General features: G+C 45.2%; 3 protein-coding genes, 4 long non-coding RNA genes and 1 pseudogene across 10 annotated transcripts; 5 read left to right on the top strand and 3 right to left on the bottom strand.

The window, feature by feature from the left end:
* The first annotated feature begins 1069 nt into the window (after positions 1 to 1069).
* LOC147350601 (uncharacterized) lies at positions 1070 to 2747 on the top strand. Its single transcript, XR_015149005.1, has 2 exons — positions 1070 to 1420; positions 2104 to 2747. It is a non-coding gene; the product is annotated as an uncharacterized LOC147350601 (long non-coding RNA).
* Positions 2748 to 31785: 29038 nt separating this feature from the next.
* On the bottom strand, positions 31786 to 157393 carry STK10 (serine/threonine kinase 10). The gene is made up of 19 exons (XM_086362207.1): positions 156929 to 157393; positions 131312 to 131476; positions 106837 to 106885; positions 99828 to 99977; positions 83766 to 83838; positions 82641 to 82835; positions 81977 to 82058; positions 72078 to 72212; positions 69798 to 70340; positions 67416 to 67546; positions 61985 to 62108; positions 61388 to 61567; positions 50544 to 50636; positions 47325 to 47454; positions 45072 to 45196; positions 42529 to 42717; positions 41905 to 42030; positions 39220 to 39333; positions 31786 to 34248 (listed from the first exon to the last, which is right to left on the bottom strand). The coding sequence occupies exons 1-19, from the start codon at positions 157082 to 157084 to the stop codon at positions 34105 to 34107; spliced, it is 2904 nt and encodes a 967-aa protein (XP_086218333.1). The 5' UTR covers positions 157085 to 157393; the 3' UTR covers positions 31786 to 34104.
* On the top strand, positions 37930 to 40303 carry LOC147350600 (uncharacterized). The gene is made up of 2 exons (XR_015149004.1): positions 37930 to 39358; positions 40193 to 40303. It is a non-coding gene; the product is annotated as an uncharacterized LOC147350600 (long non-coding RNA).
* Positions 49348 to 63287, top strand: LOC147350599 (uncharacterized). Its single transcript, XR_015149003.1, has 3 exons — positions 49348 to 49494; positions 61090 to 61263; positions 61719 to 63287. It is a non-coding gene; the product is annotated as an uncharacterized LOC147350599 (long non-coding RNA).
* LOC147350598 (small ribosomal subunit protein eS1-like) lies at positions 143800 to 144741 on the top strand (annotated as a pseudogene).
* An 11540-nt stretch (positions 157394 to 168933) lies between the features above and the next one.
* EFCAB9 (EF-hand calcium binding domain 9) lies at positions 168934 to 174561 on the top strand. The gene is made up of 4 exons (XM_086362206.1): positions 168934 to 169104; positions 172243 to 172391; positions 173189 to 173365; positions 174336 to 174561. Exons 1-4 carry the CDS (start codon positions 168969 to 168971, stop codon positions 174528 to 174530), a joined length of 657 nt encoding a protein of 218 aa, XP_086218332.1. The 5' UTR covers positions 168934 to 168968; the 3' UTR covers positions 174531 to 174561.
* A 6468-nt stretch (positions 174562 to 181029) lies between these two features.
* UBTD2 (ubiquitin domain containing 2) lies at positions 181030 to 244238 on the bottom strand. Of its 4 annotated transcripts, XM_086362204.1 has the most exons (4): positions 242286 to 242461; positions 220443 to 220512; positions 199348 to 199584; positions 181030 to 183529 (listed from the first exon to the last, which is right to left on the bottom strand). In XM_086362204.1, the coding sequence occupies exons 3-4, from the start codon at positions 199520 to 199522 to the stop codon at positions 183132 to 183134; spliced, it is 573 nt and encodes a 190-aa protein (XP_086218330.1). In that variant the 5' UTR covers positions 199523 to 199584; positions 220443 to 220512; positions 242286 to 242461; the 3' UTR covers positions 181030 to 183131. The 4 variants fall into 4 exon arrangements, with proteins under 4 accessions (XP_086218330.1, XP_086218331.1, XP_086218328.1 ...); XM_086362205.1 differs by lacking the exons at positions 220443 to 220512; positions 242286 to 242461 and adding an exon at positions 243219 to 244238; XM_086362202.1 differs by lacking the exon at positions 220443 to 220512.
* LOC147350595 (uncharacterized) lies at positions 231653 to 232754 on the bottom strand. The gene is made up of 2 exons (XR_015149002.1): positions 232579 to 232754; positions 231653 to 231988 (listed from the first exon to the last, which is right to left on the bottom strand). It is a non-coding gene; the product is annotated as an uncharacterized LOC147350595 (long non-coding RNA).
* Positions 244239 to 264678: the final 20440 nt, after the last annotated feature.

Raw genomic sequence — 264678 nt, 5'->3', positions numbered from 1 at the left:
TCAATGGATGTATCTTTCCTTTTCTCCTTTGCTTTTCACTTCCCTTCTTTTCACAGCTATTTGTAAGGCCTCCTCAGACAGCCATTTTGCAGCGCAGGTGGCTGCGACGGTGCACAAGTGCGGCCAGGAGGAGCTACCCCATGTCTGAGGTAAGGAGCAGCAGCTGCGCTTTGCTGGAGCAGCCGTGAAGAGAGACCCCACGTCCAAGGTAAGAGAAAACCAAGTGAGATGGTAGGCACTGAGGGAGGACATCAGAGGGCAGACAGACCGAAACCACAATCACAGACAACAAGCCAAGCTGATCACATGGACCACAGCCCTGTCTAACTCAGTTGAAACCAAGCCATGCTGTGTGGAGCCACCTAAGACGGACCAGTCATGGTGGAGAGATCTGACAGAATGTGGTCCACTGGAGACGGGAATGGCAAACCACTTCAGTATTCTTGCCTTGAGAACCCCATGAACAGTATGAAAAGGCAAAAAGATAGGACACTGAAAGATGAACTCCCCAGGTCAGTAGGTGCCCAATATGCTACTGGAGATCAGTGGAGAAATAACTCCTGAAAGAATGAAGGGATGGAGCCAAAGCAAAAACAACCCCCAGTTGTGGATGTGAGTGGTGATAGGAGCAAGGTTTGATGCTGTAAAGAGCAATATTGCATAGGAACCTGGAATGTTAGGTCCATGAATCAAGGCAAATTGGAAGTGGTCAAACAGGAGATGGCAAGAGTAAACATAGACATTCTAGGAATCAGCAAACTAAGATGGACTGGAATGGGTGAATTTAACTCAGATGAGCATTATATCTACTACTGTGGGCAGGAATCCCTTAGAAGAAATGGAGTAGCCATCATAGTCAACAAAAGGGTCCAAAATGCAGTACTTGGATTTAATCTCAAAAACGACAGAATGATCTCTGTTCGTTTACAAGGCAAACCATTCAATATCACAGTAATCCAAGTCTATGCCCCAACCAATAACGCTGAAGAAGCTGAAGTTGAATAGTTCTATGAAGACCTACAAGGCCTTCTAGAACTAACACCCAAAAAAGATGTCCTTTTCATTATAGGGGACTGGAATGCAAAAGTAGGAAGTCAAGAAACACCTGGAGTAACAGGCAAATTGGCTTTGGGGTACAGGATGAAGCAGGGCAAAGGCTAATAGGGTTCTGCCAAGAGAATGCACTGGTCATGGCAAACACCCTCTTCCAACAACACAAGAGAAGACTCTACACATGGACATCACCAGATGGTCAACACTGAAATCAGATTGATCATATTCTTTGCAGCCAAAGATGGAAAAGCTCTATACAGTCAGCAAAAACAAGACTGGGAGCTGACTGTGGCTCAGATCATGAACTCCTTATTGCCAAATTCAGACTGAAATTGAAGAAAGTGGAGAAAACCACTAGACCATTCAGGTATGACCCAAATCAAATCTTTTATGATTATACAGTGGAAGTGAGAAATAGATTTAAGGGACTAGATCTGATAGATAGAGTGCCTGATGAACGATGGACGGAAGTTTGTGACATTGTACAGGAGACAGGAATCAAGACCATCCCCAAGAAAAAGAAATGCAAAAAAAAAAAGATAAAATGGATATGCAAACTACTTTTTAAATTATTTGTTGATTTAAAAGATATAATTCTAATAAAATTCTGTTTATCTTTAATCATTATTAAACTTCGAATGTACTTATTGTTTAATCAATTGTATTTAATAATAATTATCATGTTATTTTAACCCAGAAAGGTTTTTTTCTACTAATAGGTTGACCCTGTGGCCACAGAAAATACAAATTACAGCATATAGAAGAGAAGTATGATAGGGTGATCAATAAAACACTTTTAAGCATTAGAATATGTTTGGGATAAAATTAGGATAAAATTATCTGGGGAAAATGGAATGGAAATACGAGTTCAGGGAGGAAAAGAAAAGAATATTAAATTTCCTCCTATTGGAAAAGAGCTTATTCGTGTGTATTTTTAAAGGTTGATGGTATAAAATTCTCATTTAAATTTCATTGAGAAGAGTATTGAAACAATTTTTCACTATCAACACACTGAAAATTCTTTTCATCTATTTATGTTGAAAATTTTAGATACCAGTTTCAGTTCAGTTCGGTCTCTCAGTAGTGTCCGACTCTTTGTGACCCCATGAATTGCAGCATGCCAGGCCTCCCTGGAGTTCACTCAAGTTGGAGTTCACCAACTCCGGGAGTTCACTCAAACTCATGTCCATCAAGTTGGTGATGCCATCCAGCCATCTCATCCTCTGTCGTCCCCTTTTCCTCCTGCCCTCAATCCCTCCCAGCATCAGAGTCTTTTCCAGTGAGTCAACTCTTCGCATGAGGTGGCCAAAGTATTGGGAGTTTCAGCTTCAGCATCAGTCCTTCCAGTGAACACCCAGGACTGATCTCCTTTAGGATGGACTGGTTGGATCTCCTTGCAGTCCAAGGGACTCTCAAGAGTCTTCTCCAACACCACAGTTCAAAAGCATCAATTCTTTGGCGCTCAGCTTTCTTCACAGTCCAACTCTCACATCCATACATGACCAATGGAAAAACCATAGCCTTGACTAGATGAACCTTTGTTGGCAAAGTAATGTCTCTGCTTTTCAATATGCTATCTAGGTTGGTCATAACTTTTCTTGCAAGGAGTAAGTGTCTTTTAATTTCATGGCTGCAATCACCATCTGCAGTGATTTTGGAGCCCAGAAAAATAAAGTCTGACACTGTTTCCACTGTTTCCCCATCTATTTTCCATGAAGTGATGGGACCAGATGCCATGATCTTAGTTTAAGAAATGTGTAACTGCATAATGTTTGAAGATTTGAAGGGGGTGGTGATGTAAGCAAAAAAGGTTAAAGATTACTACTGAATATCACTGTGGTGACTAAAGAAAGGGTCTTGCTACTCTGAGTGCCAGAATCTGAAACCTTCAATCTTGAATAAGACTAGACATCTGCCAAGAAGTCCTTGACCTAAATGTGAAAGAATTGGATTTGGATAATATACCTCCTCAATAATAATGGGGGACTCCCCTGGTGGTCCAGTGACTAAGACTCCTTGCTCCCAATGCTGGGGTTCAGTCTCTGGTCAGAGAACTAGATCTCACATGCTGCAACTAACTAAAGATCCCATGACTAAGACTGTGTGCAGCCAAATAGATAAAAATAAATGTTTAAAAAAATTTAATAACCAAAGACATACCTGTTGAAATAACCATCAGATAGTCAATCCTTTTGTCCCACTTCTGACTCATGAGTAGCTGCACGCAGGCTACCTACCCTACCACTGAAGACTGTTAAGAGTCTAACGCCTTTTCAAAATCATTCAAAATCACTCTCCCCACCTGTGTTCTGGCTCTTTGCATTTCCCTCACAGCTCCATACTTGCTGGGATCACTCTTTCTGGCATTTCTTCTCCCATGCTGGGGAGGATGAGGTGGGTACTAGCAAATGAGGTGAGAAATGAGAACTGACAAGAGCAAAATTCAGCAAGTTTGATAAGACTCTTTTTTTGCCAAAGCCTATCCCAGGCCTTTCTGGAGGCTCTGAACAGCTTCGAGTGTTCCAGGTATTAAATTTATCCTAAGGAATATCCTAAATTCTGAAGATAGATAAGATATAGAGAATAGATACAGAGGGATGAAGTTATATAGGGATTTCCTGATGAACTAAATTCTAGCTGGAAGAACAGAATTTATATGACTGAGGTTTCAGGCATGAATCCCAATGAGTTGTGCTTGTGTATTCAAGTTTGGTCCGTTGCTGGCCTTATTCTGTCCCTCCCACCTGAATGGAAGTGTTGTGTGTCTGCCTTTTGCCTTTTTTCTGTCTGCTATAAGAACTTTGTAACCAGTTGGGGCTCAGAATTACCAAACTTGGAGTGAAGTGTCTGCACCAGGACCATTATCCATGTAACAGGATGTTAAAATACAACTCTTTCAGTCCAGAATTTCAGTTGTGGCCTCAAAGCCGAAAACAATAGGTGTCATTTTAATGCAAAGTCTTACATGAAGTTTGGAAGACCTGTGAAGAGACTGTTGCAAAAAAAAAAAGAAAAAGAAAACCCTAGGAAATGCCCTGGTGGTCCAATGGTTAGGACTCTGTGCTTTCACTGCTGAGGGCCCAGATTCATTCCCTGGTTGGAGAACTACACTTTCACAAACCTCACAGTGCAGGGGAAGAAAGAACAGTTCTGCCAGCTAGTAAGCCCATCCCTGACTTTGAGGGTGTACAGGAAAGCCGTGGAGACTGATTGGCAGAGGTGTGAGAGTATTTAGAGACTTTTTCCCTCCCAGTTCTGGGCAAGTACACCGATATGTGTTCCCTGAAGTTGCAAGACATGGGCACTGGTTCCTCATTCATGTGCGGAAAAGTAAGTACATAGGCCAGAGGCTGAGTGGGAGCAGCCTGTGGCCACAGAGGGAAATACCTGTCTTGGGAAGGCTCATACTTCCTGAGTTCTGAGGGACAAAAATGCATGGTTTGTTGGGGCCAGCTGTAGATTTTGCAAAAAGATTGTCTTGAAATATTTGCTGACCAGGAGGACCATCTGAGGGGCCAATGTGATCTCAACAGGTGTGCCTTGTTGGGGGAGTACCCCACAGTCAGAGATTAAGAGAGGAGGGGGTTCAGGTATCTGGCCAGAGAAGGTATCTCTCATCTGAGAATAACAGGAACCGCAGGGTGGCCCATGAGAGCACTCTGCCATGAAACACCTAGGACATACAGATGCCAGCTTATAACTGGGCGAGTCAAGACATCTGTTCCCCTGCCTCAGATAGGGTTCCTCAGATGCAGACCCTGAGGCAAGGATCCTGTAAAGGGCTTTATTCAGGAGTGGTCCCAGCACTGTCCAACCTGTTAGAGAGGAAAATAAGAAAGGGAAATTGTGCTTTCAGGCAGAGTTCCGTGGAGAAGAGTTTGAGCTGCAGACTGATCCTGGTGTGGTGCTCCAGAATGTCAGTAACCCCTCAGGGTCTATCATGACGGGGGGAGGGAACTCGGCTTTCCTAGTCGTGGATCAGCAGGCTGCCCCTTGGCGCTTTTGGCCTGTGCAGAGCATCACCAGCACAGGGTGCTATCCTCCAGAGAGCAGCTGGCATGGCCTTTGGAAAGAAAAGCACACGAGGCCAGAGGAGGAGGTTAAGGGAATCTGGGTCTGAGCACTCAACAGCGCCTGCTGCAGATCACCCCGCACACTCTTCAGATCCACTTGTTTTTTACATTAAGTTCACGTCATCACAACTTCAAGATTTGAATTGGTCACAGTTTCTAGAAGAAGGATGTTAGAGGGATGAGCAACAGCTCTCACTGAGCTGTTGGTACCAAGGCTGTAAATAATAATAATTTGTCATCTTCCTCTCTCTGTTCTGGATTTCCTCCTTTATATTGCTATAAAGTATAGCAGTATACTTAATATATATATATTATATATATAATAAGATAATAATACTTATTATATAATTATATAATATATAATTATATAATATATATAATTATATATTTATATATATTATATATTTATATTATATAATATATAATATATATTAATATATAAAAATATATTTATAAATATGTATAATTATATATATAATATATATTGTAATAATTACATAATATATAATAATAAATATATATATATATACTGCTAAGTCGCTTCTGTCGTGTCCAACTCTGTGTGACCCCATGAACTGTAGCCCACCAGGTTCCTCTGTCCATAGGATTCTCCAGGCAAGAATACTGGAGTGGGTTGCCATTTCCTTCTCCAATGCATGCATGCTAAGTCGCTTCTGTCGTGTCTGATTCTGTGCGACCCTATGGACAGCAGCCTACCAGGCTCCTCTGCACGGGATTCTCTAGGCGAGAAAATACTTTATATATATACAGTATACTTTTTTGACTATACTGTTTCTGCTGTTCGAGGCGGCTTGCCTTGCAGGGTGTCCCAGATCTTCATCCATGAGAGGTCTGAGGCCCTGGATACTCATACCTTTATGAAGCTGAGCTTGCTGGGATTGGCCATTCACCATTACAGCTGGCCTGGGGGAGAACACAGGCTGAGCTAGGACCTCTAAGGGACCATATTCGGCCCCCAGTTCTCACCCTTACTCACAGGAGAACCGAACAAAGTCCTGCTCTAGCTCTTCTTCAAAGTGATGTGTCACATCTACCCAGTCTTTGCATCTTCTGGCTCTGTCTCTGTCTTATTTTACTCCTGCAGTCTCAGTGTCCATATCAGCTTCCTGCGCTGCCACAGCAAACGACCACAAACCCAGGGGCTTCAGACAGCAGAAGCGCGTCCTCTCGCCGTTCTGGAAGCCAGAGTTCTGCAGTCGAGGTATGGGCGGGACCATATTCCCTCAAGGGCTCTAGGTGAGATTCGTGTCTTCCTCTTTTTTTATTTTTCGTCTGTCTTTTAGTTGTGGTAAAATAGGTGTGCATTATCATTTTAACCACCTTTAAGTGTGCAGTTCAGGGGCACTAAGTGCGCTCACATGGTTGTGCCACCATTGCCACTATCCATCACCAGAAATTTTTTCCCAAACTGAAACTCCATACCCATTAAATAACAACTCCCTGTTTCCCCTCCCCGAGCCCCTGGAAACCACTATCCTACTTTTCCATCTCCGTGAATTTGACAACTCAAGGTACCTCATGAAATAGAATTATACATTATTTGTCCTTTGAGATGGGCTCTGCTCACTTAGTGTATTCTCAAGCCTCATCCATGTTGTAGTATGAGTCCAAAGTCCTTCTCTTTTAAGGCAGGACTTAACATATAAGAAAGGAGTAAGTTGTATTCCCCTGGATTTGTGTGCCACATTTTTATTTCTTTGTCCTCCCATTGATGGACACTTGGGCTGCCTCCACCTTTGGGCTTCTGTGAATAATCCTGCTATGAGCCTGTGTATATAATATCTTAAGTCCCTGCTTTCGGTTCTTTTGGGTATATACTCAGAAGTGGAACTGTTGGATCACATGAAAATTTTATTTTTAATTGTTTGAGGAACTGCTGTACGGTTTTCTGTAGCAGCTGTACCATTTTACTTTCCCACCAGCAATGTACAAGGGTTTCAGTCTCCCTGCATTCTCACCAACAACTGTTATTTTCTGCTTTTTGATGATAGCTATCCTAATGAGTGTGAAGTGGTGTATCCCCTGGTTTTGATTCGTATTTCCCTTATGATTAGTGACGTTGAGTATCATTTCATGTGGCCATTTGCATATCATCTCTGGAGAAATATCTGTTCCTTTACTCATTTTTCAACCCAATTATTCTTTGTTTTGTTGGTGTTATTCTTGAGTTGTAGAAGTTCTTCATATATTCGGGATTTTAATTTCTTATCAAGTATATGATTTAAAAATATTTCCTCCAATATTTTCACTCTGTTGATAGTGTCCGATGCACATAAATTATACATTTTATGTAAATATTTTTCATCTGCTGCCTGTACTTTTGGTGTCAAAGCCAAGACATAACTGCCAAATCCAGTGTTTTGAAGCTTTTCCCATTTCCTTCTAAGTTTTATAGTTTTAGCTCTTACATTTAGGTCTTTGATCTATTTTGAGTTCATTTTTGTGTATGGTGTAAAGTAAGGGTTCAACTTCATTCTTTTGCTTTTTTACCTCTTCCAGTTGCTGGTGGTTCCTGGTTCCTTTTATTGTGGAAACATAATTCCAATTTCTGTCTCTGTCTTCACATGGCCTTCTTCTCTTTGTCTCCATGTTTCTCCTCTGTGCCTGTATCTTATAAGATATCCATCACTGGCCACGTTAATCTGAGATGATCTTAACTTGAGATCTTTAACTTAGTTGTGTCTGCAAAAACACTTATTCCAAATAAGGTCACATTCTGAAATTGTGTGTAGAAATATTTGGGGGAGGTCGCCATTCAGCCCGCTACAGTGTCCATTCTAATCTCCTTTGCTACAAGCAATTTTATTACCAATGCTTTTGTTCCTTTTCCTTAGAAGAATCTTTAACATCCTCTGCCACATCCCACCTAAAGCACTCCATTCAATGCAGTTAGTGCCAGGTCCTGATCTACTGGCTTTTTATTTTTTTTAATTTTTTTTTTTCTACTGGCTTTTTAGCTGTATCTATTCTTTATTTTCTTAGTGGTTGTTCCAGGTTTTGCATTATACCTCCTTAACTTTTCAGTGTATTTAGAATTAATATTTTAACACCACCTAAAATACAGAAACCTGGCAACTGTATGGATGCATTTATCCCTTCCCATCTTTTATGCCATGCTTAATCACTTCAGTCGTGTCCAACTCTCTGTGACCCTATGGACCATGGCCTGCCAGACTCCTCTGTCCATTGGATTCTCCAGGCAAGAATACTGGAGGGGGTCTTTTATGCCATAGGTGTCATATTTACTAATATTATGTCTAAATACATTATAAACCTCACAAGGCAAAGCTCTACATTTTACTTTAAATAGTATTTCTTTTAAAAGTCAGAAGAAAAAACAATCTTTTATGTTTACCCAGTTATTTACCGTTTTTGATTCTCTTTATTCTTTTGTGCATATCCAATTTTCCATCTGGTGTCATTTCTTTTCAGTCTTTCTTTAGCATTTTTTTCAGTACCTCCCTGCTGACAATGAATTACTTTGTTTTTTCTTTTATCTGAAAATGCCCTTATTCATTCTTGAAGGATATTTTGGCTAGATTTAGAATTCTTGGTTAAGAACTTTTTTCTTTCCACACTTAAAGACGTTGGCTTTCTATTATATTAACTTCTTGGGGATCCTGTAAGAAACTACCACAAATGTCATGGCTGAGAACAACAAAATTTATTCTCTTGAAGCTTCTCATTAAAATGGTTTGATTTCCACCACCCCCCACAAAAAAAAAAAAAAAAAACCCACCTGCAGAGAGACAGTTTCACTTCTTCCTTCTTCCTTTCTGTGTCTGATACCTTTTTTAATTTTTCTTGCCTGATTGCTCAAGTAGGACTTCAGTGCTATGTTGACTATGGGATGCTGAGATTAGGCACCCTTGTCTTGTTCCTGATCTTCAGACGAGAGGCTTTCACCACTGAGTATATTAGCTGTACACTCGTCATATATGACCTTTATTACGTTTAGGTACATTCTTTCCATATGTAATCTGTTAAGAGTGTTTATCATGAACAGATATTAAATTTCGTCAAATGCTTTTTCTGTGTCTGTAGAAATGGTGTGATTTTTTTCTTTGATGCTATTGATGTGATGTGTCTTGTTAATTGGTTTGAATGTGTTGAAGCATCCTTACATCCCAGGTGTAAATCTCATTTGATAACGATGAATGAACCTAATATGCTGCTGAATTTGACTTGCTAGTATTTTATTGAGAGTTTTTGCATCTGTATCCATTAGGGATACTGAACCTAATGTATCTTTGTGTACTAATGTAACTTAATGTACCTAATGTGGTTTTCTTTTCTGATAGTGTCCTTTTCTGGTTTTGGTCAGTGTGATGCTGGCCTTTTAAATGAGTTTGGAAGTGTTTCCCCCTCTTCAGTTTTTTAAATAGGACTTTGAACATTTGGTAGAACTCACTGCTGCTGCTGCTGCTGCTGCTAAGTCACTTCAATCATGTCCAACTCTGTGCAACCCCACAGACGGCAGCCCACCAGGCTCCCCCGTCCCTGGGATTCTCCAGGCAAGAACACTGGAGTGGGTTGCCATTTCCTTCTCCAATGCGTGAAAGTGGAGTCGTTCAGTCGTGTCCGACTCCTAGCGACCCCATGGACTGCAGCCCACCAGGCTTCTCCGTCCATGGGATTCTCCAGGCAAGAGTACTGGAGTGGGGTGCCATTGAAGTTATCTGACTGTATCTGGTTGTGGACTTGGTTTCTGGGAGGTTTTTGATTACTAATTCCATCTCTGTTGAGATTTTGTGTTTTTTCCTGATTCAGTTTTGTTAGGTTGCATGTTTCTAGCAATTTATCTATTTCTTCTAGGTTGTATAATTTTTTGCTATGTAATTGTTCATACTAGTCTCTCATGATCCTTTGTATTTCTGTGGTATCAGTTGTAATGTCTTTTCTTTTCTACCTTTTTTTAAAACCTGTTGTTTGCGGGGGAGGTTGTTTTTATTTATTTTTTGGTTGTGATGGGTCTTTGTTGCTGCATGTGGCATTTTTCTAGTTGCAACAAGCGGAAGCTACTCTTCATTGTGGTTTACAGGCTTCTCATTGAGCTGGCTTCTCTTGTTGCAGAGCACAGGCTCTAGGAAACGGGCTTCAGTAGTTGCAGAGCACAGGCTAGGGAGTTGGGGCGTGCAGGCTCGGTGGTTGTGGCTCACGGGTCCTCGAGCACTCAGGCTTCAGTAGTTGTGGTACAGGCTCCGTAATTGCAATTCTTGAGCTCTAGATGGCAGGTTCAGTAATTGTGGCACATGGACTTCAGTTGCTGGTAAGCATGTGGAATCTTCCCAGACAAGGGACTGAACTCATGTCCCTGGCATTGGCAGGCATATTCCCATCCACTGCACCACCAGGGAAGTCCCTTTTCTTTTATTTCTGATTTTATTTGAGTTCTCTCTTCTTGCTGAGTCTAACTAAAGACTTACCAGTTTTGTTTAGTGTTAAGAACAACAAACATCTCTTCAGTTAGTTCAGTTCAGTCGCTCAGTCGTGTCCGACTCTTTGCAACCCCATGAATCGCAGCACGCCAGGCCTCCCAGTCCGTCACCAACTCCCGCAGTTCACTCAGACTCACGTCCATCAAGTCAGTGATGCCATCCAGCCATCTCATCCTCTGTCGTCCCCTTCTCCTCCTGCCCCCAATCCCTCCCAGCATCAGAGTCTTTTCCAATGAGTCAACTCTTCGCATGAGGTGGCCAAAGGACTGGAGTTTCAGCTTTAGCATCATTCATTGCAAAGAAATCCCAGGGCTGATCTCCTTCAGAATGGACTGGTTGGATCTCCTTCAGTCCAAGGGACTCTCAAGAGTCTTCTCCAACACCACAGTTCAAAAGCATCAATTCTTTGGCGCTCAGCTTTCTTCATAGTGCAGCTCTCACATCCATACATGACCACTGGAAAAACCATAGCCTTAATTAGACGGACCTTTGTTGGAAAAGTAATGTCTCTGCTTTTCAATATGCTATCTAGGTTGGTCATAACTTTTCTTCCAAGGAGTAAGTGTCTTTTAATTTCATGGCTGCAGTCACCATCTGCAGTGATTTTGGAGCCCCCAAAAATAAAGTCTGACACTGTTTCCCCATCTATTTCCCATGAAGTGATGGGACCAGATGCCATGATCTTAGTTTTCTGAATGTTGAGCTTTAAGCCAACTTTTTCACTCTCCTCTTTCACTTTCATCAAGAGGCTCTTTAGTTCTTTACTTTCTGCCATAAGAGTGGTGTCATCTGCATATCTGAGGTTATTGATATTTCGCCCAGAAATCTTGATTCCAGCTTGTGCTTCTTCCAGCCCAGTGTTTCTCATGATGTACTCTGCATAGAAGTTAAATAAGCAGGGTGACAATATATAGCCTTGTCGTACTCCTTTTCCTATTTGGAACCAGTCTGTTGTTCCATGTCCAGTTCTAACTGTTGCTTCCTGACCTGCATACAGATTTCTCAAGAGGCAGGTCAGGTGGTCTGGTATTCCCATCTCTTTCAGAATTTTCCACAGTTTATTGTGATCCACACAGTCAAAGGCTTTGGCATAGTCAATGAAGCAGAAACAGATGTTTTTCTGGAACTCTCTTGCTTTTCCGATGATCCAGCGGATGTTGGCAATTTGATCTCTGGTTCCTCTGCCTTTTCTAAAACCAGCTTGAACATCTGGAAGTTCACGGTTCACATATTGCTGAAGCCTGGCTTGGAGAATTTTGAGCATTACTTTGCTAGCATGTGAGATGAGCGCAATTGTGCGGTAGTTTGAGCATTCTTTGGCATTGCCTTTCTTTGGGATTGGAATGAAAACTGCCCTTTTCCAGTCCTGTGGCCACTGCTAAGTTTTCCAAATTTGCTGGCATATTGAGTGTAGCACTTTCACAGCATCATCTTTTAGGATTTGAGATAGCTCCACTGAAATTCCTTCACCTCCACTAGCTTTGTTTGTAGTGATGCTTCCTAAGGCCCACTTGACTTCACATTCCAGGATGTCTGGCTCTAGGTGAGTGATCACACTATCATGATTATCTGGGTCATGAAGATCTTTTTTGTACAGTTCTTCTGTGTATTCTTGCCACCTCTTCTTAATATCTTCTGCTTTTTTTAGGTCCATACCGTTTGTGTCCTTTATCGTGCCCATCTTTGCATGAAATGTTCCCTTGGTATCTCTAATTTTCTTGGAGAGGTCTCTAGTCTTTCCCATTCCGTTTCCCTCTATTTCTTTGCACTGATCGCTGAGGAAGGCTTTCTTGTCTCTCCTTGCTATTCCTTGTAACCCTGCATTCAAATGGGTATATCTTTCCTTTTCTCCTTTGCTTCCTGCTTCTCTTCACAGCTATTTGTAAGACCTCCTCAGACAGCCATGTTGCTTAAAGCATAGAGCTACGTTGTTTATTTGAGCACCTTCTTGCTTCTTCATGCAGGCATTTATTGCTTCTAAGAACTTCCCTCTTAAAACTGCTTTTGCTGTATCCCATAAAGTTTGTTATGTTGTATTTCCATTTTTGTTTGTCTCAAGATGCTTTTTAATTTCTCCTTTAATTCCTTCTTTGATCCATTGCTTGTTGAGGAAAGCATTGTTTAACTTCCATGTGTTCATGAATTTTTCAGTTTTCACTTGTTATTGTTTTCTGCTCTCATGCCATTGTGGTCAGAGAAGATACCTGGTGTGATTTCAGTCTTCTTGAATATAGATAAGACTTATTTTTTTTGCCTAACATATGGTCTGTCCTAGAAAATGTTCTGAGAAGTGTTTGTATTCTGCTGTTGTCAGATAGAATGTTCTTTCTCTCTAATACATATGTGTGTATAATGTATTAGAGATATGTAAGATATAATGTATATAATATACATATGCTGCTGCTGCTAAGTCACTTCAGTCATGTCCGACTCTGTGCGACCTCATAGACGGCAGCCCACCAGACTCCCCTGTCCCTGGGATTCTTCAGGCAAGAATACTGGAGTGGGTTGCCATTTCCTTCTCCAATGCATGCATGCATGCTAAGTCGCTTCAGGCATGTCTGACTCTGTGCGACTCTATGAACAGCAGCCCACCAGGCTCCTCTGTCCATAGGATTCTCCAGGCAAGAGTACTGGAGTGGGTTGCCATTTCCTTCTCCCTATATATAAGATATAATATACAATTATATGTAATATATAAATAATATATATGAGATATAATGTATAATGTATATATATAATACACACACACACATATATATATAGTATAATTAGGCAGGTTCATTTGATCCTATTTAAATCTACTGTCTCCTTATTGATTCTGTCTGGATGATCCATCCAATAATGAAAATGGAGTATTAAAGTCCCCTGCTATTTTCATATTGCTTTCCATTTTCTCCTTTTAGATCTGTTAATATTTGCTTTATATATTTAGGTACTCCAATTTTGGGTGCATCAGTTCAGTACAGTCACTCAGTCATGTCTGACTCTCTGCGACCCCATGGACTGAAGCATGCCAGGCTTCTCCGTCCATCACCAACTCCTGGAGCTTGCTCAAACTCATGTCCATCAAGTCAGTGATGCCATCCAACCATCTCATACTCTGTCATCCCCTTCTCCTCCTGCCTTCAAGGTCTTCAAAGCATCAGGGTCTTTTCCAGTGAGTCAGCTCTTCGCATCAGGTGACCAATGTATTGGCGCTTCAACATCAGTTCTTCCAATGAATATTCAGGACTGATTTCCTTTAGGATTGACTAGTTTGATCTCCTTGAGGTCCAAGAGACTCTCAAGAGTTTTCTCCAGCACCACAGTTCAAAAGCATCAATTCTTTGGCTCTTAGCTTTCTTTACGGTCCAAATCTCACATCCATACATGACTACTGGAGAAACCATAGCTTTGACTAGACGGACCTTTGTTGGCAAAGTAATGTTTCTGCTTTTAAATATGCTGTCTAGGTTGGTCATAGCTTTTCTTCCAAGGACAGATGTATTTTAATTTCATGGCTGCAGTCACCATCTGCAGTGATTTTGGAGCCCAAGAAAATAAAGTCTGTCACTGTTTCCATTGTTTCCCCATCTATTTGCCATGAAGTGATGGGACAGAGGCCATCATCTTAGGTTTTTGAATGTTGAGTTTTAAGCCAGGTTTTTCACTCTCCTCTTTCACTTTCATCAAAAGACTCTTTAGTTCCTCTTCAGTTTTGCCATAAAGGGTGGTGTCATCTGCATATGTGAAGTTATTGGTATTTCTCCCAGCAATCTTGATTCCACCTTGTGCTTCATCCAGCCTGGCATTTTGCATAATGTACTCTGCATATAAATTAAATAAACAAGGTGACAATATACAGCCTTGATGTACTCCTTTCTCAATTAAGAACCAGTCTGTTGTTCCATGTGCAGTTCTAACTGTTGCTTCTTGACCTGCATATGAATTTCTCAGGAGGCAGGTAAGGTGGTCTGGTATTCCCATCTCTTTAAAAATTTTCCACAGTTTGTTGTAATCCTACAGTCAAAGACTTTAGCATAGTCAATGAAGCAGAAGTAGATGTTCTTCTGGAATTCTCTTGCTTTTTCTATGATCCAGCAGATGTTGTTAATTTGATCTCTGGTTCCTCTACCTTTTCTAAATCCAGCTTGAACATCTGCAGTTCTCAGTTCACATACTGTTGAAGCCTAACTCGGAGAATTTTCAACATTACTTTGCTAGCGTGTGAGATGAGTGCGGTTGTGCAGTAGTTTTTGAACATTCTTTGGCATTGCCTTTCTTTGGGCTTGAAATGAATTTTGGGTGCTTAAATATTTACAAATGTGTCTTCTTTTGGATCAACCCCTTTATCATTATGCAGTGACCTTCTTTGTCTCATTACAGACTTTGTTTTGAAAGTTACCTTGTCAGATTTCAGTATAGCTGTCCTCTCTTTCTTTTGGTTTCCATTTGCAAGGAGCATCTTTTTCCATCCATTCGCTTTCAGTTTGTGTGTGTCCTTAAATCTGAAGAGAGTCTCTTATAGGCTGCTTAGATTGGTGTTGCTTTTTATCTAATCAGCCACTGTCTATTCTTTGGTTGGAAAATTTGGTTCATTTACATTCAAAGTAATTATTGATAGATATGTACTTAATGCCATTTTGTTAATCACGTTCTGTCTTTTTAAAAAATTCTTCATTTTTTTCTTCTTCTCTTGCTCTCTTCTTTTGTGATTGGATGGTTTTCTGTAGTAGTGTGCTTAGATTCCTTTATCTTTGGTGTATCTACTATGGATTTTTGCTTCCTGGTTATCATTACTCTTACATAAAATAACTAATTTTATTAATGACAGTCTGTTTCAAGTTGATAGCAACTTACATTTGAATGTATTCTAAAGATCTACATTTTTATTCCCCCGTGATTTATGTTTTTGATGTCACAATTTGTACCTTTTTTCTTGTGTATCCCTTAGCAAGTTATTGTAGTTATAGTTCTTTTTACTGCTTTTGCCTTTTAACCTATACTAGCTTTATAAGTGATTAACCAACCACCTTTCCAAGAATAAGTTATTTTAAATTTTACTGAATATTTACCTTTGAGGTGAGGTTTATACTTTCTTATGTTTTCTTATTATTAATTATACTCTTTCATTTCAGCTTAAAGAAGTCCCTTTAATATTTCTTATAAAGTCAGTTTGGCGATTATGAATTCTTTTAACTTCTGCATATCTGGAAAACTCTTTCTCTCTTCAGTTCTAAATGAAGACTTTGCTGAGTAGAGTATTCTTGGTTTGGCAGGGTTTTGTTTTTTTATTTTTTCTTTCGCACCTTTGAATGTAATGTGCCACTCCTTTCTGGCTTACAAGGTTTGTGCTGGAAAATCTAGTCATAGTCTTATGAGGATTCTGTTGTATGTATCAAGTTTTTCTCTTGCTGCTTTTAAGATTCTTTCATTGTCTTTAGCTTTTCATACTAATTACGTGTCTTGATGTGAATCTCTTTGGGTTGTTCTTTGAAACTCTCTGGTCTTCTTGGAACTTGATGTCTGTTTCCTTCCCCAGGTTAGAAAAGTTCTTGGTCAGTATTTCTTCAAATAAGTTTTCTCCTACTTTCTCTCTTCTCCCTCTGAGATCCTTATAAGGCAAATGCTGATCTGCTTGATGTTGTCATGTTAGTCCCTTAACAACTTCTTAAAAGTTGTCTTCACTTCTTCATTCTTTTTCCCCCTGCTCTTACTAGGTGAGTTCTACTGCCCTATCTTCAGGCTCACTGATCCTTTCTTCTGCTTCATCTGGTCTGTTGTTGGTCTCCTCTAGTATGTTTTTCAGTTTAGTTATTGTATTCTTCAGCTCTGCAACTTCCATTTGATATCTTCTTATATTTTCTACCTCTTTGGTGAAATTCTTACTTTGTTCATCCATTCTTTGTTCATCCTGAGATCAGTGAGAATCTTTGTGACCATTACTTTGAACTCTTTATCAGGGAAATCACTTGTCTCCACTTCCTTAAGATCTTTTTCTAATGTTGTGGTCTTATTCTTTTGCTTGGAATATAATATATTCCTCTGAATCTTCATTTTTATTTACCCTCTGTGTTTTTTTCCCTTATGCATTAGGTAAAACAGCTACCTCTGCCAGTCTTGAAGGAGTGGCCTTATGGAGAGATGAAATTCATTGTTCAACTTTTTGCTCAAGTTCTTGGCTATCTCCCCAAACATTTGTGGTTGTCCAAGCAACCTACATTATTTTTAGTGGCTTCCTGTAGTTGAGGGACCTGCCAAGACCTATAACTGTCTCACATGGTAGGATCTCAGCACTTGATTCAAGCTGATTGGAAGTCAGGCCCTCAGGCAGCAGCTTTTAAAGTATGCAAATATATGCCGTCCTTTGGGACTGTGATTATTAAACCCCACTTGCTGCCAGAGCCAGCTGATCTAGACATGTCCCTGGGCAAAAGCTGTAAAAGTTAGGGCGCCAGACAAGTGTACAAGCTCCTTTCTGAGAGATACTGGTGACCTAAAGTGAGGGAGAGGGAGGACATAAAGATACTGCCAGGTCTTCTCTGGTGGCTCAGTGGTAAAGAATCCACCTGACAATGCAGGAGACATGGGCTTGATTCCTGATCCGGGAAGATCCCACACGCCACAGAGCAACTAAGCCTGTGCTGTAGAGCCCGGGAACTGCAGCTGCTGAGCCTACGTGCCACAACTGTTCCTGCACACCCTGGAGCCCATGCTCAGCAACAAAAGAAGCCACTGCGATGAGAAGCCCTTGCCCTGCAACTAGAGCGTATCCCTTGCTCGCCACAGCTAGAGAAAAGCCTGTGCAGCAGTGAAGACCCAGCATAGCCATAAATAAATAAAGAAAATAAAATACATAAAAAGATACTATCAGACTTCCCTGGTGGTCCAGTGATTAAGAATCTGCCTGCCAATGCAGGGGGCAAAAGTTTGATCCCTGGATTGGGAAGATTCCACATGCCACAGAGTGTGTTGGCCAGATCCTGTAATTTTCAAGGAAGACCAGGAATCAGACTTTTCTGTAAGATTTTCCAGTTTTTAAAAGTTGGTGGTGGACTCCTTTTGCTTCCCAGCCTGCTCCCCGTCGTGACGCACATACAGAATGAGGGTGTATAGCGCACGGTGGGCTCAGTGCACGGAAAGGCTGCCTGTGATCAGAGGCAACAGGCTGAGGGGCTTTGAGCACCCCAGACCCCGTCTGGCCATCACGAGTGCCCAGGGGACGCTTGTCTTGGCACCCTTGTAACCCATCTGTAGCTTCAGCGCTTGGCTGAGTGTAAATTTAAGTTAAAGCTAATTTAAACTTTTGACAAAACATTTGTGTTAGCCACTCAGTCATGTGTGACTCTTTGCAACGCTATGGACTGTAGCCCACCAGGCTTCTCTGTCCGTGGGGGTTCTCCAGGCAAGGATACTGGAGCGGGTTGCCATGCCCTTCTCCAAGGGATCTTCCCAAACCAGGGATCAAACCCTGGTCCCCCGCATTGCAGGCAGATTCTTTACCATCTGAGCCACTGGGGAAACACATAAAAAGAGGAGCCACTGCAGTGAAAAGCCCACGCACCACAACTTGGGAGTGTCCCCCATCTGCTGCAACTAGAGAAAGCCTGCATACAGCAACAAAGACCCAACACAGCCCCCAAATAAATAATTTTTAAAATACTGTCCACCAGCCTTCACCCCAAGAGAGCACCTCAGCCGGCTCGTAGACGTTTGCCAAACCAGAAGGTGTCCCTCGGGCCAAAGCTTCAGGAGAAGCAAATAGGCCTCTCTTCACAGACTGAAACTGGAGGACTGTTTCATTCTGCTGTCTGCACTGTGCCCTGGAAATGGTAGCTGCTGAAGAACTGTGTCTGATTGTTACAGTCCCATGGGACCCAGAAGCACAAGCCCCACTCGCCACCACAGCCAGATGATCCAGGCAGCAGCACAAAAACAGGGCACCCAGTATAAAATCGGGATCACCAGATGCATGTACAAGCTCTCCTCTGGGAAATACTGGCCCTCTGGGCATGGCAGAGGGAGAGCAGGAAGATAGTGCCCACCCTTTATGGTCTCTGGAGAAAACTGCAGCCAACCCTTAAGTGTGTGTTTAATAAGAAACTTGTCTCTCAGGCTATGAAGATAAACTAATAGACCTCTTTCACAGAAGGACTAAGTGCCTCAGTCTGTTGCCTCTCTCCTATGCCTTGGGGTATAGCTGATTAAGAACTCTTTAATCTGTTGTTACAGTCCTGTGGGATCCATGAGCATAAATCCCACTGGCCATCAGAGCCAGGCAACCTAGAGGTAACGCCTGGGTGGCAGCAGCAAAAATCATGGCACCAAATGAGGACATAAGCTGCTTTCTGGGAGTTATAGGCAGGCTGGAGCAAGGCAGGGGGAGATTGCAGACATGGCGCCCACCAGCATCTGTCTTTGGAGAATGTCTTGGTAAACCCCTCCATGTGTGTGAAATTAGATGCCTTTCTCTCCAGCCAGTGCTTTAAGATAAGCAAATAAGCCTCTCTCACAGAGTGTCTGGGTACTTTTGAATCAGCTGCCTCTATTAGGCCCTGGGGTGGGGGAGTCTGTGAATGTGAGCCCTTCGGGAACAATTTCTCAGTTTGCTAAGGACTTGTGAGTCTCATGAAGGCAAGCCCAGTTGGCTTTCAAATTTCAGATTTTTGAAGGGCTCATCTGTCAGGTGCAGGTCTTAAATAGTGGAGGTGTTAGATGAGGGCTTCAAACCCTTCACTCCTCAGGGAAAAACTTGGCATTTTGAGATGCCTCCCAACTGTGGATTGCCAAGCCAAGGGTGAGGTTTATGGTAAGATTGTATCTCAGCCCCCTCTCTGCTTTAATGTGGGTTTTTTCTTGTTCACTTGATGTGTAGCCATTGCTCAGCTAGTTTTGGCTTTTTCCAGAGGAAACCGTTCTTTGTGTAGCTGTAGAATTGGTATATCTGTGGGAAGACACGAGTGCCGGACCCTCCTGCACTGCTGTCTTTTTACTATTTCCTCTCTCATTTCTGGCTGCGTCGAGTCTTAGTTGTGGCACACGGGTCTTCATTGCAGCATGTGGGATCTTCCGTTGCTGTGTGCTAGCTCAGTAGTTGCGGTGCCCAGGCTTAGTTGTCCCGTGGCCTGTGGGATCTTAGTTCCCCAGCCAGGCATCCAACCTGCATCCCCTGCATTGGAAAGCAGATTCTTAACTGCTGGACCACCAGCGAAGTCCCCTGCATTGCCATCTGGAACCAAACTCCAGTCAGATCTCTTTTGGAGCTTCACTTCAACCCGCTCTGTGTTCTGGCCTCCACCTTTTCTGACGAGGTTAGTACTCATTCAAGTTGTTGTTCTCCTGTATGTAATGTGTCACTTTTTCTCTGACTGCTTTCAAGAATTTTTTTTATCTTTATTCTCAGTAATTTGGCTATGATATGCCTGGAGATGGTTTTCTTCATATTTATTTTGCTTAAGATCTGCTGGCCTTGAATCTTTAAATTTACATCCTTCCCCAAATTTAGGGCAATATCAATCATTTCTGCAAATATTTTTCTGCCCCCTGTCTGTCACCTCCATCTGGATATTGTCCTACTGGTCCCTGAGTCTCTGTTCATTTTTTTCCCTCATCTTTTTTCTCTCTGTCTTATTGGGTCATTTCTTTTACTGAGTCTTTCCTCTATTACCTCCACTGTGCTATTAACTCTATCCAGTGAATTTTTTACCTCAAATATTGTATTTTTTCAATTCTAGAATTTCTTTTTTAAAAATACTCATATAGTTATGTATAAAAATATACATATGTAAGTGTATGTAGCTTCTTATTTTCTGCTATATTCTCCTAACTTTTCATTCATTGCAAATCTGTTTTACTTTATACCATTAAGTATTATTATAATAAACACTTTAAAAATCTCTGCTTGCAAATTTCAACATCTGGTCATCTTAAAGTTGATTTCAATGGACTGTCTTTTCTCCAGAGAGTGGGTCACAATTCCCTGTTTCTTTGTATGTTAAGTAATTTAGAGAAGTATCCTGGATGTTCTGAAGGTCATATTGTAGAGACTAGATTCTGTTATAGTCTTCTGAAGGGTGGTAGTGGTGGTTTTAAGCAGACAATTAATTTGGTTGAATTCAAACTGTAAATTCTGTCTCCTGGACATCAGCTTACATCTCAGTTCAGTTTTTTTTATTCTTAGCTGGGCTGCTATTGGTTGGCCCTGTGTGTGCATGGTTCAGGGGTCAGTTAGAGTTTCGGCGAAGCTTACACACACAATCTGGGGCTTCCCCTCTCTCACACATTCCTTTCTGGGATACCCCCCTCCCCTCACTTTGCAGTCCAAAGTTTGTTCCCTGGTTTTTAAGGCCAAAAGACAGAATTTTCTTTCAGAGTTTGAGCTGGCTTACATAGTACCAGCTGCACCCTACCATCAGGCTGAAAGTCAGAAAAATTGGAAACTCATCTCATGCTATTCGCTTCTTTCAAGTTTCAACTCCCCTCTGATATATACCAGCTTTTATTTACTCTCCAGTGTCTTCTATTTTTCAAATTGGTCCATTGTTTCCATGATGACAGTTGTTACCTGTGAGAACATCAGATTTACTTATCATTCAGGTATATCAGCATACCCAGATGTTTTCCTCCTCCATCAGCTGGTGTAGAGATCCCCTTCTCCCCATGGAGCCCTAAGTATCAACTGAAGGAGCAGCATTAATGGGGCACAAAACTTATAGCCAAATCACTCAATAATGGATTGGAGCAGTATTCTCAAGTACAGCATGTGCCATCTCTGACCATGGAAGAGGACTGGCAAACACAGTGCTTGTTTCTTAGTATTAGGAGTCGCAATGATAAGGTGTGATAAATAACGATTCCTGTGCCCTAAAGGGGATGTCCTGGCATAACATGCCCCGGATCATTAAGTACTAAAGAACTGTACTGGCATACTAAGACTCTTATCTCCCAGCCTCTTGGAGCACATGGTCTTACTGGGACATCTAGAGTAATCGCCATTTCTTGCTCATAGGGTACAGTTAACACTATGTATCCACATAATGCACCAGTGTGATGATATATGGAAGGTCCAGGAAATCAGGGTTCATTTGGATTGTGTTTTGACAGAGAACAGAGTTCACAGGAGAGCCCTAAGTAAGATGTCAATGTATACTGTTGTCCATCCTAGGCAGATGCTTAATTCTTTCTGATCTTTCATTCTGTTGGAATGTTAGGTCAGTAATGACATGCTGTGTAAGAGAGGCCATGTTGCTTCCTTCCAGTACAGGTACCATGTCTAGCGTAGCAGTCGCAGTGTGGCTGCCACTTAGTTAAGTTTGCAGTAGTCCACTGTCATCTGCCAGACCTGTCTGGTTTTTGAAGGGACTAGGGGGTGCATGCTTAGTTGTGTCTGATTCTGTGCAACCGCATGGGCTGTAACCCACCAGGCTCCTCTGTCCATGCAATTTCCCAGGCAAGGATCCTGTAATGGGAAAGGTTAGTTTTCATTCTAATCCCAAAGAAGAGCAATGCCAAAGAACACTCAAACTACCATACGATTGTACTTATTTCAGATGCTAGCAAGGTTATGCTCAAAATCCTTCAAGCTAGGCTTCAGCAGTATATGAACCCAGAACTTCCAGATGTACAAGCTGGGTTTAGAAAAGGCAGAGGAACCAGAGATCAAATTGCCAATATTCACTGGCTCCTAGAGAAAGCAAGGGAATTCCAGAAAAACATCTATTTCTGCTTCATTGACTACACTAAAGCCTTTGACTGTATGTATCACAACAAACTGTAGAAAGTTCTTTAAGAGATGTGAATACCAGCCCACCTTACCTGTCTAGTGAATGCAGGTCAAGAAGCAACAGTTAGAACTGGACATGGAACAACTGACTGATTCCAAATTGGGAAAGGAGTATGACAAGGCTGTATATTGTTACCCTGCTTATTTAACTTCTATGCAGAGTACATCATGCAAAATGCCAGGCTGGATGACTCACAAGCTGGAATCAAGATTGCTGGGAGAAATATCAACAACCTCAGATATGCAAGACGATACCACTCCAGTGGCAGAAAGTGAAGAGGAACTGAAGAACCTCTTGATGAAAGTGAAAGGAGAGTTAAAGCTAGCTTAAAACTCAACATTCAAAAAACTAAGATCATGGCATCCTGTCCCAAGACTTCATGGCAAATAGTAGGGGGAAAAGTGGAAGCAGTGACAGATTTTATTTTCTTGGGCTCCCAAATCACTGCAGACGATGACTGCAGCCATGAAATTAAAAGACACGTGTTCCTTGGAAGGAAAGCTATGGCAAACCTAGACAGCCTATTAAAAAGCAAAGACATCACTTTGCCAATATATCGCCAAAGCTATGGTTTTTCCAGTAGTCTTGTGTGGATGTGAGAGTTGGACCATAAAGAAAACTGAGTGCTGAAGAATTGATGCTTTTGAACTGTGGTGTTGGAGAAGACTCTTGAGAGTCCCTTGGACAGCATGGAGATGAAACCAGTCAATCCTAAAGGAAATCAACCCTGAATATTCAATGGAAGGGCTGAAGCTGAAGCTCCAATACTTTGGCCACCTGATGTGAAGAGCTGGCTCATTGGAAAAGACCCTGATGCTAGGAGTGGACGACAGAGGATGAGATGGTTGGATGGCATCACTGAATCAATGGACAGGAATTTGAGCAAACTCCAAGAGATAGTGGAAGATAAAGGAGGCTGGCATGCTACAGTCCATGGAGTTGCAAAGAGTTGGACATGACTGAGCAACTGAACAACAGTTACTACCCTTGCATCCTCTAAGTTTTTTAGGTTAGCACAGCATTCCACCAAAGAAGCAATATTGTTTGCTTGTTTTTTTAATTTTTAGTGGAGGGTAGTTGATTTACAATATTGTATTAGGTATGCAACATAGTAATTCAGTTACACATATACATAAATCCACTCTTTTTAGCTTCTTTTCCCCTATAGACCATTACAGAGTATTGAGTAGAGTTCCCTGTGCTATACCATAGGTCCTTATTAGTTATCTATTTTTGTATGGTAGTCTAAAGGCTCCCCTTCTGAACACAGACTGTGTCACATCTTTTAACCAATATCAGGAATTCTACTAACTGGAACAAAAGTTTTTTGTGCCGTAAGAGAATGCTTAAACATTCTTCAAAACAAAGGCAAATCACTAACTTGTGAGTTTGTCAGTTCTGATTGTAAACCCAAGTTTCGAGCACGTTGAGTTAGAGACGTTGAATGAACATTAGGACCTGTGAGCAATAGTAACAATGTTGGCTATCGTGGATTTTCTGCTGAGGCTGTATTGTTTGTGATTTATTATCTTAGCTGGGCTTCCCTGGTGGCTCAAATGGTAAAGAACCTGCCTGCAATGTGGGAGACCTGGGTTCGATCCCTGGGTTTGGAAGATCCCCTGGAGGAAGGCATGGCAACCCACTCCAGTATTCTTGCCTGGAGAACCCCCATGGATGGAGGGCCCTGGTGGGCTACAGTCCATGGGGTCACAAAGCGTCAGACATGACATAGTGACTAAGCACAACACATCTTAGCCAGATTTGAGGCGGTGGGGAGGAAGATAGCAGTTCAGGGGCTTTCATTTGGCCTTTTCTACTACCATAGTCATTATTACATAGGTCAAGGAACTAGTATGAGGGTTCTTCCAGGTGCTGAGTATATACAGCCTGATTATACATTTAGATGTCAAGGAAATGATTACCGGGTGTGCCAGTGAAGACTTGTGGCCCACTGTAAGAAAGTCCAGAGCCAGGACTACATATATTACCTGACTTCCAGAATCCCTGCTCTAATGATGAGTCTTTGATGTGCTTTAGTTTGGGAACTTTTCATTCCTTCCTGGTCTGTCATGGTGGTTCCATCATAGTTCCTCATGTAATGTGGATTGGCTTCTCCAAGTATCTAAACACTATCTTACTATTAGGATCAGTTCCAAGGCCTCTTGTCAGGATATTACATATTGAGTCCTGGAAGAGTATCTCCATGTCAACAGGCACTCCGTTAACCACAGTAATATTCCAATACCCCTGACCCTGGTTCAGCAACCTCAGGGTGTATTTGCAAGCAAGCACTCCTGGCTTTTGCTGCTCTGTATTAGCCTGGTCCTGTCACTCCTTTGGTGAATAATTCTTCTCCATCCTTAACTGGCCAGAACTTCCCTGTGTGGGTCGTGCCGAGACATAACCCTAGTTATTGGCCTAGTGTCCAGGAGGGGACATGGAGGAAGATTTTGAGTAAGGCAGGTATTGTTTTGCAGAGGACATCTTACTCAGTTCAGGTCTTTGTGTAGTTACTGCAAGGAGGGGGGCCATTGTTGTCTTCTTGCAAGGGGAAGGGGTTCAGTCTTGCATGCCCAAAATGTTCAAATGGGTCTTATGGTTAAATATTCTCAAGTGCATCTTTCTGGATGTTTCTATCCCAAGTCTCAGGGTCCCACTCCTTCCTTATCAGGGGCCTGACATTGGTGTAGGAGACTTATAAAGGCTGTGAACTTAGCCGTTGCTGAAGTTCTCCTATTCTTACAGTAGTCTTGTGCCTGGCCTTTAGCACAATAAACATTACAGCTACAGTAGATGACAGTCTTTTTTAAAAGCTCCTAGAGAGACTTTTTGACTTTTACATCTTGCCTAAATCGGTAACTGTCTGCTCTGAGCTTGTCATTTTCTCTCTTCCATTCATCAATAACATCCAGCAATAATGAACTAGTTCCGTAGTCTTTTAAGTTATCACTTGCTCTGTATTGCACAAGACCATGCAACCCCTTGCAGCTGTTTCTGATTCCAGTTTCCCACAGGTACATATTTTAGTAATAGTAATGTTAGGGTATACCAGCTGCTAATCACACTGTACTTAGCATTAGTGATAGCATCTGTATTGTCACCTAACCAGCAAGTGATCAGATTCCAAACTCTCGACTTTGTTGTCTGTTTCCTATGACCACTACTGATTCCAAACGTCTTAGGGTTTTTCAGAAATAACTATGAAATGGGACTTTGCATGTAAGTAATTTATTTAGGAAATGCTCCCAGGAGAAACTGGAAATGAGTAGGAGAAGCAGGAAAAAGGAGGGGAAAAGCAAAGCGAAAGTGTGACTTCAAACAAAGTCCCATGGAGGGTAGCTTCAGCCTGGGGCCACAGGAAAGCTTTGGAGTATAAACTGTGCCTCAGAGTTTGTCCAGACTTGTTGCCAGGGGGCTGGCTTTCATACTGCCACGCCGGTCACTGGCTAAGGCCCATCTCTGGGTGGGACGATGTTAATTCCTGAGCACTTCCGACTCTGCTGTGGGCACAGTGGCTCCAGTAGCCCTTGAATAGGCCTTTGAAAAGTCTCAGATATGGCCTGGTAGAAGGCAAAGACACAGAAGCTGGGGAAGGAGCAAAGAGGGGCCTTTAAGGGCATCTAGTGGAGCGCCAAGAGTATCCACTGTGAGTGTCTTACCTCTCCTTCCCTCCTTAACTCCCTCTTCTCTCCTCCAACCCTGGAGTGAGTGGGGAAGAAGAGAACAGAGTGGCGGAAATGAGGAGGCAGCAGATAAATTGGAATAGGCTAGGTTATACTATAGTAATAAACACCCCTCAAATCTCAGCTGCTTATCACAGTAAGTAATCTGTTTAGCGGCTTATGCCCCCTGGCCTGTGTGGATTGACAGAAGGCTGTGCTCCACATGGTCATTGGAGGCTACCATCTTTTTCTGCAGTATCTTAAACACACAGCTTCCTGGGTGGATGTTTTTTCTCTTTTAACTGAAGCATAGTTGATGCATAATATTATATAGTTACAAGTGTATAATATAGTGACTCACAGTTTTTAAAGGTTATACTCCATTTTTAGTTATTATAAAATATTTGCTATATTCTCCATGTTGTGTGAGCTTCCCAGGTGTGCTAGTGGTAAAGAACCCACCTGCCAATGCAGGAGACCTAAGAGATGCATGTTCAGTCCCTGGGTAAGATCCCCTGGAAGAGGGCACGGCAACCCACCCCAGTATTCTTGCCTGGAGAATCCCATGGACAGAGGAGCATGCTGGGCTACAGTCCGTGAGGTCACAGAGTTGGACACGACTGAAGCGACTGAGCACACACACACCGTGTTGTACAGTACATCCTCAGAGCTTATTTTATTCCTGAGAGTTTGTACCTCTTAATCCCCTGACCCAATATTGCCCCTTCCCCGTTCCTTCTCCCCACTTTGGTAACTCCTGGTGTGTTTTCTGTGCCTGTGAGTCTGCCTCTTTTGCTATATTCTCTAGTTTGCTGTATTTTTAATCCCATATGCTGAGTCTGTTTCCCTCTGTCTGATCACTTCACTTTAGCATCGTGCCCTCCAAGTCCCTCCATGTTACTGCAAATGACAGATTTAATTCCTTTCCATGGTGTGTGTGTGTGTGTAATTATACATATTTATGTAATTATATTTCTTACTATATATAGTTACACACACACACATTTTCCTTATCCATTTTCTTTAGCCACTCTGACAGGTGTGAGGTGATATTTCATTGTGGTTTTGATTTGCATTTCCATGATCATCAGTAGTGTTACGCGTCTTTTCATGTGCCTGTTGGTCATCTACATTTCCTCTTTGGAAAAATGTCTATTCAGTTCTTCTGCCCATTTTTCAATCAGGTTGGGGTTTCTTGACATTTTATTAGCTGTTTATATATGTTGGCTAATAACCCCTATTGGTCATATCACTTGAAAATATTTGAAATACAGAGAATCAAATGATGCAGTTGGTGAGTATCATCCCAGTCATGCCTGTCTTTTTCACTACACGCGTCTTAGTCTAGTTCAAGGTTGATTTGGCTGAAAAAAGTTTCAATTAAATGTGAAAGTAAAACTTAGTAACTAGATTTGCCCCCAAAATTTTAGGACTTCCCTCATAGCTCAGTCAGTAAAGAATCCGCCTGCAATGCAGGAGACTCGGGTTTGATTCCTGGGTTGGGAAGATCCCCTGGAAAAGGAAATGGCAACCCACTCCAGTATTGTTGCCTGGAGAATCCCATGGACAGAGGAGCCTGGCAGGCTACAGTCCATGAGGTCGCAAGAGTCATATGTGACTTAACGACTACACCACCGCCAAATAATTTTAGAAAATCATTGATATTTCCCAGAGATTTTTATCAACAAGGCAGGGGGAAGTGGTTTTACATAGTACAGAAGATAAACATTTATGTGAAAGAATTAAGGTTCCTAACATAAAACTGAAAAAAAGCCAAAATGCCAAACTGTATAATAGTGGTTAAGTAGATTATGTATTGATACATTCACAGGTGGGTAGGTTATTTAGCCATCTAAAGCTGTATTTACAGAGACCTTTCAGTTGTTAAAATGCTCATGATATAAGGGGGAAAGTCAGGATATACAACTGTATATGAGAAGTTGCCTCCCTACCTGGGTTACCATAAAGACCCTACCCATCATCCTCTGCTCCAGTACTTTTTGTTGCAGCAGTCACCTGTCTCCAGCACGAAGCTGCTGTCACCCATGACCTTCAGGATGAAACCTCTGTTTCTTTTTTATAGTTTACATATATCTTTTGGGGCTTCCCAGGTGGCTCAGCGGTAAAGAATCTGCTTGCCAATGCAGGAGACTGCAAGAGATGGGAGTTCGATGCCTGGGTCAGGAAGAACTCCTGGAGAAAGAAATGGCAACCCACCCCAGTATTCTTGCCTGGAAAATTCCATGGATCATGGAGCCTGATGAGCTACAGCTCATGGGGTTGCAAACAGTCAGACATGACTGAATGAGCCCTTTGGTCATACCTGTCTCTCCTACTTAATTTCTGTCAGCTACCCACTTCATACTCAAATTTATATCCCCAGCCCAGACATTTCCTCTGAACTTCAGACCCCAAGGACTGCAGCCTGCCAGGCTCCTCTGTCCATGGAATTTCACAGGTAAGAATACTAGAGTAGCTTGCCATTTCCTCCTCCAGGGGACCTTCCTAACCCAAGAATTGAACCTATATCTCCTGCATTGGCAGGTGGATTCTTTACATCTGAGCTACCTGAGAAGCCCCCTCAGAATATACTAGCTCCTAATTTATTTAGCAAGTCTCTTCTGAGGAGCAGCACAGGGCATTCTGGCATATACAAAAAGGAGTGTGTAATAATAATGGACCTGATTCCACAGGCAGGAGGAGATGTAAATCGCCTTGCCTTTGGCTGTCCATCAACTATTGTCATAGTACAGTCATGGTTGGAGAGGCCAGCTGGCCAAGACAGAGTAGAACAGGCGGCACCAGTGTCTACAAGAAATTCAGTTCTCCTACCTGCCACATTCAGGGTGACCTGAGGCTCTATTTGAGAAAGGAGGATGAATCCAGTAGCATCCAGAGCCAGGGAGGCTCTTGGGCCTCACGAGTCAGTATGCAGATGTTCACGAGGAACTGGGGCTGGTCGAGATTGCCCCTCTAGCGTCCCATAGGAGGGCAGTCAGGCCATTCCCCTTGCAGTGCCCCTCCTTCTGATAAAAGGCACACTCGTTCAGGCCCAGTCAACTTCTTGTCATTCTGTCTAGCCTCCTCAGCCCTCCGGGGTCCCCTTGAGGTGGTGGGTGAATCAGAGCAGCCGAAAGCTGTGTTTTATTAGCCTCTTATCTCTGGTGGCTCAGTTGGTAAAGGGTCCGCCTGCAATGCAGGAAACCTGGATTCGATCCCTGGGTTGGGAAGATCCCCTAGAGGAGGGCATGGCAACCCGCTTCAGTATTCTTGCCTGGAGAATCCCATGGACAGAGGAGCCTGGTGGGCTACAGTCCGTGGGGTTGCAGGGTTGGACACAACTGAGCAGCTAAGCACATATCCTTATTGGCCTCTTCCATTTAAGTCTTGGTGGTTATAGACCTTGAAGGCCCCCTCTACCAAGGTTGACAATGGGGTTTGAGCCCAGCCTCCAGCTTTTGTAATTTTCTTCTGACATCCTGAGTAACCTGGGTTCTAAAATGCATGGCCAGTAGTGTCTTTCCTTCTGCAGGCTCAGGGTCTGAATTGGTATACTTCCTGACTGCCTCTGTCACCTGGCTCAGGAAGCCTGCCTGAAACAAGAGGTGGCCACTTTTCACCCATGGGGAAGCTGCATTTGGTGGTCCTGGAGGCACTCAGGTCCCCTCCCAGGAAGGGGACTACCGCCCCACACTGGGCACCGTGCATCTGTCACCAACCCTGGTTCTTGGCCTTCCTTAATCAACAGAAACTAAGAGGCCAAACAAACGCAGGCAAGCCTTTATTGGTGGAGGAACGAGAACAAGTAACAGGTTCCCGTGCTCACTCCCTGGGGCGGAGGGGCGGGTTTGTGATCTGTGGTGAGGGTAGGAGTGTGTCCAGAGATCAGGTCAGAGGGATAGTTTGCATGCTCCTTAGCTGCTGGTGTGCGCAGGGGGCATGCTCATTGCCCTGCTTTTGCTCCCATCTCTTCAGAAGTGAGAATTGGGGGTTTGGTTTTGTTTTTTACCTTTTTGAGTCTTGTCCACGATTTGCCCCAACTGCTCCTGCATAGTTATTTTTAGTTCCTTACAGTTTCTCTGTATTCTGTTGCTGGAGGAAAGGTTTGTCCAGGAACAAGCACTGCAGCAGAGGCTTCCAGGCCCCAGCCTGCCTCATGTTTAGTTCTATCAGTGTCATTTTTAACTGAGGACATACATGTTAATCAGACCTAGTGAAAACCCATGGTAGCAGAGTGAATGTACATCCGGTCTATAGCCTACAACCCTGCTGCACACTTTTTAAACCCTTTATCACATCTAAGTCTGGGTATCTAGGGGTCAGCTAAAGTCTTCCTCCCTGCCCTTATGAAGCCTACAGTATGCCCTTTCCTTCGTAAAGCCTCCAAGCTTCATGGGCCGATATTCCCATTTGATGTTGTCTGTTCTTGGCTGATCTCTTGAGTTACCACACTCATGATGTCAAGTGTCTTTCCTCTGAGAAAACTCTTCCTTATCCTTCCTGCTCTCGGGAAGCAAAGGTCCCTGAGCCTGGCTTGCAAGTCTGGCCCTGTTCTTCAGTCAGCCTCATGGCCCCACAAATCATTCACCCTCAACTACAGCCCAATCTCTGAATGTGTGTGTTTTGACTACATACAAGCTTGTTTTCCTAGATACAGCATCACCTCCACAGGAAAGTCTTCCCTGATTCTCCCAGGCTACATCAGCCTGAACGAACATTCTGCCTTACCAGGACTGTTTCTCTGCAGGACAAACATTTTGAAGCCAGTGTCAGCTGCAGACAGGAAGGGCCAAGGCATTCCACAGAGTAGAAACCCCTTCTCAGGGTAACATTCGCAAGTGCACAGTGTAGAGCACACAGATTACAAGTGAAACTAACCATCAGGAAGCAGAGGTGTCAAAATATTAGAAAATGTGTGTATCATGTAGATATATATATAATATGTATATTTGTATCTCATTAAATAACAAAATCTAGTGATAGGTCCAGTAACTACTATAATTTCAAAATGATGAACAAAAATGATAACTGAAGCTGTCTGCAACATCTCTAATGTGAGATGAAGTATCTGTGATTCCTACTGCTGACATAGTCACAAGTACTGCTGATAATATTAGTTTGTTGCCTATACCCATAAAGAAAAGAAATGCTGAAATTCAGTTAGAGCTTGAAACTACCTATCTTTCTCATTCAGGTACAATGATACCCTGAATTTTACCCATGGATCCCTTGTGTGCGTATAACAGGGGTCCATGAACTCCAGGTTAAGAACCCCTGAATGAGATTTCAGAAGCATGGCCATCACTTTCTATATGGCAGAGAAGCCAGTGGTTAATTGTGTGTGTCTCTTGCTTGAGTGTAATGCGTGCAGCTGGTGGGAGAGGAGCTGTGGAGAAGACCGTGGAGTTCAAACTTCTGAATTCCATGGGCATCACCAGGGCTGTGAGCTTTCACCTGACCTTCCCCTTACCCAGCATGTTTCCTCATCTATAAAATGACAATGCCTTCCTCACAGGTTGTTGAAAGGATTCAGTAAGTTAATGTGTGAAAAACTCTTAGGGGCCAAATGTTTGCTGTTAAATGAGAATGATATAAATGTCTGTAGAGAAAATACATCAAATGTAACTTCTTCAAGAACAGAAACCCCGAAGTCTGACCTGCTATACACCCTGGGACGCACTCAGTGTACTCAGACAATAGTAAACCGTTTCCTGGGTAAGTCTGCCCTGCTTTCCCCACCCCAATCCAAGAGAAAAAACCCAAATGCAAAGAGTTTCTCACCTTGTTATTTTATTAGAAGCATATTTACATTCTTGCAGTTAACTTTGCAGAGAACACTTCACAAAAGTTTTTTATATAAAGTTTGGAAACTACATAAAAATAACTTCTCCATAAAAGGGAAAATATAAGTTAGTTCTATTTACTCTGCTAAAAACTGACTGAAAATGAGAAACAGTTCCGTCTGTCCCTTCCAGAGAAAACATTAGCACAGAACATGAAGAATACTGCATGGGCTTCCTCAGTGAGGGGCGTCATACTGGCTTAACGGTGAGCCTGGGAGACCCAAGCGGACCCCATCCAGAAAGGACGGGGGAGCTAGTAGGGCTCAGGCGGTGCTGAACAGAAAGCGGCAACTCCTTGAATGAGATTCCAACGTGAAGGACTTCCTCCTAAACCATGAGATGGGCCTCTCTCCTAACACTCTCTCTCATACCCCAGGCTACAGAAGGCAGTGTTGTAAACAAAGCCCCCCCCCAAAAAACAAAAGAAAGCCCAAATCAGCCCTGCCATCGGCCAACGCGAGACCCTTTGCCACTGCTGGCCTCGCCCGGTGGGACTGCGTCCATGTCCTGTCGTTACACTGCTGCTAGTTCATGTTTCCCCAGCGCCCGTGCACCAGAGAGAGGCAAAGGGGATCATCATTTCCCTTATCTCACCTGCGGGAGACCTGAAAACTGTCCTTCTGGGTCAAATACTGAAGCAGGCAAGCCGAGCGCTCACTAACCTAAGAGAACCAGTGCCTTCCCACGGGCCTCGGGCATCTTCACCACGTGTGTAAGTCTGTGGAACCGCAAGTCCCTTTTTCTATTGAATGGTTACCCTCCTTTCCCAAAATCCAGTTACAAGAGTACCCAGAAAACTCCAGGGACTTGCTGTAGAAAGACAGAACATCTAACCTTAACCTATAGGAGAGGAAGAAAGAGGAACTCTTCCCAGAGTGTTAACCACCCATCACCAGCAAACTCATGCCCAGAATTAGTACGCCCATTTGACTCGTCTCAGTCACCTTCATATTTTTCTGTTGTTGTTGTTTTTTATTTTTTTTAAAAAGCAGATGTTTTCCTAAGGAAGACATTCATTTATATCAAGTTAGACATAAAGATGGGAAAAAAAAAAGTTTTCTTTGTAGATGAGTCGAATGCTGGGTTGAGCATTCGCTTTACCGGGTTATATACGCTCTAGCCTGTGGGGAGTGGAACCTCTGGGGGGCCGGCTGAGGCATCAAGGCCCAGGACTCCATCTGAGAGACAGAAGCTTTGCTTCTGTCTGGTTCCTGGGGGCAAGAAGCACTCCATATTTCTCCCTTATGTTTTTTCTCCCTGAACAGAAGGTGCAGTGCCTGTGAGCCTCTGTCTGAAGTGTGAGGCTGGACCCTGAAGTAGGAGGGGCACAGCGCAGAGGGAAGTGGCCTTCCTGGATCACCTGCAGACAGGATGGGCAACGAGAGACAGAGTGACTGGGCGGGGGAAGTCTATTCCTGAACATAGGATCCCTCTGTGGGGCCAAAAAGGCATCACAGACTGGCAACTCAGCCAGTACCGTCTGTGCCTCTGGGGCCAACACCCAGCACCCCCACCCCATACCAATGGCTCGCCCTAACATGCTCTGTGGCATGGGCTCAGCCGGCAAGTACCTTCCAACACACCCAGCACAAGAGGCCCAGGGCAGAGGCAAGCCTGTGTAGCACCAGCGGGCCCTGTTCTGTGTGCATGGGAAGGGGGCGGGGACGTGCGTGCAGAAAGGGGGACCACAAGATGGCATGAAACCCCTGAGATCAAAATAAAGCATTCAGGTTCTTCCCGTTCCACCACTGTGGAGGTGGTCTCAAGAGGAAAGTGAGCTGGGGGAACGGGGGTACCCCAAGCATCCGGCTGCAGACCAGGCTCTGCTGGAGCCAAAATGGCCATTATGAGCCCTGGTTCTTGTCTTCCACCGCAGGGAACGGCTGAAAAGCCCCCGAGAATTACAGGATGAATGAACCCACGGGGACCTCGGCGGCAGTGCTTCGAGCTCACAGACAGCACAAGTGCTGCTTTGGCAACAGGAGGGGCCTCGCGGCCACAGAACACCTGTTCCTCCTGGTCTGCCGCCCCACCGACAGCCCAGCTCACTGGGGCCCAAGTGGAGCACGCACAAGAGTCAGGCAGCCCGTCACGAAACCTCGCCCTCCACAGCAAGCGAGCACTCAGGGATGCCAGGGCCGTCAGGCACAGCTGAGGTGGCCTCAGCAAGGGGCTGGATTCGAGTGGCATGGAAGCAAGAAGGAAGGGGGTCCTGAGTTACTTGTTCACAGAGCAGCCCTGAGGGGCTGTTAAGAAGCAGCATCCGCAGAGCTGTAGGGGAAGAACTTGGTGACCTTGTTTGGGGAGGTGGGATTCGCACACTCTGACTCCTCGTTCATCTTGAAGAACATCTCCTGCTCTCGCTTTTTCTGGTTCAGATCTTCTTCCAGAGCCTAGGACAGAGGGCAGATGGAGCTCAGTCACATCACTTACTTAGGACACAAGTTCCCCCAACCACTGGACCACCAAAATGGTCTTCTCTGGAAATTTCTGCCCCCCCACCCCCCAGGCCTCAGTGCTCAGGTAACTCGATCTTCCCTCTTTCCTTTCCCAGAGCCCACCGCCCAGAAGGTAAGTACCACCTCCTCCTTCCTACTGCCCCAACCATGCAGGAGTTGCCTGTGGGCCAAGAGTTCTGCTTTGGGGAAATGCCAGTCTAGACAGGGCATGAGGGAACAGCAGAAGTGAGTCTGCTGGCAGGGAGCAGACAGATGACTGGAGAAAAACCTGAGGCACTAATAGAAGATGGAGGAAGAGCTTTAACAAGAGCTGTCTGAACTACACAGTGTTCCTAACCAGACTGCTGTCCTGCCAAGGCAGGGGGCTTTTCAAAATCTAAGCGCAGTCGTGCCACCCCGAGATTCTGATTCTGAAAATCTACTGTAGGACAGGGCTTCTTGACACTGTAAAAGCATATCATGTAGCTCCGAGGGGAGCATCAGGCAGCTGGACACACGCAAGTTTAACAAGATAAATAGTGTCCTACCAGAAAAATGTATTACGTTCTCCAAAAATACACATCCAGTTAAGAAAGGAAGCATGGAAACATATACACTAACATGTGTAAAATAGGGGAGAAGGCGGTGGCACCCCACTCCAGTACTCTTGCCTGGAAAATCCCATGGATGGAGGAGCCTGGAAGGCTGCAGTCCATGGGGTCGCTAAGAGTCGGACACAACTGAGTGACTTCATTTTCACTTTTCACTTTCATGCATTGGAGAAGGAAATGGCAACCCACTCCAGTGTTCTTGCCTGGAGAATCCCAGGGACGGGGGAGCCTGGTGGGCTGCCGTCTATGGGGTCGCACAGAGTCGGACACAACTGAAGCGACTTAGCAGCAGCAGCATGTAAAACAGATAAAATAGAGAGCCAGTGGGAATTTGCTGTATGACTCAGGGAACTCAAACTGGGGCTCTGTGACAAGCTAGACGGGTGGGATGAGGTGGGATGTGGGAGGGAGGCTCCAGAGAGAGGGGACATATGTATACCTATGGCTGATTCATGTTGATGTATGGCAGAAACCAACACAACATTGTAATTATCCTTCCATTAAAAATTTTAAAAAGTTCCTCTAAAACTATCCAAGTATAACATTGAAATAATATTGCTGTGAGAAATATCAATGACCTCAGACATGCAGATGACACCACCCTTACGGCAGAAAGCAAAGAAGAACTAAAGAGCCTCTTGATGAAAGTAAAAGAGGAGAGTGAAAAAGTTGGCTTAAAGCTCAACATTCAGAAAACTAAGATCATGGCATCTGGACCCATCACTTCATGGCAAATAGATGGGGAAACAATGGCTGACTTTATTTTTGGGGGCTCCAAAATCACTGCAGATGATGATTGCAGCCATGAAATTAAAAGACACTTACTCCTTGGAAGGAAAGTTATGGCCAACCTAGACAGCATATTAAAAAGCAGAGACATTACTTTGCCAACAAAGGTCTTATCTAGTCAAGGCTGTGGTTTATCCAGTAGTCACGTATGGATGTGAGGGTTCGACTATAAAGAAAGCTGAGCGCCGAAGAACTGATGCTTTTGAACTGTGGTATTGGAGAAGACTCAGTCCACCCTAAAGGAGATCAGTCCTGGGTGTTTATTGGAAGGACTGATGTTGAAGCTGAAACTCCAATACTTTGGCCACCTGATGCGAAGAGCTGACTCATTTGAAAAGACCCTGATGCTGGGAAAGACTGAGGGCAGGAGGAGAAGGGGACGACAGAGGATGAGATGGTTGGATGGCATCACTGACTCAGTGGACATGGGTTTGGGTATACTCCGGGAGTTGGTGATGGACAGGGAGGCCTGGCGTGCTGCGGTTCATGGGGTCGCAAAGAGTCGGACACAACTGAATGACTGAACTGAACTGATTTACAAATAAAGGAAATCATACCAGAAGACCAAAAAAAGAAAAAAAGGAAGCAGAGTGCAGAGGAAAAAAGCAGGGGTTTTACAGTCAAATGGGATTCAGCTCCATTAGCAGCTGGGTGGGCCTCTGCGTGTTCCGTTTTCTCCCCAGGTCTGTTTCCTCTAGTGTAAAATGGCAATCTCACTGTCTTCCTGGCAGGGCACTTGCAAAGACTAAATTAAAAACCAATGGGCTGGGATTTCCCCCTCATTGTCCAGTGGTTAGGACTTCGCCTTCCAATGCGGTGGGTGCGGGTCCAATCCCTGGTTGGACTTGCACGAGATCTTATGTGCCTTGAGGCCAAAAAACCAAAGCATAAAACAGAAGCAATACTGTAACAGATTCAGTAAAGACTTTAAAAATGGTACACATAAAAATATATATATATATATATATTTTTTTTTTTTTAAAAACGAATGGGCTGTAACTACTGAGTACTTCTTGCGTGTCACACACTATGCTAAGTGTATTACAGCTTATTTAATCTTCACTCTATGAGATAGATACTATTATCCCCATCTTATAGATGGAGAAACTGAGGCTCAGAGAGTTTAGGTCACTTGCCCAAGGTCATTCAGCTACGTGGGGGCAGAAGCAAGACGGGTCTAACTTTAGAGTTCAGGCTCTGAAACGCTCCGCAAAGTCAGGCACACGTGTTACTCAGTAAATGTGGGTTCGTTATTGCTTGCATTACAGAAGTAACCATTCACAGGAATGGACCAGCATTCTGTCTCTTAAAACTATTCTCTGATGCCCTGAAATAGTCTCAGCAAACTTACCCCCTTAAGCTCACATTCCTTCAACAGTACTAAATTCTAGTGAGTTCTACCTTAAAGGAAAGATGGGGAAAGGACAGTCTTCCCAGCTCCAGCTGATGGCTGTCATGTGGTATGACGGGCCCAGTGTTGCTAGAGCTCCTAAGTTTTCAAAAGAAACTGGAAATCCAGGTTTTTATGTAAAATTTCCTTATACTTAAAAAATTGGTAACTCAAAAAAGTCTTTAAATTGCTGTCTGTTGGCCAAACCTCTCTGTAAGCCAGTTCCAGCCTGTAAGCCGTCAGCTACCACTTTTATTTTAGCACAGAAAGGTTTAGTAACTGCCTAGGGTCTCACAGCTAGTAATGGGGGAGCAAAGACTTTTTCCCGTGTTTGTCTTACTTCAGAACCTATCCTCTTAAGCACTCCTCTCTTTTACCCCTATAGAACCTCTATGTCCTCTATATAACCCAGGGCAGTCAGCAGTCCTTCTGTAAAGGGCCAGACTGTAAATATTCCAGCTTTGCAAACATTAAGGTCTCTGGTAAAACTGCTCAACCGCTGTTGTAGTATAAAATCACCCATAGAGGATATGTAAATGAATGCGCATGGCTGTGCTCCAGTAAAACTTTATTTACAAATACAGGTGGTGGGCCACATTTGGCCCGTGGGAATAGGCCTTAAAACACCTGTTTAAAGGGAAGAAATGTTATCTTCATCTTATAGCCGTAAAAAGCAAGGTTCAGGAGGAAAGGCTTGTCTGAGGCCACATTCTATGTTAACTATGACCCAAGCAACACCTTATTGAATTCACCAGACATTCTATACTTACTGAAAGAAAAAAATCTGAATTTTTCTAAAAATACTCCACAAGGTACCGTCATCTCCCCTGGCTCCCCCAACATGGGCCACAGCTCAAAGCTGCTGATGGAAATCCAAGAGTGTAAAAACATTTATTCTAGAATGAAAATCATCACCTCTGGGTCAGTGTTCCACCAACAACCCAGGTAAATGAAAACAAATAAAAGTGAAAAAAAAGGAGAGAATGCATCTACAAAGAATTCAGGAAAAGAGGCAGCCACCACCAGCAAAGTCCAATACCAGCTCACCAAACACACACTTGGAATACCTCCCTAAGTCCAGGCACCCCCCTGAAGCAGTCTGGGAACTGATGCAGTTGCTGGAGGCAATGTCACCGTTCACTTTCAGATTCTCTCAGGATGTACAAAGCATACAGAACCACTGGGTAAGAGAACCAGGCAAACATTTACTTCTGATACCAGAGGGAACCTATGTCAGCAGTATTATTGATGTGAGTGTCAAGTATCACAAGTCCCAGCAGACCACATGTGGTTACAAGTAAGTGTGGACCTTTTAATCGGAAGGTCTGGGGCCTTGGCCAGCTTCCAGCCAGAAATCTCCATTAGTACAGGGAGGGAGGCCTCAACTCAAGGACTTCCAAGGCCACTCTGAGGCAGAGGTGGGCAGCCGCCTCCTGGCCAGACCTCAGTTAGAGCATGTAGAGCTGAAGATGCCCGCAGAACAGACCTCAGGGCTTAAGGACAGAGAATCAAGGACAGTTAGGGCAGCTTCATCCTCAGAGTTTAGAATGGAAGGAGATGAGTCTGTCCCTGGCCTATATTGTGGCCTAGGGACTTTCCACGTAACACTATATGATATTCCTATCTTCACTTTACAGATAACCACACTGAGGCCCTGTAGAGATTAATTTATCTGTCAACCTGCCAAAGCCATGGTAACCAGCTGTTTGGTCAAACACCAGTCCAGATGGCACTGTGAAGGAATTTTTTAGATGTGATTAACATGTAACTCAGTAGACTCTGAACAGAGCAGCTTACCTGCCATAATGAAGGTGGGCCTCGGTCAGTCAGCTGCAGGCCTTAAGAGGCAAGCCTGAAGCCCCACTGAGGAGAGGACTGTGCTCTGGACTGCCCTGGTGCTCAGGACCACAGCATCAACTCTCTCTGGCTCTCCAGCCTGCAGTCTGCCCTGCAGGTTTCAGACTGACCAGCCCCAACCATCGGGTGGCCCCAACCATCGGGTGAGCCAGTTCCTTAAAATGAACCCCCAAGTCTGTATTCTCATCCATATCTGTATCTCCACCCGCACCCTAGGCAGACACCGGTGGTCCAATGAAGCAGAGCCCTCCACAGGCCCAGCAGCCCAGACATGGTTACCTTTTTGCGCGGCCGGAGCTTGTCCCGCCATTCCTTCAGGTTCTGGTTATGGCTTTCGTCCAGGGCCTTCAGCTTCTGGGTTTCGTGCTCTATCAGGAGGTGACACTTTTCATTCTGGAACACATTCCAGGCAGGACAGGTAAGAGGCGCAGAGGGCTGAGTCATACCATGAGGCACCAGCACCATGCACTTATGTCTTCTTGATTATAAACCCCATTTATACAAAACTATACACATGAATACAAATGCACCAAAAGGTGCCTGGAAGAATAGTCCAGAATATTAACATTAATAGATTTTATTGTGTAATAGGATCTGTAGCAGTTTTGCAGCTTTCTTTGTGCTTCCTGCATTGTTTGAATTTTTCAACGTGAACATTATGTCATTTTAACAAAACAATAAAACCATTAACAATAAATATGTGCCCTAATTGTACCACACAGAGGCAACCACTACAGAATTTTAGATATATTTCCTGTCAGGCTCTGTGCTGTGTGGTATTCGGCTCACCCTGTATATAAAATTCTGAAACGTGCCTCCCTCTTAACATTAGAATGTAAACAGTTCTACAAAGAATTAACATTTTTTATAATCATGATATTTGATTCCTACAGAGTATCTTACAGTATGGCTTTATCTAATTTAAACATTCCTGTATTTTTGGCCAGCTTGGGTTGCTCTTAATCTTCGCTTTTATAAATAGCATTGTCTTAAACATCTGTGCCATATACTGAATTGTTTCTCCCTAAAATTCATTATGTTGAATCTGTAATGTCCAATGTGATGGTATTTGGAGATATGGGGCCTCTGGGAGAGAAGGAGGTTTAGTGAGGCCAGGAGGACAGGGCCCTCGTGGTGGGGTGAGTCAGGAAGAGACCAGAGAGCTCACATGCTAAGTGCTCCATCCTGTATCTGTCCCTCTTTCCCCTCCCCTCTCTCCCTCCTTTCCTCTCCTGTCTCTCTGCCACGTGAGGACACAGCAAGAAGGCATCTACTCCCCCGGAACCCAACCATGCTGCCCAAGCTGATCTCTGGATCCCAGGCTCCAAAACTGTAAGAAAATAAGCTCCTGTTGTTTAAGCCAGCCGGTCTCTGGTATTTTGTTACGGCAGCGTGAGATAAGATAATCTGTATGTATAAACATTTTGTATCTATGTAAGTTATATACTTTCTGTGTCACATACCATCCCTCCAGGAGAGATCTGTGACAAGGGATAAGGGCCGTGGACCTGCCTGAGGCTTGCCAACATCACTGCTCTCTCTCTGAGGCAAGTTATCTGCCTCACAAAACTGAACCTGGAACCTCCCACAGGGACAATTCCCTGTTGGCTCCTCACAGAGAATCAACCCTGGGTTTATCACGCGTTTATAAAGCAGGGGGAAGGTGCCTTTATCCAGATACCTCCACCCTCCTGGACTGGAGTAGAACTGCTAGGGGATTTTTACCTGGGGTTTCAAGCTCTAGGGTTCTAGGAATTTAGAAACCGCCTTGTGGGAACAATACTCATAGCTGCCCTGAGTACTTGTGGCCTGCCCAGAGCTGGCTGCTAGCTCTCTACAGCTTCTCTCAGTTGATCCTCACAGTAACCCCATGAGGCAGGGGTGGGAACATAAATACAGAAGGTGAGCAGGCTGGCTAAAATTCACACGGCAACACGCAGCAGAGCCCCTGCCTGCCAGGATTCAACACCTGCAGTATTTCCTCCACACCCCTCTGCCCTTCCAGAAATTGCTGGGTGGATCTCACAGCCTCAAGAGTTTCCTGAGGTCACAGATGCTTGTGTCAGTGCATCTGTCAGGCAGAGCAATACCTCGCTCCACCACAAGGGGGCTCCAAGTACCAACTCCTGGGCAAGGGCCCTTAGGGTGAGGCGAACTTGACTGGGATTCGAGAAACTTGAAGAGGTCAAGGATCTCCCCAAGGAAGGGGGTCACACAGGGGCTTGGCAATATCGGGATTCCTTTTCCTGACTTTATGGGAAAATTTTGAGCTTCTTACCATCAAGGATAATGGTAGCTGTAGGTTTCTGTAGATACTCTTTATCAAGTTAAGGAAGTTCCCTTCTGCTAATTAACATAAGCAGGTGTCAGCCTCTGTCAAATGCGTTTTCTGTATCTACTGATGATATGATCATGTGATTTTTCTTCTTTAGCCTTCTGATGTCATGGATTACATTAACTCATTTTTGTATACTGCACCAACCCTGGGGGGTAAATCCCACCTGGTCATGGTATATACTTCTTTTTATGTATTTTTAAATTCTGTTTGCTAACATTTCATTGGGGATTTGTGCATCTGTGCTCATGAGAGATACTGATCCTTGTAATGTCTGGTTTTGGTATTAGGGTTATTGGGACACCTTTTCCAAAGACACAGTGATGACCAAGAAAGCCAGCAACATGCCCAATGCCATGTCCTGGGCGTAGCACTTTTGGCTCAGCTCTGCCATCTCATTCACAAAGCCTCACTCCAGTTCTACAAAATAGGAGTGATTACCTTGCCCCACACCTGTTTTATAAATGCGGAACCTATGGCATGGGAGGGGGACATGATGTGACCAACATCACAGAGAACAGCAGGATGGAAACAGCTCCACCCAGAGCTCCCCTGTCTGTAGGGTCCCCCCAGAGAGCTGCGCGCCCCCGGGGAGACGGGGGCGAGCACGGCGGGGCAGGGGGCGGTACCTGCAGCTGCTGCAGCTCACTCATGTTGCTCTCACACTGGGCCAACATGTCCCGCATCTGGTTCTCATGTTTCTGCTGCTGCTGCAGCCGCTCTGCCTTCTGCCTCTTTTCTTCCTGCTGGGAGAACTGCAACCGAGAACAAGTGAGGTCGCTCCCTCAGGAGACGCCCCGAGGGGCCAGGGTGTACACAGGCACAGTGTCCTGCGCCACTCAGGCAGGGCCCCCTGTGCGAAGTCCTCCCAGCCCCCGCCTTCAAGGAGCCCACAGACGGGCGGGACACTGAGACGTGCTAGGACAGTGTGTGAGGAGGCAGGAAGCACAGGACTCCAGGGTCACCGACTCCATGCGCCCGAGCCACCTGGGTGACTCGTGAGTGGGGGTCTCAGGAGATGAAAAGGGTAGAAGCAGCTGCAGAATAGAAGCCCAGGAGTGACGGGGAGCGTGCATCAGAAAGCAACGCCAAGCCTCCTTCCTACCCACCAGAGGGGGTCAACGCGAGGCTTCCAGTCCACTCCTCTCTCCAAGACTGCTGCATCTTATATTTTATATTCCCCTAAATGTGTAAGATTCAGGCCCCACCACACCTGGGTCTGGCCCCACTCCAGGACACCCCAGGCCCCCGACCTGCTTGATCTTCTCACGCTGCTCAGCGGCGCTGCCCCCTCCGTTGATGTGGAGGCTCTTCTTGTACATGGCCATGCGCGTCTTGCCCTCGCTTCTCTGAATCTTGGGCAGCCGCGCCTTCTCCTGCTGCTGCCGCACCTTCAGCTGCTCGATCATGCGCTGGTTGTAGCGCTGCATCTGCTCTCGCTCCTGAGAGGGACACCCAGAGGGGACAAGGTCAGCTGCTGCTCCACACACACAGGTGTAGTCAGAGGTCAGGGCTGCCACACGCCCCTCAGGAGCCCAAGAGCTGCGTGGTTCAGAATGCTCAGAACAAGGCTCGGCGTCATTTGACTTCTCTCTTAAGTAACATTTTCTATTTTCAATTTTAAAATTACCATTAACAATGTTTTAGAGTCTTACCTTCTGAATGCCTTCTCATTTAACCAATTGGTAGCATGCTATCCTGAGCTATCATCTCAGAGCAAAATGTACATTAATGGGATGGTTCCTCATTATTGACAGGTGTCAATTCATATTTTTTAAAGTCTTGATAAATTTGAATATTTTCCTTCACCTAACACTTGTATTTCAAAACTTGGCACAGGCATCACTTCTCCCAAGAAGCCTCCCCTGACTTTCTAGCCAGGTAGGGCATGCCACAGCCTTGGGCTGACTTCCAACACTGTACTTAGGTTAGGAGCTGTAATAACCCACACCAGATCTCAGTTTAACCTGTCTCTGTCCCCACTAAAAGGACTGAACCAAGACAATTGCACAGAAGTAGAGTGCTCCAGCCACACAGAAGGGGCCGTTCTCTGGGCTGGGGAGGTTAGGGAAAGCTTTCTGGCAGAAGCGGTATTTAAGTTGAGACTTAAACATATTTTGAAAGACTTCAGACAACAGTAGAAAGCTACAGTAATCAAAACTGCATGGTGCTGGGAAATCTATGGCAGTCCAGTGGTTAGGACTCCTGAGATTTCACTGCCAAGGGCCCGGTTTGATCCTTGGTCAGGAAACTAAGATCCCACAGGCTGTGAGATAAATTAAAATAAATAAATAAAAAAAAACAAGTCTATCCAAAAAATAAAAAGGACAGCATGGTATTGGTACAAAAACAGATATATGGATCAATGGAACAGAATAGAGCCCAGAAATAAACCTACACACCTACAATCAATCTTCAGCAATGCAAATCAAAACTACCATGAGGTACTACCTCACATTTGTCAGAACGGCCGTCATTAAAATGTCCACAAATAACAAATGCTAGACAGGGTGTGGAGGAAAGGGAGCGGTCCTGCACTGCTGGTGGGAATGAAAGTCAGTACAGCCACTATGGAGATCAGTACGGAAGCTCCTCAGAAAACTAAGCGCTACCGTATGATCCGTCAATCCCACTCTTGGGGAGACAACACTATAATTCGAAAAGATACATGCACCCCTATGTTCATAGCACCATTCCAGTAGTGAAGACGTGGAAGCAGCCTACGTGTCCACTGACAGAGAACGGATAAAGAGATGTGCACACATGTCCAGTGGAATACTACTCAGCCATGAAAACGGATAAAGAGATGTGCACACGTGTCCAGTGGAATACTACTCAGCCATGAAAACGGATAAAGAGATGTGCACACGTGTCCAGTGGAATACTACTCAGCCATGAAAACGGATAAAGAGATGTGCACACGTGTCCAGTGGAATACTACTCAGCCATGAAAACGGATAAAGAGATGTGCACACGTGTCCAGTGGAATACTACTCAGCCATGAAAACGGATAAAGAGATGTGCACACGTGTCCAGTGGAATACTACTCAGCCATGAAAACGGATAAAGAGATGTGCACACGTGTCCAGTGGAATACTACTCAGCCGTGAAAACACAAAGGGATGCCTGCAGCATGGATAGACTAGAGATGCCACGGTGAGCGGAGTGACAAACACCAGATGATGCCACTGACCTGTGGAATCCAAAGTAATGGCACAAGTGAACCTGTCTACAAAACAGAAACGAACTCACAGAACAGGCTAGCTGCCAAGAGCAGGGTGGGGGATGGAGAGGGACCGACTGGGGTGTGGGGGTGGCAGATGCTAACTCTCACATTTAGAGCGTATAAACAACAAGGTCCTGCTGTACGGCACACGGACCTATATCCAATCTCCTGGGAGAAGCCATAATGGGAAAGCCTATTGAAAAAAGACTGTATATGTGTGTATATGTGTGTGAGTCACTTTGCTGTACAGCAGAAATTAACACAACATTGTAAATCAATTATAACAAAAAAAAAGTAAAAAGTATTCTGAGAGAATGCATGGGAAAGACAAAGTGAAAATGGAAAGGAGGGCAGGACAAAAGAAAGGAAAAAGGGGGTAAAAGTGAGACATATACGTCAGGCGTCAGGGTCAGGGAGGGAGCTTCCATGATTTCTGGCCCCTGGATCTGAGGCAGGACGTTGCCGAGAACCTCTTGAGCCTCCCTTTGGCCAACTGGCTCCTCTCAGACGTGCAGGGTAGCCTCCCAGCCCCCCAGTGGCAGCCTGGGAACCGCGGGCTCGGAGCCTCACCTTCTCGTGCTTGCGCAGCAGCTCATGCCGCTGGAGGAAGTACTGGTCTTTGAGCTGCTGCTTCACCAGCTGGTGCCTCTCCTGCAGGTGATGCTCCTCCATCTCCCACAGCGCCGCCTCCCGGTCTGCAGCGGACACAGCACCCAGTGAGGTGCAGATGGCCAGAGCCCCCAGGCCCTCCCCTCCACTCCCGAGCCCGGTCTCCACACCGCAGCTGGCGATGGCGCCGCCTCCTCAGACTATGCTGGCTGAGCCACCAGCTAGGAATTTTCTCAGCACCTCAGGGATGAGAGCCCCCCGCAGCATGGTACAGCGGGAGGTGTTTGGAGTGTCAGGACGTCAGGAGCCAGAGAAACCAGAGACCTAGGCTAGAACCCAGCCAAAAAGTCTGCTCCAGGCCCCATCTTCCACCCCTGCCAAATGGCACACCATGGAGGGAGAAATACCCTTGGAAGACACTATTACATTCTATCCGCACTGCGCCTGCACTTCCCTAAGGGGCAGATGGGAAGCGCTCATGTGGAAACCTATGGAGAAGGTATGACACTCTTGTCACTATATCCTACTTTGAAAAATGGGTGGGACCCTCCGCATCCCATCTGTGCGTTTTGGAACGATACCTGGCATTTTATCACTGGAAGTCCATTAATGCTACAGGGCAGGGAGGTGGGGTCATGGAGAACCTCACGCCCTGCTAGACGTAGCTGGTCCTGCTCAGCCCACTGTGAAAGTTCCGTTTATTTTGCTTCCCTCCCATCCCATGAAAGCCAGCATCTACCCACAGGACATAGAAACAGCGATTTGGCTTCCAAACCAATCAGAACCACAGTCCCACAAGTAGGATGGTTCTTACAGACCATCACGTGATAAGCAAAGGAAACAAGGGAAACGAACTTTTCCCAAACACCCGTGGCTCTGTTCAGGATGTCGGAATACCAAGGACTCCGTTTTGCTTGGTCCACATTAAGTACTGGGCTCACACCGTTTAACTGCCCTGGCCATCGGAGTCCCGGCTGCAGTCCCCGGTATAATAATGAGCCAGAAACAGTACTTGGGTGTCAGTCCTGTTTACATCTTTACGACAGACAGGGACCATTAGGTCCACAGCCCACAGGCACCAAAGTCCAGTTTTCACTCAGCCAGCTGCTGTAAATGGAGTTCAGACCAGAGTTCTAGCCATTTGCAGCCTGCTTGCTTTCCATACCCCATAAAGTTATACCCAACATCTGCTGCTGCTGCTGCTGCTGCTAAGTCGCTTCAGTCGTGTCCGACTCTATGCGACTCCATAGACGGCAGCGCACCAGGCTCCCCGTCCCTGGGATTCTCCAGGCAAGAACACTGGAGTGCGTTGCCATTTCCTTCTCCAATGCGTGAAAGTGAAAAGTGAAAGTGAAGTCGCTCAGTAGTGTCTGACTTTTAGCGACCCCATGGACTGCAGCCCACCAGGCGCCTCCGCCCATGGGACTTTCCAGGCAAGAGGAGTGGAGTGGGGTGCCATTGCCTTCTCTGGCCATAAATAAGACAGCCTGGGGGCTATATAAAGACCCCAAGCCCTGCGTCCTCCAGAGCGCCCTACCCAGAGCCTCCCCAGCGGAGCTCCCCACGCTGAAGGCCATCGCCCAGACACGTGAGCTTGGCGGCCCGTCTTCCAGGCGCCCCTCTGCCCGCCCCCGCCCCCGCACTGTTGTCTCTGGACAGTCCCGAGGAGGGGCCTGCCAGCACCAAACCTGCCCAAACCCCACCCCGCCGGGGATTGAAGGGCGTGGCTTCCAGAGAAGATCTGCATCCAAGGCCCACTCGGCGGCTCGCGAGCAGTGCAACTCTGGCCAAAGCACAGCCGCCCTCCAAGCCTCGGCTTCCTCATCTCTAAAAACGGGCGTGATCAAGGTACAAGAAGAAGGCACACGGCTTGGCAGAGGAGGCGTTCAACATGTGATATGGCTGCTCTGAAGGGCTCTGGATTCTGTCCGCACCTCACCACCCCCCTGACTGGCTCACTGATTCTTTAATACAGTTTCCACCCATTCTACGTCGCTTCTTTTTCTCCTTCCTTCCTTGACGTGTGCCAGCATGTTAAATCGTGTTATTGATAATGGTCTCTCTGCCTCAGTCTTGACTTCAGTGGGGGTTTTCCTCCTGTTTCGCCAGGAGGCTGATGTCTGGTCTTAGGGTGGAGAAGTCTCAGCGTCCGTCCCGCCCAGGGCTGGGCTGTCCACTCAGGCCCGACGTGCACCCCTGCTCTCAGGCACCCACCTCGAAGGAGCTCCTGCTTCCTCGTGAGGCACTCGCGCTCCTTGTCGCAGATCTCCCGCCTGTTGTCGGCCGTGATCCTCTTCATGGCCAGCTCCAGGTCTTCCTTCTGCTTGGCCACGAAGTCCCGGTCCTGTTAAGGTTGAGTATTTACAATTTTAGGGGTGAAAATTCCCTGGCGGTCCAGTGGCTAGGACTCCACTCTTCTCTCTGCCCAGGGCCAGGGTTCAATCCTGCTCAGGGAACTGAAATCCCACAAGACACATGGCACGGCCAAAAAAAAATGTTTCAATAAAAAAATTTATAAAATTTTAAGTGTGTTTTTGGTTTTGTTGTTATTTTCTTAGAGATACATATTGAGGTACTTACAGATGAAATGATATGAGGTCTGGGATTCAATTCAAAATAATACAGTAGAGTGGGGAAGTGAGCAGATAGGGGTTGATAATTGCTGAGGTCAGGTGATCTGTATATGGGGTGGTTGTTCAGCCACACAGTCATATCCAACTCTTTACGGTTATATTATTATACCTATTTGTGCCAATGTTTTTAATTTTCCTTAATAGTAAAAGCTAAAATTTAAATTTAAAATTTTAGCTACTATATATGACGTAGATAACCAACAAGGACCCACTGTCTAGCACAGAGAACGATACTCAATATTTTGTAATAACCTGCAAGGGAAAAGAATCTGAAAAAGAATATATATATACACACACACATATATATCTGAATCACTATGCTGTATACCTAAAACCAATACAACATTGTATACTTCAATAAAAAATACTAAATTAAAAAATTTTAAACTTTAGGAAACACGTTAAGAAACTAAAATTTGCACTAATCTTATCACTCATTGCTAGCAGCTGGTTTTGGTACATTTATACAAATGTATCTACACCTGTTGTTTCAAAAATTACTTTTAAAGACTTGAAGAGATATTTATACACCCATATTCATGGCCCTATTGTTCACAACAGCCAAGGGATTGAAACAACTCAAGTGTCCATAAACAAATACAGATAAACACAGTGTGGTGTACACATACAGTGAGATCTTATTCAGGCTTTAAACGGCAGGAAATCCTTATACACACTACAATGTGGATGAACCTTGAGGACGTGTAAGTGAAGTAAACCAGACACAAAAGGATAAGTAATGTATAATTCCATTTGTATGAGGTCAAATTTGTAGAGACAGAAAGTAGAATGGTGGTCGTCAGGGACTGGAGGGAGGGTGTCGTGGGGAGTTCTTGTTTAATGGGTACAGAGCTTCTGTTGTGAAAGATAAAGAGTTCTGGAGATGGATCATGGTGATGGTAATGCATAATGATGTTAATGTACTTAGAATCATTTAAACATGGGTAAGATATCAAATTTTATGTCAATTTTACCACAATTTGTAAAAATTATTAAAAAGACCTTTCCATGTCATAATGTAACCTTCTATCAAAAATATATTTTAATGGCTGAATATATTTCATGGTATAACTACACCCTAACTTATCAAACCAATACATAACAGGTTGCTTAGAGATTTTCTTCTAGATACTGCTGCTCTTCACATTCTGGTAGCTAAATGTCCTTGAGCCTCTGTGATAACTCATCTGTAAGATGAGCCCTCGAAGCAGAAAATCTAGGCCAAAGGATGGATTTGGGGGGCTCTTAATACATTTTTGAGGCTCTTGATGCAATTGCCAGGTTTCCAAGGGCCAATCTGCTCTTGCTCTCAGGGGAGGAGGGCCTGTCTCCCCGCCACTCCCCAGCACCGCATTCTTCCTCTAGTCACAGCATCGAGGACAAGTTGGAGGAAAGCAGGAGAGTCTGGAGTCAGATTCAGTTTGAGGCCTGGGACCCCACTGTTAACTGTGCACCGTCAACTCTCCAAGCCCTAGTTTCTTCCTCTGTGAAGGGAAAAACAAGCAGCACCTATCCTGGTAAGCTGTGAACACTGAACTAGATAATATATTAACACAAATACATTTGTAATGGCAGACTCTAATGTTCTTTGCATTTGGGGACAGAGGAAGTGGGAGAAGACGGGAGCATGAAGTGGGAAGAAGGCTGGTGAGGCTGGAGCAGAGGGGACTGAGTTCGGCTGGGAGAAGCGGACAGGAACCACACCTCCAGGGCCTTGAAAGCATGTGAACAAGGCTGAACTGGTCAGACGGGTAAAGTGAAGGTTTATCTGTATGAGGGCTTAAAGGCCGGGGCTTTAGGGGGAGGGTGTCATGATCAGATCTGATCAGATTTGGAATTCGTGTTGATCACAACAACTCGTGTGTGAGAAAGAGCTGCAAGAGCTTCAGGGAAACCAGCTGGGAGGTTACTGAAGTAGTCCAGGCAAAAGACAACAGGCTCAGGGGTCACAGAGATGCTGACAACTTGATGGATCCAGAGAGAGTTTGGAGATTAAAAAAAAAAATCCAAACTCTGAGAAGCAGTGACGAACTAAGGGAAAAGAGGCACCAGGAATGACAAGGCCTGTGGTCTCACAGCACAGTGGAGGACAGTGACCCCTCGGAACTAAGGGAAAAGAGGCACCAGGAATGACAAGGCCTGTGGTCTCACAGCACAGTGGAGAACAGTGACCCCTCGGAATGCGGGAACAGGCCAAGGTCTGGGGGACCTGGGCCTGATGTCTTTGAGACTCCAAGCAGGCAGATGGATATACTGGGTTGGTCAAGGAGATGTGATGTACAAACAACCATAAAACAAGGCAGGAGGTGCTAAAGGCTTCAGGAGAGATGGAAATAAATGTCTGTGGTGTCTCGCAGAGATGGGAGAGCTCACTTCCAGCTGGAGTGAGGGCTATCAAGGAAGGCTGCGTGGGAGAGGTGATGAAGGATAACCAGGATGATCTGGTTTAGATGTTCAGAATAAGGGATAGGGGGGTCTCCCTAGTGGCTCAGTGGTTAAGAATCTGCCTGCCAAAGCTGGAGACTCAGGTTCAATCCCTGGATCGGAAAGATCCCCTGAGAAGGAAATGGCAACCCACTCCAGCATTCTGGGAAATCCCATGAACCGAGGAGCCTGGCGGGCTACAGTCTATGGGGTTGCAAAAGAGTTGGACATGACTGAACACAAGCAAGAATAAGAGATAGGTGAATATTCAAGGGGCAGGGCACGGACACAGAGAAGTACTTGGGGCACCATTCAGGGTCTCAAACCTGGGACTCCCCAACCCCTCCAACCCCCCAACTCAGGGACAAGGACTCACAAGAAGCTGCTTTTTCTGAGTGTGCTCCTCCATCTTCTGCTTCATGCTCTCCTTCCGCTGCTGCCTGGGGAGCTTCTCCACCTCATTCTTCACCTGCACCAGCAACAGCAGAGAATTGCAGGGTCAGGGTACCTCCTCACACTTCATATCAAACAACCCTTCAATCCCAGAACTCCTGGGCCAGGGAGACTGAAGACAAGGCTCAGCTTTCTAGGCACTAGCCCCCACCCTACTCTCCACCCCAGTGACAGAGGGCACCCCCTGGCCACCATTCTGCTGCTGGCTCCAGTTTCCAAGACTCCACCAGAGCAGAAAGTGCTATTTTTGCTGTTTGGTATCCATGCCCCTTCTTTTGACAACAGTACCTCAGTTTCATTAAGGGCAGTGTTTCTCAACCTCCTTTTAAACTGTTGTCCCCTCAGAAGCCCTTCTCAACATTTTTTCATAGTTACCAACCTCCATGAAATGTTAATCCCACAAATAACACTGTCAATCTGTTAAACTATATATTATCTAAGATGTTTTTAATTCCTTGGAGGTGATATCACCCTGGCTGAGAACGCATGTCTTAAGTAGCTCCCATTCCGTGTCTGAGATTCAGGTATAACTGATGTCTCAACCCCAACTGACCCCAGGCTGAGCATAAGATCGAGGCTGTCTGTCAGCATGTTCCATGCCTTGGCATCAGAGACTGGTTCAGAGATGAGCAAGTGGTCCTTGCTGGGCTAGTGAGGGCTTCAAGATGTTTGCTAAACTACTGGGGAAAACCACTCTCTGCCCTTCGGGGTTGCTGATCTGGGAGGATGTAGGTCATGGTGGGCCACGCTGGAGGGATCCGGCCAAGACAGAATCAACTCAGGGAAGCAATGTTAAAAGATGAGGAAGGTGACATTTCTGGCTTCCTGGTCAGAGGCTAACAGTATTTTCAAGCCAACCAGAAGTGGGTTTCTGTCTTTGATAACACAAGAAAGAGAAGCGATTCATGACACTTCTCTGTAAGGAACCTAGATTTCCTCAGACAGTTTTCTGTGAATAACTTATATCTTTACAGGCACCTGATATCTCAAAACATACACTCACTGACAGGTTCCTTAGGAGCAGCAAGTGAGGGTAAAAATACTGTGATTAAAAAAAGAGCATTCCGGGAGAGTTCTGCTTCTGACATAATGAGGTAAGTCAATACAACCTCTCTTTCCTGCTGAATACAGTGAAAAACTCTGGATAAAATACAAAAAGCAACTACCTGAGGACTCTGAAAAGTAAACAAAAGAAGGCGACTATGAAAGGGAGTCAAGACTTAGAGAAGGGCTGGTACTGGGGGTGAGTTTCCCTTTTTCCTTTTGCTCTCCTAGCTTTGCCCCAATCCTGGACAGTGACGCTGTGAAAAAGTAGGTAAAACCCTAACAAACCTCATGTTTCTGGCCAGAGAACCAGGCAACAGTCAGTAAAATTAACAAACCTTTAGCCAGATTGACAAAGGAGGAGGAGGACGAGGAGAGGGAAAAGGAGGCAGGAGAGAAAGAGGCTACGACAACACAAACCACCACATGAGGAGCGAAAGAGCAACCACCACAGACCCCACAGCCACGGAAAGGGCGCCAAGGGAGCACCAGCAGCAGCCCAGCCCATTCAGCGAAACAGACAAATCCCTGGAAGGAAAGCACCCAAGCACATTCAAGAAGAAATGAAGAAAACTAGAGCAACATTAAAATAAAACCACAGACCGATATACTTTCAATGAATACAGACTCAAAAATCCTCACCAAAATAACAGCAAATTCAATCTAGTAATATATCGAAAGGAAAATACATAATGACCAAATGGGCTTTATCCCAGGAATGTAAAGCTCATTCAATATGTGAGAATCAGTCAATATAATTCACAATATCAGTACACTAAAGAAGAAAAACTATATGATCATATCAATATAGGAAAACCGTTTGCTAAAATTCAACATCCACTCATGACAAAATCTATTAGTGAACTAGAAATAGAAGGGATCGTCCTTAATCTGAAAGACAGCATCTACAAAAACCCTAATGCTAACATCATACTTTACTAATGTTTCCCCCTGAAGACTGGGAACAAGGCAAAGTCGTCCACTGCACTGCTCCTGTTTAACATCCACTACAGGTCCCTGCCAGCACGATAAAGCAAGAAAAATAAACAAAAAATGTATAGATTAGAAAGAAAGAAAGAAATATGATAAACAATAAGGTCCCACTGCACAGCACAGGGAACTACATTCAATATCCTGTGATAAACCGTGATAGAAAAGAATATGGACTTCCCCGGTGGCTCGGCTGGTGAAGAATCCACCTGCAATGCGGGAGACCTGGGTTTGACCCCTGGGTTGGGAAGATCCCCTGGAGAAGGGAAAGGCTACCCACTCCAGTATTCTGGCCTGGAGAATTCCATGGACTGTATAGTCCATGGGGTTGCAAAGAATATGAAAGAGAATATATATTTATGTATAACTGAGTCACTTTTCTGTACAGCAGAAATTAACACAACATGCTAAATCAACTATACTTCAATAAAAAATTTTAAAATAAAATAAAAAGGAAGAAATAAAACTGTTTGCAAAATTGTTGTCTATGTAGAAAAATCCCAAGTCGATTTTTTTTCAAAAGTCCTAGAACTGATGAGTTTAAGCGTGATCAATATACGGGGCTCAATATACCAATATTTTCCTATACTCTAGCTTTGACATTAGAAATTGACATTAAAAAATAGTATCTTGTACAATAGCACAAATGAACTAAATATAATTCTTACAAAATATATGCTGAATTTGTATGCTGAAAACTATAAAACACTAAGGAAGGATGTTAAAGAAGACCTAAATGAATGGATATATTATGTTCATAGAAAGGAAGGTTCAATATTGTTCTGATTCCATTCTCCCTAAATTGATCCATGAATTCAACTCAATCTCAGTCAAGAATTCCAGCAGATATTTTTACAGAAATCAATAAGCTTATTCTAAGATATATATAGATGGGCAAAGGAACTAGAATAACCAAACTAATTTTGGAAAAAAGGAATAAAGTTGGAGGACTCACACCACCTGATTTACTGTAAAAATATATTTATCAAGACATTGTAGAATTGGTGAAAGGTAGACAAACAGATCAATGGAACTGCATATAGTCCAGTTATAGACACACACAAATATATGGTCAATTGATTTTGCATAAAGATGCAAAGGCAGATCAATGGAGAAAGGACAGTCCTTTCAGCAAATGGTGCTAGAAAAGTGGACATCCATCGGCAAAAACCACACTAATAATGGTGAACCTCACCCACATGTTACACATCTAACATAGAACTTAAAACTGTAAAACATCTGAAAGAAAGCATGACCTTGAGCTATGCAAAGATATCTCAGATATGCCACTAAACACACAATCCGTGAAAGAAACAGTGGTAAAGTAGACTTCATCAGAGTAAGTGCTTCTGCTTCATGTAAGACACTGTTAGAAGAACCAAAAGACAAGCCACAGATGGGCAGCAAACATTTGCAAAATATATAACTGACAAAGGACTGTATCCAGGATGTAAAAAGAACTGTCAGAATTCAGTAATAAAAAAATAAAGAAATCACCCAGCTAATAAATGAGCAAAAGATTTAAACAGCTACCTTGTCAAAAAAGATATACAGACAGCAAATAAACACATGAAAAGATATTCAACATTAGTCATTAATGAAATGCAAATAAAAATCACAATGCAATTTCACTTCCTATCAGAATGGCAAAAATAGAAAACATCAAACTGATGATACCAAGCGCTGGTGATGATGTGGAGCAACTGGAACTCACGCATTGTTGTGGAGATGTAGAATAATACAGACTGTTTTGGAAAAGGTTGGCAGCCTCTCTTAAAGCTAAACATACACTTAACATATGACCCCAAAACCTACCAGCTATCCTTTATCGTCTCTTCTTTCAGTTCTCGGGTGTTTTCTTTCATGGCTTTAGGTTTGTAATCCAAATCCTGCCCCTGTATTCTTTAGCCTTCTTTAGTCTTAGATTAGGGTTTCTCAACCTTGGCACTATTGACTTTTGGAGCCAAATAATTCTTTGTTGTGGGGGTTTCCTATGCACTATAGAATGTTAATAGCATCTCTGACCCCTACCTACTACATGCTATAACCAGTCCTTCTCCCCAGTCATGACAACCAAAAATGTTTCTAGATATTGCCAAATATCTACATGGGGATGGACAAAAAGAGTCCCTGCTTGAGAACTACTGTCTTAGACATCCTCATAAGATATCTCAAAAATTGCATTTGTGCCACTTCACCCTCCATATCCAAGGGCTCCCCTAGATATACGGTACATAATGATAATTTAGCACCTGTCTAGAGTTTGTCAAAATGCCACTGCCAGCCCCACTCAAGGCATCATACAGTTGAAAAGACCCACTAGCTTAGAAGGGTGCTTTTCAAGCTTGATGAAGTAGTTTTCCAGGACAGATGAGAAGCAGCAGTTTAGAAAGGGTCTGGAGGTTTCTGCTAAAGGCACTGAACACTGTGAGAAGTGTTATGCCACTCAATGGAGGGAGAGAGGAAAAGGCCATCCAGAGTCGAGCCGCATGGGGCTTGGCAAAGGGGCATTTGGACCTCCTTGTAAGAAGCCGCTGAGGGCAGGGATGTACCAGCACCACTCTGACTGAGGGCTATAAAGACAGGCTCCCTATTCAATGTCAGAAATCCTGCTTTCTCATCCAACTGCCCATCTTTGGAACAGTCCCTGGACTTGTTTCCCATTCTCTCATCAGAAAAACTTATCTGGCTTTTAACTAAAATTTCCAGGGTCCTTCCAGGAGTATAATTCTGTGGCATTATAGAGATCCAGACTATTTAAGAAGTAGTTAAATCATGTTTAATGAGTTTTGCCTAGGAAGGCAAGGAAACAGGGTTCTGGAAAGATTCCCTTTAAGACTGAATCTGTTTTCACATTTAGGGGATCTAAGAAGTAAGCTACAATCGTCAACTGAGTTTCTCACAGATATTAAATGTACCGTGTGTATGGGCAATGAGAAGCATACCATCAATTCCATCCTCACAAAATATATTTATTATATTTCTATGTGCAGACATACACAGTACTGGGTTTAATTATGTGAAACAAAAACAAAGAATAAATTTTTCCCCATTCAACTAGCTTACTAATAATGATTTTTCCTATATGCATACCTTCTAAGTGCAGGAAGGTCATTAGCATGATAAATATTTCATAATAATTGCTGTAACCTTGAGAGTCCCTTGGACTGCAAGGAGATCCAACCAGTCCATCCTAAAGGAGACCAGTCCTGGGTGTTCATTGGAAGGACTGATGCTGAAGCTGAAACTCCAATACTTTGGCCACCTCATGCAAAGAGTTGACTCATTGGAAAAGACTCTGTTGCTGGGAGGGATCGGGGGCAGGAGGAGAAGGGGACGACAGAGGATGAGATGGCTGGATGGAATCACTGACTCGATGGACGTGAGTCTGAGTGAACTCCGGGAGTTGGTGATGGACAGGGAGGCCTGGCATGCTGCGATTCATGGGGTCGCAAAGAGTCGGACACGACTGAGCGACTGAACTGAACTGAACCATGAAAGAGGCCCCAGGAGGCATCTCAAGTTTTACCCTCTGTTATTTTTGTATGTTTTCTATGCCTGAGATCAAATCATGACCAGCCTTCTCACATTCAATGTGTGGTAGGGAAATGGACAGGGTGAACCCTGCCTTGCTCTGAACTGGTTAAAGAAAACTCCACACTGGGACTTCTCTGGTGGTCCAGTGATAAAGAATCCACGTGCCAGTGCAGAGTTGATGCCCAGTCTGGGAAGATCCCACATGCCGCGGGGCAACGAAGCTCGTGTGCCACAACTGTGGAGCTGGTCGTCTAGAGCCGTGAGCCACAGCCACTGAGCCCACACGGTGCAACCACGGAAGCCCGCGCACCTGGACCCTGTGCTCTGCAACCGAGAACCCGCCACGAAGAGAAGCCCGTGCACCCAACGAGAGAGGAGCCCCACTCGCTGCAACTACAGAAAGCCCATGCGCAGCAGCAAAGACCCAGACGGCCAAAAAGAAAAGAAAGATATAAACTTGTTTAAAGAGTCCACACAGATCTGAGTATGGTGCCCCTCGCCAGCACCCACGTGTGGATTTCTCTGGTGCAGCGCTGGGCTGGCTAATGCACCCGCCGATATTTAAGTCTGCTCACCTGGGCATCCTACCCATTCCCACTTTCGTCCCTCACCCCTGCTGGTGCATCCTAACACCAATCCAAGGGCCATGGGCAGGCGGTCTCTACCCAAGCCGGCCATTCCTACTGGGCTTCACCTGCACAGAGGTGACCTTAGCAGTCAAAGAAGGCCTCTGACTATGAAGTAGGCCGTGGCAGGATACGGAACCTTCGGACACTTTGGGGGGTGTTCCGTGAAGCAGAGCCCTTCACTGGTCCCACCAGCAGGAATCCTTAGATATAACAAGGATAATGGTAAGCATGACCCGAGGGGCCACCGTGCAGTAAGTGCTTACGAGGTGCCAGGTGCCTGGCGGGCACTCTGTCATTTAGTCTGCATCTAGAACAGCCTCCCGGGCGATCCTGTCATTACCTGCTTTCACATGTAATGACAGAGGCTTGGTGAGTTTAAGCAGCTTGCCTGAGTTCAGAGTCAGCATTCAAACTTGGGTCTCTGACCCCAGGCTCCACATAAGCACTCCTCATAACGCCATTCTAACAGGACTTGCTTTTCTCTTTACAAGCTGAAGAAACCATCACTCTCCTTTACGCCCTCAGATAGACATGTAGCATGTTCTCAAACTTCTTAGAACCATGTAACTCTTCCCATGTTGACAGCCTCTTACAACAAGGGCAAGTCCGAGGACAGGGGCTGTACATGATTTGCTCATCACTGCCCAAGAGTAGAAGCTTTAAAGATATATATGGATGAACAAAACCTCAGCAATTAGCTCTGGAAACCAGAAGCAAACGCCAGCCTACGCTTTGCCTGGCTCCACCATGAAGCCAATTGAAGCCAGCAGCTCTGTTCCTGCAGGCCAGGTCCTGTCCACAAGAGCGCTTCATGGAAGGACAGGGATAGGATCACAGTCTTACTAAACAACAGAGGCCAAAGGCACAAAGATGTCAAGCTTTTTCTTTCTGTGAAAACTTTTTGAAGAAGAACACCCAGGAAATAAGAAAATTAAAAAAACTGAACCTGAGCAGAAGTGCAAGTATCAGACCCCACACACGGCCTCAGAATTTACTGACATAGTGCAGGGAGCTCAGCTCGGTGCGCCTAGAGGGGTGGATGGGGCGATGGCGGTGGGAGGGAGGGGGTAAATGCACATGTACAGCTGAGCCACCTCCATGTACAGAAGAAACTAAAACAGCATTGGAAAGCAACTCTACCTTGATTTAGAAAAGAAAAAGGAATTCACTGACAGGCTGAGACCGCACCCCACCCCCTCCACCAAAATCCTGGCAGCAACAAGAATTTTCAACTTTGTTAAACATCAGTGCCAGCAAAGGGAAGGAACTGTGGCAACCTCCCACTCCTTCCCATCCCAGGCCCTGCCTCCGCAGCCAGCTCTTTTTCCCACTCTTAAATCCCCACGACTCCTTCCCCACCCACATACACAAAGGGTGTGCATACAGGGCAGAGTGAGGAGCCAGGAGGAAACTGGAATTTACCTACTTCTCACCGAATGCTCACAGCATCTGTGAGAAATGCACGGTTAATAGCAATGAATCAAATGCAAACTCCCGCTTAGGAGTCACGTCTGTGCATGATTTGGCCCCCACCTGATTTTATCCCACAGTCATCTCCCCAGCACTTCCAAGTCTCCTACCACCCTGACCATTTTTCAGCTCTTCGCACACCCCAAGCTCTTTGCCATACCTCAGGGCCTTTGCATATACTATTCTACCCTCCTGGAAGCATCCTCTTAACCAGAGGATGCTGGTTAACCAGCCTATTTGCTCTCACAGCAAGTATTACTATGTAACGGGCAACGGTTTTATTTAATATTGTACTTTGTTTCTCTAGCTTCCCTGGAAATTAACAAACTCCTTGAGGGACCCTATCTATTTTGTTCATCACAGTGTCCCTGGTACCCCATTCAGTGCCACACAGGTAGGTACTCAACACAACCGTCCCTGAATAACTCTCACAGTGACAGAAGATAGCCAGAACTCAGGCCAAAACTTGGGAATATCATTGGTTTGGTTCCAGACACCCACAATAAGGTGAAGATTGCAATGAAGCAAGTCCCGTGAATTTACACTACATTGTAGTCTGTTAAGTGTGTGAAAGTGAAGTTGCTCAGTCATGTCCGACTGTTTGCAACCCCATGGACTGTAGCCTACCAGGGATTTCCAGGCAAGAGTACTGGAGTGGGTTGCCATTTCCTTCTCCAGGAGATCTTCCCAACCCAGGGATTGAACCCAGGTCTCCCGCATTGTAGGCGGATGCTTTACTGTCTGAGCCACCAGGGAAGTCTTTAAGTGTGTTATTATATGCATGTCTTAAAAAACTGTATATAAGGGAAACATGTTTTATTGCTAAAAAATGCTAGTCATCATCTCAGCCTTCAGCAAATTGTAGTCCTCCTGCAAAAATAACCATCACCAATCACCATGGCAAATATAAAGTCTGAAATAGTCAAGCATTACCAAAATGTGACAGAGACAGGAAGTGAGCAAATGCTGTTGGAAAAAATGGTACAGAAAGACTTGCTCATGGGAGGGTTGCTACAAACCTTCAACTTGTAAAAAGAAAGCACAACATCTGCTAAAGTGCAATAAAACACGGTCTGCCTGTAGCTTGTCCAAAGCCTAGCAGTTAGCTTTGAGCCACAGTGCCAAAGACTTAGAAACAAGCCTGCCTCCCAAGCCTGTGCTCCCAGCACTGGAGCTGCGATGTGTTTAGTACCAGCCCCTCCCCTCCCAACCCCACATATCTCAGCCCACAAGCCCATCTCTCAGCAGGAGGTTCAGGACCAGGGTAAGTCAAGGCCTTTGGAAGGAAAGCTATGACAAACCCAGACGGTGTTAAAAAGCAGAGACATCACTTTGCCAACAAAGGCCCATATAGTTAAAGCTGTGGTTTTTCTAGTAGTCATGCATGGATGTGAGAATTAGACCATAAAGGAGGCTGAGCACTGAAGAACTGATGCTTTCATACTGCAGCGCTGGAGAAGACTCTTGAGAGTCCTTGGACAGCAAGGAAACCAAACCAGTCCATCCTAAAGGAAATCAGTCTCGAATGTTCACTGGAAGGACGGATGCTGAAGCTGAAGCTCCAATACTTTGGCCAACTGATGTAAAGAACCGACTCACTGGAAAAGACCCTGATGCTGGGGAAAGATTGAAGGCAGGAGAAGGGGACAATAAAGGATGAGATGGTTGGATGGCATCACCTACTCAATGGACGTGAATCTGAACAAACTCCGCGAGATCATGGAGGACAGAGAAGACTGGTGTGCTACAGTCCGTGGAGTTGCAAGAGTCGGACATGACTTAGTGACTAAACAACTCAAAAAGTGGAGGCACTCACCTCAGACACAAAGGAGCATATATACAATTTTAGAAACTCAAAATTCATGCCAAAGAAACCATGAACAAAATAGCAAAAACAGACAGGATCAAGTCCTATACTTGCAGGGCTCAGCCTCATTGCCTCACACTAATCCTGGCTCTATCAGATCCTGCCTTTATTTTAAATAGCTGATAATCTGTTCATCGTGAATTTTTTTTATTTTTGACCCACCATGTGGCTTGTGGGATCTTAGTTCTCCAACCAGGGATTGAACCTGGGCCCTCAGCAGTAAAAGTGCAGAATCTCACCGCTGGACTCCCAGGGAGTAACCTGTGATTAATATTTTACACTAATTTCTATTTTAAAACATTGCATCAGAATATTATTTATCTTGATTTAGGAGTTTTACTGTACCTCCTTAAGTTTTGTGCCCTAGGCAAGTTGTCTCATCACAGCCAGTGGCCCCGATTCCCACAGGCAGCCACTGGATTCAGCACATGTCATGTCCGACACAGTAAAGTCTGGGCCCTGGGCTCTGCAGGCCCCGAAAAGCACCATGGGCCGCCCCTAGAAGCTGCTCCTCCCATTCCCACCTGGAGATCGGGAGCAGCCTGGATTGGTATGCCCTGCCCTAGGTTCTACCCTCCTCGCTCCCATCCTTTCTTCTGAGGGCTCAGGAAAGAAAGTCTGGCCCAGCCTCCAAGTGTCTGGCTCCATGGGGGAGGCGTGGGCTGCTCCCTAGGACTCAGATGCCCTGCCCTGGGGCAGGCCTCCCTTCCCTTGTCTCAGGACCGTTACCTCTTTGCCACTTCCCTTTCCAGCTGGGGAAAGAGGGAGAAGAGGCACGTGTGTCCAAGCAAGGGAGCTACTCTTCTAGGAGAAGGGGGAGTCAGGCATGGAGGATGTGTGTGCACCCACCCAGGACTCAGCTCTCCTCCTGGTGACAGCATCTCAGGTTTCCCTAAGCCGCCATCCCTTCCCTCCTCTCTGCTTTCTTCCAGCTCAGGCTGCTAAGCTGGGGGGATATAGAGGAAGTTGCCTGAGGCCACAAGACAAGGGCCTGCCTGGAGCCAAGTCCACGCAGAGGAAGGCAGAGCCCAAAAGACGGAGAAGGGGCTCCTGATGGCACGGCTAGGGGATGCAGATCCAGACATCCCTGGACATGCACTTTTCAGGTACATAAGCTCCTCCAAATTCCCTCTATGGCTGAGGCAAGGCTGAGCTGGAGTTTTGGTCATTTGCAACTGAGAGGGCCCTCATCCTCCCAGGACGCCCTGCTTCCGCCCAGCACGTGTTCACCTCCTTCTTCATCAGCTTGAGCTGCTCCTGGAACTTGGCATAGTCCCGCTCCTGCTCCAGGCGAATCCGCTTGGCCTCCTCCCGGCGGCGCACCGCGTGGTCTTGCTCCATCTTCTCTACTTGTTGCTTTTGCTGACGCTCCAGGTTCTCCAGCTCTATGTCAAAGAACTTCTTCTTGGCCTAGAAAGAGCAGAAAGGGAAAGTTAGAAAAGTCACCTGGGAGGGAGGTGGGGAAAGCCCAGAGGCTGTGCTCACACCTGGGCTTGAATCCCAGCTCTACTACCTCGCTGTGTGACCTGAGACAAGTCACCTAACCTCTCTGTTTCCTCAGGTGCAAAAGAAAGACCAGCGTTGTTGTGTGGGGCTCAATAAAGGCTATGTCCACTCTAGAGGCCCTCCCGTGTGTGAGTACAGCACTGTGACCCGCAGGCGACACTGCGCTTACAAGTCAATGCCTAATGGCATCAGGAAACCAGAGGAACTGGGAAACTGCTGTGAATCATTCTCCATGCCCAATCATCCTCACTCAGCAACTTCTGCTTAAAGAAAATAAGGAGGCAAGAAGCCCTCTGGGGGCCCATCTTTCCTCACACTCACGTTGATTTCTTGTTCAAAACGCTTATGCATTTGCTCCAGCTGCAGCTCATGCTTGCTGCTCAGTTGGGTTTGATTCCGATGTTCTTCTTTCTGGAGCAGCCGAAGCTCTCGGAGTTCCTGGCGCCTGAAGGGTAGAAAGATGTGGACATTCCAGTCAGAAAGTGTCCTCAGTGGTCACATATGTCATAGCTAAGGACGCGGAAGGCAGGGGCATAGTGAGGCATCACATGGTCCAGGACAGAGGCGAGACAAGAACTTACAACTCACACTTTATTTGATATTGATTGACAGGCAAAACATTAATAATCTTGGTATATAAAGAGTGCTTACAAATCAATATGAAAAACAGGAATATCCTAATTTTAAAAAGCGGCACAGAGCATGAACAGACATGAAGCAAAAGACAAAAAGAACATTTTAAATCATCTATATGGGTATGAAATTCAAATGAAAAATACATTTTCATGAAATAGGTAAGAATATAGGGGAAATTGATTTCTTCCTACATTGCTGATATGTATAAATTGACACATTTCTGGAGGGCAATTTGTCAGTAAGGTATGTCTTTTGACATAGGTCTACTTCTGGATACTGATTCTAAAGAGAGATTCATAGATATGTCCATTTCTGGATACTGATTCTAAAGAGAGATTCATAGATACACAGCAAAACTGAATAAGGATATTCACCCACTCCAATATCCTTGCCAGGAAAACCCCATGGACAGAAGAGCCTGGCAGGCTACAGTCCATGGGGTCACAAGAGTCGGACGCAACAGTGACTAAACCACCACCCCCACTGTTCATGACAACGCTATTTATAATAGTACAAAGTTGGAAGCAACTTATGTGTCTGTCAATATAGATGTAATTAAATAAAATGTCTATCTGATATAATTTTATTCAATCATTAAAAATGAATTTCTAGAAGGTATCAAATTACATGGGGGGAAAAAATCCATGAAAAATGCAGCAGTTCTTTATAAACAGATAGGGACTGATCTCTAAGTGAAAAAAGCAAGCTATTAAAGAGTGGGTCTATTATGCTACTGACCACCTGCTTGAAAAACAAAAAGGACCATATATTTGTGTGCACATGGGCCTGTGCAAGTTTACTTTCCTGTTTAAACACTGTTTCTGGAAGGACTGCACTGTGAAATATTAACACAAGGAAGGGAGCCGGCGGCCAGCAGAGAGTGAGTGAGGGAGGCATTGTACTTTCACCCTCTTTTCCATTTCGAGTCTTGAACCGTGGCATTATATTACCTACTCAAAAGGTAAATACAATAAAAATTTGACCTAAACCACACAGTGTACCTTAACTTTGTAACACATTTATTGTCAACGTGTGTATGAGTGTACACCCAAAAATATACTTGTGGCATGCACGCATGCTCAGTCGTGTCTGACTTTTTGCAATCCCACGGACTAGAGCCCACGAGGCTCCTCTCTCCGTGGGATTTTCCCAGCAAGAAAACTGGAGTGCGTTGCCATTTCCTCCTCCAGGGGATCTTCCTGACCCAGGGATCGAACCTGAGTCTCCTGCGTTTCCTTCACTGGCAGGCAGATTCTTTACTACTGAGTCACCTGGGAAGCCCCCTGGTAGGATAAAGCCCAACTACCGTGTTTCTTTCTGGGCAAGTCCATTAAAAATTGGTATGTATCCTTTATATAATCAGAAAAGAAATTAAAATGATGGCAGAAAGAGCGTGGGCCTCCTGGCAGGGAATGGGGATCCCTTGGCAGCCTGTGCTCTGCTCCGGTCCAGCATCTGTGGGCGCATCATGGTCACCCCCACTGCGGGCCTGCCTCCCAGCTCTGAGCAGGCAGAGCTCCCCAGGAACTGCCCACAGCAGCTGCTGGAGGGGAGGCCTCCTGCTCTCAGAGGTCAGAGAGGCCTTGTCTGAATCTTAGCTCAGCTCGTTTTCCAGCCGGGTGCCCTCAGGCAGTCACTCAGTCTTTGCACGCTCTTTCCCTGCATCTGTAAAATGGGGAGATAATCTCTTCCTCACAGGTTCTTTAAGGTTAAATGAGGTGATACATGTAGCATCAGGTGATACTGTCTGATACATGGCAACCACTCCCCAAGTGGCAACTTCTCGAATGATAACGAGGAAGAAGAGGCAAAGGCCGCCCAATCTCTGGGAAAAGCCAGAGACGCTTTATACAGGTGTGTAAGGAAGCATCTCTGGGAGCCTCTGCATTTCGGGAAGAGAGGAGGCAGGAGGCGATTTCTGAGACATGGAAATCCCGACACAAGAGGAGCTAAGGCTCAGACAGCAACTGAAAAAACAGACAGAGTAAGGTAAGCAGCCAGCTTCTGACATCACCTCCTTGACCCACCAGAGTTCTCACAAGGGAGAGGCAGGCAGAGATAGGTCAAGAACCAGCTCCAGGAACTTTAGGGGAAACCAGAAAGAACTCTGACCCAGCAGCCCCCACCTGCATGAGTGACTATCTGGTGATACTGTTCAAAACCCTACGTGGGACCCAAGCCTCCGGAAACGCTAGGACCCAGGTCCAACCAGGGACGCGGCAGAGTCTGACAGCCCGCAGCCCGGCCGGACTCACAGGGCCTTCAGACACGGCAGGCAAACAAGGGAAGGCTCGTTCTTTGCGAGCACCTCTTCTCCACCTCAGCTAAATCTCACCTTTCAAACCTGGGCAGCACCCGCTCCTCTGCTGAGGAGGCAGGTGGGGGTCCCGCCTCGGGGCCACTTTCAGATGCAGTGTGGTGGAGCTGGAATTTCACCCCCAGGAACCCAAACTGCCCAGAGGGGAGAGGACAGAAAGGAAACCCAGCCCCTGAGTCTGAAGCTCGAGGAGTGACCGTGAGAACAGAAGGCCGTGTCTTCAGCCGAGAGCAACCACGACCACCCCTCCCCTGACCCGAGCCTCCCCAGCACACACGGAGGACGTGTGTGTGTGTGTGTGCACACCCATACGCGTGTACACAGAAACTGCGGCCACCGGACGCAAACAGCTGACTCACTAGAAAAGACTGATGCTGGGAAAGACTGAAGGCAACAGGAGGAGGGGGCGGAAGAGGATGAGATGATTAGATGGTATTACTGACTCAATAGACATGAATTTAAGCCAACTCTGAGAGCCAGTGAAAGACAGGGAAGGCTGGCGTGCTGTAGTCCATGGGGTCGCAAAGACTCGGACACGACTGAGCGACTGAACAACTGAACAAGTAACGTCACCAGTGCAAAGTCTGCCTGTCATCCCCCTGGCTTCGAGAGGGGAGACGTGCCCTGACATCCAAAACTCCTTCTGTCGGGCTTTGGAATGTCTGTGCTTTTTTAAGATAAGAATGTGTTTGATGTTTCAGAAGTGTCCTCCAAGCCAGTCATGAGTTGTTCCAGCAAAGGCCTGGCCTCACGGCAGCTTCGTGGCTCTGAGGCCTCTCTCCCTAGCTGCTAAGCCCCCACCTCCACCCCCGGGGAGCCCCCCAGAAAGCTTCCGGGTCCAGTGGAAACTGGTAGAATTCTCACACAGATAGATCTTCTCACCTGGGTGACCTGAGGCAAGTAAGTTCCCACCAGGAAACACTGTTTCCTCATCAACAGAACGGCCGAAATAGGGTCTCCCGAGACCCTTGAACTGCAAGGAGATCCAACCAGTCCATCCTAAAGGAGACCAGTCCTGGGTGTTTATTGGAAGGACTGATGCTGAGGCTGAAACTCCAATACTTTGGCCACCTCATGCGAAGAGTTGACTCATTGGAAAAAACCCTGATGCTGGGAGGGATTGAGGGCAGGAGGAGAAGGGGATGACAGAGGATGAGATGGCTGGATGGCATCACTCATCACATGAGTTTGGGTGAACTCCAGGAGTTGGTGATGGACAGGGAAGCCTGGCATGCTGCGATTCATGGGGTCACAAAGAGTCAGACACAACTGAGCCACTGAACTGACTGGGGAGGGCTGTCAGGGTGCCTGGACGCCTTAAGAATGCAAAGATGACTCCATGCAAACAACTCTACCTCACACCCTCCTGCCCACACCAACCCCTCCCGTCTTCAGCTTTGCCTCCAGAATGCATGCTGAACCCAACCTGTCCGGCCACGCCTTCCCTCTGTCTGGCCACCGTCCTGGCCAGGGTGTCCCTGCATCCCTGCTTCAGTCCTGCCCCCTCTATAGCCCAGACTTGGATGACAGCAGAGTCGGCTTTTAAAAGGGACATTACAGCTGGTCACTCTCCAGATGCTTCATTCCAGTTGTTTTTTTGTTGTAGAATCGCTAAGTCGTGTCTGACTCTTTGCGACCCCATGGACTGCAGCACACCAGGCTTCCCTGTCCTTAACCGTTTTCCAGAGTTTGCTCAAACTCGTCCATTGAGTCCGTGATGCCATCCAACCATCTCATCCCCTGTCGTCCCCTTCTCCTCCTGCCCTCAATCTTTCCCAGCATCAGGGTCTTTTCCAATGAGTCAGCTCTTCGCATCAGGTAGCCAAAGTATTGGAGCTTCAGCATCAGTCCCTCCACTGGGGATGAAACCTACGTTTCTCCACCCCTGCCCGTGGACTGACATGACCTGGACCCTGTGGGCCCTGGGGATGACTCCGCATCCTCTCCCTCCAACTCCACACTCCAGCTCCGCCCTCTCAGGTCCCTGAACAAGCCTTGGCTTTGGAGTTCCTGCCATGGTCTCCCGGCTCTGCCACTGGCTGGCTCCTCTGAACCCTCTGCTCTGCTCAGGGGATTTCCTGCCAGGCAAGGCCCCCCACCCCTAGCCCAGTGGCCACTCCCCCATCAGCCATTATTCCCTCCACAGCATGAACTACAGTTGGGAATTATCTTGAGTGCTATTTGTGGGCCTATGAGGTGTAAGTTCTACAATAGCCACAGCCTCCATTATCTGGGTCATCAATGTGTCCCCCAACCTGGTGAGGGGGTGTGGATATATCAGTGAATGGATGGCTGGCTAGCTGGAGGGGAGGCTGGAGGAATGCGTAGATAGGGAGCTGAGTGGGTGCGTAGGTGATGGGTGGGTGGGTGACTAGAAGGATGGGTTAGAGGATGGAGGGACGGGTGTGTGGATGGACGGATGAATGAATGAGTGGGTAGAGGGGTGGGCTGATGAGTGGACAAGTAAATGGAGGGGGAGGGAAGTGGATGAAGAGGTGGGTGGGTATATGGAGGAGGGAGGTGAGTTAGGGAATACAGGGTCTCGGACAAAGCCGGCTTCTTTTAGTGTCCCTGATTCCACACTTAATGCTATAGACAGACAGACAGTTCTTTTTTGGCAGCGTAGCAGGTGAGATCTTAGGTCCCTGACCATGGATTGAATCTGTGCCCATACAGTTGGAGCACAGAGCCCGAAACACTGGACTGCCAGGGAAGTCTCAGTTCTTGCACCAGAAAGACCCAAATCTCCCGTCTCATCCCTACCCTGTTACGGCCGTCAGCAGCCCCTCCCAGCCTCACCTGAGGAATCGCATCTCCTCGTCCTTCTTCTCATCCTCGCTGATGATCTTGGAGGTGGTAATGCTCACCTCCACGCCGTCCACAACAAACTTGCGTGTCCTCTTCAGGGTCTTATTGTGCAGCCTTGAGTCCTGGCCAGGGAAGATCATTAGGCAAAGCTCAGCATTACAGCCATGAATCCATGGGTGGCCCAGTCTCAGCCCAGTCCAGGAAGGAGGTGACTGTCCATGGTTCCCCACATGCCTCAAGCTTCTCAACCTGGAGGCCTGAGTCTCTGAGGTTAGGCCTCTTCCTCTCCCTGACCTCACCCTTCGGACACTGCCCAGCCTCTGCCTGCTGACCACCAGCATTCTCTCACACACAGGGCGCAGCAGCCAAGCGAACTGGGTTCCGACTCTCCTTCTACACCTCCTGGCCCTGTGACCCTGGGCAAGCCCCTTGTCCTGCCCAAGCCTCAGCTTCCTCAACCTGTCAGAGGAGACGAGCAGTGCTTGCCCCCCAGGTTGTTCTGAAGATGCAGTGAAGCAGGGGCGGGTGGAATGCAACAGCACCTGGGTCATGACAAGGGCTCAACACTTGATATTTATTTCTGACAGTTGCTATTGCAGACCACAATCGCTTATCTTCTATGCCAAAATCCAAGGAGCCTGGAAAACCAGAGTTCAGAACTATGTTGGCAGCCAAGCCTAACCTGACCTGAACTCCACAGGAGGCCACAGCCCTCTGGAGCCACCCTGAGATTACTCATATCTTTGTCTTTACCTTTTCCTATGCATAATCATGCCCCTCACCTGTGATCGCTTACACAGTGCTGCCAGAACTCCTGGAGGCATTTAAACACCCTTTGAACATACTCTATCCTGACTTAGATGAGCCTGTGGGTCTGCACTGGAGTCCTCACGGCATCTCCTTCTCCAACTCCTCCCCTGGCTCCAGAGGCCCTTCCTGGTGGAGCCCAGCCTGGCCTTTCCAGCATCTCCCTACTGCAGTCCCTGCTGTGCCCCAGGACTCAATTCAGGATGAGTCAGACTAGCAACCAGGAAGAGGCTAGCCGGAGATGGCAAGGGAGAAAGGCCTGGGGTCCCGGTCACAGGGCCTCTGCAAGGGGGTAACAGACTCCCCGTGAAGCCAAGGGCGCTGACGCAGCCAGGCGCTCTTATCAGAGCAGCTGTGTTCCCTGACTCACTGCCAGCCCTCCAGTTAAGGGATCCTCTCAACACCCTCGAGGAGAGGCGAGGTGGACCAGACTTAAAAAAAAATATATATCTTTTTTTTTCTAACCCTTAGTGTCTTTCCAAGAAGAGAAGGGACAGAAACCCTGTCCTAAGGCCCCGATGCTTCTTACACCTAAAAGCTGCTGCCCTTTCTGCTTGTCCTGTTCTATTTGTCTGATATTCTCACTTTAAAAAGTTAGCTTTTAGTTTTGTGCTTGCCTTTAATGTACTAGCTTTAAATGTAATATGATCTAATCTATTCAATTTTTTGGTGTGATTTCTCTCCCCCACTCCACCCCACCCCCAAAAAGAAAAAAGAAACGCGCTTTCTTTCTGTTCCCAAAGGCAACTGCAACAGCTGGCTGCTTCTCCTTTTTCCTTCTTTCATTTGGGCCAAAATTTTTGAGTCTCTGCTGTGTGGTTTTCAAACAAAAAGGCTGCAAAACGTTTCCTAAATTCAGCCTTGGTTGGGGGTGAGGTTCTTGGGGCGGCCAATCTGGTGACCAAAGGTGAGTTCGCGAACATCTCATGATCTGTGGGAGCGGGCCGGGGAAGGGCCAGGCCTCCCTGAGAGAAAGAGGCCACACAGCCAGCAGCCAGGATACCGTGACACGCGGGGTCCAGAGCGCAGAGGCTGGGGTCTGCCCAGCTCCCCACCTGCCACCTGAGGCTCTGTTTGCCGGGCTGTACTCAGCGATACGGCTCCTTTTAGGCATTTTGCAGCAGAGGTCTTGCGTTGAGCTCTGAAGTGCAGTGGCTAGAGTCGCTCATAACGCCGCTCCCCCTCAGAACAGCCATGAACCCACTCCCTTCCGCTGACTCTATCAGCAAATGGACCACACAGCCGGTCCACAAGTCAGAGAGCTTTCACTTCCAGAATCCTCTCTCCCTAGTTTGACCAAGGCCTTTAACCAAACCCAATTTAAATAGAACCCCAAACTGAAATTAAAACCCAAACCTACAGCCTGACATGACTTAACCCCAGATTGAACTCAAGATATCTGGGGGATTAAACAGCGATTCAAACAAAGGGCTCCTAAGAAAGAGAAATCTCATGAACCACTTAAAATGCAAGGCAGCCACCGGATGCTCTCACAACCCAACATTGAGCAGCAGCAACTTCTGCAGAATGCCTGCCCCGAGCCCGCAGCGCAAGAGGTGAGGTTACCTTGATGGACAGAGAGCCCGACTCCTTGTTCACGGACATGTCTGCTGACAGGGAGGTGCCGAAGTCCGTGCTCCCAGAGGTGGAGACGCTGCCACAATCCGAGTCCCTCTTGGAAAGGCTCTGTGCCCCCGGGGCGGGGAGCTCCAGACTGCCATTGGTCAGCTCGCTGCGCAAGGTCTCCAGGGCGCTGCTGTTGGGACGGCTCTGGCTTGCTTTCTGGGACCTGCTGGCCGCTGGACTGAGGTCTCCACCCTGGTCAGCGGCATGCTTCTCCTCGGACACCTGAATTCTGGCACCCATGGACACCGGTCGGAACTTCCGGAGGGGCACAGGCACCGCCTGGCCGTTCTCGTTTCCAGGGGCCACATCCAGGGGGCTGGTGGCCGGCAGGGCCCCGTGCCCAGGGGGCTCGCTGGGCCCATTCGCACCATCCTGAGGCTGGCTGGGAGGTGGCGGGGTGAAAGGTGATTCTTTGAGAAGTTTGTCCGCATCAATGCTCAGCTGACTCACCTCGGAGGAGTCTCGAGTGTGGTTCTCCAGAGGCTAGGAAAAAACAGACAGTCAAGGCCACGGGCCTGTGTGTCTGAGCAACAGTCAGAGACGCAGCGAGGCTGGACAGTCAGACACCCACAAGGTTCGGAAGAGGGCCAGGGAGGTCTCGTAGGCGCCTCTCTAGTGAGCCACAGTCCTCCCCACTCCCTGCTGCCCAGCCAACAATAAAATTACCACCTGCTTTCAAGAACAGGTATTCCTCCTAGGAGTGGAGGCAACCGCGGCCAGCTAGATAGCTCGGGTCCTGTCTAAAGCGGGCAGCAGCTACCATGCTCCAGCCAATCATGAAAGCCTGGAAAAACTGGGTCCCCTGAGCCCAGACCTTCCAATTTTTCAAGACAAGCTGGAATCTGGAGTTTTACATGCCATCTCCCGATTTTTAGATGGCAACTAATTCAAATTTTTTAAAAGTCACAGAAAGGCCAAGCCAAACTAATCCAGAGGCTAGATTTCCGTCTATTAACCACTATGTTTTCTATGTTTTGTTTTTGTGTTTTAGAGCTTTTGGGGGGTAGAAGTACTGAAAATGTTGTTACTGTGAAACAGAACAAGGATTTCTGCAGAGGAAACATAAACGTCCCCCTTAATGAATAAAGTAAACACCCACGTAGCCACCTTCCAGGTCAAGAGTGGGACACATCCCAGACCTGAGACCCTCCCCTTGTCCAGGAGGGTCTCCCTGTGTCCAGACTCCCCTTGACATTGTCCTGACCTTGACCTCTAAGTGTTATAGGTTAGTTATAGGATTTACACACCAGCTCCGGCTCCTCCCAGGAATGAACTGCACTTGAGGAAGTGCTATATAATCCTTCCCAAACAGACAGGTCTGGACAAGCCTTGCTAGGTCCACAGCACCACCTGGACACTAAGTCTCCCCTCCTGGAGGAAGCTGTCCCCAAATGACTAGACCAGGGATCCGAAAGTGGCAGTTCAGGACAGAATCCAGCCCACAGATGAGTTTTGTTTGGCTCAAATGTTTTGTAAAAATTTAAATTAGCTTTACGGCTCCCTGGTGGCTCAGAGGGCAAAGTATCTGCCGGCAATGCAGGAGACTCGATTTCAGTCCCTAGGTTGGGAAGACTCCCTGGAGAAGCGAATGGGCAGTCCACTCCAGTATTCTTGCCTGGAGAATCCCAGGGTCAGAGGAGTCTCAAGGGCTACAAGTCCATGGGACTGCAAAGAGTCGGACATGACTGAGTGGCTAACACAAATGTTTTGTAAAAAGTTTAAGTTAGCTTTAATTTAAATTTACACTCAGCCAAGTGCCGAAGCTGCAGATGGGTTACAAGCGTGCCCTCGCGATGGCCAGATGGGGTCTGGGGTGCTCGGAGCCCCTCGGCCTGTTGCCTCTGATCACAGGCAGCCTTTCCATGCACTGAGCCCACCGTGTGCTACACACATCCTCATTCCGTATGTGCGTCACGACAGGGAGCAGGCTGGGAAGCAAAAGGAGTCCACCACCAACTTTTAAAACCTGGAAAATCCCACAGAAAATTCCAATTCCGGGTCTTCCCTGAAAATTATAGGATTTGGCCAACACACCCTGCAGCCTCATCCCGGCCCTTGTGCTGTCTTACGTAACCGGTGGCGTGGGAGCCTGTGACCTCTGAGCTGGGAAAGAACAGAAAGGAACCTCTCCTGCACCTCCCGGTGCCCTTCCGCCCCAGCTGAGGGATGCGGGGACCCCATCCCTCCCCAGTGCTCCCCGGCACCCCCTGATCTCCTTACAGAGGCAGCCTCCACCGCATCCTCCTCATCCCCCTCATCTCGGCTGTCTTCAATCTCCTCCATCACTTCAGCCTTGGCCTCGGCCACCAGCTCCCGCAGGGCCTTGTTGCTGGTGACGCTGCTGACGAAGGGATGCTGAGAAGGGCAAGACAGCTGGGTGAGAATCACAGCGGGCGAGGGCGGGGGTGGTGAGGAGGGGCACCCAAGGCCGGGGAAGGCGATCCCCCAGGCAGAGGGGGCTGGCAGCATCCCTCAGGGAGATGTGAACTTGAACTTGGTCAGGCAGACCCAGAGGCAGCTCAGAAAGTCCTGTGTGTGGTGAAAGAGGGCAAATGCCAGCTCCGCTGCTCACTAGCTGTGTGACCCTGAGCAGGTCCCTTTCCCTCTCTGAGTTTCGGGATCCTCACCTCTGCATGGAGAAAATCATAGCAAACCCACAGGGATGGTATAAGGGTGGAAGGAGATCAAGCACAGAGAGGAGTTTAGCCCAAAGTGGGAGCAAAAAATAATGTTTCAGGAGGGTTATTTGTGTTTGTTAATTTATTTTTCTTTTTTATTTTTTTGGCCATGCCATGTGGCTTGTGGGATTTCAGTTCCCTGACTAGGGATTGAACCTGGGCCCTCAGCAGTGAATGCATGGAATCTTAACCACTGGACTGCAGGGAATTCCCTGTTAATTTACTTCTTAAAAAGATTTTAAAGGTGTAGTTTTAAAAATATTGGCTTCCCTGGTGGCTCAGTCAGTAAAGAACTGCCTGCAATGCAGGAGACTGCTTGTAATGCAAGAAACCCAGTATATGCACATACAGAGTATAATATATAATATCTAGTATGCACACACAGAGTACAATATATAATATCTAGTGTGCACACACAGAGTACGATATATAATATCTAGCGTGCACACACAGAGTACGATATACAATATCCAGCATGCACACACAGAATACCATATACAATATCCAGCGTGCACACACAGAGTACCATATACACTATCCAGCGTGCACACACAGAGTACCATATACAATATCCAGCGTGCACACACAGAGTACCATATACAATATCCAGCGTGCACACACAGAGTACCATATACAATATCCAGCGTGCACACACAGAGTACCATATACAATATCCAGCGTGCACACAGAGTACCATATATAATATCCAGTGTGCACACACAGAGTACCATATATAATATCTAGTGTGCACACACAGAGTATAATATGTAATATACAATATAATATATAGTATGTACATACATATACACACACACACTTTATTGAGGAATTACACACAGGAAAGTTCACAAATCATTAAGTTCAGTGACTTTTTCCATATATACAGACTTAGTATAACCACCACCCAGCTCAAGACACAGAACATTTCCATCACTTCAGGAAGGTCCCCATCCCCCTTGCAGTCAAACCCACTGCCCTCAGCCGTCAAGCTCCAGAGACTAGTTTTGCTTGTTATTTACCTCCATCTGAACAGAATCCCAAAATACGTAGTCTTTTGTAGTTGGCTTTCTTCACTCAACACAACTAAGCTGAGACTATGAGATTCCCCTACCTTGTTGCATGTTAGTGAACGGTTCCTTTTCTAATTTTTTTAAAACTTACTTTATTTTTTCAAATTTTGTGGCCATAGCACGTGGTATGCAGGATCTTAGTTCCCCAACCAGGGATCAAATTCATGCCCCCTACAAGGGAAGCAAGGATTCCTAACCACTGGGATGACTGCCAGGGAAGTCTGATTGTTCCTTTTTGATTCCTGGGCAGCATTCTATCGCATGACAATGGCACAGCCGTTTATTCTTTCTGCAGCTGATGGCCGCTTCTGTTTTAATAAAGGTGCTATGGAAATGCTTGTATAGGTCTTGGGTTTTGCAAAATCTTGAGGCCAAGTGGTATATGTTATATTCTGAGGCATTTTCAGAAATGTCACATCTCTAAAAAGTGAAAGTTATTTCATGGTCCGTGGGATACACCCAAGCTTTTAAGGCCTCAGTAGATGGTAAACGAGCCTGAAGATCTCCCTACTGCAAGTCTGCACTGCATCAGGGTGTGGAAAGGGACGCGGGAGTCCTCAATTTCCCACACTCACCCAGGGCCGCTGAGAAAGGCACAGTGGCTCCCTGTGGTCCATGGCTAAGTCTCTGAGCTCCCAAAGCAGGGGGCCCAGGTTCGACCCCTGGTCAGGGAACTAGGTCCCACATAACACAACTAAAGGCCTGGCGCGGCCCAATAAATAAAAATAATTTTTTTAAAAAAAGAAAGGCATGTTAGGAGTGGTCATTAAATTGGAATTTGCTCATTTGAAATTTGCAGGAAGGCTCCAATGAAACTCACCGTTCTTACAGTCAGAAAATTTATCACTGGAGCAACAGTGTCAACAGGATTGCAGGGTAGTATCTAAATGACTAAAGAGAATAAATTGTCTAGCACCCTGAAAACACATTCACCACAGATAGGTCTACTACAGACCATTCTTATCTGCTTATTCGCTTTTATCTGTTTAGTTCATTTGTGAACGGCCAGAAGCAATACCTGTTCACCCGGGGACCTGACCCTGCACACCAGAAACCAACGCCACTCACTCCGGTTAGAGAGCTCTGGCGTTCAGATTGCTCTAAACCAGCTGGACTTCCTCCAGTTAGTACCAGCTTTGAAACGCATGAAGAATTTAATTTCTCATCCTTCTCTCCCACACCCCTCTTCATTCGTCGATTCACGCCTCGGTCCCATGTTGAGGCCAGCGACGTGCCAGGTGCTGAAAAAGGCCAAACAAGCAGACAGGCAAGGTCCGTGGCCTCGGGAAAGACGATGGGCATGTCACCAGATGACAAGAACATTTTTCAGATCAGGTAAGAGGACAGTGTGAGGCTGGAGGAACATGGGCCTGGGCTGGGGTGCTGGGGGTGGGGTGGAGTCTGCTTAGGTCAGAGGGGCCCCCTTGGGAGGGGACACTCAAGGTGAGACCTGAGGGGATGTAAAGGGGCCGCCGACCAGGGAAAGACCTGGGCACAGAGAACTCCAGGCAGGAGCATAAGCGAGCACAAAGGCTACAGCAAAACAGTGCTATAAACAGGGACCCTTCAGAGGTGTCACTCCAGCAGCCGAGAGGCTCGGAAAGGTCTTGAGTTGGATGTTAGTAAGAGCTGACTCATTTGAAAAGACCGGGATGCTGGGAAAGACTGAGGGCAGGAGGAGAAGGGGACGACAGAGGATGAGATGGTTGGATGGTATCACTGACTCAATGATGCCATGGTTGGATGGCATCACTGACTCAGTGGACATGGGTTTGGGTGGACTCTGGGAGTTGGTGATGGACAGGGAGGCCTGGCGTGCTGTGGTTCATGGTGTCGCAGAGTCGGACACAACTGAGCAACTGAACTGAGCTGAGGGAAGCAGGAGAGTATAGCAGTGAACACTGTGGGCTCTACACTTGAGACCAGGCTGCCTGGGGTAAAATCCCACTTCCAACAACTTGGACAAGTCAACCTCTCAGAGCCTCAGTTTGCTTATCTGTACCCTAGGAATAATAGTATGGATGTTCTAAACATTGTAGTAAGAGCTCAAAATATGGCTCAAAAAATCATCTGCATAAGCATCACCACCATCATCCTCATCTCCAGCACCATCATCACCACCACCATCATCACCATCACCACCACCATCATCACCACCACCACCACCATCATCACCACCACCACCATCATCACCACCATCACCACCACCACCACCACCACCATCACCACCATCACCACCACCACCATCACCACCACCACCACCACCACCACCATCACCACCACCACCACCACCACCATCATCACCATCACCACCATCATCACCATCACCACCACCATCACCACCACCACCACCATCATCACCATCACCACCATCATCACCACCACCATCACCACCACCATCATCACCACCACCACCATCACCACCACCACCATCACCATCACCACCATCATCACCACCATCACCACCACCACCACCACCACCACCATCACCACCATCATCACCACCACCATCACCACCATCACCACCACCACCACCACCACCACCATCATCACCACCACCACCACCACCATCACCACCACCACCACCACCACCACCACCATCATCACCACCACCACCATCACCACCACAACCACCATCATCACCACCACCACCACCACCACCACCACCATCATCACCATCACCACCATCAGGAGAACCACAATCAGAGAAGCCTGTTAGCGCCAGTCTGCCCTCCCAGCCATTCCCGTTCCCTCCTGCATCCCCACAGAGCACAGTGCTTCAGAACTGAGGATGAGAATCAGATCCCAAATGTTCCCAAGCTTCACATTGCACAACCTCACACATGTGAACTTGAGCAAGAAGCCACGGGACACTTCCCTGCAGTGGCTGAAGCAGATGCAGCAGAAACAAATAACGCAGACACAGGCTTCTGGAAATACCAGGTTTTCATCAAGCCACATCACATATTGACCAAATTAGTGGTTCTTCAGCTTGGCCAGAAGCTGTGTTTTCTTGAGGCTGAACATCTGCTCCATGGCCTCCCTTGAGTACCCCGGAGTCTTTAGGAAGTGGAGGGGGAACTGTGGGGAAGAAAGCTTCTGATGAGGGGCAGGCGAGCAGGGCCACTCCCGTGGACCCCAAGCTCCTGGAATCCCCGGGCAAGCGAGGCTGGCAGACGGAGCAGGCCCTCCTGTCTGATGAGGCCCAGAAGACTGCTTTGTAAACTGCTCTGGGACACAAAGCACACACACCCCCCTGCCACTGACCCAGCTCTGTCACCTCCAGGATGTGTTTAAAAGGAGAGACAGCATGCAGCACCGGAAGGCGTGGGACCTTCCCCGACGGCCAGCACGCTGTGCACCACCTGGGGACAGGCTCATCTGGGCACAGGGTCCCTGGAAAGGTGCTCAGGTGCCCCCGAGAAAGACCTGGACCAGAGGGGACGCAGCAGTCTGCTCCTTCAGGACGAGGACAGCTACTCTGTGCTATCCCTGAGGCGAGCCCCATGATGCCGCAAAGCTTACCAACTGGCACCCAGCATCCAGCCAGGACCTCTCTTGCCATCTGCATAGTCAACCTTCCAAGACATTGAGCCTAGTTTTCCTCTGTGTACTTAAAAGTCATCAGCCGGGAACTTCCGTGGTCCACGGGTTAAGACTCTGCCTTCAATGTAGGCAGCATGGGTTAGATGCCTGGTCAGGGAACTAAGATCTCATATGCCAAACAGTGTGACCAAATAAAAAAAGAAAATTAAAACAAAAAAAGAAACCACCAACCGGGATATCCCACACTCCAAGACTAGCTTTAAAAAATGTCTAATAATACTTCCAAGTTTTCAGGCGTCGGTATTTTTCCTTCATTCTCCTTTCCCCACCTCCTAATTTTCCTCCTTCTCTTCTCTCTCTCCTTCATTCGTTCAGAGAGGCAGCTTACTAGAGTGGTCAAATGAACAGGTTTGGAACCAGATGACCAGAAATCAGCTCTGTCGCTTACATGCTGTGTGACCTTCTGCAGGCTACTTGACCTCTCTGTGCCTCAGTTTCTTATCATCTGTTTGATGGAGATCCAAACAATACCTACTTCACAGAGTTGTAACAAAGATTAAATGAGTTAACATTCGTAAACATTTAGAATCGAACCTGGCATGGGAAAAAGCTTACATAACAGTTTACTAAGTAAAAATAAATATATTTAGCAAATATTTAGTCGAAGGCCCTCTCATACCAGGCACTGTTCTGGATGACTGGGGCACACTGGTGGAAAAAAAAAAAAAAAGCTGCTGTTCCCAGGGAGCTGACACGCTGGTCAGGGTGACCAACAATAAACCTGATACACAAGTTATATACTCTAAGTGCTATGTGCCACGGAGAACTAAAGTGGTGCAGGAAGACTGCCCTGGTGGTCCAGTGACGAGAATCCGCCTTCTAATGCAGCAGACACAGGTTCAGTTCCTGGTTGGGGAACCAAGACCCCACGTGCCTCAACTAAGACCCAATGCAGCGCCCCCTCCAAAAAAAAGGTTAGGGCACAGGAAGGAGAGTTAGGAACGTGAGGGGTGCGGGTGGTTTGCAGTTTTAAATAGAACACTGGGGGAGGCCTCACTGAGAAGCTGCCATGTGAGCAATGATTTGAAGAAAGGAAAGAGGTGGGGGTGTCTACGGGAAGAGCAGCCCAGGCATAGCGGACAGCCAGCGCAAAGGCCCTGAGGCGGGAGGGCGCCTGGAGTGTCAGCAAGGAGGCTGGTTGGCTGGGGAAGAGGGAGGGGGTAAGAGAGAGACAGATCCGAGGGATCAAGGTGAGATGGGCAGACCATGCAGGACCCTGCAGGTCACTGAGACTCGGGATTTTATCCTGAGTAAGATGGAGTCTCAAGCGGCGTGGACTCAGGAGGTATAGGAGTTCCCTTGTGCTTTTCCCTCAGCTACAATGGAGGTGATGAGAAGTGGTTGGATTCTGGGCATGTTCAGAAGGCAGGGATGACGGGACTCCCTGGTAGAATGGATACAGAGTGTGTGAGAAAGACCGGGTAATCCCTCTGAGAAGATGACTGCAAGGTTTGGGGCCTGACTGCTGGCAAGGTGGGGCTGCCATCAACCGGGGTGGGAAAATCACTGCTAGAGCACATGTGGGGAAAGATCAGTGGCAGACCTGTTAAGTTTGAGATGCCTGTGGACACCTAAGGCGGGTAGAGAATACTAAGGGGGGTGGAGGGAAACAATCGGACACAAGGGTCTGGGGTTGAGCAGGGCAGTCTGGGCTGCAGGCAAACTAGGCGAGCCCATCGAGGTGATGGAGATGGAGGAAAAGGCCCTGGCAGACCTCATGTGAATCAGCTGGAGAAAGAGAACAGCCAAAACAGACAGGCTAGTGACCAGTGAGAAGGAAGGAAACCAAGAGGGCGTGGAGACCTGACATCAGGAACCGACAGCAGGAAGACACGGGTCGCCTGCGACCGCTGCTGGGGCCCGCAAAACCAGCGCTGCAGCCTGAGCTGACCATGACATCCAGAGGTGCCGACAACCTTGAAAAGTACGCTGTGCTAGAGCGGAGCAGGTTTAAGAGCAAATTCAACAAGTGTATACTATGCACCAGTGATGCTCCAGACGTCAGGTGGCTACAGACCTGCATCCACTCACACGCTTCTGTGATGTGAGCACGACCCACCTCCTGCAGAGGAGGAAACTGAGGCTCAGGGTGGGGACCACTCACATTCCTGGCAGGTGAGCCTCATTTCAGAGCCTGGGGTACCACCAAGTGATGTCAGTCCCCAACTAACATCCAGGCAAGCGAATGAATGGACCACAAGCCAGCAGGGGCAGAAGTCAGTCGGCTGAAGGCAGGATGCAGGGAACGATGCGGGCCAGGAGGAACCAGCAGTCAGGCAAGGGCTGAGGCGGGGGCGTGATCAGCTCTGGAGGAGGCGCTGGCTGGCAGCACGAGATCTGGGCTCGCATCTGGCCACTCAAAGCCAGATGACCTCAGGGGGCCTGTTCTGTTCCCTGAGCCTTGGGACCTCACCTACAGGGGTAACAATGCCTCACCCTCCCTAACTCAAGAGATAAATAGGCACATGGAAAAAGCTGACGGTAGCCTAAGCTCTGCAAGCAGTTTTATTTATGCGGAAGGATCTCTCTTTTTTTCTGCAACCCTTCTGTCTTAGCAAAGAGTCCTCTGGCAGGAAGGTTTTTTCCCCCAACTATGGAAAGGAAATTCCCGGCCCAGGCTGAGGCTCCCGGGCTGCCATGTGGGATGAGAGACAGCTGGTCTCTTCACGGCAGCGTCCCGGAGGCCGGATGTTCCAGGCCGGGAGGTGACTGTTCACAGGAAACAATCGGCCTGAGGAGCCTGGAGCTCTCGCATCTGACGATGACAGCAGGCCCACCCCACCCCCACCGCCGGCTGCCCAACGCCTCCCCACCTGACGCGTGAGGCCACCGTCACTCCAGCCACGTGACTGCAAACACAGTGCAGAAACCCACAAGGAACAATCGTGACCCCAAGCAGATAACCCCAGTCTGCATCCCCGTTTCTTTCCACTTTTAAACAATTTAATTCAAGGCATCAAACAGTCACTGAGCATAGCACTGCACAGTTTAGCTAAGCACTTTCCAGGATCTTCCACTTAACCCTCACAATGACCCTGTAAGGGGAGGGGGGCTGACTATTATCCCCACTTCAGAGTGGGAACAGGGTCACGGCAGGATGAAGCCCCTCAAGCAGGGTCCCACAGCCAGGAAGCGGCAGAGCTGTGATCTGAACCCAGGCCTTCCCACCCCCAGGCCACACACTTCACCACTGTGCACAGAGCCCAGAGGGACGCGCTAAGTGCCAGCCCAGCCCCAGTGCCTGACTCACAGGAAGTCAGCGCTGGGAAAAAGCGGCTGCATGTGAAGAGAGCCTCCAGGGCGCGGTGGGGCGCGGCCCCCTCTCCTCCCACCGCAGTCAAAGGCGGTCACACAGGGGGAAGCACCAGAGTGGTGGACGGGCTGGAGGGCCAGCCCCTGCCCGACCCCAGGCTCGCTTCCTCTCCCTCTCCCAGCAGTGTTGGTGCCCCCAGGAACAGTGGCCAGGCGACCTGGAGACGGCCGGGTGAGTGGTGTGTGCAGGTTTTCAAACACAGCTGCCAAGGCTCCAACACTCACCCCATCAGCTGCGGACACCGGGGCCTGAGGCATCGGCTCTGGACAAGGGTAGCTCACAGCTACCTCCAGCATTTCAGACAGCTTCAAGGAAGCCACCATCCACTTCCCCACCCAAAGGTCATTCAGCCAGCCAAGGGGATGCTCCCCGAGTCACCTGTCACCCTGGCTGGTCTCCCAGATGCCACGTCCAACAGCCAGAGAGACCTTTGTAAGAGTAACTCAGTGTTTCCCTCCAAACCCTCACAGGTGCCCTGTCCCAAACAGGGTGAAGTCCACGTCCTCCCAAGGCCCTATGTTACCCTCCGTGACCTGGTCCAGCTCTCCTTTGGAAGGCTGCTCCCATCATTAGCCCTTTTCTGGGAGCCTGGACTTGGAGAGGGTTCCCACCGTGAACTGATAAGAGGGGCTGACTCGCCTGCACTGTGCAAACGATGGAGTCCATGCGGACCACCTGCCCAGCCTTCTGGAGCCTGGAACTCTGGTCTGTGCCAGCAGAGGCTGCCCATGTGGTCAGCTGCCAGTGAAACCCCAGGCCCCGAGTTCTCCAACATGCTTCCCAGGAAAACAACACTTCCCATGTGCCACCAGAGAATACAGCTGGGGAACTCGGTGTGTCATCTGTGACTCCACAGGGAGGGGACTCTAGGCACTTCTGCCTGCCTTTCCCATGCGCCTTTTTCTCTGCATCCTTTTGCTATAATAGTCACAGTGGAGAGACTGACTAGATGCTTCGTACCCAGAGTCCTCTTGGGGAAGCACTGAGCCTGGGACTGGGCACACTCCATGCAGCTCTGACCTTGTCTCCAGCCCACCCACCTCCCACAGCCCTGTGCTCACCCCAGCCCCCCCACCCAGGCCTCCTGCCTCTGCCAGCTGCACCCATCATGCCCCCATCCCAGGCCTCCACCTCCACTCTCGAGCACCACGTGTGGCCCCCTCGCCTCCTCTGGGTGTTGGCTCAGAGCCCCTCACGTCCGTTTTATAGGAGAGCAGCCCCTCCCCTGTGCTGCTCATCGGCAGCCTGTCCCCCTCCCCCAGAAGGTTAGTCCCGTGCAGACAGGACTCTGGTCTCCCTTCGCCCTCCCTGCACAAGGGCTGGCGGGTATGGGTGCCCAGGGCACACTGGCTGGTGACTGCACGGCTGTGCACGATGCCCCCAGGTCAGGGTGAGGACGAACCCAGCTTCTGGGTCAAGGTGGGCAGCCACCTGGGAGGGGGGACCACTCACCTCCAGGAGCTGTGCAGCGCTGGGCCGTGTCTCTGGGTTCTTATCCAGGGCTGTCTTCAGGAAATCTCGGAACTCTGCAGACCTGGGAGGACAGACAGGTGGGGGAAGTGAGCTGGGAGCAGGGAAGAGCCGAGAACACTCCCGCATCAGGGACTCCACTCTCCTGAGAGTCCCGTGCTTCGCAAACACGCCCCTCAAAGGACAAAGGGCGCCTTTATAAGCGAGCCAGCGGAGGCGACCTCAGGACTGCCCTCTGGTCACTGACAGAGGGGATGCAGAATCAGAGAGGGGGCTTGCCCAAGGCCACGCAGCGGAACACAGCCGTACTGGGGCTTTGAGTCCCAACTCCGAGCCTAGGGTTGCGCCGTGTGGCTGCAAGGGCTCATGTGGGCTCCTATTCCTGCAGCGGGATCCGGCTTATTTGGGTTCCGCGGTCTGCGTGGACGGAGAGCTGATGCTCAGAGCACAGAGGGAGGAAGGAGCTCTGAGGGCCCAGGAGCTCAGAAAAAGCCTGCCGACCCCCAGGCCTGACTGCTCCCCCGCTGTGGGGCCAAGCAGGGACAGCAGAGCCCGGCACCCCGCCTCCCCTCACCCCACCTGCCCCACCACCCAGGGCCGCTGGCCGCCCTGCAAACACCCCCAGGCAGGCCTCCAGGCTCCTTACCACTTAGAGGGCGAGAGCAGTGTGGGAGGGTCGGACTTGGCGATCTTGAGCAGCACCCGCATGGGGTTGAGCTCGTGGTGCGGGGGCTCGATCTGGGCCATCTCAATCAGCGTGATGCCCAGCGACCAGATGTCCGCCTTGTAGTCGTACGGGGTGTCCTTCATGGTCTCACACATCACCACCTCGGGGGCCATCCTGAACCGACCAGGGGACAACAGAGCGCTAAGACCCTGGCCTCCACAGGCGCCTCCTGGAGGCTCAGGGTCAAGGACCAGCGCGAGCACTCCCAGGACCTGAAGTGCGTTCCTTCCCACCCACTGTATTCCTTGGGACGGTTTCCTCACAAAAGGACGCCTTCCAAGCAGCTTCACAGCCCAGTCCTGCTGCAGCTCCGATTCCTACCAGAAGAGGGCAGCAGCAATCCAGAACACAGGGTCCTGGGGAAGGGGCGGGTGGGAGCAGGGCGGAGGGGACCCGGGGAGATCGGGGTCGGGAGGGTGGGGGGAAGAAAATACATCAGCACAGAGAGGGGCGGGAGAGAAAAGGAGGAAGAGGAATAAAGGGGGGGAGAGAGAGAGTGAGTAATAAGCAGGCAAAAAAGGAACCCAACTCCATGATGGGACGGAGTAAAACAGAAAGCAGTTAGGTGTGAAACTGAGAGAGGCTTTTTCTTTTTGGAAAAGAAGGAACCAAAACGGACTGGAAGAGTCTAGGGAGATTTCATATAAGCATAGCAACAGAGCTCATACCGCTCATCTTCCTGGCCCCAGCTCTAGCTCTGGGTCTGCCTGTCAATCTACACTTGTTGAATTCATCAAGAACCATTCTCCAGGGAATGTCAGTTCTTATCCGTGGAGCACTTTCTATATGCACCACCCCATTTAATCTTCACAATACCACATTATATAGGCACTATTATACCCCTCATTTCACAGATGAGTAAACTGAGGCACAAAAAGCTGGGCAATATGGCCAAGGTCTCGGCGGGCGCAGGCTCAGACCCAGCAGGCTGACTCAGGAGCCCCTGCCTGTCCTCTCCCCTCCAGCCCAGCCAGGGGTCACCAAGGGGACATGGAGGTGTGACGTTCAGTCCACCATCCCATTTCCAGAGGCTACACGACTCACCAGTAAGGCGTTCCTATGAAGGAATCTCGCTTCTGCAAAGTTTTCAGATTCTTGGCAGACACACCGAAGTCAGCTGCAAGGCAAGAATCTCAGATAGAGGACTGGATGGACATTCCTCCACCCACGGCCCTGGGGTGTGGACGCAGAGATTCGCGTTCCAAACGCGATGCCATTTTCTGTCTAGCAAATTAATGATCATTAAAAAATAATAACACCCACTGCTGTAAGAGGTATGCACCTTCCTACTTGCCAATAAGAATATAAATTGAAGAGGCTTTCAGGAAAGCAGTTTGGCAATAAATAGCAAGAACTTCTGAAATACCCATACTTGGGACATCCCTAGTGGTCCTGTGGTTAAGACTTTGAGCTCCCAGTGCAAGGCGCATGGGTTTGATCCATGGTTGGAGAATTAAGATCCCACATGCCGCACGGTCAGACTAAAAAGATTAATTAAATAAGGCACCCATACTCTTCTGGCGCAGTAATCCAAATCTAGGGGTCTACCTTAATGAAATAATTTTCTTTCTTCTTTTTTGGCACCACCTTTCAGCTTGGGGGATCTTAGTTCCCCAACCAGGCAGGGACTGAACCCAGGCCCTCAGCAACGAAAGCACAGAGTCCTAACCATTGCACCACCAGGGAATTCCCTGAAATAATCTTAAATATAAAAACATTATGGGTAATGATTGTTCACCAAAATGCCATTATAATAGATACAACTTAAAAACAAGCATCATTGCTTAGCTTTCATGGAGGGATGTTTAAAATTCTTATGTGCAGTATATAATAGATTCTGTCTTTTCTAAAAAGGATTTAAGATTATGTATCATATATACAAACGTACACACAAGAAAAATGAACTAGGGTGTGAAGAGCTGAAACATTAGAAAAGACCCTGATGCTGGGAAAGATTGAAGGCAGGAGGAGAAGGGGACGACAGAGGATGAGATGGTTGGGTGGCATCACTGATCCAATGGACATGAGTTTGAGCAGCTCCGGGAGATGGTGAAGGACAGGGAAGCCTGACATGCTGCAGTCCATGGGGTCACAAAGAGTTGGACACGACTGAGCGACTGAACAACAATAAGAAAGAAGTATGTTAGTTGCTCAGTCGTGTCCAACTCGTTGCGACCCCATGGACTGTATTTCCACCAGGTTCCTCTGTCCATGGAACTCTCCAGGCAAGAATACTGGAGTAGGTTGCCATTTCCTTCTCCAGGCAATCTTCCCAACCCAGGGATTAAACCCAGGTCTCCTGTACTGCAGGCAGATTCTTCAGCATCTGAGCCACCAGGAAAACCAAGAAAGAAGGTAAAGACTAAATAACTGAACAGATTAAGTGTGATACACACACATATGGTGGAATATTTTATAGTCATTAAAGTTTAAAAATATCTTATTCAATATTTCAATACTGAATTGTACATAATATTCAACTTAATATACACTTAATAATGATAATAGATGAGGGAGACTAAGAGGCACAAACTTCCAGTTATAAAATAAATGACTCCTAGGAATGAAATGTACAGCGTAGGGAATACAGTCAGTAATAATGTAATATCTTTGTGCGGCAATAGATGGTCTTATAGCGGTGATCATTTTATAATGTGTAGAAAAATCAACTTACTACGTTTTACACCAGGAGTCAATATAGTGTTGTCAACAAACAAACAAACTCACAGAAAAAGAGATCGTATCTATGGGGGGTTGGGGGAAGGAGAATTAGATGAAATTAGTCAAAAGGTACAAACTTGCAGTTATAAGATAAATAAGTACTAGGAATGTACTTAAATATGCTTAAATATAATTAAGCACAATAAATATATATATAAATAAATATAACATTACTATATGTTATATATGAGAGTTGTTAAGAGAGTAAATCCTAAGAGTTCTCATCATAAGGAAAATATTTTTTTCTTTTACTTTGTAACCACACAAATGGATATTCACTAAATTTATCGTGATAATCATTTCATGGTGTATGTAAGTCCAATCGTTATGATGTAACCTTAAACTGACATAGTGCTGAATGTCAATTATATCCGAATAAAAATGTAGGGGAGAATAAATTAAAATTTTAAAACACCATGTGCGCTAAGTCACTTCAATAGTGTCCAACTCTGTGTGACTCTGTGGACTATAACCCACCAGGCTCCTCTGTCCATGGGGTTCTCCAGGCAAGAATACTGGAGTGGGTTGCCATGCCCTTCTCCAGGGGACCTTCCTGACCCAGGGATCACACCCACATTTCTTACGTCTCCTGCATAGGCAGGCAGGCTCCTTACCACCAGTGCCACCTGGGAAGTCCTAACAAATATTGAAATATTCAATGTTTAATAGAATATGAAAATATTTTATTGGTATATTTATATAGGCTCAACAGGAAAGGGAGAGGATGCATATTGGAATCTATTGTATGGTTGGAATTATACCCTACCTCCCCCCAAAAGAGCAAAACTGCAGTTTGAATTATCGGAGGAAATGTACTAGCTGGCTTAAACCGTTGTCCGTGGGCAGAGAGACGGGATGAGGTTTCTTCCACTTTTCTGAAGTTTGCCATTACAAACGCATTTGACTTTCAGGACTAACAAAATAATACAATTTCTCTTTACACACATCCATCACCACCACCCATTGCTAAGGGAAGAAGCCAGCACCACAAAGAGGAATTTTCTCCAGTGCTCCAGCCTTCCGACGCCAAGCTCCACCTGGATTAACAGCTGAACTCGAGAGGAAGCAACACACTGAGGGAACCACTGGAGTGGCAACAGCCAGCCGCCCTGAGAGCCGCCACCTGGGTCTGGAAGCCACGCTCGGCAGTTTCACTCAGACTCACACTTTCAAACCAGGAGCGGGCACGGCGCTGAGCTCAGCTACATGCTGAGCGACAGGCCTGAGCACGAGAGAGCGGGGCTCCGGGTTCACCCCTTCTGTGTCACTGCCTTCTTTCATCTATTCATTTAAGTTCCATCTGGAACCACCCATGAGCTGGAGCAGAGAACACAGTGGGGAAAAAGCAAACTAAGTCCGTGCCCTCTGGCAACTCGAAGTTTAGTGGTGGAGGCAGCTGGCAATCCCATGAACACCAACTGTGTCTGTTCACAATTGTGTGACATGATGGGGAGACGGGGGTGCAGGACTCGAGAGACAAGGAAGGCGGGACCTGGAAGAAGTCCAGCTAAGGAAAAACCCAGAAAATTATTCGGCGTGGCCATCTCACATGCTTACGCGTCCTACAAACAGCGAAATATTCTAGCAGTGCTGTGATGAGACGTTACATCCTACTGTTGGTGTATGTATGCTCTGGTATACAGATGTCCTTTTGTTGTCACAGCACTACAGTGAAACACACAAATAAAAACTTAAATTCATAAAAAAAAAATTTTTTTTTCATTTCCAGGCAATTCATTCATTCAACAAATATCTATTATGTGCCAGGCACTGTTGTAGGCACAGAGAGGAAACAAAACCTTCACCCTCATTGGCCTGTTTTTCTAGTGGTAGAAACAGGCCCTCCACACCATGGGACTCCTGGTAATGGGAAGGGCCATGCAGGGATAAGGCAGAGACAGGGCTGGTGCGTGCAGTTTAGACGGGTCAAGGGCTAGGGGAACGTATTTCTAGGCATAGGAAACAAGCTGGCTGGAGGGCCCAGGATGGGCAGGACAGCAGGGCTGGAAGGGGTGGTCTTAGATAAGGGGAGAGACAGGCAGGGGCCAGGACAGTTACCAAGCCTCCAAGCCTCAGTGTCCCCGCAGTGACACGGGGTGAGACTGTAGAACTCACTCTGCAGGGCTGCAGTGAGGATGAAACGACACACCAAGGCACTCAGCTCCAAGCCCAGCTCGTGGTAAGTGCTCCATCATGATAGTGAGTATTCCATGGGGTACTTGAGCTGTACTCCCGAGAGTCTGAGGCGGGGACGAGGACGAGGCTGTACTGAGACCTCCTCCTGGGAATGGTCAGGACTGCTGGCCTCTGAGCCTTAGTCAGTGCTAACTGGACAAGAGCTACTTGGTCAGCTGAGGGAAGTGCTCACGGGACAGGCTGGCTACTGGGGCTGGAGAGCTGCTGCCTTTCAGGGTGGGAGCAGCAGCAGCTACAGGGTGAGATGCAAAGCCCAGGAAACCCAGGTGAGGAGCCAGCTCTGCCCTGTTGGCCTGGACACGTCACCACCCTTCTGGACCCAGGGGTGAGGACGGGCACCCATGTGGGCCTGGCTCTCCATATAAACACCAACAATGGCTGACATGCCATCCCAGAACACCTCTGAGGAAGAGGGACTGCCTCTCAGACCCAGGGTGAGGCTTCCAGGAGAGACACTGGAGCTGGCTACTCCCATATCTCAGCACCCACTGGTCCCTTCCAAAGAAGGGAGTGGAAAAGCAGAAACCACCAACTTTCAAAATGACACACAGTTGGTCCCCAGGGTCCTCCCTAAAACAAGCGCCTGCCAGCTTCTTGGGTGGTTGCTACTTCCGCTTCTGGGGCCCAGGCTGGGGGGGGGGTTGGCCCCTCCCCGAAGCCCAGGAACCTTGGGCTGTCCCTGGGCAGGGGGCAGGGGGGCCCCAGCTGTTTGCTCCCTGAATGGACTTTATAAGCCATGTCCCCCGACAGGTAGACGGCTGCTCTCAGCCAGTTCAAAGGGGATTTTCACCAGGCAGTCTCTGTGGTTGAAAACATTCCTCTCTCCCCTTCTCCTATTTTAAAACAAGAATCAGAGACAAAGCAGCAGACATGTGGGGACTCTATACACTATCACTTCCATAAGGAAAGAGGCCATTTCTGCTTTGTCCACAGCTGTACCTGATGCTGCATCTGCCACGTGAAACACTCAACAGGGCTATCAAATGAACAAGATAAATGAAAAAACAGGAAAAAAAAGACAAAACTGGGCCTTAAGACATATGTTTGCGGGCCTTCCCCACCAGTCCACGGGTAAAGACTCCATGCTCCCTGCATGCTGCAGCCAAAAACAAACAATGGAAAAAGAAAACATGTTTGACAATAATTCTACCTCTGGAAATAAACCCCAAACTGGACTTCAAATACACATGGAAGCTTCTAAAGCATTATTCAAAAGAGGGAAAGACTGGAAGTGACCTGAGCTGCTGCTGAACCCTGACTGGCAGACAGTTCAGGAAACTGAGGCTCACTCAGACCGTGGGCAGAGGAGCCTGGTAGGCTGCAGTCCATGGGGTCACTAGAGTCGGACACGACTGAGCGACTTCCCTTTCACTTTTCACTGTCATGCATTGGAGAAGGAAATGGCAAGCCACTCCAGTGTTCTTGCCTGGAGAATCCCAGGGACGGGGAGCCTGGTGGGCTGCCGTCTGTGGGGTCGCACAGAGTCGGACACGACTGAAGCAACTTAGCAGCAGCAGCAGCAGCAGACCATGAAATCACACGCAGTTCGTAAAAAGGATGAGCTTGCCTTTGTGCTAATTTGGAAGCTGGTCCATAACACGCTATTCCCTCCAGGGTGCTGACAGCCCAATGCACAGTGTGAAATGGACAGTGTGGACTCCAGTTATATCTTAAGAAGAACGGCACGTGCATACTGTGAACACGCAGACGTCCGTAAGCACAGAAAACGGTCTGGGAGGCCATCAGACTTAGTCGTGACCACCTCCCCGGGAGTGGGACTTTGGTGGGGGCAGTGTACTGAGGTGGCCTTACGTTTTTTACTGTGTACACTTCATAGAGAGTGTGCATTGCTTTTATGGTTTGAAAAGCTGAAATACATGTGGTAAGTTGCGGGGGTTGTTTTTGTTTTTAAGTAAAACCCGGTGGGGGCCAGGATGTGGTAAAAGAACTTCACACTCTGCGGGGGGGTGTGAACCGGCGCATCCAGCGTGAAGGGCACTCTGGCCTCAGGAATCAACGCCGCCTGACACACCACACCCATGCAACAGTCCTGCTTCTGAGCAGCCCTCTAAACGGTGCGATCACAGACTGAGACCCACACACACACACACAGGCATGCCCGTCGCCACACCACCCAGAGGGTCGTGCGAGAAACCTCACGAGACGCCCAAATAGCCAACCTCGGGGGATTCATAAGTTAATCATGGTTTGCACAAGCGATGGAATGAAAGAAAAATATGAAGTAACCATGTTTCTAAGGAACGTTTAAGGATATGAGGGGTTATCTGATATTATTCAATTTTTTTAAAAAGCTGACTGGAAAATATATATATATATTAATATAGGTATATATACCATGATCTCATTAAAAAAAAGAAAAACTACATGTTGATCTAATAAAAACTACTATTTACTGACAACTTATTGGGTGTGCTGCTGCTTCTGCTGCTAAGTCTCTTCAGTTGTGTCCGACTCTGTGACCCCATAGATGGCAGCCCACCAGGCTCCCCCGTCCCTGGGATTCTCCAGGCAAGAACACTGGAGTGGGTTGCCATTTCCTTCCCCAATGCATGAAAGGGAAAAGTGAAAGTGAAGTCGCTCAGTCGTGTGCGACTATTAGCAACCCCATGGACTGCAGCCCACCAGGCGCCTCCGCCCATGGGACTTTCCAGGCAAGAACACTGGAGTGGGGTGCCACTGCCTTCTCCAACTGGGTGTGCAGCACTACCCAAAGAGGCTGACGTGTTATCATTTGCCTTCCTCTACATATCACCTTGCATCTCATCAGCATATATATTACTATATATTTATCATTTGTATCTATGACCCTTCGGGACAGGGAAAATTATTATCCTTATTTTACAGATGAGGACAATGACGTTTAGAGAGATTAAGTAACTTGTGGATGGTCGCCCAACATGAAGGACAGATGTGCCTCTAAGTCTGTGTGCTTTACCACTCTCTGGTCCCACTTTTCTGAGCAGAGAAAAAAGACTGGAAGGAAGCTGACAGTGGTACATTCCGGCAAGATCAGAAGGGACTTTAATTTCCTTCTTTGTGGGTCTTATTCCTAATTGTCTATAGGGCTATATCTACCTATATAGTCATTCTTAAATATATTTACTTACTACCAAGGCAACGCTGATTATCAAAAATTCAGACATTTACACAATAAAAAGTGTCCATAATCCTGGCAGTGATAAACACTTATGAAATTGTTGCATCTAGCTCTAGACTTATTGATATAAACAAAAATCACATATGTAAATAAAATCATAAAAAATTGTGTGTGTGTGTGTGTGTGTGTGTACACACACACACACACACACACACACACACACACACACGCTGCTGTATAGTCGCTTCAGTCCTGTCTGACTCTTTGCAATCCTATGGACTGTAGCCCACCAGGCTCCTCTGTTCATGGAATTCTCCAGGCAGGAGCACTAGAGTGGGTTGCCATGCTCTCCTCCAGAGGATCTTCCCAACTCAGGGATCGGCCCTGGGCCTCCTGCATCACAGGCAGAGTCTTCACCACTGAGCTACCAGGGAAGCTACCAGGGAAAAGGAAATGGCACCCACTCCAGTATTCTTGCCTGGAGAATCCCATGGGCAGAGAAGCCTGGTGGGCTGCAGTCTTGGGGTCGCGAAGAGTCGGACACAACTGAGCGAGTAAGCACATATATATACATATATATAAAATGTTCAGGTATTTGCTGCTTTTAAAAGAATGAAATCGGATTAAACATACTATTTTGCAACTTGTTTTTTTCCCTTTCACAGTATGTACATACATCTTAACAAAAGATTATCATTTTCTACAACTTCATTTTCAATAACTGAAAAAGATTCTACTGTATGACATACCATAACTTATTCAAATAATCCTCTACCGGAGTAAACTGGATCACTTCTGATTTCTTGCTGTTACTAATACTGCTGCAGTGAATACCATTGTACATATCTTTCCATACATGTGTAAATGGCACACATAACTTTTACAATCAGAAAACTACATAACAGTATACATGCATTACATATCACGCTCTGTGCACACACACGGAGGCAGTGAACAGCATGAAGTTATACAGGAGACTCTCTCATCTGTCCCCTTAACTGCAGGCGACCACAAGAATCCAATATAAGAGCAGCCTTTTCCCAGACAATGCCAGGCCAGCTAGAGCCAGCCGCTGCCCAGCAGCCCTCCTCTCCTGGACCCTCCACCCCATGCCCAGGGGGTCCACAGTCCAGCTAGGTCAGGGCTTACCTGAGAGCTTTCCCGGTAGGCTTCAACCCAGGGTGGTGCCACCTGCCCCAGGAAGCATTTGGAAATAAATGGGCAGTCAGGCTGCCACAACAATGAACTGCTGCCGTTTAGTGAGCAAGAGCCAGGGATGCTGCCCTTCCTTACGTGGCAAAAACTGTCCCATCGAAAATGCTGGCAGTGACCCTGCGGGCAAACACTAGCCACAGGCCTCACGGTGCAGACAGAACAGTGAAGCCTCACCGAGGGTTTAGGACCTGCTGAAACTGGGGTAGGGATGGGAGAATCAAAGGCTTCCACCACGCAGCCCTGGGAGCCCAGGGGCCTCCTTCCTCTGGATCAGGGCAGCCAGAGGCATGCCTGGGCTCAAAAGAAGGAGGCGTCTACCAATAACCCGTAATCTCTCTCATAATAACTACCAGGACATCTGTCTTCCTAGGGATATCACAAAAACAGTACCAAGCAGGGAAGTGAGAAGAGTCTACGGTGATTTGAGACAAACTATTTCATGTTTCTGAGCCTCATTTTCTTCATCTAGTAAATGGGTCATATCTTTTAAACTAATTAATTTTTGGCTGCATTGGATCTTCGCTGCTATGCACGAGTTGCAATCAGCGGCTACTCTTGGTTGCAACGCCCAGGCTTCTCTTGTTACAGAGCACAGGCTCTAGGCACGAGGAGTTGCAACACGCGGGCTCAGTCGTGACTCACAGGCTTACTTGTCCCTTGGCATGTGGAATCTTCCCAGACCAGGGATTGAACCCATGTCCCGTGTCTCATCCACAGTACCACCAGGAAAAGTCCAATGGGGTCATATTATACAACCAAGTGTGAGACCGAAAGAACTGCTCTATTTTTCTATTTCCATTTTTGTTTTGTTTTTCAGGCAACTAGATACAGGGGACCCCTAATAAGGGCTTTGTTTTCCCATTTAGTCCCCTCTGTCTTCGGCCTCCCACTCCCACTGCCTTCATCCTCTCTTCTCTCCCATAACTCTTCATTTTTCTAGTCGTTTCCCTTTCTCAAGTCAATTGCAAATTCAGTCCTTTGTTTTCCATCCACTTCCACCTCACTCACTCCCTTTTCTGGGTCGCTATTACTCCAACAGGCTGTGTCAGTCTAGAGTAGACAGCAGTTGTTTTTTTAGCAACTCCAAATCTTTTCTCCTTCTGGAAAACCATGTCCCCCACCCACAACCACACTGTTCTATGGTGGCAAGGGAGACTGTCATATTGATACATACGCCGGCCCAATTCTCACAGAGTGACTACAAGCCGGGCCAGTCAGAGAAGCCTGCTTGCTAGGCCTCCCAGTTGGACCGGGAATCTGCATCTGAGCCACGCTGGGCCCATCAGTTAACTCTTCACTGGGATTATTGACTCTGAGATGTGAAATGCTGTGGCTCAGCTCACTCTGCAGGAGGTGGTACTGGGAAAAGTGAACACTTAGCCAGAAGCTGCGGAGAAGGCAATGGCACCTCACTCCAGTACTCTTGCCTGGAAAATCCCATGGACGGAGGAGCCTGGTAGGCTGCAGTCCATGGGGTCGCTAAGAGTCGGACACAACTGAGCGACTTCACTTTCACTTTTCACTTTCATGCATCGGAGAAGGAAATGGCAACCCACTCCAGTGTTCTTGCCTGGAGAATCCCAGGGATGGGGGAGCCTGATGGGCTGCCGTCTATGGGGTCGCACAGAGTCGGACACGACTGAAGCGACTTAGCAGCAGCAGCAGCAGCCAGAAGCTGTGGGTGAGGGCTTACACTGAGAGCCTAACCAACATGCACAGAAAGGCAGAAACCAGGGACATTCAGGGCAGCAATGTTTTCCAGGGTCCAACCACACATCTCCAGCTGCAAATATACAACTCGTATCTGTCCCAACAAGGTTCCGTATACCCTATACACACATTATCCTGTCTGCCTTAAGTCACATGAGACCAGTTTCTATCATCTGCCACCAAGAGAGTCTAAGGAGGGTAGTGGTTAAGCACTTGGGCTGTGAAGCCAGTTGTTCCTCAGACTAGCTTTGCGACCTTGGGTAAGTTAATTAACCTCTCTAGGTGCCAAATCCTTCCTCTGTAGAATGTTAGCAGTCATCTGTGAGGATTCAGTGAGTTACATATTAAACACTGGCTCAGTGCCTGGTTGCCATCATAAAAGAACCAGGACTCCAGCCTGCTGGCAGCAGCAAAAAGGGATTTGGGGTTAGGGTCCAGGTGGGGGTGAGAGGCAGGTGACTGGTCCCTGCCAGGCCCACCTGCTAGGGCTCCTGAATATCAGGGCGCTTTTGGGAACTAGGGATCCTGCAGTGTCATAGGCTGCTAAAGGAACGGCAGTGCTAGTTTCTACTACTTACTGAGCACCCACTATGTGTCGGGCTCTGTGTCAGGCACTCTGGTTTTTAGGGCAGTTCAGACCTCATCTTGGAACTTGAAAGATCCAAAAAGTTGTGAAATTCCACTCCCATCTTCAGAGAAGCACCTCTGGGGAGAGGAACACGATTCTCTGGAGAATGAGGACCATTCCTCCTCACGACAACACTGAGTCATTCCTCAGCCCAGGAAAAAACTCAACGTATGATAGGCCTCTCTGATGGGCTGGGCACCTATAGATGCTTTGCATGTAGTGTCTCATTAAATCACCATACCAACTCATGAGGTAAGAACTATCAGCCCAGTCTGTCTGAGGACACTGTGGTTCAAAAGGGTTAGCTGACTCATCCAAGGCCAAGGACAGATCCAGGACAAAAACACAGATCTTTGGACCTCAGAGTCCTTACCCTACTTTATATCTGAACTGTCTCAGACAGCAGACACTCTTCCTTTCTCTCTCTGCACAAACGGATCCCCACCAGCCAGGGAAAACTTCTTCACACCCACCCAGAGCTGGAATGCCTGCTCTGCTTGGCGACTATCCAGTGAATCTCAGAGGAAGTTTGAAATCCTAGACAGAAGTAAACACTTAACACGAGGAAGAAACCAAATGCCTAGCAGCAAGAGGAACATTACCCTTAGCTTCCCTGTGATAGTTACTTTGTGCTTTAGCTCACAGGTCACAACTCTGCAGGGAGATTCTGTTGTTACACCCATTGCACAGATGAGAAGACTGAGGCCTGAATGGTTAAATGTGTTTATTCAGCTCAGAAGTGGCAGAACCAGGATCTGAACCAGGCTTGTCTGTGTCTAGGGCCCACACTTTGCTCAGTTCACTGTGCTCCTTTCCATTTATTCCCGTTCCACTGAGAAGCACAAACAGTGTCTCCAGTGAGGCCACATCCTTGCCTGGGAGGCAGAGCTGCTGAGCAATTCTCTAACACAGCCCTGGGTTGCATAAGGCCATGCAGGGGAGTGGGGGTGCCTCCAGGGGCCCAAGAAGAGGCAGACAGACTGCCACCCCACCTCCCAAGCTTCCTCCACTGCTTGCCAGGCTGCAGATTTCCGGCCCCAGGGGGAAGGATGATTTTCCAAAACAGAACATTAGGTCTCAGCAGGCGTCCACACCACAGCTCCCAGGGCCCAGTGGTAACTGTGTAAATACTCGCACACTCAACTCCCCCTGAACGGTTCTTCCTCCTTAGTTGGCTTCCTGGTTTTCTCAGCGGCCTCTGCCAACTCACTGGGAAAGCTGACGCCCCCATCTGCTTACGTCCCATCTCTGCTGGGTTCCAGGTGGGATTCTGGAGTCTGCTCGGGAAGTCAGTGCCCCCACCCCCCGGACTGCGGGGCCGTGGTGGGGGAAACAGCATGGGAAATGCGGCCCCACCGGGCACATCCTTGCCTGCTGTCTCCACCCTAAGCTTCCCCGTTGACCCCTCAGGCTGCTGCAGACCCAGGCTCTGTGTGTCCTGCCTTCTCTGTTTGACACGTTCTTGAAGGCTGAGCCGAAGGTTTGTCTTGAAATTCCCCAAGGCACATGAGACTCTCCCGTCCCAAGACTCTGCCTGACCTGGCCCTTCCTGCCTTCCCTCCACCTTTGACAGAGCCGGTCCACTAGCAGCCGGAGCCAGAGGGACGCGAGTCCAAACTCCGCTGCTTCTCGCCTCCGTGGACCGACCCTGAGCATCTCACGCTAGCATGGGCTTCGGTGCCACACCATGATGGGTACAGTTCCCTCCCCTCTCCCAAGTGTCCCCTGGAGTGCTGAGTAAATGAGATCACATCTAGAAAGCACTCTGTCTAATGGCTGGTGTCTAGATGATGCTTCGGAGACCCAACACATATGTGTTATTATTTTTACCATCACTCCCCACAAAATATACTACCGGGCCTCCTTACTCGGCGCCTCTGCCCACAAGGCTGGACCTCTCTGCCCAAGCTGGTTTACCTGGCAAGTACCTACCTGCCTTTTCACAACCCAGCTCAAACTATCCTCTCACCAAGTCTCTAGAATCCTGAACACCCAACCCTCAGGCCCAGGTAGGGGAACAGGCCACCCCTCCCTGCACACCCGCACCCCAGCACCGGCTCCTTCCCCGGTCCCGATGCTCCCGTGTCTCCCCACTGGCCTGGGAAGCCTGCAGGAGGAGGACGGGGGTCTCTGTCCTGCCGTCCCCAGAGCCCAGCACAGGACAGGGCTTGGCACACACCAGACATGACAAAACAGCAGGAATTACAGCTGGCTTTTCTGGAGAGCTTACTCTATCTTCTTATAACCAGTATCACAAAGCTCTGGATGAGCCTTCACTGTCACTTCAGTTACACAGATGAGGAAGTCCACAGGCAGCAGGTGAGGTGACATGCATATCCAAGGTCAAAGAGCTGGGTGCAGACTTGGATCTGAACCCAGGTCTCCCTGGCCTTCCCTGGTGGCTCAGACAGTGAAGAACACGCCTGCAATGCAGGAGAACTGGGATCGATCCCTGGGTCGGGAAGACCCCCTGGAGGAGGACATGGCCACCCACTCCAGTATTCTGGCCTGGAGAATCCCATGGACAGAGGAGCCTAGTGGGCTACAGTCCATGGTCGCAAACAGTCAGACACGACAGTGACTAAGCACACACACACTCTCAGGCTCCAGGGTGCAAGCTCTTAGCCTCTCCAGCTAAGAGGATGAAACAGGAGGAAGGACAGTCATAGCACATGGGGGCTGGGCCTCAGGGTCCCAAGGAGCCGTGTCTTCAGGAACATAACCGAGTGTGGCCTCGCTCATGCCTGGTTATGAGAAGCCCTCTCACACAGCTCACTTCAAGAGAGCACCAACCCTACCCTCTTGGGGACACAGAACTTCTAACAAGCTCCCAGGTAATGTTGATGCTACCACTGACCAGGCTTTGGTTCCTGAGGGTTCAGAGCTGAGGTTCTCAAAGTGTGGTCCCTCGGATCGGCAGCATCAGCTGGGAGCTCATGAGAAACGCAGGTTCTTTGGCCCCCTCCACAGACAGAAACCCCAAGAGATGTACCCAGCAAGCTGAGACTCAGAAGCCCACCAGGTGACCAAGAAGCACTAAATCTGAGAACCCACTGGTCTCGCATGGCTCGTGTAAGACCTCCAGCTCTCAGCTCCCAGTGGCCTGGGCTCGGCCGCCTCTGTGCTCAGCAGGTCTGTGGCAGGCCCTCCCGTCTCTGAGCTTCCCAGAGGTGGGGGAGCCGGGAGGCTCCCAGTGGCCTGGGCTCGGCCGCCTCTGTGCTCAGCAGGTCTGCGGCAGGCCCTCCCGTCTCTGAGCTTCCCAGAGGTGGGGGAGCCGGGAGATGAGCAGTGGCCTGGGCTCGGCCGCCTCTGTGCTCAGCAGGTCTGTGGCAGGCCCTCCCGTCTCTGAGCTTCCCAGAGGTGGGGGAGCCGGGAGGTGAGCAGTGGCCTGGGCTCGGCCGCCTCTGTGCTCAGCAGGTCTGCGGCAGGCCCTCCCGTCTCTGAGCTTCCCAGAGGTGGGGGAGGCGGGAGGTGAGCAGTGGCCTGGGCTCGGCCGCCTCTGTGCTCAGCAGGTCTGCGGCAGGCCCTCCCGTCTCTGAGCTTCGGACCTCAAAGCGGGGATGGAGGAGCTGTGCCGCTTCTCTGCCAATCCTAATTATCGCTGCGGCTCTATCACAGGGCTCGCTGGTGCTGCAGGTTCTTATGGACATAACTAAAATGTTCCTTAAAGAGACGAAGGTAGGGACTTCCCTGAGGGTACAGTGGTTAAGAATCTGCCTTCCAATGCAGGGAACATGAGTTCAACCCCTACTCAGGGAACTAAGATTTCACATAACCCGGGGCAACCAAGCCCAAGCACTCCAACTACCGAGCCTGCCCGCCCTGTGGCCTGTGCAACTCAACCAGAGGAGCCCCACACCGCAACGAACGCCCTGTGAGCCACAGCCAAGGCCCAGCACAGCCAGAAACAAAGAAGGACACGGAGGGAGCTGCTAGAGAAACCGCACGCAATGACGCTTCTGAGTGAAAAGCTCAGGGCTGAGGAAGAGGAGCGGCTGCAGGTGAATGAACTATTTACTCTCAGAGGAGGATGTCAGTAGAAAGTAGGGGCGAATGTAGTTAAACGATTAACAAGAGATTGCCATCTCTCTACTGTTAATATCACCCCCTAAATCCTCTCTATCCGCACATCCTTCTACGGACAAGGCAGGCAGAGGTAACTCAGAGCCAAGGTCTGGAGGGTGAGACTGCACGCACTTTCTGACTTTCCCTTTAAACCTTCCTGCACTGTGTGCATTTTCTATAACAAACACACAGAGCTTTTTCATCAAACAATGAAAATCATTGCTTCAAAAAATAGCATTATAGGCATTTATACAACAACGAAGGAATAGATGCGGGAGGAGTTAAAAGCTGTTGTCTCGGCGGTGGGGACAGGGAAAGGAGGAAGTAAAAGCAGAGGACACAGACGTGTGTTATTTTGGTTTAAAAACGTATTAAAAATACAAAGAAGTTATGACACATGCTACCACATGGATGGACCTTGAGGACATTGTGCTAAGAGAAATAAGCCAGTTACGAGAACACAAATGATTACACTTGTAGAGAGACCTGGAGGAGAACGGTGGCTGGCGGGAGCCGGGTCAGAGAACGGGGAGGGACGCTGCTTAATGCGCACCGTTCGGGCAGATGACGAAGTCCCAGAGACGGGTGACGGTGGCGGCTGCACAGCGGTGCGGATGCATTTTGTGCCCCTGAACTAGACACTGACAAATAGCTAAAATGATAAATTTTATGTTATGAGGATTTTGTGTGTGTGCTCAGTTGCTCAGCGGGGTCCAACTCTTTGTGACCCCATGGACTGCAGCCTGCCAGGCTCCTCTGTCCATGGGGTTTTCCAGGCAAGAATACGGGAGTGGGTTTGCCATTTCCTCCTCCAGGGGATTTTCCTGACCCAGGGGTTGAGCCCACATCTCCTGCACTGGCAGGTGGATTCTTTACCACTGTGTCATCTGGTAACGCTATGTATATTTCACCACAGTTGGAAAAAAAACGAAGAGAGGGGATCCATAATGAAAAAAAAAATAAGGTTTCGATATATGCCCCTGATGTACTATTTTCCACCTGCAAATGGACCTCCATCTGTCACTCTCCCTCAAATTCTATCAAAAGCAGGAGCACAAGGGGCTGGACCAGTGCCTCCTCGAGGCGCTGCCAGCCCGCGGACGAGATCATGGTTGGCAGCGAGGGGCTGACTGTGTGCTACAGGATGCTGGGCCCCCATCACCTCCACAGACCAGGTTCCAGGGGTCTCTCCCCACCCCTAGTTGCAACAATCAGAGATGTCTCCAGACACCGCCAGTGTCCCTGGGGGATAAACTCTCCCTCAGTTGAGAACCCTGGGTTAGATGCAGCCACAATGGGAACCGTGCCCCGCTGGACGGGGACAGACTAGAAGGACCTCAGCATCCCATGGGAGTGTGGACTCACACTCCCTCCTGTCCACAGAGGCTGGGCCCAAACCTCAGGTGGGTAGTGCGGGGCTCTGCCTTCCCACCTCGCCCGAGATGCCCCTTACCCAGCCTGATGTCCCCCTCAAGGGTCATGAGCACGTTGCCGGCTTTCAGGTCCCGGTGGATGATCTTCTTGCCATGCAGGAAGGTGAGGGCTTCCAGCATCTGGCGGCAAACCACCTGAATCTGGGGCTCAGTGAGGCCTCTGTCCAGCTCTGCAAACAGAGAGGAGAACATGTCAGTTCAGCAAGCGTTCAGTGCAGGCCACTGCAAGTCAGGCTCCCGCAGGCACAGAAGCACACCAGCCGCCAACGTGCTTGAGCCCTTACTGTACACCAGGTACCCTGCCAAGCACTTTTTACGCCACCTGCTTTGGGCTCACAGTAACCCTATGGGACAGGCACAGCTGTTACCCCATTTCACAGGTGAGACTGATGCTCAGAGAAGTCAAGTCACTTGCTCAGGGTCACACAGTAGGGTCACAGATCTGAGACTGAAAACAGCCAGCTGGGCTTCAGAACTCAGGTTCACAAACACAACGCTTCTGAAGGGCAGAGACCCATTCCGTGAGCAGGTCCTGAGTGTCAGGCTCCATGCTGCGTGCAGGGTCTCAGAGAGGCATGGAAATGATGAGCAGTGCTGGGAACACAGTGGGCGTGGGGGCGAGGGAGGGCAGCAACCCCTTCTACCTGGGGAGTCAGGAGGCTCCCCAGAGGAAGAGGCATTCACGCTGTGTCCTGAAGGAAGAACAGATGTTTGAGAGGAGAAAAGGTGGCGCCAGGGCATTCCAGGTCAAGGAACCAGCCAAAGGAGTGGCCTGGAGGCGACAGGAGCTGCTGCTGAAAAACGGTAAACAGGCTGCTGGTGATGGTGGGGCACGAGATGTGGGAGGAGAGGGGCCATCGCCAAAAGCCTCTGGGGCACTAGCTGGAGCCGCGGATGCACACGTGCACACACACAGACACACACACTCCACATACAACACAGTGTCCACTGAGAGACGGCAGGGCTGTCTTCTCTGAGCAGGTAGGGAGCACAAACAAGAGTATTCCTGCAGGGGGAACAGCAAGTGCAAAGGACCCCCCCCTCCCCGCATGGAGAAGTGGAGGATACAGGTCGGCAGGAGATGTGGAGGCTGCGTTTTCTTTGAAATCCAATGGGCAGTGCAGGAGAGGTTCTGAGAGGGACAGAGATACAACCTGAGCTTTGCCTTAAAAAATTCCTCCTGGCACAGCAAGTGAAGAGCTTGCAGGGGAACAAGAGTGGGCAGGGGCTTAGCTGGCAGCCACACGGTAGTCCAGGAGGGCTACGTGGTGGCCAAGGCTTCACAGAGGAAGGATTCCTGACAGGGAGGTGGGAATGACAGGGTGTGCGACTAGTGGGTGCAGTGGGAGGAAGGGCATGAGAAGAGCCAAGGATAACATCCCATGCTCATTGCTTTGTGAGCCATCATGATTATTTATTTCTTTTAAAAATATTTTGGGCATGCCAAGGGGCAAGTGGGTTCACAGAAACCCACACTCCTGCATTGGAAGCTTGGACTCTACTGCAGAACCACCAGAGCAATTCAGTTCAGTCGCTCAGTTGTGTCCAATTCTTTGCAACCCCATGGACTGCAGCATGCCAGGCCTCCCTGTTCATCACCAACTCCCAAAGCTTGCTCAAACTCAAGTCCATCGAGTCAGTGATGCCATCCAACCATCTCATCCTCTGTCGTCCCCTTCTCCTCCTGACCTCAATCTTTCCCAGCATCAGGGTCTTTTCAAATGAGTCAGCTCTTCGCATCAGGTGGCCAAAGTATTGGAGTTTCAGCTTCAACATCAGTCCTTCCGGTGAACACCCAGGACTGATCTCCTTTAGGATGGACTGGTTGGATCTCCTTGCAATCCAAGGGACTCTCAAGAGTCTTCTCCAACACCACAGTTCAAAACATCAATTCTTTGGCACTCAGCTTTCTTTATAGTCCAACTCTCACATCCATACATGACCACAGGAAAAACCATAGCCTTGACTAGATGGACCTTTGTTGGCAAAGTAATGTCTCTGCTTTTTAATAGTTAGTCATGGCTTTTCTTCCAAGGAGCATCTTTTAATTTCACGGCTGCAGTCACCATCTGCAGTGATTTTAGAGCCCCCAAAAATAGTCTCTCAATGTTTCCATTCTTTCCCTACCCATTTGCCATGAACTGATGGGACCAGATGCCATGGTCTTAGTTTTCTGAATGTTGAATTTTAAGCCAACTTTTTCACTCTCCTCTTTCACTTTCATTAAGAGGCTCTTTAGTTCTTCTTTGCTTTCTGCCATAAGGGTGATGTCATCTGCATATCTGAGGTTATTTATTTCTCCCGGCAATCTTGATTCCAGCTTGTGCTTCCTCCAGCCCAGCGTTTCTCATGATGTACTCTGCATAGAAGTTAAACAAGCAGGGTGGCAGTATACAGCCTTGACGTACTCCTTTCCCGATTTGGAACCAATCTGTTGTTCCATGTCCAGTTCTAACTGTTGCTTCCTGACCTGCATACAGATTTTTCAGGAGGCAGGTCAGGTGGTCTGGTATTCCTATCTCTTTAAGAAATTTCCAGTTTGTTGTGATCCACACAGTCAAAGGCTTTGGTGTAGTCAATAAAGCAGAAGTAGATGTTTTTTCTGGAACTCTCTTGCTTTATTGATGATCCAAAGCATGTTGGCAATTTGATCTCTGGTTCCTCTGCCTTTTCTAAATCCATCTTGAACATCTGGAAGTTCACGGTTCATATACTATTGAAGCCTGGCTTGGAGAATTTTGAACATTACTTTGCTAGTGTATGAGATGAGTGCAATTGTGTGGTAGTTGGAACATTCTTTGGCATTGTCTTTCTTTGGGATTGGAATGAACACTGACCTTTTCCGGTCCTGTGGCCACTGCTGAGTTTTCCAAATTTGTTGGCATATTGAGTGCAGCACTTCATAGCGTCATCTTTTAGGATTTGAAATAGCTCAACTGGGATTCTATCACCTCCACTAGCTTTGTTCGTAGTGATGCTTCCCTAAGGCCCACCTGACTTCACATTCCAGGATGTCTGACTCTAGGTGAGTGATCACACCATTGTGGTTTTCTGGGTCATGAGGATCTTTTTTGTATAGTTCTTCTGTGTATTCTTGCCACCTCTTCTCAATATCTTTTGCTTCTGTTAGGTCCATACCATTTCTGTCCTTTATTGTGCCCAACTTTGCATGAAATGTTCCCTTGGTATCTCTAATTTTCTTGAAGAGATCTCTAGTCTTTCCTATTCTGTTGTTTTCCTCTATTTCTTTGCACTGATCACTGAGGAAGGCCTTCCTATCTCTCCTTGCTATTCTTTGGAACTCCGCATTCAAATGGGTATATCTTTCCTTTTCTCCTTTGCCTTTAGCTTCTCTTCTTTTCTCAGCTATTTGTAAAGCCTCCTCAGACAACCATTTTGCCTTTTTGCATTTCTTTTTCTTAGAGATGGTCTTGATCACTGCCTTCTGTACAATGTCACGAACCTCCATCCATAGTTCTTCAGGCACTCTATCAGATCTAATCCCTTGAATCTATTTGTCACTTCCACTGTATAATCATAAGGGATTTGATTTAGGTCATACCTGAATGGTCTAGTGGCTTTCCCTACTTTCTTCAATTTAAGTCTGAATTTGGCAATAAGGAGTTCATGATCTGAGCCACAGTCAGCTCCCAGTCTTGTTTTTGCTGATTCTATAGAGCTTCTCCATCTTTGGCTGCAAAGAATATTATCAATCTGATTTCGGTATTGACCATGTGGTGATGTCCATGTGTAGAGTCTTCTCTTGTGTTGTTGGAAGAGGGTGTTTGCTATGACCAGTGTGTTCGCTTGGCAGAACTCTTATTAGCCTTTGCCCTGCTTCATTCTGTACTCCAAGGCCAAAGTCCTGTTATTCCAGGTATTTCTTGACTTCCTACTTTTGGATTCCAGTCCCCTATAATGAAAAGGACATCTTTTTGGGTGTTAGTTCTAGAAGGTTTGTAGGTCTTCATAGAACTGTTCAACTTCAGCATCTTCAGCATTACTGGTCAGGCCATAAACTTGGACTGCTGTGATACTGAATGGTTTGCCTTGAAAATGAACAGAGATCATTCTGTCGTCTTTGAGATTGCATCCAAGTACTGCATTTCGGACTCTTCTGTTTACTACGATGGCTACTCCATTTCTTCTAATGGATTCCTGCCCACAGTAGTAGATATAATGGTCATCTGAGTTAAATTCACCCATTCCAGTCCATCTTAGTTCACCGATTCCTAAAACATCGATGTTCACACTCCTGCCATCTCCTGTTTGACCACTTCCAGTTTGCCTTGATTCATGGACCTAACATTCCAGGTTCCTATGCAATATTGCTCTTTATAGCATCGGACTTTACTTCCATCACCAGTCACATCCACAACTGGGTGTTATTTTTGCTTTGGCTCTGTCTCTTCATTCTTTCTGGAGTTATTTCTCCACTGATCTTCAGTAGCATATTGGGCACCTACTGACCTGGGGAGTTCATCTTTCAGTATCCTATGTTTTTGCCTTTTCATGCTGTTCATGGGGTTCTCAAGGCAAGAATACTGAAGTGGTTTGCCATTCCCTTCTCCAGTGGACCACGTTTTGTCAGAAGTCTCCACCATGACTCACGGTGTAGGGCCACCCAAAACAGACCAGGGCAATCTGTGATTATTTAGTTCTTGCTCCTGCCCAAGCTCCCTGGGCTGAGGTCAGCCCCACAGTCCCGCCTGCTCAGCCCTCAGGCTGAAGGCTCCCATGCTGGTGGGCAAGGGCACTGCATTGAGGCCTCCCTCTGGTTGGGGCTTCCAGGTTCCCCTGCAGTGCCTGGAGGAATCCCCACAGTCAGATCCCTCAGGCTCAGTAAAAACAAACATGCCAGCCAGGGTGGAGGCGCTGCCTGCAGTGTCCTGGGAAGCCCGGCTCCAGAGCAGGGCTCCTGAACCAGGGATCATTCTGGGTCTGTATCTCCTTCCCTGCAGCCTCGTCCTCAACCCCTGCATCTCCTCCAGCCACGGTCCAAGATCAGAGTCTGTGAGGACTTCAGGGCCACACAGACTGCGCCTGAACTTGGGCACTGCCTCTTACTGGCCATGTGATTTCTGGCAAGTCAATCTATCTCCCTGCATCTTCATTACTGGTCTGTAAAATGGAATGAGGAGGACATGAAGGCAGGGCTCAGAGATAAAGCATGTTAATGTCTCAGCATGGAACACAATCAAGAAAAGGTGATGACTATTATGCTGGTCCTGAGATTGTGCTGGACTATCTGTAGCAAATTTTTAAATGTCAAAAGTGTACCTGGCTCGTGTCTGATTTACTTACATAGATGAAACAGGAAAAATCAAAGTGAGGAGGAGGATGACCTCAACGCCACCATTTTTTGAGCCTTTGCAATGCACCAGCACAAGGATAAAGTGTTGGGTGCATCATTTTATGAAAGCTTTATAATAATCCAAAGAGGTAGATAGACATAACACAATTAAAAAAATTTTTTTTGTTTTGATGTGGACCATTTTTTAAAGCCTTGTTATTAAATTTGTTACAATATTGCTTCTGTTTTATGTTTTGGTGTTTTTGGCCAGGAGCCATGTGAGATCTTGACTCCCCAACCAGAGATTGAACCGGAAGGTGAAGTCTTAAGCACTAGATGGCCAGGAAAGTCCCTATGACACATTTTTAAAGTCCAGTTTATTGAGATACAATTTACATACAGTAAAATTCGCCTTTCTGGGGGTACAGTTCTGTGAATTTTGGCAACTGTATGTGGTCACACCAACAGTCCCACAGTTTAGATACTGAATACATACTTCTATCACTCCCCAAAATTCCCCACTGTCCCCCTTCCACCCCCCAACTCTAGCCACGAAGCAATCACAAATTAGATCTGTTCCTATAGTTTCATCTTTTTCTAGAAAGGCATATAATTGGAATCACACAGCATGGTGAATTTTTAAGGTAAATTTTTGATTATACAGCAATACATGAATACTTTCTTCCTAATAAAAAAAAGTTGCAACATTGCAGATGAGCCCAAGTCCCCTTTGAAACCACATCCCAACCTGCGCCTCATCCTTCTGCTCTGCAGGAAGGCTGAGAGCCAAAAATGTGTAACAGCTAGCAAGTCACGGCCAGCAGGATCAGAACGAGCACTGGCCTTAACAAACTAAAGCGGCCATATAGTGATGTGCTGGATGCATGCCCCCCCCATGCTATAAAGGGGCCAGCCCAGTGCCCACAGCCACCAAGCCGAGGAACCTGGGATGGCCCTCAGGAACCCTGGGCCCCGAGCCCAGGCTCATCCCTCTACACAGCTCTGCAAGGTGATGGGCGACAACCTGGGGCAGAAAGGCCCTCTGAGCAGGGCAGGCATTTGTGGGAGAGTCAACCCCTGGCCACAGAGCTGCAGCTGCAACCTGGCTCTCACTGGGCCAGCTCTCCCCATGCCAGCTTCTCTTATCCCACCTGGATTTCTAAAATAGTAATGGCACTGTTTCTTCAAGCTGCCACCAACAGAGAGCAAACCGTCTGGGGCTGGACCAGTTAGTTCCATCAGGAGAACTGAGAGAAAATGGGTGGAGATCCCCGCTTTTCAAAGAACCTCCCTCAGGGGTCTCATTTTCACCTCCTACAAGTGCTGTGGGGTTCGGCAAGGGGGCAGCGCACCTGTCTTACATCCAGACAGCTTGAGGAAGCCAATGATCCACTCAAGGATATGTGGCTCTCTGAACGAGAAGTTTTGGTCTTCTGAGTATCCTGCATCCTCTCCAGTAACCCAACCCCTGCTCCCAGATGCAGACAGAGTGGGAAGGTACTCAAACAGGCCATGGGCATTACTGGGGTAGGGACGTGATGGATCTCAGTGCTCAACAGAGCCAACCCCGGCACCACTGCCCTGTATCAAGGAGGACTCACCAGGGGCTTCCCTGGCCGTCCAGTGGTTAGGACTCCATGCTTCCACTGCAGGGGACACAGGTTCAATCCCTAGTTAGGGAACCAAGATCCTGCAAGCCCCTCAGAGAGGCCAAAAAAAAAAAGGAAATGACTCACCCAGCATGATGGCATCCACAGCTCCCCCAGGACAGAACTCGATCATAATCTGCAGAAAATACAAGGCAAAGTAACATGAGCAGCAGTGCCCAGCCCACGAATCGGGAGCCCCTCCAGGGCCGGCCCTGATCAGACAGGTCTGCTAGCACCTGACGCATTTGCTCTTCGGCCCCTCTCCCTCCTGCCCAGGGGTTTGTCCAGTCTGCCCCCACACTCCTGAAACCTGACATCAGTTCTTACAGGAGGCTCTCACACCCAGGAATTACTTGGGCACTTCACTTTTCAGGGGAAAAAAAAACAAAACAAGTCGCCATGGAAACCCGCAGCTTCAGTGAACAGCCTTTTCAGCCGAGCCCACATCCTTCCCTTCTCCTCTGATCGGCCCTGTCTGCTCACTCACCCCCACCCGCCAGCCACCCTGCTTCTTACAATCCAAAGCCAGGTCTCAGAGGACACCTCCCAGCCACACACAAGCTGGCCAAGTCCTCCTGGGACTCCAGCACCTGTCTGTTGACTCTTCTCCATCACCCAGAGCCTGGAGTATCAGAACATGAGGTCCTTGAAGCCCAGCTCAGGTAGAGAAATCAAAGCCCAGAAAGGAGCTGTAATTGACCAAGGCCACACAGGTTGCCTAGTGGCTCCTGAATGGAAAGCAGGTTTTCCTAACCTCCAGGTCATTCATTCATTCACTCAGCACACATCCAACAGGTAGCAGGCCCTGGGAGAACCACCTGATACGGGCCTTCAGGGGCCAGCCCAGTGCAGCAAATTGGAAAAGCCAATTAGAGCCACAAGTGCCGGGGTGCTGACACAGGCCCCTCCCTGGCCTACTCGCATCTTCACTCTTTCTGGCCCACTCTGGGCTCCTATCATATACAGGAAGACGCTTTCTCTTTTTTTTAAAGTGCAGGTAGAGATGGGTGGGGAAGGCAGAAGGTGACACAAACTTCAAGGCACTCCCAGCATCTCCTCCAGCTCAGGGTCAGACACAGTGCCTGAGGGGCGCTCAAGAAGGCCTGCCGCTCTAAATAGAAAAGAAAACCTCAGCTGTGACCTCACTGGGCCAGAGCCAGCTCTCCAGCCATAGGAGGGAGGAGCTGCTTCAGTGTTTCGACGAGGCCTCCTAACTTGTAGTTGACTTTCCAGAGGCTTCCTGGCGCTGTAAATATGAGGATGCGGTGATGCCTGGTTGGACCCAAGTCCCAAGCCCACCGCTCACTAGTTGTGGCCTTGGGCAAGTCATTTCAACCTTGTGAGCCTGTTTTCTCAACTGTAAGACGGAGCTGCTGATGCTGTTCCTCTTAGCTGGGCCCCACCTCTGAGCTATATTTAGGGTACAGGCCACCCCTGGAGGTCAAGCAGGGAGCTCTAAGCTGGGCCAGGGACACCAGAGAAAAGGGTAAAAGGGAGGGGAAGGCTGTGGTGCCCTCCCTCAGCCCAGGGCAGCAGACAGGCCTGCCACATGCTGGACAAGGCTACACGCCACGGGAGGGGGCCGGACAAGGGAGTGCCCACCCGCTCACATACCACCACCCACCAGGGAGGAAGCACAGGGCCTCTGATGCTCCCACAGTCACTCTGGTCCTGCTTGGCCATGAGAACGTCAGGCCTGCCCCAGCTCCCCTGGACTACTCTTTACCACCGTGCTGACTGTCATCCTAAATAAAAGTCATCAGAGATGTGTTAACATGCTGCAATCCAGTACACGAGGAAGCGGTCCTTCTTTCTTCCACTCACTCACTCGCTCGTGTGTTCACTGAACCAACCACCAACCAACCAGGCTTGTTCCCAGGGTCAGAGTGACCTGGACATGGGCATCAACCTCTTGAAGCTCTGCCTTTTAATAATGCTTGGCACTACAAAAGAGAACCCCAAATCCTACTAATTGCTAGAAAAAGCCAAGCCACAAGAGGCAGCGGTGGAAGAGAAGCCCAGCTCAGTCACCACACAAGTCACTTACGAGTACATGGCCTGTAAGATGGTAGAATGGTATGCCCAGAGCCCACAGGAGCGACAGAGTCATCCAGGCCTTGATGGGCGACACGTGAGACTCAGTCAGTATGGACTGTTTCTAGGACTTCTTTCTTGAGCTCAGGGGTTCAGGGTTTTTTCTCGTTTTGTCTTGTGTTTTGAGACCCCATGAAAGCCACCCTCTCACCCCTCATATAGAAAAATGCAAATACAAACAAATGTTCGTGTGCAATTTCACTGACTTCTTCCATGCCCTCAAGTCCCACCACCAAACCCAGGTCAATGTTTTCACCAGCTACTGACTATGCAGCCTTGGCAATGACCTACCTCTCTGTGAAATGGGACGACACTACAGACGCCCCCAGAACTACTCTAAGGATCCGATGAGGTGGCAGCAAGCCCGAGCCTCACGCACACAGAGGCTCAGGGCAGGCTCAGCTGTCTCTTCCTCTACTAGGGGCAGCTGAAAAGGGAAAAGTGGTGGGCTTGGCCTCGAGGCCTGGCATGTGTGTGCTCAGTCACTTAGTCCTATTCAACCCTTTGCGACCCTTTGGACTGCAGCCTGCCAGACTCCTCTGTCCATGGGATTCTCCAGGCAAGGATGCTGGAGTGGGCTGCCAAGGCCTCCTCCAGGGGATCTTCCCCACCCAGGGATCAAACCCACGTCTCTATGTCTCCTGTACTGACAGGCAGGTTCTTTACCACTAGCACCACCTGGGAAGCCCTTCAAGTCAGCTTCCTTATTAGCTATGTGAACCTAGGTAAGTCACTTAAGGTCCCCATGCCTCGATTTCTTCATCTGAAAATGGTACTAATATTTTCTGCCCCCAGTGTCATCAGACAGCCAATGACATGTCCAATACAAAAGCTACAACAACGAATATGCACTTGGTGAATCTAGCAAAGGAAATCTCTAGGAAGATCACACTTCAGTTCAGTTCAGTTCAGTTGCTCAGTTGTGTCCGACTCTTTGCGACCCCATGAATCGCAGCACACCAGGCCTCCCTGTCCCTATTTAGGCTTCCTACAAAAACATGCCTTCCCAGAATTACAGTTCATCAACACTCCCACTGCCAGTATCAAAAGTCAGTATGAGAAGTGGTCAAACCTGGGCGGTTCCTGCATCTTTCAGTGAAACTGTTCCTTACACAAGGCCCTTACACAAGGCCCTTACACAAGGCCCCCATGACCCCTCCCCTCCCAGGTCAGCACTAGGAAAGTTGAAGCAGTCTCCTAATCTGGTTTGCTTCCTCTTCTGCAATTTGAGACCTCCATGATGCCTTGCACTTCCCATATTTTTTTACTTTTTATTTTCTTTGAGGCAAGGAATATGACCTTATTTGGAAAGCCAACAGACAGAGAAGATGGCAGACTAATATCTCAAAATAGACATTTTCCATTATCATTATTATTCTGTGCCAGCTACTGGGAAGCTCTGAGTTTAGCTTTAGTTTTACTCCTATGAATAAATGTACCAACTTTTCATTCTAAACCAGGATTAAATCTACAGTTTTCTACAATTTGCATATGGACCCTAATGAAGTGTCTTTAGAAGATGACTGTCCTGGAATCCACACTTCAAAATGTGAAGCTCTTTTTGAAACAGCAGTCCTCATTTGGAGTTAATCATAGCCTATGTCAGAGTGATAGTCTGTTTTATTAACTTTCTGTAATTTTGCCCAACTGTACTTTCATATGTGGCAAAATACAGTTTGGTTTTTCTTCTTCTCTTTTTTTTTTTTTTTGAAAGTGGCTTTTTTCGGCCCTTTTAGTTTAAAAAGTTTCATGTCTTGGTGCCTTTTATATGATATAAAACAGAAAAATAATGTCTCTCATGACATGGTTCACATTGGGTTCCATTACATGGGTCTTAACACTTCACATTTCAGCTCTCAATCACAGGGAGCTTATAACATGAATTTCGTAGTACTTTTATAGAAATGCATGAGGTTCAATTAATAAAATGATTACCTTAATAAATGTAATAATGACAATAAATTAAAAGAAAACAATCATCTGAATGCCTTAGGATATTACTAAATAGCCTGTTTAGAAAAGAGAATGGAAAAATTACATCAATACCCACAGAAGGTTTCAGTTCAGTTCAGTTGCTCAGTCGTGTCCAACTCTTTGCGACCCCATGAACCGCAGCACACCAGGCCTCCCTGTCCATCACCAACTCCTGAAGTTTACCCGAACTCATGTCCATTGAGTCGGTAATGCCATCCAACCATCACATCCTCTGTCATCCCCTTCTCCTCCTGCCCTCAATCTTTCCCAGCATCAGGGTCTTTTCAAATGAGTCAGCTCTTCACATCAGGTGGCCAAAGTATTGGACTTTCAGCTTCAACATCAGTCCCTCCAATGAACACCCAGGACTGATCTCCTTCAGAATGGACTGGTTGGATCTCCTTGCAGTCCAAGGGACTCTCAAGAGTCTTCTCCAACACCACAGTTCAAAAGCATCAATTCTTTGGTGCTCGACTTTCTTTATGGTCCAACTCTCACATCCATACATGACTACTGGAAAAACGAGAGCCTTGACTAGATGGATCTTTGTTGGCAAAGTAATGTCTCTGCTTTTGAATATGCTATCTAGGTTGGCCATAACTTTCCTTTCAAAGAGTAAGCATCTTTTAATTTCATGGCTGCAATCACCATCTGCAGTGATTTTGGAGCCCCAAAAAATAAAGTCAGCCACTGTTTCCCCATCTTGGTCTATTCTTGTATTTTCTACATTTTATTCAACTAATATGTTATAAAATTTCATATTAGAAGTACTGTTAACAAAAAGTACTGGCCTAAAATCACCCATGGCTACAGATGCATCTATTCATCTGGAAGGGGATAGGGCTGTGCCTATCCACAGTGAAAGTCCCAGCAGGACCATGCCCAGAACACCCTCTTTAGGGTTTTCTATGTATAAGAGCTTGTCATCTGCAAACAGAAATAATTGTACTTCTTCTTTGCAATTTGCATTTCTTTTATTTCTTTTTTCATAATTGTGCTAACTAGCGCTTTCAATACTATGCTGAAGAGAAGTGATGAAGGTAGGCATCTTTGCCTTATCTCAAATCTTAGAGTTTTTAGACTCTCACCATTGAATATGTTCACTGTGAGTTGCTCATATATGACCTTTATCGTGTTTAGATACTTTTCTTCTATTGGTTTGTTAAATGTTTTTCTCATGGGAGTGTTGAATTTTGTCAAATACTTTTTCTTCATTAGCTGAGATGATCATGTGTTCTCCCACTTTTATTCTGCTAATGCAGTTTGATATATTCATTGATTTTCATATATTAAACCATCCTTGCTTCCAAGAATAAATTCCACCGGTCATGGTGTATAATCCTTTTAATAGGCTGCAGTGTAGCCAAAAAACCAACAACAAAAACACGCTGGGCTTCTAGACACGAACAATGGACAATTCAGGAAAAGAAAATTAAGGAAACAATTCCATTTATAATAGCATCAAGAAGAAAATACTTAGGACTATCTAGGAAAAGGGAATAAGATTAAACCAAGAAGGTGGAAGATTTGTACACTGAAAAGTGCAAAACACTGCTGAAAGACATTAAAGATGACACAAATAAATCTAAAGACATCCTCTATGCATGACTGAAAGACTTTGTTAAGACATCAATACTACCCAACACAATCTACAAATTGAATGCAATCTCTATCAAATCCCCATGGCATCTTTTATAGAAACTGAAAAAGTTCATACTAAAATTCATATGGAATATCAAGGGAACCCAAGCACCAAAAGAACCTTGAAAAAGGACAGTTGGAAAAAATTGTTCAAAGAAAGTTGAAAGTCTCATACTTCTTGATTTCAAAACTTACTACAAAGCTACAATAATCAAAACAGCAAGGCACTAGCATAAAGACAGACATATAGACCAATGGAAGGAGATCCCAGAAATAAACCCTTGCATATATAGTCAGATGATTCTTAACAAAGGGGCCAAGACCATTCAGTGGAAAAAAAATAGTCTTTTCAACAAATTTTGTTGGGAAAACGGAATTACCAACATGCAAGAGAATGAAGATGGTCCCTTACATCATGTACCAAAATTTATTAAAAATGGATCAAAGACATAAATAGAAGAGCTAAAACTACAAAATTCTTAGAAGAAAAAAAAATGAGGGAAAAGTCATGACATTGAATTTAGCTATGATTTCTTGGTTTTGACACCAAAAGCACTGGCATCAACAACAAAAAAATTAAACTGGACTTTATCAAATATAATAACCTTTGGACATCAAAAAACACTATCAACATAGTGAAGAAGCAACCCACAGAATGTAAGTATATATGACACTTACAAATCATATATCTGATAAGTGACTACATCAAGAATATATTAAAGAAAATACTTTTACAACTCAATCTTGAATAGACACTTACAGATATACAAATAGCCAATAAATGCATGAAAATATGCTCAGCATTACTAATTAGAGAAATGCAAACCAAAACCACAATTTAGACCTAGAGGGGCAGGATGGGGTGGGAAGTGAGAGGGAGGTTCAAGAGGGAGGGGACAAATGCATACTTATGGCTGATTCATGTTGATGTATGACAGAAACTGATACAATATTGTAAAGCAATTATCTTCCAATTAAAAATAAATAGGTTTTAAAAAACCACAACTAGATATCACTTTTCACCCATTGGGCTGGCTACTTTTAAGAAAACAGAAAACAAGCAAGGATGTACAGAAATGGGAACACGTGTATTGCTGGTGGGAATGCAAAATGCTGTGGCCACTGCAGAAGACATTATGGCAGTTCCTCAAAAATTTAAAACTAAAATCTTAAAAATTAAAAACAGAATTAAAAGTGGAATTGCCTTATGAACTGGCTTTCCACTTCTGAGTATATACCCAAAGAAATGAAAAGCAGAGTATCAAACAGATGTTTGTATACCAAAGCAGCATTATTCACAATAGTTAAAAGTTGGAAACAACCCAAGAATACATCAAGAGATGAAGAGAGAAACAAAACGTGGCACATCCACACAACGGAATATTATCCAGTCATTACAAAGGAATGAAGCATTGACACATATGAATGAATCTTGAAAATAATGTGCTAAGTGAAAAAAACATCAGCCACAAAAAGCCACACATCTCTGATTCCATTTCTATGAAATGTCCAGAACAGGCAAATCCATGGTAGACAGAAGGAGATCTAACCAGTTAATCCTAAAGGAAATCAACCCTCAATATTCACTGGAAGAAGTGATGCTGAAGCCAAAGCTCCAAAACTTTGGCCACCTGATGCGAAGAGCAAACTCACTGGGAAAGACCCTGATGCTGGGAAAGATTGAGGGCAGGAGGAGAAGGGGATGACAGAGTATGAGATGGTTGGATGGCATCACTGACTCAATGGACATGAGTCTGAGCAGCTCCAGGAGATGGTGAAGGACCTGGTAGGCTGCAGTCCATCCAGACGCAAAAAGTCAGACACGACTGAGCAACTGAACGACAACAACAATAGAGACAGAAAGATCAGTGATTGCAGAAGCTGGGGGAAGGCTCCCAGGGTGATAGACTGTGGGTCTTAAAATATGACCTAAATGCTTTTCAGCTCAGAAAAGTGCTGACGCTATATGCGAAGCCCTGGCCAAGGTCACCTATTCAGTCTCTCATTTAATCCTTACACATTTCTTTAAGGTGAATACTGTTATTATCTCCGTTTTCTAGGTCAAGGATCTCCTAAGTTTATCTGTAAAGAGCATGCATGCTTACTCACTCAGTCATGTCTGACTCTTTGCAACCCCATGGACTGTAGCTTACCAGACTCCCCTTCCAAGGGGAGTAAGAATACTGGAGTAGATTGCCATTTCCTTCTCCACAGGATCTTCCTAACCCGGGAATCAAACCCTCATCTCTTATACTACAGGAGGACTCTTTACCCCTGAGCCATCAGGGAAACCTTTCCATAAAGAACCAGATAGTAAATAATTTTGGCTCTGCAGAGCTTTGACTCCGATGCTCCATTCCGAAAGCAGTGGTGGACGAGACCTGATCAAATGAGTGTGGCTGTGTCCCAGCAAATCCCATGGGCCACGGTGATGGGACTTCAGGGTGTGCAAGAAGGTGGCAGGCCAGATGTGGCCCATGGGTGGCTCCCTAACACCCCTATTCCAGATGAGAAAACGGAAGCAGAGAGCATTTCAGTAACTTGTCAAGGTCTCCAACTAATAAGAGATGAGGCCAGGATTTGAACCCAGGTGCTCTGATTCATGAGCTCGTAGTCTGTCCCTAGGCTAGAGTTCTTCCCCAATCATTTGGAGGACACTTAACATGTCACACCCATCCCTCATGGCACCGGAATATCTTTTTCATGAGGATTTAACCCCACCGGCCAGGTCAGAATCGCCCTCCCACCCAGTCTTGAGACCCACAGCAGGTACAGGCCGAGCTGGGATCTGACACCAGGCTGCTCACACTAGCTGCCCTGCATGAGGAAGACAGGTCTGCCTGAGCCTGAATACGGGGAGCACACTCTAGGGCAGGAGGCGTTTGCTCTTCCTGGGCCCTCTTGCCAGGTGAGTAACCTCGGCACAGCTGGTCTCCCTAGTCAGCACTCACGAGCTTTTTGTGTCCCTGGAGACCTCAGCCCATAAACTTGCTCAGAGGACGCCCAATGGGAGACAGCCTGCAGTCACTGGCTTGAGACTGCCTGGCGCCCAAAAGAAACTGGAAACCTGTGTTCACCTGGACCCCCTATCAGTTTAGATTAAGCAGCTGTCATGGAGCGGCTTAAGGGTCACGGCCTTGCTACATGATCCTGGAGGGCCAGCTCACCTTCCCGATCATGCGTGCATTCATTCATCCGTGGACTGATTAGGCACCTACTCTATTCCTGCACTATCTCAGCCATGGGAATTTGGCCCTGCACCTGTGCAGGTACTCTCTTCCCACATGGGCAGTGTCCTCTCAGAGTTGCCCTGGAACTGGTGACTATTAAAATCTTCCTCGAAGCTGTTGCAAATAGAGAATCAGCTCAATAATCCTTTAGGACTGAGAGAGCAGAATTTAAAAGCTCTCTCCTCCATCTGATCAACTCTTCAGGACGAAACATTGACACCAGAGTCCTGTGCCAAGCTGATTTCTGCCCCAGCAAGTAACATATACACAAAACCCACCCCCCACCCGCCGCCGAGTTCACTGTTCCCCCTCGCACAGTTTCACTCCATGCCGTCAACTTCCTTAGGACGTAAGCGGTTGCCTGATCAATTAGCACAGGTCGGCCTCAGTTTCCCCATCACGACAAGTAACAGGAACTGAGAGTCTTATTCTGTGCCCGGCCCTATGCCAAGTGCTTTGCATAAATTATCTTACCATTTGAAGTGGGTATTCTAAAGAATGCCTCTGCCTCACAGGATCTATCGTGAGGATTAAAGGTAACAGGGGTTAAGGTAACAGATGCCTGGCTCTCAAAACATTACCTGGCAAACAGTAAGTAAATGCTTGACAAACGCTACCCTTTACTATCAGTATCTGGTGATGCTTTATTCCCATTTTATGTATGAGAAAACTGAGGCTCAGAGAAATTAAAGTCACAGAAATAGTAAGCACCAGAGCCAGGACCTGAACTGGGACCTCTCTGGGTGTCAGGTCAGCTGCACTCACCACCATGAAGGAAGAGACCTAGTGACCCCATGCCCCCATCCTTGTGCTTCAGGAAGGAAGCCAAAAAAGCTTGGGACATAGCCTCCCGGCGGTGGGGGAAAAGGCGCCTCTGCCTCCCTGCTCCAGCACTCGCTGGGCCCCAGGGGTCAGCTCACACATACCAAGTGAGCTTGCTCACCCGGAGATAAAGGGGCCAAGATGTCACAGCCCAGATAAGAGCAGGCTTGAACCACCCACGGGGTTTCGGACATTACCAACATGTACAGCCCGCAGGCAGCAGGACCAAGCCTGACCATCCTCAAGAGACAACTGAGGCATGCTCAAGCCATGCCCTGGAGACCGCACAGCGCTCGAGGCCTGGCTCTCCTCCTTTCCCTGGCCCTCCCCAAGGCCAGCAGGAGCTCTGGGTACACAGAGATGCTCAATGATTAAATGTTGACAACACTCCTGCAACCAAAAGTAAATACAATTAAAGGGCAACTCTCTCCACTGTTCCTGCCTGGAGAGTTCTATGGACAGAGGATCCTGGAGGGCTACGGTCCACGGGGTCACAGAGTCAGACACGACTGAGCACACCTCTTGCGTAGGTCTGGACAGTCCCAGACCTCCCCTGTCCTGTGACTGTGCTATCCAAACCCCTTTCCTGCTTTGAGCCTTAGTTTCCCCACCTGGAAACTGAAGCCTCTAACAGCTGAAAGGTCATTTGCAACATTGACATTTGAGGGTCCAAGGTGACGGACATCACTTAATCATTAAATATTATTATATTTAATATTTATAAAAGTTCATTCACATCATACATTATAAGAGTCTGGACCTGATTTGTGGACAGTGTTTGCTGAATGAATTTATGAAGAACGAAGATATGAATGAAACATTTCAGTGGCCTTCAGATGCCCAGAAATCAGGGCAAAACTGCCAAAAAGATGACTCACACAGCTGATTCTGCAAAGAAAGCAAGCCAGTCCCTCCCTCTGCTGCTGCCCAAGAGAACAGAGATAATGACTGCCATTATTGAGTGCCTAAGGCATACCAGGCACTGTGCTGAGCATTATACAAGCATTCCTTTACTTACTTCTATAAGGAATTCTATTTCTCTCTGTTTTACAGATGCGGAAACTGAGGTTTGATGGGGAAAGAGCCTCCCCAAAGCCACTAACCTCCTAAGTCCACAGAACGAGGGTAGAAACCCAGGTCTGTCTGACTCCCAAGGTCCAAAGATAGCCGAAATGTACAGCCAAAGGCAAGCCTGTTCCCCTCTCGAGACTTGCTTCTTCTTGGGGAAGAGGGGTGGGTGCTGCCTCTTCACCCCTTCTTTCCCAGGTCTCCCTGCCCTGAGAGGCACAGGGACACCCCACCAGCACAGAAGACAGAGGCTCTGTTTACTCAACAGAGACCTGTAGAAAGGTCCCCGAAACACAACAGTGAACCCAAAAATGTCTCCAGCTTCTCAGCAGCTGGTCCCTGGAGTTGGAGTCCGGAATCTCCACACCTCCGAGCTCCAGGCCATACAATGCGGCCATTGAGAGGGGTGGCCCACACCCATGAGGCCTCCCGGAGCACGGGGCCTTGCTCCTCTGCCCCCAGCCGCACCCACCACGTTCACAGAGACTCGAGGAAGGAATTCGGGTTCCCCTCGAGACTAGCAACTGAGTGATCCCTGGCAAGAAGGAAGAGCACAGGGGATGACCTTGGGGTTCCTAAGGAGTGTGTGTGGGGGTTCCTGTCAATGCAAGGGGGAACCCCTAAGCACACCCCCCGGGTCGGGGTGGGAATTACTAGAAGAGATAACCGAGACAGCGCCAAGTGTACCGGCCCCAGCCCCGGGGCACCCCTGGGATAGAACTGAGGTGATGCAAATTGGGGGTGCCTAAGTCCTTCTGGCACTGTCTGGCCCAGAAGTCAGGAGCACCGACTTCAGAGTCACGTCCTCTGAGCTTGAGTGCAAATGCTGCCACTGTGTCTTCAGGCGACATGCTTCACCTCTCTGAGCCTCTAACAGTATGTGCGCCCCTGTAAATGGGGACACGTTCTCACCGTGATGGAGTCGTGGGAGAGTAAGTGAGCTGGCACATGCGAGAACAACAAGCACCAGGCCTGGCAGCCAGCAGAGCACAACAGACGACAGTCACCATCATCACGGGGACGACTACCACCATCGCCACGCATCACACCAGGAAATCAGGGCTGCGACCAGACTCCAGGCAGACACGAACTGGAGTTTCAGCCCCCAGGGGAGACACAAACAGATCTCTGTCTGCACAGATATTTTTGATCTCTTGACCATCTGTCCAGCCATCATTCCCGAAAACCAGGGGTGGCAGGGCTCCTGCCGCCAAAAAGAGGAGTAGTCCAGGGCCGTGCCCCTCAGAAAATGGACTCACAACCCACACGACCAGGAAATCAGGGTCACCCGAAGCACAGATACACCTCTGGGAGGCCTGCCTGCCTGGTAGGACATACATTCTTCAACTAAAATCATTTGAGATTTGTGGCATGTGAGACAGTCCTCAAGGGGCAAGCAGAACTGAAACCAAGGGGAGCGGGGTGGTGAGGTGGGCACGGCAGGCAGAGACGGGGCTGAGCGGCTCACAGCCAGGGAGACAGCACAGGCTGGGCGTCCATGGTGAGGTGGGCACGGCAGGCAGAGATGGGGCTGAGCTGCTCACGGGCAGGGAAACAGCACAGGCTGGGCGTCCATGGTGAGGTGGGCACGGCAGGCAGAGACAGGGCGGAGCTGATCACAGGCAGGGAGACAGCACAGGGTGGGCATCCATGTTCTATTACATCCCCAGGGCAACCCCCAGATCATCACCAAGGAACAAAAACCTGAGTAAATAAGGTGAGCCCAGGGTTTCGACCCTGGAGTCAGACACGCATGCATGCTCAGTCACTCAGTCATGCCCGACCCTGTGACCCCATGACTAGCCCGCCAGGCTCTTCCGTCCATGGTTCCCAGGCATACCTGGGTTCTAATTCTGGCCCTGACGCTAACTAACCCTGAACAAGGAATGACCTTGGAACAAGTAAGCGTAGAGCTCCGACCCTCAGTTGGAACTATAGCATCTGCCACCTGGGGAGTGAACAAATGGGAAGAGTTGGGGAAAGCCCAGGGCTCGGGACCTGGCTCTCGGTGAGCGTGCTCCAACCAGTAACAGCGGAGGCTGGACACACGTGGGAAACTGGCATGACCAGCCCGCTCGCAGAGACAAGGCCCCAGCGCCAGCAGCTGCCCCAGGAAAAGGCGAAGGAACAGTCTGAGAGCAGCAGAGAGCAGAGCAACGACCCTGGGTGCCCTGGGCAAGTCCAGGCATCTATCCAGCTACACACTCTACAATTTTATTTTTTTGTCTGCCTCCTCACCCCCACCCCACTGCCCCACAGAATGTGAATCCCTGAAGGGCAGAGCTTTGTGTCTGTGCCCTTAAAGCTGCCTGGCACACAGCTGATACTCTGGAAACATTTGTTGGTGAACAAATAAACGCACGAGTGAGTCAGTGACTGAACAAGTGAATGAATGAACAGTGGCTGCCCCCGCTGCTGCGGTGGGGGGAGGGGGGCAGTCACACGGGAGCATGGGTGCAGAATACCAGACACAGGTAGGAGTTACTGCGATGGGGACGCAGAGGCTCTGCCACGGCAGCAAGCACTGAAGGTCCCATCAGTGAGGACCCAGGTCTAAGGGCTCCAGAGACAGAGACTGGTGCGGGCACAGCCAGGAAGGAAGAAGCAGCCCCCGGGATCCAAGGAAGACGTAAGACTGCCTGCCAGCCTCCGGCTCGTCCCTCTGCTTCCCCACTTCCCACGCAGGCCTGCGGTTACCTACTCGCATCAGGGCCAGGCTGGGTGGGCAGAGGTGGCGGCGGCGGCAGCAGGTGGCTGCCTATGGGCGACCGCGCTCAGCCCAGCTCATAGATGCCATCAGGAGTATAAGCCCCTGTGGCTGGAGCTGCCGAACCTTCCAGTCAAGCCAGACACTTGGATTCTCACGCGAAAAACGCCATTTACAAAGGGTCACACTTCTGCAGAACTCTAGAGAAAGCCTGCCTTCGGTACAGCCTGTGGGCCAGGTCTGCACGTTTAACTGCCATCTAGACTTTGAACAACAGACATGACCTGTCTGCTGGGTGCCTGGCATGGGGCTCCTACTGTCTTGCCAGCTGGGACACACTGGGTTTCTAGCAAAGCCAACAGCATCGAGATCAGCATCATCACCCTTAATGTCCAGATGGGGAAACTGAGGCTCAGAGACATACCTGAGTCACACAACAGCACACAGGCAGCCAGGCTCCAGCCCACATCTGGCTGACTCGGAGGCCGCTGCCTGATGGGCCGAGGGCAGGGAGGGTGTGTGTGAGGCTGGGGCAGGGCAGTGAGCAGTGAGCGGTGGGAGGGGCACAAAGGAGTGCCCCGGAGGGCATGACGCCTGGCTGATGGCTCAGGGGGTGAACTAAGTGCTTGGGAATGTGGCAGGCAGATCCCCGGACCACAGAGTCACCTTTGTGCCTGTGAATGTGACCCAGAGACCCCAGCCTAGCCATTGCAACAGCAAGATTCCAGACAAAACCCCATGTTACTTCAGCCTGGCCGTCCACAGCTACTCGGTTCTACCTGCTCAGGGCTGAGGGTCCACTGAGCCAAGGTAGAAGCTGGAGGGATTCCAAAGCCACAGGCCCCTCCCCACCAAACACTGCCAAGAAATGCTCTGCAGGAAAACAGCTCCTCAAGCGGAGGAGGGGGCCGCAGGCTGTGTCCTCTGAGCAGTTCCCATTGGTTCCCAGGGCTGGTACCTGGGGTGCGGGGGCACCGCAGCAGTGGGAGTCTGGCTGATCTGGGTTGGAACCTGGCTGGGAGCCCTGAGCCAATCTCTCTCTCTCTCTCTCTCGCTCTCTCTCGCTCTCACCCTCAGTCTTCACACCCGTAAAATGGGTTGACGACATCGCAATCCCATATAAATGTGAGGATTTGGCAAGTTAATCACGACAGGGCCCAGCGCACGGAGGAAGTGTCCAGCAAAGGCCCGCTCTCTGTGCTCTTTTGCTGATCCCTCCCTCTCACCTCCACCCCCTGCCTCCTGCCTCCCTGCCTAGGCCGCAGAAGTGGTAAGGAGCGACAGCAGGCTTGCCCGGTGGGCTCAAGTGCCCACAGGCTCTCAAGCGCTCTGTGCTTCGCCGCTCGGTGGTGTCCGACTCTTTGAGTCCCCATGGACAGTAGTACTTTATGGAGTGCCATTACGATCACGTGTGTCCCCAAAGTGGACGCCCCTACAGGCCTGATGCAGAAGGACACAGAGGTCGGCAACCGCCGGGGAATGCCAGGAGCACCAGGATCCCATGGGAAGAGGTGCTGCCCTCAATTCTGCCGAGAAGCGACACCACAGGGCACCAAGCTGACCACAAACATGGAACTCAGACTTCAGAGATAACTGGGCAAGGGCAAAATGAGCCGACTCAGGCCAAAGGGCCTCCTTGAGATCACCCCTTCCGAGCCCCGGGCGCTGCGGGCCAGGAAGGAGGGGCAGGGAAGGGACAGTGCCTCCGAGGGTCACAGAGAGCTGGGCCCAGACCCGGGATCTCAGGTCTGACTCAGCCCTGCACCCTTCGACTGCACTGGGCAGCTCTCTACACGCATGCCGCGCTGCTAGTGACTTTCTCGTGCCACATTCTCTTTACAGTTCTTGGATTATTTTAAGGCCAGATATGCAATCTCTGTTGGTGACCAACGGCTAGCCTCAGAGCCCAAGGCGACAAGCCACAGAGACCCTGGCCGGGGACACAAGGTCACGTGAACATGTGTGGCCAGCAGGCCCCTCCCACCCACACCCTGCTCTGTGACCCGGGTCTGCACTTCCTCTCGGGAAGAGGCTCACTTTCAGACAAGCGGTCACATTCTGGAAAGCCTGCAGTCACTCCTTCAGACTCACCCGCACACACAACTCGGTGTACACGCACAGGAAGTTCACATATGCCTCACAAGCCTATTTTTGGATTCCTTACACCAGGAGCCCTGGTTTAAACACCACCAGATCTGGGAAGCTCAGTTATGGGCAAAGCAGCCCTGATTCTACGAAAAAACAGTCATCTTGCACAATTTTCTGGGAAAACACAGTCCTCTTAGTTATCTGTACTTTCCTCATTTGATAGAGACAGACGATGAGAAATAGACCCTCTCACTTCTACTTTAAGAAAAATAGTGACAGATACAGAGAACAGACTTACAGTTGCCAAGGTGGAGGGGGCCTGGGGAAGAAGGATTGGGGGTTTGGAATTAGCAGATGTGAACTATCACACACAGGATGGACACAAACAACAAGGCCCTACCGGACAGCACAGGGGACTGTTAGTCAGTCAACACCCTACGCTAAACCGCAATGGGAGAGAGCGTGAGAAAGACCGCATATATATACTACCCAGTCGTTCTGTACAGAAGAAATTAACACAACATTGTAAATCAGCTGCAGTTCGATCATTTTTTTAAAAAAAGAAAGAAAACCAGTGGTGTGTGCCAGTGACAAACACCCCCTGGGCTCAGCATTGGGGGACATTAGGGAGTAGTGAGGTCTGAGGCTAATTAGAGAGCAAATCTCCCCCTGACAGGCCATTGCTGCCCAGCCTCAGGCAACTGCGGCCACATCTGCTGGTTGTTCTAAAAATAAAAAAAGTCCAAAGGCCAACAAAATGCTAGCCGCAAATTTCTAAAACCATCTTGTGTGCCAAACAAAATCTGCGTGGATCTGTTCTAGCCCGACATCCTCAGTTTGTGACCAAGCTCACAGCCCGACTGGCTCCTCCCAGCAACACAAGAGGCTGTGAGCGGGAGAGAGACAGTCCTCGACCGAGGGCGATGTGGTCCCCAGGGGACATCTGGCAACATAGAGGCCGCACACGTGTGCCCAGTCGTGTCTGACTATTATGACCCCATGGACTGTAACCCGCCAGGCTCCTCTGTCCATGGGGTTCTCCAGGCAAGGATACTGGAGTGGGTAGCCATTCCCTTCTCCAGGGGATCTTCCCGACCCAGGGATCAAACCCAGGTCTCCAGCACTTCCGGCAGATACCATCTAAGCCACCAGGGATAGAGACAGAGACATAGCTAAGCACCCTACAACATACAGGGCAGCTCCCCCTACACAGAAAATGATCCAAACCCTGATGCAGACCAGACAGAGTCCAAAAGGCCTGGAAGTTCCTCTGGGGAACATGACTGGAGTGGTGGGAAGCTTGCCCCTCCAGCCTAGGGCAGCTGCTGCTTTCTCTGTGGTTCCATTAGATTTCAACAGAGGGCTCCACAGCCAAAGATGCTAGGAAAGCGCAGGTGGAGATGATGCAAGTTGAGACATGAGCTGGGGTAACAAAACCACTGGCCTCCAGGTGGTGGCCCCCAGGGAGAGGTGGGTCCAAACCCAGTCTCTGTCCCGCAAGTGTTTCTGGACAAGCTGGGCCACCTCAGTAGTAAGAGGAACACCCCAACCTCTGGCCTTTTGGGCTTGGCCAGGCCCAAATGCACCAGCCAGACAGTGCCCAGGCCTGGGGCGTGTCCTCAAGTGGAGGTCCTGAGACTGGGGCACCGCACGGCCCTGGGGGAGAGAAGTCCCTCCCCTGCTCACCCTCCCTTCTGAGCCCAGTCACTGCTGGACACCGAAGAGGCCCACGGAGACAGCATCCCTTCTAACGTGGAGTGCAGGGCCAGGGTGGCAGGCTTTGGCAGGCAAAGGGATTGGGCCAGAATGGAGCAAACTGGTTTATTTTCCTCTATTTCTATTTATGGCAAGTGGGCCCTAGTTTTCCATTCAGGGTAGTGAGATGAAAGTTTCTTTTTCAATAAATATATTTAACTTCTAAAAAGTGAGTCACCTTAAACAAATACTAACTATTCCAGAGGTAGCAGAATGAATGAGGTTTAGGAGAGGCAGCCCTACCAAGAGTGTTACTACAGCTCTTTAAGTCTGAGAATGACAAGGTCATCCCTGGGGGAAGTGGGGTGGGGAAATCCAGGAAGGCTCCCCGACTGTGGAGGCCTTCCATGCTAAGCAAGAGTCACTGCTTTCTCTGGTGGTCAGCAAGGAGATTCCTGGGCTGATAAACATGTGCAAAACTTTCTGCCCAGACAAAACTGGAGGGCAGAGGGGCTTCTGAACGTGACCTGTGCCAGTCTTCAGGAGTGGAGGCCAGCCCTGCCGTGTGCACACGAAAGGCCTTTCCTCCCCCTGTGCAGATTTCATCATCCACCCTGACATCGCTTTTCATCCTGTTGGCCAGCGGCACGATAAAGCCTCAGCAAGGTTCACCGAGTAAAAGACAGAAAAGCCAGGAGAGAAGAGGCTTCCAGAAACGAAGTATGAAGACGTAGTGGGAATGGAGAGAACCATGAGAGGAGGGCAGAGAGAGTCAAGGGCATTAATAAGCACCCACTCCGGGCCAGACACCGCTGTCTGTGCCCAACCTGCATACCTCACTCAATCCTTACAATGGGCCAGGTTTTGTTATCAGCATTCCCATCTTAGCAGTAAAGAGCTAGAGACTCAGTGGTCAGCTAAGATCGCAACTGGCGCTTCAAGCCAGGACTGGTCCCCACTTCCCCCACCGCAGGGCAGGGAAGAGGACGATGCATGAGATACAGAAGAATCAACCAATCGAAGACTCAGACTAATTAATCCCACTGATGGCTGAGGAAGAGGGCAGCCCTGGCCTGCCTGAAACCGCTGCCCCGCCGAGGCCTCCCAACACCCACAGTAAGACCACAACCCTTACTTACCTGTCCTCATCTCCTAGCACCCCACCCCAACCCAGGCACAGTGGCCCCTCGCCCCCTCTAAACATGATAAGCACACTCACCTCAGGGGCCCTTGCTGACCCCTGGATCCTCCCTCAACTGGGTCCTTCTCGGACAGGCCTCCCGCTGACCATGCATGAAAGGTGGCTTGCCCTGTTCCAAGTCACACCTCTGATTTCATATCCATCATGGTCCTTATGGTTACCTGAATTATGTATTTATGCACTTATTGGCTGACTTCCTCACCAGACTGTAAGCTCCTTGAGCACAAGAACTGTATCTCTTGTTCACCACTGAATCCCCAGCCTGCAGAACAGGGCCCGGCACACAGCAGGTGCTCAGCAATGTGCTCAAGGCCAGAGAGAATCTGGTCTCCTTTCATGTGGGTCTCTGGCTCTCTTCCTTTGCCATCGTCCAGCCACAACTTTTGTCTGGTCCTTTACAGGCTCCACTGGGTCCTGTCTCAGGGCGTCTGAGAATACTTCCTATTCTCTCTACCTGGAAATTTCTGCTCTCTAAATTTCTGCAGGTCTGCCCTGCAGCCTGTCTTTGGGGCCTCAGCTAAAAGGTCACCTCGTGAGAAAGGCCTTCCTTATCTATCCCATTTGAAGCATCTGTCCCTGACCTGCCTGCCCCCCTCCCACCAAGAACTTCCATCACATTTCCCAGTCTATTTTTCTTTCACACACTTATCACTTGCTGAAGTCCTCTCGTTTACTTCTTTATCTGCTTCCATATTGTCTGCTTCTACCACCAGACTCTGAGCCCAGTGAGGCCAGGGATCTGGCTGGTCTTGATCATTTCCGTATCCTCCGGGGGGATCAGGACTGGGCACAAGGAAGGAATTCAACAGACACTTGTTTACATGAATAAATGGAGAACCCTGTGATCTGACAGGGCTGCAGGCTTAATTCCTCCAAGATGACCCAAGCTTCTAGAGACAAGAGCCAGAGTCCCATGGTGAACAGGTAAGATCTCGACAGCAGATTTGCTGTCCTGTAGAAAGGCTGAGAGAAACCCAGGCTCAGAAACCAATGAGGAGCTTTCAGAATCGTCACAGCTTGCCACGCAGGACTTTGCAGGCACCTTTACTTCCTGGCCAGATTCTGCACAAGAAAAGCTTCCACCCTGCAAGCGACTGAAAGCTACAGAATTGTTTTGGCCAAAAACAAGGGCAACATCGCCCCGAGGCTACGCTCTGTGGGCTGCAGGTACTCAACTGCCTTCACTCTCCCTAGGGCAGACCCCACAAGGGGAGGGGCGCCTGCCTGGACCTCCACTCCTGCCTCTGCTCTGGATCAGCACTGGGGGAGCCTGAAGGGTCCTGCCTACCAGAGGAGGGAGATACCAGGACCGACATCAGCACTAAAATGAGATGGTAGGATGAGCCCCCACAAAGGAGCAGAGAGAAGAGGAAGAGGAGGTGCGCTCCACCGAGAGGTGCCTGGGAGAACAGTGTGGAAGGAAAGGTCCTGCTGACTCTGCAGATGACACTGCGGAGGGCTGCCTGGAGGAAGGCACGAGATGCAAAGACCTGGAGGTGCCACCGACAAGCAGCCCGAACGGCTGCAGGGGGAGGCCTGGGAAGATGCTGGCAGACTATAATTAGCCTACGTTCCAGGTAATGGGTTTGGAATATATTCTGGAGAACTGTGGAAGGGCTTTTCAAAGGGCAGTGTGACATGAGCAGGGTCTCTCATCCACAGTATCTGATGTCTGTATGTCTGGCCTTGTAACTAATTCACTGTGTGACTTTAGCTGAAATTCCAACACCTGATTTGAAGAACTGACTCATTGGAAAAGACACTGATGCTGGGAAAGATTGAAGGTGGGATGAGAAGGGGATGAGAGAGGATGAGATGGATGGATGGCATCACCAACTCAATGGACATGAGCTTGAGTAAACACCAAAAAGCTGAGTAAATACCAAAAAAGGAAACACCAAAAAGTTGGTGCACCTTTAACCTAGTATTTGAGAAGGAGACTCCTCTCTTCCATACTTCCATCCATGCTGCCCTTCAGACTGCCCTTCCTTCCCTTACCCCTTGGAGAACTCCTATGCATTCTTTAAGATCCGGTTCAAATGTTCCTTCCTCTAAACCCTTTTCTGACCAATGATGCTCCCATCTCACATCCTTGGACTTCTGGCCTAGTCCATTCTAACCATTTCCTGGTCAGCCTGGGTGCTCTCAGTCTTGCCCCCTCAAACCTGATTTCTTTCTAAATGTGTGTCTCTCCCCCATGAGACTGCCGCTGGGTCCCTATTACCTTCAGCAATGGTTCTCAAACGTCAACAAGCATCAGAGTCACCTGGAAGGCTCCTTAAATAGATAGCAGGGCCCCTTCCCAGAGTTTCTGATTCAGCAGCTCTGAGCTGGGACCTAATATTCAGCATTTCTAACAAGGTCCGTGGTGCTGCTGTTACTACTGGTCTGAAAGGCTGTACTTTGAGAACCGCTGATCTAAAAGACCAAGTGTAAACCTTCACCTTGGCATTCAAGGCCCTCCACGACCCTGCCTCCAACGACCGCCCTCATTTTTTACGACATGCTGGTAGATCCACCAATCCTAGTATACCCAGGATCCCAACATGTCCCAGCTCTCCCACCTCCACACCTTGGCCCAGGCTGACACTGCTTGAAATCCTCTGCCCTTCTCGATCCACCCAGTGCCAGGGCCACCTGCCTTGATTTCACAATGTCTAAAACCCAAATCAAAAATGAGAGATAACACCTTTAAAGGTCTCGGTTCAGTGCAGTCACTCAATCGTGTCCGACTCTTTGTGACCCCATGAATCGCAGCACGCCAGGCCTCCCTGTCCATCACCAACTCCTGGAGTTCACTCAGATTCATGTCCATCGAGTCAGTGATGCCATCCAGCCATCTCATCCTCTGTCGTCCCCTTCTCCTCCTGCCCCCAATCGCTCCCAGCATCAGTCTTTTCCAATGAGTCAACTCTTCGCATGAGGTGGCCAAAATACTGGAGTTTCAGCTTTGGCATCATTCCTTCCAAAGAAATCCCAGGGCTGATCTCCTTCAGAATGGACTGGTTGGATCTCCTTGCAGTCCAAGGGACTCTCAAGAGTCTTCTCCAACACCACAGTTCAAAAGCATCAATTCTTTGGTGCTCAGCTTTCTTCACAGTCCAACTCTCACATCCATACATGACCACTGGAAAAACCATAGCCTTAACTAGAGGGACCTTTGTTGGCAAAGTAATGTCTCTGCTTTTCAATGTGCTTAAAGGTCTACAAAGTAACAAATGTAGGCTGTGGGGGCAGCTACAGAAGAGGGGGGTGAGAAATGATTTTGGCCACAGCAGCAGCCCTGGATAAGAAAGTACCAGCCTAAAGTGACAACCTTGGGACAGAAAATTCTAGTGTATCTATTTAACCAACTTCACCTCAGTCACTGTCCAGTTACAAACTGTCCTTTTCCTCCTGCGGGTTTTCTAACTCTGCCACTCTCCAGCTGTGTGGCGTGGCAGGGGAGGCGGGAGCCTGACTTAGCATCTTCCTCTCTCACTTTCGTCTGTAAGATGAAGATAAAGCAACAGCCTCAAAGAATACGATTAAATGACATAATGCGAGTCAAATGCACACAAAAAGCCCAGCACACAGCGAGTCTCCAATAAATATTAGCTGCTGTTGGCATCATCTCTCGACTTGGAAAAGCAATGAACTTGGTAAACAGCCACAAACAATAATGGGAACAGATAGATAACAGATGTTCTCAACGCGTACGTCATGAGCAGTCCAATGAAGGCTGGCGGGATGCAGAGCTGGATGCAGAGCTGGACGGGCGTGTGTGTTGTGGGTAGGTGGTGAGATGGAAAAACTCAATTGTATGGTATCAAAAGTGGCTCTGTGAGGCCAGTATGGCGATAGATTTAAAAATCTTAAAAATTCTCCTAAAAAGATTCTCAAGCAAGAACATAAAAATTCAAAGATGTCCATCACAGAGTTGTTTATAACAGTGATAAAAAACAAGAGCAACGGCCTAACTGCTTAATAGTCAGAAGATGGAATTCTACAGAAAAAGAAAAGAGGGAGACGCAGGTGTTTCCCTAAAACATGAAAAGTCGTTCTTAATATATCTTAAACGAAAAGAGTAAGAGTGAAGTAGCAAGTCTGGTATAAGTTCATCTTTAAAAAAAAAACCTGTGTGTAGATACAGAAAAAGTCTAGAAAATTTTATTATATTATTAAAAATGATTATCTTTGGTATAAAGATTCAGGTGACATTAATCTTTTGCTTTTCTGTATACTCCCATTTTTCTGATAACCATTGTATTTAAAATTTTAATTTCTTAAAAGAATAAAAACTTTCTAAAAAGCAGCTCCATGAATCAAGACAGAAGAAACACATCGGTGTCAGCTGTGTGACCATGAGCAAGGAGCCTGCTTCTCTGTGCCTCTGTTGCCTCCTCTTTGGAAAAGGGTGACCAGTCTCCCTGCCTGGGTCACCTTCCAAGGTGCCAGAGACAGTGAATGAGGAAGGGCTTTGAAATCTTCAGCTGATAGGCAGGTGATGGTGGTTTTATTGCCCCCAGTGATAACTAGAAGACTCCCCAAGGACATGCTCAGAGAAGCAGAGAAGCCGGCCTCAGCTGGCGGGCAACCAGTTTTAGTGGACAAAGGTATGGGCCGGGTAGATGGCCAAGTTTCTCATCCCCCTCGGACACTGGCTTTCCTCATTTCTCTGAAATGAGAGGGATGAACTTTGACAGTGGTTTCTAAACCACTCCTTTGGTTTTCTTAAATAACAGGATCCCTTTCTCAAATGAAACACAGATTTCCCCATTAAGCATCAGTAGCTCTGTTCCTAAAAAGCAGGCATTCTGACTCCAAGACTCAACTTGCTGTCTATTTCCCATTATTTCAAATGGGAAAAACTATAAAGTATGACACAGCAACTCAGACTGCCCAATAATTTCCTAAAATGTATCTAACACATAATGATACTCTCCCTATACATGATAAACTATCGTGACAGGAGGTCCAATGCTTAAAACAGCCCCTCCTGGGAATTCCCTGGTGGTCCAGTGGTCAAGACTCAGTATTGTCACTGCATTGGCCCAGGTTTCATGCTTGATTGGGGAAGTAAGATCCCACAAGATGTGCAACCAAAAAAAAAAAAAAATCCCCTCCTGACCACCAAATCATTACGGACAACTAGTAACTGTGGTGCCGTGAACCTGGACTGCTCACGCAGGTCTGGTTCACTCCCAGAGGCCCAGCCCCTCTGACACTTGCTCCCTTTGCAAACCATCTACCAGTGAGTCTGACAGCTTTCCAATTGCATCTATTAATTCATGAGATTTCCTGCGCACCATTTCGTTACAAATGTTCGGCTGAGTTTGGGAGACATGAATATGATGTTTGATGGGTACGATACTGGCTGAAAATGCAGTATGGAAACACGTAGCTTCTAGGAAGTTTGGGTTTTATAAAGTGAGAGGCTGGAAGAATGTCCATGGGGGAGCCATTCCGCAGGGCAGGCTCTGAAAACCAGGGCACCCCAGAATTCCTCCAAGGGGGATGCTGAGTTGGGAAGGCGGGGCTCTGATGCATCTGCACTGTGCGTCTTAAAATACGAGGTTGCAGCCAGAGAGTGGAGGCTATTACAGGGCCCCCTTTAGTGCTGCCATTGAAAGGAAGCCCCCTGGAGCAGCTGCCACAGTGGCAGTAACGATGCCACCAGAACAGATAATAAAATAGCTTGCACTCAGCGAGCTCTGACATGGGCCAGCTATTCTTCCAAGCATGAATTAGCTCATTTCATCTCCAAAACAACTCAGTGCGCTAGGTACTGGCATCATCCCCATCTTACAGCTGGGGAAACTGAGGCAAGAAGTTAATAACTTGCCTACGGTTATCCAAGCACAGCTGCGATTTGAGGCCAGGCAGTAGAGCTTCTGAATTCCTTTCTGCTCCATAACACTACACTCAGCCCCGAAGTGGAGACGCTCTGCAGAAAGGGGAGCACACTTTACCATGCCCCCAAAGCAGAAGTGGAGAAAGAGCCGCGGCCCTCAGAACCACGCAGGGCCCGGTGGCATCTCCATGGGGCTGAGGCACCCTTACCCACAGCTTCCCGTCATAGTAGTAGGCGCCTAGGAGCTTCACGATGTAGGGGTGGTCGCAGGTGGCCAGGATCTCAATCTCCACAATGTAGTCTTCCAGCTCCTCCTCGCTGTTGGTCTCGATTACTTTGGCCGCGGCCAGGGCACCCGTCTCCTTGTTCTTGGCCTGAAAAGCGGAGACACAGAAGGTCAGCAGGCCTGGTTGGCAGGAAGCTGACCCCTGGGGCTAGCTCAGAGAGGCCGCGCTGGGGGGACACAGGCCGGATGTCCAGATGCAAATAAGGGGCCGCAGCAGAAGGTCCGCTGCTCTGAACAATGGGCCAGTGCTCACTCCTGAAGTCAGCACAGTGGGCATGTGAGACAAACAATGGTCTATGGTTAGTAACAAAAATTTTAAGTACAAGACACCTGTACTATGGGATAAATAAAAATACAAGAACAGCATAGATCTACAAACAGCCTGGAAAGATTCCTGGCTGTTCTATAAAAGACCCAAGTCACTGAAAAATAAAAAGTGGTATGATGCTTTTTATGTTAAAAAAAAATGGAAAACTACTTTTTCATAAATGCTCACACATGAAATGTAAATGCATGGAAAACTCTGGAAAGATACTGCCTGACAGCAGGCTGGAGAGGAGCCTGAAATAGGGACAGAGACAAAGGACACTTTTACTCTCCCTGTATTGCTTTAAAGTGTTAAAAGAATGTTTTGAGCATTTATTTGCATTATGTCACATATATTAAAAGCAAAATTAAAAGAGTTTTTCGTGGATGCACTTCACCTGGTCCTAAAAAAGGTTTCTTATTTGATGAAAAAGAGAGTGAGAGAATTTCAGATCTACAAGGATAGATATAATTCTCTCTAAAAACGGAAAATAAGTGTTGAGGACTTGGAAGAATTGGTACCTCTGTGCACTGCTAGTGGACAGAAAAGCGGTACAGCTTTTCTGGAAAAGAGCTTGGCAGTTTCTCAAAAGGTTAAACATAGAACTACCGCACAGCCAGCAGTTCCACTCCTAGGCATATTTGCAAAAGACCGGCAAGCAGGAATTTGAGCGGTCTCTGCACACCAATGTTCATAGCAGGGCTATTCACAAGAGCCAGATGGTGGAAACAACCCAAGTGTCTACCAGCAGATGAATGAAGCGACAAAACGGGGCACAATCAGTCCTCCTGGACCCCAAGTTCCACATCCTCAGAGTCAACCAACTCAAGATCAAAAATATTCAGGCAAAAAAATCAGAAAGTTCCAAAAAGCAAAGCTTGAATTTGCCACGTGCCTGGCAACTATTTACATATCATCTATATCATATTTACAACTATTTACATAGCATTTACATAGACTTCGGTATCAAATGTAATCTACAGATGTTTAAAGTATACAGGAGGATGTGCACAGCTTATATGGAAATATTACACCATTGATATAAGAGACTTGAACACCCATGGATTTTGGTATCTGCGGGGTTGTCCCGGAACCAGTCTTCCTGGGAGGATGATTTACACGTTCAGAGGAGTACTATTTAGTCTTAAAAAGGAAGGAAGTTCTGGCACAAGCTACAACATGGATGAATCTGGAGGACATTATGCTAAGTAAGAAATAATACAGTCACAAAGGACAAATATCACATAATTCCACATAAATGAGGTACCTAGAATAGTCAGTAAACTACTTTCATAAGGAAAGAAAGTAGAATAGAGGCTGTCAGGGGCTGGTTACCAGCAGGAGTGAGGAGTTAAGTGTTTAGTGGGTACCGAGTTTCTCTTGGGATGAGGCAAAAGTTCTAGAAATGGATAGAGGGGAAGGCAGCATGAACACTGTGAACAGATCTAATGCCAGTGAATTGTACAGCTAGAATCTGCTACAACAGTCTATTTTATGCTCTGCATATTTAACCACAGTTAAAACTGACAGTGAGAGAGAAATAACCGTGTAAAGTAGTGCAAGTGATTTCACCCACAGTGAGCTAGTGCCCAGGAGAAGGGGCAGAGCCCAACCAGTCCCCGGAAGCCTTGGGGTGGGGGGCACTTCTGGGAGTGCCCACCCACTGTACCGCTGGTCAGGGAAAAGGGGGTCCCCAGTGAGAGAGAGCACACTGTCCTCCAACACGGGCCTAAAAGCCGGCGCTCGTCTGCAGCCTTTGAACAGCAGTCTGCTGGAAAGCGCATGGAAAACGGGCCACCCTAGACTTCACACCTCGGTGCTGCTCCGAGGACAGTGCCACACGGCACGTGCCTAACAGGACAGCTCCGCCACGTGAGCCGATGGAAACGCTGACAGCTGTGCCACCCAGCACCCTGCGGATGACAACGGGCACTCACGTCACCTCACACGGTAACCCATTCTACGGACTAGAGAGAGGGACAAGGCTGGAACCAGAGGGGCAGTCCCAGAACCTGAACCCAGGTCCTCTAACTTTCAGCGTTCTAGCACTGCACACTACTCTCCAAGGTCCCCATCGCCCCCAGAACGCAGAAGCCTCAGACCAGATGCCCTGCCCACGGTACCAGTGATGCAGACACATCCACCCCCACCCGGCCCCAAGCAGCTCAGTGGCCAGCTGGGGACACCCATCTCTGCCGTGAGCGGTGAGACAGCGTGCCTACAGGGGGTGGGCATGGAAACTGGGAGGAAGGAAGTGATGCCAATAGGCAACTTTTACGCTCATTTGTAAATTTATTCTCAGTTTAGGTAAACGTTTCCATTAACTGAGCCGCCAAGTCCGCAGGTTCCGCACAGTGACGATAACGCTTTCACGTTTCTCAAGGGCCCACTCCACACGGGACACTTGTCTACACTTCGACACGTGGTCATTCATTTATCTCCTCAACCATCCTGCCAGGTAGGTGCAACTGTTACCTCGGATGAGGAGACTGAGGCAGAGCCCCAGCAACCTGGGTGACGGGGCTGAATGGGAACACAGGCAGCCCCGCTCCCAGGTCTGCACTCCTGGTGGCCACGTGGTCTAGGGAACCTTCCACGTCTGGCCCAGGAGCTCAGTTCAGGGAACAGACTTTCGTGTGGGGCCGTTCCCTGAGGCCATCGTGCATCCTAGACATCACCCTGGTCACCCGGCCCCCCCGGGTCAGGTCCTCCCCTGAACTCAGTTTTGAAAACTTGCTTGGAACGCCTTAGAAATTCATCAGTTAAGCAATCAGGCGCTCTGTCTCTCTCTCTTTCACACACACACACACACACACACACACACACACTTAACTGATGATGTGCCTGCCCCTTCATTTCTTGTAGAGCTGGTTTTTTCTGTCCCACTAGAAGACCATCAACGCACACACACACACACACACACACACACACACACACTTAACTGATGATGTGCCTGCCCCTTCATTTCTTGTAGAGCTGGTTTTTTCGGTCCCACTAGAAGACCATCAACACACACACACACACACACACACACACACACACACACACACACACTTAACTGGTGATGTGCCTGCCCCTCATTTCTTGTAGAGCTGGTTTTTTCGGTCCCACTAGAAGACCATCAACGCATCCTTTCACAGTGCAGCACCCAGGCTCCTCCTCCTGTCCAGATCCAGAAGCAAAGCTAAGGCCCACCCCGCTCATTTACAGAAGAGACAGTAGAGGGCTTCACAAGCAGCCACAGCGAGAGCCAGGTGACCGAGGCAACCCCCGTGGCCACGCCCTCCTGGTCCCCCGCCACAGCAGCACAGGGAGAGCTAAGCTAGCAAAGGCTGCCTTCATTCATCCATCTCTCACTCCTGACAGCTGGCAAAGGAGGCTACAGTCACCTTTTCCTGGGTTTCCTTTAAAGGACTCTTCTCTCCTGCAGGTAGAAGAGGCCCAGGCAGGGGCTGTTTTCTGGGAGAGCATTAAACCTGTCCTGCCCTCCACCTTGAAGGGCAGCACTGACCACAGGGTCCAGCCTCAGGTGGGGCGCCAACATGGACACGGAGGAATGCCCGCCCCAGCACCTCTCTCTGATTTCACAGAGACCCAGAGCCTGCCAGGACGGGGCTGGCAACAACCATGGCACGCGAAGTGACCTGGCCAAATTAAATGCTCTAATAGCCTGGTTAAGGCAGTGTCATCTGAAAAAAATGCACAGCGTGGGGGTTGTGAGCTAAGTTTTATTTGAGGCAAAATGAGGACTATAGCCCGGGAGACAGCATTTCAGACAGCCCCAAGGAGGCTGGGGGAAGGCCAGTATGTATGTGATTTTGATGAAAGAGGAGTACGTGCAATCAAGCACATATTTTTGGCAGAAGATCTCTGCTAGTCACGAAAAACTGACATCACCATGAAAGATTTTAGTGCTTTTCTAGATATGAGAAGATGCAAGATTTTACTCATAAAATTGTCTCTTGGAAACATCTACCTGAAGACCTGTTCTGCCAGTTGTTCCCAGCGCACAGAGTGCCTGGTTTCTGATCTCCACTCTGCACTCCCCCAGGGGATGCTGAAGATCAGCAGCTCATAACTGAATCCTCATAGAGGCAGAGGGCAAGTGCCAGTGTGCAGATGGCAGCAGGAGTTTATCACCTGAAGGCCACAGAGGAGTAATGATCGCTGATCATAAAACAGTTAACACCGTCTGAGCACTCACTATGTGCTGGGACAGGCCTTAAGTAGGATTTCTCACTTCATCTTCAACACAGCCCTTAGAGACAAATACCGGCATTCCCAGTGTACAGATGAGGAAACAGATTCAGAGAGTCACAGTAAATGCCTCAGGTCACACAGCAGATGGGGGGTTGAAGGGTGAATCCAAATTCCAGCCTGACTATCTCAGAGAGCCTGAGCTCTACATCACTTCTCAGCATGCCCGTCCTGGCAAGGGCCCAGTGTTCCCTGTGCCACCTCCCTTTGCTAAAGATAAGCGACAACCACCGCCAATAGCAACCACTCATGGTCAGAGTGCTTGGTAGCTGCAGAGGACTAGAGAGCCAGGATTTAATCTGCCCAGGAGTGAGGTATCAGCCTTCACGCCCATTTCCCAGACAAGCACACTGAGGCTCAGAGAGATATCAGGACCCACCCAGGACTGGGAGCCGCAGTGGTCTTACTCCCAGTTCAGTGTTCTTTACTACACTAGGCTGGTGGGAATCAGTTTATTCCCCATTCATTCATTCAAGCATCATTTACGGAGTGCCTATTATTTGTGAGGCACTTTTCCACTGAAGAATTTCTTCCTAAAGGTTGGAATTATTGCCCTCCCATAACATAACTCACCCTCCCCTGATCTTTCTTCAGAGGAGCCAACCCATTCTCATTCCCCATCCCCAAGCTGTAATAGGGCTGATCCCATCACCATATCTAGAAGCAGGTAGATGATTTATGCCGTCCAGTCAGTACACTGCATTCCGTCTTACCACAGTGATTGGTTCAAGGACAGACATGTGATCAAGTCAGCCAATGAAATGCAATCTCAGAAGACTGCCCTAAGCTCTCTTTCACTGCTAGCCTCTGGCACTGCCTACCACAGTCAAGCTGCCAGGTCATCATGCTCCCAGGGGAGCCTGAAAGCGAAACTAACTCCAAAGTAGCAGAGCTTAGAGAGGGTCCAAGAAGACACTGCTAGATCCCCTCAATTAATTTTTACAAGAGCATTGTATTATTAAGAGCCTCTTTTTTCTTTCAGCAAAAATTGTTACTTTTAATCAAATAGGGTGAACAAGCAAGCAGTAGGAAAAAAGATATTTTGTAAACTCTTTCACCTAGAAAGAATTAAAGTATTCAAATATGCTGAGATACTAGTATACTAGCTATGTATATATATGTAGACATATACCATAAATGTGTACATATTAAATAATGCATAACATAGAATAAATCCATATAATAAAATACCTAACATTAAAACGATCCTGAATGTGATTTATTCCTTGTTTGACATTTCAAAATGCATTTCTGAACTTTGTATCTCCTTTTGGTAGACATTAGGGCCATTATTTATCATTGCATTGTGATTAAGTCTGTTCAGGTTCACAAAACTTGTAGAGAACACAGTGATGGACATTCAGGTTTACTATTCGGTGAAGAAGACACAGTGACTGCCCTTAAGTTCTAACATGAGGTTGTAGGATGGAGCAGATGAAAGCAGCTTGGCTTCTCTTGGTCTGGAACTTGAGAATACATACATCTATAAGAGCCTCATTTTATATATGCAAGAAAACTGATGCCCAGAGAGGTGAAGTCATTTGCTCAAGGTCACAGAGCAGGTAAAACAGCAGGGCTGGAAGTTAAATAGAAGCCCACGTGACTTCAAAATCCATGTTCCTGACCATTTTGCCAGAGGTTCCTGTAAATTCTGCAGTAGGAGAAAGGGGACACGATAGCCAAGCTCTCTCCAGAGTCTGATGTGAGGGCAGCGTGGGGAGTGGGTGGGTACTGGAAAGCTAAAGGTTGTCCACGTGGATGGGACACAGTGGGAGTTGACAGACAAGAAGTCATACAAAGAACAAACGGCCATCTGTGGCCTCTGACGTCCGTCTCCCACCGACTGAAGCGAGACTGGGGTCCAGGGAAGGACGGACGGCAAGAGCCCCCACCCAGCCCTGCACTGCTGGCCAGCGGTGACTAGCGCCTCGCCCCACACCCTGAGAGCAGACACACAGTGGCCACTTGTGTTTCCCGCCCAGGCACCTCTCTGGGAACAATCCTCCCCCTTGTGCAGCACGGGCCCGGCCCCAAGGAGGCGGGAACCACCCTTCCAGCAGAAGCCCCGCCCAAGCCAAGGGGCCCAGCCAGGGGCTGAGGGCTTCCTGAAAGTCACCCACACAGCCGCCGCCAGCTGGGGACGGCCCCCAGGCCCTCCCTGCCCTCCTGACTGCAGGCTGACCGCTGTGTCCCGCCCTCCCCCTCCTCCGGGGAAAGGACTGATATCACAGAACACAGTGACCAGAAAGAACATCAGTCGCCCCTCTCAAACCCCAGCTCCCAGTCCCCAGTCTGCAGCTGGGGAAACTGAGTTTGTGAAGGTTATGCAGTGCCCAGAGTACAGTCTGCGGTGACTGTGTTATCTGCAGAACCAAACAGAGTAAACGAGAGCACAAAAGCTGAAGGGCCTGACTGGTGGGGGGTGGGGGGGTTCCTGTTCCCGGAGCGCCACTCATTTCAGGCCTGGGAGCCCATGGAGCTGCCTGGAAATGAATCCTAAAGCGGGGCAGCAGGGGGACTGGCCTGCATCCGTTTTCCTCTGAGGACTCACAGCACCAGTTGCTTTTGGGAACTGCCTCTCTTTCACTCTTCGTGCAAGAGATTCATGAGGGGCTGAGCCCACCCAGTCCTGGCACACAGCCCAGCCCAGCCACTCAGTCTTGACCCTCTCAGTCACACCCAGTGGCAGACCAACAGGGTTGTACCCAAGTGGTCTTTTGTTTTTTGTTTTTTAATTTTTTGCTAAACTTATCGCCTTATACATCTTTTTTTCTTTCTCTCGGGTTGCTAAACCGTAAGATGGGAAGGCTAGAGGGTCTTGCAACCCATCTTGCCACCCCTTTGGAGAGCCTGCCTGAGGATGAGGCCAAGACCAGGGAGGCCACAATGGAGGAAGACATACACTGAGGGTCTGTGGGACACCTGGAGCCAGCCGGTCCTGAAGCAGGCCCTGCCTTAGACTCCCTTTGGGATGACTGTCTTTTGCCACCAAAAAGGAAATGAGCCCCCAACTCTGGGGCTGTTCCAGCTGACAGTAGACACCTATGAAAATACTTCACCATGCAACACTTGTGTAATGAGAACCACCTTCACTCCCAACGGCACCATCATCTACAAAGTGACCTGTACTGAGGCTTCTCAGAGGGCCTGACGGATAAAATGGGATCAGCAACCCACATGGGAAATGCAGTTGCTCACAGGCCCCAGGCAAACAGATTCTTCCGCCACAAGACTCTTCCTCCCCAAAAGCAGAGAAAGTCACATTACACTTTTAAATTAACAAAGAAGGAAAAATGACAACCTCCAATGCTGGTAAGCAAACAAATGGTAAAATAGGGAAATTCATTATTGATGAGAACATAGACAGATTCAGTCTCATCAAGATCAAAACTGGCAACAGATTTTCAGAGCCTAGAAAATACCTTTTAAGCCGATTAGCACTCACTCCTGAGATGGTAAGGCCAGGAAATAATTCCGAAAAAGACAACAAAATAAGTGTACTAGGGTCCAATTCACATTAGCCCACAATAATCGCAAACAAAGAGGGAATAACCTAAATATTCAACCCAAGGATGATGGTTAAATTAACTTAGTGGGATATTAAGCAATCCTTTAAAATGATAAATAGGAAAATAATACAGTAATAAGAAAAAGATAATTAAGCCATAATAATAAGTAAATGAAGCTGGATGATAAAATTATAACTAAGCTATAACTGAATCTGCCTGTACTGCGGGAGACCCAGGTTCAATTCCCCGAAGGAGGGAACGGCAATCTACTCCAGTGTTCTTGCCTGGAGAACCCCATAGACAGAGGAGCCTGGCAGGCTACAGCCCATGGGGTTGCCAAGAGTTGGACACAACTGAGCGATTAACACTTTCACACTTCACTTTCTGGACCAGGAGGTTCTGAAACACAGATTAAGGAATCCAAGTGGTTTCTAAAGGTGATCTTCACTCAATGGACATCTAGCAATCAGCCACAGGGGTCTTGGTGAGGACTGACTGGGGTTGAGGCACAGAAAGTGGCCCTTTCATCCAGAACTTGCTTTAAATGCTTCCAGGGATGAGCACCTGTCCTCTCAGGAACCCCCCTGAACTGCACTATCAGGATGGTAGCTACTAGTCTCAGGTGCTGAAACTTAAAATGTAGTTTCCCGGTTACATTAACCCCAGTGAACAGTAGCTACCATACTGAACAGAGCAGATACAGAACAGCCTCATCACTGCAGAAAGTTCCAGTAAGTGGGCAGCTCTGCACTTGAGGCTGCGCCTGGCAGAAAAGGCATTCTCACAGAGGTGAGGGAGCATCCACCGCACTCGAGTGTACCAGCTCCAGTCTCAAAAACACGCATTTCTTTTTCTAGGAAGGAACAAAAAGCTTGAGTGCAGAGAAGGGGAAGAAGAACCTTGGGTGGGGATCAGTTGTGAGGTTGCCTAGCAACCTGGCTGGGCGGCAGGCGTGAGCAAAGGCTTGCAGCTGACCTGTCAGATGAGCAGCCACGGCCAGCAGGTCAGAGCCAAAGAAAGGAACAGTCAAGGCGAAAGGTCTCTGTTTCCCTCGTCCCCCTGACTGACTCTGGACACCGAGCCAGGCCTGTGTCCAGAGAGGTTGAGGCCACTGGAGCCAAGGAGGGGCTGGTCTGCGCCCCACAGTGTCCAGCTGGGCTGTCCCTGCCTGCACACAGTCAATCTTTGCGTGGTGACAACGGTCACCAATCGTGGGGAAACCTTCAACTCTCAATTAAGGAAGGAGGAAGTTGGGCCCTGGAGGAAACCAGGGTCACAGTGAAACCCGCCACGTGTAAGGGAAGGGCTCAACATCAACTCGAGCAGGGTGGTCCACGGGCCGTGGACAGGATGGGTGGCAGTCGTGGCCTCGGGCTCAGACGCTGCCACCGCCCTGGGCTGGCAGGCATGAGTGGGGGGCAGAGTGGAGCCACAGCACCGCAGCCCCACCTTCCCGAGGCTTGAGTCCTTGGGGGCCAAGATGCCAAAGGGCCTGCCGAGGCCTCCTATGGCCTCTTGAGGCAGGATAAGGAGTATCCCACCTTAGCCAGCATGGGTCCACAAGAGATGCAAAGCCCTGCCATCTCCTCCTGTTGAATAGGAAACAGGCCCAGGTAGGGAGGGTGACTTGGCCCAGGTCACACAGCTAGGAAGTGGCTGCCAGGACTCCGCTCAGGTCCAATCCTGTGCCTGGTGCGCTTTCCCCTCCAGAGGACACTCTCCAGGAGCTCCTGCCCAGCGGCTGTGTACACCAGTCCCTTTCTCCCGTCTCCCTCGCTGCCTTATACTGGAGACCCTCTTAGGATGAGCCCTCAATGGCTCCCTTCTGCCGACGTGATAAAGCCCAAATTCCGGGGCTTGGTGCCCCTGGCCCTGCTGATCTGCCCCTTCCACTCTTCCAGGACCCCATTGCTCCCCTGCAATCCCCTCCTGCGACAGCCAATGCCTGAGGCCCCCTACTTCCAGGCCTTGCTTGATGCTCCTTCCTCCATGGGGAATGCCTTCGCCATACCTGTGTTTAACCACTCCACAAAGTCTAACTCAACCCCAGCCTGCTCCGTGAGATGTTCCCAGAACCCCAGCTCCCATCCCCTGCTAGAACTTCTTCACACCTTACTAGGGCTCTCATCACAGTCCACCTGGTGCCACAGTCCTTTTATCTGGGGTCTTTGTTGCTGTGCATGGGCTTTCTCTACTCCTGGTGAGTGGGGCTACTGTCTGGCTGCAGGGCCTCTCACTGCGGTGGCCTCTCTTGTTGCAGAGCACAGGCCCTAGAGCACGGGCTCAGCAGGCGTGGTGCACAGGCTTATTGCTCTGGGGCCTGTGGGGTCTTCCTGGACCAGGCATCAAACTTGTGTCCCCTGCATTGGCAGGTGGATTCTTAACCACCATACCACCACGGAAGTCCTCCACAGTCCTCTGTGTTCACAGATTCTCTCTCTGACCTGACTGTGAGTCCTGCAAAGCTAAAGCCCATCTCTGATTCGTCTTGTCCTATCCCATACAACCTGTTCCAGAACAGCCAGTGGGTGGATGGGAACATGGGTGGTGGGTATATGAGCAGATGAGAGAACGGCTGGGCAGATGGGAAAGTGGATGGACAAACAGGAAGCGGGTGTTAGGGGCGTATGTATAGATGTATAGAATACTATACTGTGGATGGATGGATGGGTGGGAAAATGGGTAGGAGGGAGAGTGTATGAAAGGATGGGTGTGTGGGAGGATGGATGGATAGGTGGATGGGAAGATGAGCAAATGGGCTGACGGAGAGATGGACAGACTGACAGATGAATGACACACTGAGTAAGAGGGAAAATCAGTGGATGGGAGAAGAGACGTATGAGAGAGAGGGGTAAAGGAGTGAAGGTGTGTCTAGGGAGTAGACGGCATCAGATCTTCCTCTCTTCCCAAAGGCACCAGAGACCACCTTGTTGCTGGCTCCTACGGACACCAGCCTGCTGGGTGTTACTGCCTTCACCTAGCACTGTGTATTTTTGGTTTTTAAAAGCCTAAAACCACGTTTATCTTGTTCACCAATGTATTATTAATAATGTTAATTATTAATAATATTATTAACGTTACTCTGTCTGGCCAATATGTATTTTAAAATAATAGACAGATGGATGGGTAGATGAATGGATGGGTGGATGAACTGGTGTGTGTATCTCCTTGTAAACAGACAGAAGTAAGGCCCTCCAGGTAAGAAAGGAAAGTGACAAGAAGTCCACTGTCTCCTTAACACACTGAGATTCCTGAATCTAATCTGGTCTCTGGTTTTGGAAGATAGGCCCTCTTTACCTTGGGGGAGCCAAAGCCTTTGGCTGGGCCTGGACATACACAATTAATGACAGGAAACCACTTCCTGATCAATAATCGCCAGGCCAAGTTTCAGTTCAGTGAGAAACGAAACGGCTGAGTTTCAGAACAAGTGACACTTAAAGAGGGCCAAGAGCATGAAGCACAAAAGCAGAGAGTGACACGGCTTTAAAGACAGGCATTCAATCTCTCACTCCCTCGGGGAAGAGAACCCTGGCAGGCCATGCTGGCACAGCAGGGAAATGCCAAGCCTCAGAACCCTTCTGGGCCAGCAAATAAAACAGTAAAACCCAAACAGGATTGGCCCTGAAGATACCACACCAAGGCCTTGGCCAAAAACCCACGCAACCTGGCCAACTTGGCTGAGGATGTGGGAGCTTTCGGCTCTCAGATCTTCCAAAGTGCTAGGGAATCCAACCCCGTGGACCAGATAGAGGAAGTGGGACAGGTGACAGGGGCTCTGCCTCCTGAGACTCCTGCTCCCACCTGTCTCAAGCTCCCTCTACTCAGAGGGCAGAGTGCTGAGTCACGGGCGGGGGCGGGCAGCCTGGGGTCACGAGCACAGGGGAAGGAAGCACCTTTATCCAGGCCCTGATGTGAAGAGCCGCCTCACTGGAAAAGACCCTCATGTTGGGAAAGGCTGAGGGCAGGAGGAGAAGGGGATGACAGAGGATAAGACGATTGGATGGCACCGTCGACTCAATGGACATGTGTTTGAGCAAGCTCTGGCAGACAGCAAAGGACCGGGAAGTATGGCGGGCTGCAGTCCATGGGGTCGCAAAGAGCGGGACACGACTTAGCGACTGAGCAACAACATGCTCCCTGCACCAGGCCAGGCACTTCACTCGATCTTCACACGACCTGGGAGTCACGTACTCTTATCAACCCTGTTTTCCAGTCAGTCCCAAATCTCAGAGGAGTTGAGGCTGCCCTGTGGTTTCAATTAACAATACTGTGTGTGGTGGGTTTTTTTAATTATTATTATTCCAAAAGCATTATGTACCTTTTGGCTCTCTGAGCACCATGGCGGTCAACAAGAACAAGTGCCTTATGAAAGGAGGTAAAAAGGGAGCCAAGAGGAAAGTGGTTGACCTGTTTGCTAAGAAAGACTGCTATGACATGAAAGCACCAGCAATGCTGAATATGAGAAATGCTGGGGAGCATGAGTCACGAGAACTCAAGGAGACAAAATCGCACTGACAGCCTTAGGGGTTGTGTTTTGGGTTTTTTTTTTAACATTGATTTTTATTTATTTGGCTGTGCTGGGTCTTAGTTGTAGCGTGTGGGATCTAGTTCCCCGATCAGGGCTCCTGGATTGAGAGCACGGAGTCTTAGCTACTGGGCCACCAGAGAAGTTCCAAGACTTGTGTTTTTGAAGTGAGCTTGGCTGATCTGCAGAATCATGAAGCTGCATTTAGAAAATTCAAGCTACCTACTGAGGATGTTCAGAGCCAAAAAACTGCCTGCCTAAGAGCCACGGCATGGATCTTACCCACTACAAAACGTGTTCCACGACCAAAACAGGGCAGACCGTGACTGGAGTTCACAGTGATGTCAAGACTACCGAGGGTTATCTGCTTCACCTATCCTGTGTGGGTTTTACTCAAAGACGCAACAATCAGATTTGGAAGATCTCCTATGCCCAGCACCAGCAGGTCTGCCAGGTCCATAAGATGATGGAAATCATGACTCGAGAGGTGCAGACAAAACTTGAAAGATGTCATCAACAGACTGATTCCAGACACACTGGAAAAGACACAGAAAAGGCCTGTAAATCTCTTTATCCACTCCATGATGTCTTTGTTAGAAAAGTAAAAATGCTGAAGAACAGCAGGTTTGAATTGGGAAAGCTCATGGAGAATCCACGGTGAATGCAAGAGTTCTGGAAAATGTCCCGGGGATGAAACAGGTGTTGAAGTTGAACAGGCTGATGGATATGACCCACCAGTCCAAGAATCTGTTTAAAAATCAAGACTTTTAATGGTGCCAAAACATCTTACCTGTTATTTTTAAAAAAAAGAATTATGTACTCATTAAAGAACATCTTCAAAATATAATGGTACCAAGAAGGAAATCAAACAAGGCATCATCCCAGAGATAACCGCCTTCAGCAACTTGGAGCACCTCCTCCCAGGATTCCACAGTATGGATGTACCTAGATTTGTCTGGCAAGTCCACGCCAGCACTTCCCAGCTGTGTGGTCCCAGGGGACTTCGTTGACCACTCTGCCCCTCATTTCCTACTTAGAACAACAAAGATGTTAACAGTTGCGGCCTCATGGGCTGCTATGAGCATTCAGTGAGTTAATGCGTCAAAGATGCTAGGAGCAGAACTCAATCATAGTGTGCATTCCACAGTAACTCACTCATGCTTTTTTTTTTTCCTCCCCACTAATGTATTTTTGCATACTTCACAAAAATGGGATTTAACTGTATACACTGATATGGCATTCTCCTTTTTACTTGGCAATATGCCATGACCAGCTGTTCAGATCACAAAACACTCTTCCACAGCATCCTCTCCAACTACTGCACACTGAATGGTGGGTCCACCACAGATCTAACCAATCCCGTCACTGGACTGTCTATCCTGGTCACATGTGCTGTGTTCAAAAGCCTGAGACACGATCTACAGACAGCCAGACAGGTCTCCAAACAGCAGGGCCACTGCACCCCTCACAGGTCACACAGGCAGGGACCCTGGATAGGTCTGAGATGTGAAGCCACGCCTGGGTCAGTTCTGCTGAGTCCTGGCTGGGTGCCCTTGGGAACTGGTCTCATAAGATCACAGGTGCAAAGACTCTTTGGTCCTGCTTGTGAGAGGGACTGTATTCTCCCCATTTTCCAGAAGGAAAAGAAGCTTAGGATGCTCAGAGGGATAGCTTCACTAGCCCAAGTCACACAGCGAAGACAGCAGCCTTCCTGCGATTCACAGGGTGAAGAGCGTCCCCAAGTCCGGAGCCTCTGAGGAAGGCTCTTGCAGGAGGTATGGAGCGGTTCCAGGGCCTTCCGAAGTACACCCTGCTGGCCCCAGGAGTTGGTCCTGCATACAGACTGGAGACTCAGGACAAGTGACAGAGGCTGGCACTGGCACCTGGGGTCCAGATTCTTCATGAACAGAAGCACACCAGTCACTGCTCCTCAGCCCCAGCTGTCACCTCAGAGTGGGGCTAGGGATGTTAAGGGCACCCGAGGGAAAAGAAGGCTCGAGAAAGATCTAGGCCTCACCAGTCTGGCAGCAGAGCTGACCAAGAGGCAAATCGAAGGTAGAAGGAAACTCAAACCCCAACAGAGAGGCATGCCAGCTCCGTCAGGGCCATTCCTCAGGGCGACAAAGCCAGCTCTGTGGGAACCTCCTCAGAGGGCCAAGAGTTGGGTCTGGGACGCCAGACACGCCAGGCCAGAGCTTTCCAGGAAGGAGGGCGAAGGGGAGCGAGGCAGTGGCGCCGGCTGCTCCCCAGGGCGTGACTGCCGCTCCTCCAGACACCCGGGGTGGCCTCGCCTGCGCTGGGCCAGCGGGCCGGGGGGCGGGCAGAGAACTTGCCGGGCAGCAAACTTCCCCAAGGGGGCCAGTGAAGAGCCTCTTTACTGAATCACGTTCATCCTCACAGCCCAGCGGCAGGGGTCACTGGGAAAGAGTTCACCTGCCAATGCAGGAGACATGGGTTCCAGCCCTGGTCCGGGAAGATCCCACATGCCACAGAGCAGCCAAGCCCATGCGCCTCAACTACCCAGCCTGTGCTCCAGAGCCCATGAGCTGCAACCACTGAGCCCACACGTCACCGCTCCTGAAGCCCGCAGCCCCTAGAGCCTGGGTCCACAAGAGGAGACCCCTCAGTAAGCACCCGGAGCACCGCAGCTGGAGAGCAGCCCCCACTCTCTGCAACGAGAGGAAAGCCCACATAGCAACAAAGACCCAACACAGCCAACGATAAATAAATAAAATTGTTTTTAAATAATAATAACCCAGCAGTAGATTTTAGGCTGATTCCCAAGACCTGAACACCAGCATCTACCCAGGAGCAGCCTCCAGTGTGACAGACAAGCGGAGCTGGACGAGGGGCCTCAGGGGACTCTGCCTTTGTTAATCCTCAGAGAACTGGGCCAGGCAACTGGTCAACCAGCAGAGAACCACAGTGATGACATTCCCATCCACCTCTTCTTCCTCCACGCTGGGCGCCGTGTTAGGGCTGGCCACACATCTCCATCCTCACAATCTCTGAGGGAAGCACTACTTTGATCCTCGTTTTACAGCTCAAGATACTGAGACTCAAAGAGCAGAGGTGACTTTCCCAAGGTCATACAGCACACAGCAGGGGAAGCCAGGAGAAAGCCTAGAACTGATTTCAGGGCCGGCACCCATCACAAGTGCTGGCTGGGGCGGGCGGGGAGCTAGGACTGGCCTTCACTATTCATCATTCACTTATGCAGCAGTTATTAACTCAGTATCTACTGCTACTACTAAGTCGTTTCAGTCGTGTCCATAGACGGCAGCCTACCAGGCTCCCCCATCCCTGGGATTCTCCAGGCAAGAACTCTGGAGTGGGTTGCCATTTCCTTCTCCAATGCATGAAAGTGAAAAGTGAAAGTGAAGTTGCTCAGTCGTGTCCGACTCTGAGCAACCCCATGGGCTGCAGCCTACCAGGCCCCTCCATCCATGGGATTTGCCAGGCAAGAGTACTGGAGTGGAGTGCCACTGCCTTCTCCGAACTCAGTATCTACCACGTATCTATTATCCACGAAAGATGGATTGATTACTCCCTGCTCTCCAGGACTTTACATCCTCTGAAGAAAGAAAATAAATAACGTGACAGACAAGAGAATCCGTTTGTGACAGGGGCTCTGAAGGAAATCAGCAGGGAGCCGTCACTGGTCAGGAGGGAACAGGGGAGTGGAGACCCACAGGACAAGAAGGAGCCAGCTGTGCAGCCACACAAGAGTGGCTGGCAGCATAACCAGCAAGTGCAAAGGCCCTGAGGCAGAGAGGCTGAGCTTCCTTCAGTTCCTCTCAGTGGCCCCCATCTTCCCTTAGATGGTGAGGTTGGCTCATGCTAAGTCTTCAGTCCCTCCACGCCCTCCACCCTTAGGGCCTGGATTCTGGTTCTGGTACAGCCTGTTATTAAAGAGGAAAAAAAAAAAAAACCTATAGGAGAAGGAAGAAAAAAAATGTAGTAAAGGGGAAAGCAGAAAGAAAGGGGAAGAGAAAGAAGAGTGAGCACGAGGCGGAGGGGCAGGAGGAGGCAGCCCTGTGACACGCCCCCTGCCCGCCCACAGGAGTGCTCAGCGCTTTCGGATCCTGGGGCACCAGCAGCCCACCCCCGCCAGGGCCCCAGGGGCACCCAGCTTCCCCCCACGCCAGCCCCTTCCCCTGCCACTTCCTCTGCTCACCCTGCCCGTGACTGTCACCACTTCCTCTGCATGAGAGGCCACCACCGCCGTCCTGGGGCTCAGATCCAGTGGAGGCTGAGGCAGGCCGGAAGAATGGCCCATTCCTGGGCTCACAAATGTCAGCGCTGCCAGAGATACCACAGTGAAGGCACCCTGGACCCTCTCCTCCCGATAAGCCCCCTTGTCTCCCCCTCCAAGCTGCACAGCAGAAAAGGCACAGGCTTCTGGCCAGAGATACCTGGGTTTAAGTCCCAACTTTGCCATGGAAGAGCTCTGTGATGCTGAGCAGGTCATTGTCCCTCTCTGGGCCTCTGCTTCATCAGGTGAGGCTACTCCCAGGTCTAGTGGACTGTGAGAATAGTCTCCTAGAGTCCAGTAGAATAAACGATAGACAAGAAGGGAGGGGCACTTCCTGGCAGTCCATGGTTAAGATTCTGCTTCCATTACAGGGGGCACGCGTTTGATCCCTGGTCAGGGAACTAGGATCCTATAATGACACGTAGCAGGGTCAAAAAAAAATCAACTCCCCACTCATTTATCTTGTTTACGTGCTAACGGCCAACACCCACATGAGGTTTTCCAGCATCCCAGACTAAGTGGTTTACACGGGTTATTTCAGACAAAAAGCCCTATAGTGTAGCTAATGAAACCACGGCATAGGTAAGTACTTTTCTCCAGGACCACACAGCCTGCAAGGGAGAGGGCTGGGCTTCAACTCCAGGACCACACCCAAGTGCCCAGACCACCTCTGGTCCCTGGCAAACATGAGCTGCTCTTCCCATCTCACCCTCTCTGCTCTCTCCTGACCCAGCTCTCTAGAACCCTCCATGCCCACATACATCTGCTTCTCGGGTTGGTCACCTTCCATCAGTCACTTCCCTGCCTGGGCTCTGACCTGGGCTCCAACCACTGCTCTGGCCTTCCCTCCCACACGTCCACCTACTACCCCTGGTTCCAGTCACCAGGCCGTGGCCACTCTGGCCCAGCCGCCACTCATCAGTGGTCACCTTGGCCTTGGGCAGCCAGGACATCTGGATCTGGCATCCCCCAATTGTGCGGGCCAACCACTCCCTATCCAGTAACTATCCAAAGATCACTCTCCTCTAACACTACACGAGGCTGATCTCAGGACGGGGTCAGACCCTGGCAAGGTAGGGCAGGCAGGACAGTAACCATGACGTCCACATTCCTGAACGTGCCATCCAAGGCGCTCTTCACTTGGCCCCCACGCACTACTCTAGACCTGGCTTGCCCTGGCCAGCTGCCCAAAGCCAAGCCCAGCTCCCAAATAATACACTGAACACAGGACTTGAGGAGGCAAATGAAATACGTACAGTGGGTCAGGGAGGGCACACAGTGGTAGAAGCCAGTAGAAGCCAGATATATGCTGCCCAGTACCCAGCCAAGGCCACTACTGAGCATCTGAACCACGGCTGGACCACAGCAAGACACAGTGTAAAAGCCAAATGCACAGATTTTAAAGGCTTTGCATGCAATGAGAACTTTAAATATCTCTTTCTCTGTTGATGACACGCTGAAATGATAGCACTTTGGATATATACTGGGGTAACCAAAATAGACTATCAAAATTCACTTCTGGTGTTTTTCCTTGTTGGAGTGCGTCTACTAGAACACTTTAAGTTGTGTGCGTGGCTCCTGTTACATTCCCCTTGGACATTCTCCTCACTTCCAGCAGACATGACCCTGCATGAGTGCATGCCGGGCCATATCAGCATATCTGATCGGGGCTTTTATGTGAATGTTCATGATTTCAAAATGCTGGCAATCACTTCAAATTTGGTTCAGCCACCATGCGAGTCACGCAAACCAGTCCACAAGCCCTATCATGCTCAAGGGCTACCGGGGGACAACCTGAGGCCTCACTGCCTGGCTCTCTCCTGGCCTGGGCTTCCTTCCCTCTATCTGTCTGTCCTGTCCCCATCTCACCCACCCTGCCCAGTGGACGCTGTCCCCTCTCACCACCAGTCCCATCGTGGTCCTGTGCTCTTGCCGGGGCAGAACCTTCCTTTCCTCCCCCGTGTGGCCTTGAAAGCATCAGGTTAGGTGGGTAGCTGGCTCATCCTGTGTGCCTACGAGCTACTGATCTGATTCTCCCAGCTGCTCAGTGGGGTGAGTGTTGGTCTCAGCCCCACCAAACACATGGGGAAACTGAGGCAAGCCACTCACCTGACTTCATACAGCGGCTAAGTAGGGCAGCCAGGATTCAAAGTCAGGTCTGCCTGGCTGCCAGGCCCAAGTCTTGTATCACACACCTGTGACAAACACAGGTGAGCATGGCTGTTTGCGGAGCTGAATCCAGGCACATTTGTTTGTAGGAGGCAGCAGTGCTCCACAGGAGCGATCTTGCCCCCCAGGGGACATGTGGCCTTGTCCAGAGACATTTTTGGCTGTCTTAGCTAGGGGCAGGAGAGGGAGGTGCTGGCAGTGGTGTCATTTTGTAGGTAGAAACCAGAGATACTGTTACATCCTATAACACACAGGCAGCCCCCATGACAAAGAAGGAGCTGCCCCAAATGTCAGTAGTGCCAAGGTGGGGAGCCTGGCATAACAAACAAGCTCTTAACACTGAAGTCCTTCTGTTTGCCCCCAGCTTAGCTGCAGTAACTGGTCGGGACCTTCTTTGTTTCATAGCAAGAGCATCAGCAATAATGAACCATCTTCCTTTCCTGCCCACTTCCTGGGTGGGGATCAGGTGCTGAATGTATTACACCTTTCTAAGTATCTTATCTTTCAAATCATCGCCTTTGTTTTATAGATAAGAGTCTGGAGGCTCAGAAGGGGGAGTCACTTGTTTGGAGGTGCAATCCTGATCCTCCTGAGCCCCAACTGCTTCCTTTAACCTTCCTGCTCCATGCCCTTGGCAGTAGCTGGGCCTGGGAGTGACCCATCCCAGGCTCTTTTCTGGCGGCAGCCCCTGCAGGGAGCACAGGTTCGATCCCTGGTCAGGGAACTAGAATCCCTCATGCCGTGCACCAGGCTCAAAAAAAAATGGGGCGGGTGGCGGGGGGGGGGGGGGGGGGGGGGAGTCAACTCTCCACTCATTTATCTTATTTACATGCTAATGGATGACACCTATGCAAGCTTTTCCAGCATCCTGGACTAAGTGGTTTACACAAATTATTTCAGACCCAACAACAGAGATATTCCCCTAGTCCGAGTAACTTCAGGAAGCCAGGGGACACTGGGTGGAGGTGAGGGCTGGCTGAGCAATTGCTTAGCTGCTCTAGACCCAGACAGTGCGAGGTCAATGCAAAATCTGCCACTTTAGACCCCGTGGGCAGGCGACATCCCCAGGAAGCTCGGGTAACCTTGGTTTTCGGACCCAGCCAGGAACCCACTCACAATAGCAAGGACTTGTGTTTAAAAACACTAGGCTGAGCGGAAATAAGGTTACAGCCTGGGGGCAGAGCTCTTTCCGGAGGCGAAGGGGAGGTGCACAGGGATGAGGAGACCTGGGCAGCCCCCGGAGGAAGCGGAAACCCAGGCTTTAAATTCAGGCAGAGTCGAGGTGAAAGGAGCTGCCAGGCTGGGGAGGGCGGGAACCTCAGCTTTGTCTGAACTGGGCGGCGGGGCAGGATGTGGCCCCAGGGTTAACAATGGCTCTCTGAGCGGAGGGCACCTGAGGTTCCCACCCGGAGGGCAGCCGCTGCCAAGGCCCCGGGTTCCCAAAGGACTCGGGGGAATGGCCCTTAGTGAGGGCGAGGGGGCAAAGGGGCTGCTAGGAACTTATCTCATTTTCTTTTAAAAATCACGCTCAAAGAAGCATCACTCCTTCCACGGAATAATTCCCTTCCAGGAGTTAAGCCTAAAGGATGATTTAAAATACACAGTCAGTTTTGCTATAATGCTTACTTGTTAAAAATGTCAGTTTTGTTCCAATACCACTGATGTATCAGGGAACAATTTTATCAAAATGCTAAATTCACATCTGCTTATGTGTTGTCTGCCAGAAACACGAGGTAAACGCAGAAAACTTCACCCAAGTGAGCCAACGCAAACGAATACACAGAGGGCACAGGCCCCTCAGACGCCTGTCAGCAACCTTTGAGACACACCTGTCCGTCCCATACGGGGGTCCAATTTGCCACCTAACTTCAGAGCGCAGAGTCTTGGCCACTGAACCACCGTGGAAGTCCCCATAATTCTATATTTCTTATCCACAAAACTTGTATAAAACTCTGCTACTTGTTTTTTTAGGCAATCTTTATTTCTTCTAATTTGTTGGTGAAGTTTTTGAGTGTTGTACCCTTATCCCCATTTGCTCACAAGGCCTCTGATTTTTACTGCATGATTCTGCACAGTTTAGGGATTTTTAGGAAGGCATTTACATTATAGCAGAACTGACGGTATCGTGTAAAGGGTTTAGCACAGCGCCTGGCACATGATAAGCGCTTAAATCAATTTAACTTGTTAACAGTAAAAAAAAAAAAATTTACGAGGGGATTACTTAAATATCCAAAAAGATTAAGATCATGGGGGCACCGAACCATCCCAGAAAGTATGTATGAAGCATTTAGAATAACACATGAAGAGGTTTTAGGAATGAAAGATGGCATAAAACACCGTAGCTTTGTAGATTACAACCTTGCATTTTAACCAAAAATTTTTTTTTCTCCATAAAAATCAATTATGGGCTTCCCTGGTAGCTCAGCTAATAAAGGAGACCCCAGTTCGAATCCTGGGTCGGGAAGATCCGCTGGAAAAGTGATAGGCTACTCACTCCAGTATTCTTAGGCTTTCCTGGTGGCTCAGCTGGTAAAGAATCCACCTGCAATGTGGGAGACCTGGGTTCAATCCCTGGGTTGGGAAGATTGCCTGAAGAAAGGAACAGCTGCCCACACCAGTATTCTGGCCTGGAGAATTACATGGACTGTAATAGTATGTCCATATTTAAACAAATATTTTTTATCCATAAAAATCAATTAAGTCTGGAAGGAAATATATCAAAATGTTAACAGCAATTGATGGGACTTAGGGTAATGTTTTTCTTTTTAACTAAAAAAATTTTGTACTGTACTCCTAATTTTACAAAATCATAAAACTTTTGAAAGCTTAAAGACAACATAAGATGACAACTAGAGCAATCTTCAGGAAGCAGAAGAAAAATCTCAGCCTGTTAACCCAACTCGTCAGGTCCACGGGCTCCCTGCCTCTGTTCAGCATTTGAGGGCCTGCTTCACCCGCAGCTATGAGAGTGGGCACACCCAGTAAAGGCAGATTGTTCCATTCAACATCACACCAAACGCTTCCCTTTCCATCCTGTCTTCAAAGATTATTTCCAAGGGCAAGAACTTTTAAACTATATAGCCTATGACTTTAACTTTGTATCTAGTAATAAACTAAAACCTGTTTCCCTCTGAAATCTATCTGAAATCGTTTAAGGAGTAGGTGAGAGTGAACTTGACTTTGCACAAAACAATCTTACCGACCTCTTTTTCACCAGAGATAAACTGGTGGCTTACCAGGGAGAAAAGGGAAAAAGAGGCTCCATAGTAGCACTAGTGGTAAAGAACCCACCTGCTTATGCAGGAGAAATAAGAGCTGTGGGTTCAATCCCTGGGTTGGGAACATCCCCTGGAGGAGGGCATCGACAACCCACTCCAGCTTTCTTGCCTGGAGAATCCCATGGACAGAGGCGCCGAGAGGGCTACCACCTATGAGATCACAAAGAGTCGGACACAGCTGAGCAACTTAGCACGCATGCACGCACACATCTTGACTGCTAATGCTTAGGCTTTGAGCCTCAACAAGACACTCAACAGGAAATCTATAATTGGCATACTCTTCTGACAAGTCTTTGACAAATTGGGATTCTCATGACTTCTTTTTTTTTTAATATTTATTTATTTGACTGTATCGGTCTTAGTTGCAGCACACAGGACCTTAGATCTTAGTTGTGGCACGTGAAATCTGTTCCCTGACCAGGGCACGAACCTGGACCCCCTGCATTGGGAGCGTGGAGTCCTAGCCACTGGGCCACCAGAAAAGTCCCTCTCGTGACTTCTTACACCAGAGAAATCCTCAGGAAGGCCATCATCACCTAGGCTGCCAGAAGAAAAATCTGCTAGTTCTAGGACAGGAAGAGGAGATGCTGCTAGCTGGCTGTCACTTGCCCAGCTCACAGCCAGCTGGTTACCAAGGCACCGTGTCAAAGTAGAAGTTCTGCTCCGAGATAAAAAACCTAGATGGAACCTCTGGCCTGTGCTGCTGAGATGGCCATGCCAGGGGACAATGAAGTAGGGAGGAGTTACGGTCCCTGAATAGAATCTTTATTAAAGCAATAACTGCTTCAACTTCATATCTAAAGGGCTGAGTAAACACCACTTCTCCAGGGAAGGAGATAGGGGTCACAGAGATCTCTGATCTAAGACAGATCTTCCGAAGCTGTTAACTAAGCCCAGAGCCTTGGTTCTAGTCCATTCCTTTCCCTGGGACCCAGGGTTCCTGCACATAACATGGGGATGGGTTGGACTGAACAGTCACACACTAAGGCCAGGCGTGGACTCTAACAAATTGTCCAGGTGTATCAGCCGTCACACAGCTCTCCTGGTCTAGCTTTGCGTTCTCTTAATGAGGAGAAAACCAAGGGTTCAGAGGTGGTGGGGAGGGAGCTGGGGTACGGTCAGCTCACAGCTTTGAGCACTACACTTGCTTTTAAAAGGGTCCATGTGTTCTGGAGAACCAGCAGACAAAATAACTTGTGAATCAGATGGGCTCCTCTGTTTGGAACTTTCAGAGCAGTAGGGGAGTTTTACCCAGCTAAAGCAGGAGGAAATGACAATCGAAACTGACAAGGGGAAATCTTACCAGCCTAAAAGCAAAGTTCTACATTTAGATTTGAAAGAAAATGAACCATATGAAGCCAGGATCCATTAGGGGACAGGGAAAAGACTAATTGAAAGCCAACCCCAAACAGAACAAACATCTTCGAGAGCCAACAGCAAGCGTTGGAAACACCAGCTGAACCTTTTGGAGAAAGTGAGGGACATGGTGAGCTGCCCAAGGGTACAGCTGCCCTTGCAGGGGTCAGAGCACACCTGGAGAGCAGGCTGTGTCTGGGGGAGGCCAGAGCTTTGGTGGCGTGTCCAGGGGTGGGGTGTCCAGGGGTGGGGTGTCCGGGGGTGGGGTGTCCAGGGGAGGGCTGTGGAGGTGGGGGCCGCCAAGACTGAGGACAGTTTCCTGGTGCCCTAGAAGGAAATGGCACCCCACTCCAGTGTTCTTGCCTGGAGAATCCCAGGGACAGGGGAGCCTGGTGGGCTTCCGTCTATGGGGTCGCACAGAGTCGGACACAACTGAAGCGACTTAGCAGCAGCAGAGGGAATAGGGAGCTTTGAGAAGGGTAAAGAAAAGATGTGCCAGTGTAGAATGTGCTGGCTGCCCTTGCCTACACACAGAGCCCTCAGGCAGAGAAGCGCAGCAAGTCAAACAGCTGAGAGCCACGGGTGTGAGTGTCACAGCCTCTCCAACCACAGAACCTTTGCTCCAGTGGGGGTTCCACCCTGTAACAGGAAGTGCCTGCTTAGAAGGGAGGTGGTAACAAAATAGACATGGGGATGGGCCTGGGTGGCCTCAAAATTGCCTCCAGCCGGGTTTCTCAAAACTTAAAGTGCTTAGCGATCACCTGGGGATTTCTTACAACACAGACCGCACTTGATCAGGTCTAGAGTGGGGCCTCAGACCCTGCATTTCTAATAAGCTCCCAGGTGATACTAATGCCACTCCTTCAGGGACCACAATTTGGTAATTCAGCTCACCACCACTTTCAGGTCAAAAAGAGCAAGTCTTGACCAGGAGGACTGAGAGAAGCCCTCTCTGTGGTCCAAGCTCCTAAAAGGGAAGTCCTGGGATCAGAGTGTTCCACAAGCTAAAGGAATCCCATGAAGGTGACGGTGGCTCATGAAGCGGGTGTCCTCCTCGAGAACATGTGGGTTTCTCTAGGAGACAGGGGAAGGGTGGCGTCAAGCCCTACGTGTTTTTTGGGTCCCCAGCAACACAGAATTTCTTCTCAGGACTAAGAACCAGACAATGCCTACAGCAAACGTGTCTAGAATTAATCAGCTCTGCCCCACCCACCCCTCCACAAAAGCTCTCTGGCCTCCTATTCCTCTAGGGGAAAGGTAACTACAGACTGGGAGACTCCCCAGCAGTGACTCATCCACATGCTCAAATCTGACCCCCGAAGCGCAGGATTCCAGAGGCCTTAACCTCCCGCTCTGCCGGCCCCAGCCTCCATCTCCAAGCCTAACCTCTCACTCCGAAACCCCCTACCCCCACCCCCGGTCTCTCTGTCTCTGGCTCATCTTCAGGTGTGTCCCTAATATCATCGGACCCAACCCTTCCAGACGCAGCCCAGTTGCTCTGTGCCCATCGCCTCGGCACCCTAACAGCATCTGGGTGGACTCCCCTAAAAAGTACGCCTAGTCTCGGACGCAAAAGTTCTATAAGCGCCCCTTTGTCTCCCCCTGCGGCGCCGAGAGCCGTGCAGGGCGCACAGGAAGTGCTCGGAAAAAGCTTGGGGGCAGCCGCCGCGCCGTCAGGGGCGCAAGGACTGAGCCAGGCTGAGTGAGGGTACCCCCCACCCCCGGCAAAGAAGAAGGGTCAGTGGGACGGGAGCCCGGGACTCCGAGTTCAGGACGGGGCAGCCCCTCCGCGTTCTCCCGAGCCGCGGCCGAGACTGACCAGGGCCAGTGCCCCTCCCTTCCGGAGAGGCTCCACGCGCCCCGAGTCCCTCTCAGCTCCCTCACCTTGTAAACCTTGCCGAAGGCACCGTCGCCCAGCTCGCCCACGATCTCCCACACCTCGTTGGGATCCAGGTCGCGGCGGACATGCTCATATTCGCGGGACTTTCTCTTCTCGAAGGTAGACAGGCGCAGGATGCGGCGGAAATTGGCGAAAGCCATGGCTGGGGGCACGCGAGCCGGGGGGCGAGGTGGCGCGGCTCCCGCGGCCGCGAGGCGGAGGGGCTGGAGGGCGCCGCGGCGCTCGGGGGTTCTCCGCAGACCGGCCCTTCCCCGCAGCCCGACACGGGTCAAGTGCGCCCCGGGCAGCTCGCGGCTGGAGCACCCGGAACCGCGCAGGCAGCCGCGGTCTCCGCCCCCGCTCGGTCCCTTCCCGGGGCCGCCTCCCGGTGCCGGCCCCGCTCGCGCCGCGCCCCCCGCCCAGCCGGCCAGCCTCGGGAGGCGTTCCGGGGACCCGGCTCCACCTGCCGCTCCCCGGCAACACCCGGAGACCCCCTAATTGGCTACGGGCGCTCCCCGGCTCCGCCCGTCGCCGCAGGGCACTCTGGAAACTGTAGTCCCCTGCGCGCCGCACGCCCGCAAGCAACAGACTAGGCTTTGGAGAGTTTAGGGGACCCTTCGGCGAGAGCGTCCCGGAGCTGGGAGACCCCCAGAGTCACGTGGCTCCCAATATTTCTGCCGGAGCGAAAGGGGAACCAAACTGGCTATTCGCGAGCGCCCACTGACTGTTGTCCAAAGACCAAGAGGGCGAACCGACATTAATCACTGAATCCGCGCTGTAACTTCCCGGCAAAGGGGCTCTGCCCCCGCCCACTTTTCAGGTGGGGGCGCCGGGCGGGCTAGGCACCAGCCCCCCGCTACACATCCTGTTGGCTGAGCCAGTGCGGTTTCCTCGGCGCGGTGCTGCCTCCTAGCGCGGGAGATGCCCGGTCCTTGCGGCAGTGGTCAGCCCTGGAGACCCAGGCTCCCCGGCTCGCTTCCCGCCTCCCAGGGGCTCTGCCCACCGAGATCCACCAACCGGCCAGGATTACAGGGCTAGGAGAAAGAGCTCCTTGCCGACCTACGTATCCCATGCATCAGGATGGGTCTTCAAATATATTTGCATATTAAGTAAAAACTTTCTTATTCTTAAATTCCCAATTAAAAAAAAAAATAAGCTCATTACACAGGGAGGCCTGGCGTGCTGCTGTCCTTGGGACTGCAGAGTTGGACACGACCGGGCGAACATACATAGAATTAAGTCTTCTTTGACTTAAGACCATCATTCTCGAACCTGGCCATTTTTTACTTGCCGCTGTTAACTGTCTCTAGGGCAGTTACACTTACATCTAAATCTAAGTGGGTTCCAAACGGTGGGCAGCATGTAAAGCTTATTATGGTAACTCTCCCTCATAAATAGAGCCTCAGCGAACGTCACACTCCAATAGTTCCCATCCCTACGGAGAAAATTCCTGTTGAGGTGTTTTTACCACTCCGGAGCAGCAGGCAAACACCAATTTGGAAAGACAGCTGCAGAAGCCTGGGGTGCTGGTAGTGGTCTGCATAAGGGTACCCTGAGTAAAGATTGAAATGTCTCCACTACTTAGTGAGTGGTTGCAACTGTAGAAAGTCTTAATCACCAGAAGAAGCAGACACAGCACAAGACTGGGCGCTCACCCACAAATAAACCTCCCAGAACAAGCCGGAAGGCAGGTCTTTCTCTGTTTCAGTCCACCTGACCAACTCTGTGAAGCGGATGGGAGGACAGTGGGGAGGCTCTCCCATTGGGAGGAAGGGGCTCTGACTTAGGCCAGTTTAGGGGTCTGGGAGTTGGAGGCCCAGGTTATCCCCAGGTCCAGCCAAACCAGAAGGACTGTGTGAAAGCTCCAGAAAAAAATGAAGTAAGAAACAAAAATGGAGAGCTTCACTCAAAAATGTTATAAGTGAAAGAAACCAGACACAAAAGACCACATGTTACATGATTCCATTTATAAGAAACGTCTAGAAAAGGCAAATCCATGGGGACAGAAAGCAGGTTAACAGACTGAACTGAAATGGACATGAGGGGTCTTTTTGGAGTGATGAAAATATTCTAAAACTGGATTATGGTGATGATGTAATAACTTGGCAGATTTAGTAAAAATCACTGAATTGTATACTTGAAATGGGTGTACTTTATGATATGTAAATGATATTTAAGTAAAGTTGTGAGAAATCAAACAGAGAGGTTTAACAAAACCAAGCTGTATCTCTGAAATAGCGAATAGACAAGACTGGTCAAAGACACAAAATGAGTTACAGAAAGAAAAATAGTCCCCAAGACAATGAAAATGAACAGGGACATAGTATTAGGTACCATAGAGATTTTGAAATCACAAAATGACATTTTAAACAATTTTATGTGAATATAATTTGTATGAAATGGGTAATATGAAATAGGTAATCATGTAGAAGAAAATACAAATGATATACAAGATTATAAGTGATATATAAAAGATACATAATTTCAATAAGAAATAAAAGCCTAAATAAGCTAATAATGAATAAAGAATCAAAAATCTAAACTCTGCCCCCACTGAAAGACATCATGTTATGTGGCTTTACAAATAATTTCTCCCTTTATATAAATACTTTAGGAAGATAAAGGAAATATTTCACTTTTCTAAGATGAGTTTTACTACAACTAAGTAGAGATAGTAAAAGAAACTTGTAGACTACTTTCCCTTAGGTAATAGATGGATTAAAAAAGATACTAGCAGGAGGAGACACATATATGCCTATGGCTGATTCATGTTGATGTATGGCAAAACCCATCACAATATTGTAAAGTAATTATCCTCCAATTAAAATAAATAAGTTTAAAAAAAATAACAAAATACTCGCAAGATGAAACCCAAGGGGAATAAAAACACTATTACCAAGAAAGTTTTATCCAGGAATAAAAGAATGGTTCTATGCAGAAACAAAAGCAATTCAAGTAAGACACTGCATTGACAAAGAAAATCACATAGTCTCAGTAGTCACAGAAAAAGCATTTGACTGTTTTCTTAGGTTGGATTTTCCCAGAGACAAGGATCTGAATACAAATAGTTTATTTGGGAGGTGATGTTGAAGCCCGTAAAGGGAGCTGAATACTGCTATGGCTAACGGGGCTTAACCCACTTGGGTGTTCTGGGGATCAGGATACAGCATGCTGCAGACTCAGCCGAAGAGTCAAGGAAACTGGGGAATTTTTCTCTAAGCCTCATCTGTCCTTGACCAAGGGCTGCTCCCTAGGGCAGCGCTGCTAGCCTGCCATGCTTGAAAGCCCAGAGAGCATCTCTTAAGTTGAGAGATGTCATGGCACTTTGTACAGCTTCTGCTATAAAATCCTCACATTTCTTATTTCTTCTCCTTTTTCCTATGGCGTTTGCTAGAATCTTTAGCAAATGATTTTACTGTATGTTAAACAGTAACAGTGAAAGTAGGAATCCTTGTCTTGGTCCAGTATTTAATGGAAAAGGGTTTAAAGTTTCTCCTTTAAGTATGATATTTATGAAAGACTGTGGCAAAAGATCCTCACACGTGTGTGCTCAGTCACTTCAGTTCTGTCTGATTCTTTGAGACCCCATGGACTGTAGCCCACCAGGCTTCTCTGTCCGTAGGATTCTCCAGACAATACTGGAGTGGGTTGCCATGCCTCCTCCAAGGGATCTTCCTGACTCAGGGAGTGAACCTGCGTCTCCTGCATTGTAGGCAGTCTCTTTACCCACTGAGACACTTTCCTGCTATTTCTAATTTGCTAATAACTTTTTCTCATAGCTGTAGAACTTTATCAAATATTGTTTCTGCATTTACCATATACGTTAATCTTATGATTAATTACATGAGTTTTCTCACCCAGCCTATAGTCATGGTAGATTTCATTGACTAAATACTCTTGCATTCTTAGAGAATATTTTATCTTCCTCTAGAAAGGCTAAGTAACACAAGCCCAAGGTCACACAGCTTATTAGCGGCAGAGTTTGGATTTGAACCTAAGTAGTCTGATGCCACGGAGAAGGCAATGGCACCCCACTCCAGTACTTTTGCCTGGAAAATCCCATGGATGGTGGAGCCTGGTGGGCTGCAGTCCATGGGGTCGCTAAGAGTCGGACACGACTGAGCGACTTCACTTTCACTTTTCACTTTCATGCATTGGAGGAGGAAATGGCAACCCACTCCAGTGTTCTTGCCTGGAGAATCCCAGGGACGGGGGAGCCTGGTGGGCTGCCGTCTATGGGGTCACACAGAGTCGGACACGACTGAAGTGACTTAGCAGCAGCAACAGCAGCAGTCTGATGCCAAAGTCTCTGCATCTGTTTGTGTAACTACTGTGTCCAGTTGCCTCTTGGTCATAATTATATTTATACACATAGCATTGACTTTGACGGCAAACTTCACACTTTACATAGATTTTTATGTCTATGTGCACAAACCAAAGCACCCATACTTTTCTTGTGCTGTCTCTATCTGGTTTCAAAATGAGAACATTTATTATTTTTTTTAATTTTATGTAACAATTTAAGATAGGAATTATCTGTTCATTGTAAGTTTGATACAAAACCTGGTTTTAAATTTGCAAATCTCTAATTCTTAATTAGAGTTGGAGCATGTCTTCATAAGTTTGTTAGATGTTTGCATTTCAGGTTCTTTGCTGGTTCATATTGCTGGTTCATATTCTTTGCCCATTTTCCTATTAGATTTCCTTTCTCACTTTTTGACTGTAAGATTTTAAAAAAATAGTTTCTTACTGAGTACAGATGTCTTTCCAATGTATCATATATCTGTTAACTTTCCAATGACTTTTGTTGAGCAACAATGCTTAATACTGATGTCATTGAATTTTTTTGTCTTAAAAAAATTTTTAAGCCAACTTCACTGAGGTTTTTATATTTAATAAAATGAGTTCAAAGTTTTGACAAATATATACGCCCATGTAACCATCACCATGGGCTCCCCAGGTGGTGCTGGTGGTAAAGAACCCACTGCCAGTGCAGAAGATATGAGACTCGGGTTCAATCCCTGGACCGGGAAGACTTCCCTGGAAGAGGGCGTGGCAGCCCACTCCAGTATTCTTGCCTGGGGAATCCCATGGACAGAGGAGCCTGGCTACAGTCCATAGTGTCACAAACAGTCGGACGTAACTGAAGCGACTTAGCATGCAACCATCACCAGAGTCAAGGTACAGAACTTTCCCCTCGTCTCAGGAAATTCTTTTCCTTGATCATAAATTAATCCCCACTCACCATCCCCACCCCAGTCAACCACTAATCTGTTTTCTGTCACCATATACTAGAAATGTCTTTCCTAGTTCATCAGATGAATGGAACCATATGGTAGTGCTCTTTTAAGTTTGGTTTCTTTTCACTCAGCATAATATTTTGAAATTCATCATGTTGTTATATGTATTTGTGGTTCATTCTTCCTAAATGTTGAGTAGTATTCCAGTGTATGGATATACCACAATTTGTTTATCCATTCAGCTGTTAATGGACATTTGCAGTCTTATGTTATCATGAATAAAGATGCTACAAATGCTTATGAGGTTTTGCATGGATATGTATTTTCATTTTCCTAGATGCGCTTAGGAGTGCAATTGCTGGATCATACCCTAAGTATATGGTTAACTTCATAAGAGAGTATTCAAGTATTTTACAAAGGATTGTATCACTTTCAGTTCAGTTCAGTTCAGTTCAGTCACTCAGTCGTGTCCGACTCTTTGCGACCCCATGAATCACAGCACGCCAGGCCTCCCTGTCCATCACCAACTCCCAAAGTTTACTCAAACTCACATCCATCGAGTCGGTGATGCCATCCAGCCATCTCATCCTCTGTCATCCCCTTCTCCTCCTGCCCCCAATCCCTCCCAGCATCAGAGTCTTTTCCAATGAGTCAACTCTTCACATGAGGTGGCCAAAGTACTGGAGTTTCAGCTTTAGCCTCATTCCTTCCAAAGAACACCCAGGACCGATCTCTTTCAGAATGGACTGGTTGGATCTTCTTGCAGTCCAAGGGACTCTCAAGAGTCTTCTCTAACATCACAGTTCAAAAGCATCATTTCTTCGGTGCTCAGCTTTCTTCACGGTCCAACTCTCACATCCATACATGACCACTGAAAAAACCATAGCCTTGACTAGACGGACCTTTGTTGGCAAAGTAATGTCTCTGCTTTTAAATATGCTATCTAGGTTGGTCATAACTTTCCTTCCAAGGAGTAAGTGTCTTTTAATTTCATGGCTGCAGTCACCATCTACAGTGATTTTGGAGCCCAAAATATAAGTCTGCCACTGTTTCCACTGTTTCCCCATCTATTTCCCATGAAGTGATGGGACTAGATGATCTTAGTTTTCTGAATGTTGAGCTTTAAGCCAACTTTTTCACTCTCCTGTTTCACTTTCATCAAGTACATTCCCACAAATGATACTGCTCCAATCATATTGATATCTTCAGTTCTTAAAACTCTAGCCATTCCAGTGAATATGTAATGGTACCTTACTCTAAGGTTTTGCCCTCAAGACGTTTGCAAAATCCTAAAGTACATGGGAAAGAGGCCATGAAACCAAACAGAAAGCCAATAGGCTCATAAACTAAAAGGCTAAGGAGAGCCTTGTGGTCTCCAAATAAATTTTTCCATAAAATGGTACTATGGCTCTTTGGAGAAGTGCTTTCTAGATCTAAGACAGGAAATGTCTATCCTTACATCAGTATCTGTGCTCTGTCTTGAAAAAGAAAGTACAGACGGCAAATATGCACGTGTAAATGTGCTTCACATCATTAGTCATCAGGGAAATGCAGATAAAAACCAGCCTATCCATTTGAGTAGGCTAAGTTATGCTGCAGTAAAGCCTTCACACAATTCGGATGGATTTCTTACTGACTGTACAGAAAGCTACAAAGAATGTCGCATCTATCCTCGTGAGAAAAAAAGATGGATGCACTACAAAACTTTTCTTGAGAATATCAGAGGACTGAGGTCACGAGGCAACCAAGGAAACTGAAAGCCAAAAAGAACAAGCGAGGAGAGAGGGCACCCCACTATGGAACCTTTGGCAGAACACGACTGAAGACGGCAGTGGCCACACAAGTGGTAGAGAAGAAAGTAACTAAAGCTCGAGCAAATCATTAGAGGCAAAGTGTGGGCTACTGTGTCAGTGTGGGTTCGCTGGAGTTCCTAGATACAAGGCACGATCACATGCATTGGCAAACTCCTTCCCATGTGTCTCCAATGGGTGCTTGTGAGAAGAATTGGGGGCAGGGCAGCAGACTGGAGAGTTCCGATTCTTGCTGAGGCAGGAGTAAGGGAGGAGGTTGGTGGCTGCCAGGAGATGAGTATAAGGTCTCATCTACTTCCTCAGAAGTAGCAAAATCCTTCAAAGCAATAGCTTTCTGCTGCTGGGAGAGGAGAATCTGTCACTCTCAAGCCCCAGACGAAAATCCATGGTTCTCACCTCCCAGGGCAAGGGAGGGAAGATCCTCTATCTTTTTGTGTAGTCACTGAGGAACTCAGGCTAATAGGGAACCATCATCTATTTTTAAATTTTTTTTATAGGGGTAACTTTGGTTATGACCAACCTAGACAGCATATTAAAAAGCAGAGGCATTACTTTGGCAACAAAGGTCCATCTAGTCAAAGTTATGGTTTTTCCAGTAGCCATGGATGGATGTGAGAGTTGGACTAAAAAGAAAAGCTGAATGCTGAAGAGCTGATGCTTCTGAACCGTGATGTTGGAGAAGACTCTTGAGAGTCCCTTGGACTGCAAGGAGATCCAACCAGTCCATCCTAAAGGAAATCAGTCCTGAATATTCATTGGAAGGACTGATGCTGAAGCTGAAGCTCCAATACTTTGGCTACCTGATGCGAAGAACTGACTCCTTGGAAAAGACCCTGATGCTGGGAAAGATTGAGAGCAGGAGGAGAAGGGGACAACAGAGGATGAGATGGTTGGATGGCATGACCATTACTCAACTCAACAGACATGAGTTTGAATAAACTTCGGGAGTTAGTGATGGACAGGGAGGCCTGCTGTGCTGCAGTCCATGGGGTCGCAGAGTCAGACACAACTGAGCAACTGAATGAACTTTGGTTTATAACATTAAATAAGTTTCATATGTACATTATATTCCTATTCTGTGTACACACAGCATACTCAGGGCACCATCATCTTGAATGTTACTGGTTACTATGGCATTGGAAAAGACAGTTAGTTCTGATATTTTGGGAATTGTTTGTTGCAGTCCTTACCCTAATTAACACACTGGGAAAACGCAGTTAAATTTTACACCATTTTTTCTCCCGTCCTCTAGCAGCAACAGATCTTCCCCTATATAGCTCCTGGTGAGTTCTGACGGCACCCACAGCTAGCTTCTTCATATGACATTATTTTTAGCATTTTTTTACAGTGAATATTCATTTAGATCTACTCACACATATTCAATTTCTGGTACTTCTCATTCCTCCCTGAATGCCTGTGTTTTCATAAGGGATTATTTTTCTGTGTTTGAAGAGTTCCCTTATGGGTGTTAATTTTCTCAGTTTTTGTGTGTATGGGTTTATTTTGTTAGTTCCTTCCTTCTGTCATAATTATATTGCACTTAAATTTTATCATTTTGGGGACCTCTCTGGTGGTGCAGGGGAGAAGGCAGTGGCACCCCACTCCAGGCCTGTTCCCTGGAAAATCCCACGGATGGAGGAGTCTGGTAGGCTGCAGTCCATGGGTCGCACAGAGTCGGACACAACTGAAGCGACTTAGTAGTAGTAGTAGCTGGTGGTCCAGTGGTTAAGACTCCACGCTGCCAAGGCACAGGGGCACAGGTTCCATCCCTGGTCCCAGAACTAAGATCCCACATGCCGTGTGCCATGGCCAAAAGATAAATAATAATACTAGATTATATCATTTTTAAAGCCTTTACAAAAAATTTATGTATTTATTTGGTAGTGCTGGGTCTTAGCTGTTGCATGCAGGATCTTCAGCTCCTTGCAGCATGCGGAATCTTTAGCTGTTGTATGCAAATGAGTTTCAGTGTGTGGGATCAAGTTCCCTGACCAGGGATTGAACCCAGGCCCCTGCACTGAGAGCGAGGAGTGTTAGCCAGTAGACGGTCAGGGAACTCCCTGCAGTTCTGACACTGTTATCACTTCACTCCACGTTGTTTACTTGGATTGACCCACGCATTCTTACTACTTCGTTGCTCTGTGTTCCTTCTTACATCTTGGATTTTCTCTCTGTGATCATTCTCTATTGTAAGTTGATTCTTTAGAATTTCTTTTGGGAGAGTTCGTTAGTGATCATTCTTAGTTGTTTGGGGTTTTTGTCTGTTTGTTTTTGCCTGAATACAGCTTTATCTCATCCTGGTTTTTTTTCTTTTCACTATAGAAAATTTCAAACATATTCAAAGTAGAAAGAATAGTATAAGGTAGTACTCCTGTATACTTATCAGTCAGTTCATGTTCGAACAACCCTAACATATGTATACGATTATCCATGAGCCTGAGTCATTTTGAAGCACATTCCAGCATCTTATCATTTTGTCTTTTTAAACAACCTCATCTGTTGTCACTTCTAATATTATATCCAATCAGTGTTCATAGTTCTCCATCATCTCATGCTTTTTGGTAAGTTGTTTGTTTTTGTGGGTTTTCAAATGCACAATCTATATTAATAAGGGTCCTAATATGTCCATACACTGTAACTGGTGCGATCTGAAAGACTAATTAAACTGTTAGTCTATAGATCCCTCTTCCGTCTCTTTTTCTTTTCTTGTAAGTTTTTACTGAAGCAGCGGAGTCCTTTTCTTTTAGAGCTTTCCGCAGTCTGGGCTTTGTTCATTGTGTCCCAACAGTGCCATTTAACACGGACCTCTGCTGTCTTCCCTATTTCCCTGATTTATATTTTCTGTAAAATGGTCAAATTCAGGTTTGATTTTTCTCCTCATTCTTTCAAGAAAGTAAAATCCACATAATATAAAATTAGCTATTTTAAAGCACACAGACACTTCCCTGGTGGTCCAGTGGTTAGGAATCCACCTGCCAATGCAGGGGACACGGGTTCCATCCCTGGTCCAGGAAGATCCCACATGCCGAGGAGCAACCAAGCCCGTGTGCCACAACTACTGAGCCAGCACACCCTAGAGCCCATGCTCCGCAGCAAGAGAAGGCACCCCAATGAGGAGTCCACGCACCCAACCAGAGAGGGGCCCTGCTCGCCGCAGCTAGAGAAAGCCCGTGCGGCAACGACGACCCAGTGCAGCCAAAAATAAGTATTTTAATTTTTAAAAGTGTACAATTCAGCGGCACTTAGGACACTGACAGTGCTACTCATCTATCACCTCTGCGGGTTTGAAACGTTTTCATCAGCCCACTGGGAATCCAGAAGCTGTCACTTCCCGTTACCCTCCCCCCCAGCTCCTGGCAGTGGCTGATCTGCTTTTCTATGACTTTGCTTCTTCTGGATACTTAATATAAATGGAATCATATAACATGTGACTTTCTGGGCTTGGCTTCTTTCACTTACCATAAGGTTCATCTACATTGTAACATGTATCCTTCCCTTTCATGACAGAATGATATTTCGCTGTATGAATGTACTACGTTTCATTTGTCATCAGTTTATGAACATTGGGTTGTTTTCACCGTTTGCCTATTGTAAATAGTGCTGTTACAAACATTTTGTACAAGTGTTTATTTGAATACTTTTCATTTCTTTTGGATATATTATCTAGGAGTGAAATTGCTAGGTCATATGGCATGGGGTCGAAAAGAATCAGACATGACTGAGTGATTAACGCTAAAAATAATGGTAATTTCATGTTTAACTTTTTAAGGAACTTCCCTTCAGTCTTGAAAGATGATTTTACTGAAATCATCTTTTTTCTTGAAACCATAATTTTAGTTGGCTAGATTGTTTTTACACATTGAAACATAATTCTGTTATGTTTTGGTTTCCATGTTGTGAAGAAGTGGATTGTTAATCATCAGTCCTTTGAAAGTAATCTTTCTTCTCTGATTGCCTTTAAAATCTTTGTCTTTGGTAGAATATAGTTGCACTCTGATGTGTACAGATATGTATTTCTTCTTATTTCAGCTACTTAGGACTTCAAGGTTTTGAGAAGCAATATTGCATGGCTAAAAAGCAGTGATTATTGGCAGGCTATCTGGGTTCACATGCTAACTTCACCATTAACTAGCCTATTGACATTAGGAAAATTACTTAACTTTTCTGAGCTGGTTTCTTTTTTTAAGTTTTAATTGATATATTTGATGTACAGTATTATATAACTTACAGGTATACAACATAGTGGTCCACAATTTTTAAAGGTTAGATTCTATTTACAGTCATTATAAAATATTGGCTAGGGAATTCCCTGGTGGTTCTGTGGATAGGAGTCTATGCTTTCACTACTAAGGGCGCACGTTCAATCCCTGGTTAGAGAACTGAGATCCTGCAAGCTGTGAGGCAAAGCCAAATATATATATATGTATATTATGTATATATATAGACATGTAACATATAATATATCCTCCTTGTATAATATATCCTTATAGCTTATTTTATACACAGCAGTTTGTGCCTTGAGCCTGTTTCTTAATCTGTAAAATAGGTATAATAATCTCTGCCTCTTAGGATTCTATGACTAGTCTGCAGACTAAATGAGTTAGTATATTAACACACTTAGAACAGTGCCTGGCGTGTAGTTACATAGCTGTTCACTTTGATAACGATAATGAGCACAGTCTGTGGATGGGTGTCTTTCACTGACTTTGGAAAATTCTCATTTTTTATTTTTGGCTACCCTGCTTGGCTTGTGGGATCATAGTTCCCCGACCAGGGATTGAACCCGGGCCTCCAAAGTGAAAGCGCCGAGTCCTCACCACTGGTCAGCCAGGGGAATTGCCGCAATTTTAAATTTTTATTGACTGTTTCCTGTGATGTCTGACCTAGGAAGATCTTTACTACCTGAGCTTTTCTCCACCCAACATTCTAGTTCTGAGGCAGAATTCTCTGTTCTACTTCAGGTTGCCAGAGTCTTCGGCTTAAAGGGCTCCATAATGAAACTGAAGCAGGGATCGTTTCTGTGGTACCTTTACCTGGACAAACTGTACTGCTTATTATCCGTGAGGAATGTGAAGGCCTTGGTGGAGTATTTTCACCTTCTTGACGTGCACCACAAGAAAACCTTGAATGGTCAGTACTTCCGTAAGTGCTTCTTCTGGTCATGACTTGGTTTTTAATGAATGTGCAGGAGAACTTACAGAGCCAGAAACTAGTTCATTAACATAGGTATTACATCTTCGAAACAAAGCACAGAGAGACCCCGCCAGCTGAGACTTAATGGCAGTTCAGTGAAGCAGATAAAACAACAAGCTTTGGGATTAGATCTTGGCTCCACGCGTTATTCCTTGGTGACTTGCACAATGTCATCATCCTCTAAGTCTAATTTTCTTCATCCGTAAGTGAGGCTTCTAATAATGGAGTCCACCTCATGGTTGGAAAAGAAAGATAACGAGGGACTTCCCTGGCAGTGCAGTGGTTAAGTCTCCGCACTTCCACTTCACAGGGCGTGGGTTCAGTCCTGTTTGGGAGCTCAGATGCTTCATGATGCATGGTGCAGCCAAAAAAAAAGGTGATGAGATTAGATAACATACGGAAAGTGCTTAGCACGGTGCTCGGCACGCTCTAAGGGTTTAATGTGTTCGTTACTGTTACAGCTATTCCTGGCGGCCGACCCCTCTCAGGCCTTAACCCTCAAGAGTCCCTTAGCAAAACTTGTCCATAGACTGGGAGAATTGAGTCAGATGATCGGCAAGCTCCCTTCTAATTCTTGGTACTTGTGACTGAAAAGTGTTGATGAGCTCAACCCTGCTGCTGAGTGCACAACACTTTAGGGCTTTCTGTTTGTTTGGCATTTATTTCTCTTTAGACCTGGATAGGGCTTCCCAGGTGCCGCTAGTGGTGAAGAGCTCACCTGCCACTGCAGGAGCTGCAAGAGATGTGGGTTTGATCCCTGGATGGGGAAGATACCCTGGAGAAGGGAATGACTAACTACTCCAGTGTTCTTGCCTAGAGAATCCCATGGACAGAGGAGCCTGGTGGGCTACAGTCCATGGGGTCACTGAGAGTCAGACAGTACTGAAGAGACTTAGCATAAATAAGGTATCCTATTCACTCATTGTAACCTGAAGGAGAGAAGTATCATTTATCAACAAGGAGTTTCTTCCATAAAAATTTTTTAAAGAGTTCATTCAATCCTTATAAAATAATAAAGATACCTTCATTTATTCATACTTTCATGCCTCAGATTTATACACAGCATGTCACCAAATCTTCCCAATAACCCAGTCCTAGATAAGACAACTGTAGGGCACCTTGATGTAAACAGAAAAGCTGGCCCCAAAACCCAAGGGTTTCTAACTCTAAAGCCCATAGTCTCACCAGCGTTTGCTGAGCAGTCTGATCTCCCTGGTAACTAAGTCGCTCCCCGCTGATGCAACACCTGAGAGATGAAGTCATACTCGGGTCTTCTGGTCACCAAGGGACCGGATGGTGACCTGGAGGAAGGCACAGGCTTGAGCTTTGCCTGCCAGGGATGTGGTGACGTCGAACCCTAGATGCTTGGCCTGGAGTCGGCCGATTGAATAATAGTATCTGTTGATTAGCTACTGAGCCTTACTGTAAAGCAATCCTCACGAAGCAAGGACACAGGCATCAGCATGTCTGCACATGGTGTGTTCCCAAGTGCTCACACCTGGTGGGACGTGGGAAACCCTCAGATCATGACACTGTGTTAACTGATTCATTGTACCCTTAGCCCACTTCAGCCAGGACTCCAAACCACCCAGACATGCTTTACAGATGTAGTGGAGCCATGTCTCGTGCAGGAGACATAAGACAACTAATGTAATTAATGTGTATGTGTGCATGCTCAGTTGCTCAGTCGTGTCTGACTCTTTGCGATCCCATGGACTGTAGGCCACCAGGCTCCTCTGTCCATGAAATTTTTCATGCAACCATACTGGAGTGGGTTGCCATGCCCTCCTCTAGGAGATCTTCCAACCGAACATGGGTCTCTTGCGTCTCCTGCGTTGGCAGGTGGGTTCTTTAGGGCTTTAACACTTCAGGGCTTTTTTGTTTGTTCATTTGTCTTTTGATTTTTTTCTCTTTTAGGACTGGGTATAAATAAGGTAGGGCTTCCCAGGTGGCACCAGTGGTAAGAAACCCGCCTGCCAATGCAGGAGCTGCAAGAGATGTGGGTTTAAAGCCCTCTGTAATCAGTGGGCAAGAAGAAACCACATGTAGACAAAGTTACACTTGAGAATCTCTGAAATCTTACGGGTGATCTGTACATACAACCTGTACAGCCACATACCACTGTGTGAACACATCACCATGTTTGTCTCTTCCATCTAACATCCCCCAAGACAGATGATGAGTGAGTGGAATTTCAGGCAAAAACCTTCCCTGTCCTTTAAATTACAGTGTTTTTTTTTTTTTTCCCTCCGATTGCATATGACTGCAGATGCATTAACTAATGTGCAAAAGATACAGCTTCACTGTAGAAAGAGCAAGGCTGTGGAGTCAGATGGACCACATATGAACTCCAGCTCTGCCACTCCAAGTGTGGTCCACAGAGCAGCAGAGGCCACATCACTTGGGAGCTTGTTAAGATGCAGACTCAGTAGTCCCAAGCCAGTTTCTAATCACAACCGCTGTGTTTACAAGATCCCCAAGTGACTGGTATGCCCATTACAGCTCGAGAAGCCCCAAGCCTAGTTATCACCCAAAGCTTATTGTAAAAGGCTCTGTAGCTGCCTGGGTTCCGCGACATGCAGCACTTAGAGTGCCCAGCACCTAAGGTGCCTGATGCTAGCTCCTTTCCCCAGTCAAAAGCATTTACGTTACATAAGCATGAGGCACAGTGATACTTTTATAGAAGAGGAATGATTTTTAAATTTCTCTTTTTAATTCTCTCAGGTGAATGATCCAGGTGAAATGTCAGCTTTTCCAAGAGCATGTCCTAGGTCCCCAGTGAGAACTAAGCTCTTCTATGTACTAGGAGCACTTTGAGCCTTTTATTGGTTATGTATGCACATCGGTCTGGTCCATCGAGCACATGAGCTGCACTCAGGAACCAAGCCCTGTCCACTCCCCTTCTTCAGAAGTCCAGGCGCAGTGGAATGTGTAGTGGCAAAGCCAGAAACAAAGTATTATCATTACTATTGCCGCGTCAACAAGCTTCCAACAGGACCACCATTTTGGTGGCCCCCAGATGTCAAACATTCTAGAACTGTTTCAGAATAACCTGTCTCATCTCCCTGCTGACAGATGTGCTGTTTTACCACTTCCTTCATCACGTGACTGACTTGACAAGGAACCAGATCACAGTTGTGTTCAACATGCTGGACTGGAACGCGGTGGGCGAGATTGGTTTTGACCAGTTCTACATGCTGGTGTGCATACTGCTGGCACAAGAGGCAAGTAGCCAGCCAGGCTCTGGGGCCGAGGGGGCAGAGCTCAGCGGCTGCCACCGTGTCGCTAACGGCGGCGCCAAATTAAGAGTGCGGCACAAGTTTTCTTCTTTTCACTGGAAACAGGAAGAAGAAACAGGGAGAGTACTACTTTTGGTTCCTAAATGGTCCATCTATAACCTAGGAGTTTCGAAAGGTTACCCAGCTTCCCTCCCACTTTGCCTTTATAAAGAACAAATCTCATCCTGTCACATCTCTGCTTGGCATGCCCTTCCTTGCTTGCCCCTTCTAGCTGGTGGGTCTTAAATAATCACCAGTAATCCCAGTTGCCTCTCTTCCTCAGTGATCCCTTTCCTCAGAGAATATTCTGAAGGGGATGAATGAGCAAGACAAGACCTGCTTGTCTTTGGGTACCCATCTCACCTTGCACACACTCCTAGAGTGTATTCACCTTTCCCTTTCCTTAAGGAAAGTCACCTCATGTCTTCATCATTTTATCGCCAGCGCTGACATTTTCTTACGTAGATTTTCACTGAACACAAGGAAATGCATTCTACTAATGAGAGTTCCATCTAGCAGAACTAATCACTACAGATAGCATCAGTTCCCCTTGAGGGCAGATGCTGAAGCAGGATCTGATACACTGACCACAGCACCCTTCCGGCCCTGAGCTGCTATGATTCTGCCCTTTGCTTTTAGCTCTCTAGGGAGTGGACTAGTGAATAGATGAGTCTTGATGTAACAAGTTTAGAAAGTAGCACCGACAATACTATTCCTTTCCTTATGTTTTTCTCTCAAAACAGAACCATTTGGAAGAGCAATTTATCTTCCGCCATTCCCGGCCTGTTTTTGAGTTGCTTGACCTGGATGGGGAGCTGAAAATTGGCCCAGACAACTTGCACATGTACAACTTTCTCTTTAATATTAAAAAGCAGCAACTCAGAGACCTCTACTATAACTTCGACATCACAGGTGACCGCGTAAGTGCAGGTCCCTAGCATGTGGCCTGGCAGTGTGCGTGCTCAGTCGTGTCCAACTCTTTGTGACCCCCTGGACTGTAGCTCACCAGGCTCCTCCGTCCCTAGGATTTTCCAGGGAGCGGCCACCATTCCCTCCTCTAGAGGATCTTCCTGACCCAGGGAGCGAACCTGCATCTCCTGCATTGGCAGGTAGACTCCTTACCCCTGAGCCACCTGGGAGGCTGTGGCCTGGCAGCCCCTCTGTCCAGAGCTAGAGGGCTGTGTCCTCTGCCTACAGTGGGACAGGGAAGGAGGAGGGAAGGAGAAACCTGCTGGAGCACTGTGTGCTGTGATCACCTGCTGTGATCCCAGTCACGGTACGGGGATCACAGAAAACCTGAAATGGACAGGCCTGTGGAAGACAGGGTTGTAACTGCTACATCATATAATGTGGATATAAAATTACAGAAGTTTAGAGAAGGAAATTCTGTTGGAAGTTTAGTTGAAAGAAGGAACTATTTTAATATGGCAAGAATTGGTCTTAAGAGGAAGGGTTATAGATTTTAATAAGTAGAAACAAAGAAATTCTTAGATGGGAACACATGAGTTAATTCCAAGAGAAAACAGTGCATACCTATTTCAAGTCCATTCGGTGAACGGCCTAGTCCAAGTCCATGCTGACTAGCTAGTGAGAGCTAAAGTCTAAGCTTTAAACAGATGGACCGCACTGTGAAGCAGCTCAGATGGCAGCCTGAACATGTGTGGCATTGAGGCAGCAGAAGTAAGAAAGTAGCCCTGGTGCCCTCTGAGCCCACAGTAGGCTGTCTCTGGCTCTAGACCACAAGCAGACAGGGATCAGTCCTCATTACTGGGCCTCTTTAATCAAGTTTCCAAGGTTTTAAATGAGAAGTGATTACAATCCTGCTCCCATCTGAAACAAAGTATCAAATCCTTTCTGAAATAACTTTCCTTTTTTCCTCCCCAACACAAGCTTCTTAATTACAAGGAATTTAAGCTGTTTACTATCTTCTCCATGGACAAATATCAGGAGAGTCAAAAAGCAGAGAAAGAGAAGAAGAAAGAGAAAGCTTTACTCAAAAAGAAACTATCACAAGTGAATGACAGCCAGAGAGAGAGTCTTCTTGGAATACAACCATTTGAAAGTATAAGTAATTACAATTGTTAACAGGTCTTAAAAATAAACTTAGAACATCAAAGTGAGTATCTCTGATTTTTACACATGAGGGTTGAGTGTTCTTCAACCCACAGATTCTTAACCTTATTAACCTTGAGGCCTCACATGACTCATAGTCATGTAATCACTTCTCTTTTTTGACATGTCCCAGTTCTGCTGTTGCTTTTCAGACCAATCCTGTCTACCAGGTCCCTGTGTATCAATTACCAGCTCTTCCTGGAGCTAAGCAGTTGGAAGACGATGCTTTCCTAAGATTTGCCACAAGTAGTCCAATACTTTCAGAATTCTATTCTCCCAATCCTTAAGGCTAAAAACAAACTTCAAAATGGAAATGCGCCTCCACGCGTAAGGAATATTGACTTTTAAGGATATGGGGACTGTGTTCTTCCTAGAACTTGAATTGCTCTTTGATGAGTTAGGTGCTTAAGCAATTATACCAAATCTACTAGGGTACGATAATTATTACATGTCGTTGTATAATTTTAATTTTTTGTGTAAGTAATGCCTTGAATAATTTTTAAGTGCTTTTAGCATGGGACTTGTGAATCCTCCCTACTGGACTGTACTGTGGTATTAAATATTAACTACCATTCAGTAAGTGCTTGCTATGGGTAAGGCATGGGGCTTTAGACACATGGCTTTTTTATCCTCCTAACCCTGTGAACTGTTACCTACCTAAGGTTCTTAATGACTCACAGTGGTAGGACCGGAGTTCAGACTCGAGGTCAGTTAGATGCCTATGCTTAGAACAACTGATCTAACTCACCTCAGTCCTAGCAGATCCTGTTTAAGTTTTAAGCTGACATTAAGGGGCTCAGAAACCCCTTCTGCATAATGGTAATTACCACATCTCCTTCGTCCATAGATTTGAGGGACAAGTTTGGTGACTGGAGGAATGCAGCCCATTTCCTATAAACCAAGGATTTCTTAAGGATACACCACGTAATATAACCGACCACAGCATTCAGAGTACTTAATAATCATCAACATTACTTTGTCAACATGCAACAGACAAGAGTACTGCTTATCAAAGACTGTCATTCATTAAGTCAAAGTTGTAATAACTGAGATCATGTTAATTACACTATGAACATCCTTTATATTTACTCTAATAGTCATGAGATTTTAATAACATACTGATGAGTCATGTTTGGAAACCAAACCTTCTCTCTTCCCCAAAATGGTACTATGAAAACGAAATGGAACTAGCAAAACACCAAGAAGTCCCCCGAAACACACATCTCTTGATTTCTGGTTTATACACGGGGATAATGGGATTGGTCTCAAGAACTGTTGTGAAGACCAGGAAGATGGAGAGCATCTCACTTAAAATAATGCTCTTCTCCTCTGATTTGGTGAACAGTTAATTCTCCAAGGAGAAGAGCCTCTGGAAATAGGTTTGGGTACTACTACACCTGTAAGAGTATTGTGCTGAGAGACTAGCAGTATCTGGCTGGGAAATGACAGCAAGAGACTAACCGTCATTTCAAAGGGCCTTGCCACACCACCAGGCTTACCTTGGATGGGTTTCTGCCTCTTCACGCAGCCTCAGTAGCTTTTGCTACCAGACAGCCTTACAACCTGGGTGCGGTTCTGGAAGGAGAAACTGTGGGGTCTGAGGAAGAGAAGTCTTCTCTTTCCCATTTTCCCAGGGGAGCACACTTGGAATATATAAAGGGCAACTCAACAATGGTATATGTCTTTTTTTTCCCCCAGGCATGGTCTCTAAATCAATGAAGATATCATACCTTTTATTGTTTTAGAATGGGGAGCAGGAAGAATGAGGGACAGCCAAATAATAGGGTATGCTGCTGCTGCTGCTAAGTTGCTTCAGTCGTGTTCGACTCTGTGCAACCCCAGAGACGGCAGCCCACCCATCCCTGGGATTCTCCAGCCAAGAACACTGGAGTGGGTTGCCATTTCCCTCTCCAATGCATGAAAGTGAAAAGTCAAAGTGAAGTCGCTCAGTCGTGTCTGACTCTTAGCGACCCCATGGACTGCAGCCCACCAGGCTCCTCCATCCATGGGATTTTCCGGGCAAGAGTACTGGAGTGGGGTGCCATCGCCTTCTCCATGCCAAGGACTAGAAAAGGCCAAATCAACTTGGCAAACACCTGCTGAGAGGGGCTGTTATCCATATCCTGAAAATTCTTCTATAATCTCAGAGTGGGTAAGACCTTAGGAAGAAAACCAAGAAGCCATAAAATACAAGACTGATAGATCTGACCATGCAAAACAAAATTTTTACATGGGAAATTACACAAAAACAAATGACAATAGATGATAGAAAACAACAAATCCTATATTAAGGGCACTATATCCTTAATATAGAAAAAATATTTACAAATTAAGAGGATAAAGACCAAAATGGATTAGGAAAATGGGAAACAGATAATTCATAGGAAGAAAAAAAAAATAACAAATAGCCTTAAAATATACAGTACAATGCTAAGTTTCATTCAAAGAAAAAACACATGACACAGGTTTCCACTTAGACTGTCAAAGAGCAAAAAGTTGGTCAGGGTATAGGAAAATAAGAGCAGACATAGTCTACAGCACTAAACTGGTAAAAATCCATCTGGAGGGCCATTCAGCATCTGCTCTCTGTATGTATGCAACGATCTGCAATACCCCCTCTTCAGCAGTGTATTCCATGGTTGTACATAGACACAAGGATGTAACTACAGAAAAGGACATTTCACAGGAGCTCCGTTTACAGTACCAAAGTCTAGAAAGACCCGTGGTACTCCAAACAATGGAACGCCACTCAGCTATAAAGGAATGAAGCAGATCTAGCTCGAGTTATAGGGAACAATCTATAAGATTCACCAGAATCAAATGTCTAGAATAGCGTATGTTATTTATGAAAAAGACAAGGCAGGATGGGTGAACATACTCACACACACCAGAGCAGTGCTTCTCACATTGGGAGCAGCAGTAGCAGCATCACCTGGGAACTCTCAGAAATGCAAATTTTGTACCCGCCCCCGACTCAGACCTACTAACTTGGAGCCTCTGGGAGAGGAGTCCAGCAATCTGTATGTTTTTTTTTTTTTTTTTTCTTTTTTTAAATTTCAGATACACACATGCTCCCCATCCTGAACCCTCCTCCCTCCCCCCTCCCCATACCATCCCCCTGGGCCTTCCCAGCGCACCAGCCCCAAGCATCCAGCATCGTGCACTGAACCTGGACTGGCATCTCGTTTCATACATGACATTTCATATGTTTCAATGCCATTCTTCCAAATCTTCCCACCCTCTCCCACAGAGTCCATAAGACTGTTCTATACATCAGTGTCTCTTTTGCTGTCTCGTATACAGGGTTATCGTTACCATCTTTCTAAATTCCATATATATGCGTTAGTATACTGTATTTATGTTTTTCCTTCTGGCTTACTTCACTCTGTATAATAGGCTCCAATTTCATCCACCTCATTAGAACTGATTCAAATGTATTCTTTTTAATGGCTGAGTAATACTCCATTGTGTATATGTACCACAGCTTTCTTATCCATTCATCTGCTGATGGACATCTAGGTTGCTTCCATGTCCTGGCTATTATAAACAGTGCTGCGATGAACATTGGGGTACATGTGTCTCTTTCCCTTCTGGTTTCCTCAGTGTGTATGCCCAGCAGTGGGATTGCTGGATCATAAGGCAGTTCTATTTCCAGTTTTTTAAGGAATCTCCACACTGTTCTCCATAGTGGCTGTACTAGTTTGCATTCCCACCAACAGTGTAAGAGGGTTCCCTTTTCTCCACACCCTCTCCAGCATTTATTATTTGTAGACTTTTGGATCGCAGCCATTCTGACTGGTGTGAAATGGTACCTCATAGTGGTTTTGATTTGCATTTCTCTGATAAAGAGTGATGTTGAGCATCTTTTCAAGTGTTTGTTAGCCATCTGTATGTCTTCTTTGGAGAAATGTCTATTTAGATCTTTGGCCCATTTTTTGATTGGGTCATCTATTTTTCTGGAGTTGAGCTGTAGGAGTTGCTTGTATATTTTTGAGATTAGTTGTTTGTCGGTTGCTTCATTTGCTATTATTTTCTCCCATTCTGAAGGCTGTCTTTTCACCTTGCTAATAGTTTCCTTTGATGTGCAGAAGCTTTTAAGTTTAATTAGGTCCCATTTGTTTATTTTTGCTTTTATTTCCAATATTCTGGGAGGTGGGTCATAGAGGATCCTGCTGTGATGTATGTCAGAGAGTGTTTTGCCTATGTTCTCCTCTAGGAGTTTTATAGTTTCTGGTCTTATGTTGAGATCTTTAATCCATTTTGAGTTTATTTTTGTATATGGTGTTAGAAAGTGTTCTAGTTTCATTCTTTTACAAGTGGTTGACCAGATTTCCCAGCACCACTTGTTAAAGAGATTGTCTTTAATCCACTGTATATTCTTGCCTCCTTTGTCAAAGATAAGGTGTCCATATGTGCGTGGATTTATCTCTGGGCTTTCTATTTTGTTCCATTGATCTATATTTCTGTCTTTGTGCCAGTACCATACTGTCTTGATAACTGTGGCTTTGTAGTAGAGCCTGAAGTCAGGTAGGTTGATTCCTCCAGTTCCATTTTTCTTTCTCAAGATCGCTTTGGCTATTCGAGGTTTTTTGTATTTCCATACAAATTGTGAAATTATTTGTTCTAGCTCTGTGAAGAATACTGTTGGTAGCTTGATAGGGATTGCATTGAATGTATAAATTGCTTTGGGTAGTATACTCATTTTCACTATATTGATTCTTCCAATCCATGAACATGATATATTTCTCCATCTATTAGTGTCCTCTTTGATTTCTTTCACCAGTGTTTTATAGTTTTCTATATATAGGTCTTTAGTTTCTTTAGGTAGATATATTCCTAAATATTTTATTCTTTTCGTTGCAATGGTGAATGGAATTGTTTCCTTAATTTCTCTTTCTGTTTTCTCATTATTAGTGTATAGGAATGCAAGGGATTTCTGTGTGTTGATTTTATATCCTGCAACTTTGCTATAATCATTGATTAGTTCTAGTAATTTTCTGGTGGAGTCTTTAGGGTTTTCTATGTAGAGGATCATGTCATCTGCAAATAGTGAGAGTTTTACTTCTTCTTTTCCAATTTGGATTCCTTTTATTTCTTTTTCTGCTCTGACTGCTGTGGCCTAAACTTCCAAAACTATGTTGAATAGTAATGGTGAAAGTGGGCACACTTGTCTTGTTCCTGACTTTAGAGGAAATGCTTTCAATTTTTCACCATTGAGGATAATGTTTGCTGTGGGTTTGTCATATATAGCTTTTATTATGTTGAGGTATGTTCCTTCTATTCCTGCTTTCTGGAGAGTTTTTATCATAAATGGGTGTTGAATTTTGTCAAAGGCTTTCTCTGCATCTATTGAGATAATCATATGGTTTTTGTTTTTCAATTTGTTGATGTGGTGTATTACATTGATTGATTTGCGGATATTGAAGAATCCTTGCATCCCTGGGATAAAGCCCACTTGGTCATGGTGTATGATCTTTTTAATGTGTTGTTGGATTCTGATTGCTAGAATTTTGTTTAGGATTTTTGCATCTATGTTCATCAGTGATATTGGCCTATAGTTTTCTTTTTTTGTGGCATCTTTGTCAGGTTTTGGTATTAGGGTGATGGTGGCCTCATAGAATGAGTTTGGAAGTTTACCTTCCTCTGCAATTTTCTGGAAGAGTTTGAGCAGGATAGGTGTTAGCTCTTCTCTAAATTTTTGGTAGAATTCAGCTGTGAAGCCGTCTGGACCTGGGCTTTTGTTTGCTGGAAGATTTTTGATTACAGTTTCAATTTCCGTGCTTGTGATGGGTCTGTTAAGGTTTTCTATTTCTTCCTGGTCGAGTTTTGGAAAATTGTACTTTTCTAAGAATTTGTCCATTTCTTCCTCGTTGTCCATTTTATTGGCATATAATTGTTGATAATAGTATGTTTTTTAAATCTGTGTTTTTAATAAGCCTTCCAGGTAATTCTGATGTATGCTGAAGTGTCAGAACCACTGTGCTAGAATATCTCTAAAGATATCCAGAAAACTGTGAACAGCTGTTACCTCTGGAGAGAAGAAATGCGAGATGAAGCACAGGAGTTGAAGAGAGACTTTTTTATGTTCGGATTTTTTTCCCATGTGAACGTACTGCTTATTTTAAATAAAAATTCAACAATCAAAACCTGCCACTTGGATCCAAAATGGATAATCCTTCTGAAAAACTGAATGATGGGTTTTGGTTTACAGCATGATTCTTAAAAGAAAAAAACAACAACCTACTGAGCCCAAGGTTTCAAGGCAGCAAATAAAGTGTATCTATAAATGCCCATGTATGGTTTGATACAGCAGAGTCTAGGTTTGGTGATGATGAACTTGTTATTTACTGACCTGGAAGGGTTTTAAAAGGGGGAAAACCTTTTTAGAAGTTTTATCAGTAAGAAGCAGATTACCCTTACTGTGGACAGTAATAATAGTTAAACACCCAGAATAAAGGCAAAGACAAAGAGAAAAATTGAACTTTTTTTTTTAAAAAGCACAAAAACCCTACATACTAAAATTGTACACATCAAGTATTGGTCCAATCTTATATCAATCTATTTACAATTAAACAGCACCATGGTTTTCTCACCTAGGTTAGTTAAACATGCCCAGAAAATTGTTATTCAAGGTATATGTTCCTTTAAAATAAAATAAACTCTTAACAGAGCTCAAATCCTCAACAAACAAAAAAACTTTTATCAATCATAGATAATTATATCACCAAATTTACTTAAGAAAAATAGATTTGAACATTTTTTTCCCTCCAGTTGACAAACTTTGAGAGATGCTGCTGTTTAATGTGGCAAACAAATTAAGAAACATTTTGATGACGGGGCATTATTCTAAAACACCCTCATGTACCTCCACCTCCACATATAAAAATATTCCTTTGGAATTAATGTTGCTGTCCCCTCTTGAATTTAGATTCAATTATCAGCAAAGCTAAATTAAATGTAGCCACAATCTTTAAAATGATTGCATAAAAAAGAGAAACAGTTAAAGCTCTCAGAAACACGCTACATTACAATTATAGATATTGTATCTAATCAGGCTATAGGAAATTTAATAACATTTTAAACATAACATTTAAACTAAATAGCAGTTTCAGTCTGCCACTGAATTAATAATGGTGCTTCACATCCAAAATGAGTGTGGAGGTCTGATCATCTCCCATTTGAGAACCACGTTAAGTGCCTGCTTGCCTCTGCTTCTCCATCTCATGGGTTCCTAGAGGTTCAGGGACATCGTATGTGCTAGCCCCCTTCTCACCTATGGAACCAACTTTGAAAAGGCTCTGCATTAAATACAATCCTTGGCAGCTTTATTCCATTGAGAAGCCATGGAATTTATACAGAAGAATCAGGTTATGCCATGGAATTTTTCAGTTTTATAATCTGCCGATGCTTCTTAATTTGCCTCTTTGCTATGAAAGATGAGAGAGGAAAATTCTCATCCACCACAACTACAGGTAACAGTGAGCTATTATGGTAAGCACTGAAGTATAAAGCAACGTATCATCATTAGGTCTCACTGCCAATGTTTAAGTGATGCCAGGAAATTTTTCACTAGTAAATTATGCCTTGAAATTTTTTTTCTGAAAGATTGAAGACAGGCACAATTCTCCTAGGCACAGACAGAATGGGTTTTCTTTACACCCTTCCTGCAAACCGGGGGAGACAAGATAATTACTTTATTGATTCTGTGCATTCCCTGACCTAGTATGCATGCATTTGGGGCACAGCTAGCTCTGAAAGTTCTAAGCAGAGTAGGCAGATCAATGAAGGTATTATATAGTAGTGACCTTCTAAGCCTGGATATGAAAACAGCTTCTTATATAGACATTTCAGAATACTTATGCAGCAAGAGGACAATGGACTTTTCAACTAAGTATCAGTTGAAAATCAGAGATCTGAATGCACTGACGAAATTATTGCCTAGTGTTCCAGAAAGATGCCTGCCACCAACGCGCTAGAAAGGCACCAAAATTTAGTGTGAACGTAAATAAGGAGCTCAACCCATGAGAATGGGAGTAGCAATACTGAAGCACAACTTGCCAGTCTCTACACCTTTATGGCTAAATATGACTTGAGCAAAGAACTAAGATCAGAAAAGTTATCGAACCTCAAGTACTGCTCTGTTAGTTTCCATTTCAAAAAGCTCAAGTTTTATAACTGTTATCGATGATTTCTGGAAATTATATTTGAGAACTCTGTATTCATAGGTGCTTGGTGCTGTTCTTCATGGGTGCAATCTTCTATTTACAGTCCAAATCATTTAAATACAGCCATTACATAGTTGTTGGGTGTTTTAAAATAAAAGGTTATCTATTTCTTAACTGCCTCTTGAATTAAAAATTGTAATTACATGAGTCTCAAAGGCTGGCTCTTTGTGTTTTATTAATTACTTTTGTTGGTCTCCATCACAGATGGAATTTTTCACTGATAATTCCTCAGAACTAAATCCATTCATATGGAATTCAGAGCAGTGAAAACAGATTTCACGCCATAGAGTAGGAAATGAGAACAATAAAAAGGGGCATGAAGGATCTGGGGACGGCCAACAGGACTAGGTCAGTTCTCAACTGGTGTTGGGTTCTGCAGAGGTTGGCTCATTATAACCTGTACGACATAGTCCTTTGGGATCTTCAGCTCTTCCAATCTCATTTTGTCAGTGAGAGGTCTGCCAGAAAAGAACCACCGCTGACTAGCTGGTTCCACTCCTTCCGCAGCATGCAGTCGTCTCTTCATGTGGTACACTGTGTCTGTGCTGCGGACCACAAGTTTGAGGTCTTTGCCAGTGGAGAGGCGCAAACGGAGCTGAGATTCATACCCAGAATTGGGCGGTGGCTCAGGAATATCCAGAGTCTCTATGTCGCTCTTTTCCTCTATCATGTTGATTGGTGGTGCCAAGCAATAGACTGGAAGCTGGTATCTATTCCCCAGTTCATCATAGCACTCTGTAAGTGCACCTTCAGAAAGAGAAGAAATGAAAAAGGGTTTAACCTAAATGAATGCATTTTTCTTTACATTGTGCAAATGCTCAAACATCTCCCTGGCTTGCCACTTAAAAGGGAAAAAAATGTAAAATAAGACCAATCTCTGTCAGTGGTCAACGACTGTTATCATGGATGGCCCATGACCAATTATCTGAAAAAGGGCAAGTGTCAGTTGCTCACTTGTGTCCGATTCTTTGCAACCCCGTGGACTGTAGCCTGCCAGGCTCCTCTGTCCATGGAATTCTCCAGGCAAGAACAGAGGAGTGGGTAGCCATTTCCTTCTCCAGGGGATCTTCCTGACCCAGGGATCAGACCTGGGTCTCCTGCGTGGCAGGCAAATTCTTTACTGTCTGAGCCACCAGGGAAGCCCCCAATTACCTGAGTGTTTATCAAATGAACCAGGACCCTAACTCCTTACCCTCACACTTCTAAGTCATTTTATACCTAATTTACAGTTTCATTAAAAAAGGAAAAAAAGCACACAAAATTCCAATTTACTAATATTTCAATGCTCAGACCAAATTAAGGGGAAATTCAAACTGCAGTGGGATATCTTTTAGGAAACGAATCAGTTAACCTTAAAAACAAACAAATAAAAAAACCAGATCTCTAAGCCCAATTCGCCACAATAGCATCCCAGAGTGGTTCTCTTAATGCCCAGACTTCCTTTGCCAGAAGACCTCAGTCCAAAGAAATCACAAACTAGAGATGACAAGCTTACCAGCTGCCACTGGCTCATGGCTTATATATGAATCTCATTAGCACAATTACCACAGAAGTGACTGAGGTGTTTTATTTACCCTAATTATTAGTCAATCTGTTACAGAGAAGCTACGGGTTAAAAAGGAAGAATAAAAGAAGTATGAAGTTTATAACCCACTGCTCAGGGGAGGGGATAAAAAGTGTTTGCGGTTTAAAAGAAGATATTCATGGTTAATTTCTTTATAAACTGCATTGTAATTACCAGAGCTTCCCTTGGGGAACTTGAGGGCATACTGAATGAATGCTTTATTGTAAGGTATTCATAATGTGTCCTTTGTTCAATATAGATAAAAACCAAAAACATCTATATTCAAAACACTACACACAGGCTAATGAACATGGGAAGTGGGACACTGAGAAATGGTTATCAATGAACAGGTGAGTTAATAACCTGGTCTCTGTGGTCACTATCAACAGGCGGAAAATACAAAGAATTCCACATGAGATTCGAACAGTCGCCAACGCACCAAGCGTTGACCTGGGCCTGCTTTCTAAGTTACGTACGATGGGCTGGGGTGAGACCTCAGCCACCAAGCATCAATACTCGTGAATCTCCCCTTCCTCTGTGTTTAATGTTCAGCCTCTGTGCTGTTCACTAATTAATCTGAACACTGCTATGAAACTGTAGAGATGGACATGTTTCAAGCCCAGCTGTGATCACCAGCAGTTTCCTAAACTAGCAGCCATCACACTGTAGAATGTTATTTATAAAATCAGTTGTGCAAACTTCACTGTGTACATACTTGATATAGGCTTGTTCTAAGGCAAAGAAACCTACCAGTGTCTTTCAGATGGCCTGACCATTAGGAAAACTAGCAAAGAAAAGGTGGAGAGTTCACTACAGACTCATCATCTCTCTCAGGAAAATAACTTCAGATACACATCCCACTGATACCAGCCTGACAGGTACAAGAGCATGTATTTACATGCGTGCATGCTAAGATCCTTCAGTCGTGTCTGACTCTGTGCAACTCCATGGACCGTAGCCCGCCAGGCTCCTCTGTCCATGGGATTCTCCAGGCAAGAAAACTGGAGTAGGTTGCAATGCCCTCCTCCAGGGGATCTTCCTGACCCAAGGATCAAACCAGAGTCTCCTGCGTCTCCTGCACTGCAGGCGGATTCTTTACCACTGAGCCACCGGGGAAGCCCATATATTAACGTAACTATTCTATTAAAAAAAAAGTTCTCTTAGACAGGCACCATTCTACACCTTGTTTTTTGGTTGCTTTTTTTGACCACGCAGTATGACATGCAGGATCTTAGTTCCCTGACCAGGATCAAATCCATGCACCCCCTGCAGTGGAAGCGGGAAGTCTTAAATGCCAGGGAAGTCCCAAGAGACCAAGCTAAATCACTACTTTTGCAATCAGGAGACCATGACGATACTCCCAGCCTTGTTATTAACTAGGTGTACAACCTCCAGCAGCATTCTTTAACCTCAAATACTTTTCTCAATTAGCTAAATGAGGCAGGATAAAAATGACCTGTAAATTGGTTTCCAGGTTTACACACACTGCTTCATATTCATGCACCACAAGAGACAGAGAACAGGAAAGCAAACCAAAGCTGTCAAACTGTGGGCAGAATCATGTCTTGACCAAAAGGCAGCCTGCATTTCCAGCCTCCCGAGAAAGGAGGGCGTGAGGCGCTGTGGCAGCGTCTTGTCCAGGGCTGAACAGCAGCGCAAGGCACCCTTACGACAGACGCACAGCCTGCCAGGCACTGTGGTCTTCCCAGATCTGAATACTCACTTCTGCATCACAGTGTAAAGCTGAGTCTTTCCCCACCTGCCCTTCAGCCCAGAAAGTCAAGGGTTCAGTTTTCAGAGTCAAATGGGTAAGAATAAAAGCTCCATGGAAGAGGTACAGCTGGATGGCATATCTTCTTGCTCCAGCTCAGGAAGCCTCACATCTATAATGCTGTAAATAAACTATCCAGACTCTACGGCTAAGAAGCTCCTATATTCTGATATTTTGGGGAAAGGTAACTTCAATTTATCTAACATGAAATTTTCTGGTTTACTCTGTTCTTCACTCCTGCCAGTCAAATTATATTGCAAACTGAATTATAAATATGTTCCAGTTTTAGATTAAACTAAAAAATAAATATGCCAAAAATTCAGGCCATGAAGTCAAATATTAATTATATTTTTAGACTAGTTTTATGGATTACCCTCTACCCACATTAAATATCTGAGTCCATAAAGTATCAAAAAATTAATCAATATAGACCAGAGCTGAATACTACCCCAGAGTTACCTATACAGAGCAGAATGACTCCTCTGTAGGCTCAAACTGTCCTGAACAATATATTCCCAAATCCCCCACCGTTTTAGGGCCCTGCGTCTTTTTATTAAAGACAAAACTAACGGTGGTCTCCGTCACTTGGCAAACACCTGGAAGTGTTAGGGTGTGTCACTGGCACTGAGCACAGAGGGTTACAAGGAAGCAAAGGCTGCCCCTGATCCCCAGGAGCTTAGAGTCAAGGGAAGCAGACATAGTGTAACCACCAAGGGTGTAAATACAAATTGATACACTGAGAACCAGACAGAGGAGCCAAGGTATCACACAGCAGTGATGGGACTAGAGCTGGTAGAGCCAAGAAAGAAAAAACTCTATAAAAATAGTGTGCTCTAAGCATGACACAGGGAGCTTCTCTGGTGGCTCAGGCAGTAAAGAATCTGCCAACAATCCAAGAGACCTGGGCTCAATCCCTGGGTCGGGAAGATCCCCTGGAGAAGGGAATGGCTACCCACTCCAGTATTCCTGCCTGGAGAATCCCATGGACAGAGGAGCCTGGGAAGCTACATACAGTCCACGGGGTCACAAAGAGTCGGACACGACTGCACAGCTAACACTTTACTCCACTACAGGCATGACACAATACAAATAACGGGCATCCCAAGAAATATGAATTATATGGAAATAAGAATTAATGTAAGTATGGAATAAAAAGTGGCTTTGCTGAGGTGAAATACAGAATCAACTGTGTGAAATTACTAAACAGCAACAGTGAAAATCTAATAGAAGGCTTAGGGAGACTTAATACTATAGAACATTTCTAAAGGTGGCTAATACCAGTCCATGAGTCACTCCTACAAATATTGAGTGCCTACTATATGCCAAGCAATATTATGCCAGGGAATAAGACAAAGCCTAAAGATTCTTTTATTATTTGCATGAAACGAGAGTGACTGACTGGAATTAGGGGAACCAGCTAAAATGATTGCCTAACAATGGAAAGAAATGGATCTGAAAGAATTGGTGGTAATTAGCAGGACCTAATGATAGATTGTGTGTGTGCTCAGTCGTGTCCGACTCTCTGCAACCCCATGGATTATAGCCTGCCAGGATCCTCTGTCCATGGAGATTCTTCAGGCAAGAATCCTGGAGGGGGTTGCCATGCTCTCCTCCAGGGGATCTTCCCAACCCAGAGACTGAACCCAGGTCTCCTGCAATGCAGGCAGATTCTTTTACCATCTAAGCCACCAGGGAAGCCCAATGATAGTTTAGGAAAGGCAAATCACCTAACTAGGAAATGAGAGTGATAAAGAATTCAGGGTTACAAGATTCTTTGCTTAGTCTTAACTGCTGCAGGTATGGGGAGATACTTCAATTGAGTTATCTGAAGGTAACTGAAGAGGCATATTGGGAAAAAGATAAAAGCAGTGTGTACAGTAATAATCTTGAATGTACAAGCTTAAACATAAAAGCAAACACTTAAAAAGAGGGCTTACTAGCTCTGTCTGAGCACTTCATATACAATGACATTTAATTCTCACAATGACCCAGTAAAGTAAGTTTATCATACTCATTTTACAAATGGGAAAACTGAAGAAGAGACAGGTAAGCTTGTCCCGGGTCAGAGAGTAACAGAGTACAATAATCTGATTCCTGAAGAAGTAAATGTATGACACACGGATAAGGCTTCAGGGCTTGTGATAGCTCTACTGGACTCTCAGGTTAATGATATGGCTAGTGGAAGGAAGAAATGCTCTTGGAAAAAGGCAGAGGACAAATACAAGAGGGATGAAAAGCCAAACGTGAATCACAAGGCACAGTGCAGCCCAAAATACATTTGCCAGTGCTGTTAGTGACCAAGCAAAGGAGGATACAGAAGAGGAGGCAAAAGGAAGTGGTGACTAAGAAGTTTCAGTGCTCTGAAGCCACCACATGTAGTGACAAAACGGACATATTGCTGTCAGTGTTTCATCTACAATATTTGAGAGCAGAGTGTAAAAAACAGAGTGTGGTGAGAAGATGGATAGCTTCCCTTAAAGAAACCCTGTGTATAAACACAAAAGGGAAGGGACCACTCTAAAAGTAGGTAACATTAGGATTTTTTTTAACCTTTCCAAAAATTACTAGCTGGGTTTGCATTTGCAATTTACAAAAGGTTTTAAATTATCACCCACTGACCACTGATGGTGCAGCTCATCTAACAATTCCCCACTCGTTCTAAAGATGTGCTAGCCAGGGTTGCTTAGATTGCTCACCAAACGTTCTTTGTGGAAGTACACCCGTCTTTTATTCCTCCTTCTCCTCACAACATCATTATAGGCCTCAACCGAGTCCTAGCAGAGAGACAGATGGCCACAGGGATAAATGCCGCCAGGCCACTGCTTCCCCTGGTCAGGAAGCCCTGAAAGCTCCCCAGGGCAGGAAGAAAGCTGCCAAGACTACCTTCTGTCCTGATTTCATACATAATTGTTTGAGGTTGTTTTTATTTATCTTCTATCTAGATGATTGGCTCCGATGTTAAATTTTCCTTGTTTTCTATGGCTGCTTTTAATTTGGCTGCAAAATATTTCACAAGAAAATTATAAAGACAGGACTAAATTAAATACCAAATAATAAAAATAGCTTTCTTAAATGTCATAACATCTAACACTTTACTGTTTCTCAAGCAGTCTTTGAGATTAAAAAAAAGACATCTTTGTAAGCATTCAAAGGCCTCACTGGTTTTCCTCTATGTTTAAGACCAACTAGGTCTTCAAACTTTTACCATGTGAGACTTGCAGTGTTACATGATCAAATTTGAAAATCAAAGTTGAAAATCAATTTTATGTAAGGACGCTTTTGAGGATATTAAAATTTTTGTCAGTCATGGGTGTTTACATGTCAAAGCTGATCAAACTGTATACTTCAAATATGTGTTCTTCAATATACCTTAATAGTGTTGAAAACATTTATCAATAATATTGAAAACATACTGGCAATCTGATAGAAGAAATCTCCCTCCCAAAATTAATCATGAAAGCTGTACGCTAGAATTGCAAGGCTTGTATCACACTTGGGGTTTCTTCCAAGGATGAGAAAGGATGTCTTTATTTTTGACTTCACTTTTCAAACTGACCAAGAAAGCATGAACTCTTCAAAAACCATGACTTCCTAAAGCAACAGAAGACCAACACACAAGTGACCTGGACACAGTTAAAAAGGAAAAGAATCTGAAGTAACAAAGAATGGGAAGGAGAGAATACTGGGTTAGACCTGTGGCTCAGGCAGCCCACTGTTCAGTCTGTCAGAGGAACAGAAGTTGGAAAAGCAGTGATATCTGACAGAATGAACAGTGGCTTTGAGCTGTCACACCAAAATTTTAATTTGGATTCTAATCTTAGACATAGTCAGTCTGTTTCCTCAAGGACTACAGTATCTACCTCACAAAGTTGTTTTAAGGATTAAATAATAAAACACACGCAAAATTGACAGGTACATATAATGAATTCATAGAAACACTCAATAATGTCAGTTCCCTCCTCAAGAAGTTTTAAATCTCAAAACTAAACTTATGGCGGGGGGTGGGGGGAGCTCACCAATAGCAGTATCACAAAGGATGAAACAATTTCATCATGTTTGAGTCTACTGCTTTAGGCTTCACAAGGTCCTCTGTAAACACCACAATGTCAAAAGGGCCATCAAAATTACCCTTCATCCAGATATTATGAGCAGTCTTTCAAAACTAACAGGTTACAGGCTCCCTCATGCAAACTCTTTAGTGGGAATTAAATTAAGCTTATGTCTGGTAATCAGGCTCTAGGAGAAGCAGGTTCTGGTATCTTATCCCACCAAATTAGCTATTAAGACCGGGACTCAGAAGCACCAAGACTATCATCTCTTCTAGCAAGCATAGGTGAAAAGTGACTTAGTCTGGACGCATTACCAAAGTCGTGTGAAGGTTAGACCATGACTAAGAGCTTGTGGAACATTTGGCCACATTTCTAAGAAGACACTGATCTTTTAAGTCCAGATCCTTAAAAGGACAGAGGAATAGATCAGCAGCACTTGTATCTGGTTTATTTAGCTGACCCAGCTTTACAGAAGTAGAAGTTGAGGCAATATATGTCTTGAGACCACATCAGAAATCCTTCTTTCCCTCCATTCTTACCACCCAGAATGGAAGAAAGGAGGTCTTCTTCAGAGACAAGCCTACTGAGTCAGGGACAAACTCCCACCTCAGCTATTTTAGGGACTTTGTTGCTTTATTTGAAGAAAACAAGGGTGACAGCAGCGGAGGAGCAGATGAAGCTACGTTGCGTAACTCCAAATCGTTTTTGTCTTTTTGAAGATAAAGAGAAGAAAAGGATACAACATTTAATTATGATAAATCAGCCATCAGATCCTTTATTAAGACCCTGTTTCATTTCCAGATACAAGTCTGGTAAAAATTCCCTCTCTCCTGTATGTACAGGAGGTTCATGCTTCTGTTCTTAAACTTTTATCTTCATGAATTAAGTTTATTAAATGACAAATTCTTATAGGGACCTTTAAAGGACTCAGAATTCATGACTTGCTTCTTAACGGGCCTCTAATACACTAATGCATTTCCTGCCTGTCCATGTCTTAGAGAATCCACTCGTTTCTCTTTACTAGTAATAGAACTATGTCATTTTAAAGTACTCTGTATAGTGTGGGAGGGACTTAAAATGGTAGATATGGAATTAACACTGGAGATTACTTGTGCAGTAACTTCATAGAAAACACAGATGAAATGACTTGACCTTGTAATTTAACTGCTTTAGTTAGTTAGATCTAGGACTGGAGTTTAAAACCCAATTTCATGACTTCTACCTCGGAAAAATGACATAACCTCCCTGTGCTTCAGTTTTCTCAGCTGTTTAAAATAGGGACTGTTGCAGGTGATTATCACAGGATGAAAATTAAATAATATCAATTCAAAACATGAATTGGTAGTATTTTATTATTTCTGATTCTCAGTCCACGATTTTTTATCATGTTGGTTTCCTAAATACAGAAATGCTCCATTAATGATACTTATAAACTCCTTGGTTTTTAAAAATTTAAACTACATTATATGTAATTTAATTTATTCACATTTGATATATTTTGCAGTAAGAAAGACCAGGAAAAAAAAAAAAAACTGGACAATTCCTCTTCTACCTGTATTTTAAAGGTGATTAAAAAAGAGGTATGTTTTAAAGAATACCATTTTCTTTTTTTTTTTAATTTTATTTTTAAACTTTACAATATTGTATTAGTTTTGCCAAATATCGAAATGAATCCGCCACAGGTATACCCGCGTTCCCCATCCTGAACCCTCTTCCTTCCTCCCTCCCCTACCCTCCCTACTTCTCATATCCTGAAGCATGAAAAAGGACAAAAGAAATTGGCCTTCAAATGTTCATCTGAAGAACTGGTAATGTTTAGTGATGAGAAAGAAGTAAGAATAATGTTGGGGTTAAGTCTTTAAATATGAGAAAAGTGTTTGGGGAGTGGTGAACAGCTCCTCCTCCTACAGAAGGATGGTTAAGAAGGGAGCTTTTACATGTGAATTGCAGGGAGTTGGAAAACATACTAATTGTAGATGCCAAAGAAAAAAAAACCTTTCTAGAAGTCAGGGAACCTTCCATGGAAGGCAGGGAAAGGAAGCAGGCAATTTTAAAAATCCCTGTAAATCTTCTAAATAGTAATTTAAGAAAGAGCATTAAATCCTCCTCGTTACAAGATAAACATATATTGTTTCTGAACAAGCTTTCACTGAAAATATCTGAATAACCCACTATGAACCAGACTCTGTGAAAAATGAAAATAAAACCACCTCCCTTTCTTTCACCCTGTTTATGCTAATTTGGGCAAGCCACTTAATCTATAATCTGGTTTCACAGGCAAAATACTGTTTGGGGGAATTTCAGGTAGTGAAAAAACAGTACTCAACTAGAAAAAGAAAATAAGCTGTAAGAAACGTAAGACCATGAGTAAAAAATGCTCTGTCAATAATGAAAAATAAAGCTCTTCTAGAATGGGGAGGCTGTGGAAAAGAAGCACCAGACATTAGAATCATCCAGGGAGCTTTTCCACAACAGTACACTATTGCACATGTTCATACCACCCTCTACCTGAGTCATAATTTCCACAGTGAAAACACACCTTCATGTATAAAATCCCCAGGTAGTTTTAGGTCACCAACTTCCCTCTTCACAATCGCTACCGCCTTTTAAGAAAAAAAACTAAAGACTTCTTACTGACAATAACAGAGGAAGACAATTTAAAAGCATAGACTCATTTTATGCTTGCACAAGGCAGGAATATAATGAACATGACCTGCTGACTGGAATTAAGATAAAACAAATGTAGTTATGAAGGGAACCACTGTTAGAAAAAGAAACGAAAGAGAAAATACAGGGAAAAGGTTTTTTGTTGTTTCCTTGAAACACAAAAATAAAGGCCATGGAAAAACACATAATTTTTATGCACACAACACTGACACTAAATACAACAAACCAAACAGCACAATCCTTGCTTATTTACAAACACATTTACAAAGACATTTTCATACGGCTTTCAAACTTTAAAGAACTTTTATATTTACACTGGGAAGATAATATGAGTACAGGTGAGATAACAAAAAGATTATGGGAAGAGAAGAGAGGATGAGATGAAAACAAAAAAGGAGATGATTTAGAAAGGAGCATATATCCTAGGATCTCTTCAGGTTGTCAGTCTATGATCAGTTCAGTAACCGTGTGAGTAACACTGACAGCTGCAGACAAAGGGGACAGGCATGAGTCAGGTGTGAGATGACGCTAAACTAATAATGTCCTCACTGCTTGGTGTCTGAGTAATAAATCTATTGCTGCTTGCTACTGAATCAAGGTCAACCTCAAAACTCCATTAGGCATATGCCCAAGAGAAGGGTATTCTAAAAAACCAAAGAAAGATGTCACCAGTAAATATTACATCCAGAAAATGATTGAAATCTATAATTTAAGATTTTGGTGCAAGGAGTTTACTTGTTAATGTCAGAGTTTAAGAAATACAATCATCCGCACTACTATTTATTAAGTGTGTTTTGGACCAGGTAAGCAACTTACACGTGTTATCATCACATTTAATCAATACAACCACACTCCAAGGCAGGCACTTATATCCGTATTTTATAGATGAGAGGACTGAAGCTTACAGAAGTGATTTGCCCAAAGGCACATAGCTGTAAGTAATACAGGAAAGACAAGAAATAAGGCTAGGTCGCACACCAAAGCCTGAGCTAAACAAGAGCTAAAGCCGATGCAATATTGTAAACTCAAAATATGAAGTGCTGAACACTTTAAGACTTTATGGTTTAACATAACAAAATGTGTCAAAGATAAAATTTCAATTACATAATTACATCTAAAAGATGGAAGGGATTTCACCAATACCACTGAGGAGGTCTAGGTAAAAACATGTAACAACATCCTCTGGATCACGGAAAAAGCAAGAGAGTTCCAGAAAAACATCTATTTCTGCTTTATTGACTATGCCAAAGCCTTTGATTGTGTGGATCACAATAAACTGTGGGAAATTCTGAAAGACATGGGAATACTAGACCACCTGACCTGCCTCTTGAGAAATCTGTATGCAGGTCAGGAAGTAACAGTTAGAACTGGACAGGGAACAACAGACTGGTTCCAAATAGCAAAAGGAGTACATCAAGGCTGTATATTGTCACCCTACTTATTTAACTTATATGCAGAGTACATCATGAGAAACGCTGGACTGGAAGAAACACAAGCTGGAATCAAGATTGCTGGGAGAAATATCAATAACCTCAGATATACAGATGACACTACCCTTATGGCAGAAAGTGAAGAAGAACTAAAGAGCTTCTTGATGAAAGTAACAGAGGAGAGTGAAAAAGTTGGCTTAAAGCTCAACATTCAGAAAACGAAGATCACGGCATCCGGTCCCATCACTTCCTGGGAAATAGATGGGGAAACAGTGGACACAGTGTCAGACTTTATTTTTTGGGGCTCCAAAATCACTGCAGATGGTGACTGCAGCCATGAAATTAAAAGACGTTTACTCCTTGGAAGGAAAGTTATGTCCAACCTAGATAGCATATTCAAAAGCAGAGATATTACTTTGCCAAAAAAGGTCCGTCTAGTCAAGGCTATGGTTTTTCCTGTGGTCATGTATGCATGTGAGAGTTGGACTGTGAAGAAGGCTGAGCGCCTAAGAATTGATGCTTCTGAACTGTGGTGTTGGAGAAGACTCTTGAGAGTCCCTTGGACTGCAAGGAGATCCAACCAGTCCATCCTAAAGGAGATCAGTCCTGGGTGTTCAATGGAAAGACTGATGCTGAAGCTGAAACTCCAGTACTTTGGCCACCTCATGCGGAGAGTTGACTCATTGGAAAAGACTCTGATGCTGGGAGGGATTGGGGGCAGGAGGAGAAGGGGACGACAGAGGATGAGATGGTTGGATGGCATCACTGACTCGATAGATGTGAGTCTGAGTGAACAATGGGAGTTTGTGATGGACAGGGAGGCCTGGTGTGCTGCGATTCATGGGGTCGCAAAGAGTCAGACACGACTGAGCAACTGAACTGAAGGTTTTAGAAAAGGCAGAGGAACAAGACATCAAATTGCCAACATCCGCTGGATCATCAAAAAAGCAAGAGAGTTCCAGAATAACATCTATTTCTGCTTTATTGACTATGCCAAAGCCTTTGACTATGTGGATCACAATAAACTGTGGAAAATTCTCAAAGAGATGGGCATACCAGACCACCTGATCTGCCTCTTGAGAGACCGGTATGCAGGTCAGGAAGCAACAATTAGAACTGGACATGGAACAACAGACTGGTTCCAAATAGCAAAAGGAGTACGTCAAGGCTGTATATTGTCACCCTACTTATTTAACTTATATGCAGAGTACATCATGAGAAACACTGGGCTGGAGGAAGCACAAGCTGGAATCAAGATTGCCGGGAGAAATATCAATAACTTCAGATATGCAGATGACACCACCCTTATGGCAGAAAGTGAAGAAGAACTAAAGAGCTTCTTGATAAAAGTAACAGAGGAGAGTGAAAAAGTTGGCTTAAAGCTCAACATTCAGAAAACAAAGATCATGGCCTCCGGTCCCATCACTTCATGGGAAATAGATGGGGCAACAGTGGCAACAGTGTCAGACTTTATTTTTCTGGGCTCCAAAATCACTGCAGATGGTGACTGCAGCCATGAAATTAAAAGACGCTTACTCCTTGGAAGGAAAGTTATGACCAACCTAGACAGCATATTAAAAAGCAGAGACATTACTTTGCCAACAAAGGTCTGTCTAGTCAAGGCTATGGTTTTTCCTGTGGTCATGTATGGATGTGAGATTTGGACTAAAAAGAAAGCTGAGTGCCAAAGAATTGATGCTTTTGAACTGTGGTGTTGGAGAAGACTCTTGAGAGTCCCCTGGACTGCAAGGACATCCAACCAGTTCATTCTAAAGGAGATCAGTCCTGAGTGTTCACTGGAAGGACTGATGTTGAAGCTGAAACTCCAATATTTTGGCCACCTTATGCGAAGAGCTGACTCATTGGAAAAGACCCTGATGCTGGGAGGGATTGAGGGCAGGAGGAGAAGGGGACGACAGAGGATGAGATGGTTGGATGGCATCACCGACTCAATGGACATGGGTTTGAGTGGACTCCAGGAGTTGGTGATGGACAGGGAGGCCTGGCATGCTGTGATTCATGGGGTCTCAAAGAGTCGGACACAACTGAGCGACTGAACTGAACTGAAGTAGCTAAGCTATAAACTGATGGTGAGTTAGAGTATATGACAAAACATAATTTAAAAGTCCATTCAACAAACATTATTGGTAAGTTTCAGATATGAACAAGGGAAATCAATCAAGGGTACCAATGATAATAATACACAGGAAGTTATTATAGAACTTTCAAACAGAAAGCTTAAGAAAGTCTATTTGATTCTTTCATGCTAAAGTGGAAAATATTCCTTAACATAGAGGGGAAGATTAGAAGCTCATTTAATATTCTCAAATTTCCCAGAATAATTCTCCTTAATCTGTCAGTTGCTGGAGCTGCCAGGATCATGTCTCTTCAGTTCACACAGATAAAAGCAGAAGTGGGAGACTTGAGTTTTTAGAGATTGAGCTCATGTGTAGGCCCCACTTTAAATGAAACAGAACTATGATACCTCCATGAACTTGTAAACAAGGCCATAATTTATTGAATGAAATCAGATTTTCCCATAGGTAACTATGATAAGTACAAAGTAAGGAAGTTAAAGTTCTAAGGTTCTGGGTCTTGAGCTTCTAAATTAAGACAATCACAGATAAACAACACCCCCAACTCCACTTGTAGGCCTTAGAAATACAAATATATTCTGCTTTAAATAGAAGATAAAGGGCTTCCCTGATAGCTCAGTTGGTAAAGAATCTGCCTGTAATGAAAGAGACCACGGTTTGATTCCTGGGTTGGGAGGATCCGCTGGAAAAGGGATAGGCTACCCACTCCAGTATTCTTGGGGTCCCTTGTGGCTCAGCTGGTAAAGAATCCACCTGCAATGTGGGAGATCTGGGTTCAGTCCCTGGGTTGGGAAGAGCCACTGCAGAAGGGAAAGGCTACCTACTCCAGAATTCTGGCCTGGAGAATTCCATGAACTATATATATAGTCCATGGGGCCACAAAGAGTCGGACACAACTGAGCAACTTTCACTCACTCACTCACAAGCATTAAAAAGAGGCTGATAAAATCAATTATAAAGGAAAGCCCTTCCCTTTATATTATATAAAGATAGTATCTGAAGACAAATTATAGAACTAAAAAAAGTAATGGAGCAAAATGATGTGTACTTCAGTCATGTAAGAGGTAAAGAATTCAGAGATTATCCATGAAAATAGCAACTTAAGAGTCATATTAAAATAGCATTCTATTATAAATTTTTCAAAAGTAGAAGGGATCATTTTTATACCTGTGTAGAAAAAGTGATCTATATATAGTGGGTGCCAATGTTACTAACCCAAGACAATCCTAATAAGCTTTCACTAATAAAATAAGATAGCTATGGAATATATATAAGGGGATCCAACCAGTCCATTCTGAAGGAGATCAGCCCTGGGATTTCTTTGGAAGGAATGATGCTAAAGCTGAAACTCCAGTACTTTGGCCACTTCATGCGAAGAGTTGACTCATTGGAAAAGACTCTGATGCTGGGAGGGATTGGGGGCAGGAGGAGAAGGGGACGACAGAGGATGAGATGGCTGGATGGCATCACTGACTCGATGGACGTGAGTCTCAGTGAACTCCAGGAGTTGGTGATGGACAGGGAGGCCTGGCGTGCTGCGATTCGTGGGGTCGCAAAGAGTCGGACACAAATGAGCGACTGATCTGATCTGATCTATTTTTAAAAAGTTTCTTAGATATACAATTAATTCAAAAAAATTAATGGAGATTTGGAAAACTGGGAAGGTTACTAAGTTGAACATCCTTTATTTGAAAAGGAATCAAAGGACATAAAGTAGATAAACAGTGGAAAGCACTGCTCCTTTCAAAATGTAGACAAATAAAGGAAGATACTGATCCATAGCTGTGTTTCTCTTCAGATTATATGAATCTTTTCCCTTTCACTAAAGATTCCTGGGGAGGTGAGGGCGGGGAGAAAAAATAGGAGGATACTGAAAAAGAAACAACCAATAAAAGTATAACCAAAAACAGAAATAGAAAACTACACAAAAGAGTATATAGGAGCAAGATAGACAACTTAGAAAAATATTAACTTGAAAAAGTGACAAGAAAAATTTATAAATACAGTAAACAGAACAAGATTATAATATAAAATTAACATCTAAATCTTAGTATAGCATGAAATTTGTTTCTAATCCAGGAGACTAAATATGAGGATATGCATGTGTCCAGGATATATGTGTCCCTGGAAACATTCAAAGCTTATGGTGGTTCTTAGAGTCACATTCCTAAGCAAAGGAGAGAGGTTTCTAATAATGCTCAGGGATACAATCATAGAACTGTCCTTAAAAATACATGAGACTCACTTCCAAGTTTAGGTTTGCTCATTATGCTGAAAACAGGCCTCGATGAAGGCTAACGACTAAAGGTGAGTTCACTGACTCTCTATGGCTTCTGAGATGTAATCTGAGATTACTTCTCTAGTGCAAGCAGGAAATCAGTGAAGTAGAACCTCCAGAAGACTGGGGCAGGGGGAAGCCTTGATGGAGAGCTAGATTATATGGAAGTTAGAAAATACAGGTTTAGGGACTTCCCTGGCGGTCCAGTGGCTAAGACTCCATGCTCCCAATGCAGGGGGCCCGGGTTCGATCCCTGGTCAGGGAACTAGATCCCACATGCCACAACTAAAAGATTCTGCATGCCACAGCTGCTAAGTCACTTCAGTCGTGTCCGACTCTGTGTGACCCCATAGACAGCAGCCCATCAGGCTCCCCCGTCCCTGGGATTCTCCAGGCAAGGTTCCTTCTCCAATGCCACAGCTAAGTGCTGCTAAATAAATAATAAATATATATAAAAAAGAAAATACAGGTTTATTGAGTGTTCTCTTTCTTGAGACCAACACACACACACACACACACACACACACACACACATAGAGTAAACCTATCTCCAGCTAAAAGAAGCAAAGAGGAATGCTCCTCTTCACTACACTGAAGAAAAACAGTTAGAATAACACATACTAGGAAAATGACCACTTTCTATTTGGTTTATGGCCATTGGAAAGGAGCTGATGACGCTCTGCTTTGTTCTGGAAGATAACTAGACCTACCGTGTGGCAACGTTATGTTTGCACCATCAATGATCGCTTGTGCCAGTTCATGATCATTGCTTTCAAAAGCATGTGCTGCAGCCTTCAAGGCATCCCAAATCTCTTTACGGCCTTCAAAAGCTGGTGCAGTATCCCAAAATTCATCTCTCTTGCTGCGCAGCTGTCCATCTGTCATGGGATAATCGCTTTTCCATTTAGGTTTCTCCTTTTTCAAAGGCTGGTTACGACCTAAAGCAACTGAAGAAAAATAAAAGGCTGACATCAAAACCAAAATTTATAAAAGATGTATTAATAGTTATCTGGTCATTCTTCTTTGATTCTTTCATCAAAATTATAGCTAGAAGCTGGCCTACTGGCTAATTCTTACATTCTGAAATTCCTCTAACCTATTTTGTTTTAGATCTACAAGGGCAAATGGAGACATTAGGTCAAATCTTCCAGGGCAAGTTAGTACCTCTTTTTCATTCAATCTGTCTCCTCCAAAGGATGATTTTTAAACTTACCTAGAAAAACAGTAGTAAGTGTTCCATCAGTCCATCAGTGGTGGCAGGATTTGAAAAGAGTCAAAGGAGGGAACTGCCTGGTGGTCCAGTGGCTAAGACTCCATGCTATTAGATGCATAGGGCCTGGGTTCGATCCCTGGTCAGGGAACTAGATCCTGCATGCTCCAACTAAGTTCACACATCGCAACTAAAGATACTCCATGTGGCAACTAAAAAGACCCTGTGTGCAGCGACTAAGACTTGGTGTAGCCAAAAAACATTTAAAAATTAAAATAAAAAATAAAAAGTTAAAGGGTGCCATAAAAGAGAGGTGAGGTTCTAGGAGAAACCAAATCACAGCAGTGGACTGAATCTCAGGATCCTGTGAAGCCATAGAGCAGGAACTGAGAAATCTCGCAGCGGGAAAAGACTGCTCTGTGGTGTCCAAACGAAGGACAGCCGAACCACGAGATCCACAAGGAAGCCTGACCCTAGAAAAGCTTCCTCTAGGAACCTGTTCTGGACTTGAGTCTAGGAACTGTTAAAACCCTTCTCTGAGACTCAAATACTGAAGCTAATTTAGAAAGGGATGAGGGAGAGAGGTAGGTAGTGCTTTACTTTCTGGAGGGACGAGGGCTGAACCGGCGATCCTTGATACTGCGCCAAGGGAGAAACCCCCCACTACAAGGAGAAGAACTACAACACTCCAGTTTCAGTTCAGGAGGAGAAGAAAACAGAGGGTAGGAGCCCACTCCTTTTCCTGCTCTCGGTGGCAGCATGGCTCCTTCGAGAAAAGCAGCAGTGCTACCATAATGCTAGAGTGAGTCTGAAGCAGCTCTTCACATCCAGAAACTTACCTGGCATGTGATCACTGATCGCAAACTGACATACAGAGACACTCTTATCTTGTACAGTGCCATAGCTGAGAAGTTGTTCAACAGATGGAACAACAGGTAAAAAGAAAACTGAGGCTCCATGGAGTACTGGGTAAGAGTGGGTTTGAAATAAATGACAGAGGGTAGGAAGCAGAGGGTGTATGTCAAAATTCAATGTTCTATATTTAATTACAGGAAGACTAATAATTTAAAAGATATTACTCTCAAAATGATTCTAAAGAATCCCAGAAATTAACCACTCCCTCACTGGCCCAGGGCCAAATGAAATTTGGGTTATTCATAAAAGAAATAAAACGACTCTAGCCCCTAGGCAATCTCTACGTCCTATACCAGGCTATATTCCCAGATGACAGAACCATTTCTTGCTGCACAATGTCCCTGGTTCGACACTTGGACTAAACCATGATCTCTCCACACCCTATCTGGCCAGCGTATCCCAAAGCAGCACATCAGGTCTCGCCCTCCCCCCTTCAGAGTAGCACACTGTGCCAGTGCCAGCTGTTTTCCTTTAAAACATTCAGTATTTTCGTTTTTAATGTTTTAATTCAAGGATAACTGCTTTACAGAATTTTGTGGCTTTCTGTCATACATCAACAAGAATCAGCCATAGGTACACCCATGTCCCCTCCCTCCCTGCCCCCCACCCTTCAGCACGTCACAGAGGCCCTGTTTGACTTCCCTGAATCACACAGCAAATTCCCACTGGCTATCTGTTTTACACACGGTACTGTAAATTTCTATGTTACTCTCTCCATACATCTCCCTTCTCCCTCCTCTCCTCCCCCCAGGTCTACAGGTCTGTTCTCTATGTCTGTTTCTCCTTTGCCATCCTGAAAGTAAATTCACCAGTGCCATCTCTTTAGATTCCATATATATGAAAACACTCAGTATTTTGACCCATTGTATTATTTGGCTCTCTAATTTGTCTTAGTGAGATGCAAACCAGTTGAGTTCTAAAAGAGTACGTACAGAAGAAGGAAAACTGTCTATTAAGTGGCAGAGCTGAATACAGAACCCGTCTCCTTACTTAATGAACGAGTATTTACTGAGTGCCCACTAAGGATAACACTATATATGTTATATCAGGTGTTCATATCAGGTTCAACTCAAATGTGAGAAACATAATCCATACTATTGACTTTTCCCTGTATCTTCTCAATAATACAGACAGATGCAGATTAAGCATTATTCCCCAAAAGGTGTTCAAAATATGTCAGATAATGACATTCCACCCCTGAATGATTCCACAAGGTAAAATTGAAGATAAATTTTATTTTCTGCTACATTAACCTCTAGATGAGTCAGAAACAGTTTAGAGACAACACTATTAGTTTACTGAGCAGAGAGTGGAAGATAAGGCATCATAGATATCTAACTCAATGCTCAAATAAATACTTATTTGAGTAAAATTTCATGTCTACTTGAATAGTTCCAGAGAACTGTCTAATATCATATGTATTAAATGTACCAGAGGGAAAATCGGTATAACTCTATCACTGTGAGAGAAGAGCAAGGCAAAAGTAAAGACAAGAAACCTCCACAATCTTGGTACTTAAATGAAGGAAACAAAAAGGCTCTCAAAAGAGAGGAACTCAACAGAAAAACTATCTTGTAATAAAGGTGGAAAACAGTTTGCAAAAAGAAAGTAAAATGCCTTCCTTACAAATATAGGGCTTTATTTTACCTCCCCCTATCTGTAGAAGACATACGAATAAAGCCAAATAGGCTCTCAAAGAGAGGAACCCAACAGAAAAACTATCTTGTAATAAAGGTGGAAAACAGTTTGCAAAAAGAAAGTAAAATGCCTTCCTTACAAATATAGGGTTTTATTTTACCTCCCCCTATCTGTAGAAGACATACGAATAAAGCCAAATAAAAAGGACAGATGATACATTATGCTGCTTAGGGATAATCACTGTTGTAAATGCATTTTCAAATCTATGCTGTCAACAGTTTCAAAGTAATTACTTTAGGCAAAAGTAAATCACCGAAAATAAATGCTTGTGACATGTAAGTTTACTTTTATTTCCATCTAGGTCTCTGCTTTTCCTGTATCTCAAACGTAAGTAATAAAGAATATCTGTCTATCAAATGGGCTTCCCTGGTGGCTCAGATGGTAAAGCGTCTGCCTGCAATGCGGGAGACCCGGGTTCGATTCCTGGGTCGGGAAGATCCCCTGGAGAAGGAAATGGCAATCCACTCCAGCACTCTTGCCTGGAAAATCCCATGGACAGAGAAGCCTGATAGGCTACAGTCCATGAGGTCACAAAGAGTCAGACACGACTGAGCGACTGACTGCCTATCAAATGTCCACTTACAACACAGAAATCGACTTAGCAACTAAGCATGTTTGCACCAAGTCAACCATTTTCAATTATTAAGAAATAAGACATCAAATATATGTATTCAATTAGATTACATTTTATACTCTGAACCTTTCAAATTTATCTTGCTTCCCACAACTTCAAACTCCTGATGCCAAGAGAGAGATGCTCAGTATCAGTTACAGTATCTGGAACTAAGCACTGTGCTCCAACAATACATTTAAAGACAGGAAACAACTTATTCCCCAAATCTTTGTTTCTAAACCTTTAAATTATAGGCAACCAATGATACTAAGTTTATTTAATCCCATGGTTTAACATACAAGATCCCAAAGATTAATAAAGAAATCTAATTTTTTAAAAATCTAGGTTATTTTAGGAAACATCCTTTTTTCCCTATCATTGCACATTTACTTTCAAAACTTTGCCAAAAACTCACCTTCTCAGCAGTCTTTTCATCTACTCCTTATCTTTCCTTGCAACCTTTCAACATTTCTTCCCACGATGTGACAAATAAATAGATCTAACATGTAAAACCCCAAGAAAGATTTGCTTCTCAGAGCTAAACAGCAATATAATCTTAAATATTTTTATCAACTGAATGCATTTTGCAAGTCATCTGGATACCTTATTGGCAAAAAAACAATGACATCCAGAGTGAAACATGTTTATAATTGTTTGCCTGCTTTTGGTTCCTTTCTGAAAACTGATTTAATATTGGGACTCTTCAAATAAAGGAAGGAGAGGCCATAAAGCATAGGTACTGTAGATATCAAGATATGACTCAAGAAATAATAGCTTTAAAGGCTGTAAACCTAAAGAATCAGTTTTCCTAGCACAACAGGCTGAGGGAAAAAACTGAATATTTAAAAAGATCACCATCAAAGGGAAAAATGTTGTTTAAAAGAATTCTGAAGACTTTAAAGCAGCATGGAACAGAACTAGGTTAATGTACCTATTTTAGATTGATTAGTCTTAACACCATGAAAATGAAGGAAATTTCCCCCTCACTTTAAGAATTAAGAATAGATCCTACAGAACCTTCTGTAACAGACTGTGCTAGCCTAAGAGGACAGTTGTAAAATATTTTATTCTCATTTAAATTTAGAATACTCTATATATACACATACACACACACATATATTCCCTAAAGTAACTAACTGTCAAAAAAAAATAGGGATATGGGGCTTAAAATGCCTCAAATAAGAGCATCAACAAGCCAACAGTCAACATCATACCCGTATCTGCTCTACTGTCTTGAGGATTTAGAGGTGGAAGAGATCTCAGACGGTTATAAGCTCAGCTTACTATTAACATTTGACAGAAAACCTAACAAGGATAAATACACTGCTGAGGGTCAAAAAGAGCTAAGACTAGAATCCAGATGACTAGATTCAAAAGCCAGAGCTCTTTTCATTACGGCACTCCATGTCTTACCAGAGCTGACAAGTATGCTTGCTTTTACAGAAGTACCATATCAATTATGAAGGTTCACTCAAAATAAAGCATGTGCCAAGCTGTTTTTCTAGCAGCATGCATCCATCTCTTCCAAGCTTCACTATGACCAATGCAATGGCTCTGGTAGGACAAAGGAAAAGCTAACCAAGAAACTCCACCTCTCCAAAAGAGAATCCCACAGGGGAAGAGGCCGTACAGTTCTCTGGTCTGTCAGTTTCAATTTACAAAGTACTCAGTACCTATACAAGATCAGGCACTGAAGATCACATGCGTGCATACTTAAGTTAGACACACCACTTTCTATGCTGCAATTTTATAATAAATAAAAATGAGAACTGTGAGTATGTTTCTATCCTAAAGATTATAAAAATTAAGCATCTGGAGCATAATTTTAAAGGCATATATGATCATTTCTAATGTTTGAGCTACCTTTATTGAGGGGGAAAATATCAACATAATTTTTGATTTATCAATCAAAAAATAGAGAAGTCTATGAGTCATATAGACTTCTCTGTGCTGTTTCTCAGAGTTTAAGCCTCCTTACAATAGCCTGAGCACACAAACAGGCAGCAGGAAAGTCTAATACAGTGAAAGCCACTCAGTCATGTCCAGCTATTTGCGACCTCATAGACTATACAGTCCATGGAATTCTCCAGGCCAGAATACTGGAGTGGGCAGCCTTTCCCTTCTCTGGGGGATCTTCCCGACCCAGGGATCGAACCCAGGTCTCCCGCATTGAGGTGGATTCTTTACCAGCTGAGCCACCAGGGAAGCCCACAGGAAAGCCTAACCGCAACATAATGTTTCAAGGACTTTTTAAATGAATCATTAAAGATGTTGTAACTCTCTCTCTCACACACACACACACACACACACCTGTAAAAAGGGGTAACATTACACAAAGTTGGGGAAAGAATATGGTCACCTAACACCAGCACACTGTAGCTTTTATGTGATACTGACACTTTCAGATGGTTCATTCTACTCGGGGAGGGGGATGGCTTCATCCAGTATTACATTCTTCAGAATGCAGGGACCTTCTCTTCCCTCACTTTATGGACAGTTTGAGGGAGGGAAGCAAACACAAGTCAAGGATGCCCACAATGTCCACTACTATTTAACACTGTATTGAAGTGCTAGCCAACACAATCAGGCAAAACGAAACAGAAGCATAAGGGCCAGAATGGGAGAAAATCACCTCTAATTGCAGATGATATGATGGTACGACTGGAAAATACGAGAAAGTTGGTGCTAAAAAGAAATAGAAACTAACATGGTGGCAGAACATAAAATGCAGGCCTTCTTATATACATAAAACGTCCAGCTAGGAGACGCAGTGGGCGAAAAGGCCCTGTTTATAACAGAAACATAAAAGATATAATACTTGGAATGCAACACCTCAGGAAAGCTTTTGAAACTACTGAAAGATAAAAGTAGACTTGAAACAATGAAAACAATCTCTTGTACTTGGACATGAACATTACAAGGATATCAATTCTTCTAAAGTTAATATCCACATTTAGTACAATTCCAGTGAAAATAATTTTTTAAAACTTTTTCTGATACTAGATGAATTGATTCTAAAACACATATGGAAAAACAAGGAGGAACAGTTAAAAGAATCCTGAAAAATAAACATAAGTGAGTTAGTCCTATAAATATAAAGCACATTATAAAAGCATTACAATTAGAAGCATGTAAAGCACATGACTATTTAGATCAATGGAACAGAATAAAGTTCAAAAAAAACATGTATGCAATGGATATTTAGTATACGATAAATATTTTATTTTAAATCATTGGAGAAAAATGGGAATTTTAATAAATAGTGTCAGAACTGGACAGCTTTTTACAAAAAGATAAAATTGGGTCAATAGTTTAAATTGCACACCAAAATAAACTCCACAGGAATCGACATGTAAAAATTAATTACAAGTACTAGAAGAAAATACAGATAAGTTTCTCTATAACCTAGGAATAGTGAATGCTTTTCAAAAGAAATGAAAAAAGACTGACAGATTTAATCTTATATAAATTTTTGTATGGGGGCAGGAAGAGTCAAAACACAAATGACAAGCCTAGAGAAAATAACTGCAACTTTTTATCACAAAAGGCTGATTTCCCTCATAGTGAAACTCTTAAAAATGAAGGAAAAAAGGGAAAACTCTGTGACAGAAAAATGGGCAACAGATGTGACCTTGTATTTGAAAGGAAAATAGGAAATGACATATGAAAAAATTTCTAACCTCAGTTATGCTGTGTGCTTAGGTGCTCAGTCGTGTCCGACTCTTTGTGATCCCACGGACTATAGCTCACCAGGTTCCTCTGTCCATGGGATCCTCCAGGCAATAATACTGGAGTGGGTTGCCATGCCTTCCTCCAGGGGATCTCCCCAACCCAGGGATTGAATCCAGGTCTCCTGAACTGTGGGCAGACTTTATCACCAGGGCAGCCCAAGAATACTGGAGTGGGTAGCCTATCCCTTCTCCAGTGGATCTTCCTGACCCAGGAATTGAACCAGGGTCTCCTGTATTGCAGGCAGATTCCTTACTAGCTGAACTGCCAGGGAAGCCCCCCAAGCCTCAGATATAAGAGAAAGCAAAGTGAAAACTATGCTAGAATTATTTCTCTGGCTCTTAGAAAGGAAATAATCAGGAATCTGACAACACATTATGCTACTGAGTTGTGCAGAAATAGATATGCTTCTACACATGCTAAGAGTCTAAGATCCCATAGGATTATCACTTAAAGGAATCCTAGATGGAGGGGGACTCTGACAACATCTAAGAAAATCACTTATTCATTCACTCATTGAGCCAGCAACCCTGGTTTTAGGATTCTACTTTCAAGATATACTTCCATAAATATGAAACATAAAAGGTTATATCCTACAGGCTTATTTGTATTAGAAACAATCTAATAGATACTACCATACCTCCACACGATGAAGTACAATGCAACTGTACAGAAAAAGGAAAAGCCCTATGAACTCAAATGGAGAGATCTCTAGAATATATAAGTAAAAGCAAGACAGAGAGCAGTACATATATACATTTTGTTTAGGAAATATATATATATATGTATGTGTGTGTGGTAGAAGCAACAGAGATAAGAGCAAGACTCTTTATATAGATTTGACTTTTGAAAAATTTTAAGTATTTTACATTCGCAAAACAAAAGCAAACCAAAAACACAAGCAGCAAACCCAAACACTGAACAGAGAAACTAATCTAACTGTATCACGTATTTAAAGTACCATACAAAGAATACAGTGATTTCCAGCTCATTTTGAACACGATACCATGACCATACATCTTTAGTGGGACAAATCCTAAGGAACAAGAGACACACCACAAAGACGTCTTAAACCTTTTGGGAGGTGTCATGCCATGCAGCTTGTGGAACCTTAGTTTCCCGAAGGGACTGAAACCAGGCCCATGTCAGGGAAAGCCCAGAGTCACAGTCACTGGGCCACCAGAGGATTCCCAAGACACCTTAACCTTTATTCTAGAGACTAAAGGAAACCAAGAATTAATGAAGAATACCAATTACTATAATTTTAAAACATATGATGCTTACTGCAGGATGAAGCAAGTAAGGAACAGTATTATTATCAATAGAAAGCAAGATTTTTTATTAAAGAGAAAATAAAATATAAAAGAAAAAGAAAAAACTTAGGTTAATTTTGAATTGGAAATACCAATAGGAACTTATAATTTAACAATAAAAAGTATTTTATAGTTCTGTTGACTAAAGGGACTTACAAACAAGGACAACCCAGTAGCAATGAGCATACCCAGCTCCCAGATCTTAGTTTTAAACACCATTCCCCCCTAAAAAGGCCCTATTTAGAGAAATGGCTAGTTCCATGGCCAGAGCTGGGAAAATTTAAAGCAAAACCGGTGATTCATTTCTTATATGATATCATACATGTTTCAATGCCATTCTCCAGGTTCGATGCAGGATACAGGATGCTTGGGGCTGGTGCACTGGGATGACCCAGGGGGATGGTATGGGGAGGGAGGTGGGAAAGGGGTTCAGGAAGGGGAACATGTGTACACCTGTGGCAGATTCATGTTGATGCATGGCAAAACCAATACAATATTGTAAAGTAAAAAATAATAATAATAATAATAAAGAAATGATAAATGGGTAAAAACATAAACAAAGCAAAACTGGGACAGCTGGCTGTTAAGAAGGCAAGAAAGTCCTCAAAAAACTAGTATATTAATGAGATCATGTCAAAGGCACAAAGGAGAGGGTCTGAAGGAGACAACATCTGCGTCAGTTTTGGAGCATCAAGAACAATGACTGCGGGACTTCCCTGGTGGTCCAGAGGCTAAGACTGCACTCCCAATGCAGAGGGCCCAGGTTCGATCCCTAGTCAGGGAACTAGATCCTACATGCCGCAACTGAGAGTTTCACATGCCACAACTACAACAGATGCCACCATGAAGACCACAATGCCACCATCAGACCCGGGACTGCCACAGTGAACGCCACAGGAAGACCCAGTGCAGACAAAAACACATGAACAGTTTTCAAAATGACTGAAACAGACTTTAAAATACTAAATCAGGGACTTGCCTGGCGGTCTAGTGGTTAAGCCCCATGCCCTGCCCCCACTTCCAGTGGAGGACACAGGTTCAATCCCTAGTCAGGGAATTAAGATCTTGCATTTTTTCGGCACAGCCCAAAAATAAAATAATTTTTTAAATACTGAGTAAATAAAAATTCTAATACTAACACTAAACAGGAAAAATAAGAGGAAAAAAAAAGAGAAATACTAAAAGGGAAAAATAAGAGGAGAAAGACTCTTTCTTACCGAAGAATGCTGGTAATAAAGGAAGAAAAGAATGACATATTTAAAAGAATCATTCTTTACAATTCCTTACCTGACTCAGGTAAGGATTGTTACTAAATATACTAAAACATCATGGCAGGACATACAAGGTGTCAGAGGACCACCACCAATATTGTAAACTGCTAAGAAGAAATTAGACAGTAGACATCTGACATTTGTTACCTTAACCAAGCGACCAGACCTGGTAGCTTCCTGAGGCGCCACAATATGAAGTATACAAAGATGAAGGATTCTTATCCAAAACGTGTAACTTGAATCTAATTAAACTTCTAAACCTAACTTCTCATTTACAGGAAATGAAAAGACTAAAGCAGTAAGTTAAAACATCTTCAGACACTGCCAAACATTTCCTGGAGGGTAAAACTGTCCCCTGTTGAGAACCACTGGTCTACACCAAATGAGACGAAATATGAACTTTGGTTGGAACCCAGTATGGAAAAAAGCTGTAAAAGACAATGTGGGACAACTACATAAATCTAAATAAGGCTAGATAACAGATGTCATTAAGAAATTACTTTCAAATTTTCTTAGGAATGATATTATAATGACACAGGAAAATAGTCTTATTCATAAAGCAGAGGCATGATGGAGTTTTCAGGAAGTGTTACGTGTTATGATGCCTACAACTTTCAATTGGTTCAGCTATTAAAATGGAGAGTGAGCATGTCTATACATATACACACATACAGAAGAGGAAAATGTGTATATAGCAAGAAGCACTAAATTTACATGGGGAGTATATGTGTATTCATTGTATTATTTTTTCATGTTTGAATACATTCACAATAAAAATTCAGGGGAAAAAACACAAACCCTGAAAAACAGAAAGACCTGAACACAACACTCCAGGCACTTCAGCTCTCAGCCTGGTATCGCACCTTCTGGATGCTCCTCATTATGCTCACACAGCTGTTGAATCTCCCCGTATTTTATTTATCTCAGTTTTATTTATTTATTTTACTTTACAATACTGTATTGGTTTTGCCATACACCCATATTTGATTTTAATAAAAGATACAGGAATTATATATTTAAGATGCTAAGCATATAATTCAGAAGCTGAATCCTTGCGCCCCAGCTTCCGAGTTCTACCAGGGCAAGGCTTTTAGGCACATGCCTAGTCCTCTTATACAGTCCCATGTTCAGATTCCAACGCCTGTCCCTGAGCACTGGGACCATCCACAAAACTCAAAAGCAACAGAAGCACTGAACAGTTGTTTTCTTAAATTTTCATCTATGGGTTAGTGCTTATTTAGAACAAGGAGTTAATAACTGAGCAATATTTGAAAGAACATTAAATAATAATGAGAGAGTCAATTTACCAGGAAAATACAGCAATAAATGAGTATGCACCTAACAACAGGACTTCAAAGTACATGAAGAAAAAACTGAATTAAAGGAGACAGACCATCCTACAATCACACGTAAACACATTAACAGTTTCTATTAGTGACAGATAGATCAAGGAGCCAGAAAATCAGCAAGAACACAGGAGACCTGAACATTATCAACAAACCGGACTCAAATGACATTGTAGGACGTCCCACCCAACAAAGAGAGAACATACATTCTTGTCAAGCACATATACAGACCACTCACCAACACAGATCACACAAAGCTGAAAAGAGCAGAAGTCATACAAAGTGTGTTCTATAACTACAATGAAATTAAATTAGAAATCAGTAACATGAAGATACCTGGAAAAATCCCCAAATAACTAGAAATTAAATAATACACATAAGTCATGAGTCAAAGGGAAATTAGAAAATAATTTCAACAGAGTGAAAATGAAAATACATCAAAACTTATGATGCTGCTAAAACATACTGCTTGGATGAAAAATTAGAGCATTAACATGTTTCTATTAGAAAAGTTTCAAATCAGTGAAGCAGGCTTCCACCTTAAGACTAAAAGAACAAATTAAACTCAAAGAAAAAAATAAAAAGCAAAAACCAAAGAAACTGAAAACAGAAAAACAGAAAAATCATAAAAGCAAAATCTGGTTCTTTAAAATATTAAACTGATAAATCTCTCAGGCTGATCAAGAAAAAAAGACAAATACTACCAATATCAGGAGTGAAAGAGGTCATCTCACTATAGACTCAGCAGACATTAAAGGGATAATAAAGGAATATCCATTCATGAAGAAAAGGATAATTGGGTTAAGACTTCCCTGGTGGCTCAGATGGTAAAGCATCTGTCTACAATGCGGGAGACCCGGGTTCAATCCCTGGGTCGGGAAGATCCGCTGGAGAAGGAAATGGCAATCCACTCCAGTACTATTGCCTGGAAAGTCCCACGGACAGAGGAGTCGCACAGTCGGAAAGAAGTCACAAAGAGCTAATTTGGTTAGCTCTCTATATATTGTCTATATGATAAAGATACTACATTTATTTTTCTTTAAAAACCCCCAACAAAGAAAATTTCAGGTTCAAATGGTTTCATTACTGAATTCTATCAATATACAAGGAAGAGATGATACTAATTATTCCAAGTAACTTTCAGAAAACAAAAGAGCTCAGGAGGATTTCCCTAGTGATACAGTGGATGAGAATCCACTTGCCAACACAGGGACACAGGTTCGATCCCTGGTCTGGGAAGCTTTGGCATGCATGGAACAACTAAGCCTGTGAGCTACAACTGCTGAAGCCTGTGTATCCCAGAGCCCGCATGCTGCAACTGCTGAAGCTCGGAGCCTAGCGCCTGTGCTCAGCCACAGGAGAAACCACTGCAATGAGAAGCCCACACCCGGCAATGAAGACACTCTTATTCATGAGATCTAAACTGCACTGATGACAAAGCCAGACAAATATAAGAAAATTATCAACTATCAACAAAACCAAAAGTACTGTAGACACAGAGATGACATAAAGACCTTATCAGTCGTAACAGGGCTCAAAGAATTCATCATCTACATACCTGTACTAAAGGAAACATTAAAAAGTCTTTGGGCAGAAATAAAATGATAACAGATGGAAACCTTAATCTACATAAAGGAATAGAGAGCACCAGAAATGGATAACTACATGGATAAAAATAAAAGACATTTAAAATTATTATTCATACTTCATTATGAGTGATATCATCGGAAAAGGCACAGTAAGGACTTCCAAAAATCTTCTCCATTAATGCAATGAGAACATTGGCAATAACTCAAACTTAAGTACTCTGGAAATTAACCAAAGACTTGCAACAATCCAGGGAACATTTATTTTTTCTTATTCAAGGAAAACAGCTACTGTATGTGGTGTTTTAGCATGTATTATACCCATCCTCCTCTCCCCAGCTCAGGGGCAGCCTTGAAAATCAACAGATAGCAATTACAATGAAAGCCACCAGTTCAGCAGCCACAGGAGGGGTCAAAACAGGGTTGGCATGCATTAAAAGCCCCATTTGTAGAGAACTGTCATTTTTTGGCCTGTCTGAAAGTTCTTGTCCTTATTTGACCTGACATGAGATAACCCAGTATGAACACCCTTTTCCTGGGTTCATTTGTCAAAAACAATCAGCAGCAATTGCTTAACCATGAACTTGCATGGGGCAGTGAAAAATTTGGAACAAGAAACTAATCAAAGCTGGGAAATGAGATATGCAGAAAATCTGACATCTTACTGTGAATCTAAAAGGGTACATATATGTATATAACTGTGTACATACAGGGCTGAACATACATACGTTCAGGAAATATCTGAAAAGGTCCTCAGCTCTCAATCCTGACTGATATTGAGGCTCTGAGCACATGGGAAGTAGGAGTTAAGGAAACTGCCTGAGTTTTGAAAGTAAGCCCTAATATGAACACAGAGCCACTTAGCAAAGAACAAGAGACTTACTTGTTCTAGACTATTAAGGAAATCTGTCTAATCATTAGCTCACCACTAAGCTCATTAAGCAGATTTCAGTGGCTACACCTAACAGAGAATATAAACTTTACAGAATAAGTTCAAGGAAAGTCAGTAAACAAAAGGCAACAACAATAACAAACCCTAAGGGAGAAGGGAGACTCTGATTTCCAGGGTTGCCAAATATTAAGTGTCCAAAATTTATTAGGCATGCAAACAAACAAGAAAGCATGGCCCACACACAACGAGAAAAAAAGCAAATACAAACCGTCACTGAGGAAGCCCAGACATTGGACTTACTAGGCAAAAATTTTAAATTAGATAGTTTAAATATGTTCAAAAACCTGAATGAAACTGCATGTAAAGAACTAAAGCAATGAGAATTATGTTCCAATAAAAAGAAATTATTTGTAAAATTGTGGAATTGTAAAAACAAATGAAAAATTCACTAGAAAGGCTCAATAATATATCTGAACAGGCAGAAGGAAGAATAAGTTAACTTTAAGATAGGTCAACTGAGATGACCTAGTCTGAGGAACACGAAAGAAAACGAACACAGCCTCAAGTGGGGTACCATCAAGATTACCAATATACACAAAATGAGAGCCCTAGAGGGGACAGAAAGGAGTACAGAGAACACTGAAAGAAGTCATGGCTGAACTCATTTGATGAAAAACCAATCCACACATGCAAGAGGCTCAACAAACTCAGAGATCACTACCTGGACACATCATAATTAAGCTGTCAAAAGTCAAAGACTAAGAATCTTGAAAGAACAAGAAGCAACTCAAGATATACAAGGTACCCTCAAAAAGTTTAACAGCTGATTTCCCATCAGAAGGCATGGAGAACAGAAGGCAGTGGGGCAACACAGACAAACTAATGAAAGGAAGAGTGTGTCAATCAAGAATTCTATATCCAGAAGAGAGTATCCTTTGAAAATTACAGAGAAAATAAAATATTCCCAGGTAAACAAAAACCGAAAGGACTTGCTGGCATCACTTGCTGCAAAAAATTCTATAGGGAGTCTTCAGGTATTAAATAAAGGATACTAGACAATAACTTGAATATACATTAAGAAATAAAGACCATCAGTAACATTACACAAGTCCACGTAAAAGGCAGCATATGTTTATTTTTTCTTTGTAACTCTGCTTCCTATTTGATTTTAAATACAAATGCATAAATAATAATTAAAATTTTGTGTTGATGAACATACAATGCTTAAAGATGTGATCTGTATATTAATAACAGTCCAAAGAAGGGAGGGAGGGAATGGAGCTGTATAAGTAGCATTTTATATGCTACTAAAATTAGGTTAGTTTCAATTAGAACTGAAATATTATAAATTAAGATATTAATTATAACCTCCAGAGCAATCATTAGGACAATGACTCAAAAATATATAGCAAAAAAAATGAAAAGAGAATTAAAATGATACACTAGAAAATATCTAAGACAAAAGAAGGCACTAATGGAAGGATGAAAGTAAAAAAAGAATAAGACATACAGCAATAAACAGCAAAATGGCAGGTGTAAATCCTAAACTACTAGTAATTACATTAAATGTAAAGTATTCCAATCAAAGTGCTAAAATTTGCAGAATGGACCAAAATATACAATCCAACTACATGCTATCTACAAAAGAGACATTTTAGATTAAAAGACATATTTAAGTTGAAAGCAAAAGGATGAAAAAGATATACCAAGCAACCTGTCATCAAAAGTGGAATGGCCATGCTTATATCAGACAAAATAGACTTTAAGACAAAACTTTTTACTAGAGACAAAGGACATTTATAATAAATGGATCAATTCATCGGGAAGACCTAACAATTAAACACATATATGCACCTAACAACAGAGCCCTAGAATATATGAAGGAAATACTGACAGAACTAAGGGAGAAATAGTTCTACAATAACAGAAACTTCAATAGTCTATTTTCAATAACGGATAGAATACCTAGACAGCATATCAGTACAAAATCAGAGGACTTAAACAACAACATGAACCAATCTAATCTACAGACAGACAGTTAACCCTTGAACAACATGGGTTTGTACTGCTCAGGTCTACATACACACAGATGCTTTTCAACAGTACTATATGGCTTGAAGTTGGCTGAATCCACAGACATGGAGAAGTCACAGATGCAGAGGATCAACTATAAGTTATACACAGATTAACCACAATTTGTTCAACACTTGTACATATATAGAACACTCCACCCAGACTAACAAGTTAGGCCACAAAACAAGTCTCAGTAAACTTTAGACGAACTCATACAACATATCTTCTCTGACCATAATGGAATAAAGTGAGGAATTACTAACAGAAAGAAAACTGGAACATCCACAAGTAAATGGAAATTAAACAACACACTCTTATACAACAAATGGACCAAATAGAAATCAAAAATAAAATGAGAAAATACATTAAGACAAATGAAAACAAAAACACAAATAACTCATGGGATACAGCAAAAGCAGTGCTCAAAGGAAAATTTGAAACTCTAAACATCTACATTAAAATAGACAGCAGATCTTACTCAGTTACCCAAGTTTATACCTTAAGGAACTAAAAACAGAAAAGCAAAGTAAACCCAAAGCCAGCAGAAAGAAGGTATAAATAAAGACTAGAGTGGAGATGAACAAAGGACAGCAAACAGATTTAACAAAACCAAATGCTAGTCCTTCTAACACCCCACTCCAGTACTCTTGCCTGGAAAATCCCGTGGATGGAGGAGCCTGGAAGGCTGCAGTCCATGGGGTCGCTGAGGGTCGGACACGACTGAGCGATTTCACTTTCACTTTTCACTTTCATGCATTGGAGAAGGAAATGGCAACCCAGTCCAGTGTTCTTGCCTGGAGAATCCCAGGGACGGGGGAGCCTGGTGGGCTGCCGTCTATGGGGTCGCACAGAGTCGGACACGACTGAAGTGACTTAGCAGTAGCAGTCCTTCTAAAAGATGAACAAACTCAACAAACATCTAGCTAGACTTTTTTGTTCTGTTCTGTTCTTACAAAACAGAAGTTTCAAATAACTAAAATCAAAAAGAGCAAACATTACTACTGATCTTACAGATACAAAAAGACAGAATATTAGAATACTATGAATTGTTGTACACTAACAAATTAAATAATCTAGGTGAAATGAACAAGTTCCTAGAAACACAAAATTATTAAAACTGGCTTAAGAAGAAACAGAAAATCTCCACAGATTTATAACAAGAGATTGAATCATTAAGCAAAATCTTTCCAACAAAGAAAAGCCCAGGACCAGATGGCTTCACTGGGGCATTTTACCAAACATTTAAAGAAGAATTAAGACCAACTCTCAAATGCTTCCAAAAAAATAGAACAGGAAGGAACACTTTCTAACTCATTCTATAAAGCCATCATTCCCTAGCCAAAATGAGACAAATATAAAAACACTACAGACCAATACCCCTTAAGAAGATAAATGCAAAAATGCTCAATATAATTCTTGCAAACTGAATCCAACAGTACACTAAAAAGATTATGCACTAAGACCAAGTGGGATTTATCCCAGGAATGCAAGACTAATTCAGCATAGGAAAATCAAAATAATATGCCATATTAATAAAAACAAAGGAGAAAATCCCCCACACAATCATCTCCACGACTGCAGAAAAAGCACATGACAAAACCCAATACTCTTTCATGATAAAAACATGTAAAGCTAGGAATAAACAATAAATTCTATGACATGATAAAGGGTCTTTATGAAAAACTCACAGCTAACATCACACTCAGTGAAAGCACACACACTGAAAGCACCCTCCCCACACCAAGATCAAGAAGACAAGCTGACATTCTTATTGTTGCTGTGAGAGTGTGGGAGAGAGCAAGCGAGCGAGAGAGAGAGAGACACTAAGTACCGGTGTGCGTCATCATACAACCAGGCAAAAAAAAAAGTTAACTATTCTTTGGGAACTTAAAACTTTTTATTTCAGCCATGTTTAAACTACCTAAGAGAATGTACAAAAACACATTTAAATATCTGCAATGATGACAATCATTAAATATCTGCACTACATACAATGGAAAGAAACTAGCCTTATTTCAAACAAGGAATTCTACGAGAAATTAAAAATGTTACAGCGTAGTTATCACTGTGCAAGATGGTGTAACTATAAAGTAATGAGACTGCACACCAAAGGTGCGCAAGCATGAGTGCTCAGTCGTGTCTGACTCTGCAACCCCAGGGGCTGTAGCCTGCCAGGCTCTTCTGTCCATGGAACTGTCCAGGCAAGATTCCTGGAGTGGGTTGCCATTTCCTATTCCAGGGGATCTTCCCAACGCAGGAATTGAACTCAGGTCTCTTGCATCCCCTGAATTGGCTGATGGATTCTTTACCAACTGCGTCACCTGGGAAGCCATATACCAAACACAACACCTAAATCAAGTTATGTATAATCACTATGTGTTTATACAGATGTACTGAGTAGGTACATGTTGATGAGTCACTGTAAGGCCAAAAAATAGACTGAAAGGTATAATATCCCTACTGGAGAACCAAATACTCACTATAGGAAGTCCTACAAATAGAAAAAGAAAAGAAAGCAGACAGACATGTACGCCCAGCTCATTAGTACAAAAGAAAACAGAAGGATAAACCAGAAACCAGGCATACTGGTCACTTACCGAGGGTGGGTAAAAATGGAATGGGAACAATGGAAGGATGGGTAAGAGGCAGCAATGAGTAAGGGTTACACTTCTCAGTATACCTTTTTGCCTAGTTCTAACCTTTAGAACTACGTTACCATCACACAGCTTGTCAGGTGGCTCAAACAGTAAAGAATCTGTTAAGTAAAGACCTGGGTTTGATCTCTGGGTTGGGAAGATCCCCTGGAGAATGACACGGCAACCCACTCCAGTATTCTTGTCTGGAGAATTCCATGGACAGAGGAGCCTGGTGGGCTACAGTCCATGGGGTTGCAAAGGGTCAGACACGACTAAGTGACTAATACTACCATCACACATACTCAAATAAGCAAACAAAATCAAAAAGGGGGAAAACTAAAAAAGAACACAACTAGAAATAAATGAACTTAACTGTATTTCAAAGGGTTAACAAACTACATTAAAAGGGCGTGTACCTAACATTTGAACACAGTATTTTTTTTAGTAATTTTATCCTTAGGCTACAGATATAAAGAACTGTAAATGAATACAGAACTCTAGTTAGTAGTTTTGTTTCCACAATGAAATAAATTAGTGAATCCAAACTATTTTATGTGTATCCTCAGATTGAGTAAATAAGTAAATATTTGTGGAAATTAGGAGTCACATTTCTTTACTTTTAGAAAGAGAATTGTAAATATATGAACAGGCAAAGTCTAGAATAAATCTTGTATTAATACTATTAGACTGGAATGAGAGCTATCAGTATGAACTCACTTTTAATATGTAAAAATATACAGACGCATGGCCCTGGGCTCAGCTGGTAAAGAAGCCACCTGCAGTGTGGGAGACCTGGGTTTGAGCCCTGGGCTGGGAAGATCTCCTGCAGAAGGGAAAAGCTTCTTTCCCTTCCGGCTCTACTTCTTCCAGTATTCTGGCCTGGACCATGGGATCGAGACTTTCACTCACCATGTAGATATCATATATACCCATATCTTCTATATAGCTGAGGGCTGCTGCTGCTAAGTCACTTCAGTCGTGTCCAACTCTGTGCGACCCCATAGACGGCAGCCCACCAGGCTCCCCCGTCCCTGGGATTCTCCAGGCAAGAACACTGGAGTGGGTTGCCGTTTCCTTCTCCAATGCACGAAAGTGAAAAGTGAAAGTGAAGTCGCTCAGTCGTGTCCAAACTTCAGCGACCCCATGGACTGCAGCCTTCCAGGCTCCTCCATCCACGGGATTTTCCAGGCAAGAGTACTGGAGTCGGGTGCCATTGCCTTCTCCGAGCTGAGGGCTACACAGGGGATATATGTATTCAAGCTCTTTCCACTTAAGACGACCTACAGGCAATGTTACTCCAGTACCATCAAACACACTGGAGTCTAGATTTTTACTTCTGAATATCATTCTCCACTAAAAGGAACTAGGGGTCCCTAGCTGATTTCAGGACTCTGACAGGTAAAATGTAATATGAGCCTGGAACAACTTGTTATGCCAGAAAACAAAGTATTCAAAGAATAACAAAGTCATGTCAAAAGAACACAGAGATCAGTCTGGAGGAGCTCCCGCTGGCCAATGTGGTACAATTTGAGCATCAAAGTAAGTAACAATAGCAACAGATTATACACAGAAAACCATGGAAAAACACAGAAAACCATGAGTCCATACCAATATAAATCAGCAAACACACAGTTGAGATGAGAGAGCTCTTTCTTAAATTAAATTATATAAAAGAAATAGTGAAATTAGAAAAATCACCATTTGACAACCACCATAATTATTTCAGGCAAGAACTACCAATGGATGCTAAAGCTAGTACCTGTTTGATAATAAAAAAAAATATTTACATAGATCCAATCTTCATACTAAATACTTATTATTTGCAGAGGAAAAAATAGTAACTTTGCAAGGAAGAAACTTGGTTGGCACCATAGGTGATTAAAGTTAACATCAACAAAAATAGGAAAAAAGATACTATATGACTCTCGACATGATACACTAAGGACACAACCTCACTTCTGCGGTGCGCTTGCCCAGACTACACAATCATGGAGGAACCTACACATGAGAACACAGCAGACAGAGTGCAACTGATGAACACTCTGCAAAATAACTGGCACATACTTTTCAAAATGCCAAGGTCACAAAAGACAAAACGTCTCCAGAACTGTGCTAGATTACAGCAGGCTAAAGAGATATGACAACATAATGCATGATCCTAGACGATTTTCTTGGAATATTAATGAAGACGATGAAATCTGAATAAAAGCTGTAAAAATTAGCATTATATCAATACTCATTTCTTGATTTTGATTACTGAATTGTGGGTAGGTGAGAGAAAGTCCTTATTCTTAGGAAATACACACTCAAGTATTTCAGGGTAAAAGGGTTTACTCTGTGCAACTTTTTCGAATGGCTCAGGAAAGTTTAAGTATTTACATACATGTATGTATATATATAAAGGACTTCCCCGGTGGCTCAGTGGTAAAGAATCTGCCTGACAAAGCAGGAGCCATGGGTTTGATCCCTGGGTTGGGAAGAACCCCTGGAGAAAAAAATGGCAACCCACTCCAGTATACTTGCCTGGGAAACCTTATGGACAGAGGAGCCTGCCAGGCTACAGTCCATGGGGTCGCAAAGAGTCAGACACAACCTAGTAAACAAACAACAACAACAACAATATGTACATATAAAGAAAATATAACAAAGCAGATGTGATAAAATATTAACATTTGGGGAAACTGGAATGAAGGGTATCAGAACTTCGTACTGTTTCTGCAACTTTTCCGTAAGTTTGATATTATTTTGAAATAAAGTTAAAAAAAAAAAAGGACTTGTGACCCTTCAATAATCCCTTGGATACAGGTTTGGATTTGGCAGAGCAGCCATGGTAACTCAGACCTCACCCGTGCATGCTCAGCTGGCTCAGTCATGTCTGGCTCTTAACCACCGCATCGATTACAGCCTGCCAAACTAATTCAGATCTCACCTGGCCCCAAAGACACAGGACACCCAACGGTGCTGATCATGTCTAGAGAGAATTAGATGCTCTGAGACTTTACTTGACCAACTCAAAAATTCTTCAGGAAAAGGAAAGTTCCTGTAAGCATTTAGAAAACCCTGCAGGGAAGGATTCCTACTAGTCTAACCATTACGTTACTGGTGAAGGCAGCAGTTTGCCAAAAATGTTGCTTTTCTCAGAAAAAATAATAGTCAACAGAGAATGCACACTGTCGTGGTCCAGCCACTGTGCTCTCTATATACAGTCCCACTCATCCTCTCAATAACTCTAGTGTAACCTCCACCTTAAAATGGAGAAACCACCTAGGGGGAGCATAAGGGAGACCACAGTAATAATATCTCATAGGACTGTTAGGAAGATTTAATAAGGTAATATTTCTCACACAATTACAACAGTTTCTGGAACATAAAAAACTATATCTGTATCTGTTAGATGAATAATAATAATAAATCCCAAAGATCATATAGCTAAATGGTACAGCTGGGATTCAAACCTAGACAAACTCCAAGGTTTATATTCTCAGCCACTAGGATTATACTGGAGAAGGCAATGGCAACCCACTCCAGTACTCTTGCCTGGAAAGTCCCATGGGCAGAGGAGCCTGGTGGGCTGCAGTCCATGGGGTTGTAAAGAGTTGGACCAGACTGAGCAACTTCACTTTCACTTTCATGCATTGGAGACGGAAATGGCAACCCACTCCAGTGTTCTTGCCTGGAGAATCCCAGGGACGGCGGAGCCTGGTGGGCTGCTGTCTATGGGGTCGCACAGAGTCAGACACGATTGAAGCGATTTAGCAGCGGCAGCAGGACTATACTGCCTCATGGCTTTAAGAATTACTAGAATAAATGTTCAACCTGGTCTCAGACTTTCACCTACAAAGTAAAACTACATGATCAATCCATCTCTAAGGTCTTGGGCTTCCATGAGGTTTCAAAGGTGTGAACCAGTGCTTAAGATAGCATAGCAAGTCGACACTGACCTGAAGTGCCCAAACAATACATTATTTCCTAATCAGCATATACCAATTACCAAAAGCAGGCTGGTACCTGTTCCAAGCCCAGTTCCAAAATTAGTACTGTTTCGTGAGAAAAGACATCAGCAGTTCATACAACTCTTTATTCAAGATTCAATCTGATAAGTTTCCTTTGCTTAATGTTTGTAAGAGCCTGGCAAAAATATGGGTAAACACACTTCACTTGAAATTGTGTTCATTTGCAAAGTCCTTCTCCTCGAATGGGTTTCTAAGTGTAGTCAAAGCACTCATGCTTCTAAGAACATATAAGAACACAAGAGTGGGTGCCACAGAGCCATAAAACAATGCTATTTTGGCTTGTCCAAGATTTTGCCACAAAAGCCATAAAGCAGAACAGGTGCTTAAACATCAATTCTATCCATGTATAAAGAAAATAATACTCAAAATAACAGAAAAACTACTAGAAAATGTATTGCCTCTGGGTTAGATTCATGGGAAAATAGATATTATCTTGGATGTCACTTAATCCTTTTAAAACTGCATCTATGGCTATCACCATTACAAAATCCCAAGCTTTATTTTCATCTTATTTAACTGAACTGTTCAGAAGGAAGTACTGTCAACAGAAAAAAATACTATATTCTTGCAAATGCCCCTACAAGAGACTTGAGAAGCTTGCCCAGTTATATCAGAGTATTCCTTTGCTACAGTTTACACTGCATCTCCTCACATTACATTCCCAGTACATCCCATGACTTAAATTCATAGTCACTATGGAGAATAGTATGGAGGTTCCTGAAAAAAACTAAAAACAGAACTACCATATGACCCAGCAAATTCCACTCTTGGGCATATACCCAGAGAAAATCATAATTCAAAAGATGCGTGCACCCAGTGCTCACTGCAGCGCTATTTACAACAGCCACCTAAACGTCCACAACAGAGGAACGAATAAAGAAGATATGGTACATATACACAATGGGCTATTACTCAGCCATAAAAGTGAATGAAATTGGGTCATCTGTAGAGACATGGATGGAACTACAGACTGTCATACAGACTAAAGTAACTCAGAAAGAGAAAAACAAATATCACGTAATATCACTTATATGTGGAATCTAGAAAAATGATACGAGCTTATTTTCAAATCAGAAATAAAGACAGTGATGTAGAGAAAAAAACAGAATGCATGGATACCAAGGGGAGTAGGGGGGTTTTAAACTGGGAGATTGGGACTGACATGTATACTACTGTGTACAAAATAGAAAACCAATGAGAACCTACTGTAGAGCACAGGGAACTCTACGCAATGCTCTGTGATGACTTAAATGGGAAGAAAATCCAAAAAAAGAAGGGATATATGTATACATATGGCTGGCTGACTGCGTGTTAGCAGAAAGTAACACAACATTGTAAAGCAACTACACTCCAATAAAAATCTTTTTTTTAAAAAGTCCTGGGATGTGCACCTCTCACATCCTTGTGATGACTCTACTAAATCCTAACTTTTAAACCAGCAAGCTCAATTTTAGAAAAAATACTGACAATCCTTCCTAAATGAAAAGCTAACGACACTCACTTTAACCCAAAGCTAAAACATCAATAAAGTTAAATTCTAGAAGTTGTAGCTGACCTCATGAAGCACGTCACAATTTCTCTCAACATACATGAATCCATTTTTATTTCACTCTCTCTCTCGACTCATAGCCATATACTCTGAGTCTGATGCGATGTACAGCAAAATACTTACAGTAGGTCATTGAATAAATTTTTTTCTTAGATATGCTTTTTGACACTTAAAATTTTTTTCAGTTTTTAAAAAGATTTAATAATGACCACAAATTAGCAATGTTATAAGTAGCTTTTAGATTGTGTCAGGAGCAAATTTAAAGATACTGTAAATCAATTTTTTTTTTTGCTAAGTCACTTCAGTCGTGTCCGACTCTGTGTGACCCCAAAGACGGCAGCCCACCAGGCTCCCCCGTCCCTGGGATTCTCCAGGCAAGAACACTGGAGTGGCTTGCCATTTCCTTCTCCAATGCATGAAAGTGAAAAGTGAAAGTGAAGTTGCTCAGTCGTGTCAGACCCTCAGTGACCCCATGGACTGCAGCCTTCCAGGCTCCTCCATCCATGGGATTTTCCAGGCAAGAGTACTGGAGTGGGGTGCCACTGCCTTCTCCAAATCAATACTTAACTATATTAAAATTGTGTAGCATTTCCCCCCAAGATTTTATCACAAAAATAACTTGCCAATGATGTTCATACTTCCTATTTTTTATTATTATTATTTTTTAATTTATTTACTTATTTCTTTGGCTATGTCGGGTCTTAGTTTGGCACTTGGGATCTTTGGTCTTCGTTGCAGCAGGCAGATCTTAGTTGCAGCAGGCAGCTCTCTTACTTGCAGCATGTGGGATCTCTTGTTCCCTGACCAGGGATCAAACCCAGGCCCCCTGCATTTGGGAGCCTGGAGTCTTAGCCACTGGACCACCAGGGAAGTCCCTTATGCTTCCTATTTATTATTAAATTAGAATAATTTCTCAATGCAAATGGAATTTTACTCTACATCTAAATTTTCTTTAATCCTCCTCAATGTTTCATCTGAAAATGTCTTCTTTCCCCCTTCTTTAATAAACGGTGAAACTTTACTTTCATACACGTAAGACTTTCAGTACACATCCCTGTCCCAAATTGAAAAACCTACCTCTATCACTGAAATGTAAGTTCTGTCCCTATTTATATTCCCTCCTTAAAATGGTTAAGGATCATCTGTGACAGAAAAAACAGAAACTTTTATCCCAGTCATTTGCTTGCCCTATGAAGTTGTGTTGTAATTTCTAGACAGTAGATTTAGTGCTGGTATACAGAAAATGAAAATACACACAAAAATCTGTTTTCTACCCCACAAAGGAGTCAATACAAAAAGATAGTCTCCTTCTTGCTTCCAGGAGTATTCATTACATTTTATTACAGGTAAACAATTTTTCCAATTCTCAAAACTCCTGTTATAGCTTAAATATCTTACTCAACATTCATTCCAGAAATACTGGGCATCATTTTATTGTTTTCTCAAGTTTCTTATGTCCTACTTATTATATGTAGTGACACACCTCAATTTTTCACTTCATAATTATGAGGGATTAAAGGGCATATAAACTATTCCGAGTCATTTGGGAAGAGAGACGTATTCACACAAGATGCAATCATCACAAACCAAGAATCAAAAAAGCCAAATTCACAGAAGGGTTTGTTCAGCAGGCCATATATGTTAATTTTTGGCAACAAAACAATGATCAAAGGCCCAAAGCTTTCTAATCACCACCAAGTTAAAATTTTTATTTCCAGGGTAACTGAAGTCCAAGGCAAATTGGTGACTGTCAGAAAAAGTACAAGCTGTGATAATGAAGCTGTATTACTGGACCACAGGTCCCCTCCTCCCCACTTTTAAATGAGACACTCCTGGTGGTAGATGGCCTCAGTTCCTTTTATCAGCTATAAACCATGTGTGTGAGCTCAGTCATGTCCAGCTCTTTGAGACTCCTTGGACTACAGCCTGCTAGGCTCCTGTGTCCATGGGGATTCTCCAGGTAAGAACACTGGAGTGGGTTGCCATGCCCTCCTCCAGGGGATCTTCCCAGCCCAGGAATAGAACCCATGTCTCCTGTATTGCAGGTGGTTTCTTTACTGCTGAGCCACCGGGGCTTCCCAGGAGGTGGTTCCAAATATCCATACACTGATATTATAAGTACAGATAGTCATTAACATATGGGTTCCAATCTTCATCCTTAAATTGCTGGATATGCCAATCAGAATGAACTTTCATGACACCTCCTTCAACTCACCCCTCAGGAGAATCACCACTCTGATTTGAAACAGATAGATATTTTAATACTCCACTAATGGTGATTTAAGATCACAGGCCTAGAAAGACTTTATTATGCTTTCTATAATTAGACAAAGTCTTCTTTTTCTTGTACTTTAAGGACCTCAAGGTAACTGGTTTCCCCACAAAGCTCAACTGCTAAACTCAAGTCAAGCTTAAGTAAAACTGAATATTAAGCTGAAAACATTCAGTCTGGGATAGCAAGCAGAGGTAATGATGAAAAGGAAGATAACTGAGTAAATGGGCACAAAAGAATTTTAGAAAAGATGATCACTTTTTTCCATTTGATCCTGTTAGATAATTAAGATTTTAGTTTGAAATTTCTATCTTGTGAGATGCAATATAATTTGTTGACTAAAACTAAAGGCAATTTCTCAACTCATTTTTCACTGCTGCGATCTCCATTTTGGAGTATGAACATGAGAGTCCTTAAGAACCATGTTTCATTAACTTCCCTAAACTGTGTTCTTGCCTGGAGAATCCCAGAGATGGGGCAGCCTGGGGGCTGCCGCCTATGGGGTCGCACAGAGTCGGACACGACTGAAGTGACTCAGCAGCAAACTGTGTTTACTGCCATGAAAGAGAACGCTCACACATACACTTCTGCGGCAAGGAAAGAAGAGTCGACCAAAACCCTCACCTTCAGTGGAGAGAATACTGAATTAGAAAACAGAAGACAAAACTTACAGTTTGGGCTACTCTTTTTATTCCTTAATCAGATTAAAACTTCCCTGTGCCTCAGTTTTCTCTCTTCTAAAATGGAAATATTAATATCAGACTTCCTCGAAGTCAAAGCTTCCTTTTAAGAATCAAGAAAATGTATATGAAGATTTTTAAAAAAACAAAATTACACCAAAGAATGTGTTGAAATCATGGTTCTTCTCGATAGTTGCTGTCTCTGTAAACCTTAAACCATTGAAAAACCATTATTTTAATGACTTCAGTAAGATCTACTCATTCAACATTACAAACCAACAACCTATGAACCCCTGTGCCAGACCCTGTTGAGATACTTACATACAAATTCAAGTATGTCACACAGTATACTCAATGCATGTTTGCTGTGCAAATAACATAGTCAGGAAGGGAGATTTTAATAAGTAAAAAACAGGACAACAGGCTTCCCTGGAGATCCAGTGGTTAAGAATCCACCTTGCGATGCAGGTGGGACACCATTCTATCCACGGTCGGGGAAGACTGCACATCCTGTGCAGCAACTAAGCCCCTGCACCACAAGTACTGAGCCTGTGCTCTAGAGCCCATGAGCTGCAACTACTGAACTCAGCATTCCTACAGTCTGTGCTCTGCAACTAGAGTTGCCCTTGCTCACCACAACTAGAGAAAGCCTGCATGGAGCAACGAAGACCCATGACAGTCAAAAAATAAAATAAATAAATCTAAAAATTTAGGACAAAAAGCTAAAAGCTGTTAGCATTGCTAAAAAAAAAGTATTTGCATTGCTAAATATCTCAAAATATCAGGCATGTGTTATAAAATTATACGTTATAAAGTTATATTTACATTAATGACTATCTCTACCCCAAACACAATTCTTTATTTACAGTTTTTATATGGAGGAATGTGGTTTAGAAAGTAAATAAAGGACACACAGTTCCAACTTTCAGAGTGCAATCAGTCTTTAATAAAGTACATTAAGGAACGTCCACTGGCTCAGCAGTAAAGAATCCACCTGCAATGCAAGAGATGCAGGTTCGATCCCTGGGTTGGGAAGATCCCTTGGAGAAGGAAATGGCAACCCACTCCAGTATTCTTGCCTAGGAAATCCCATGAACTGAGGAGCCTGATGGGCTACAGTCCATGGGATCGCAAGAGTCAGACACGACTAAACCATCAACACTACAACCTCAGTAAGTGACTGCAACTTTCTTTTGGCTTACCCAGTGGTTCAGTGGTAAAGAATTCACCTGTCAGAGAGGACACGTGGGTTCGATCCCTGGGTTGGGAAGATTCTGTGGAGGAGCACATGGCAATCCACTCCAGTATTCTTGTCTAGAGAATCCCATGGACTGAGGAGCCTAGTAGGCTATAGTCCACAGAGTCGTAAACAGTCAGACATGACTGAAGCAACTGAGCATGAGCAAAGTACTGTAAAGAGCACTTCTACCTTACAATTTGTTCCTAGGCTCTGCCCTCCTCCAACATCCTCCAAAATACCTGCTTCAAAACCCCCCAACACCTAAATTCAGAGAATTCTTAAAAGGCATCTTCATTATTTCCTGTTATACTTTATAGGCTGCATGCAAAACCTGGATTTCTGCTGCATTCAATATAAGCACAGAATCAGCTCAAGAACAACCTAACATAATACCACTGGTCTGGGTGGCTTTAAATACAATTAACCCTCTTTTCATATACAAAGCAATTCAACTCACCACTAAGTTTGCGAAGGATGACAGAATAATACATTAATAAACACTTGGGGAGATTTTAACAAGCAAACTAGATCACTCCCTCCTTTTACCAAATAGCCAAATAAGAATCTATCCCAGAATTATGAGTAAAGTCTCTAAAGATAATGGAAAATAATTGTACAACATTACAATAGTTTTTACTATAAATTTCACCCCCAAAAGCAAATAACTAAAGCCAAGTAGAAAAAAATTTCATCCTCCAAATGATAAAGCAATTGGTAACTATTCATTCATTATTTCACTTATTCATTCAGTCAGCAGCTACTGAATGCACAGGTACCAGGAACCACACAAGCAACTAGGCATACAGTAAAGAAGAATCAGAAAAGGCCTGGGCCTCAGAGCTTACGACATTGTGGGAGAACAAAGAAATAAGTAAACAAATAATTTCCAAAAGCAGTATTAAAAAATGAGGGAGATCATGCTACTTTTAAGAACTGTAATAAAAGCACCACAAAGCAAATATTTACATTAAAGCAAAGGCCCTAGGCGGGCTTCCCTCATAGTTCAGTTGGTAAAGAATCCACCTGCAATGCAGGAGATCCCAGTTCGATTCCTGGGGTGGGAAGATCAGCTGGAGAAGGGATAGGCTTCCCACTCCAGTATTCTTGGGCTTCCCTTGTGGCTCAGCTGGTGAAGAATCTGCCTGCAGTGTGGGAGACCTGGGTTCAATCCCTGGGCTGGGAAGATCTCCTGGAGAGGGGAAGGGGTACCCACTCCAGTATTCTGGCTTAGAGAATTCCATGGACCGTATCAAGTCCATGGGGTCACAGAGCTGGACACGACTGAGCAACTTTCACTTCACTTCACTTCAAGCTTTATTTTCTAGATACAGAGATCCGCTGCCATGCCCACTAGGATTCATCTCAATCCAGTCCATTTTTCATAAGCAAGAGTCAGACTCTCACAAACATGGCAGACACCAGACCTCACCTACCAGGTCCTTCTCAGCATCTCTTTTTATTCTAGTTCCTCCTGCATAAACCCCAAATACAAGATCTCATCCAACAATCCCTTTTCTATGAAGCACTCACTGTCTTGAACTTCCAAAAGTTAAATATAATACTAGATTGCCCCAACTGTAGGCAGAGTTGGAATATTTTATACCCGAGAGAAAAAAGAGAAGTGAAGCCACGTCAAAGACAGGGAGAAGCAAAGGCCTAACAGTACCAAGGTGCACTCTCAGCTTCAAATGAACTGAGAGGTAAAGTTCACACCTTACATGATCAATATCTTCACTTACAGAGGTGCATTCTAAGCCAACAGTTGCTCCAGAAAAGAAAGACCACCCTGAGGGCTTGTTCCCGACCCTTTTAATTCCAGGTGAAGGCCAATCAGTTGGTGGGAGTAAGTGAACCAACTTCCAGATCTGTAACCAGATGGTAGTTAGTGGTATAGCTACAACAGACACCATCTCCTTCATCCCTTCACTATTTTAATGTTTTATCTTGCCTTTGTTTTCTCTCAAAGTTAGCATCAAAATTAACTTGGATAGCACTGCATTCTTAATACAGTACTATTCTTTCAGTATAGAAGGCAGTGAGAAGGCGATGGCACCCCACTCCAGTACTCTTGCCTGGAAACTCCCATGGATGGAAGAGCCTGGTGGGCTGCAGTCCATGGGGTCGCTAAGAGTCCGACGTGACTGAGCGACTTCACTTTCACTTTTCACCTTCATGCACTGGAGAAGGAACTGGCAACCCACTCCAGTGTTCTTGCCTGGAGAATCCAAGGACGGGGGAGCCTGGTGGGCTACCGTCTACGGGGTCGCACAGAGTCGGACACGACTGAAGCGACATAGCAGCAGCATTCTTTCAGTAATCCTATGAAACTTCAAATATGTAATACAATGCCCAACACAGTGCACCTATCCTGAGAGTAGATAAAAATTGATTGAAATTACATGTGTCATGTAAAGATTTTTTCTAGGATCTAGTCACATGACTTTTTAAATTGGTCCCAAAAAACTCAAGAGACAGAAACAAACAACTGTTTCAGCATTCCAAAATGTAATTTAAACTATCTTGTAAAATATTTTTTTTTACTCTTTTTTAAGAACCCTAACAAAAAGTATCACACATTTCAAACATAAAGACCCATCATGAAACATGTTAGCTTATGCTGTCTACTCTATGCATATATGAACTTAAGGAAATTTTTCTAACTGTGTCACTGACTGGGAAAACCACAGCTCTGAATGTGCCTTTTATTAATACATGCACATACATGTTCACTCATGTAACACAGCTTTTGAACTGTGGTGTTGGAGAAGACTCTTGAGAGTCTCTTAGACAGAAAGGAGATCAAACCAGTCAATCCTAAAGGAAATCAATCCTGAATATTCACTGGAAGGACTAATGCTAAAGCTCCAATACTTTGGCCACCTGATGTGAAGGGCTGACTCGTTAGAAAAGTCCCTGATGCTGGGAAAGACTGAAGGCAGGAGAAGGAGATGACAGAGGATGAGATGGCTGGATGGCATCACCAACTCGATGGACATGAGTTTGAGCAAGCTCCGGGAGATTGTGATGGACAAGGAGGCCTGGCATGCTGCAGTCCATGGGGTTGCAAAGAGTCGGACGCGACTGAGCTGATGAGGGAACTGAGGGAGCTGAACTGAACTGACGGAGGGAACACACTAATACAGTACATGGATGTCTAGGCTTCGTTAAATGTCACAGCAATCTCATCTGTTCCGTATATGCTCTTATCAAGTTAACTGAAGAATGCTCAGTGAAAATAAAACATAAACTGTAATACTGTGTGACATGTTATCGTCTGAGTTCTGAGCACAGTTGCTGAAAGTGTTTGTGAGTCAAACTTTAAAAAAATCTTCTACAGAACTTTATGAGACTCTAAATCATTTATTTTTATTTTTTAGAGACTATATACAATCAAAATAAAAAGAAATCAAATGCTGAGACTGATGTTACTGTTCAATGTAAGATATACCTAAAAAGAAGATTCAACTGTTTAAAATGCTGGAGCCTACTGATTTCATTAACATGCTCATTTAAAGGTAGCAGATACAAAGAGCAGAAGTGGAACCAGAACTAAAGAATTCTGACTCCTAAATCTTTTTATTACATGACATGGTCTTATTTAACAAGGTTCTTGCTCTAGAATTAAGTGAGCCTACTATTAAGACAGTTATCATTTTCTCCCTAAAACTGTTATAAAGTCAAAGATGTGCTTCACACAATTGTTAACTAAACCTAAAGTACTATGAGAAAACTGAGGTCGCTGTCCCCAGGTCCAACGTGGCTTATGCTCTGAGGAGATAAGTAAATGTACAAAAATAACCAGGACAGATTTTTGGGAAAAAGGGAGGGGGGAAGGTGGATTTAGTACCATTTATTTATTTAGTACAATAATTTAGTATTATTTATTTAGTACAATCTTGCAGTTTTAAGAAGCACAAGTTATAAAGATCTAATGTTCAGTATGGTTATTGTTAATAATACAGTACTTTATACTTGAAAGTTGCTGAGAGGAGATCTTAAAGAGTCTCACAACAAGAATGTGTTCATCATTTTGATTCTGGTAACTGTTTCACAAGGTATATGTATATTATATCATGACATTGTATACTATATCTGTCAACAAACAGTTGTCAATCAGTCCTCAATAAAGTTGAGGGAAAGGAGGAGGGAGGAGAATAAGCACTGAAGAACAGTGCTACAATGTTCAGGATGGCAGGATTAGTCCTGGGTGGAAAAGAAAAGGTTCATACTTATTCACTGATGAAAGATTATCCCAACGTTGGAAGTGAAGACAGCAGAAAAGCAGGAAAAGCTTGGACTTTGGATCTACTATAGCCTAGGAAGTAAAGAATCATACATATTCTGTTAGAATTAGATCTAATTTCCAGTTACTCTTTCCCTGTGATACTTTTGTCACACAGACCACAAGCATGGAAACTATCTGAACAAATGCAAAGGAGCAATCTGACCTTGCTTATACCTACAAGTCAATTATAATAAATGCAAAAGCTATCTGAAGGGTTTCTGGTGATGTTAAAATTTAATCAGAAAGGCCCAAGAGTCATTAATTCATTATTTTTTAAAGTTGTGAGCAAATGTATCATTAACACTTCACATTCAAGTAAAATTTACATAAAATTATCCCCCACATGTAAATATTTCTTGTTCTCAGATAACTCCAATAGAAATTTGATTTCTAAAAACTGAGCTATAATGGAAACTTCTACAAGTTTTACTGCAAACATGCAAAAGTATGGCATTACAATATCCAATGTATACTCAGCAATATTTAACCTCTCGGGTCAATATATGGAGTATATTCCAAACCAAATTTGATTCTTGCTAGCTCCAAGTCAAAGGAGCTGATGCAAAATGGAATATATGCTTGACTGTTCTTGCCAACCACATGCATCTTTAAGTACATACGCGTTAGTAAAGTCTCAACCTATGGTTCTTGAACTACCAGTGAATCATGAGGAACTTGTTGGTAGCCTAGTACTGCCCAATAAGCAGAAGCAGAAAGCTGGGTAGGGATGGTGAGGGGCGGCGGGAAGAATCAGGTGCAGTGGTCCACCAAATGAAGATAAACCATTCAGGTGGTCTGCAGTAAGGAAAAATGAGAGAATCACTAAATCAGCAAACTGACCATCACGCCCAATTAATATGATCATATTGCTTAACAAAACCAACCTAATGCTTTCTTGCAACAAGAGAAGATTGTGTTTCAGTCAAAAATCATGAGATAACTCATTACATAAAAGCAAAAGTTCCTTACTACTGTTATTAACACTCAATAATTATTCTCACTGGAAGACTCACCTGGATATAGTACTACTAGCAAGGTGCTGCCAAAGCTTTGCATTTATAGTAAGAAAATTAGATTTAAAAATCCACTGATTCAAATTTCTCCCTAAGAAAGACAGGTGTCATAGACTAGGGCTATCAAAAATCAAAGGAATAACAATTTCTATATTTCTAATGGCTTAAATCTTCTGTTCATACTATGTAACTCTAGCCACTGATTCCTAAATATAAAATCAGAGATGAAAAGGACAGCTCATTTAATAGCCATAAATAAGACTCTTCATTTAAAATGTCTTTCCAACGTAAGTTCCCAGAGAATCTTATCTGCGAAAAAACTTCAACCCTCTACTTAGTAGAAAATTGAAAACAAGTGGGACAAGCCCAATGGGAGGAAGCAAATGAGGCAGGGGCTACCACATACCACAGCAGTTTTTAATGTAAACTGAAGTGCTTAACTCTCTTCTCAAAGAAGATTCAGCTTGCCCCATATGGCAGTATTTTCCAACTGTCGCTTCCCATCTAATTTCAGTTCTCATACCTACTGAACCTATGGAGCTACCCAAAGTACCACTGTATTTCCAACCTACATTTTCTTGCTGTATATTTTCCTTTTGATTCTTTCCACACAACTCCATTCCTCCTAGCAAAATCAGCCCCCTTCTGCTTTACATCAAGTAAATGCCTCCTATTTCACAGTACGTCTCTCTCCAATTGGTATGAAATTTTATGCATCCTCTCGTGAAGCCCCAGAGCTCACCAACCCGGAAAAACATGAAAGATTTTTACTTCTACTGTCACACTAGGGAGAAAACGAGGAGACTTAATCTTTAGTCCCAGTCATGTTCGATTTGCTTCTTCTTCTTTTTTTTTTTTTTTTTACCATAGGCACAGCCCTAAGAGAAGCAGCAAAAGAAAATTCAATGAAGCACCTAGTGAGATGACAAGTGTAAAACACTGGAAATATATAAAGAATAGATGTCCGTGATATTCTTGAAGAAAGTAACTGATGTCTTGTAGAGAATGCATCTGTTCTGAAGTACGCCAATCTCAAAGGGGCTGTTGCTATATTCTGGAGTTGGACGCCCAAGAAGTCTGTCTTATATTAGGATATGAGTACCAAACTACGACTAGAATTTCCACAACCACACTAGAATGAAAAGTTGAAATGCAATTAGATCTATCAGTTTCACAGGCAGACCTGTTTCCCAGTAACTCAACAAAATTCAGTATACTAAGTACTCACTACAGTCAGGTCCTGAGAAGTGATTTCTCATTTCTCTACTTTGCGAAAACTTCATGACTCAATTCTTAGTACTTTCCTCCTCTTTTCACTTAACTTGCAAGGAGATCCAACCAGTCCATTCTAAAGGAGATCAGTCCTGGGTGTTCATTGGAAGGACTGATGCTAAAGCTGAAACTCCAATACTTTGGCCACCTCATGCAAAGAGCTGACTCATTGGAAAAGTCTCTGATGCTGGGAGGGATTGGGGGCAAGAGGAGAAGGGGACAACAGAGGATGAGATGGCTGGATGGCACTACCGACTAGATGGACATGAGTTTGAGTGAACTCTGGGAGTTGGTGATGAACAGGGAGGCCTGGCGTGCTGCGATTCATGGGGTCGCAAGAAGTCGGACACGACTGAGCGACTGAACTGTACTGATAGCCTTCATTCCAGACAAGGCAACAGCACCCCACTCCAGTACTCTTGCCTGGGAAATCCTGTGAATGGAGGAGCCTGGTGGGCTGCAGTCCATGGGGTCACTAAGAGTCGGGACACGACTGAGCGACTTCACTTTCACTTTTCCTTTTCATGCATTGGAGAAGGAAATGGTAAACCACTCTAGTGTTCTTGCCTGAAGAATCCCAGGGACGGGGGAGCCTGGTGGGCTATCGTCTATGGGGTCACACAGAGTCAGACACGACTGAAGCGACTTAGCATCAGCAGCAGCAGCATAGCCTTCATTGACTTTTACACCTCCAGCCAATTTAGCCAGCTGACTCCAAAATCCACATTCATAATCCTGAACATTTAGGAGTTCCATATCTAAACTTCAAAATGATGTCTCAACTTAAAAATTCTTCTGTCAATTGAACTTTAACATACTGAAAGGTTGCTTTCTCCAGACAGCTCTTTCTTATTCCCCAAAATCTGACATGCCACTTCAGTATTCTTGGTTTACCCAGGTTCACAAATATGGGATTATTTTCTATATCCCCACATCCAAAAAACCAACTCTTGCCATTTTTCCCCCTAATGTATTCCTCTCTCGTCTCTTCCCACTGTAAGCAATCCTTTACCAATGCTTCTTGAACTTGAACGTGCACGGCAACTGTTGGAGAACACTATTAAAATGCAGATTCTGATTCAGCAGTTTACGGCCAGGGCCCGAGAGTCTGCATTTCTAACATGACGTCTCCCACCTGATGACAGTGCTGCTGGTTGAGGAACCACACCTCCTAGCAGCAGAGGTCACTTCGTGTTCCGTTGCTCTCTCAGCACTTGCACAATTTATTCAGTGGTGTTTTTTATCTGTTTAAATAGTGCTTTTCAGTTGCCTCATACATGCACATTTTATTATGTTTTCCTAAAAAAGGATTCTGACATACACAAGAAATAGGATAATGATTCCTTTTTTTGGAACAACAGCAACCAATACAAAGTTGGGCATACTGTGGGTACTCAATGGTTGTTGATTGTAAAACGCTTCCCCAGAAAAGACAATACTCATCTCTTGATTAAGAAACTGAAATGGCTTTATGGATCACCTGTCAAATTTAAAAAACAATTTCATTGCCTATCAACCTTTTCATCAGATCTGACAGAGGAAATAAGCTTAAAACAGCTTTCTATTCATAGTTAAAACAAATGTTAGTTATCAGATTTGTAAATTATTGTTATATATTTATTCTTTATCCATCAACAATTAAAAATAAATTTAAAACTGAAACTATAAGCACAGGCAACAAAGATACAAATAGATACACTGAACTTCATTAAACTTTTGTGAATCAAAAGACACCATCAAGAGCATGAAAAGACAACCTATAGAATGTGAGAAAATATCTCCAAGTCATGTATCTTGTTGTTGTTCAGCCGCTCAGTCATGTCCAACTCTTTGTGATCCCATGGACCACAGCATGCCAGGCTTCCCTGTTCTTCACCAACTCCTGGAGCTTGCTCAAACTCATGTCCTTTGAGACGGTGATGCCATCCAACCATCACATCCTCTGTCATCCCCTTCTCCTCCTGCCTTCAATCTTTCCCATTATCAAGGCCTTTTCTAGTGAGTTGGCTCTTCGCATCAGGTGGCCAAAGTATTCAAGTTTCAGCTTCAGCATCAGTCCTTTCAATGAATATTCAGGACTGATTTCCTTTAGGATTGACTGGTTGGATCTCTTTGCAGTCCAAGGGACTCTCAAGAATCTTCTCCAACACCACAGTTCAAAAGCATCAGTTCTTTGGTGTCCACCTTCTTTATGGTCCAACTCTCACATCCATAAATGACCACTGGAAAAACCATAGCTTTGACTAGACAGACCTTTGCTGGTAAAGTAATGGCTCTGCTCTTTAATATGCTGTCTAGGTTGGTCATAGCTTTTCTTCCAAGGAGTAAGCGTCTTTTAATTTCATGGCTGCAGTCACCATCCGCAGTGATTTTGGAGCCCCAAAAAATAGTCACTGTTTTTATTGTTTCCCCATCTATTTGCCATGAAGTGATGGGACCAGATGCCATGATCTTCGTTTTCTGAATGTTGAGCTTTAAGCCAACTTTTTCACTCTCCTCTTTCACTTTCATCAAGAGGCTCTTTAGTTCCTCTTCACTTTCTGCCATAAGGGTGGTGTCATCTGCATATCTGAGGTTATTGATACTTCTCCTGGCAATCTTGATTCCTGCTTGTTCTTCATCCAGCCTGGGATTTCGCATGATGTACTCTGCATACAAGTTAAATAAGCAGAGTGACAATATATAGTCTTGACGTACTCCTGTCCCAAACTGGAACCAGTCCGTTGTTCCATGTCTGATTCTAACTGTTGCTTCTTGACCTGCATACAGGTTTCTCAGGAGGAAGGTAAGGTGGTCTAGTAATCCCATCTCTTTAAGAATTTTCCAGTTTGTTGTGATCCACACAGTCAAAGGCTTTGGCATAGTCAATGAAGCAGAAGCAGATAAACGTTTTTCTGGAATTCTCTTGCTTTTTCTATGATCCAACGTTGGCATGGATGTTGGCAACTTGATCTCTGGTTCCTCTGCCTTTTCTAAATCCAGTTTGAACATCCGGAAGTTCTCGGTTTATGCACTGCTGAAGCCTAGCTTGGAGAATTTTGAGCATTACTTTGCTAGCATGTGAGATTGTTCAATTGTGCAGTAGTTTGCACATTCTTTGGCATTCCCCTTCTTAGGGATTGGAATGAAAACTGACCTCTTCCAGTCCTGTGGCCACTGCTGAGTTACCCAAATCTGCTGGCATATTGAGTGCAGCACTTTCACAGCATCATCTTTTAGGATTTGAAATAGCTCAGCTGGAATTCCACCACCTCTACTAGCTTTGTTCGTAGTGACAAAGGCCCACTTGACTTCTCATTCCAGGATGTCTGGCTCTAGGTGAGTGATCACACCATCGTGGTTACCTAGGTCATGAAGATCTTTTGGTATAGTTCTACTGTGTATTCTTGCCACCTCTTTTTAACATCTTCTGTTTCTATTAGGTCTATACTGTATGTCCTTTACTGTGTCCATCTTTGCATGAATTTCTCTAATTTTCTATGATTTCTAATTTGCATGATTCCTCTAATTTTCTTGAAGAGATCTCTAGTCTTTCCCATTCTACTGTTTTCCTCTATTTCTTTGCAGTGATCACTTCGGAAGGTTTTCTTATCTCTCCGTGCAATTCTTTGGAATGTATCTTGATAAGGCTTTAATACACAGAATAAAGATTAACATAATCCTACAACTCAGTAGCAAAAACAAAGCCCAAGCTCAATTAAAAACAAAAAGGCAAAGGACTTAGATATTTCTATTAAAAGAAGATATTCAAATGCCAAATGAGCACATTAACATCACTATTACAAAATGCAAGCTGAAACCATAAGATGTCCCTCACTTCACACCCGCTATAAAAGCTACAATTTTTAAAATGGGAAATAACAAGCATTGGTGAAAATGTGAAGAAACTAGAACCCTTGTATGCTGCTAGAAGAAATGTAAAATGGTGCAATCACTGTGGGAAAATTTACCTCTAAGAAGTAAACATAAAATTAACATGATCTCTCAATTCCTACGTTCTCCTAGGTATATATCCCGAAGCACTGAAAACTGGGATTTACTCTCTGTACACTAAAGTTCATAGCTGCATTATTCCCAATACCCAAAAAGTGGAGGCAATCCAAACGTCCTTCAACGGATGAAGGGATAATCAAAATATGGCATGTACACACAATAGCTATAAAAAGGATTACTGATACTTGGTACAACAGGATAAACCTTAAGACCTGTTAAGTAAAATATACTACCAACAAAACAATAAATATTGTATGATTCTACTTATATGAGATATCGAGAATAGGCAAATTCAGAGACAAATCATAGACCAGAGGTTACTAGGGGTTAGGAGGAGAGGGGAGAAAAGATATTGCTTAACAGATCCAGAGTCTGTCTGGAGTGATGAAAAACTCTGTAAATACATAGTGATGTATTGCATGCTGTGGATATAATTAATGCCATTGAAGTATACACTTAAAAGTGGTTAAAATAACAAGTTTTATATGTATTTTACTAAAATTAAAAAAAAATTAAACTAGAGGAAAAGGAAAAAAAGTCAGCATTCTTTATTTTAGCCCCAGTTTAAGCTCTGACTCTGCCATGTTAAGCAAGTTATTTAATTTCTCCCAGCATCAATCCATCTATAAAATAGATACTATCCACCTCCCAGAGTTGTTGAAGACTAAGTGAGAACATAATCACAATACCTGCTACACAATAAATACTGGATTAAATGGTAGCTGTTATTACTCAAAAAGCATTGTTCTCATCAAGTAGGTGTTAAGGCTGCTATAAATGGATATCCAAAAGAACTCCACGATATTCTCAAGACACTCTGAAATAAAGAAGTCAATGTTTGAGATTTCCCTGGCTGTCCAGTAGTTAAGAATTTGCACTTCCACTGCAGGGGCATGGGTGGGTTGGATCCCTAGTTGGGGAACTAAAATCCCATATGCTGAATGCAGCAGCCAAAAAAAAAAAAAACCCAAACAAGTCAATATTCAGTATTCAGAGTTCTCCTCCTGTAAACCTAGAAACTGGTGAGCACCTTGGTCAGTACTCTCGGGATATCACTGAAGGTACAGAATAAATGACTTACCCAGAGGTGAGAACCTACTTTCCACTGACACATCACTACTTTCACTAAAGGATTGAAATATGAAAAGGGAATCGGCTGTCTTCAATGAATTTCATTTTATTGTTTTTTTATTCATGTATTTCTTATTTTTAAAACTCATCAGAGATTTAATTACTTAGTAAATGCCACGGGCCACATTCTTGTCTAGAGGACCTAAGTGCCAACCTCAGCATCACAATGTCATCATAATAAGGTGGAGAACTATACAAAATATGCTGTCTGAAAATGTCACAACAGCTGGAAATTCTAGGATGTGGAAGCTTGGAGAGCATTGTTAAATAATCTTGCATAAGTTCTATAATATAACTTTCTTGATTAAAATTAGGCATTTAAAAAATGGTCAAAAAAGCTAAAACTCAAAAATTGAATTCTAGGCAAGGTATACCAGAAGATACAGCAACTGATTCCAAAACAATACATAACACAAATCTTACAACATTAAGCCATTTCCATATTCTAAAAATTCTTACAAAAATTTTCCAAATTTCTTCAAAGTACTGCACCTAGAATGGAAGTTATTCTCAATATACACATTTATTTGCATACTTAAGAGACTTAAGATTCAGAGGGAAAGGGAAAGTACAGTACCTCAAATGGCCAAAAAAGTTTTTAAGTCATTTTACTAAGTCTGCTGATATTCAGAAAGTGAAGCCATCCTAAAATGATGATGTTTGCACAACACTGTGGACGTAATTAAATCTGTCATGAAAATCTTAAATCTGTCATGAAAAACATTGGGAAACTGTGTTTTACTCCATGCTGAAAAAAATTTTTTCATAGCCCAATATGTCCAGATTAAAACTACTACTGTACATCTGAAAAGTGACAGATCTGTGCCAACACCCTTAGGGAAAAGTCTCTCCCTCCCAAACAAAAATCTACTATAATAAGCTAGTAACTATTTAACAAGTTAACCTGAAACACTCACCTGGGCTAATTCCTTTAAATCACAATTAACTCTTTAACTTTCATGACAATAATGGAGAATAAAGGCCTCCACAAATTAAATTCTAGAAATAATCCTTTTATCCCACACAGCTCACTCCTTCACCCCAGTTACATCAGGGTCATGCCTTCTCTCCAGAAATAAAACGAAGGTTTCACAACAATTTTTCTAAACTTTACTCTGGAAAGGTAAAGCACAGCTTAAAACCCAGAGAACTCAGTTCACAAAGAAGCTGACACTATAACTATCTAACTAGGTACCACTGATAATAATAAACTACCAAAAGCTAATACTTCTTGCTTTTAAAAGCCCGTGCTAATAACGTCTGGCTGGTCACAAGTCACACCACCAAAAGGCCTTAAAACCATAAATTAGTTCAAGTGCACTACCAACAACAGAAAAATGTTGAATCAGAATGTTAAAACGAGTGTGAAAAAACTTAAACTACGTATAACTTAAACTACATATAACAAGCACACTATCTATACTTACCAAAAAGTAATTGTACCTGTATAGTTTGGTACCATTAATGATCACCTCACCCACAGGATTTTGACCCTCAGTTTGATCTTAACCCAAGGTTATTTTAAACCACGCCCCCTTTTATCTTCCTGCTTTGTTTTTACTGCAAATCTCATTGTTAACGTGCCACTGAGTAATTATGCTATGACTTGAAAGGCACTACAAAGTACCGCTTTCCGTGGACAGTTTTTTTTTTCAAGACGCTTTGCTGAGCTCTCGATTTGCCCAGGATTTAGTCATACAGGATGACCATACATTTTAATGAAGTAGCATGGCTAAACATCATGTAATCAGGACATTTATAAGTCAGAAGTTAGGTGTACATGGAGTTTAACGAGGCAAGCAACTGGTCCAAATGCTAGCACGATAAGAAAAAAGTTGTAAACCAACCCACCCACCCCAACGACTTAGTTTAGGAACTTACACCCCACATTTCTGTGACATCTAACATAAGGTTGGAACAAAACCAACACTGTCATTTTTGCTATTCCTAAAAGCTGTTTCTTCTTTAACTAAAACATTCTGTCCTCTACACAAGGTATAGAATGGGCCCAGCAAGAGGTCATATAACTAAAAGCAGAATTAACTGGATTACTCTTCTCCTATACTACAACATTGATTGAATTAAAATACCTCTCCTCAGCAAACATATTTACAATAAAGTACAAGTGCGTTCCGTGTCACAGAAACTTTTAAACTACGGATCCTACTGGGGTAACAGCACTTGTACTTTTATCCTACATATTTTCCTTTACGTAAGATGGATAGGAATTTGACTAGCCCACCCCAACAGTGCACTGGCCCAATAACCCCAGGCTGGAGAAAGAAGCCACGTTTTACTCCGGCAGACCATTTACCCACCCCTCGTTAAAATAATGCTTGAGGCCACTTGAGACTTCCCCAGCCGAGTTCCAGAAACTTGCAGGTTTAAATGGCCAAATTGGAACCAACCAGGGCAGCTGTCATCTGAAACTCAGGAAAGCGGAGACCAGCCAACTCTGCTGAACAAGGCCGGGTTCGGAGAGATGTGGCGGGGCCCGTCTGAGGGAATACATTAGGCTCCCCTCCCCACCTCCCCCCCCCCAACCCCCATCAGTTCGCTTTCCTGCAACCCCAGCGCCGCCATCCTGTTCCTGAATAATTAAACGGGCTGGAGAGGGAGCGAGGGAGCCAGAGGCAGTTTCTGGTCCGAGTTTCCCCAGCCGAGGCGGTGGGGTCGAGAGGCCGTGGGCTACCTTCCCGGAGCGCGGAGTGCTTTTCTGGGGCGGGGGACTGGGGGGTCAGGGAAAAAAGGGGGCGACCCGGCGGCCGGCCGGAAGCGGAGCGCGGGGAGTGACGTGGAAGAGGGGATGACAAAGGGGCGCGGGGGCCCCGGCCGCGAGGCCCGCAGGGGCCGGGACAGGTGGCCAGGCCCGGCCGGGAACAATGGGGGGCCGAGGCTGCCCCCTGGCGCTCACCTACCTCCGGTGCCCTCCGAGTTCTCGTTGAGGCTGCCCGAGGAGTCGTGCTGGGCGCCCACACACCCGCCCATGGGGGCCCCCGGCGCCTCGTCCGCCACCTCCGGGCGCTCGTCCGGGCCCGCCGCCGCCTCCGCTTCCTCAGGCGCCGCCGCCGCCGAGCTCCGGACCAGGCTCCGCTCCGCTCGCCCGCCGCGGCCCAGCCTCCGCCCCCCTCTCCGCTCCACCCACCGCCTTGGCTCGGCCCCTTCCTCCGCGCCCACTTCTACCTCAGTCCCCGGGCCGCCCGCCCAGCAGGCCTGGCCCGCGCGCCGCCCTCGCCTCCGGCTCGGCCCCGCCAGGCTGGGGCTGGCCCATCCCGGGCGGGCCGCGGCGCCCACCGCACGCCTTCACAGCCCCGCGCTCCCGCGTGCAGGCGAGCCCTGCGCCGGAGCCCCGCGTCCGTCAGACCCCATCGGCCCCCGCCCCACGGCGCCGCCCTCCGCATCCAGGCCTGGGCTCAGCGGGGCCCTCCCGGAAAGGCCGGGGGGCGGGGCCGTGGGAGGCCGCGCGCTGATTGGCTGCGGGCGTGGCCGCGGGCGGAGGGGCGGGGCAGGAGGCGGGGAGGCGCCGAGGGGATGCGAGGCGGGCGAGAGGGGAGGGGGCCCCCAAACCAAACCCGAGGGAAGGAGGCGCCTGGGGGTTCCGTCCCCGGGAAGAGGCTGAGAAGGCGGGAGAGGAGGAGGGAGAGGGAAAGACGGGAATGAGCCAAGAAAGCGATGGAGGGGGAGAGAGCAGGACAGACGGAGTAAAAGTGAATAGGAAAAGTGGAAAGGGGAGAAATAGAGTTTCTGACTCCTCGGGCGTCCCCTCCTTCTGGTAGAAGCGGGTCGGGGGCGGGCGGGGGTTGCGCACGGAGAAGTAGCGATGGAAGGCTCGCGGGCGGGGTCCCACTTACCCGGCGGAGGGGTGCTCCTGGCTGAAGATTGAAGTCCCAGCACCTTTTGGATTTGTGTAGAGTCCAATGGGTTGCTATCCTAAGTCCTGGCTTCTCCTTGCCTGCCCCATCCCCCTGCCCCCCTGCAATCTCGGTGCCCCATTACTAGACGTAGAGGCTGTCTTTGTGGTTGCAAACTGGACTGAGATTACAGAGGCAAGGCATCCGGGGCTGCGAGAGATAAGCGTGGACCGTAGTTCAGGGGGGCGTGGGTTTGTTTCCTTCTCGATTATTCAGACACAATGCTGCTTCTCAAGATCCTGCCTTTAAGGGTTCTAAATCGTCCTTAGAACAAATTGAAATATAAATAAGTAAAATACCCCGCTTTTTCTAAACTAGAATTTGGTACACTGACCACGCCCGACATTCTTGGCCGCTGCTCTTCCAGTCTGAAGCCAAATTGTTAATGGTCCCTTTAGAATTGTGCTTTTTGCCAGGATGCCTTAAAAATTTTTATCACCTGGCTTGGGTCTTTCTAAAGCTTACTTCTGCCTAAGAGCTGTTTTAACTATCTGCTCCATTTTTATAATCAGATTTCTTTTTTTAACGTCCTGGGTCAGCTTTTGCTTAGCATTAAAGAAAAATTTTCAAGTAAAATACCTAGGAAAGTGGCTCTATGCCGCTTGGAATTTGCATTTAAATATATTTTCATACACTGCTGGTGGGAGTGTAAATTGGTTCAGTCTTTTTGCAAAGCAATTTGGATTGCAGATCAAGAGACTTAAAAATGTTCATACCCTTTGACTCAGGATGGGAATGTAGCTCACAGAAACAGTCCAAAATGGAGGCAAAGGTTTCAGTCCTTGTATTCATTTGACAATCAGATTAAAACGAATGTCCAATAAACAAACGAAACCCTATGCATACATGAAAACAAAGTGCCTTGTGAAAAATAGAAGTCTGCTATATTAAATTTATACTGACTGACAAATGAGTGTTGTCCTAGCTACTCATGAACATTCAAAGAGCTTATATACAAGTGATATCTTTATGAGTTTTCAGAGGGTGCTCTGATATTCAGGTACTGTGTCATAAAGTCTTCTATTTGATCATCCTCAGCTAAGTATTCGCATAGCCAGACAGACATCACTTCATCACTTCCTGGAAGGAAAGAAGCTGCATACTGATAGCTTCAAAGGGATTGCTTTGTCCTAAATTTTGGTCTAAACCAAGAAACCAAGTCCTGTCGGACTCTGCAGCCCCATGCACCATAGAGTCCATGGAATTCTCCAGGTCAGAATACTGGAGTGGGTAGCCTTCCCCTCCTCCAGGGGATATTCCCAACCCAGGGATTGAACCCAGGTCTCCCACATTGCAGGCAGATTCTTTACCAGCTGAGCTGCAAAGGAAGCCCAAGAATACTGGAGTGGGTAGGCTATCCCTTCTCCAGCAGATCTTCCCACCCCAGGAATCGAGCTGGGGTGTCCTGCATTGCAGGTGGATTCTTTACCAACTGAGCTATCAAGGAAGCCCAAGGAGCACCGAGGATTTGGCAGCTGAGAGGAGAGAGCAATGCCATTGAGAAATCCTTAGCTGTGGATGTTCTCCACCTTGCTTTTATCTTAAAACAGAGACACAGATTCTCAGGAGATAGTAATAGGGCTGCTAACGGCTGGATCATCGAAAAAGCAAGAGAGTTCCAGAAAAACATCTATTTCAACTTTATTGATTATGCCAAAGCCTTTGACTGTGTGGATCACAATAAACTGTGGAAAATTATGAAAGAGATGGGAATACCAGACCACCTGACCTGCCTCTTGAGAAACCGATATGCAGGTCAGGAAGCAACAGTTAGAACTGGACATGGAACAACAGACTGGTTCCAAATAGGAAAAGGAGTACGTCAAGGCTGTATATTGTCACCCTACTTATTTAACTTCTACGTAGAGTACATCATGAGAAATGCTGGGCTGGAAGAAACACAAGCTGGAATCAAGATTGCTGGGAGAAATATCAATAACCTCAGATATGCAGATGACACCACCCTTATGGCAGAAAGTGAAGAGGAACTAAAAAGCCTCTTGATGAAAGTGAAAGAGGAGAGTGAAAAAGTTGGCTTAAAGCTCAACATTCAGAAAACGAAGATCATGGCATCTGGTCCCATCACTTCATGGCAAATAGATGGAGAAACAGTGGAAACAGTGTCAGACTTTATTTGGGGGGGCTCTAAAATCACTGCGGATGGTGATTGCAGCCATGAAATTAAAAGACACTTACTCCTTGGAAGGAAAGTTATGACCAACCTAGATAGCATATTCAAAAGCAGAGACATTACTTTGCCAACAAAGGTCCGTCTAGTCAAGGCTATGGTTTTTCCAGTGGTCATGTATAGATGTGAGAGTTGGACTGTGAAGAAAGCTGAGCGCCGAGGAATTGATGCTTTTGAGCTGTGGTGTTGGAGAAGACTCTTGAGAGTCCCTTGGACTGCAAGGAGATCCAGGCAGTCCATTCTGAAGGAGATTGGTCTTGGGTGTTCTTTGGAAGGAATGAGGCTAAAGCTGAAACTCCAGTACTTTGGCCACCTCATGCGAAGAGTTGAATCATTGCAAAAGACTCTGACGCTGGGAAGGATTGGGGGCAGGAGGAGAAGGGGATGACAGAGGATGAGATGGCTGGATGGCATCACCGACTTGATGGACGTGAGTTTGAGTGAACTCCGGGAATTGGTGATGGACAGGGAGAACTAGCGTGCTGCAATTCATGGGGTCGCAAAGAGTTGGACACAACTGAGCGACTGAACTGAACTGAAGGGCCCCACAGAATCTGATTTCTGACCCGTACTAGCTATATGACCATAAATTTCTGTAGAGCTCAGTTTCCTCACCTGTAAAACAGGGCCAGTAACAATGCTGTAAACGCTGTGGGAACTCATTAACTCTCCTCTTTACTCTGCTCTAGCATGACCTGTCTAAACTTACTGCATGAACCAATCCACTTAAGAAGATATTCTATAGAAACAGGCCTTCTCTGTGTGTGTGTGTGCTTTTCTAGTTTTTAATAACATCTTTATTAAGATATAATTCACATCCCATGCTGCTGCTACTGCTAAGTCGCTTCAGTCAGGTCCGACTCTGTGCGACCCCATAGACAGCAGCCCACCAGGCTCCTCTGTCCCTGGGATTCTCTAGGCAAGAACACTGGAGTGGGTTGCCATTTCCTTCTCCAATGCATGAAAGTGAAAAGTGAAAGTGAAGTCACTCAGTCGTGCCCGACTCTTGGCAACCCCATGGACTGGAGCCTACCAGGCTCCTCCATCCATGGGATTTTCCAGGCAAGAATACTGGAGTGGGGTGCCCATATATTTCACCAATTTAGAGGGTAGGATTCAAGTAAACAGTGGTGCCACTGTGGAAAACAGTATGGAGATTCCTCAAAAAATTAAGAATAAAACTGCCATATAGTGCAGAAATTCTACTTCTAGGTATGTATCTAAAGAAAATTAAAAACACTAACTTGAAAAGATATATGTACCCACATGTTCGTTGCAGCACTATTTACAATAGCCAAGGTATGGAAACAACCACAGTGTCATCAATGGATGAATAGATACAGAAAATGTGGTGTGTATATACACTGGAGTATTATCCAGCCATTAAAAAAGATTTTGTCATCTGTGATAACATGGGGCTTGAGGGCATTTGCTATGTGAAATAAGTCAGACGGAAAGATAAATACCATATGATCTTATTTATATGTGAAACCTAAAAAAAAAAAAAGTCAAACTCATGGAACAGATAGGTGGTTGCCAGAGGCAGCAAGTAGGGTGTTAGCACAACGGGTGAAGAAGTCAAACAATACAAACTTCAAGATATAAAATAAATAAATCATAGTGATGTAAGTCACCATAAATCATGCATGATGGCTTTAATTAATACCATATTGCATATTTGAAAGTTGCTAATGGACCTTTCATACAAATGGAATCATAGGAAGTTTTTTGTGACTGGTTTCCTTCATGTAGCATAATGTTTTCAAAGTTCATGTTGCAGCATATATCAGTACTTCTTTCTTTTATGACTGAATAATATTCCATTGTGTGGATACTACATTCTGTTTCTCTATACATCAGTTGATGAGCATTTAGGCTCTTTCCACTTTTGGCTATTATGAATAAAGTTGTTATGACACTCATGTACAAGTTTTTGTGTGAATGTAGGTTTTCAATTGTTCTGGGCATATACCTAGCAGTGAAATTGCTTGCTCATATGGTAACTCTAAGTTTCTGAGGAATTGGCAAATTGTATTTTCCAAGAAGGTTATACCATTTTATATTTTCGTTAGCAATTTATAAGAGGATATAAAATGGTGCAGCCATTTTGGGTATGTAGAATATCTCATTGAGATTTTAACTTGTATTTCTCCAATGACTAATAATTGCTTACAAAGGTCCATAGAGTCAAAGCTATGGTTTTTCCAGTAGTCATGTGTGGATGTGAGAGGTGGACAATAAAAAAGGCTGAGCACCTTTTTTATTAATGCCTTCAAACTGTGGTGTTGGAGAAAACTCTTGAGAGTCCCTTGGACGGTAAGGAGGGAATCCTAAACCAGTCAATCCTAAAGGAAATCAACCCTTGGATTGGACTGATTCATTGGAAGCACTGATACTGAAGCTGAAACTCCAATACTTTGGCCACCTGATGCGAAGAGCTGACTCATTTGAAAAGACCCTGATGCTGGGAAAGATTGAGGGCAGAAGAAGAAGGGGACAACAGAGGAGGAGATGGTTGGATGGTATCACCGACTTGACAGATATGAATTTGAGCAAGCTCCAGGAGTTGGTGAAGGACAGGGAAGCCTGGCATGCTGCAATCCATAGGGTCACAAAGAGTCAGACACGACTGAGTGAACAACACCAAGAATATCTCATTGAGTTAGTTGCATTTCCCCAATGACTAATAATGTTGAGTGTCTTTTCATATACTTACTGATGATTTGTATATCTGCTTTGGGGAAAATGTCTACTGAGATCATTTGCCCATTTAAAAATAGGATTATTTGTCTTTTTATATTGAGTAATAAGGGTTTGTCATACATTCTGATAACACATCCCTTAGCAGATACATGATTTGCAAATATTTTCTCCCATTGTGAATTATTTCCTAATTTTGTTTATAGTGCCCTTTGAAGCATGAACGTTTTAAATTTTGATTAAAAGTGTATGTTACTGGGACTTCCCTGGCTTGGGTTGGATCCCTGGTCAGGGAACTGGATCCCAGATGCTGCAACTAAGAGTTCTCATGCCACAACTAAAGATCCTTTATGCCATAAAGAAGACTGAAGATCTTGCATGCTGCAACTAAGACCTGGCATAACCAAATAAATATTTTTTTTAATCACAATTTCTCAGAAATTCTGATTCAGTAGGTCTGTGGTGGAGTCATGGAACCAGCGTTTTTAATGCAGGCATCAGGCATTTCCTGAGGCAGTTTGGTCCACAGATGGAATTTCAGAGAATACATGTTCTTGACAAAACTTGATTCTCCATATCCCCTGCCAAACTGTTTTTACTTTTAGTCTTTTTCATCCTCTAGAAATGGCACTATAGTCCATCCAATTTTTCAAGTCTTGAACTTAAGAGTTATTCGTGATTCCCCCATGTTCCTCACCTCTTGCACCCAGCCCATTATCAAATCCTTTATACTCTATCCATTAAATATATTCTGAATCTCTGCTCCTTTTCTCTGTATCTGTTGCCACCATCATCTCTCACTTTGGCTACTACAATATTCTCCCAACTTGCCTTCCTGCACTCTTTCTTGCCTCCTCCTATAATTCGTTCTCTAGTCAGCAGCCAGCATGATCAAAAAGAATCTTAACAACAAACCTGCACGTACCTAAAAGTGTCTACGTTTAAAAGTTTAACAAATATATGCACCTGTGGAACCATCACCACAGTCAATATATTCATTCATCGCCCCCAAGTTTCTTCCTATCTCTTGGTAATCCCTGGGTGCAAGAGGTGAGGAAGATGGAGGAATCACTAATAACTCTTAGGTTTGAGACTTGAAAAATTGGATGGACTATAGTTCCATTTCTATATAGTGCCATTTCTATAGTCCAATTTCTGTACAGAGAAGGCAATGGCACCCCACTCCAGTACTCTTGCCTGGAAAATCCCGTGGATGGAGGAGCCTGGTAGGCTGCAGTCCATGGGGTCGCTGAGGGTCGGACACGACTGAGCAACTTCACTTTCACTTTCACTTTCATGCATTGGGGAAGGAAATGGCAACCCACTCCAGTGTTCTTGCCTGGAGAATCCCAGAGATGGGGGAGCCTGGTGGGCTGCCGTCTATGGGGTCGCATAGAGTCGGACACGACTGAAGTGACTCAGCAGCAGCAGATGCTGAGTTTCTTATTCTTGAGCTTTGAAAGTTCTCTATATTTTCTGGATACAACTCTTTTATCAAATATTTAATTTGCAAATTAGTCTTTGCTTTATATTTTTACTGTCTCTCCATCTCTTTTTCAACTGGCTGCTCCATGAAGCTTCTGGGATCTTACTTAGTTCCCTGACCAAGGATTGAACCTGGGCCCTTGGTGGTGAATGTTCAGAGTTTTAATCGCTGGACCACCAGGTAATTCTCTTTATTCTCTTAAGAATGTCTTTTGAAAAAACAATTTAAACATTTTGATGAAGTACAGTTTATCAATGTGTTCTTTTGTAGATCATGTTTTTGGTGTTATATAAAAAAATTTTGCCTAAATCAAAGTCAAAAAAACTTTCTCCTTTTTTTTCTTCTTGGCCCTTTATAGTCTGGGGTTTTACATTTAGGTCTATTATCCATTTTGAATTAATTTTTGCATATGATGTGAGATATGGATCAAAGTGTGTTTTTTTGTGACTTTGGTTTTGAATATAAATATACATCTATCAATATTTAGCAACATTTGTTGAAAGACTCTTTTCTCTGCTCAACTGCCTTTGTACCTTTAAAAAAAAAATCTATCCAGTTTCCAATAGTTAAGACATGGAAGCAACCTGAATGTCCATTGACAGATGAATGGATAAAGAAGATATATAGACACATATATGTGTGTGTATATATATATATTACATATATATACACACAATGGAATACTTCTTGTTATTTAGTCACTAAGTCACCTCTGACTCTTTGGTGACCCCATGGACTTGTAGCTTGCCAGGCTACTCTGAGCATGGGATTTTGCAGGCAAGAACACTGGAGTGGGTTGCCACTTCCTTCTCCAGGGGATCTTCCCGACCCAGGGATTAACCCTGGTCTCCTGCATTGGCAATCAGTTTCTTTACCACTGAGCCATCAGGGAAGCCCACAGTGGAATACTACTCGGACTTTATGCCGTTGGCAGCAACATGAATGGACCTAGAGATTATCATATTAAGTGAAATAAGTCAGAAAGATATCATATGATATCACTTACATGTGGAATCTAAAATATGATACCAATTAATTTATTTATAAAATGCAAGAAGACTCAAAGACATAGAAAACAAGCTTACAGTTACCAAAGGGGAAAGACGGGGAGGGATAGATTAGGAGTTTGGGATTAGCAGATACAAACTATCATATATAGAATAAGTAATCAACAAGATCCTACTGTACAGCACAGGAAACTATATTCAATATCCTATAATAAATCATAATGGAAAATAATATACACACATATATGTATATGTACATACATGTAACTGAATCACTTTGCCATATACCAGAAACTAATACAACATTGTAAATCAACTGTACTTCAATTTTTTAAAAAAGATTTATCCATATATGGGTAAGTCTATGTCTGGACTCTCTACCCTGTTTCATTGATCTATTTGATGCTGATGACAAGATCACCTTCTGCCTATTCTGTAATAAGTCTTGAAATCAGATTGTATTAATCCTTCAACTTTGTTTTTTCCTTTCAAAGGAGTTTTGACTATTCTTTGTTCCTTGCATTTCCATGCTAATTTTGGAATCATCTTTTCAATGATTTTTTTAAAGCAAACAATACCCTGTAGTGATTTTGATTGGATTAACATTGACTCTATAAATAGACTGGGAAAACTGACACATGAACAATACAGAATCTTTTGAAGCACGAACACAGTATATATATTTTTTGTTTATGTCATTTTTAATCTTTAATTTCCCTCAATAATGCTCTGTAATTTTAAGTGTACAGGCCTTTTTCTTTTTTTTCGGCTGTGCCACACCACTTGTAGAATCTTAGTTCCCTCACTGGGGACTGAACCCAGGCTCACAACAGTGAAGGCACCGGGTCCTAACCACTGGACTGCCAGAGAACCCCACAAATGCACAACACTTGTATATCTTGTGTCAGATGTATCCCTAAGGACTTCATTTTCTGATGTTATCAATAACAATAGTGTTTTTATAGCTCCAATTACTACACGTTTAGAGAAGACTCTTGAGAGTCCCTTGGATTGCAAGGAGATCCAACCAGTCCATTCTAAAGGAGATCAGTCCTGGGTGTTCATTGGAAGGACTGATGCTGAAGCTGAAACTCCAATACTTTGGCCACCTGATGCGAAGAGCTGACTCATTGGAAAAGACCCTGATGCTGGGAGGGATTGGGAGCAGGAGGAGAAGGGGACGACAGAGGATGAGATGGCTGGATGGCATCACCAACTCGATGGACATGAGTTTGAGTGAACTCTGGGAGCTGGTGATGGACAAGGCGGCCTGGCGTGCTGCGATTCATGGGGTGGCAAAGAGTTGGACACGACTGAGCAACTGAACTGAACTGAACTGAACTACATGTTTGTTGCTAGCATATAGATATACAATTGATTTTTGGATGTTGATATTGTGCAATCTTGCTAAATCATTTGTCAGTTCTAGTAGTTCTTTACAGATTCCATTGGATTTACTAAATGGACGCTCAGGTTACCTGTGGATAAAGAGAACTTTACTTCTTTTCCAGTTGGTATATGATTTTGTTCCTTGACTAATTTTATTGGTTAGTAGGAATGACAATCTACAAATATCCTTACTTGTTCCATTCAACTTCACCATTAAGTATGATGCTAGCTCTAGGATTATTTTTAAGTAGTCTGAAAAAATATACATAACATGCTATTTATCATTTTAAAGTGTACAATTCAGTGGCATTAAGAGCATTCATGTTTTACAAACATTATTATGATTTGGTTCCAGAACTTTTTGAAGTGAAGTCGCTCAGTCGTGTCTGACCATATGCAACCCCATGGACTGTAGCCTACCAGGCTTTTCCATCCATGGTATTTTCCAGGCAAGAGTACTGGAGTGGCTTCCATTTCCTTCTCCAGGGGATCTTCCTGACCCAGGGATTGAACCCAGGTCTTCTGCATTGCAGGCAGACGCAAAAGGAAACCTGATGACCGTTAAGTAGCCACTACCCATTCCTCTTCCTCCAAGCTCCTAGAAACCTCTACAATGCCACCCATCTCTATGTTTTTTTTAAGTTGGCTTTTCTTTTTGTTGCTGAGTTGTAAGAGTTAGCTGTAGGTTTTTAATAGATGCCCTTTATAGATTGAAGAAGTTCCTTTCCATTCATCAGTTCAGTTCAGTTCAGTCACTCACTCGTGTCCAATTCTTTGTGACCCAATGAACTGCAGCATGCTAGGCCTCCCTGTCCATCACCAACTCCCAGAGACCACCCAAACCCATATCCATTGTGTCGGTGATGCCATCCAAGCATCTCATCCTCCATTGTCCCCTTCTCTTCCTGCCTTCAATCTTTCCCAGCATCAGGGTATTTTCAAATGAGTCAACTCTTCACATCAGGTGGCCAAAGTATTGGAGTTTCAGCTTTAGCATCAGTCCTTCTAATGAATATTCAGGACTGATTTCCTTTAGGATGGGCTGGTTGGATCTCCTTGCAGTCCAAGGGACTCTCAAGAATCTTCTCCAACACCACAGTTCAAAAGCATCAATTCTTCAGTGCTCAGCTTTCTTTATAGTACAACTCTCACATCCATACATGACCACTGGAAAAACCATAGCCTTGACTAGATGGACCTTTGTTGGCAAAGTAATGTCTCTGCTTTTGAATATGCTGTCTAGGTTGGTCATAACTTTCCTTCCAAGGAGTAAGCGTCTTTTAATTTCATGGTTCCAATCACCATCTGCAGTGATTTTGGAGCCCAGAAAAATAAAGTCAGCCACTGTTTCCACTGTGTCCCCATCTATTTCCCATGAAGTGATGGGACCAGATGCCATGATCCTCGTTTTCTGAATGTTGAACTTTAGGCCAACTTTTTCACTCTCCTCTTTCACTTTCATCAAGAGGCTTTTTAGTTCCTCTTCACTTTCTGCCATAAGGGTGGTGTCATCTGCATATCTGAGGTTATTGATATTTCTCCTGGCAATCTTGATTCCAGCTTGTGCTTCTTCCAGCCCAGTGTTTCTCATGATGTACTCTGCATAGAAGTTAAATAAGCAGGGTGACAATATACAGCCTTGACATACTCCTTTTCCTATTTGGAACCACTCTGTTGTTCCATATCCAGTTGTAACTGTTGCTTTCTGACCTGCATATAGGTTTCTCAAAAGAGAGGTCAGGTGGTCTGATATTCCCATCTCTTTCAGAATTTTCCACAGTTTATTGTGATCCACATAGTCAAAGGCTTTGGCATAGTCAATAAAGCAGAAATAGATGTTTTTCTGGAACTCTCTTGCTTTTTTGACGATCCAGCAGATGTTGGCAATTTGATCTCTGGTTCCTCAGCCTTTTCTAAAACCAGCTTGAACATCTGAAAGTTCACGGTTCACATATTGCCGAAGCCTGGCTTGGGGAACTTTGAGCATTACTTTACTAGCGTGTGAGATGAGTGCAATTGTGCAGTAGTTTGAGCATTCTTTGGCATTTCCTTTCTTTGGGATTGGAATGAAAACTGATCTTTTCCAGTCCTGTGGCCACTGCTGAGTTTTCCAAATTTGCTGGCATATTGAGTGCAGCACTTTCACAGCATCATCTTTCAGGATTTGAAATAGCTCAACTGGAATTCCATCACCTCCACTAGCTTTGTTCATAGTGATGCTTTCTAAGGCCCACTTGACTTCACATTCCAGGATGTCCGGCTCTAGGTAAGTGATCACACCATCATGATTATCTGGGTTATTATCTGAAGATCTTTTTTGTACAGTTCTTCTGTGTATTCTTGCCACCTCTTCTTAATATCTTCTGCTTCTGTTAGGTCCATACCATTTCTGTCCTGTATTGAGCCCATCTTTGCATGAAATGTTCCCTTGGTATCTCTAATTTTCTTGAAGAGATCTCTAGTCTTTCCCAATCTGTTGTTTTCCTCTATTTCTTTGCATGGATCACTGAGAAAGGCTTTCTTATCTCTCCTTGCTATTGTTTGGAACTCTGCATTCAGATGCTTATATCTTTTCTTTTCTCCTTTGCTTTTCACTTCTCTTCTTTTCACAGCTATTTGTAAGGCCTCCTCAGACAGCCATTTTGCTTTTTTGCATTTCTTTCTCTTGGGGATGGTCTTGCTCCCTGACTCCTGTACAATGTCATGAACCTCCATCCATAGTTCATCAGGCATTCTATCAGATCTGTCAATCTGTCTTAGTCCCTTAAATCTATTTCTCAATTCCACTGTATAGTCATAAGGGATTTGATTTGGGTCATACCTGAATGGTCTAGAAGTTTTCTCCACTTTCTTCAATTTAAGTCTGAATTTGGCAATAAGGAGCTCATGGTCTGAGCCACAGTCCACTGCCGGTCTAGTTTTTGCTGATTGTATAGAGCTTCTCCATCTTTGGCTGCAAAGGATATAATCAATCTGATTTCAGTGTTGACCTTCTGGTGATGTCCATGTGTAGAGTCTTCTCTTGTGTTGTTGGAAGAGGGTGTTTGCTATGACCAGTGCATTCTCTTGGCAGAACTTTGTAAGCCTTTGCCCTGCTTCATTCTGTACTCCAAGACCAAATTTGCCTGTTACTCCAGGTGTTTCTTGACTTCCTACTTTTGCATTCCAGTTCTCTATAATGAAAAGGACATATTTTCTGGGTGTTAGTTCTAGAAGGCCTTGTATGTCTTCATAGAACTGTTCAACTTCAGCTTCTTCAGCATTACTGGTTGGGGCATAGACTTGGATTACTGTGATATTGAATGGTTTGCCTTGGAAACAAACAGAGATCATTCTGTCATTTTTGAGATTGCATCCAAGTACTGCATTTCGGACTCTTTTGTTGACCATGATGGCCACTCCATTTCTTCTAAGGGATTCCTGCCCACAGTAGTAGATATAATGGTCATCTGAGTTAAATTCACCCATTACAGTCCATCTTAGTTTGCTGATTCCTAGAATGTCGATGTTCACTCTTGCCATCTCCTGTTTGACTACTTCCATTCATAGTTTACAGCTTTTATTTTTAATCAAAAATGGTTTGCTAAATGCTTTGGGATGGTTACATGGCTTTTCATTTTTAGTTTATTGGAGAAGGAAATGGTAACCCACCCCAGTACTCTTGCCTGGAGAATTCCATGGACAGAGGAGCCTGGTGGGTGACAGTCCATGGGATTGCAAAGAGTTGGACACGACTGAGTGACTACCACTTTATGATGGATTATACTGATTAATTTTCAAATATTAAACCTTGGCTAAATCTGACTTAATCATGATGTTTGTCCTCTTTATATACTATTGGATTCACCTTGCTAAAATTATGCTTGGAATTTTTGCATCTATGTTTGTGAGGGATATTTGTCTATATTTATTTCTCTTAACATTTTTGTTTAGTTTTGGTATCAATGTGTGCATGCATGCTGTTGTTGCTCAGTCATGTCTGGCTCTTTGCAACCCCATAGACTGTAGCCTATCAGGCTCCTCTGTCCATGTGATTTCCCAGGCAAGGACCCTGGAGTGGGTTGCCATTCCCTTCTCCAGGGGATCCTCCTGACCCAGGGATTGAACTTGCTTCTCCGCCACTGGCAGGCAGATTCTTTACCACCGTGCCACCTGGTATCAATAGCATTTCAATTTTTTGGAAAAAATTTTCTATATTCTTACCTGGAGAATCCCCATGGACAAAGGAGCCTAGCAAGCTATATAGTCCATGTGGTCACAAAGAGCTGGACACAACTGAAGAGACTTAGCATGCATGCATGCAGAGTGGTTACTGTTGTATTACATCAGTGGAATTGCTGGAAATCCACTCCCCAGGACTGGCTAGAAATCCATCCTATAGGGTGCTAGGAATTGTCTCACCAGAGCCATTCTGCTCTGAATACCTGAGAGGGAGTGCCTGGGGAAGTTGTTGCTTGCTAGGTGTTGGGTTCTGTGTGTTGCAGGAGCCGGATCTTGGGGAAGCTGCTGCCATTGCAGGAACCTGGTGTTGAAGCAATTGTGTATCCTAAAGGAGCTGCATGAGAGAAGCTGTCTGTGCTACGGGAGCGAGGCAATGCACAGGCTGCGCACATCACGGGAACCTGGCCCTAAAGTTACCCATGTTATAGCCACCAAAGGGAATTCCTCCTGCGGTGTCTGCCCTCTACCCTTAAAGCTAAACATCGTGCTTACTGGCAAAGGCACAATATTTAAAGGGCCCACATCCATTTTCACAAAGTAGGCAATGAAGAGTGATTTTAGATTTGAGATGCAGTAATTTGATAATTGGCATAATTTTCTACATGGAAACCTTAAAACCTTATATTTAACAATGCTTGGGTATAAGAGAATCACATAAATTACAGAATTGCTATATGTTTAGAATCTATGGTATATTCCCAAGGAAAATACATAGAGCCAATGAAAATTTATAGTCCTAAAATCTATATCAATACAATTAAACAATAAACTGAATTAAACTAATTATTTAAATTTCCCATTTAAGTTAGAAAAAGAACAAAAGAAACCACAAAGAAAAAAATAATAAAGATAAAAGCAAGAAGTAATGAAGTACAGAACTAGAAAACAGTAGATCAAAATAAACAAAAATTCAGTTTTTTCGAATAAAGTCAGAACATAGACAAACCACTAGGAAATTTAATTTTTAAAGCGTGTAGGAGGGAGAAGGCAAAAATATGTAAGAGTAAGAAATAATAAGAGAAAAGTAGCTGTTAACACAGAGGAAGTCAGAAGGTCATAAAAAAGTTCTTTTAGTTCCATAGTGCCATGCAAAAATTGTAAACCTAATAAAATGAATAATGTCTTATGACAGTATAGTAGACAAAAATTGACCACCCCTTGAAGATAAAAAGTTTAACAAATCAACTTGAAGGATGAAATATAGAATGCTATAAAAAAAAAACAACTATCCCATATCAAAATACCAAGCTGAGATGTTTTCACAAGAGAATTCTACCAGATATTTAAAAGACTGTCCTATTCTATATAAATCATTTCAGAGTACAGAGAAATGAAGGTCAACTTCTAAATTCTTTTTGTGATGCAGGTTAACATTGATACTACTAGTTGATTAAATGCCACACACAAGATAAAATTATAGACTAATGTTGTTTACAAATATTGATTTAAAAGTCCAAACTTTAGAACACAGAAAATTAAGAAAATTATAAACCACAGTCAAGTAGTGTTTAAAATAATGCAAGTATGGTTTGCTGCTGCTGCTGCTGCTGCATCGATTCAGTCGTGTCCGACTCTGTGCGACCCCATAGACGGCAGCCCACCAGGCTTCGCGTCCCTGGGATTCTCCAGGCAAGAACACTGGAGTGGGTTGCCATTTCCTTCTCCAATGCAGGAAAGTGAAAGTGAAGTCGCTCAGTCGTGTCCGACTCTAGTGACCCCATGGACTGCAGCCTACCAGGCTCCTCTGTCCATGGGATTTTCCAGGCAAGAGTATGGGAGTGGGGTGCCATTGCCTTCTCCGAAAGTATGGTTTAACATTAAGAAATCTGTTAATATAATTTGACGTATTTGTGTCTAGGAAGAAAAATCATATTGTTATTCCCATAAGAACTAAGAAGAAAAACCATGTAATTATATACTTTAACCATATGTGATTTAAAAACTTTAACAAAATTCAATTTTGTTGAATTCCAAACAACAAACAGAAACTAATGAAACAACAAAAACCTCTTAAGGAAATAAGAATGGACACTGCCCTAACGTGATAGAGCGTGTACATATACCTTAGTCCTAAAGTCAGCATCTTAAATGGAAAACACTAAAGATCAGGAGTGAGGCAAGGATACCCACTAACTCACTAATGTTTAACATTGCCTTGAAGGTATGCTGCTGCTGCTGCTAAGTCGATTCAGTCGTGTCCGACTCTGTTTGACCCCATAGATGGCAGCCCACCAGGCTCCCCTATCCCTGGGATTCTCCAGACAAGAACACTGGAGTGGGTTGCCATTTCTCTGCCTCTTCGAGACCCCATGGACTGCAGCCTACCAGGCTCCTCCATTCATGGGATTTTCTAGGCAAGAGTACTGGAGTGGGGTGCCATCGCCTTCTCCGAATTGAAGGTATAGGCCAATGCAGTTAGACAAGGAAAGTCAAGATAGGCATAAGAATTGAAAATATATATATATAATTGAAAAAAAATCAAATATAATTAGTTCTATCTGCCAAAGACGTGATAGTGTACCTGTAAACCCTAGGAAATCAATGATAATATTAAATCAAACAGTAATTCTGAAGGGTACAGCAAATAAAATTAACACACAAGGAGGTGAGTGATCAAGATGGCAGAGTGGGAAGACCCTGAGCTCACGTTCTCCCATGGGCACACCAAAATTACAACCTACAATGAGATCGAACTAAAGACTAGCAGAAAAGACCTCCCACAGCTAAAGATATAAAAAACAACCACAATGAGACAGGTAGAAGAGCTGGAAACATGGTTTAGTCAAGACCCACACCCACAGGTAGATGACTCACAAATGGGAGGATAATCACAATTGCAAAGGTTATCTCCAAGGAGTGAGAGGTCTGAGCCTCACACTGGGTACCCCAGCCCAGGACTCGTGCACCCAAAGGCCCAGACCGTCTGGTTTTAGAGGCCAGTGGGACTTATGTATGGGAGAGCTGTGAGGCTGTGGGAAACAGAGACTCTGTCCCTAAAGGGTGCAAACAAAATCTCACAGATTACTGTAGAAGCAGTAATCTGAAAAGATCCTGAATCAGGCCCACTTGCTGATCTTAGGGAGCCTCCTATGCTAGAGAGGCAGGAGGCAAGTGGGAACTCCCCCTGGGCACACACGTGCTGGCAGAAGACATTTTTGGGAGCTCGATACACCACGAAGAGGCTGATTTCAACAAGAGCCATATTGGAGTCCTCCTCCTGTCCTGTTAGCATTGGGAGCTTATTCACCCACCAGCTGGTTGGCAACAATCCTGGGACAACCCAAGCCAAGCAGCCTGCTAGTGGAAATCCAGCCCTACCCACCAGAAGGTCCAGAACCTGGCCACCAGGAGGTCAGCACCAGCCCCAAAACCCACTGGGCCCCACGGCCAGTCACCAGGAGCCAGCCCTGTTCACCAGTGGGCCAGTGCCAAAATGGGACCCCGCCCCGGCCTCCCCAGACCCACCTGCCAGTCCTGTGGGAACTCAGCCCCACCTAATCAGAGACTCCACCCGAGGCAGGACCCAGTAGCCAAAGAGAAATTAAGGAAACAATTCCATTTACAATTTGCAGCAAAAAGGATAATACCTCGGAATAAATCTAACCAAGGAGGTAAAAGACCTGTACCCGGAAAACTATTAAGATACTGATGAAAGAAAATGAAGACAACATAAACAAGTGGAAAGATATACTGTGCCCATGGATTGGACAAATTAATGTGCTAAAATGACCCTATGACCCAAACAATCCACAGACTCAGTACAATCCCTATCAAAATGCCAATGGCATTTATCACAGAACTAGAACAAATAATTCTGAAATTTGTATGGAAATTCAAAAGACCCTGAAAGCTTTAAAAAAAAATCTTGAGAAATTGATAGGTATGAAAACATTACCTTTCCTGTTTTGGTTTTTTCCCCTTAAAAGGGCATGTTGTAGCAAAGAGAGAGACTAGTTCCTCCAGCCTGCCTGATTGAGACATCATCTCTACTTCCTGAGGCTTTCTAACCCCAGGTACCTGATTTTATCTTTTCATGGAGGGTGAAAGTTCAGGGAAATGCAAGGAATAGATAATGTGATGGAGTGCCATATTATTCATTTATACCTGGGAAGATAATTATCCAGTCCTGGTCATTTGTGCCAGTCTCCCACCTAGTGTCACAGGTGGGTCCTTTAAAGAGACCAAATTCAGAAGGTTGCTTGTTAAGCAAATAATTGAAGCTTAAGTTGGATCCTTAGGAAGATCCAAGGCCAAGGATCTTTCTAAGGAATATTTCTGTTAACCTGTTTTCTTTCTTTTCTTCCTCTAGTCTGCAAATAAGCAGATACACTTTTCTCTGGATAAATGGAATCAATTCTGAAAACCAGAATATCCTGTCCCTTCAAAAGTGTGGAAGAGACCTGATTAAAATCTTGTTCTCTAATTCAATTTTCTGGACTCTATCCCGAACTCTCTGTATTATGACTAGACAATGGACTTATTGCAATAGCTGAATGAAGGTTAGATTTGAGTACGTGTAGTTTGCGCTTGCCGACTGAGCACCAAAGAATTGATGCTTTTGAACTGTGGTGTTGAAGAAGACTCTTGAGAGTCCCTTGGACTGCAAGGAGATCCAACCAGTCCATTCTGAAGGAGATCAGCCCTGGGATTTCTTTGGAAGGAATGATGCTAAAGCTGAAACTCCAGTCCTTTGGTCACCTCATGTGAAGAGTTGACTCATTGGAAAAGACTCTGATGCTGGGAGGGATTGGGGGCAGGAGGAGAAGGGGACGCCAGAGGATGAGATGGCTGGATGGCATCACTGACTCGATGGACATGAGTCTGAGTGAACTCCAGGAGTTGGTGATGGACAGGGAGGCCTGGCGTGCTGCAGTTCATGGGGTCGCAAAGAGTTGGACACGACTGAGCGACTGAACTGAACTGAACTGAGTATTCATTCATTCTTCTCCTAGTAACAGTGCAAGACCATCCCCATGGAAAAGAAATGCAAAAAAGAAAAATGGCTGTCTGGGGAGGCCTTACAAATAGCTGTGAAAAGAAGAAAAGCGAAAAGCAAAGGAGAAAAGGAAAGATATAAGCATCTGAATGCAGAGTTCCAAACAATAGCAAGGAGAGATAAGAAAGCCTTCCTCAGCGATCAATGCAAAGAAATAGAGGAAAACAACAGTATGGGAAAGACTAGAGATCTCTTCAAGAAAATTAGAGATACCAAGGGAACATTTCATGCAAAGATGCACTCAATACAAGACAGAAATGGTATGGACCTAACAGAAGCAGAAGATATTAAGAAGAATACACAGAAGAACTGTACAAAAAAGATCTTATCTGACCCAGATAATCGCAAAGGTGTGATCACTCACACTCACCTAGAGCCAGACATCCTGGAATGTGAAGTCAAGTGGGCCTTAGAAAGCATCACTATGAACAAAGCTAGTGGAGGTGATGGAATTCCAGTTGAGCTATTTCAAATCCTGAAAGATGATGCTGTGAAAGTGCTGCACTCAATATGCCAGCAAATGTGGAAAACTCAGCAGTGGCCACAGGACTGGAAAAGGTCAGTTTTCATTCCAATCCCAAAGAAAGGCAATGCCAAAGAATGCTCAAACTACCACACAATTGCACTCATCTCACACGCTAGTAAAGTAATGCTCAAAATTCTCCAAGCCAGGCTTCAGCAATATGTGAACCGTGAACTTTCAGATGTTCAAACTAGTTTTAGAAAAGGCAGAGGAACCAGAGATCAAATTGCCAACATCTGCTGGATCATGGAAAAAGCAAGAGAGTTCCAGAAAAACATCTATTTCTGTTTTATTGACTGTGCCAAAGCCTTTGACTGTGTGGATCACAATAAACTGTGGAAAATTCTGAAAGAGATGGGAATACCAGACCACCTGACCTCTTTCTTGAGAAACCTGTATGCAGGTCAGGAAGTAACAGTTAAAACTGGACATGGAACAACAGACTGGTTCCAAATAGGAAAAGGAGTACGTCAAGGCTGTATATTGTCACCCTGCTTATTTAACTTCTATGCAGAGTACATCATGAGAAACACTGGGCTGGAAGAAGCACAAGCTGGAATCAAGATTGCCAGGAGAAATATCAAGAACCTCAGATATGCAGATGACACCACCCTTATGGCAGAAAGTGAAGAGGAACTAAAAAGCCTCTTGATGAAAGTGAAAGAGGAGAGTGAAAAAGTTGGCCTAAAGCTCAACATTCAGAAGACGAAGATCATGGCATCTGTCCCATCACTTCATGGCAAATAGATGGGGACACAGTGGAAACAGTGGCTGACTTTATTTTTCTGGGCTCCAAAATCACTGTGGATGGTGACTGCAGCCATGAAATTAAAAGACGCTTACTCCTTGGAAGGAAAGTTATGACCAACCTAGACAGCATATTCAAAAGCAGAGACATTACTTTGTCAACAAAGGTCCGTCTAGTCAAGGCTATGGTTTTTCCAGTGGTCATGTATAGATGTGAGAGTTGGACTGTGAAGAAGGCTGAGCGCCGAAGAATTGATGCTTTTGAACTGTGGTGTTGGAGAAGACTCTTGAGAGTCCCTTGGACTGCAAGGAGAGCCAACCAGTCCAATCTGAAGGAGATCAGCCCTGGGATTTCTTTGGAAGGAATGATGCTAAAGCTGACACTCCAGTACTTTGGCCACCTCATGCGAAGAGTTGACTCATTGGAAAAGACTCTGATGCTGGGAGGGATTGGGGGCAGGAGGAGAAAGGGACGACAGAGGATGAGATGGTTGGATGGCATCACTGACTCAATGGACAGGAGTTTGGGTGAACTCCGGGAGTCGGTGATGGACAGGGAGGCCTACTACTGCTACTGCTAAGTCGCTTCAGTCGTGTCCAACTCTTATCGACCCTATGGACTGCAGCCCACCAGGCTCCTCCACCCATGGGAATTTCCAGGCAAGAGTACTGGAGTGGGGTGCCGTTGCCTTCTCTGACAGGGAGGCCTGGCATGCTGCAGTTCATGGGGTCACAAAGAGTCTGACATGACTGAGCGACTGAACTGAACTGAACTGAACAGTGCCCTGAGTTCACTTTGAGGAAAAAATTGCTCCTAGCCATGAGTCAGTCCATTCCATCCCCCTCTCCAGGATAATCCCAAGACCCAGACTTAGCCAATCAGTGCATTTGAAAACCATGAAGGGGTGGTTGTGTCCATGAAGGGATGGACATGTGACCCATTTTGGAAAAATTAGAATCAGATTCAAGACGTTTTTCTCACAATTGTTTAGAAGAAAGAATCTTTTTTTTTTTTTTTTTCTGAACATGAATTTGGAGGACATAAACTTGGAGCTACCTGGAGCCTACATCAGGGGAAAGATTGGGGCCACTTTCCAATAGGAGAAAGCCTACCCAAACAGGCAAGCCAAGACTGAGGAAAATACAGCTGAGAAGCCAAGCCCTGAAGGCGATCTGAGCAGGATCCGTGTGTGCGAGCTAAGTCGCTTCAGTTGTGTCTGACCCTTTGCGATCCTGTCAACTGTAGCCCACCAGGCCCCTCTGTCCATGGGATTCTGCAGGCAGGAATATTAGAGTGGACTGCCATTTTGAGCTAGATCTACTGCCTGAAATTTTCAGATCCATAAGTCAATTCATTTTTCATTGTATTCCCTGTAAGTCTGTTTGAGTTGGGATTCCTTTGCTTGAGAATAGGAACTAGAGTTTATCTCTCTTTGTCTCTGAAGCATCTAAAGCAATCCCTGCTGGCACCCTCATGAAGAACCTTCCTTGTGTTTCAAGGTAAAAGGGTTTAGACCTTATCTTGGACAGGTTGAGGAACCACTGAAGGACCTTCAGCAGCAGACACATGCGGTATTTTGTGTATTGGAGCCACAGGTGGAAAGAGTCTGGCGTTTTGGCTGCTTGCAAAAGCAAGCAGTGATGAACATGACACTCTTACCTCGTAGCCCACCTAGCTGAAATTACACGCCTGCTGATGACGGGAGGCTGGAGCCCTACCTGAGTTATAAGCCCCTTCTAGCGCTATGTGAGCAATAGGGGTTCTGTTTGGTAATTCTCCCAAATGCCTCCCCTTTTACCAACTCTGGCTACTCCCACAAGGAGACTTTGAGGTGTCCACAAGGCAGGACTGCACACATCGAGAGCCAGCAGTAAAGCACGCTTCACTCTGCAGGGCAACATCAGGCACTCATTAAAGGGATGCGCTAGCTGTGGGTGATTAAAATCTAATTGAAACAAGCATCCTGTGAATGGCTTCCAGAATTCAGGCAAGAGAAGACTGTTAAATGTTTGAAAACTATTTTATGGTCAAACATCCCCACTCCCTTTTCTCCCAGACAATCCTGTGGCAGACTGATGTTTATCCTCTATTCTTCTTTTACTCTCGCCGTTTCTCAATTACCAGTTGTATTATGGTATGACT

This window comes from Bos grunniens, chromosome 20 (assembly GCF_055505025.1).
Source record: "Bos grunniens cultivar Pamir isolate PY7600 chromosome 20, Bosgru_T2T1.0, whole genome shotgun sequence".
Classification (NCBI taxonomy): domain Eukaryota; kingdom Metazoa; phylum Chordata; class Mammalia; order Artiodactyla; family Bovidae; genus Bos; species Bos grunniens.
The sequence above is the reverse complement of the archived record's forward strand: the minus strand, read 5'-3'. Positions and strand labels throughout refer to the sequence as shown.

Coding starts and splice junctions, on each gene's coding strand:
- STK10 (XM_086362207.1), bottom strand. CDS start 157,084: ATGGCTTTCGCCAATTTCCGCCGCATCCTGCGCCTGTCTACCTTCGAG. Junction 99,978..106,836: donor TGTGGATGCCATCATGCTGG/GTGAGTCATTTC, acceptor CTCTGTTTGCAG/AGCTGGACAGAGGCCTCACT. Junction 82,059..82,640: donor CTGCTCTCGCCCTCTAAGTG/GTAAGGAGCCTG, acceptor CTGTCCTCCCAG/GTCTGCAGAGTTCCGAGATT.
- EFCAB9 (XM_086362206.1), top strand. CDS start 168,969: ATGAAACTGAAGCAGGGATCGTTTCTGTGGTACCTTTACCTGGACAAA. Junction 169,105..172,242: donor CCACAAGAAAACCTTGAATG/GTCAGTACTTCC, acceptor CCCTGCTGACAG/ATGTGCTGTTTTACCACTTC. Junction 173,366..174,335: donor TCGACATCACAGGTGACCGC/GTAAGTGCAGGT, acceptor CCCCAACACAAG/CTTCTTAATTACAAGGAATT.
- UBTD2 (XM_086362202.1), bottom strand. CDS start 242,355: ATGGGCGGGTGTGTGGGCGCCCAGCACGACTCCTCGGGCAGCCTCAAC. Junction 199,585..242,285: donor GAACTCGGAGGGCACCGGAG/GTAGGTGAGCGC, acceptor ATTTTTCTTCAG/TTGCTTTAGGTCGTAACCAG. Junction 183,530..199,347: donor AAACATAACGTTGCCACACG/GTAGGTCTAGTT, acceptor CTCTTTCTGAAG/GTGCACTTACAGAGTGCTAT.